Below are 275,563 nucleotides of genomic sequence, written 5' to 3'. Positions count from 1 at the left end.
AGGTCACGCCCTGACAATCAACTGGCTGCTGGCTCCAGAGTCCCCTTGGGGCTCCAGGGCATGAGGAGCAGCTATGGGAACAGCCTCCAAGCCCCTGCCCGGGCTGGGCAAGTGGCAGCGGGCTCCTGGTGGCTGGGAAACCCGAAGGGAGGGCTGTGCAAGGAAGAGGGGTTCTTGGGTGACAGCAGGTCCCGCCTGCTCACGCACGCGTGCGAAGGTCTGCACCCACATGCATGCGTCCGTGCACTGCCCTGGGGCCTCCCGCAGCCCTCCTGAGGCAGCACAGCTGATGGAGACCTCCCCAAAGGGCTGTGTCCTTGGAGAGGATGGACACGTCCTCGTGGGCATCATCCAAGGCATCTGGCGACGCTGCTCCAGCAGCTGTGCCTGACACCCCAGGACCTGGCTGCACCCTCCTTCCCTCCCATCCACAGCTACAAACCCAGCAGAGATGAATGTCCCCCGTCGAGCAAGCAGGTGAGCTCGAGTCACCCCATGGAGCAGAAGACATCCAGCAAGCGTACTGAAGTCACAGGTCTTCCCAAACCCAGCCTGGTGCCAGCCCTGTCCCCAGCCAGGCCGGTGACCTCGGCCGAGCACAGCATCCCCTGCACACCTCTCGGGGAGGGGGAGCCGAGCAGACAGATGCAGCTGCAGCCCCTCAGGAAAAGCCTCCTCCAAAGCTGCGCCCACTCGGAGCATTCCCACCCTGGCCATTGTTTTGGGAACGGCTGGAAAATGTCAGCAGGGCGCTGGGTGCGGGTGGGGGGTCAGGGAAAAGGAAAAACAGACGATTAGATTTTTTTTTTTGAATCAGCCAATAAATTATATTAACTTTTCCATTGACCTTTTGTCGGGTCGCATTATCAGGCTGGTGAATGTGGTTCGCGAAGATAGTATTATGCTCAGATTCCAAACTGTGCAGAAAGTGCATCCCAAGCAACGTGCCAAAATGGAAACGTTGGCTCTGCCGGAGGGGTGTGCTGCTCATTACCCTCCCGAGCAAGGGCAGACCTAGCACCTACAGACATTACAGATATTATTAAAAAGGTCTGGTTCCCAGGGAGGCTGGGGATTCCGCAAGGTCTGGCTTTGTCAATGGTGCCATTTACCGCTTTCTTCTTGAGATTGTGGTGGCCCTGGAGCTGCCTGCGGAGGGACCGGCTTGCAGCCACCATGGCCTCCCTGCCCGTGCTTGGCCAGCAAGCCACGGTGCAGGCAGCTGGGCACAGGCAGCTTTCCTCAGCCAGGGCACAAACGCTGGCCTCGCATCATGGTGCTGCCTTTAGGACGGGATAACGTTCAAAGCACGGCAGGGAAGAGGGTGCGAGGGTGCAGCTCCATGCGTTGGGTGCCTGCAAGGCTAAGGGTGAGCACCGATAATCCTGGCTGCCCCAGCCCCAGGCAACGTTCACAGGCACGGGCAGGACCGCAGCATCGTGCCGCGCTGTGTCGGCCCCGTCTCACGAAGCCAGCAGCGGCAGCTCCTTCCAGGAGTGCCGGCAGGGAGCAGGGAGCGTGCCAGCCCGCAGGAACCAGCATGACCCTGCTGCCCTGGGTTGTCCTGGTCCCCAGGGCTCGGAGAGCCGCTATGCCCCTTGGACCACCGCCCCGGCACAGACAGAAGCCCCCTCTCACCCCCTGCCAGCCCAGCAGGGCCAAAATTAGCCTCCCCTGCGTGAGTGCCGGGTAGAAGAGCCAGAATTGTATCTCAGGAAAGCATTATTGTACTCGACGAGCCTATCTTATCAGGGAAAGGAAAATGGGACTTTGACAGATTGCCTCTGTCACGGCCGGGGTAAGCACATGATTTTCGGTAATCGCCCACCCTGGCCGCAGCACTGCCACAGCCACTATTGTTCCTGGCCCCGGCGCTGCGCCGTGCAGGGTCCGGGCAGCTGCGACCCTCCCGAAGGCGAAAGAGCACGCGGGGCCCCGGCTGCGCTCGCTTTGGCTCGCCCCGAGCATTGTGTTCGCAGCCCCGGCGGGGATGCAGCTGGAGTTAGACTGATCCCTTTATCGGGAGCCTGATAAGATGACATCACCCACCGGGCGCAGGGACTTGAACCCTTCTGCGAGGGGAGATGGTTATCAGCGGGCTCTTCAGCCCTGCAGCTGGACGCAGAGCCACCCTCCCAGCCTCTGGCACGGTAGGAAGGGTTTGTTTCGCTTCGTGTGATGGCTGCTCGGGTCCTGCCTGGCGGCAGTGCCCAGAGGGGTGCACTCGGCTTCTCCATGTCACAGCATGGGGGACCCGGCACTGGCAGCAGCCATCCTGCCCCTGGGACACTCAGCCTGACCCCGGGGACAGCTCGGTCCCTGAAACACCCCTTGCAACAGGAGGCACCTTGTTCCCAGTCCCGGGGCCAAAAGGACCATCGCCTGAAGACTTTATGTCATCTCGCTGGAAAGCCCAAGAGCAGCCCGCCAGCTCACCCCTGCCTGCAGAGCATCCCCGCAGCGAGGAGGGCAGGTCGCTTCTGCCATCTCTCCACTCCTCGTTCACGCAAGGCCACCCAGGGACCCTCCCTGGCAGGGCTGGGAGGGCCAAAAGAAACCCTTGAATGGGTCCAGATTCCACAAACCACCTCCCCTGGCAAAGCAGGGAGCAGCTGGTGCATCCTCCCAGGCGTGACTGTGGTTGCTGGTGGGGTGATCTCCATCCCAGGTGCTGGTGCCAGTGGCATTTCCCCAAACACCCTGGCAGAAGCAGCCACCGAGGGCTACACAGAGTGGGCAGAGAGGTTACGGCAAACCACGCTGCGCGGAGGTGCAACACCTGCCTGGCGTTACGGTGCTTTCTGCCCCTTTTTCTCTGCTGTTGGGTCCTGCTTCCTAGCGCAGGATGAAGGGACAGACTGCCAGGTGCTGCGAGCATCGCAACCGTCTGACCAAGGCTGCTGCTGTCCCAGTGCCTGCACAGCTCCCTGCGCCCGCAGCTCAGCCCTCTGCTCTCCAGATCTGAGCCATCGGTGTGAAACAAAAGGGGGTCCCGCCGGTGTCTGAAGTTCAGCTGTCAATGATGGGACATGGAAGCAGCCCTTGGGGCAGAGCAGAGGCTCACCCAAGCAGAGGGGGGCAGCTCAGGGTGACCTCCTGCAGCCCACCCTGCCGCTCCCAGCAGCCGCAGCCTGGGGGCTTCCAGAGCCAGAGGGCTGCCTCCCTGAACTCCGCTCATCATTCATCCCAGCCGCCCTGCCCAAAATAGCCCACAGCAATTTCCGCAGTTAATTTGGGCCCGCTCTCAGCCTGCAGGCTGTGATCTGAGCTTGTCTCTGGCCAGCTTAACTTCAGACCTCCCTGTCCCCATGCGCTGAGACGCAGCAGAGGCACTCGTCCTTTCCTTTCCTCTGCTGCCCTGATGGTACCTGAGTGTTCCTTCCCCATAGGAAGTTCCAGCTGAACATGAGGAAGAACTTCTTCACTCTGAGGGTGACAGAGCACTGGAACGGGTTGCCCAGTGGGGTTGTGGAGTCTCCTTCTCTGGAGATACTCAAAACTTGCCTGGACGAGGCCCTGTGCAGCCTGCTGTAGGTGACCCTGCTTTGGCAGGGGGGTTGGACTAGGTGATTCCTGGAGGTTCCTGCCAACCCCTTCCATTCTGTGATTCCGCACCCACCCCACCACGTCCTTTCTTTGCGACAGGACGCCTCTTCAGATGCTCACCTCGATCCTTACTCGGATGCCATCCATGCCCTTTGCCCCTCTCCTCGTGGCCTGCGTAGCTCAGGGGGCTTTGGGGGATGCCCAGCACTGTACACACACTGGCACGGCACAGACTCACTTGCAGCCCTTGCCCCAGCAGCTCCCACATGGCACCGCGCCCCCCATGACCAGCCTCCTCTGCACCAGCAGCTAATCCATCACCTGTCACCCTGTCCCCCAGCCACTCAGCAGTGCAAAATGCCTTCCACGCATTCTGCCACCAGCTTTGGGATGTTCACGCACCAGATAATTACATATCACTAACAAATCTTGTGGCCTCACTTTTCTCAGCTCTTCCAAAGCATTTAGAGTAAGATTTCTCTTGTCAGTGCATAAATGCAGGGCAGGAATGGTCCCGTGGGATGGAGCAGGAGCAGGCCAGGTTACCTGCTGCTTCAAGACTCCTGACAAAGCACTGCAAACACCGCTGCCAGCCACGCACCCCTCAACCGCCACGCACCCTGCCCGCGCCCTGCCAGCTGGGGGGATCCCGGCTCACGCAGGCATCCTCCTGCGCTTCGGAAAGCAGCTGAGGTGCCCACCCCACCGTCTGCGGCGGAGACTTTTGTTTCACTTCGGGTTATCTTATCGCCATAGGAAAGGCAATACAGCAGAAGAATTTCCTCTCCTTTATGTTTCCAGCCTTTCCATTGTCTGGCGTCTGCATTTCTGAGCCTCGCCACTCTGCAGCTCGCTGGGGCTTTTGGAAACATGAATGCAGGCACCACTTATCAGCCGGAGCCCTGCAAAGGCTCCCTTTGCTGCAGGCAAGCCAGGCAGGGTCCGGCGGCCCCGTTGCCCCATCCTCACCCGGCTACACCTCCCCCGTCAAAGAGCCAGGCATTTTCCAGTGCTCGAGGCAGGTGCCAGCTCAGCCATTCACCTGGAGGGATGGCAGTGCCAGGCAGCACAACTTGGTAAGATTTGACCACAGCATTAAAACACCATCATCTTCCAGTTTATTTAGCCAGAGCTGAGCCCAGAGGCCAGGGCAGGATGCGTGCCATTGGGGAGCAGGAACACCTACAAGCCACCAGCACCTTGGAAAAGTCCCTGGGAGACACCACCAGCCCAGGGCTATAGCAAAGGCTCCCTGATGTGATCCCTATAGGAGAAACCACCCCCCATCCTGGGGCAAAGAGCTAAACTCTGGCTGCAAGGAGCATCCTGGAACCAGTTGTGCTCTCCACTGCTCTCCTGTGCGGGAAGCCCTTCTCTTCCCCTGTGCTCTGCAACGGGAAGGAGCAGGAGAGCAGCCAGTCAAGTCCCCAAGTCTCCATCCTGGATCCTCTTGCTCCAGCTGAGTGTCCAGGGCACCCAGGGCTTCTCCCCCAGCATCACGGGGCTGGGGCAGCAGGGAACACCACAAGGATTTGAAAGATACAGATGAGATTTGGACAAAGCAGCACTTCATGTGCAACAAATCCACCAGCGTGGGCTGTGGGGTCCCGGGGATCCCCGCACTGCAGCTGCAGCCTCACAAGTGCACACGTGGCCCAAGGCACTTGAACGTGCCCAGCTCTGTGAATGCAAGCTGGCTGCTCCCTCCTCACCTTTGCGTGGGCTCCTACATTTCTACAGCTTCCTCTGGTCTGCACCACACACATTTTGAGATACAAAGTCATCCTTGGGTAAGAAACTCACCTCCCCATCGCAGGAATAGGCAGCGCTCTCCGCTTTGGCAGCCACCACCTGCCAGGCAGACCCCGAGCGATGGGTCAGCCCCCCGTGCACAGCACTTCAGACACATACAGCCTTCCAGGTGGGTTTCTGTCGCACTGGTCCTGGATCACAGTGCTGGTGTTCAGCAGCCAAGGATAACTGGGAAGCGTGGCAGCCACCACTGGGAAACCACAGTGGGGACTGTCCCTGTCTCCTGCCTTGCTGGGAGGATCAGCAGGCTTCGATTCCAGAGTCTGCAGAGCGTGGCCGGGCAGGGCTTGTAACCCCCAACGCTGGGGAAAACACTAGCCCAACCGAAAGAGAGGACTGCTGGGATTAGACCCAGCCATGAGGCTGCACCTCTCCCGCAGCCCTGATTCCAGGGAGTGCAGCCAACAGTGGCAGGGAAGGGGGACCCCCACCCCCCTTTGCAGCAGGACAAGGGAGAAAGGAGATGCTGGAAGCCATCACCACTCCACCCAGGCAGCGCTCCGGGCACAGCATGGCATTGCAACCCGCGATGGCACCCCAGAGCTTATCACCTCTCCCAGGGGAGCCCCAGGGAAGCACTTTCTGCTGTTTACTGCTTGCTCGGCCCAGTGGACGGGTGCTTGGGACATCTTAGAGGGGCTGCAGGTTGTCCGAAGGGGCCTGGGCACAGCACGGAGCAAGGCTGAGCGGCAGGGCTGGGCCAGCTCCACTGCACCATCACATCTTCAAAGTCCCACCGTGAAGAGAGAGGAGCAGGCAGTGCCACAGCCCGGTGTGAGGGAGCCCCGGGCAGCCCTGCTCCCCCCAGGGAGCCCAGGGACCGCACCGCGTCTTCCCAGAAAGGGGAATTGGCTATAACTGAAACTAGAAAGTATTTGTTTTTCCCTTTCCCCACCACAACGCAAACAAAGCTCAAAGCAGAACAAGCTGGTTTCGATTTTTCTCACGTGCTTCCCTCCCCACCCAGGCAACACGAGGAGGGGGGTCAGGAGCACACAGGGCGGTGGCCCAGTGAAACATGGTGGGTGTCCAGAGATGAAGAATTCCTTTTCCCTGGGACCCCCATGGCAACGGCTCCTGAGCATCCCCCTGCGCTGCCACAAACACAGCTGGTTCCAAGAGCCACCAAGCAGAGACAACTCTTGCTGAACACCCTGTGAAGCCCCAGCTGAAGCTTGGGCTGGTTCGCCAATGCGGGCCAACACGAAGGGGTTCTGCAGAGGCTTCCAGCTTCCCTGTGCAGGCAGCAAAAGCCTGGCTGGACTCCGGGAGCTTCCCGTTAGACACATGATGATGTTTCTGTTTTGTTTGGATTTTTTTGCCTCAACTGCTATGACTCCCAAGTGACAAGGGGCTGGGAAACAGAGGGGGACATTGCCAGGAGTGGAAACCCAAGTCTGCTCCACCCAGGCCTCCTGCCCAGACACTGCTGACGGGACAGACCCTTTTCCTACAGCTGCAGCAAGAAAACACTGGGGCAGAGTTCCTCTGACTCAGGAGTGGTTTCTTTTCCTCTTGTCCTCACCACGACCTCTCTTCATGTCCCAAGATGTCTTGGGCACCTCAGGCATTTAGTCCGGAAAGATTATACTCTGAGGGGCCCTGGGGAGCAGTGATATTTTTTTCCCCAATATTTTTGTTAAGGTGGGGGGGAAGGAAGAAAAAACCTCAGGAATAAAGCTGGATGAGAGCCACCACGCACGGGGACTGACAGAGCACAGCGCTGCTCCTCGCAGACGCGTTGAGCAGAGTGGACATGGAGGGGCCAGGCAGTGCGTACAGCTCACGGAAGCAGGGACGGAGCTGCGAGTGGGGAGGGGGGGATAAGGCGGCTTCTTACTCCAAAGGAGCAGTGTGTCAGGACAGCCAGGAAAGAGCATTTAGCTTGGGTAGAAAGAGCCTGAGAGGCCCTGGACCCAGCTCCTGACTTGCCAGGGCAAGGGCTACGTTCCTCACTATGGCCCTGCAGACCACGCTCCTGCTGGGGCCAGCCGGGTGGGTGCCAGGCTGTGGGGTGCAAGTGGGGGGAGCCCTGGGGACCCACCCACACCCCACTGCATCCCCACTCTGCACTCCCTCCACCCAGGAAAGGCCAGCCCGTAATGGCAGCAGAGGAGGACTTCAGCCACTGCCAGAGACTGGTGAAGCATTCCTGGACCAGGCAGTGCCTGCAGAAACCTGGTGAGATGCACATCACCCCACCAGTCCCCAAGCCGCGGCGTGGGGAACAGATCAGGGACACACGGCCCCAAGGGCTGCACAGCCTGGGCTGCAGCAGGACAACGGGCAAGGGACAGCTTTGTGGAGCACTGGCTCAGCCGGGTGAGGCTCGTACATCACCTGCCCTGGACTGCAGTGGTGGAAGAGCCACAGCAACCCATGGCAGAGCAGCCTGGGGATTTGCAGTCAATGAGGGCAGCCCCCTCGCTTGCTCGCCCATGATGCTTCTATTTTCAGGAACAGAGTAAAAGATACTGCTCTCCCCCAAAACAGATTCTGCAAAGCATGTTTTCTAGTACATGGGTGGCCTAGGCAGCAGCTCTGATGTGTAACGGCAAGTCCTGTGTGTGAAAGACGGCTCCAGCTTTCAGGACCTCCAGGAACAGTGTTGCACCAGGGCAACCTGCACTGAAACCCGCTTGCAGCCAACAGCAGCAGCCTGAGGGGAAAAAGCCCTTAGGAGAAACTAAGACAGACAACCAGGCAGTAGCAGCAAAGCTCTGAAAAGCTGCAAGTCTTGTCCCTCTCCCGACAATAAAACTTCACTAACTAGTAACCAGACAAAATGGAGAAGGGCCAATGTAACACCAAGAGGAGAAACCCCCTCATTTCACAGCAGCTTCTCTGCAGGACCACATCAGCTCCAGTTCAGGGTAAAAAGACCTTTGAGTGAGGCTGGGAGAGCCTGCAGCTCACCTTGGCTCCAGCCTTTTCAGGAGCGGCCATGGACGGTGACTCCCAGGGCAGGCAGGTGAGGCTGCGAGGGGATGCAGAGATGCTGTGGTGGTTCACCCATCCACGTGGTGCATCTTGGCAGACCAAGCCAGTCCCCACCCTCTTCCTGCTCTGCAGAGCAGCCTGCACGCCTCAGCAGCATCCAGGGCATTGCTCTGGGATGGACCTGTCCAAACAGGGCTCTAGACCTGTCCCCAAAGCCAGAGCTGTCACCATAGGGTGTGGATGCCTTAACATACACGCTGCAGCAGGGTAGAGTCCCAGGGGAGAAGAAACATCTGAAGAGCCAGGAGCAGGCACTGACCTCGAGCTCCGAGTTGATGGAGGCAGCATCAGAGGAGCTGGATGAGGAGAGACCAGCGTGTGGGGCCAGGAGCAGGGTGCAGGCAGGGAGCTGCGGTGGCACAGGGTCTGCTGCACCCGTCTGTGCATCCCCAGGCAGCCTTGCCACACCATGACCAGTCTGATCGGTGACAGGAAGCAAGCGGAGGACATCAAAGGGAGACATCACGGGGGAGAGCATCAAAACCCAGCAGCCCCAGCACGTGCACAGCACCTCGGGCACCTCACATTGCAACAGCTTCTGCAAGCTTCCAATCCGTGCCGTGCAGGACAGCGAGAGATCTGCATCCCTTCCCACACAAACAAATCTGGGCACAGACCCCACAGCCGTCTGCAGAGAGCCCATTCTCTGCCAGAGGGCAGAGAGCATCCCTGACCCCCAGGATCCTGCCCCTGACTCCAGCATCCAGCCCCGAGACCCAGCAGTCTCTCACCTGCTGCACCAGCCTGATCATCAGGCCTAAGCAGTGCCTGGTTGCCACCAACCTGGGCCCAGACCTGAGTTTTCGAAACATACTAAGCAGGGCCCAGTTTTCAGCCAGCACAGGAGAGCAATCCACATCAGCCACAGCCGGGAGAGCTGCGCTCATGCCGCAGCTGCGCCAAGGGCACAGCACCCCTCCTCATCCAACGGCAGCGTTGCTCCAGCCACATCACGAACCGGGCACCTGGGTGGGTGCAGGACGGTGCTGAGCTGACACGTCCAGATCCCGCAGCCATGCTCTCCCCAGAGCAAGCAGGGGAGCAAGGGACCCCTGCCCAGCCTCCCTCCTTGCAGCAACCACTGGGGCTGGGCGAGCAGCTAGGAGCCACGCATCGGTGCCAAGCTGCTCCCAGGTCAGCACAGCAGGAAAACGCACACGGCCCTGTGGCGAGGGTGATGCTCCCCTGCAGCGTGCTGACCCCCCATACCTCTCCGTCGTGGAGCCCTGGCCTCCAACACCCTTCCGTGCTCCCCTGGGGAGGCAGAGCAGTAACACTGCTGAGCAGGGCAGCTCTCCTTTCCGCCATTCAACCAGAGTAAGAGAAAACCCCTCTTCTTCCACTGCTCCTCTGTAATCTTCCTCCCCCTCTCCAGCCAGGAGAGCCCAGGCATCGGGGACCTCCAGTACAAGCCGCTGGCCCATCCGGCTCTTGTCCATGCAGGCAATGAACAGGAGCCGAGTCCCCGTTCAGGGTATTTCTGGAGTGACAGTGGACCCCACCCCAGTCCCACAGCCTGGGCCAGGAGGAGTGGTGCCTCATCCACTTCTGTGTCTCAGCCTCCCCTGGGAGAAGAGCTGGGAAAGGACACTGCCACACGCAGTGCAGCCGAGGGCAGGGCCCTCAGGACATGTGCAGGGTGCTGGTCATGGGTGACAATCGCCGTCTCCGCTGCCGGTGGGGCAGACCTGCATGGGACACCAGCTCACTTTCAGGGCATCATCACCAGGTACAGGTTTTGCCCCATCTCACCCTCGTGGGCTGCACAGGGTCCCCAACTCCTCACCCATCCCAGGGCCACCCAGCCATCCCCTGCTCGCCCAGGGTGCCACGCCGCTAACCCTGGCACCGCTGTCCCCAAGGTGCCCATGCCAAGCTGCCTAGCCTGGGCACACAGGGCTCCCTGCAGCCCTCAGCTCGGAGCAGGCTGCCGACGGCAAGGAGGGGTGACCCTGCACAAACCTGATGGCTTCTGGGACTCCGGTGGGCACACGGGTAAAAGGGTGAGCAGGAGGAGGATGACATCAGCCACCACCACGTAGGCACCCGTGAGGATCTGGGGAGAGACACAACAGCACAGGGAGGTTGAACCTCCCTGAAACGCCAAACGTCAGGCAGCGGCTCATAGCCCCCCAAATCCCCAGCACCCCAGGGCAGTGGAGCAGCACTGGTGGCAGGCAGGCGTGGGTCCCACGGCCGCAGCGGAGGCTGAGCAGGGTGCAGGGGGGTCCCCACCTTGCTGCAGGGAGCCTTGCCCACCTAGATGCCAAGCTGGCTGGTGAGCAGCGCCCCGACCGCGCTGCAGATGTGGCCCAGGAAGCTGTAGAGGAGGCAGAGGATGGACGCGGGCTGCCGGCCCTGCCCTGGCAGGACAGCCTAGGACAGACAGACAGGCTGCTCCAGCTGCGCTCGGCACTGCTGGGGGATGTCAGAGCAGAGCAGCCCGCAGCCCAGCCCCGGGGAGTTACAGCGAGCGGGCCGCAATCCAGCACAGCGCAGCCAGCATCCAGAGCCCCCAGGACACACAGCCCGGCAAGCTGCTGGCCAGGCAGCAGAGACACTGTGCCCCATGTCCCCTACATGGCCAGCTCCAGGCGTCCCAGGGCACGGAGTGCCACCACGGGCAGCCGGCACTGCCCTGCAGGCGCAGCACCCTGCAGCTCCCCGGCGCAGGACACACCACACTGCTGGGAGCAGACTCCAGGTCGGACCAGGGCTCCCTAAACTGGGCAGAAGAGAGCTGGAGGAGAATGGCAGCTCCAGCTCCTGCCCTGCAGGCAAGAAGAACTGTAGTTCATGGTGCAAGTGCAGGATATCGTAAGAGGGAAATTCAGCTTCAGATGATATTCCCAGACTGGCTCCCAGGTGACACCAGCCAGGAAAACGAACTGCTTGCATGATCAAGCAAAGCCCCCTAGAAGGGCAGGCAGAGCACGGGGGTGCTGAAAGCACCACGGATCCCAAAGAACGGGCTGGAGCCGGCTGCAGCCCGCACGCTCCCTCTACATGCACAAGGCGCTCCAGGAAAACAGCACTCAAAAAATGGAAACTTGCCTTCTGCGGAGAGCAACGGGAGCAGCCGAGAGGCTCCCTGAGCAGGTGGCCATGGCAAAGCACAACGTCTCCTTTGTGCAGGCTCCTGACAGCAGAGCGGTCCCACGCTGCCTCACGCCTGCCAGCTGCTCGCAGGCGCTGCACAGGGCTGTCAACACGGCCCGGACAGCATTCCCCGGCAAGGGTAGGGCAGGGCCGACGCGGTTCAGCAACAGCAAACCACGGCAGGAAAGCATTAATTTAACCACGATCCTCACCTATTACGCAGCTTGCCCACTGCTCAATAGCAGCATAAAATTTTAACAAACCTTTGGATCCACAACTCTTGTTTATGATCCTCCTTCTACCACCGAGGCAAGAGTGCTTCAGCAGAGCAAGGAGCAGTTTGCATCTAACAAACCTGAGCAAACATTATTTGCTCAGCCGTGTTTACACTGCCCTCCGTTCATCCACGCAAACACTGCAAGTGGTTCAGCAGGTCTCGTGGCCAAACGTTTCTGCAAGCAACAGGCAGAGTCGTCCCAAGCCTCAGACCCTGGGGATTTCCGTTACTCACGAGGTTTGGGAGGCTCTGCAACAGGACACAGCCTGTCCAGCAAGGAGGCTCAAGGAGACCCAGCTGGCAGGAAAGGGCTGAGAACGCAAAGGAAGAAAACTCAGGCACATGCAGCAAGAGCTAAGAATTCAAATTGCTTTTAAAAGAGAGAAACAATAGAAAAAAAAATTTTTTAAAACATCAGTAAAGGATACCCCAACTTCAATTTGGCCGATAATAGCTTCACACAAGACAGGACAAAAAGAAATGGGTGTTTCTGAGCAATCGGGTCCCTAAAGTATTACACAGGACAAAAGAAGAAACCATCCCTCTGACTGGGTGGGAAGTCTGATCAGAGATCGATTTGGCTAGGGCACCTCTTCAGAAAACAAAGGCAAAAATCATCTCCTCCAAGAGAACCAGATTAAATAGTCTCTCCCGAGAATGTACTTTCTGCTATGGTACAAGGACTTAAAACACCATTGACCATATTCATTCAGTATAATTATGCTTTAGTTATACAGGTGGCAGGGAAATATCTTCCCTCCAGTGATGTAATTAAGAACTTGAGAGCAGGGACTCCAAGGGAAGCAGGAGCCGAGGCGAGAGCTCTACTGTCGGGGGACCCTCTGCATACGCAGCGCAAACCGGCCGCACAGGACAAGCAGACAAAGGGTCACAAAGCCAAAAGCAGCTTGGCTGCATGCCCCACATCTGCTGTGGCTTTGCTCAGCAGTTGCTTTCATCTCTCCATCCACACTTCAGGCCTGGAAAGTACAAAATTACAAGACAGCAATTCCCTTTTTAGTATCAGAGACCAATGTCATCTTTTATTCCACTTCACCACCTAAAAACAAAGCACAATTTGTCTCTGCGAGCCTTTCCAGTCCTACCATTACTCCCTGTGCTGGTCAGTGCTCTTCATTCCTCATCCAAGTGCCCAAACATTTTCTTAGCAGGGCAACCAAGGAATAATTCTCACTTCAGTCTGACCCCAAGTAAGTACTGTCTTTTTAGCATCAAATACGCATCAAAATCAGCTATTACGACACTTCTGCGACTAGGTCAATGCCTAACAGGTCAGTGATACAGAACATGACACCATATAGGAAGTAAAATCTCAAATATATTTAAGGACAAATTAGCACCAGATTTTTGGCAAGTCACGTGGAGCTAATGTTTTAAAATTCCAACGGGAAGTCACACAGAAAAACAACTGATACCAGCTCAGCGTGAAGGATATAAAAGCAGCATTTTCATTGCACGGTGTGCCATGCTCTGCTCTGCCCTGCCTTAAGCTGGGAGACAGGGAGTGGCTTCAGTACCGGACTCTACAGAACAGGGCTGGTGTAGCAGAGAAGGAAGAGGGCAATAGAGATCCTTTTACCTCATTTCTCAACACACTAAAGTGTTCTGTCAAATCAACAAACAAGCTTTTCAAGATAAAAGAGATGAGCAATAGCGTCTCAAAACATAACAAACATCACTCATTGAGATTCAACTGTTTAAAGATTTTAGTCAGTTTTACAGGGCTTGCTTTGATCCCAACAGCTATAAAATACATCCTTTATGGAAGGAAAAAACATTCCCGCATGGCTCCATCTGCTCCCATTGAAAGGACGTTTCAGCAGCAGTCAAATGTCTGGGCTGGCTTCCAGACAACACGAACAGCCAGGTCTCTTTTGTTCTGAAAAGGGATGAGCTCCCACTATCAGAGCCCACTCTTCTCTCCTGCCTAGGTCAATCCACAGCATGGAGCATCCAGGTGAGCCAGTGATGCCCACTGCTCCTTTTTCCCCCCCCTCAGTTCAGGCCCTCAGGATGGTGCAGTCCCCGCCCTGGAAAAGCCAAATACCGGTGCCACAGCTAAGCCTCCAGGTGCTTCGTGATCCTGCGAATTTTCTCCTTCTTGTTCCTGTTGCCGTGTTTTTTCCAGGGCTTTCCTACCACATTCCCAGGAATGGGCGTAGCCACAGGCACGAGGCCACTGCCGGGCCGGTACCCCATTGCAGCCCGGACCCCTTTCACCAGGGCGCGAACGTTTTCCTGAAAGAGGAGACAATCACCAGTGACTAACAGAGAAGATATTTAAGCACAAGGAAGTGTGATATGTTAATAAAACCAGACACAGGCAAGCTCAAACCCATCAAGACCTGCTCAGTCCCGAGCTCCAGAGCTGCAGGAAAGGTCAGGCCATGCCGCCGAGTCCAAGCCTGCCAGCCTGCCCCAGTTCCGCCTGCAGCCGTGCCTGCTGCCCCAGGCCCTCGGCGCCTACCACTGCAAGCAGAGGCGGTGCGCTGACGAGACACTCAGCTCCGGCAGACATTAGCCATGGCACTAGGATTGATTCTCACAGTCTCTGCTTCGCACACAACAAATTGCCTTTGCAAATAAATCTGGCGCCTGTGAAAGCCAGAGGCTAAAATAACTTGCTTAAGTCTGGAGCTTGGGTAGCACTGCCGGGGCTCACAGCTCATGCCAGCACTTTGGGCAGCCAGAGAAAGAGTCTGGTAATCCCAAAAATTCTTTTCAGGTCGTAGTTTTCCAAGACAGCTCACTGGTTTTTGAAAAGAGCCCGAGTTCTTGTTTTCAAAATACATGACTATCTTTAGCTGTGATGAAAGAAATACTGTTCACATCCAGCCAACCAAGCAGAACAGATCATGCTATCTACAACCCATCCTCTTCACTGCTAAACACCCTGTTCTGATCTTTGTCAAATAAAGGTATGCAGACTTAATCAGTTATGGATTTGACATTTCATTATGAGTCATTAACAAACTTACTCAGTAGCGTAGGGGCAAAACAGATCCCTGTGGGACCTAACAAGAAGCATACAACTTCAGAAAAATTCCCATTTTCCACTTCATTTTGAGATCTCTCAATTAGATTTTAAATCAGCTTGTGTTCTTTTCATCTGATTTCAGGTTCCGAGTCAAAACAACCATGCAGAACTAAACCAACTGTCTTAAAGAAGCTTATCATGACCCCTAAATACGTCATCTCAAGAAAGGAAAGTTAGCTTGAAGGACCTGTTAGTCCAAAACCACATTCCTGGTTGGTTGCTGCGTCACACCACCCTCCTTCCTTGTCTTTTCCCAGTCACTCTCCCATTTGCTCAAGATTGATGTTAGGCCCATAATGATGAGGGTCACTCTGCTGACCTTTTAAAAATCAACTATGCACACCTCATCAGCTATCCTTCAGTCACCTAGGATGTTTCCAGTGATTTAGGAGATAGTAAAAAGAACAGAGCACTCTTCGGTAGAAATTACGCGCAGATGCCAATGGCATCTAAACCATTAGCCCAACCCAGCACCCCTCCATCCTCACAGCTATTTTTTTCCAGTAACTATGACACACCAGTGCTGCCGTAAAAACTCCTTGAATAAATCTCCTCCTCCAGAACTTACCTGGTGGAAAAATGCTTTGTCCACCACATTTTCAATCTGTTTTGCTTTGGTATTTTTCTCAGGCTTCACCTGTCCACTGGCCTGCACGGTTCTGCTCTCTGGGCATCTTTGATGCTGGTGCTGAAAATCATTTGGGTCAACGCCAGGAGGTGGATGGCAGTATAACAGCTTCCCCTGTGAAATCAATACAGTTATTACCAAAAAAAACTGAGAGACACCCAGAGAGGAAAGAACACAACTCCAAAGACAAGAAGCGCCCTGGAAGTCCAGAGGCTCACACTGGGAGACCATCAGTACACTTGATTTCTCCTCCCAGCAACATCTGGCTCGACTTCTAACCTAAAGCACCACTCTACCTCTGCTTCAAATCACCATATCCAGCTGCAAACAATACAGTGCAAATCTCTCAGGAGTACTGAAATACTCAACAATAAGTTGCTGAGAGCTGCTGTAGAAGGGTGAGGTATTACAACACTCACAACCGCAGTCCTCAGCACCAAATACTGACCCAACCATACCAAATGGGTTTGTTTCCTGCGTATCTGCTGCCTGTTATACAGTTATGATAAATTCTTTAGCTATCACCTTATTTTTAAGCAATCACCTTTTTAAGAGTAAGCAGCACGAGATATTCCATTTATTCCTTTAAAACTTAAAAATAGCCCAATTTAAAGAGTATTTCAATACATGCTGACTTTATCCAGGGAAACAGAATTCACTTTAGTGTGCTCCCTCCTGCTCCGGTGAAACCTTCAATTCACCTCCTAGCAGGAAAGAAAATCCAGACGTAGGAAGCACTTACACTGACATAGTCTTTTAACACATATCGAGCTGATCTGGGCTGGTCTGGCTGCCCATGAGCTGTCATAAAGCCTCTCATATCTGGAAGACAAATCCAAAGTACATTCTCTGTCAGTACAACAAGAGCATTAACACATTCTTCTCTGCTGCCTAACCGCACATTTGTATCCTCTCTCGGAAAAAAAGCCTCCCTTAGAAAGAGGCTTCTGTTGTGGAAAGCAGGGAGGGGAGGGGAACACTGCTTACTGCAGGGGGGCTGCAGAAACATCCCGACCTGAAAGGAATGATGAGAGCCGACATCTCCCTACCACCAGAAAACCTGCTGGTTTTTTATTCTTAAGACCAGAGAAGATTAACTGCATCAGAGAGTCAGACACAGAAGATAAACCTTCACAGCATTCTTCAAAATCCAATTCACAACATAGGTGATGAGAGGTATCTAAAGGAATGAGAGCACCACACCACACTAGGCGGATTGGCATACTGGCAGGGCGTTTCACTCCCATCCTCAACACAATCACTACATCTGTTGGACAAAACTGGCAAAGCACCGCTGCAACACACACACGAGACGAGCTGTTAACAAAGGCCCTTCCTGAGAGGAAGGCAAGTCTTAATGGGGAGGTTCAATGCACAACAAACCCGAGCTGGGCTTAACGTTAAGAAGTTCTCCTCAGGTTGCGTTCAGGACCGCACACAGAGCCCAGGCGACAGGTTTTAAGGGGATCATCACTCACATCCATACGCTGTTAGCAGCTCTTCAGCTGTTGGCTTTCGATCCGGATCCTCATCTTCTCTTGGCTTTATGATATTTATTCCATAGGTTGCTTCCAAAACGTTTCGTGGGATATGCTGGCAAACGTAAGCTAGTGAAGGAAACCACCTGGTGATTTTCAGCGGCACAAGTAATCTCGCCCTAGTCACTCCAAGAGCGTACATCAAGAATGACTTTTGGATTTTGTCACAAACCAGAAAAATGATGCAAGTCTGACAATAAGATCAACTTGAAATGAGATGGGGAAAGACCAACACAGCAGGGCTGTTTTATCCAGTGTGCATCCCCACCACCCTCAGTGCATGAGCACACGTGCCCCTAGCAGGGCTGGAACATGCAACGTTGCATACTCCAGATCCAACGCTCACAGACACTCTCGCAAACCCCATGCAAAGGATATCAGAGAAATGGGTGGGACATGGTCCCTCATCTGGTCTATAGGCAGAATTCCAGAACAAATCATTTCTGCCTTGGTAGAGATGAAAGATGGCATCACCAGACCAGGGCAATCACAGAGGCACAGGCCAGGCTCCACATACAGGGTCTACACAACAAATAACCCATGAGTTCACCAAGGCAAGCAGGTGTCCATGGAGGAAAAAAGAACAACAACAACAAAAATCAAATGCAGAGATGAAACAAGGATGCAAATGAGAATAAGCAGAAATTTTACTAACATGGGCATCTGCCCTGCTGGCCCCCGCCACTGAACTAAGGAAATCTGATGTGGGAGACAGCAGCACATCCAGGGTTCAGAACTAAGGTGTCCAGATGGGGGCAGCAAGGTCTTCAGCTCTCCAATCTGATGGGAGGGAAGAAAGCACTCCAGAAACCTTTAACTGTGTTGGACCTTTTGAAACAGGGAGGAGTACAAGTACAAATCCCACAATGCTCATTATAGCATTGGAGTTGCTACCTCAAAATTAAAAGCTTGATTAATACCAAAAACGGCAGCATAACTGGACTTAGTCACAGCAACGACTGTGACAAGGACGGTTTGAAAGCTTGACCTTAAGCTATTCAGAGGAGCACTCACTTTTCAGAGGTTCTCTCCTCATGACTTGTGTTCAAAAAAGAAAGGCCAAGCTGCTTAGATCAGGAGATGGCAAATACCTCCCATTGCACAGCAGCTCTCACGAGTGACTCTCAAACTGCAGCAGGAGTTTGGAAACAATAACTAAAGTTTCAAAATTGCACACATCAAGCCCACCCCTCTCCAACCTACTCTGCCTGGCAGAGTTCAAGTTGGCAAACAGAGTCCTCAGTGAGTCCACATGCTTGCAATTAGTTCATAACGAAGCTCTCTTCCACTGGGGGGGAAAAATTAACAAAAACATTAATGCTTTTTGTTAGCAGTACCTGAAAGTGTTTCGTACGGCCTGGTGTAGCAGACACGGACACCTTCTTATTTCCAAGGATTGTGTTGATGGTTGAACTTTTGCCAACATTAGGGTAACCCACCTGGACGACAAAGCAGCAGAATGGTAACAGTGGTATCAGGAAGGGGGATTCCAGAAGACTGGCAGAGCTCTGGCACAGAAGCACTTTAATAAAACGTACTAAAAAAATTAAGGCAAGCAGTGTGGAACACTGAGCTCCAGGAACTTCAGCATTAATCTTTGCACAAAACCCTCAGTGATTTGTGCTTGCTAGATTTTTTTTTACCCTTACGGGAAGCCAGGCTACAGAATTAATTTTTCCCCATGGGAGGCATATGGAATTACAATTTAGATGAAGCAAGCCCCATTTAAGCACAAAGTCCAACTCACCAGCCCAACATTTACTTCCCCATCCTTCACCCTTGGTCCACTGTGCATGGTTTTGAATATCTCCAGCAGTTCGTTTCTCTGTACCAGATGGCTGAAGTTCCTGATGTTCCTGTTCTGCTCTTGCACTACACGCCGCACTGTAGCACCACCAGTCCTGCTTTCCATCCTCTCTGGGGCAACAGCGTTTACTTTGTCCCCACCTTCATCTTCAGAACAGGTTTGCCAGGCCTCCTCTTCATCATCTTCGCAGTCTTCGTATTCATCACTAGTGTCATCATCACTAACCAGAACTTGGTTTGCAGTTTGCAAAGCACTGCCTGTGGGTGTGCTTTCTGCGCTATCTTGTGCTGTGTCGTCGTCTGCTTGACTGGAACTTTCATCCTCAGAATGACCCGAGTCCTCTGCTACATCTTCAGCGTCTAGTTCCTGCGTGAACAGTCACTCCATAGGTGAAATGTAAAGATAACAGTAAGTCTTGCTGTTGACTGCAGTTGCTGCAGCGCAGTCACTTCACGTTTCATTAGCCAGATCCCAAAGACTGACAATGCACTCCTCAGATCACACAGGTTTTTTTATGGGTCTTAAGTACGATGTAGAAACACCTAGCCCATTTTAGCAGAAAGACAAAAGTATTCCAAGAGGGACACTGAAGCTATTAGAGGTTTCTCTCCAGAAGCACAACAGTGAATGCACACACCCCCACAGCACCCTTACATGCAGCAGAGCCCCGCAAATTTTTTTTTTTTTATTATCAAGCGTTCCTACTAATAGGAATGAATGTAAGAAAGACCTTTTCATAACAACAGTATCTTGAACTTTCATTTCAAAAAAGAAACAGACCTAACACTTCCAGTCTCACTTTTAAATCAAACCTGTAAAAACATTTTATCCAAGAACTGTGAACCAGCTGAACAGATTAGGTATTTTTGAAAAGAGGTGTGGGATACTCCAGAGCTGAATAGCACTGGCTGTAACATATGAACCCAGTAAGACCTGAAAGTGGGATTTACTGACCACGTGTAACTTGAGGAAGCAGCAGAGTTTGTTCCACTGGGCAGAGTGGGGGAGAAAAATCCTCTGTACAGGTAACCACATCCCTTACCTCTTGGAAAGGATTTCAATTCTTTCAACAGGTCAAGAGTTTGCAAACAGATCTACTCGGGCTGTTTCTGCAGCTATTCATCAGCAGCCTCAAGGAACAAATTTACATTCTAGTCAGCATTATTTATCAAGTCATTAACCTTGACATAGAAATTGCAAGCACTACAAACAGTGACTGAAGGGTGTACCACTTTGTTCACCATTTTACTCTCCTCACTTCTGTCTCCAAGTCAATCACTAAAATGCTGTTTTACAGCTGCACAGGCCCTTAGAATCGTCCTTCCCCAAGACAAGGGTTGTGCCTTTCCTAGAAAGGTGCTCAGGAATATCACAAGCATAACTGCAAAGCAAGTTATCAGAGGCAGCCAGCACATACCCAGCTGGAACTGGTCATCTACGGTACCTTTGCTTCTCCGGATAGCCGCCTGCACTCTGCCAAAGCTGACCAGAACACCACCTTAATGCCCTCTTTCTCAAAGAACTGTGCCCAAGCAGTCCGCTGCTCCTCACTCAGCAGATCTGCTTTGTTTATCAGGATCATGTTCACCTTGTCATTGCTGACTTCCTTAACGTAACTTTCCTGAAGAAAACAAGAGAAGGATCAGTCCGTACTCTGGTTAAACTCCTCCTCGCCCCAAGGTGATATAAGAGCAGCAAGACAAGTCACCCCACCCAGGTCCACACGAGTGCAGCTAAGCTTTGCATCCTCTGGGCTAGATGGAACTGGTGTTTAGCAGACAGCTACAAGAACAAACTGGAGCATGCAGCTACCACAATACAGGTTGTTTCTGGTCAGGAGGACAAACACCCTGTCTGCTCAGCACTACGACAAGGTACTGAATCAGTACCACACAGCAGGAACTCCCAAGATCAACTATTTGCGCAACTGCTTATGTCACTGATGCCCAGTGTTCTACAGCCTGTCATTACAAAGTTGTCACTTCAATGATTCTTAATCCTTCTCTTTCAGCACAGTAATCCTCACCCATTTTTGTCCCACTGTGCTTTTAAACAGAACAATTCCTTTAAGCGCAGACACTTCTGGCAGGTAATGAGGAGCAATACAGTATCCGCAACATAACGTCAGCAGAACTGCCTCTAAATCCACAACACTGTGTGAAATATCAGAAAACACTGAAGAAAAATAATATTATGCCAGAATATTTGCATAAACAAGTCAGATATCCAGTTAGGTGCAACAGCAGAACAGCTTCAAAGCAGCTGAATGTGTTAAACAATAAACAAACCATATTTCTCAGAAATAAAATTAAGACGACATTCAAGCAAGTGGTTTACTTACCAGATCTTGGCATCTGAACAGAAGGGGATTTCTAGCATCTACTATCTGGACAACAACATCACTGCAAAAATAAAATAAAGCCCCATAAGGTACTCTTTCTTACCTTGCCTCAGAGAAAGCAGCAAGGCACACTACCATTACTTGCTTTTAGGTTCTGAGTGGAATTTTAATGGTTTTAACTGTGTTAGCCTACTAAGTACCTCTACTGAATTAATTAAGCATCTCAGCACCCCACGTGCCCCAACGTGGCCAGGCTTATGCTACAAGCCAGTACTGCTGTACAGTATTTCTGCCCCACTTGGCTAATGCTCCCGTACAGCCGGCAAGGGAAAAGCAAGCACCTGAGTTCTGCCATCCATCCACCCTTCAGAAACGCTCAGCAGGCAAGAACCAGAGCAGTGGTATCCTATCCCTTAACGTTACTAAAAAATGTGATAACAACTTTATTTCTGTCTATCCTCATCACCCAGCTGTGGCAGAATGGCTACACAGAGGAAGAAGAGGCTCATTTCCTGCACAGTGAGATCTTCTGGAACACTGCTGGCCCCTTTGCATGGAGCAAGATGGACGAAGTCTCCCACCGATGGCTTGCAGATACCAAGCGTTTGCTGGCAGGCATCTTCAAAATTTATTTTGTGCTCTGCTTGTCACACAAGGTGTGTGTCACACAAACAGTGAAAGAATTAAACTCCAGTAAAACACATTGCTCCCCCATGCAAGCAAGACCTTGCATGTATGCTTTCAGCAAACATCTTCCAAATCCAGACACCAGGTTGCCACCACATATGTGAGCAAGACTCCTCAGTTCTACGCACAAATTGAACACCCTGGCTTCAGATACCAGAGGCATTCCTGTTTCTTTTTTCAAAAGGAGGGGGAAAATTTAACTACACCCTCTTCCATTAGAACTTCTCCAGGCAGGTAATTTAAAATACTGGTTGCCACATGCTGATTCTATTTGTTTGACAGAGACTTCTGTTAGCTCAGTACAGCTTCAGAACACCACAGGTTGAATGGAAGAATTTCAAGCTTCACTAGGCAGTTGGTTACATATATACATAAAAAAAAAAATAGTAATAAAAAAATCAATAAAGCCCCCAAGGGAGTCATTTAATAAGCTGTGTGGGTACAAAGAGGCACTGAACAGTTACAGATATTCAAAGATCAATACAAGAGAAAGCTGACACCATGGTACTGGGATGGGATGCATCTGAATCGCACTGCTGGGAGCTAGTTTGAAGCAAAGGTTGACAATAGATCAAATTATCTGTCAAAGTAAGGGACTGGATGACCTTTCCGTTCAATTTCGAGACAGTACCCTCACTCTACATGAAATACAAAGCTCCAACAAGAGCAGAAAGGCATTAATAGCACATTCCAGCCACCTCAAAACACAATACCCTCACGCTGCACATCACGATATCCTATAGTGGATGCTCCCAACCCAGCTCATCCCCAGCCAAAGGCCCAGCAGCACCCACTACAAAGCCACTTCTGTGAAAGGACCAGCTCACCATGACCTCACTGGTGAAGTATTTTTCAATTTTAGGAAAATCAGACAAGATGATCTCAAACTTAATCACTAGTGAAATTAAATGCCCCCGTTAGATTAACACAGCAGATAGCACTCCCATTGTATTGCAGCTCAGCGCAGCAAACAAAGCTATTTCTGTGATATGACAAGCTGTTGTCTTTCGTGCACTGCTGCAATTTCTCTGCATGGCAAGAGGCCAACTACCAAGAGGCCTGCTCTCTCCCAACGTTATTTAGCTGATCTCCCTTGCCTCCTGCCCCCTGCAGGGTGCAGCTGCACAGTTCAGAAAGAGGGGAAAGGGTTCATCTTGACAAAACACCTCGAAGACGCATTCTCAAGAGAGGCCTCCCACACAGTCACTGGAAGAGGCCCTGAGCAGCAGCATCTGAGGAACCATCAGAGACTCGCAGCGCCGAGAGCCAGCACGCGCCACTAAGCGGCTGCCCTTCTTCATGTCACATTTTGATCACTTCAAAACAAAATCACTGCGGTGCTGATAACAAAACATTACTAACCACAACTGTTCTTCCTGTGCTCAGACACTTGAAGCTTGACTCACAGGCTTCAATTCAGGAAAACACATTAACCGTCACTTCTAAAAAGAGGACGGTGATATACTTTACCTTCTTTCAATGACTCTCCAAAGCTGACGCCAGAATTCCAAGTTTCGTTCAAATGGGGTTAAAATCAACTTCTTTTCTTCCTCGAGGCTGAGGCAAAACAGAAAAAGAGAGATCATATTTGGCCCTTGTCAGGCAATAAGCACACCGCCAGTTCTTCCTTGGATCCAGGAGGCTTTAGCTTCAGGGAGAGCTATCAAATTGGACTCATACAGCAGGTATTATTTCTGCTAGTTTTGCAAACAGATCAAGAACCTGGGTGAACTGGTGTCAGTGGCACTGGTTCAGCGGTGACACAATGGCTCCTGACCATGCCAGTGGAAAAGCGGTAAATGAAGGAAAGAGCGAAAACTCATCAAAAGTCTGCCTGTGAAATTTCAGAGCTGCAATAACAAACCAGAGAAGTTATCCCAATGCCAGCAGTTATTACTCAATCAAGTACCCCCTGGAAAAAATAACGAATTTGGGGATGGTACACGCAACATCCCTATACAACCCTTGGCTCACTGTTGCCACCGCCTGAATGACTTGACCCAGGGGGAGCGCGGGTTCGCAGGGTGAGCAGATACCCCCTAACGCTGCGGGCCAGCGCGTGCAGCGCCGGAGCAGCACGAGCCGCTGCACACAGGCCGGCAGCACTGCACTCGCAGCACTGCTGCTCTTAGAAGGTACATTCACCGCTCTCCCACTTCACGGGCAAAAGCAGAACATCACACTCCATCCTGAAGAATTTTACCTGTAAACAGTACAAGAACACGCACACACAAGAGAGCTTTGCGGAGCTCACCACAAAGACGTGTCTGGACTGTGGCTGGGCTGTCCAGCCTCCCAGAACAAGCACAGGGAGCTCCTGACAAGATGTTAATTTTACTGGTCCAGCAAGGATAAACCCAGCCCACTGCTCCCTCTGTCTCCAAATGCCACCAGCTACTCACCCAGACACAGGTGGCATACTCACTGGGCAAGCTGTCGCCTCCACTCGAGGAAGCTGTCCCTCTCAGCTTGCTTCAAGTCCTCCGCACTGGTTGTCCTGTCCCAGTGCGGCCTGTAACAAGCACAGTTTGGAGTGATCGGTCAGAAGCAGCAGTCAGACCAACCACATCACTGCAATAAACATCCATCAGGAACACAGACACCGCACGCTCAGCTGCACCGAGATGGTCACAGTTCCGACGTGTGTGCACCGGCTTTCAGCAGCTTTAAGTACGCCTTTTCTCCTTGTTCCTTCTGAACTCCACTAGCTGAGAGGACGTTATCCTCTGCACACCAGATCTCACAAAGCTGTTTTTTTGAGCTAAGATCAGTAAGGCATTTAAGGTGGTGGGTTCATCTCTCTGTCCACCACGCACTGAGCTCTGGAAAGGCAGTAAGCCAGGCGGCCTGGATGCACCAGCTCCAGCAGTGCCAGGCTTTGAGCAGGAACCCACGCCGTCAGGACAGACGGGCTGGGGCCAGCAGCCCCACACGGCAGGCAGGCACCTGGGCTGTGGGTTACAGCAGGCTCACGCAGTGGCTTTCCCCAAAACCAGGGTACTGACAAAGCAGAGGGCTGTCCCCAGGCTTGCTGCCACTGAGGGGCCAAGCGGAATCCAGGCCCGGCCCCGCAGGACTCACCTCCGCGGGATGCGCAGGAACTGCCGGTTCTCCTCGTGCAGCTGCCGGACGCGCTGGGCCTCCTGCGCCGTGAGCAGGCCGGTGCGGCTCTGGGCAGACACGATCTGGATGTTCAGCCGCTCTGCGGAGAGGGAGAGACAGTCACCCCGGTGCCAGCTGTCCCCATCCCTGTCCCTCACCAGCCCCGCTGGCCCCACTGCCTGCCCCCTGCTCCCTCGCCCGGCCAAACCCATCGCCAGCCCCAGAGCTCCTCACACTCCCCCATCCCAGAACCGGGCCTGAGCCCCCTGCCCGCGTCCCCAGCCCCGGGACATCCCCCCACCCCCACCCCGGGCCCAGCCGCAGGGCAGGACCCAGCCCGGCCCCTCACCGGCCACGAAGCGGGTCCCGGCCAGCTCGGCCGTGGCCAGGAACTCCTCCAGCGGGCTCTGCTCGGCCGCCGACCGCACCTCCGGGCCGCGCTCGCCGTCCAGTTCGCTGGTGTGCAGCTGCCGGGACAAGACGCCGCCGTCAGCCCGGGCCGCCCGCCGCCCCGGCCCCGCCGCCCCAGCCCCACCGCCCTACCCATGAGGAGGTGCCGCGGCGCTGCAGGCCGCGCTGCCGCTGCAGGCACCGGCCCAGCCCCGCGCCCTGCTTCTTGCCCATGCCGCCGCCGGAGCCGGAAGGGGCGGGGCCGCCGCCCCGCTTCCGCGCCCCCCCCGCCCGGGTTCCTCCGCCGCGCCCCGCCGACCGCGGAGCAGCGTTCCGGGCAGGCGGGTTCCGGGCCGGCCCCGCGCTCCCCGCGCCCGCCGCCGGGCGGCGCCCCGGCCCCGGGACTGCCCCCCCGGGACCGCCCCCCGGGACCGGCCCGCCTCCCCATCGCTCCACGTGCTCACGGACCACCCGTCCGGCACCCGCCCCCACGCTGCCCTCCCCGTCCGTCCAGTACCCACTCGCGTCCCTCCACGCAGCCCCAAGCCCACCCCCGCGCTCCCACTCCCGCAGCAGCCACCAGCCCCACCATTAACACGCGGGCACCAGTACAAGCCCGGCGTCCCGGGGGGTGTGCATCCCGACGGGGGGAGCCGCCAGCTCCCGGGGCCACGGACACCCCGGCATCCACTAACGCACCCAGCCCAGGGCGGCAGCCCCCTCCCTGGCTTCCATCAGCCCACCGCAGCGTCCCCCTCCCCAGCCTCCGTCAGCCAACATGGCATCCCCGGCCCCGGCGTCCATCAGCCAACGTGGCAAACAGTGCGTGCGAGGAACGACGGTGGCAGAGAGGGACGCTGGACATGGCGGTGGATGGTGTGCCGCGAGGTGGCTGCCAAAATCCAGCCGGAGCCCGGGCATCGCTGCGGCACGGAGGACGTTGCACGCCCAGCCAAGGAACCATCAAAGGGGTTTTGGCGGCAGCAGCCGTTGCGGCCGGCCCGGGTCGAGACGGGAGAGGAGGTTAAATTAATAAACAACTCGACCTGTTCTTGCACAGCACACTGATTTATGAACCATTTCTCCTTTATGGGCGTTGGGCTAAGGCCAGACATTTTTGACCGTAACTCTGTAACATGTATCAGTTGTAACCAGAGAATACCCCGGCTAATCCCTGGGAAGCACGGGCAGGCGAAGCCAGCCTTGGGGTGCTGGTCGCCAGCAGCGCGGCGGCGTGCAAAGCCCCGCGGGCAGGGCTCTTCCCTCGCGCTCAGCACTGTGTGATGCCTCCCCACGATAAGCACGCATCAAAAAGACGCAGTGCTTCCTTTCTGCTCCTTTTCAAAGCAGGCAACCGTATGGCACAAGGTTGCCGAGGACCTCCGCAGCCTTGCCATGCGCATCCCTGGTGCTGCCACCACCGCCAGCCTGGCCCGGCCCCTCCTGTGCTTCCCACGGGCAAGTCAGGCAGACGAAAGGGGACCCGGCATTCGCCCTTCCCTTTACACGAGGTGCTGCAGTGGAAGGCTGGTGGGCTGCAGACTGCACGCAGCCATCTAGTAAATTCATTTTTAATCAAGTCGTCCTTAATAAAACCATCCCAGGTCTTTATGTGGGCACCGAGGCAGTAATGCAAGTGGCTCATTATTGCATTTCTTTTGTACTTCAGTTAAAAGTTACCTTTCTTCTACACTGCGTAATCACCAGCCGGAGCCGCCAGCCAGCCCGGCCTTTCCCCACGCCTTGGGCCTGGCAGCACTTCCAACCCGCAGCCGAGGCACGCGCGATGCCGCTCCCAGGCTGCCCAGCCAGGGATGAAACGCTTTCACAACCCCACCGGCACGGCCCCGCCAGCGCGGCCTCGGCACCGCCGGGGTCCTCGGCTGGCGACGCGACCACCGGCACAGGGCGCAGAGCTCGATGGCCCTCCGTGGGACACGGGCAGCCGCGGCCGCTAGCACGGGCTGGACACAGCCATGCTCGGGGACGCGCAGGAGTGCTGGCGTAGAGGAGACTCGGGTCTGCTCCACCGCCTGCAGCTCTCCGTGCAGCCTGGGGCGGAGAGGGCTGAGGGTAACCTGAGCAGCAACCAACCGTGCGTTTGGATCGGGATGGTCTTCCCACACACTGCCCTTTTCTCCCACGACATTCCCTGTTTCGAGACCGAAGCGCTCCAGGGACAGTCGCTGCAGATGCTGTCTGCCGCCTCTGTGGGAGCTGCTGAAGCAATGCCCGAACTGCAATGCCCGAACTGCCCCCGTCTCGCAACAGATGCGTTTCTGGGCGCTCCGTTAACGCTAAGGCAGTATTTTCGCCCGCCGACGCCAGCAGCACCGCGAGGACCGCGTTGAGCAGTGCTGAAGGCGGCACAGACTGGGTGATCCAAGGGACAGAGACACAAGTCGCGGCTGGAGTCTTCATTGCCCGGTTTTAATCACAACATTTCTCAGCCCACTCCCACCGCTCTGCTGCGCCCGCCTGAGCAAGACAGGCTGCTTCTGGTTTCACCCAAACACGACAGCCTGCTCCTCCTGGAAGACGTTTCTGCGCGGATCAATTGCAGTGAACAGGGCCACCGAGGAAGAGACGCTGTCACAGAGGCGGCCTGGCACCGGCGTGTCCACGCCACGAGCGCAGCCGGCCGAGGAGAGCCATGCTCCTGTGAAGCCCATCGGACCTGCTGGTCTGCAGCCCGCTCCCACACCATGCAGCAGCTACCGCGGCATGCAAAGTCAGCACGATTTTCGCTGCTGGGCCCTGTCTGTACAGCTCCTCTCCTCGACAGCAGCGCTGTCCCTGGAGAGCAAGCACCCCCGCACATCACCGAACCTCTCGCCGCGCCTTTGAAGTGCCTCAGCTGAGTGCCCAGCGCTGCCGGCTCTTTGGAGGGTGGCCATGGCTTTGGGACTTCTCCCAAAACCCACTGCAGAGCCGAAGTAAAAGCTGCTGTCCTCCTAGCGCACTGCAATCATCGACTTGTGTCAAAAGGGCTGGCTTCCCTCCCAACTTCTCCTGACTTGGAGCCAAACCACTGCTCCAGTTTTTGATGCAAATCCTGAGAATTATATAGCAGCAGCAGCTCTTTTTCAAAGGCCAGTGACACCAGTGCATTTTTGCCTGAAGGAAACATTGTTCTTTCTGGACTACTTTTCCTCCATTTTCCTCTAAGGCAGCACCCAGAGATCTCAGGACTGTGTCTCTAAAATATTCATGTGATGGTTATTCATTATTCATGTAGGCTCACAATGCTCGATTCAGTGGTACTGCCAGCCTCAGCCTGACAAGCAGCCCCATTAAGAAACCTCCCCGAAGCACCCCTGCAAAAACACGAAGACAATTTTGCTCTGTGCACAACTCGCAGCTGCTTGAATCCCCCTCTGCCCAGCCGCGCTCAGCAGCGTGCCGGCACCGCAGGAACCGGGGAGCCTGCTGCATCCGGGGCCCCTGCGCCCCCGCCAGCTCCCCCACCCCGCGGGGACCCGCTCGGTCCCCTCTAGGCAGAGCAGCACCCCACGGAGGCTCCGACGCAGGGCAGCCTGGCCAAGGCTCAGCCCCGAGAAGGCACCAACCCTGCCGGGGCCCTTGGGCGAGTTTTTTAGGCTCTGCTTCTTCCACCAGCCCTATGAAGATAAAATCGCCTGGCTGGGTGGAGGAAGGTTAATTAGAGAGCTGCGTGTGTCTTTGAAGGTGCAAAGCACTAGGCAGGAAGCCGGCAGGGGACTTCTCCAGCTCCCGGAGCCCCCGCTCCGCCGGGACAGGCTCGGCCCCGCTGCTCCCCTCTGCGTGGGCAGGGACGGCCCCACGGCAGCAGCCCCCACGGCGGGGCGTCGAGCAGAGGGTCCCGCCCCGACAGCCCCCCTGTGCCCCTCGGCTGGCAGCATGGTGGGAGGATGGGCACCCGGCATAGCCCCACCGGCGCGGCGAGCCACGCCGAGGGTGCCGTGACCCCCAAGGGAGGGCTCCGCGCCCCCGGCCGCCCTTCTAATTTCAGCTGCGGGCGCAGGAAGCGCTGGGGCCGCTGGTGCAGGAAGCGGGGTGTGCCGCCCTCGGTGACTGAAAAACAACCGCGGCGGAGGTGTGCTGCCACTGCCACGGCCCCGCCGAGCCACACAGCCCCAGCCCCGGGGCTGCCCCTGGCTGCGGCACCCCGAGATGCACCGGCATCGCCCTCGGTGCACCCAGGGGGCCTCAGGGCCGTCGCCACGTGGACCTCCCGCGGGTCTCACACCGCCCCGGCATCGTCGGTGGCCCCATCCCCGACCCCCGGAGCCTCGCCGGGATGAGGTGGCTGTCATGACGGGGTGCTTCTCCCCTCTGGAGAGGCAGGAGGGCTGCAGGGGTGGCACCAGACATCCATTAAGGGCCATTACCGGACCCTTCTCCCTGAGCAGGAGATGCTGTCCCCTGCCCCACCGACCCGTCTCAGGCTGGCCCAGCTCCCGGCAGCACGCAGCCATCCGCAGCCGCTGCCGTGGAGACCCGGATGATGGCCGGTGGGGCTGGGGGCTGTGGCACCCTGCCTGCCCCCACCAACGGCCCGTGGGGCACGGGTGCCACTCAGCCTTTCCGTTTTGTGGAAAATCCTGACAGATCAGCGTTTCCTTTGTCCTGGTTCAGAACAAAGAGTCAGAACTTCGACGTTTAGCACAGTTACAGAGCCTCTGAAATACTTTGTTTTGGAAAATACTGAAATGCCGGTTTGAAATGTTTCGCTTTGACTCTGGCACTTCAGCTGCTGCAGCACGAAGAGCCCCGTTGCTGTCTGAGAGGAGAAAGCCTCGGATCTTTTCACATGCTGGCAAAATCAATACATGCCCATGAATCATTTTGGTCTTGTCATAAACTTTTCCCGGTTAGCAGGCATGGTGGTGTCTGGGTGACGGTTGGACTTGACGACCTTAGAGGTCTTTTCCAACCTTAATGATTCCACGATTCTTTTTCCCGTTGCTCTCCCCAGGCAGAGACAAACATCGGCTCCCATTCCAGCTGCTGGGCATGAAAACCATCCCCGAAGCAGGGTTGCTCTCTGCAGGGTTTCACCCCCCTCACATCAGGCAAGCCCCCGGCATCCCCCCCAAAGCAGGCAGTGGGCAGCTGCCCGCCTGCGTGCACCCCAGCGGGGCAGCCTGCGCCCTGGAGCCTATGGACTCGTGGTGGGGAGCAGCCATGGGCTCCAGCGCCAGCGGGAGCGGGCAGGGGAGGAGGAGGATGGAGCGGGGCAGGCGGGGGGGTCTGCCAAGGGCCAAGCGCAGCGCTCGCCGAGCTGCCGGCGCGGGGCCGGCTGGGCCGCGGGGCAGAGATGGTATCTGACAGACTTTCCCACGCCTCGCACAAGCTCTCCAGCCGGGCGCGCGCAGGCAGGTGACGCTCGCTCGGTAGCTGCTGCGGTGTTGCATAAACAGGGAGCAGGCTGCTGCGCTTCCCCGGGGCTACGGGGCCGTGCAGATGAGCCCCCCCAGCACGGGTGCTGCTGGCCTCGCAGGTCCGGAGGGACCCTCGTGCTCGCTGGGAGCCAGGCAGCATGCCCCGGCCCCGCAGGGTAGGCTCCCCTCATGGCGCTTCTCCTCCCGGCAGTGAAATACGGACATCCAATGTCACGGGAACAGCCGCACGCTTCAGGCAGGTGCCCCAAGCGTAACTGGGCTGCTCCCTGCTGCCAGACTTCACGCAGACACTGCAGCATGGATCCTCTGCCCAGCACGGGACTAGGAGGGGTCAGCATTTTGTTTGGGAGTTGCTGTCACAGGCCACCACGATTTGCCACGTGCTCTTTTCTTGCCGAAGCGTGTGGCAATCATCCATGCCCAGAACAGAAGCAGCCACCACACAGCAGGGAAGAGACAGTCCTGAAGGTAATTGGGTCTGTTAATGAAGCAAGGAAGGCTGCGATGGTCTGGCACACCAACTGGTGAGCAAGCACGGTGAGGAACTGGGCCAAGACAGTTTCCATCCTCGAGCAGGGCTGTAACCACAAGACACCTTCCTCGCAGCTGCACTTCCAGCCGGCCTGGAGGCAGCTACGCCGGGCTGAGGCAGCTCCCTGGCCACCGCCCGGCCCCCAGCAGGTCTCCGAGGGGCTGGTGAGGAAACCTCTGCCCCGAGAAGGCAATGCAGAAATGGAAGCGCTGCTGACTCGGGGGCTGGGGAGGTGGTGGGGAGGGCAAGGGGGCCGGAGCTCCTCCTCCCCTGGCACGCTGCTGGGGTTTGCAGACGGGTATGCCCAACGGCTGTCGGAGAGACACAGGGCTCCGCAGCCTGCGCGAGCCACGCAGGGAAAATTTAAGGTCTTCATTCCTGGACACGTGCTACTTTAATTGAGGTGGCAGAGGCACCTTCCCGGCATGGCTCTGCAAATAGCTCCATGGCAGCCACTACCACACGCGTCCCCGTGCCAGCGCCAGCCCCTCTGGAGGCAGCCCCGCAGGGAGGCCTGGGGGCTCCTCGCCCGCTCCATCCCACCCGGAGCAAACGCCTGCCTGCAGAGCCACCGGCCCGAGACCCCGGACAGGCTCCTCTGCCCACAGCCGGCGGCTCTGGCAAGGCAAGTCCCGCTCCCACGGAGAGGCTGCCGTGCCCACGTGTCTCGGAGGAGCAGCCGGAGATGCTCTCAGCCTTGCAGCTCGCAGGCAGAGCCGGGAGCCGCGGGCTCTCAGCGCAGAGGTTCAGCAGGACACGTTGAGGGGACAAGGCAGCTCTGCGGGCACCGTAGGAGAGCCACACCGTGTGTGGGCATCACATGTCGCCCCGAGCCATTGGATTTAGTTTGCGTGCTCAGCAGTGCCTTCTGTGTTCCCCTTGCAAGACAAAGAAGATGAAGGAAAAGCACGCTGGATGCTTCTGGAGATGAAATGAGGTTGCCATGCAAGCCCAAGTCTTTCTGTGCCGTGCAGCCAAGGGTCCCGGCCAGCTCGCCCGGCCGCACAAGGCCTCGTGTGAGCTCTCCGACTGCGGTTTTCCCGTAGGAAAACGGGAGCGTTCACACATTCACACCTCAGGGCCAGCAACAGCCTCCCGAGCGCTGCGAAAGCGCTGCGCTGGAGCCGCCGAAGACAGGAAACGCAGCGTGCCACAGCTCCACACCCACCGCCGGCCGCTGGAAACCATCGGTGCGGTCAGGCGCCCTGGTACCCGCCATGCACGGCCGAGGAGCCTCCGGGGACGGCGCTGACGACGCTGCCCTCTAATGAGGGGCATTTTCGAAACGCAAGCAAACGGGCGAGCGCTTTTCATAACGTGACGCCAGCCACTGCGGCCACTTGCAGTTCCCGAGCCATCTGCCAGATGGCACGATGTAACAGCATCCGTAACAGCGACAGCCACACGCGGGCTCCTCTCCATTGACCCAAACTCTAGAAATCATTTGTCAAATCATTTAAGCAGGCGCTTACAAACGGTACCGCACGGGTACGCACCGCTGCCCTTTCGCGGAGCGTTTATTCCAGCCCTGGCAAAGCGCCGTCCTCCGCAACCCCAGCATTTCTGTTCTTTCTGGGAGAGGGGCCCGCAGCAGGAGAGGCTGCAGCGACGGCGCAGAGACCGACTTCCCAAAGCGCTCGCTACGTCTGCGGCTGCACTCGAGCCACCCCAGCAAGGGATTACAGGGCAGCTCCTTGTTATTCGCCTGCTGCTGGTGATGATGATGATGATGATGATGATGATGATGATGATGATGATGATGATGATGATGATGCCGCGCAGGGAGCGCAGCACCGCTCACGCCTCACAGCGTGCACACGCCTCGGGCCCTGCGGCTCCCAGGGCCGCTCTGACCGACCCCGAGGGCCGGCGGCGGTGCGAGCGCGGGCCCCCCCCGGCCGGGAAGGCCGCCGGGCCCCCGGTTCGCCCGCCCGCGGGGACGCCCCGCGCGTGGGGGTATCGGTTTGGGGGGTTTCGAGCTGCCGGTTCCCCCTCCTCCGCCCGCTGTGGCACCCCTCTCCGCGCGTGGCCGTGGCGACGGCCCTTGCGCGAGCGCCCGGGGCGGGCCGGGACGCCGCGGGGGGGTGGGGGAGGGGCCGCCCGTCCGCGCTGGCTCCGCCCCGGGCCCGCCCCCTGCCCGCCCCGCGTCGCGCCGGGGCCGGGGCCGGGGCCGGGGCCGGGCGGCAGCGGGCGGCGCAGAGCGGCGGCGGCGGGCGGGCGGCGAGCAGCGGGGCCGGCGGCTCGGCGGGCCGCGGAGCAGCCGGGCGCTCCGCCCTCCGGCCGCGGGGCCTCCCCTCTGCGCGCCCGCGGAGCGCCGGCGCCCGCCTATATCTACGGCCGCGGCGGCGCGGCGCCCGCAAGGATGTGAGGGGGGCGGGCAGCCCAGCCGCCGCCGCCGCCGCCGTGGCATGCCCCCCCGCGCCCGCAGCCGTCGGCGCGGCGCCTAGCCGCGGCTCCGCGGGGCCATGCTGCCCTGGAAGCGCAGCAAGGTGGAGCTGGCGGCGGGCGAGGCGCGGCGGCAGAGCAAGCCCAAGGCGTACGCGGTGGCCGTGCCCTACTCGGCGCTCACCTCGCTGGCCCGCGCCTGCCCCGAGCGCGCGCTGCACCGCGTGGGCAGCATGTTCCGCTCCAAGCGGCGGAAATTCCGCGTCACCGGCGAGGACCCCACGTACACCGTGCTCTACCTGGGCAACGCCACCACCATCCAGTCCAAGGGCGAGGGCTGCACCGACCTGGCCGTCTGCAAGATCTGGAGCAAGAGCGAGGCCGGGCGGCAGGGCACCAGGATGAAGCTGACCATCAGCGCGCAGGGCATCCGCATGGCCCACGCCGAGGACAAGGGGCCGCGGCGGCCCGGCCACCTCTACCTGCTGCACCGCGTCACCTACTGCGTGGCCGACCCCCGCCTGCCGCGCGTCTTCGCCTGGATCTACCGCCACGAGCTGAAGCACAAGGCGGTGATGCTGCGCTGCCACGCCGTCCTGGTCTCCAAGCCCGAGAAGGCGAAGGCCATGGCCCTGCTGCTCTACCAGACCTCGGCCGCGGCGCTGGCCGAGTTCCGCCGGCTGAAGAAGCGGGACGACGCGCGGCACCAGCAGCAGCAGCTGGTGGGCGAGCAGAGCATCCCGCTGGTGCCGCTGCGCAAGCTGCTCAACGGGCAGTGCTGCTACAAGCCGCCGGTGGAGCGGAGCCGCAGCGCGCCCAAGCTGGGCTCCATCACGGAGGACCTGCTGGGCGAGGAGCAGGAGGAGCGGGCCACGCTCTGCGACTGCGAGGACATCCTGGAGGCGCTGGGCGAGCCCGACGGCGAGCTGCTGCCCCCCGGCGCCGGCCGCGCCGAGGGCCCGGAGCTGGGCCGGCTCCTCCGCGACCTGGGCGGGCTCAGCCTGGGCAACGACCTGCGCTCGCTGCGCGCCGACCTGCGCGTCCGCCGCCTGCTCTCCGGCGAGAGCACGGGCAGCGAGTCCTCCCTGGAGAGCGGCGGGGCGGACGGCGCCGGCCCGCCCTGCGACGGCGCCGAGCAGCCGCCCCCCGCCGACCCCGAGACCGGCTGAGCGCTCCGGGGGGCGCGCCGGGGCCCCTCCGGGGGGTGCGCGGTCCTCTCCGGGGGTGCGCGGAGCGTTTTGGGGGTGCGCGGACCCCTCCGCGGGCGCGCCGGAGCCCCTCCCGCGGTGCGCAGACCCCTCCGCGGGCGCGCCGGGTCCCTCCTCCGGCCCCCCCGGGAGCGCCCCGGGGGCTCCCCGCGTCCCGCAGCATCCCGGGGAGCAGCCGTCCCACCCGGTGCCGGGCCGCGGCCCGAGGAGGGGAGGCGGCCGCGGGCTGTTTACCTCCGGCTCAGCCCTTGAGGATCTGCCAAATTCCTGGAATAGCTTTTCCCGGGGAGGGCGGCGGGAGGGAGGTGTTGCGCCTTGTTTACAGTCAGAAATCTCACATCCGAGAGGCCCCCCCCCCCCCCTCCCCCCCGGTTCTGCATTAAAGTCACTCCATCGTGCTGTCATGTCCGAGAGGTTTGCACTGTTGTGAATTTTTTAATTATTATTATTAATTTTTAAGTTAGACCCTTTTTTTCGGGCCCCGGTCCTGTCCCCGGTCTCAATGCTCTAGATCTTTTGCTGTGCAAAAGAAGACTCTACTCGTGGCTGTTCACCTGTACATAGGGAAATGTATGCAAATACATTTTGTTATTTTTAAGAACACCACCATCGCCATCTCCTCTGTTTGCACATACGTGAAGAAAATAAAGATGACGGTAATTTAAAAGAAACTGGGGTCGCTGTGGCGATTCGGCCTCTCTGTGCGTTGCTCGAAGGAGGGGGCGGGTGGGGAGAGATCCCATGGGATGCGTTGTAGCTGCGGGAGGGCACCGTGCAGAAAGGCCCTGGCAAGCAGCGAGCGGGATCCCTGAGCCGGCTGGAAATCCCACACGGCGGGGAAACGTACCGGGCACTTAAGGTCTCATGTAAGAGACAGGAGGATGAGATTTTTCTCTTCGCAGCCTCTGATGATGGGCAGGAACCTGCGAGAAGCCCCGTGTCGGGGCTCTCTGGCTGGACCATAAGCTCAAGAAACGTATTACTGGGGCTCACACGTGGGCTGAGCCACCCTCGCCCGGCAGCGCGCTCAGGGGTGCCCTCGCGGGGTTGGCAATTGGGCACCGCCGCTGCGGATCATCCCCCGCCGCTCGCAGCGCCAGCCCGAGACAATTTCATAACCTCACCCAGGGTGAGCAGCGAAGTTGCTCAGCCACGGGACTGCCGTGGTATTTTTAGCTGTAAGTCTGTTTGTAAGTGGCAGGCTCCCGGGGCAGCAGAGATGTTCCGGTTTCATTTGTCCCCACGTGGAGGTATCAATTAAGGGATAATTAATGTGGCATTTCTGATGTCTAAATGTTTTCCACCGTGCCGGTGCTGCAGTCGGGCGAGTCGCAGGAATGTCAATGAAAAGCCCAACCAGCTGCTGGGGCCAGGCCGCACTCCTTGTGCAAGGAGCCAGGCTCTGAACTTGTAAATACCTCATTAAAACAGATTGCAAAATCTGCCACCGCACTGGCGAGAAGCTTTTACCATTGCCTCAGCGTGAGTCAGCCTGAGGAGGGGGGGGTGGTTTGCACGGTAAGGGGGTGATGACGAGGGGGGGACCCCCCTCAGAGTGGGCACCTTCTTGCCCATGCCACACTTGGCCCATGATGGGCAGCAAGATGCAGCAGGGGACAATGGCCGCGGTTGGGGGTGAGCACGCTCAGGCTGGCACTGCTGACGCACACCTTGCAAAAGAAAAAATCCACCTTGCATCTCTTTCCGAGACAGAACTCCCCTTGCCTTTCCCAGGGAGGGAAGAGGCGGCTGATGACGGAGAAATGAAACACCAGGAAAGCTCATCCTGCAGCGGTTTCCCCGGGGTGCGGGCTGCGAGGCTGCCTTGCCCTCAGCGGGGGACCTTCGGTGCCCTGGACATCCCCAGTGCCCCAGGTTTATGCCCCGGGCTCTCGGTCACAGCCGGCTCTCCCCTGGGCTGGGGGGAGCGGGAGCACTGGGAGCAGGGCAGAGACAAGGCACCCCAAGAGCAGGCCATGTCGGGGAACCCACGGGCTGGTTCGAGCTAATCCGGCTACTGAGTGACCGGGCGGTGTTTGCTTTTGCATCCTCCGTGTGTGCTTGAAGGCAGTTGGCGGCATTAGCTCAGTCAATGCCTTTCCTCTCTCCAGAAGAGCCGTGATGTCTGCAACAGTAGGGAAAGGCTTTTATCGCATGCGGAGCAGCGAGCAGACCTCCCTGAGCAGCACCAGCAGCAGCCAGGGCCTGAAGTGTTTCCCCTTGAAGCCATTAGCAGGGCTACTGTGCAGTTTCCTTAGAGGCTTGTATAGATCATTAGCTGTGAAGGTAGGGTCCGAATCCCCGTGTGCCTGGGATATTTTGGTACTAGAACCGTCGAAAAAAAAAAACCATGCAGACGTCTGCAGTGCTAGTGCGAGGTTATTCACATGTGATTAACTGCTGTGCCCTCCCCATAGCAGCATGCCTGGGCCTGCGAATGAGAACAAGTGCATGTGAGGAGAAAAAGGTCATTACATTTTCTGCACAGCAAGTTTGAAAGAGCATCTCCGTAGGATAAGGAGAGAAGGAGAGAGCGAGGCCTTTTCTGCAATAGGTTTGAGTAAAGGGCTGAGCTGGCAGTGATTTTTCCTTTGAAACAAGCAGCTTCTTCCCAAGCTGAAAAGCCTGCTGCCAGCTGACGGGAGAAGCGCAGGGCTTTGGGACAAGCCTCTGTGGGACATGCAGGCTCTGCTGCCTGCGTGAGGCCGGTCCTGTCCCAGGCAGTGCTCCCGTCGGTTGAGGACGAACTGTCCCATGGTCTCTGCCCAGCGCTGGGGCTGGTGCCAGCCCCTGTGCCAGGGCTGCTGCCCGCAGACGAGGTGCAGCATCCCACCGAGTGCGGCACACCGGCTCAGGTTGTCGGCAGAGACGCGCGTTCCCCCCGTCCATCGGGCTCCATCCATCAGTGCTGGCTCTGCTCTGCAGCCGGGGGTGGTGAATCAGACCCCGACGCAGCTGGGGCGTGTGGGCTGCGCACAGAGCAGGGCAGCCTCCGAACCGCTGCTCCTCGCCAGCCAGCAGCCCCATCCCAGCGCCGCTTTCCCAGGGACGGACCCGCAAAGGGAGAGCAAAGGCGGCCTCGTGGCTCTGCCGGGAGCTTTGGGCTGTGGGGGGAGAAGTCAAATGTTGGAGCAGAATTAGAAGTCAAGCATTGCTGTCTGCCACTGGTGCAGATCACTGCCCCGCTCCCCAACACATCAGCTGGGGCTCGGCGGGCCATGCTCCTGCCCGGGCTCGGTCAGCCCTTGGAGGCTTCCAGCACAGTGAGGTTGAACACTGAGCTCCACTCAGCACCAACCTCGCAGGCAGCATGTGATAAAATGGCCAGAAAATACCCGTAACAAATCACACAACGCCGGGAAAGGCAACGATCCTGCTCCACAGGTTCGGCTGCCGGTTCGAATCCGGCACACGGGGCTGATGCTTTGGCAAGTCAGCCTAGGCACCAGGCGCCTGAGATTTCCGGACCCTGTTATGGCTAAACAGAGCGTGCGATTATTCAAGGCAACAACGATGATTCCCTGAATACAAAGAGATTAGGGGAAAAAGAGCACTTGTCGGTAATACTATTTGTCGACTTCGTGTATTTGCTGGTGTGCTGCAGACTTGCTCCTACACATAGGTAATGAGGCTGAGGGGGGCCACATAAATCTGGAAGTGTTTGCAGGATCCCATGTGCAGCTTCTTGTTTTTCTCTGCCCTTAGCATGCCCTTCTCCTGTCCTTACATCTTCCTCCTCCACAACAGGAAAAAATACCATTTACAACCAGAAAAATCAGCCAGTGGCCAAGTGGAGCGAGCCAGGTCATGAAATGACTTTTAGCCCAGACTGTACTGATTTAGATCCAGAATTATTTGCAGTCAGCCTGGTGACATGCCTGCACGGGTGACATCCAGCTTGTCTGGCCAGGGGCGATGCTGCGAGAATTGCTGGCTGAGGGGCTGGTGCAAGGTCTGGTTGCGTGCCACCGGGCCAGTGGTGAAAATGCTTTTCGGGGTCTACAGGCAATACCCAGTATCAAGTACAGCTCCAGCCCCTGGGCTAGTTCTGAGTCACCTTCAGCACACTGTGACTCTCACGGGGAAGCAGGAAGGCATCAGGATTTCCTCCTCGGCGATGTGTTGGAGAAGAGCAGCTGTCCCACCGCTGTTGCTCATCACCAAGACACCACAACTGTCCTACGGCCCAATTTTTAGCCATCGCACGAAAACTCCCCATTAATTAGGGGGAAAGCCCCCAAATCTCAGCCTGCAAAGGAGGTGTGGGGCCAGATCTCCTGCCTTCATACCTTCCAGCAATGCGCAGCCACCGGCGAAGACCTGTTTCTCTGCTGAGGGTGGCCAGGGTCCCATCAGTGATGGAAAAAATCTGCAGGGCTGCAAGCAGTGCACGGTGCCAGCCGGCTGTGCCTCACCTCTCGCTTCTTTTACAGAAAAAAACCCTGCATTTCCAAGGCCAGCATCAGCCCCAGCTCCCACAGAGCCTGCGTGCTGGTGGCAGCAGGGGCTGTTTTCCCCCGCAGCTGGAGGGGGATGATGTGCTGGGACAGGAATGCGAGGGCAGGCAGCAGGGGCAGAGCATGGACAGCGTGGGGTCCCAGAGGCCAGGGCCAGGTCGGTTCATCCACAGGGCTCAAAGAGCCCCGCGGGTGAACTGACCTGGCCCTGGCCTCTGGGTTCTGCTTCTCCTTGCAGCTCCATCACCCACCCCAAGGAAGGTGACACCTCCAGCTTGCTGGCTGGTGGCTCACAGGGGGCTGCATCCTGGTTAATGCCCTGCAATTAACTGGGGAAGCCGGGGAGCGGAATTGGCCGCTGCTACGAGCCCGCGTGAAATCAAAGATACGCATCCAAAAAAACATGATGTTCCCCATTGCCGGTGGGGGCTCTGCCCGGTGGGAGGGCTGAATGCTACGAAAACACTCAGAGAAACAGTTATATAATGAAGGACATGGGCCCGATCCTGCCCTCGGCTTGACACGGTGACTCTGCGAGGAGCGGAACTCCAGGCTGCAGCTGCCCAGCACCCTCCAGGATCTGGCTTTGATCCCTGCGCTCCATGCCGCTGCCGAGGGGTGAAGGCAGGAGAAAGGCTGCAAAATGCTTTTCCCCACGCTGGGAGATGCGCTGCGTGCTCAGCCTCAGTAAGGCAAAGCCCAGCTCCTATCTGTGGGCTTAAACTGAGCCCCGTTGATGGCAGGAGCTGGGCAAGGCCTGGGATGGGATAGCCCAGGACTGCCGAAGGGCTGGGGATGCTTGCTGCAGTCATCTGGGCTCTCATGCTGCTGCCCTTCAGCTCTGTCCCAGGTGCCCCAGACCCGGTGGTGGCACATCATGGTACACATCATCTGTCCCCATGCACTGAACATGTCCTCAGCTCTGTGGGAAGGATGGGAGCTTTCCCCTTAGAGATCTGGCCCCAGCAAAGGGCTGTGCCTATAGAGCTCCTCTCCTGCTCCAAAATGGGGAGAAGCTGGGCAGCCTGCCTCCTGCAGCTGGTTCTGCTGCCACCCCGCATAGAGGAGTGACGCGCTGAGCTTCACATCCAGATCTGGAAATCTCTGCTGCTCCGGCATGGGAGCTCTGCAGACCCCGGGGGATGCAAGGAAAAGGCTCCGGGATGGGATTCATCGCTCTTTCCGTGACACCGTGAAGTTGCACGCAGTTTGCTCGGATGCATGAGCAAGCTAACTGTGACATTAATTAGAGCTGACAGCATTCCTGGAGGGAGCCAGCAGAGTGACAGCGCCGAAGCCGCTGCTGCCGGGTCTGTGCGCAGAGCCGGGCTTTGGAGCAGGCTGGCCTGGGCATGCCACGGCCCTGGAGTCCTGCTACGCTGAGCACTGTGCTCGCTCCGACTCCAGAAATCACGGTGGCAGGTACACCCTCAGCCCTGAGGGACAGGAGACGCCATGCCCAAACCCAGCCCTGGCAGCCGCCTCCTGCGGAGCATCTGCCCAGCATTGCTGTGCCCTTTCCAGCCAGCCCAGCCTGCAGCTGGGTGCTGCCTTTCCCAGCCCGGCACGCTCCCCTCCGGCTCTCCCCTCTTGCTGTGGCTCCTGGCCCCGCAGAGCGCTCCAGCCCTCAGGGCCGCTGTCTCTCACACGGCTCTTTTCCCACCCCAATTTCATGCTGAGTAAGAGCTGCCACTTGCTGCTGTTTCAGCACGTGCCGTCGAAGATGGAGGATCGCCTGCGCTGGCACGCAGTGTGGGCAGCCCGGAGCGGTGCGGGCTCCTTCTCCTCTGGGCAGGGAACAGTTAAGGGAATTAGGATGAAAAGTTGATACAAATAATTCGGTAGCTCCTGTAGGAAGATTGCGATTCGGCTTAATTATCATAATTACATTTTCAATCTCTCTGCTAATAATTATGAAACAATAGAGCCAAATGTGAATGCAGCTGCCTGCTTTCCCTACCAGCAGCTTCTCATTCTTCCTGCTTGAAACAGGTCTGCGGGGACAGCGAGGCAGCCAGCAGTGACGGTCAGTAGGAACGGGGTATTTCCCCAGCACCTTTTCCTGGGCATTGCCAGTCACAGAATCGTAGAATCATTTAAGCTGGAGGAGACCATTAAGATCATCGAGTCCAACCATTAACCTGGCACCGTCAATTCCACCACTAAACCATGTCCCTAAGCTCCGCATCTATACATCTTTTAAATACCTCCAGGGATGGTGCCTCAACCACTTCCCTGGGCAGCCTCACTGCCCTCTGCCTGCCACAGGGATTTGAACTTCAGCTCCAGGATCAGCAATGGGATCATCTGAGAGCTGCCCACTTTGGTGCAAAACCATCTTCTCACCTGGAAGTGGAGGAGAATAGTCTGGAAATATTTGTTTCTGAGCAGGGAGACCTGCACTTTCTCTGTCTGTACATGCTGTGGTTGCTGAATCCCAGGGGCGGCTCCATCCATGTCCATGGTGGCCCAGGAGATGAGACTAGTGCAAGCAGAGAGCTGGCCCCAGGCAGCTACTGGCAGGAGCACTCATTGGCAATAGCTAATTAAAGCTGAGCATTAGTGGTGATGACTTCTGAACATGGACAGGGCCATGTTTGCCCTGCAGCCTGCTTCTGCCTTCACCCACCTGGGAGGAAATGGAGGCTTCCCGGCAGCAGGGCAAGTCCTGGGGTCCGTGCCCTGCCCACCACCTTCTCTGGGAGTCCCAGGAGAGCCCAAACCGAAGGCAGCTTGCCAGGGCCCCAGCAGCACCAGGCACCATGGCCAGGACGCAAATGAGCAATGGGAGGATGCAGCTGCAGAGAGCAGGGTGTGTGCTGCGTCTCCATCATGCACAGACCCCTGAGGAGCAGCCAGGGCCATGGGAAGCCCTTCCCAGTCCCCCCATCTGCCTTCGTCTGGGACGCAGCCTGACTCGCCTGGAGGGATCCCCAGTGCAGGAACAGCACAGAGGTCACTGCCGTGCTCTGCCCTGGCTCAGCAGCAGCAACAACACCCCATGTCCTGTGTCACCCCATCATCCCCAATACCTCTGCACATCCAACTCCGATCAGTGCAGGGCTGAGGCTACGAGCTTGGCCCTCCCCATCCCCCCCCCAGGGCAGTCTGCCACTGTCCCTGTAGGTGACACTGCGTCCCGTCCTGCCTCCCACCTGTCATACTGCTCCAGCAAGTCGTGGGATGAGAACTGAGCCGCTTATCTTTGGTGCTGCTCTGATCTAATTTTACTTTCTTAAGCAATGTCCAGGCTTTGGAGAGCATCTCATAACACAAAGGCTCCGCATGGCAAGGAGAGGAGTCCCTGCACCAGTACAGCAGTTATCCCCACACACCAGTACAGCAGTTATCCCCACACACCAGTACAGCAGTTACCCCACACACCAGTACAGCAGTTACCCCACACACCAGTACAGCAGTTACCCCCACACACCAGTACAGCAGTTACCCCACACACCAGTACAGCAGTTACCCCACACACCAGTACAGCAGTTATCCCCACACACCAGTACAGCAGTTACCCCCCCACACCAGTACAGCAGTTACCCCACACACCAGTACAGCAGTTACCCCACACACCAGTACAGCAGTTACCCCCACACACCAGTACAGCAGTTACCCCACACACCAGTACAGCAGTCACCCCCACACACCAGTACAGCAGTCACCCCCGCACACCAGTACAGCAGTTACCCCCACACACCAGTACAGCAGTTACCCCCATGCATGACTTCCAGCTGCCAAAACCTTCTGCCTCCAGCGCTGGCTGGAGCGAGGTCTCAGCAGGTTTCTAGCAGAGCATACAGCATGGTACAACTGCGCAGGAGACCCTAAGGACCACCAGCATCGGCTGGAGCTGGTGGCCAGGAGGTACACAGCCATTTCTAGGACAGGCCACTGGAAGAGCTGCCTTCTCCCTCTGTGGACTCCCAGCCCAATCCCGTACAGACTTGTCGATTACTGCCGCTTTGAAGTCAGCTGAACCCACCGCCTCTGCCCGACTGTCACTGCTTTTACTGAAGAGAGAAATGCCAAGGAAAGGAAACCCTCCGGGCTGCCACCAGCGAGCGAGGCAGAGGAGCGAGGACCACTGCAGATGCGGGGTATTGCAACGACCTGCTACACAGTGGTAGAAAGACTGAGAGTCCTTCTTGCACCTCTGGGCTAACCCAGACTTGGGGTTCATCAGCCAGGCCATAGACGGTCATTAGTCCTGCTCCCCAGTTTGGGCTGCCAGCACTCAAGACATGACCTGAGTTCCACGGCCAAGCAGCATCCCAGCACCTGCGAAAGCGGCTCAGTGGACACTTACACCCGTGCTTCCCCATGGCGCCTCTGTGAGGAACGCTGTGCAGAAAGCTATTTCAGGGCCCAGCATGGCTCTCCCTGATGTCAGGTCCAATTAGTTATATCCTGCAAGGTAAAAAAGTCCCCTAAAGCCAGCTCTGGTGGGACAATGACATTAAGATGTCCCCAGGTGCTCATCTGGGTTCCCCGAGCAAACCAGGAGCTAAACATAGCCCGGGGAAAGTGGCAGGAGGGGGTGGCTGCTGTCCTCTGCAGCGAGGTCTCCTGAGGATCTCTGCTCCTGCGCTGGCCATCCCGTCCCTTCCGTAATCCGACCATCCTCTGATCCACCTCTGAAAGGCAGCGGGCAGATCCTGCTGCCTGTAGTGGGACAAAAGCAGGGATCAGTTTGGGCTCATCTTGGTGGGCTTGACTCAGGCTTTACCCCCCCACACCAGGGCCCATCAAATCTCACTGTAGTTTTCCAAGGAAACACTAATTTGGGAAAAAAAAAGTAAAAATTAGTCAAAATAGTGAGAGACAGAGAATTTTAGGCGTTTAATACTCTCATTGTCCTCCCCCACCATGGCATTATCCCTCTCTAAACAGACGCTGAGCTGAAGACATAACAACACCCCACTTCCCCCAGACAGCTCGAGCGAAACAAACGCAGGAAGCTTGGAGCGGTCGGAGCAGAGCCGCGGCCGGCTGGGAGCCCGGGCACCCCCGCGGGGGCTTCGGGGGGCCCAGCCGAGCTCCGGCGAGCCAAGACCCAGCGTCCTGCCCTCCCTCGCGCTGCCAAAGAGCTGATGGGGGGTCCTGGCCCTCAGTCCTCATGCCTGGCCCCGGCGCTGCCCCTCGTCAGCGAGGCAGCCCTGACGTGTGGGAGCGGCGACAGCGGAGACACGGACCCCACGCCCTGGCGCGGCTCGGTCTGAAGAGCGGGGGGCGGTGGGCTGGCAGTCCCGCTCCCAGCGCGGCGGCAGGCCACCCGGCAGCCCCCGCCGGCCTCAGCAGCCCCGGTGCCAGCTCCTGCCGTGGGGCAGTGGGGAGGAAACCGACGTCCCCCGGTCCGGCGCAGCCAAGCTTCGCTGCTGGCGTCGGTGCCAGCCGCGGTGTGGGGAGGAAGGTGCTCCTTTGCTGCGCGCTGCGTGGGGTGGCAGGGACGCCGCAGGGAGTTGCTTCATACGGAGGCCTGCGGTTGCCCTGTAACGGCCGTGTGCCGTGGGGACAGCCCCTCGCTGCCCTCCGCCCCGGAGCGGGGTGCCATCCCCCCTCCCAGGCTGGTGCCGAGCCCCTGGCAAGCACCCCGGGCTGCGCTGGGACCCCCGTCAGGAGCCGCTTTAGCCAGACAAGGGCTTCCATATGCCAGGGCAGAGCACCCAGTGAGAGCCACGCTGGGATGGGCAGATGAGGTTCAACCCCCGGCGAGAGGCTGCCGAAAGCTGGCGAGCTGGTGCCCGTGGCGAGGCTGCTCGGGGCCCTCCGGCCAGCGCCTGCCCGCAGTCCCAGCGACCCTGCTCTGGGTTCGGCTCCAGCGCAGGCAGGGAAACCTGCTGCCAGCAGTTAGGGCACTTGAGTATCTTTTCACAATTGCCTGTAATGGCAGAACCGGCACTAAGTCACTCGGAGGTGCAGTTAGACTTTCCGTCCCCGAGGAATACTGTTAACTGAAACCGAAGCGCGGAGGTAGGGAAATTGCTCGATGAAGTGGTTTGGTAATTGTAAAAAAGAAGAACTTGTTTTCTTTGTCTTGCAACAGCAAATTGCACAACGTGACCTGCAGCGGCTTCGGCTCGGCAGGTTTTCAGGAGGAGGCTGTGGGGTGATTTAAAACTCAGGCTGTAAGGAGGGAAACGATTCCAAGGCTGTCATGGACCGTATGGTATCCATAAGGAAGGTAGCGGTGGGTGATGGAGGCGGCAGTGATTGTGCTTGCTTTGCTCCTCTCCCGTTCGGGGGTGCAGCTCAGAGAGGAGCCGGCTCAGCCCCAGGGCTTGCCCGTGTTCCTGGGGGTCAGGTAAGCGTAATGGCTGAGAGATGCAGTAAGCTAGAGGAGCTTTTAAGAGCTCCGTTTGCTGGGTTGCCATAAGAACCATTATGGTGATGATGACTTTTAGCCGTTTAACATAAAAAACCTCTTTGTCAAGGTGAAAAGATGCTCTGCAGGTCAGCCCAGGGTGGAAGAAGAACAAAAGCCACCAGGCCAGCTCAATTAGGATTAATTGCTTGTCTTGGTGTCACTTCTATGTACCTCAGGCCCAGACATGAGCTGGATGTGCTAGGTGCAGGACAAGAAAAGAATGAAAAAAATAGTAGCGCTGAGAGGAGCTGGTAGCAGAGACCAGGACAAGCCCTGGCCAGGAGAACGAGCCCAAGCTGAGGTCCCTCTCCTCCCTTCTTCTGCTTCCTTCCCTCCCAGGTGCTGCTGTCCTGCCCTGGCTTTTCTATTCGGACGCGGATGGCAATGCTCCAGTGTGAGGCAAAAGCCATAGACACCATATATTTAATTCAACTCAAAAAAGGCTACTGGGTGTTAAAAGGAAAATGAACAAAATAACCCCACGGAAACCTTCCAGCTCTGTTTTGTCCCAGTTTTAAATGGTAAAATCTGTACTTTGTTCTCAGCTATTGTTGCGAAATTGAACCACTTTCAGCCTCTCACCTTACTTAACCGCAGGCTACCTTCACACAGAGCTGCTGAGTGCAGCACGGAATCAAAGCTCTGGCCTAGAAACCCGGAGTGTGTGGATGTCGCTAAAACACACACAGGGAGCCTGGGCTTTGAAGTGAAGTCAAAAGCCAGCGAGCCCCCGAAGGACAGCTGCTCTGTGCTGCTCCCAGGCCGGCGAGCGCACCTCCAGCTGAGAGACACGCTGTGCCTCACAGCCCCGTGATGCCTTCCCAGCAGCCGCCGTGCCCTAGGAACAGCTCGGTGCCGGACGATGCTCTCCGGAGGCTGATGGGTGTTGGTGGCTTTCTGCAGCAGCCCAGCAGCTGGCTCCCCCCCAAGGCTGCGCCACTCCTTGGCTCACCGGCACCGAGGACCTGGCTCGAAGACCTGCAGCACCCAGGTCTGATGAGTGTTGAGCTTTGCTCAGCAGGCCAGGCGAGCAGCTACTGTCCTGGGACAGCGGGAAAACATCTCCAGTCCTGCAGATGATGTAGGTGCGTTGGCCACCCCGGGGGCTCTGCCTCCACGAGCAAGTCCAACACACGGAGCTGCCAGGATGGCTTCCCACGTCTCTTCGGAGCTGTGGCCCAGGGAGGGGGCTGAGCTCCAGCAGCTGCTCCAGCTGGGAAGATACTGGTGCTCAGCAGGAGCATCCCAGCAATGCCAGCTGATGCCCTCCCGGCGTCACCGAATCGCGCTCAGCCTTGGGCCGCACGCTCCACTGGGCTCTGCAGGGCAAGGGGTGCTCCAGCAGCGAGACCCACGGCCACTCCAGCCCCGTTCCCAGCCCCCACGTCCCCTTGCTGCTGCCACTCCTTTGAGCTGGCCCCCCGAGCCCCTCCGGGTCCTCCTGCACCCTGTGGCTGCTGGAGAAGCCCTGAGCCCTGCCAGGAGCAGGAGGGTTGCTCAGCCCTGGACAGACGACAGCGAAGCTAATCGCAGCCGGCCGACGGAGTTCCTCCTGCCGCCCCAGCCAGGTCCGTGCTCTCAGACCCTGCGCAGGATCGCAGTGCGAAGCCGAACGGCTCATTCCCCAAGCAGCCACTATTTATCAATGAACAAAGCGAGTCCTTGCCCACGCGAGCAATGTTTGCAAGTGCTTCTGCGTGGAGCAAGCGACCAGCAGCGCTGGAGGGCCAAAGTCAAGAAAACCATGCTCCCAGCCATCCTTCCTCTCTCTGCAGAGAAGGCAGGGATGCTCCCGCTGCCAGCAGGTAATGTAGGGAGGATAATTCACTTATCGAGTAATTTAGTGCAATTCATAGTTATTAATACCGTGCTTTCTGTTTCTTTTAGGCCTTGTGTAATCTTTCCCCTGTTCTGACTCATGCCACCCCAGAGAGTCAGACCTGTGCACTGCGTTAGCACCGCTTGTGAGATGCGTGAGCTCCTCAGCTGCTGCGTGGCCTTGCTGAGGGGACCCTCTCTCCTTCTGCCTTCATCCTCAGACCCTGACCTGTCGCCCGCAGCCAGGAGGAACAGCCCGGCCTCCGTAATCTGCCCCAGCCCATGGCCCCGGGCACACTCAGCAGCACTGATTTGTCTGCAGTCACTCTACAGGGGAAGCAAAAAGCTCCCTGGTGTCTGCTGTACCTGTGACTATCTTAAGCACAGGAGAAAGGTGTTATTCGAACTCAGCAGAAGGGCAATTTTTTTTTTTTACATGACTGAAACTAGAGTTATATGTGCAAAGCCATAAACTGTGCCTGACACCCATCTGCTCCTGTTCACCCACAGTATCTTTCAAATACAGGATCCCCCACAGATCCCCAGAGACCCCAGAATAGGCTCTGGGTGCTTTCCTCCTCCCCAGTTTGCCATCCATGAGGCCTACTGCATTGCTGCCAGAGGCCAGAGAGGCGAAGGCTGCTGACCCAGGCTCCAGCCCCGCGGCAGGGCTCCCTGCCTCAGCCTCCTGTCCGGGGAGTTAATTGAGTTGCCACTACCCGATCCCTCCCTCCCAGACAGCGTGGCTTGCTCGGCTGCAGCTCTCCTGGCATCTTTACAAATGACGTATCCCGTATCAGGGGGGATGTTATTCACGCAACAGCTCTCATCGCCTGACATCTGCAGTGAGATGACAGCGTTCCCATAGAGCCAGCACGGCGTGCTTGGCTCACTGCTGGTGCTGCCTCAGTTTCCCTTCTTGGTGGCTGAGCCAGGAGCTGGCACCCGCAGCCCTCCATGCTCCTTCCATGGGAGCACAGCAAACTCCCCGCCTCTCGTGCACTTCCCCTTTGGCTCCTGGGTCCTGTCACCCTGTCTGCGGGCAGGGAACTGCAACCCGCTCCAGATGCCGTGGGAAGAGCCAGCGGGACTCGCAGGGATGTGCACGGAGGCATCCCACGGAGAGGCCAATGCCACCCTGCACTACCACCCTCTGCACACCCTCTCCTTGGCAGGGCCTGGAGACAGGAGATGCTCTGCCGGGGGCGGGATGCCCCGAGCTGGCGAGCAGCGGCAGCCGGAGCTGCTTTAGGAAGCCGGCCACGGGCTGTGCTGGACAGCCAGGCTTCACGAGTTATTTATAAGCCACAGGAGGGAAGCGGTGATAAATAATACATTGGCGCTCTCACATTCTGCATGCGTCTAAATATTTCATTCTCCAGGAATACGTGTAGATGCTTGTTGATAAATAAAAATTGGAAAATGTTCTATTGGATGGTTTTAAATGTGACTCTCAGCTCGCATCCAAAGAACAGAGTGTACCTTGTGTACAGCACAAAGATGCTAATTTCCCTCAGCAGAGGCTGCCTGAAATGTATCACTGCAGCGTACTGGGCACAGCGCCGAGTGTAGCATGCACACCCCAGAAACATACGGCCCCAGCTTTTCCTTCCACACCATTATTTCAACATCACTTTTATAACAACACTGTTCAAGCAGCTTCTCTAATTATACCTTGTACCAACAGGGCTCGGGACACAACTGTCAGCTTTCTAAATAGCAGCAGAGAGACACAGAAGGCAGCACATTTCCTCCTCTAAGTGTCATTGGAGTTTGTAGTGTGCTCAGGCATAGCTGGCAATGGCAAGCTCATTACTGCTGTTTAATTAGGCAGGTGGTTTCTCCCATTGGAAAAGCATGAGATACTATGCAGGATGGCAGCAAATCCATGGGTCCCACCAGCCCCACCGCCGGCGTGGAGCTGCCGTGTGCTGCTCCCTATGCCAGCCTCGGGGACCCTCGGGGACGCGGGGACCTCCTGGGCTCGAAGGCAGCCAGCACGGTGACACAGCCTTCTCCCTGGGGACCGCGGGGAGTGCCTGCCCTCGGGTCTTGCTGCTCGAGAAGACCCAGAGCCTGCAAACGCAGTGCTGATCACGCTGTTCCTGGCCGGTTTGCCTGATAGACGCCAATGAAACATACTGACATATTTGGACTTTTTCCAGTGGCTGGGTTTGGCTGCACTGGCTTGTGATTTTTTGGAGCGACCCTTCTTCTCCTCCACGCCCAGTGATCAGTAGCCGGGTGCTGTGCCACGCTGGCTCTGGTTCCCCGTGGCGTGCAGGCAGCTCCCAGCGCTCACAGTGTTGTGCTTTGTGCCACCACCCAGAGCAACTCCAAGGGATTTCCCACCTGGAAATCCCAGGGACGGGGCCAGGCTGCAGCGGCAGAGCTCGGAGGGGAGACTTTGATCGTCAGCCAGGGCTCGTCCCCATCAACGGTCCCGAGCGGTGGAGTGGAGCACATCAAAGGGCAGAGAGGAATAACTGCTGCTGAGCGCAGCAAGGCTCCGTGCCACCAGAGACTGTAACAGGCCCCCGGGAAGGGCAAGGCACAGGGAGCTGCTGCCCCGGGGACGGGAGGCTCCGAGCGGCTCCGAGGAGCTGCGGGGCAGATCCAGGCTCGAGGAGAAAAAACAGGGAAGAGGGCCCAGGGAGGGGGCTGGAGCAAGGAGGCAGAGGTGGGGAAGCCAGGCAGGAGGCTGGCAGCGTGTGTCCAAGGGCAGGTCTTGTGCTTCTGCAGCCATGAGACACCAGGTCACTGGGGTTTGTTTGCAGCCCTTCTCCTCATCCTCATCCTTTGCTCCCAAGGGACACGCTGGCCCCATCGTTCAGCTGGAGGAGGTAGAAAACAGATTCCACAGGGAGCAGAGAAGCCCTGGGGGAAGCAGGACACTCCGGGTTTGGGAAACTGCACCACCATGCCTGGCAGCGTGCTGGGGATGCAAGGAGCACCCCAGAACCTGCCCAGGCCATGTGAACGGTGGTGCAGGATCACACCGTGCAAAACATGACTTGGCAGGCAGCGCTGGTGGGGAGAAGTGCTTTGATGTCGTGTCAGCCAGCTGGAATTGCAGCCTCGTCAGCTCTTCCTCGGGGAGAGGGGAGATCTGCATCGCTGGGAGGAGGCTTCGCAACGGGCACACGACGGGAGGGTACCGCATCGACGCTGCCTGCCCGCTTGCCCCGGCCAGGTGCCACCATCCCCGCTCACACTGCACCTTCAGCCCCCGCCACCTGCCCCCGCTCACTGCGTGGCATCACTGCCGTCCGCCGGGACAGGTTCATTTTCCCCCTCCTCCTCCTCCTCAGCAAAGCTATTTGTGCGGCAGCACCTTTTGCTTTTCCCCCACCTGGTACTTGCATGAAGCATGCAGGGGGAGACAACTTTCTTAAGCCTAGGAAATCTGAAACCACAGTACATGTATCTCTAACGTAGGAATTTAATTTCTAGTCTGATCTAATCCCTATGCTGCAAGTCCCCACTTCTTCCAGCCCCATTATGAAATGTCCAAGTTGTGTTATATGGCAAGAAATAGGTTCAGAAGGAAGATACATCGCTCCCATGCCTCATCTCCTCCTTCCTCAATACTGGTTTATCACCCTGAACAAACTGGAGTAATTGTGCAGAAAATTGCTCCATCCACATCATGCCCATGAGGAATTTCTGCTCCGAGTAACTGGCTGTCACCAGTGGCCAGACCCACCACTGACAGCAGTTTCCTGGGAACATCAGGCAGTGTAAGGGTGCTGCAGGAGCCAGGGCTTTGCCCCCGGGGCAGCAGGGCAGGACCTCGCAGCGGGCCCAGTCTGCTGCCCCGAGCACGGCACTGGGGCAGCCCCATGGCTGAGGCCAAGGTGGGAAGCCCACCTACAGGTCTGGACCAGTGGGGCCCACAGCTGCCATCACGTGCATGGGGTAGGGGCAAAAACGTGTCTCCCCAAAAGTACGTGGCTCCTCCAGGCTGGTGTCTGCGGGCTGAGCAGGCAGGGCAGGCTCTGAGCAGTGCCCAAGCCTGGGGCTTTGCTGCCTGCAGGACGCTGACCCTGTGTCCTGTCCCTGCTGGTCTCACCGTGCTGGGCTGGTGGGGACAGGCACAAGCAGGGCACAAGGACAAGCGGCTGAAATGTCCTACATAACAGCACGGGGGAGGAGAGCCTCCACCCCAAGGACTTTAGTGCTGCCTGTGACAACCACAAAGGGAATAAAAATAGTGCCTATTGTAGTGTGCAGGCAGAGGGCTGCGGCAGGGTTGTGTAACGGTGCCAGCCAGCACGGGCTGGCTCTCCCAGGATGGCGGGGCTGCTGCGGGGATGTGGGTCACCGGGGCACAGCCCAGCATGGGGCTGGGTAGCAGTGGTCCCCGGGGGAGAGCAGGGGTGTCCCAGCCACTGTCCTAATGCCCAGCTGAACGCCCCAAAGCCCCAGTCTGGGGCTGCTGCCCCTCGCTGCCCAGCTGCCAGGAGCAGCCAGCGCTGTCCTTTGCCACCTGCCTGCCATGACCACTGGTGGCTGCCCCTGCGTCCCCCAGCCTCCCCAACCCTGGAGCAGCCCAGCTCCTGCAGCCTCTCCTCCCCGCGCTCCAGCCCCCACCAGTGTGCCAGCTCTGCTCTGGATGTTCTCCAGTTCCCCTGCCTCCCCCCGAGCTGGAGAGCCCAAAGCTGGCCAGGAGCAGCCTCGTCACTGCCCAAGGGAGGAGGCGCTCACCCCCCACTGCGCCCCGCTCCGCACAGCGACGTTGTCCCCCAGTGCTTGTCTGCAAAGCTGTGAGATGAAGAAGGGAAAGAGCACCGACCATGCCCCAGCAGCCAGCATGGCAGCGACGGGAGCCAGGCGGGCTGGACCCGCGGCTGTCCTGGGGCAGCCGTGCTGACATCCTCGCCCTGCCAGCTGTCACAGTGCCTGGTTTTGCACTGGTGTGCTGCTGTGCCTTGCCGATCGGCTCGCGGATTGCTTTATGATACCATGGTCCTGTCAAGTGTTTTAGCAAAGCCTGGATTCTGCTGTTTTATGGATTAAACGCAGGTCCGTCGGCACCAGCAGGATCTGGTCTCTGGCAAGACGCGAGGCTGCAGAGTAAGCAGGTCAGGGAAGCGGCTTTTGCAGACACCAGCCAGAGCTCAGAGCTGCGCGCTTGCGAGAGATCGTGCCCAGCACTCTGCTTTCCTTGCAGAGAGACTCAGAGAATACTTGCAGACGTGGCTCAGCGCAGGCAAGTGCCAGCCACTCGGGTATTTGTAGTTTTCGATGTACCACTATGTCTTAACCTGACCACAGACCCACTGGTGTCAGTGGGCCTTGGTGGGAGTCAGGCAAGGGGCCTGAACAGGGTGCAAAGCAGGTTGGCGTGACCGTCGCATCCAGCGAGCACCAACCTGACCGGCACTAGGGACGCAGGAGGGGTGAATGCACACATCTGCCAGGCAAGGGGGGGGTCATCCCCCCCGCCCCAGGCAGCACAGCCTCACCTGACCCCGCGTCTGGCTCCTCTGCTCTCCTTAGTGTTGGCAGAAAGCGGGGAGCTCAGGTAATAAATACAGGCAGAAGCACCGATACCTGCCTGCCCAGAGCATCTGAGCCATACCCTGACCTGTGGCAAAGCACCACCAAGGGCAGGCACTGGTGTGGTCAGTGCTCTGCTCATGTTCCCTCTCTAAACCTCGTCAGTGGGAAATGGGGATTGTGCCAAGAGAAACTAAACTGTTTGACATTGCCCACCCAGAATATGCCATGTTCTTCACTGTCTCATCCCACCCTCGGGCGCAGATCCAGCCAGAGGAGCACCACTGCTAAAAGGGGTGGCTCAGGCCAGTATTTAAGACATTTACCCCAGTGGCAGTCCCCATCTTGCTGCTCCGTGACAGCCCTGCGCACAGCTTCATTTATAAAGCACCAGCAGAGCATCTTGCTGTAAATCTTCACTGTCCTCACCAGCACTCGGAGTTTGTCCCTACTTAATCCCTGTGTGGCTCTTTCCCTCCTTCTGGGCAGCATGCAAATACCTTTAGAGCTGATAAGTCCTTTCTACTTCCACTTCCAGGTTTATTTATACAGCAAAATATTGCTTCATTACAATGCAAGTGGAGGAACCCCTGGGAAGCAATCAAAGCAAGCAGCGAGGTTTGTTTGCACCATTTCATGTCAGACAAGCCGGCATGAAAGGATGGGCTGGCAGGAATCACTGCCTGCGAATGCCACCATTCTTCTGCCGTTCCTATGCTGAGCAGGCTCACACGGGCACAGGGATGGAGCGAGCCATGGCCCTTCTCCATCCATGACGTCTGGCTCGGCAGCTGCTGGCATCACCCAGGCACTGTGCATCCCCGTGCCCAGCAGCTGCCCAGCCCATTGCCCAACACCTCATCTTGCCCCACAGCCTCATGCTCAGAGCTGTCTCCTCATCCTGCTCCTGCATCCTTACTGCCACCGAAAGAGCAAAGCCAGCTGAGCAGCTCACCGTACCCCCGACCTGATGAATAAGCCCAAGCAGTTAGAAAACAGGTCCTCGGGGAGAGGACCTGCTGGAGAGCAGCTCTGCAGAGAGGGACCTGGGTGTGCTGGGGGATGACAAGTTGACCATGAGCCAGCAGTGTGCCCTGGCTACCAAGAAGGCCAATGCGATCCTGGGGTGCATTGAGGAGTGTGGCCAGTAGGTCGAGGGAGGTTCTCCTTCCCCTCTACACTGCCCTAGTGAGGCCTCATCTGGAGTGCTGTGTCCAGTTCTGGGCTCCCCACTTCAAGAAAGATGAGGAGCTACTGCAGAGAGTCCAGCGGAGGGCTACGAGGATGATGAGGGGACTGGAGCATCTCTGCTACGAGGAGAGGCTGAGGGAGCTGGGCTTGTTCAGCCTGGAGAAGAGAAGGCTGCAAGGGGACCTAATAAATGCTTATAAATATCTCAAGGGTGGGTGTCAGGAGGATGGGGCCAGACTCTTTTCAGTGGTGCCCAGCGACAGGACAAGGGGCAACGGGCACAAACTGAAGCACAGGAAGTTCCAGCTGAACATGAGGAAGAACTTCTTCACTCTGAAGGTGACAGAGCCCTGGCACAGGTTGCCCAGGGAGGTTGTGGGGTCTGCTTCTCTGGAGATATTCAAGCCCCGCCTGGACAAGGTCCTGTGCAGCCTGCTGTAGGTGACCCTGCTTCAGCAGGGGGGTTGGACTGGATGACCCACAGAGATCCCTTCCAACCCCGAACATTCTGTGATTCTGTGAAGGGATGGGGGCTGTTGGACCCCTGCCCATGCATGCAGCAGGGCAGCGAGCAACAGGAAAGGGACAGCAGGAGCAGCACTCTCAGTGAGAGAGGTGGCACGGGGGGCATGGTGCTTGCCAAGCGGCCACCACAAGCACCAGGCCACTGCCTGTACCCAGGAGAAGGGAAGGGGACCACCACCACCGCTCCCCGGTGTGGGAGTGCCCAGCTCCCCTCTGGGTGCCCGTGGGGGCATGGGGACAGCATCTGCTCCCCGAAGGCACTGTCACCACAGGGACACCCTGCAAGGCCGGGGGTATTTGCTGGTGTTGTAAAGCAGGTGAGCTGGTCCCAGCTGGCAAAGCAGGACGTGGTCCTGGGCATGGGCAGGCAGGCAGGGCTGTGCCCACAGCCCCGGGGACAGAGCGACTTTGCCCCCGCGCAGCCACCCCCTTCGTGAGCAGGGAGACGGGCAGGATCCGTGGAGAAGGAGAGGCTGCTGGAGCCTCGCAAGCCGCAGACCTCGCGTGCCATTTGCGGGCTGGATATTTGCAGTCTAAGAGGAAAGCCTCTGGCATGGCTTAATCCAGCCGAAGCAATTGTGCTTAGATAAAGTCACTAGGTGCAAATGGGTTGTAATGAGGGAGTTTAGCTGGATGAATATTTCTGGAGTAATTGCAGCTTTGCCTGATAACACAGGCAGCCTAAATGAATCTGTCGCTATCCCATTATACCCGGAGCAGAGAGCTCGGTGCCCACGACAGTGCTCCTGGCCCAGCTCTCTGGGGATGCCCAGTTTCCACCCCAGACAAAAAGGGCTGACTTCCCCAGGCACCGAGCAGTGGGCATCTGACTGGCCCTGCTAGGCTGCCCGCCGCAGGCGTCCCAGCCAGGTCCTCCAGCGTGGGCAAGGCTCCTGTCTGGGCAGCACCAAATATTTAGCTGGAAAGGGTCCTGGGACACGGGGCCAGGTGCCCCCCTGCCCTAAGGGGGCTGCGTGCCCTGCACACCCCCAGCACGAGCTTGACCTGCTCCAAGGCCTCCCCATAGGAAGATGTCAACATCCCAGAAATAATCAGACCATTTTTAAAGGTTAGGAAGGCTCCTCGCAAATCCTCCCCCAGGTTTCCTTCCCCGGAGCTTTTTCTCACCCTCTGCCTCTCCTCTGAGATAGCAATCAATGATACCACGGGTTTAATTAATGTTTTTGACTTCCAGCACAGGGATGTGATTTCTCCTCTGTGCTTTTGCCAGAAGTCGTCTTATCCTGCCAAGTGGGCAGGTAATCCGGGCAGGCAAGACTAGCTTCATACCTGCAGCTGCTAATGAGGCGAGGGTTTGTGCCTTTGGGATCCGTGGCAGTGCTGGGGGGGGGGGGGCAGATAACCCGTGCTTGTGCCGGGCATCGTGTGCCATTGCTGGAAAAGCTGCAAGCAATGCCAGGACCTCTGCTGGGCGTGGAGGAAGAGGAGGGTACCCCCCCGGCACAGGGGTGGCCAGGCTGGGCTTGTCCCAGAGGGTGCCCTGGTGCAGGGAGGGACAGCAGGCAGGATGCTGGCCTTGGGAAGGGACACAGGAACAAGTACGTTTAACCAGATAATCCTTGTTTTCAAGCAGCAATGGCAGCATCAGCACTGACACTGGCTGCTGCACTGCAAGCCTCAGGCTTGAAAAGCGCTGACAGTGACCCTTCTTGTCAGCAGAGAGGGGCAAGCTACTCCCACGAGACCCCAGCCCACTGCCCCAGACCCTCTCCCCCACAGCCGCTCAGCCCCAGGCGCCCAGCTCTGTCGCCCTGCAGCACCGGCACGGGGACACCCAAGTAGCCCTGATAACAGCTGGCACGCTGCTGTCATCCAGGCCTGTTTCAGGGCCTTTGTAGTTTTGTCCAAGATTCTCAGATGATGTAAAATTAGGTTTAAGCCCTACTGCTAAAAAGAAAAGCAATAGCATTCAGCCCAAGGGCTAAAAATGGAGTCATATCTATTAATACACTGGGAGCCTGCACCAGCACAGCCGAGCACTCACTGCTGCTCAAGAGTGGACTTTAGCCATGATTCCCTTTTATGCCGGGTGGCAAGAGCACGCGATGCAGGTGGCTACCTTTAATTATAGGGAGGGCTTTTTCCCCAGGGTGTTTAATTAGTGCTGATCAGCAGAGATGTGCCATTAGAGCCAAGGCAATCCCTGAAGGTCAGCGTGGTCTGGGAGACAGTTGGGCAGCCCTGGGAACAAGGCAGTGGTGGGGGCAGGAGGAGCTCACTGCATCGGGTGCACTCAGCAGGCACAGGCTGGTTCGGGGGCAACGGGGGCTTCAGGTCGTCGGAGAGGAAGGCAATCTGTGCCGGCCGCGGCAGGGAAGGGGAACGGGGCCCAGATGATGCACCATGCCATCGGTCTCCTTCCCTCGTGCAATACATGGACGGATGGGAAAGGGAAAGCTTGGACCTGCTTCCCTCCCAGTGGCACCCGCCCTGTTCCGGGTGGAGCAGAGAGACACAGAGGAGGTGATGATCCTGTTTTTCCCGGTCCTGCCTACATTCCTGTGTTACTGCACTTCTGAGAGCCCCAGAAAACCCTCACATGGACCACAGGATTTCGTTAAATATATTACTCAGTTATTAAACTAAATTTGGGAGCTAAAAGCTTCCCAGGAAGGTGCTGACGGCACCCAAAGCTGGAGATGTCCAGCTCATGAGTGGCTGAGGCTGCCGGAGTACCTGTGAGTGCCGCGTACCCCTTGCCGGGACACACAAAGCCGCGGGTGGGTAACGCACCCCGGGAGCAGAGCCGTGCCTCTTCCCAGGGCAAATTGCCCGCGAGCGGACCGTGACATTCAGCGCTGTGCTTCTAAAACCCACAGCATGCGAAGCTCCCCCACAAACACTGCCGGCTCTGCAGGCTGTGGGATGAGCAGCCTGCGCCCTGCCTCTCTTATGTTACTGCCCAAATCCCCAGGGTCCTTGGGTTACGGCAGCCTCACGAAGCAGGGGACCAGCTAACTGCCCGGCTGTCTCCACCCAGAGCCAAGGATGGTTTTGCTTGTTCTGCCCCAAACCACGTCCCACGAACGTGACAAACGCCTTACGCCCCTGCAACAAGCACTCCCCTTCCCCGCAGACACGGCCGCAACACCAGCAAAGGCCGCACGTCACGCTGCCCTCAGCTGCCTCCTGCCCCCAGACCGCGGGCTGGGTGGGGGCTGCTGCTGCCCCAGGCAGGCTGAGCATGGTGGGTGAGTGCCGCCCTGGGGACCCTCACACGCTGCCTGCTCCTGCTCACCTCTGGGGCCCCAACATGAAACATGCCCGTAGGCATCCCTGGAAGGGGAGGAGGTGACCAGGCAGGCACCCGCAGTTGCACAAGCCTTGTTTCCGTAGGGAAGCAGGACAGCAGCAGCCCTGTTTCTGCCCAAACAGATGGAAGCAGGGATGGGGCTTGTTGGAGGAGATGGGGAGCAGTGCCGGGGGTGGGAGAGGACAGCCCTGCCATAGCTGCGGCCAGGATCAGTCCCTCTGAACACAGCTGGGCGATGGCCGGGGTGCACTGCAATCCCTACCTGCAAGGAGGGGGCTGGCAGCTCTTCCCAAACGCAGCTGGAGCTGCAAGCGCTGGGTTGTGCCGACAGCTCTGCTGCTCCTTTACCCATCCCCAGAGTGCTGCTGGTGGCCGTGCCAGGCAGTAACTGGAAGCGCTGAGCACAGCGTGCGCTGCCCACAGGCCGGCTTTACACCCTGCCGAGCAACGGGCAGGAGGGACAGCGGGTTCCTCTGTCCCGCCGCCGGCACACGGCCTCGCCATGCACAACCGGCCGGGCTGCCAGGAACCATCAGCAGCCAGGGCTGGAGGGCGGCAGGGGGGAATCTGTTCAACACTTGCTGTGAAATGCTGTGGTTTCTGCGAAAGTCACAGCAGAGATCTGCTCACTTCCAGGCACGCCTGCTCAGGCGATCTATGCACGCCAGCGTTGCTGCTCAAGAGGCTTTTTGATCAGTGAGCTCAGGCTGGGTCCCTGCTGCACCACAGCTGGACCAGTCCCGCCAGGCCAACGCAAACCTTCAGGAGCATCCCTGGCCCTTGCTTCTGATGGTACCCGGCTCTTCATGAGGACCTGCACATACCCCAAAGACAAGCTGACAGGCAGCATCACCCACCCCCTTGCTCTCCAGCCATCACAGGGTGGCCGTGGGGGAAACCTGCTCCAGGCTCCCCTCCTGCATGGGGCAGGGACGTGGCAGAGCCGCACTGCCGAGCACTAATCCTGTTAAACGCTCCACAGCGCTGAGCGGCAGCTCCGAGCCCTGAGCCTCCTGAAGGAGGTAAGGCTGCTTAGGGCACCCTAAGCTCTTCATGCAGATGAACACGTGAGGCCATCAGAGAGGTCTTAAAAGCTTAAGGCAGGTAAATGTTTTAACTGCTCTAAGCCCTCAGTGTCGCAGTGGGGCCAGAGGGAAGTCCCCAGCGCGAAGCCATCCAGGCAGAGCAGCCCTCCAGGGCCACCAAGCCCCCACATCCTCAGCTGCGTTTCTCCCCTAGTCCATCTCACTGTCCTCACCATCCTCCCCAGACCACATCCGCACAGCAAAGGGTCAGGCCGCCACGTCCCTCCCAGCACCATATTTGTTTTCTGTCTAGACACTGGTGGGTTTGATATGCAGCCCTCCAAATCCCAGCCGCGGCTTCTACTCTCTCCCACCAGGAGAGCAATAAAACGAATGTTTTTTTGTGGGCAGTTACATGCTTAATTCAAGCTCTACCCACTGAAAAGCCTGAATGAAATTGCACAGAGCGCAGTTGGTGCCCCAGGAGTGTTTTCATAAATAAAGCTGGAGGTTTCAGGGGGACCTTCAATACACACTAAATAGGAGTCTGTCACAAATGCGTCATCTTGCTAAAAGACAGCAGAATATATCTCATCCACCACAGCGGATCAATCCACACAGATTTTCCTCAAGTGGTTTCTTGGTGTCACTAATGACTCGTCCCTTCTAGTGGCAGAGAAGCATATTTGCAGTAACGGGATACCGCAAACGACTTCACTTGCTTCCAAGACGCTGACGCTGCCCTTGAGCTTAATACAGCAAGTTATTGCAGGTATCTGCTCTTCTTTTCTTTGGGGTACCATGAGAAAAGCCTTGCTGCCTGTTTCCCTCACAGGTCTTGTGTTCCCACATGTTTATTTTTGGTGTAGGTGCAAACTGAGCTCTCCAGTTCAGGCTGCGCACCTGCCCGAGAGAGGACCCTGGGTGCAGGATGCTCAGCCAGCTCTGGGTGCAGCATATTCAGCATCTGAGCTTCGGCCCCACACCCACAGCCGTTTCCCTCCCCAGACTCCGTTAACCCGGCAAGTCCCACCAGCACAGCATTTCCAAATGTCCTTCCGCGGGGCAGGAACACCGTGTCCCCTCCCGGAGCTGCCTGCCTTGGAGCAAGGCTTGCTCTCAGACTCCCTCTTTACTTACAGGAATATTTATTTCTACAGCATCAGCCTTCAGTTTGCTATTGAGCTCTGCTGGGATACACACCACCCGAAGCACACAGGCATTGCAAAGTCAAAGCAAAGCAAGTGAATGCTTTATTTTGACGCAAGAAACTTCACATCCAGCCAAGTGATGCGACACCGGCACGCATCCTGTTCAGCGTCCTCCCCAGCCCAAGCCGCCTTCCCACCGTAGCATCCCATCCAGCGCAGGGCACTGCTGCCACTCCTGCTCCCAGAAAGACCTCTTGTGAGCTTCCCAGCTTCCGCAAGCAGAGGACACAGCCACCAGTTGTGACCAGTGCTACCCGTAATGCACTGCTCCCTCTGAAGCGGAGCCTGGAAAGTGCCCCAGCAGTCACATCCTCAGCCCTGCACCGTGGGAGGGAGGGATGGCCAGCACATGACGGATCACCACTTTTAGCCCTGTGACAGGCATGAGAATCTACTGTTGGATCTTTCATAGGTTTTATCTCTATGCAGAGCCATAAAGCAAGTGGAAAAGGCAGCCAAGCACTTTGATGTGGATCAGCACAGAGAGTTCCCAGCGCTGGGGCGGCCACCTCAGACTCCCAGGTCACCAGGGGACATTCGCTTCCTCCAGCTAAGGGCCCAGACCTCTGAGAAAACTCCGCTCCAGTCCCAGGAGCCTGGCATGGGTGAAAACACATTGAGAGGGAGGGAAGGATTTCCATATGAAAGGAGGAGTCGACTTGGGAAGAAACGGGGAGACTGCAGCGTGGTGCTAACATGAAAAGCACAGTCATGAATATGGGCTTTGTAGGAGAGCCTAGAAACACTCATTTCCACACTTTACCAGTGCAGGTTTATTTTGCATGCGGGAGGAATGCTTGCATGTCCCGGCTCCGTGCCGTGCTGCCAGAGGGGCTCCGGGCCCTTCCACCAGGGACCTGCAGCGGCACGCTCGGGATGCTCCCGCGCTGCAGGCCAGAGACTTGGACCCTGCGGATGGGGACACACCTGCAGGTCTCATCCCAAAAAGTGCTGCTCTCCGTGACTTTCACTGCTGGAACAGGAACAAGGGGTCGGCAGCCTACTGCTCCCAACACCACCTCCTCCTCTTCCTCCCCTGTGTGTGACCCTGCTCCCTAACTCACAGTCGCAGTCTGGGAGACCCTGGGACCCCAGCACAGCACATACTGGGTGGTACAGATGCCTAGGGCTGAGGCACCTCTTGTGTTGAAAGACTCTCACATGTATTTCACAGTTTCTTTAAACAAAATCCAAGCCCAGACCAGCAAACCGAATCTTTAACCATGGTGCTAAATTCCATACAAATTTCTAAACCTAAAGAAAGTAATTGATTATGATGCTATTTAAATAAGCAGCATGCAATTACATCACGAGAGACAGGGAAATAGCAAGAGGATTTATAAAAAAAAATAGCCAGGCTTACTCAGCTTTTAATGCAGCACAAGTGTTCACTCAGGCATCCTTGGAATGAGAATTTTGAATTAAGGTTGATGATAGCCTGAAATAATAACCTCCATACTGTCTACAAGGCTTTTATTCTATTAACTCCTGCATCTCGAGCAGGATGATAAATTCACTCAGTAGTGGTCAATTAGCACTTCTTCTTACAGCTTGTATTTTCTGCAGGTACTGTCTCTGCAATCCAGCCTGTGCTGGTGCCGAGAGCACTTGTAAAAAGCCTTTCTATTCAACTGACTTTTAATGACTGGGAAGCTTTGCTGCTGGGGAAGTTTTAGTCCCTGGGATGAAAATAAATGGGACATGCCTTTATGTTTTGCTACTCTTTGCCAGTTCTTTTTTGTACAGAAATATCACCCGAGTCCCCAGGACATGGACCAGCACATTCGCAAGCCCAGCCCTTCGGTCTCTGCAACCTGATTCAGATTCATTTCTCCTCTCTAGGTTCAGACCCTGTCATACTTTTCAGTAATATTTTGACCCCCTGAACTGTCATTTATATCCCATGCCTGGACTGTCACCAAGTCTGTGCCAGGATTGCTGCAAGGGTGACAGGGACACATGCTGACAAGTGAGGCCACTGAGTGCAGGCACTGCGAGTCCTTGCTGCATTACACAACCACCAGCGTCCTGAGGACCCTCCTCTGCCTGGGACCCTTGGAAGCTACTATGAAAAATAAGAGAGAATGATTCACTGCTGTGAGCTACAGTGAAATACAAATATTTAGCAGAGGAGCAGCTGCCCTGGGTCACAGCAAGGGGCTATCCTGCTCAGGATCCCATCTCACCCAGCATCCCAGGTCCAGCTGTGGCACACAGCAGACTCCCAGAGAAGGGTGTGAGAAGAGGGCAAGTTTAATGGTGCATCCCAGGATGTGCCACCACCCATCAAGAATTTGTGGCCCTGGGACTTCCTGAACCAGGTGATATCTTGCCTTTACAGCCTTCGGCTGCTGCCTGCCTCTGGCATTCAGCCCCAGCGAGGGACACCAACCACAGTCCTTTCGCTCGCAAAGTGTATTTTGCAAACGGCAAAGCCCCACCAGGAATACAGTCCCCACGTCAGCAAGCAACACCACGGTATGGCACTGAAAGGCTGAGGAAGGAGGACAGACATGTTTTGGGGCAAGCTCTGGATGAGAGCTGAGCACAGCTTGGACTCCCCAACCCCAGCAGCGCATCTGCTCCCAGTGCTCCCAGGGTGCTTCTCCAATCCCATGTGCTGATTTGGGAAATGGTCTTGTTAGGAAAAAAGCACAAGTCTCATCTACAGCTCATCTCCACCAAGCAGAGCCATCCTCCTCCAAAAGAGGTGCAAGGGGAGATGGAGGGGGGGACCCTGTGGGGACTCAGAAATGGGTGAGGAGCAGCAGAAAGCTACTGTCCTCTGCATCTGTGGCATGCCATGGAGAGGAGGAACAGGGTAGACTGGCCCCTGGCACTGCTGGAGGAGTGCAGAGGTGACTCGAACAAAGCATCACCTCAATACAGCATCTTGTCTACGGATAAGAAACACAGCAGCGAAGAGGTTTTCTGATTTATACTCAGGACACAGGTGCAATAAGCAATTCAGTAAATAAAATTAAATGCCAGCTGGGAAGGGCTCAGGCTCCCACAGAAGCTTCCCCTTAGGAAGAGATGATTCTTCAACTATCTGACATTTAAAGCGTCCTAAATTCCTTAAACTGGACTTGTAACTGGAAAATGCAATGGAGGCTACCACCTCTGCAGTGACAACAGGGAAAATTCACGTCCTGATTCCCTTGGCCCCTTCCCCTGCCTGGTATTTTTCCATGGCCTGGTTACCCTTTGGACACATCCCAAGTTACTTCCTGCGGTGGTCTCTGAAATTCATTTAAATCAGGAAATTACCCTGCCTGTTTTTCTCCATAGACTACATGTGTCCAGGCTGACAAATCACAGCAGGACTGGATGTCAACCGTGATTTAACTCTTTACGTGCAGGGCCAGAAGGACACCTGCCCTCTCAGCTCCACGGCACAAAGCACGTCGGGTCCGGCAGCTCCAGGCCAGCGTGCTAAGCCTGCAGTCTCATGGAGAGGCTCGTTTCAGCTACCCTTTGCTGGACCCTCTCTGACTCCCCTTGGTCCTCCTTGCAGGGCAGACCGGGACTGCTCACAGCCCTCGGGACATGGGTGCACCGCAGTTTTCTGCAGGTGTATGCTCTCCTGCACAGTGACAGCCGACGCACGAAGCAGCACGTGGATGCCACCGGCGTGCAGGATGCTGCAGACAGTCCCAAGGCACATGGCAGCGAGACCAACGGCACCGCTGTCACGGGCTGGAAAGGGGCAGGACACCTGTCAGCAGATGGGAAGAGGCTTTGAGGAGCCGAGCCACAGGACCATGCAGAGAGCAAGGCTGTTTCTCAGTGAAACCAGATGCACTGCGGTGTTGCTACAGGATGGGACATGGCAGGGGCTGTTCCGCAGCCAACAAGCTTGCGAAGGCTGAGCAGATCTCATCTCCCCAAGGTACAGCTGAGCCACGAGCATGTTCAGTAATCAACATCAGTTTCTTACAGCTGCATCAGCCTTTCTGGTGCATCAGCTGCAGGGGGAGGACCAGTGACTTTTCCAAGTCTGGAGCACTCCTGGCACAGACGCATCCCCAGCAACCAAGCGGAGGTGCCACATGAGCTCTTGCTGTGAGCACTGGCAGCCGTGGAGGCCATGCCTGCTTAGTAAGGGAAGGGTGGTCACTTCTGCTTTTAAAAAGACTCCCCTGGTCCCCACACAGGAACAGATCACACCCACGGTGGGGCACAGCAGCCATGGCAAATAGGCAGATACAGATTTGGGGTTGACTATAGGCTTTAAACTCGCATCGTGAATGATTTGGAGAGACCTCAGGTCCTTCTGCAATGATGATTCACTTGGCAAGTTCATATACATCGGAAACCTTCTGACCTAGAAGCATATCTCAAGCAGAGCAAGTGCCTGGTGCCCACTCCTACCACCAGATAACTGCCCAGACCAGTGCCACCCATCCTGCCTCACAGGGTTTTCTGCAGAGGACCAGGGTCAGGAGGAGGAAGCTTAAACAGCAGGGCTAGACAAGGGCTAACCCCAGCCAAGGCTCCCATATCCTCCAGCTCAAACAGCCAAGCAGAGCCTGCTGCTAGAAGACAAGAAGAGATGGAAAAGATGATTAATAGAGGCTTGGAAACAAAGCTGGCTTGATTTCTTTTGAAATGGAGAGCAGTTCCTCAGACAGCAGCCGGCATGAGCCTGCACAGCTTCCAGTGGGAAGGAAGATAAGCATTTGCCTGGACACAGTCCAGCCCAGTGCGAAGGAAGACGTATTAAGGAAGCAAGAGGTTCACAAACAAACCCATGGCTGTCGGTCCCAAGGTGCTGGGATGGGCTCACAGGACCCCAGCTTGGGCAGGGGCCACCCTGGAGCACACTGCCCCTTGCCTTCACAGCTGGAGGCAGTGCCAGGCAGGGTGGCACAGTCACAGCCATGTCCTCACCCCTGCACAAGGCAGAGCAGAGATCAGGCAGGAGATGGACCCTTCCAGCAAGGCCAGCTGGGGCAGGAGATGCAGGGAGCTGGTTTACAGCCTCTGGCAGAAGCTCCAGGAGCTGTGACAGGAGCTGGCCAGGACGGAGAGCAGAGCTGCTGGTTATTTCAAAGTCTACATTCCTCTGGCCCTGTAAATCAAATGGGGAGATGTAGTAAACTCATCATGGTGGGATTAAATGGATTTCTCGGTGGTATTATGCCAATGCCATCGAGCCTTGCTTCATCTCACTCTCATTTCCAGGGGCTTTAAATAAAAGCTTCTTCCCTGCACTGTTTGTGGTGTGGGTAAATAAAGCAGTAACTCCTGGCTGGAGGGACGGGGAAAGCAGAACCGAGTGTCCGTGCTGCACGCCGCCTGCTGCAAAACAGGGAAGGGATCAGGGTGAGCAACTCCAAACCAGCGTGGGAGCAGAGCTCCGGTCCCCCTCCCCCAGCAGCACTGCAGAAGAGCTGGTGGCCTCCACTGGACTGCTCCAGCTTGCAGCTGGGGCAGGTAGTCCAGCCACAAACCACACAAGCCAAGGGAATGATTCTTTTAATCGGAAACAAGCGCCATCTATTAAATAGCCTGCAACACTTGAAGTGCTGTTTGTAACAAAAATGTTTTATTTCCAAGGAGATGGCTCACTTATGACAGCTGTAAAACCCCATTCACGAGAGGATAAGAGCTCTAGAGCCATTACAAAATCCACTGGCTCATTTCTTGTCTTTAGTGCTGCTTACAATTCAGTTTGTACTCAGGATCATTTGTTTAGCAGACATTAGTTCAGCAAAGGCAAGTTAACTGCATCCAGCCCTCCTCCATTCCCCGGTCTGCATGACGCACCGGGCACAGCTGCGAGCCCCCTGCCACTACGGGGCCAGCACACAGCCCCTCCCCACCGCAAGCACTGGTGCACAGGGTCCCAGCTGCTGCTCGCTGGGCTCTCAGCAACTCCTTGGGTCACACCAGGCAGCTGCCCCGCTACAGCCCACCCCCACCCAGGGGTGCTCGCAGGTGCCTGGGGCAGCTCTGCAGAGTCCCAGCATCATCTTTTGGGCTTTACCCCACCATCTCCACAGAGCTCTGAGCACCCTGCGATACCCAGCCCATGAGGGCAGGTCCCTTTGCGACACCTCTCTTGTTGGGGCAGCAGCCTGGGCTATGGCTATGACAGCACTGGGGGTAGGAAGAACAGGGCAATGCCCTATCCCAGTCCAAGGACAATAAAAAAATGCATATACTCTCACAGCAACTCCACTCAGCTCTGCACGGTGAATGGGGAGTCCATTAAACCCGACAGCCTCTCCCAGAGCTTATTCTGCATGCTGTAATTAAACACTACTGACGGCTTCACGCGCCCGTCTTTAGCAAGGAGGCAGGAAAACCCGGCTGTAAAAACTCCAGCAGAAAGTTACACCAGGGCAGAGACGCAGACCCAAGCGGGTAGGAAACGTCTGGGGCAGAAGGGCTGCTGACGCCGGCGGTTCTGGGCACCTCCTGTCACCGATGCCTTCGCGACCCCAAGATAGGAGTGCCGCTCGTGTGGACTGTTGCACAGAACTGCGGTGCACTGTCTCCATTTATTTGATTTGTATCGCCTGAAGGAAAATGCTTTTGCTGTCTTCATGCACTCTAAGCATTTGGCTTCAAAATAAAAGCTCTGGGGACCTGTCATCACATGCTTCCCTTCCCATAAAGAAAGGGCAAGATCCAGTTATTTTCAAGCTGAATTGCAGAAAAGTGCTCAAGCCCTCTGCTGCTTCTTCGCCTTGCTCAGAGACGACCTTGCAAAGGTTGTTTTTGAAAGCAGCCGTCTCCTCCTGCTGCAGTTTTACATTAGAGCTGTCATGTCCTGACTTCCCTGCTTTACCTGGAGGACTTTGATAGCCTTGGAGGAGCCAGAAAAGTAGCAGCAAGGCTCAGGCTCTTCCACCCTGAACACACACTCTCAGGACTTGATCTGACATACCCACACGCACCAGTGCCTCTACCTCTGCCATCACACAAGTGCTCACGTGCACGGCATGGGAACAGGCCGCGTCTGCTGGGGGTCTGGGTCATTCACCTCCGTGTCCGGTGAGCTCTGGCAGGATTTCCTCCTCTCCAGGCGTGCAGAGGGCTGTGGGGGAGGAGGTGTGGAGTGCGCGGTGCTCAGCCCTGCTCCTCCAGCCCCACACACAACCCAGCCCGCAGCTCCCAGGGATGGTGACACAGGTGTGAGTCGCCTGGGTGAGTCCAAAAGAAAGGCACGGGGCAGAGCTGCTGTGAAGGAGCTTTCTTCTGCTCTGGGAATGAGAGCAGAAATCCAGCTCCCCATTTGCTCCCAGTGTAGGTACTGGTTTCCCTCTCACCTCAGATACGCAAGATATTGTGCAATGCCGTTTCTGTGGTAACCCAGACACCCATCCCAAAGCGCATCACGGGGGACGTCACTGCCCGCAGGGACACCAGGCAGCCGCAGCATGCCCTGGGCTCCGCTTGCTTCCAGACACCTTCACACAGCGACCCGGCACCCTGCAGCCCCGCACCCACCCGCAGCAGCACAGCCTCCCCGCCAGCCCAGCGCAGGAGCCAGCGCCAGCCAGAGCGCTTGTTCCTTACTCTTAGAGGAAGAAAAAGAAAGATTTGAATTATTTACTTTGCAATTGACTCCAGTCCTTCAGATCAAAACAGTCAGAACAGCAAATCCAAAAAAAGGTTTCCCTAATCCTGCATTACCCCAAAGCACTGTTTTGCTCTAAGTCTTAGATTGCTCCAACAACCCTGCCAGTGTTGTGCTAGATCTCCCTCCTCGTGTCTCTCACTTTCTCTTCACCTCTCCTCCCTCCCCCTCCTGTTTTTCCCATCTGTGCTTGGAGCAGAGGAAGCAGAGATGAAACGCAGCCTGCTGACTTCTTCCTGCAGGCTCCGAATCGCCCAAACCAGTCGGCTCAGTTCAGCCTCTGCGCTTCTTTGCCCACTGCTGACAAGCTCTGCAAAGATCACGATGCGTTCACTCTTCTCCCAGCGCAGCGAGGAAGCTGAAACACGAGTGCTCGGTGTATCCTTACAGAAACCGCGAAGACAGGCTCTGCCAATGTGATGGTCAGAGGACCCACAGCGCCTCTGGCCTGACCCAGCACAGGGCCCTGCTTCAACAACTTCACAATTTACCATGGGCTGCCAAGGGGCTGTGCAAGCATCATGCAAGGCAGCCTGCTGCTGGCTGCAGAAATCGCCTGCTTACTCCCTCTGTTAGGGTGGTTAGGGGTTTTGTGGGTGGCTTTTTTTTTTTTTTTTTTTTTTTTTAACACACACAGCCCTTTCTGAAGCAAAAAAATGCGTCTTGAAAGCTCCCAGCAATTCTGCAGTGAACTGTGGCATTAAGGATGCAGAGGGAGGTGACCCCACCAGATTACGGTTCATTCAGCAGTGGCCCGTGGGTGTTGCTCACCCGGAGAGCAGAGCCGTCTCTGGCAGCTCCCTGCCCTACTTCTCTTTCATAAATGCATAATTGTGACATTGTGTTACATAATTTATCGTGTTACACCGAGATTGGGGCCATCCTTGCGCAGCTTATTCCTCTGGGTGTTTGAGCTGCCAGGGAGGAGGGACAAGAAGTGCCTGCAAGCGGTTTTCTCCATTGGAGGACTGATTTTGGGAGGCCCCAAGCTGCAGCCCCACAAACAGCCACGACTTTAGAAAAAGCTTTTAGAGCTGTGAACAGAGTCCGAGAGTCCCTATCCCATAGCACGCAAGCAAAATGAGTTGCACAGAGACCAAAGTCTAAGTTCAGAGTGGACCGTGGTCTGGAACGGGGGTGCAGAGGTGGCACCCCTGCCTGCACCATGCATGTGCCAGACCTTGCACAGCTCCCTGGCACGCTGCTCTGACCATGGGGCGCTGGAAAGGACCCCAGGACATCAGCAGAGACTTCCCCAACCAGCCCGCTGCTTTTCCAGTGCTCCCTTACGTGCTGACCAAGGACACAGGCAAGGGGCAGCCATGGAGGAGCAGAACCCTCCCCAGCACTGCCTGCCCGCAGAACGGGCTTCGGAGCCGAGCAAGCCAGTGCTGGCTGGCACGGCGTCCTCCCAGAGCAGGGTTACACACCAGCAGCCCGCCAGACTGAGCCAGCCAGAACACCTCTGTGTGGAGCAGCCGGGATTACGGCGCAAAGGCTCGTTTCCCAGAAGGTGTGCTAACGTGGGCAGGGGCTCTGGGTGCCAGCACCCCCGCCATGCCTCCGCACCTCCACGTGCACCCCGTTTCCGGCTGCTCCACGCGCTGGGAGGATGGGACACAGCCTGTCCCGGGACACGCGCTGCCTGCTCCTGGCTCAGTCCTTGCCTGGAACCCTGCCCGGCACTCCCGGTCCCAGCTGCAGCTCCCTGCCCTTGGCACACGGGATCTCACCGGGATCCAGTAACGGCTCATCCCTCCAGCCGCTGCTCCCATCCCACCAGCGGCAGGCTGGCCGGCTCCAGCCCGCATCCCCCCTCGCGCCAGGGCGCTGACGTCCCTCGCCTCTCCCCCAGCCCGCCAGGGTGATGAGTTTTGCAGGCGTAGCAGGACTTCCCGCATCAACACACTCAGCTGTTTAACCTGGAAATGAGTCTATCAGCCCCGGGAATGACGACACTGCCCCAGCCCTGGAGCCTCCAGCCTTCACCCAGGCACAGCATGTCCAGCTGCAGGACCTACCCACCAGGCAGGGGAGACCCAGCCACGGGCAGGGCACAGTCTCTGCGCTGCTGGTGGTCGCTGCCCACGCCGTTTCTCCAATGCCACAGCAGTGGCCCTGTACACACACACCATCGGTGAGCCCTGGCACAGCCGCGTACCCTCTGCCTACCCCCAGGCCTCCTCACCAGACAGGGATGCCGAGCAAGACACCACCAGGAACTGAAGGCAGACAGCAAACGGTCCTTGCTGTCCCCAGAGGGAAGTTGCTTCTTCCATTAATATTTTTAATTGATTGCCACTGATTTTTGCTGTGTCAAAGCCTGTGAAATAGAGGAGCCAATGCAGCATGGTACCCAGGAGCTGTGGGAAGGATGGCTGCAAACCCAGGACCAGGCAGAGCCTGGGGGCTCAGCTCAGAGAGGGACATGGCAAGGAACACCCCAGTGCCACTGATTCCCCCTCCCATAGCCAGACAGCCAAGGCACCAAGGTACAAGGTGGTGTCCAAACACAGTTAAGGACCGTACACTCTCTATCAGCACGGCTCTTCGGAGAGATTTGCAAAACAGAGCTGCTGTCCCTTTCTTTTTTTTGGGAAGACTACAGCCCTGCCTGACAAGCTGGGCTGCTGCCTTGCCATCCGGTTTCCTCGAGGTTTTTAATGCCACCTGACACTCTGAGCAAAAACACCACGCACAAACAGATGCTCTGACCGAGTCTCAAGTGCAGGAGAGAATTAGAGATGCCATTTGGCTGTTACGAGCAGCTCCTAGGGGATCACCTCCTGGTGTTGCATAATTTAATATTTTAACCAATTAACTAAATGACTAGAAAAATCTTTCCTGGTAAGACAAGCCAATGACACAGGCTGATGGTGCCATAAACAGCAAGGAGCACACGCTGCTAGTGCCAGTGATCTGAATCACCCAGGGAACAGTCACAGCCCCAAATACACCTTGAAACCACGAACACAAGGTCAGGCTGGGACCTGAGGGCACAGGTGCTAGGAAGGATGAGAGACTCAGTACAGGGAAGCAATGGCTGTGGACATTCAGCAAGTTTGCTGGTGACACACAACTGGGAGGAGTGGTGGATACACCAGAAGGCTGTGCTGCCATTCAGCGAGACCTGGACAGGCCAGAGAGCTGGGTGCAGAGGAACGTGATGAAGTTCAACGGGGCAAGTGCAGAGTCCTCCACCTGGGGAGGAACAACCCCATGCACCAGTACAGGCTTGGGCCAGACCTGCTGGAGAGCAGCTCTGCTGAGAGGGACCTGGGAGTGCTGGGGGACAAGAAGTTAGCCATGAGTCAGCAGTGTGCCCTGGCTGCCAAGAAGGCCAATGGGATCCTGGGGTGCATCAAGAGCAGTGTGGCCAGCAGGTCGAGGGAGGTTATCCTCCCTCTCTGCTCTGCCCTAGTGAGGCCCCATCTGGAGTACTGTGTCCAGTTCTGGGCTCCCCACTTCAAGAAAGATGAGGAGCTACTGCAGAGAGTCCAGCGGAGGGCTACGAGGATGATGAGGGGACTGGAGCATCTGTCCTATGAGGAAAGGCTGAGGGAGCTGGGCTTGTTTAGCCTGAAGAAGAGAAGGCTGAGAGAGGACCTTATAAATGTTTATAAATATCTCAAGGGTGGGGGTCAGGAGGATGGGGCCAGACTCTTTTCAGTGGTGCCCAGCGACAGGACAAGGGGCAACGGGCACAAACTGAAGCAGAGGAAGTTCTATCTGAACATGAGGAAGAACTTCTTTACTCTGAGGGTGACGGAGCACTGGAACAGGCTGCCCAGCAGCATTCTGGAGTCTCCTCCATTCAAAACCCACCTAGACCAGGCCTTGTGCAGCTGCTCTAGGTGACCCTGCTTTAGCAGGGTGGTTGGACTAGATGACCCACAGAGGCCCCTTCCAACTCCTACCGTTCTGTGATTCTGTGACATGACCTGGGGGTCACAGCTGATGAAAGCAGCCAGGCTGCCCTGTGATGGTGGGACCATTGATAAATGACTGTCCTGCGCTGGACACAGCACCCAGAGAAAAAGAAACTGCAGGTTAGAAACGACCTCTGGAGATCTCTGGTCCAACCTTCTACTCACAGTAGGATTGTTGCAAACACTAGATGAAGATATTTGAGCTTTGGAGACCTCTAAGAACAGAGATCCCTCACAGCCACTTCTCTAGTAACCTGGTCCAGCACCACACCAACCTCCTGGCACAAACAGATGGGGGAAAGCTGCCTGACCAGCAAAATAAGCCTTCAAAGGAATGGCATGAAAGGCAAGATGTTGCAGGCACAGTTGGTGGACACAGGGGAAGAGGAACTCAGCCCTCCATCACTGCAAGGGGAGACCAGACAGCACCTCAGGGCTAAAATGCAACCCTCAATAAAAGCCACCTCAAAATCACTAGCAGCTGTTCTACCACAAGATAGATCAAACACTGACCAGCTTACCAGGAATTGGGGGACCGACTGCTGCTGCAGGTCTTAAGCATGAAGAAGAGTGAGCCCTGCTCCATTAGCAGGGGAGTGTCTGTGCCTGCATCACTTAAATAACCTGGCCAGGACCAGCTGGGGTGCACGGAGCCGGCAGATGGCCAACAAAAAAAGCAAGTGAGGGCAATGCACAGGTGTGCCGTGAATGGGATTGGGTTGGGAGCCTGGAGACCTGTCAGTCTCACTCAGCTGTCAGAGCCCTCCCAAGATAGCTGCTGACGTGCAGCTGTGAGAACCCCCCGCACCAGCTAGATCAGGCTTCCATCACGTCTCTGCTAGCCTTTCTGTCCTGCTCACACCAACAGGCGTTTGCTATAGCAGCTGCCGAGGGTGTGGGTGTGCGGTGCAGTGGCCGGGGAGCAGCGCCCCGTGCTCTGGGATGCTGCCCTTCCCATCGGCATCTCCCTATTTCCTTCCCCCTTCTTACGACTGAGTCAGTCCCCATGAAAGCCCAGCGCGAGGACCGCGAACCAGGCACGTGAGCTCTGGCACGGGCCCTGCAGCCCTGCGGGAAGTGCCTCGGGGCTGGGACGGGCATCGAGCATTTTCGGGGCGCGGGGGAGCGAGCTGGGAAACAAGTGGTGCTGGATGCCCAGCCTGGGGGCCGCCGCGCGGCTTGGTCTGCGCTCCATGGGTGGGCAGCCCAGGGGTTGCACCAGGCTCTGCTTCCGCACGGGGCTCTGCTCGGCGAGGTGGCAAGAGGCATTTGGGGTGCGGAGCAACGCGTCCGTTTGCTGGGGTGAAGGTGGCCACGCAGGAGAGAGGGGCTGGAGCAGGGTGGCAGCGGGGGGGTTCTGCTGGTTAGCCTGGCTGGAGAGCTCGCCATTCCCCACCCACCAAAAATAGCTGCCACACAGCTCACTGGTGATCCACCAGCAGAAATATGTCCCCGCCATGCAGTGGCCTCCTTCACAGAGCGTACAGTTAAAAAGCAAGTTTGCAATTCGATAATTTGTAGAGAAGAAATTAATTGCCACCTGTAGCTTGCCTCGATCTGCCTGCTGCGATGACATGCACGCGCCGGCTCGGGAGCTCCAGGGGAAGGGGAGTCTCTGGGGCAGGGAAGCTCAGGAGCCCAGCATGGTGAGGGGAGATGCCGCTCGCCTGATGGCCTCAGCCGTGGCCATGCACACGAGTGCATCGGGCACACCGAAGCGAGAGATGTTCGGGTTACAGCGCCCGTTCCCTGGAGCGGGGGTGGGACCCTTCCCAGAAGCCCAACGCAGAAAGCCCCCTCGTCGGGGAGCTGCCAGCCTGTTCCAGCCCGCGGTCTGCTGCGGCAGGAGGGAGCGGGAAGCCTGTTCAGCTTGAGGCCATGCTGCGGTGCCGGCTCTTCAGGCTGCCAGGACACACCTTTGGAAGCAGGTTTCTTTGTGTTTTCTTATTGCTACTGGAACCAAAACATGTTTTTGTGCCGAGTCCTAGCAACTCAGCAGCCATGCTCCTCGGGGAGGGGCGTGCAGGGGCTCCATCCCAGCACAGCACAGCATCAAGAAGCCGCTCACCCCACCATGGTATTGCTCCTTTGGAGCATCACCTTGCCGGGTGACCATGGTCCCACTCCCAGAGGAGCCCCCTCCCCGTTCCTTGCATGTAGGCAGGTTTTGGGTGTTGGCTCCCGTGCTTTTATGCGCAAAAGGCTTATCTGCTCTCCAGGCAGCCATCACATCCACCCAGGAGGAACCTGCCCAACCGCCCACCTCCACCTCTGCTCTGCCGGGCGCTACAATGCGATGGCAGGAGAGCCCACGGGGAGCAGCACACACAGGTCGGTGCCCACGCGGGGGGGATGGGGAGCAGGACATCGCTGTAGGTGCCGCGGCCCAGCGGAGCAGCCGGTGGGTTGGAAAGCCCCACGCCATGAAATATGGAAATGATCGGCCAGGAGCAGGGCATGCAAATAGAAATCCCAGAGTGATGGCCAAGAGCTGCCCCAGCACATGTCAGCCGGCTCCCCAAAGCCACAACTGGGAGAAGGTGCAGGCCTGCACGTCACAAGTTTCCCAAGAGGTTAGGGCAGCTGCAAAAGTAAAGACCAGAATAAAAAGCATAAGTTCATGACAAACTGTGTGTACATCAGGAGCCCACAAGATTGATGAAAGAAGCAGTGAGCACAAGGAGAAGTCTCTGCCTGGCCCAGAAAGGCAGAGGGTGACAAATCATGTAGGCAGCAGCCTAGAAAAGGAGAGGTATTTGATAAATACTTCTGTTCAGCATTTAGGAGGCAAAAGCCAAACAATACAGCGCCTTATAAAATAAAATATCATCATTATAAAACACTTTCCATCCTATGAGGGCATCAGGAAGGTCTTAAACAATAGCTACTGAGGTTAGACTTTTAAATCAGCAGGTCTGACACACGGGCGAGTGTGAAGGAGCCGGGTAAGGAGCCGACTCATTAGCGCCTGCGGGTCCCTGGGACTTCCCCGGGGGTCCCAGCGCTGGCACCCGGCCACACCTCGGTGGAGTAAACAGGATGTCCCAGGCCGGCCCCTGACATCACCCCGTGGCCTGGCTCCATCCGCACTGGGCTGCAGCGGGGAAATGTCCTTAGTGTCAATGAGCACCGTTCTGTGGAAGAGAGATCTGGACACACCTACGTTCTTCAGGCTGCCCTATCAGCCAAGCTGGTGATGGCGCCGATGTAAGACGCTGGTGTGAGGCGTCCGGCGCTTCCAGCTGCTGGGAGCCAGCGTGCGGAGTCAGTGCGTTGGAAACCCGGACACTCCAGAGGTCCCGGAGCCCTGCTGCAAACACGGCCCCGCCGCTCAGCCGGGTGCTTCCAGGGGCCTCTGGTGCAGATTACTTTTCAGCCCTCCATTATTTAGCACCTTCTCGGTTTCTCGGCAGGAGACGGCCCAGCTCACAGAATCACAGAATCACAGAATTGTCAGGGTTGGAAGGGACCTCTGTGAGTCATCCAGTCCAGCCCCGCTGCCGAAGCAGGGTCACCTACAGCAGGCTGCACAGGACCTTGTCCAGGCGGGGCTTGAATATCTCCAGAGAAGGAGAATCCCCAGCCTCCCTGGGCAGCCTGTTCCAGGGCTCTGTCACCCTCAGAGGGAAGAAGTTCTTCCTTGTGTCCAGCTGGAACTTCTTCTGCTTCAGTTTGTGCCCGTTGCCCCTTGTCCTGTCTCTGGGCACCACTGAAAAGAGCTTGGCCCCATCCTCCTGACCCCCACCCTTCAGATATTTATAGGCATTTATAAGGTCCCCTCGCAGCCTTCTCTTCTTCAGGATGAACAAGTCCAGCTCCCTCAGCCTTTCCTCACAGGGGAGATGCTCCAGTCCCCTCATCATCCTCGTAGCCCTCCGCTGGACTCTCTTCAGTAGCTCCTCATCTTTCTTGAAGTGGGGAGCCCAGAACTGGACACAGTACTCCAGATGGGGCCTCACTAGGGCAGAGGAGAGGGGTAGAAGAACCTCCCTTGACCTGCTGGCCACACTCCTCCTAATGCACCCCAGGATCGCATTGGCTTTCTTGGCAGCCAGGGCACACTGCTGGCTCATGGTTAAGCGATCCTGGCACAGCCACAGCCCAGGAGCAGGCTGTGCCGCGAGAACAGCACCCGACACCTGGGCGAGGGGGGCTGCACCCAGGGATGCCAGGGATCCCCCCAGAGATGCCTCGCTAGGGAAGGGAGCTGCCCAGGAGGGGGGCTGCAAACCCACAGAGCTGTGCCCAGCACCGGGTCAGCGCTTCAGGAGGGGGCAGGGAAACTGGATAAAGCCCAGAGAGAAAGCCGAGGAGCGATGGAGGGATGGGCGGACAGACTTTTCATGGAGAGAAATTCCTGGGACACTATCCGCGCGGGCCAGAAAGAGAGGTTAAAGGGCTAACTTGATCCCAGGTTATTAGAGCCCTTTCTGATGTGATTAAATCTTTGGCAGTGCCTCTGTTTGGCAGACAAGGATGAAAGAAAGCTATGGTTGGAAATCAGGCGTGGATTTCAACACATGAGGGTAGCTGGCCCCTGAAATGCTCTGCCAAAGCCTGCGGTGAGCTCCCCATCCCTGGCAATGCTGTAACCCAGGTCTGAGCAGGCTCAGCCTGTGTGCCACTGAGCTGGCTGTCTCCAGAGCTGTGCGAGGTCCCTGTGCACGGGACAGGTCTTCATCAGAAACGTGTTATGGAGAGATCAGGAGCGGGTCCATTTTGACCCTGGGGGGAGCCTGCAGTGCCCAAGCAGCCCCAGCCCTCAGGGGATGATGTCCCACTCGGCCACGCTCAGGCACTGCACCTTGGATGGAAATTCTGGCCTGTTGTTGTCCCACCAGGGATGCAGCTGCTTCCTGACGCATGGGGACACATCGCCTCTGTGTTCCAGGTGATGGAGGACACATGGCCGGAGGGCAGGACCGCGGCTGAAGTAGGTGCAGCCATGGACACCCTGGGAAGGTGGTGGTGAAGCAACCAGATGCACACAGCCATGAGCTCCCGGGAGATGGGGTTCCCCCTTCCCTGCACCATGGCAGCCCCCAGCACGACGACCCCCATCAGTCTGAGCTTAGGTTAAACTGGGACAAACACGTTTCAGGTGGGGCAAGGAGCATGACAGCGCCCTGCAGCTCCACTGCTTATGGACTGGCCCCCTGCCATGGGGCTTACCCTCGTGCCAGCCCTGCTCCAAGACTGGCACAAAGACAGCCTGAGAGAGGGATCTGGGTTTACGGCTGGCCTCTCGCTGCCTGGCTGAGCCCCTTCCTTTGTCGTTTACCTGGAGCAACAACTCATGGTCCCCACGGGCTTGTCACTTGCTGGGTTTGGATGGATGCCTCTCCTAGGCAAATCCAGGTGAAGACACCTGCCTGCTCCTTTTCAGAAGACAGTTTGCCGCTGACAAGAAGCAATAAAGTAAACCTGGCTGATTAATATACTGTCGTCTTTGACATGCGTGCTAGAAATAGAGGAGTAGATAAAAAGGTGATGATGAGTGGCATGATTAGAGACCCACAAGGGGAAATGAATGTGTACTTCAAATTGGAGGCAGCAGAGCACAACACCTGAGCCATGATTAAAGATGGATCCTGCAAGCTGTCCTCGTGTGGAGGCCACCGGCTTCTCTGTAATTTGGCACGTAATTGGAGTAATTACTCAGAGCTCACCCTAAGGAGCATGGTGGAACATCGTGTCGGGTTGTTTCCCTCTCTGGTGATGTGACAGCTCCTTATATATCACTCTGAAGCACCTGGGTGTGATGCCGAAGGAGCTGGCCCAGTTTTGGTGGCTCCTCTTCCTAACGGAGGAGCTCAACAGCGCTGGAAATCAGGCTGTGACAGTGCACAAGACCTGTACACGGCTGCTTGTCGCTTCTCAGAAGCCACGCAGCAATCCCTCTCCCCGCGCCACCGAGTGTAAAAAGCACGTGTGCTGCAAACCGTGAGGGCTTCCCTCCCCATGGCTGCTGCTCTCGGGGCTTGGGACGTTGCCCTCCGGCAGGCAGGGACCCCGCGCTGCCAAGTGCCGCTTGGCCGGAGCTCGCGGTGCTTCCCAGTGCCCGATCAAGCGCACGGTCCGTGTTCCCAGCCACGGCGGTGCTCTGCCGAGAGGTGCTGATGAGCTGGGCTGGTTGCTAATTGCCAGGAAGGGGATTTGTTTTCTGGGAAGAGGGGGTCAGGGCAGCCTCTCCGCGGGACCGGCTCGGTTACACGGGAGGGGGCTCGGGCCCTGCTTGGGGAGAAGGGGTCCCACCAGTGCCAGGGCTGGAAAAACCCTGCTGCTGGAGGGTGGTTCCCTTTTAAAATCCGTGGACTGAACCGTGGACCGGTTTTGAAAAAACACAGCCAAACCCTTCAAAATTTCCATCTGCGCCTTACCTGGCATCTGCATCTCACACGGAGAAAGAAAACAAAGACAAGACCACAATATCCCAAAAGTTCCTCCAAGGTGCGTTGAGACAGCAGGGCCCCAGCCGCACGGTGAGCTGCTGGTTGCCTCGATGTTTAACAGTTTTAGTTGGTTTTTTTTTATTTTTTCTTTTCCCAAATCACCTGCAGCTCTGCCCTGGGGCTCCCGCCTCCGCCTCCCCCAGCAAAACGCCCGCGTGCAGAGCAATCGCCCACGCTCCCATCCCGCAACGCCGCCACGCACACCGCCGTGCCAGGAAAAACCCCGTCCCGCCCTCCCGCAGGGCACTGCCCATGCTTTAACAGCCGGGCAGGGGGACACGAGGGATCTCACCCCGGTGCGCTCGTTCCCCCCGGCCAAACGCCCGTAGCGCAGACGCAAGGGACACCCCGCATTTCGGGCCAGCGCTGAACGAAGCCTGTCTGTGAGAGACGGTGAGAGCGTTTAAAGCCCTTTTGCTTATGATTTCTGATAACGATAAGCCTACTGAGATGAAAGGTGCCCTTTGGTGCACTTTGGAAGCAAGAATAAGGCAAGAAGAAATGCCAGCCTTAAATTACTGGGAAAGCTGACACAACCTTTTAACATTTAATGCGCAAAAAGCCCATGTCCCACCACCTCTTGAAAGCAGTCTCTTGCATTATAAGTGTGACCGATAACGACTAGAGATAATTCATGCCTCCTCCTGGCGGGTGCAAAAGCTGCCGGCAGATATTATCTTTCATGCTATCATTTTTCCCTCTGGAAGCGTAGGTTCGCAAGGTGTGAACATAAATCCATGCAGAAAGCCCAGCTGATGTTCTCCTGATGCAGAATATACTGTGGGGAGCGGGAGCCACAGCTACAGCATGGCCTGGGAGCAGGGAATGGCTGATGTTTGGGGCTTTCACCTGGCCAGGCAGAAAAAAGCACCACATCTTGATTTGTTTTGCTTTTTGATTTATAGCCAAAGACTCTTGACGCGAATTCTCCCAGGCAACATGCATGAGAAGTGTTTCTTTGGGGCTGAACTTGTTTATCGGACTTAATACGACCAGCAGCAGGTTTTTAGTTTCCCCTCAAGTTCTTGAGGCTTTAAAGACGATACTCGTGGCAGGTAGTTTCACCTAGCATCGTTCCGAAAGAGGAAAAATAGCTGAGGCCTCTGGGGTTAACTGCCCTTTCTGTGAGAGACATTTATCTCTCTTCCTACAGCCCTCTGCAATCTTTCTTACTATCAAACGCCTGTGACCAAAGATCTTTGCCCGATCTGAAAGCATTTCTTCCCCATCAAACACAGATCACGCAACTCTCCCCCGCGCATATAAATTTCATCTTGCTAGAAAATGACTGTTTCCAGATCAGCCAGGCAAGGAGTTTTGCTGGCCCCGTATCTCTGTGGGGCACGCCGTGCTGGTCCCAGAGGGGACGCTGAAGCAAGAGGAGGAGGCAGGGGCGGTGAGGGGCGATGCCTCCATCCTTCTCCACAGACCCCTGAGGAGCCCAGCTCCAGGAGCAGGGTCCCCAGGCATGGGACCTCCCCGACTCACTCTCAGCCCGGGTTTGCAACGCTCCCCAGCAAGAGCCGCTCCACGGGCTGGGAGGGCATCGTGGACCTGCCCAGGAGATGCTCCCGGGGACCAGGAGCCTGCCTGCTCCCTTTTCTTACAGCAGTGCTCAGAAGAGGTCCCGCAGGCTTGGCACTGGCACCAGAGGGCTGGGAACCCAGAGGTCAGATTTTCTCCCACGTCCCGTTCACTGGGGGGAAGGGACGGCCATGACCCACCTCTCTGCCCCGTGGTGGGATGCTGCAGATGGAAGACAAGCAGCCCCACAGCTTCCCCACACCGCGCCGGCCACGGGCAACAGGCTGAAAAGGTGGGGAGGGCACTTTCCTAAAAATACCCCTCTTCTCTAATTTGCTTTGTTTGGACAAGGAGAAAGCTGGCACAAGAGGAACCACTGGAGAGCAATCCCGAGCAGCACTGGGGGAACCTGGGAGTCCAGCTGGAAAACCCAAGCCCTTGCACACAAGCCCAACACAAACCCTGGCAGAAGTTTTCCAGAAGTTTTCCTTCCGTGTTGTCCCACTGCTGCCCTGAGCCGCTCTCTGCAGGGAGAGCCCACACCAGAACGTCGGGCTCAGGATGGGGCTCACCCAGCGAGATTACCCCCGTTTTCTGCTCTTCACATGGCCAATCTGGGCAGGGAAATGGCACGGCAAAGATTCATATTTATTCATAACTATGGAAAAAGCATATATCTGCTCCCCAAATCCCCCCTTTTTGTTGCAGAGGTTTATCAAAGGGCTGGAAGGAAATATCAAGACAGGTTTTCTAGCAGTGTTGAGCAATGCTGCTGGTGGCTCTGAGCTGCTGTGAAGGTTGTAGGGGACACCAGCAATGAGCAGCAGACAGAAGTTATGTGTATTGGATACAATACCTTAGTTCTTTCGTCTGAAAAATAAACTATTGACAGTTTGCTTAAAAGGGTCATTTTCTCTGATTGCCATTGATCCTTCCAGCTGCAGAAATATCAGAATAGTTCCAACAGTTGTTTGTTGATGGCAGTTTCAAAGGAGAAGAAAACCATCATCTGATTATTTCCAAGGCAGCAATGAAACTGAATTAACAATATCTGAAAATATAAAAAGTAAACTACAAGCAAATGGTTTGAACTTTGGCAATATTTGCAGCTGATAATGGCAATGTTAAGCTGGTGAGACACTATCCTAATGACAGACTCATGGAAAATGAGGAGGAACATTTGCTTCCAGCTAATTGCTGAGCCTGTATGCCGCGTAATACCACAAAGTGCATTCTAAATAAATCATCATTTGATCTTGAAGGTTGTGCAACAAAACTTTTCAATTGCCTTTTCTCATCATCAAAAGAATTCCAGGATTACAGGGGAGATTTCATTTTTTCAGCTCGGAGTACATGGAAATGCAGAGGCGTGCCCTGACAAGCCAGTTATCTTCATACTTTGCCATCTGCAACGATCTCGAGACGTTTCCCAGCTCAGAGACATTTCCTCGTGCACCAAGCGTTCAGGGTGAGGACGGTGGGAACCGGACAGAGAAGCTGCCGATGCCTGGATGCTCCCCGGCACTGCAGCCTCCTGCGAGGGGCACGCTCGAAGCGAAGTGGCCTTCGGTATCGCTCTTGGCCTGGGATGCCCACTCGAGCTGAGCAGCGCTCGACAGAAGACAAGCCTGGTGCAGGTCCCTGCGCCCGGGTTCAGAGCCGCTCACGCGGGCGAGGGGCTGCGTCTCCTCCTGGCGCGACCCACTGCCGCTGAAGCGCTGCGTACGCAGTGCGTTACTCCTGCGCCGCAAACCTCAGAATTCACCGATTTGTCACTGTCAGCGTAATCCGTCCTTTCAGCACGAATGCTGTCTCGCCCAGCGCGGCAGCTCTGCCTGAGGGGCCCCAGGCTGGCGTCCCAGAGCGAAGCCTCCCCGCTCCCGGGGTGGCACCGGCCCCCTCCCCTGCCCAGCCGAGCCGCTGAACCTCCGTTCGCTCTGCAGGACTCTCAGTTCCTTCCACCGTGCGCTGTATGCTTTTGTTACGAGGCCTGGTTGAAAATAATACGGTTTGATCTTCTGTATGAGAGAAACTGCAACAGCTGCTCTCCGAATGGGGAAATTAGAAAAAAAGCAAACGAACTTGGCTCTTCACTAAAACCAGACAGCAGCGGGCACACCGCTCTGCCGAGGGACCTCCTGTAACGGCACCAAGGAGCTCCCACATCTCCAGCTTCTGCAACCAAAATGACCGGGTTCTCCTGTGCCCCCACCCCTGGGGTTTGGAGGAACCAGCACGCATTTCACTGCGTCAAAATCTGACAGCAGTCTGAACCTGGGCGGTCTGCAGGAAGAACCCGAGAGCCCGGTGCATGCCCGGGACATCACTAACGTGCCGGCGCCCTCCCTGCGGCTTACAGCCGCTGCGGGTGTCTGCAGAGCGGGCCCCATCCGCCCTTCCGAGCGGGTGTGGGACAGCCACAGCGTCCCCTCCTCCAGCCCAGGCCCTGCTGCCGGCCTCTGCACTGATTTAGCTTCGGTCAGGTCCGTGCCTGCTGTCGCGGTACCAGAAGGTCGCTATTTCACAAGCAACTATAAAGGGCTCGCAGAGTACCAATTATGGTTTTCAGACAACTGATCCACAAAAGGCGAAGTTATTTCGAGAAGGATAAATGTAGCGGAGACCATTATATATAATTCATGTCCTCCCACAGCATTCCTGCTCTGCTGAGCGCGGTGGCACTTCAAACTCCACATCCTGCCCCAGATGTGACTCTGGGGGCAGGGGGACTTTGCTTTCTAATGCTGCTGCTTCCCCAGGAGGAGTTCTGATTGCAGGAGGACCCGCCCCAGAGCATGCCCTGTCACCCTCCCATGCTGCCCTGGGTGCCCACACGCACCCCTGGCACAGCCCTGCTGCTCTGACAGGCAGGTCCCCAGCACCGGGCACCGCACCCCTCCCAGCGTGCATGCGATGCTCTGGGTACCCGCTGAACCAGTCCATCCCACCAGAGCAGGGTGGGCATCGCTCCCCCGTGAGGGACTTGAAGATGAAAGAGGGAAAAGGAGCCACATTGCTCCAGGACACCCGGTTCCCAGGTCAGCATCCTGTCCCCTCTAGTTCGGGACATTTGGAACTGGCAGCTGAAAGGATGGCCAGAAAAATATAGAAATTCCCCCCAGGCTCCATGTCAGACAGGGGTCTCCCAGCCTTTGCTTCTTTTTCACCTCTAAAATCAGGACAATATGGTCCCTTTGCAGGGAGGCTTGGCCAAGCGCAGGCTGCAGAAACCCACAGGCAGGAGGAGCTGAGAACTGCAAACACCAGTCACCTTGTGCCGGAGCCCACAGCGTCGTTTTCAGGTTCTGAATGTGATGCTGCCGGCACCCACTCTCCTGCCTGATGCTCCTGTCCAAATTCAGCTGACGCATTTACTCATTAAGAACCTGGTGCTCCGTTTTCATGACAAGTGTATGACTGCCTTGGCACTCCCGACTCAGCCCAGCATTATTTAAATGCTTCCTTTATTATTATTACTTGATAATGCAACCTATTACACACAGCTCTTGAGGGAAGGAGAAGATGAAACACTCTGTGCATTTTATATCCTCGTTCTTTGCTGGAAAAACTTCACCGAAGCAATGACTGGCAAAGGAAATTTAGTGGCATCTGCTGAAAACTTTTTGAGGTTTACAAGTAAATGACTCATGATAGCATATTTCATTACATTTGGTTTAATAGCGCTGACTTGTGTTTCCTACTTTTGCAGTGTTTGCTGCTTTGAAAATGCAAAACACTGGTGTGTCAGCATGGGCACAGAGTGCTGGCCTCCAGTTTCGCTTCCACTCTTCTAGACCAGTTACTGCATCTTTTAAAAACGTGGTGTCCAAAGCCCTGCTCACCGCTCTCTTGCTCCAGGTCACACCTTTTTGACCTGGAAATTTTACTATCATCTGGTGAATGTTACCCCAGTTTCGCCATCCTTTTGCCCAACCTGGGAGTCAAGCTGCTAGCTCAGAGTTGCCAGTCTTCTTCTTTGAACACTGGCACAGGACTAGCATCCTCACTTCATCGAGGAGAGGAACCAGGGGCCATGGCGGCAGGGAGCTGCCTCCGCTGCCTCCCAGATGGCCATCCTGCTCTCCACGGCTCTTCCTTGTGCCCTCAGGTTATGCCCTCCCACCCTGCGCTACCCGGCATCTGTCGGCAATGAATTTGGTTCCCATTTCAGTACCTATCTGCTCCATATCACCCAAATTTTCTGCAGCTCTTCACATCGGCTCCACATTTCCCTCTCCTGAACAGCTCAGCACCAGTGGCAGGTTCTGCTGTGTCACCATGACCATCCATTTCCCAGATAATGGGTTTTGACTGGTTTTGCCGCAGGACCCTAGGGCCTGTCAGTTCAGCTGAGCATCCTTTACCTGGGCACCTCTTCGTGCCCTCATTCCACGGCCAAGGGGCTCAGTCTCACACTCCTATTCATTTTTTCCCTACTGCTGCTGGTGTTTTTAAGCACTGCTTATAAAACTGCCCTCTCTCTTGAGTATGGCTGATCCGGCTGGAAGGGTACGTCTTTCTGCGTTCCCCAGGTAGCCAGAGAAGTCCTCCGGCACAGAAGAGAGATGAGTCTGAAAGTAAAAAGCACGCAGAAAAAAAAATACACCTTTCCTTCCTGACACACTGCCTAGACCCCCATGTGCCACAGGGCATCTGCAAGCGTTTTGTTCCCTAAACTGAGACTGTCCTTAATACTTAAAAGGGTTTATTTATCCTGACCGGCTCCAGGGAGAGGACACGTTATAACAAAGGCCCCGAACCTTTCAACAGCTGCAAAAGGCACTTAGAGCGAGCGGTCTGCAGGCGATCAATGGAGATGCTTCACGCAGTGCCTTCTGCCAACAGGGCTCTGCCTGCAGCCCGCGGCTTGCACCGCTTCAGGATTGTCACCAGCAGGGTCACCAATTGCTGCTGAACCACGGCTGAGCTGGAGCGGGCGGAGAAGCTGGCGCTGGGGCTGCGCTGGCACAGGCTGGCGCCGGGGCAAGCGCCCTGGCAGGGCTGCCAGGTGCCAAGTCCATTCGGAGCGAGCTGGGAGAAAGAGCTCGAAGGTGCCTGTCTGTTTGGGGGGGAGCTGGAGCCCCAGGGCATGGTTTCCCACCTGCCATAACAGCAGTGCGAGCAACATCGGCCCTAGGAAAAACACATCTGGCTCTCAGGAATGCCCCTCAAACCGCTGAGCATCCCCTTCCCCAGGTGGGCAACGTCCAAGCCTCCTGCCAGGGCCAGACCCGCAGCCCGTTCTGGCAGCTCCAGGCTCTGCTTTGTTTCAGCTTTTTCTTCCGACAGGCAAATTGCCTCAGTTAACGTTGTGACTTCAGGCACAATACAGCTAACTCCCGTGAAACCTCTCGGCGAGGTAATTTGCTCCAAGTGCTTCCCCCATGAGCAGCTGGTTAGCGAATAAACAATTTCCAGAGGAGAACTGCACACACCGAACCCTGACGGCACTGAAAAGACTAACAGGACCGGGCAGCAATTTCTTAGCAATCAGTAATTAAAGCCACGGAGGCTCACGACGGTCAGAGACAGTGCTACTAAAACCCTGGCTGAAACATTCCCAGGTGAGGTGCTAGGGAACGTGTCCCTCCATGGCTTTGCAAAGTGTTTGAGGAAAAGCTCACGCAACAACGCAGCAACCTGATAAAAATCTGCATTAAAAAGAAAAGCCGGCAGTCGCCAACCTGCTCCTTTTTTCTCTCTTTCTGCGTCCCCTCGGGGCAGATTTCACCCTACCCACGGGTGTGCTGAGGGCAGAGGGGTGGTTCGGGTGCCCGCTCGCTCTGCTGCGGCCAGGCATTCCTTAGCAAAGGCAAAATAATAGGTTGGCTTTTTTTTGTTTTGTTTTGTTTTGCAAAGTCAGGAACTCCATCTTAGCGCTTAAGCCCGTTGTTATGGTTTGTGTTATTCTTGGCACGCTGACCGGAGTGCGCTCGGTACGAAAAGCAGAGAGCTGAAAAGTAAATACCGTATCCTCTGGGAGCAGCAGCGCGGGGAGGGCGGCGGGTTGTGCTGCTGAGCGGAGCACCCCCAGCGCCTGTTTGGGTTAGGCTTACAGTAATTGCTCCCTAGGTGAGTTTATACCAACAATTGATCGTTTCAAATGAGAAAGAAGTACAAATGAGTAAGAGAATAAACACTGGCAGTGTTACGAAATGCAGGAGAGGAGAGCAAAAATGACATGCAGCTGAAGCGCGGGGCTGAAAGCAAAGCTGGCCAGAAAATGGGGGATACTGTTTGCTTTACGTGCAATTTCTCACGAACGCTGAATGATACAAGGAAAGAAATTTAATTTTCTCCATCAGCTCAAGCTACGGAACTACTTTCTACAGCCTGATCTCCCAGGAAACGTTTGAGGAGACCCCTCTGCTCTCCCGTCTCCTTCTCCATCCTGGAAAAGCGTGAGGTTCTCGGCACAAGCGGCACTTTGCTGTGAGCGAGTGGGTGAGAAGACGAGGAGCAGGAAGCCCACAGGCGTGTCGGAGGAGCCGAGTGAGCCCCGAGCGCTCGCCTGGGGCTGCCTTTCACCCAACCGTGTTTCCATGGAGGCCCTGACCAACCCGAAATGGGGCTAGGCAGGGGCCAGCGCTGGCCCGAGGGCATGGTGACAGTCCCTGGGGACCAGGAGCTGCCTGCCAGCCCGAAGGCTGCTGCCAAGGGTCACCGCAGCAAACCCCCGGTGCCCAGCAGCAAACCGGCGCTGCTCTGTGCTTTCTGAGCACCTTCTACCACGCTTCTGCTAGGAGTTGTGAGTGCCGGTCGCCATGGCCCCGGCCAACGTCACAGGGACCAGGAGGGGATGCTCAGGTTTGGCCCCGTGTGCCTGGAGCAGCGTCTGCCCAGGCTGGGCACCCAGCGCAGGAGCCGGCGGCAGGGTGCCCGCAGGGGTGCAGACACCCTGCCCAGGCACAGCGAGCTCTGCTTCTGCCCCAGAGCCGGGCCGGCAGCCGCACCCTGCAACAGGCTGAGCCGGCAGCCCCACGCCGCAGGGCCCAGGCCGCCATGGTGGCTTCTGTGGTGGAGCTCATCAGTGCCTGCAGCCAGCAGGGCATGCAGGGGAGATCATCAGTCCCACAGGCAGCGGGGCCGGGCTGCACGCAGGGTCTGTACATCGTGCTGTGCGGGTCCGTGCCGCCTGCGGTGCTCGGTCACAGCCCCGGGGACTGTGAGGTTTGGGCAGTGCAGGCACCGCTGCGTGTGGTTCCTGGGGAAAACCACCCCAAGCTGAATTAAATGCTTCACTTACTTACGTTTTTCCCAGCTGAAAAACTGCAATGAGTTTCCCAATGGACTCCCACTTTGCACAGAAAAAGACAGAAACATTTTATTTGCAAAACACATAAGCAAAAGGCTTCAGTGTGGGCGTCAGGGTGGCCGTACGAAGGTGCACCCCCGCCTTGTGACCCCACAGAGAGGGAAATGTGCTCCCAACCCTGCGGACAGCGTCCCCAGCCCCAGTGCCTGGCCCAGCTCCCAGTGTCACCCTGTGGCAGTGCCATCTGAAGCCCACCACAGTGCTTTCGGGCCAGCCCCGACACCCAGAGCCACCCCAGAGCAGCTCAGCCCCACGGAAAAGCTGCGCTTGCTCATCGCCCTGCTGCTCCCCAGTGCCGGTGAGACCAGCGGCCTGGCTGGTATTTCCAGCACGGCCATTTCCAAAGCAGCAGCACGGTCCTGCCCGGGCACGTGAGGTCCTGTGTGTCACCGGTGCCAGGGGCATGCTCCGGCTGCTGCGCGCAGGGCCGACCCGGGCACGGCAGGGGCTGTGGGCAGGGGCAGCCCCGGAGCTGCTCGGGGAATGGCAGGGGCACCGGGACATGCCGGGCTGGTGACGAAGTGCCGATGCATCCATGGGACTGTGACGCTGCGCCAGGAAGCGCTGCCCTCTCCCCGCTTTGCCCAGCAAGCCCGGGAAGGCAGGGTGGCACTGCCAGGGCTGCGCCCGGCCACGCAAGGATGGGACGTTCCCAGCCAGCTCACACCTGAGTCAGGGCGGGCACCGAGCGAGCGAAGACTCCCTCCGGAGCTCCCGGGAGGGCACGTGCTCTCCGGGCACGGGATCGGCTCGGGGGGCTGAGCCGCTGCAATCCCTCCTCGTCCTTCGGGGTCCATCGTCACAGTGCATCGCCCGCCCTGAATCCTGCCCTGCTGCAGCCTCCAGCACCGCGGCTGCCTGCTTCGCCCTGCACAGCCAGGCCTGTCGCCTTGGGTTTTGGTGAAAATGCGAGCCCAATGCAGCAGGCTATTGCTTCTTTCACTAGCCCTTAATCACCTCTTCGCAGTTCCTTCCCCAGGGATGTGAAAATACTTAAAGCAGAGCTCGTGTGCTACCTGGAAACGGATCGGTTCAGCAAACCACAGAGGCAGGGGTCAGGGCTGCAGCCCGCACCGCAGCCCGCCGTTCCCCTTGCACCAGGAGAGCCTCCCCCTCCGTAAAGACCAACGCTTGTCCACGGACGCAGGGGAAGGAGCCCAAGGAACTCCTGCCGCACACTGCGTGGGCTGTCATTAGCTTAAGCCATAATTAATTTCCCATACCCCTCTCTCGCACACGCACGTTACACAGGCACACGCTGGCTCGGTGCAAAAAAAGCCGGGTTGGCAGCGGGTTAACGCGGGTGGGCACCTCCTCTGACAGAGTCCTGCGCAGGAGCCCGCAGCTGCCGGCCGGGCCAGCCGGGACTGGGTTTGCTTGGGAGCGCTCAGGCCTGAAGCCCGCTCACTCACAGCATCGGCAGCTCCCCGCTCCTTCCAAACCAACCCTGGCTATGGTGAGGATGATCTGTTCTCCAAATCCAGTCTGTGTGCCAGCCCACGTATCTGCATCACTCACCTGGGACAGGCACGGGACTCAGCGCAGCGATAATATACACGGGGCACCGTTCTCAGCTGCCCAACAGATACACACCAACCACTTTTTAATCACGATAAAAAGAGCACAAACCCTTCTATCACACAGGGCTTCAGTTCTGCCACAGAGAAACAGCCGAGCGTGTTTTACCTCTGCAGCTTTATTCTCGTACAAAAGGTTAAAGGCAAAGCTAAAAAAGAGAACCTATTGCTACACGCTCGCTGAACACTTCTCAGACAAGATAGGGCAGTAAAGCTTTTATTGCTAAGAACCACCAACGGAAGGCTTCAAAGCTCATCTAGCATTTAATTTGTGTTTGTAAGTAACCCAATTTAAAGCAGCTTTTCAGTCTTTAAAACCTTCTCGCCTTCCTGGAATGCTTCAGAAGAAGATGACCTGAGGACGGTGTCTGGTCTCCAGAGGGACCAGACGGATACTCTGCGTGAGGTGCAGAAATGGGCCACCGATGAATGCCACAACAAAACCCAGCTGCCCAGCTGGGGACTCCTGATGCCGACAAGGCAAAGCTGCACAGTGCTCACGGAGCCAGCACCCTGCAACGCGCAAAAGCAGCGCTCACCTGACGGCCCCGCAGCTGTCCCCATGCCCTGGTAGCTGTGGCACAGACGGACACCATGGACTTGCCCCAAGCAGAGCCAGGAGCTGAGCCCGGGCATGGCAACTGTGAATGTCCTGCTCCAGCTACCGGACTGCGCTTCCTCCTGGAGCGGTGAGGCTACGGGCAGTGGGATACTGAACTGTCCTGGGATCTCCAGGGATCCCCCAGGGATGCAACAGATCAGGGCTGGTCACCCTTCCCGAGGGACGGCCGGTGCAGCCACAACGGCTTTGCAGGGCTTGCTGCAGTCAGCGCTGCTCCTGGGGACGGCGGCTGCCCTAGTCTTCGGGGATCGGGGTGTTGCAGTTCCCGTGGTAAATTTTGACCTCGCCCTCACACTGGAAGTACTGGTCGAACACGTCACTGTAGCCATGGTCCCTCCACCACGTGCAAAGCTGCCGGTTCCATGTGCAGTCGAGCACGTGGAAGAGCTCTGGGTGCTCCATCCCCACCATGGTGAAGAAATCCTGGTCCCCGAGGTGGCCCTTGAAGTGGTACTTCTCTGTCAGCTTCTGCACCATGGCAGGCTCCAGCAGCTGGTTGTAAAGCTTGGATTGCCTCATGGCTTCCAGGTTCAGGAGCAGGACGCCACTGTTGAAGCCGGGCAGCCCATCGGGAGGGGGTTCCCCCACTTTGGTTTGGGGGTTCTCGCGGCGATACTGCCAGAATGTGTGCCTGGAAACAGAGGAAAAGCACAGGAGTCAGTGAGCGCAGCCTGAAGAGCAGCCACGTTAAGTGTTAAGTCCGGGCAGGTCTGGATCACAGCACAGGATCCATCACCCACCCAAGGGACCTCACAGTGCTTGTCTTCTGCTGGCTGGAGGCACCCAGCCTCCCAGAGCAGCTCAGGGGCTGCAGCTCTCCCCATCGCCCTGCACAGGATATTGCCCTCACTTCAAACCACTCTTCTTGCTCTCTCCTAAAGCCCCTTTTGTTTCCACCAGCGTTGCTCTGGTGAGCCAACCGGACAGAGGATGGTGTGACTGCTCACACAGCTGTGCGGGGAGACAAAACCACATCCCCAGTGCCTCGGGCGAACCCCTAGAAGTGACCCCATGGCTGGTACACACCAGGAAAATGTCCTGCAGTTAATGGGACCTCAGCAGCACAGCTTGCATCACCATCATCACTATTATTTGATCATGGGGAAGCTCCGGATCAAAGGCAGGCCCCAGTTTGAGGCTGTGCAAAAAGAAGGCTTGAAATAAACCCGAGTGGCAGAAATATTCCTTCAAAATAAAAATAAAAAAAGAAACCCAATGGCTACTTCTCATTAGCTAAACAAGCACTGCCTTCGGCATCTGCAGCCCTAGGAAGGCTCAGCTGTAGCAGCTCTGGCAGACGCGATCTTCACCAGCTAATTTCCAGCTGCCAAGCAGGAGAGAGGGGTGCAAGTCTAGCACTATACAAAACTAACTTCAGAGAGTGATTCAAATGGAAAAAAATTAGACTGAAGCAAGCTGCCCAAAAATGCTTTTGGCTCCTTCCTCAGCCCTGGGGCGGTGAGCACACCCCACCACACACACAGCAGCTGCTCCTGCTCGCAGGAACTGAATTCATCCCATGCTACTACCCAAGCAGCTGGGGTTGAATCCTCCCCAACAGATCGCTCCCATTCAGGTGGAAAGGCTCCTGTCCCCAGGCCGCACCCCCTCTGCAAAGCTGGGCAGCTGAGAGCTGGCTGGGACTGCGGTTTGCAGGAGGGCACGAGGGACTGGCAGCCCCCAGCCCACCGCCCGACAGCCCAGGCTGCCAGCAGCACCGCGCTCTCCTTCCAGCCTTCACACTTAACGGCAAAGCTACAGCAGGTTTGTTCGCACCTTGCTGCGAAGATGTTGGAGAGAAACACTGTTAGAAAGAATAAGCCAGGCCTGCCACTGGTTCCTCTCCCCATCTGTCAGACACCGAGCAAAGTCTCCATGTACCTCCACATAACGAGAATTTTTTGGTAGATGGTGTGGATTTAGCACCCAGAGGTTTAAAGTGGTGCCATGCTTGGAAGCTGAAGGTGGGCTCATTCAGATGTCAGAAGATGCAGGGACCCTAGCTCCTGGGACAGTACTCTGCCACTGCAAACATTTAAACTGGAATTTTTCTTGTAAGAAGCTGAGTTCAGCTCCAACGGGCACTTGCTCAGGAATCCGACGGCTTGTACAGAGATCAGACTATTACATCCATCCCTCTGGCCTGTCCTCTGGATCCCCAGCACAGCACTGTGAGACTGGCCAAGGCAAGAGCCAGGATTCCACAGCCACCAGCAGAACTGTCCCAGCAGAAAACATGGATCTAGTCATAATGTCAACCGCAAGCACCTTTTTTATTTCCTGATCCGGACAACCAGACCACCACGCAGAATCACCTCCTTACAACTTCCCATTTAGATGCTTCAGAGTCAAACCTCTGATTCTTTCTCATTTCATTAAGGGTCTTCACACCACTCCCTTTTGCCTGATTCGGGATGGAAAGGGTTTTTCCCAGCACCAGATTCCCATGGAAGGAAGGCTCAGTTTTCGAGCAGCCGCCTCCACAGCTCCTGCGGCAGGGCAGGAGGGCTGGCTGCCTCATCGGAGCCCACGGGCAGCAGCGCTCCTTTGATCTAAAGGACAGGGAAGGGATAAAAGGGCTCTGAGCCTACAAAGAGCAGTTATGTCTAGAGGACAGGCACCAGGTCACCGCAAAGACGACTCATGGATGCTCTGGGAGAAGAAAGGCAACATGCTCTCGATGCGGCGATGGAGGAAAGGTCAACCTGCAAAGACAAGACCCAGCTTTGCACCGATCAGCCTCCCAAGGTGCTCAGGTCCAGGGGGCTGCGCAGAGGCTGGCTCAAGCCCAGCTCTGCACCCTCTGCTCTCTCTACTTCTCCCTAGCAGCGCCAGCAAAGCGATCCCCATGCCCAAAAGATGATGCTGGAAAGTGGCAGGAGGGCGAGGGGGAGCAGTGGCATGGAGGGAGGCACCTTTCCAGCTCCACAGCAGCAGAGCTGACTCCTTTCATGTTCTTACCTCCGAAAACACGCTGTGCAAGCTGAGACATGAGATTACAGCCCCTGCAAGCAGATAGAATAGGGAAAATGCAAGTGCCCAAGCGCTTGGCATTGCCAAGCTGCGGCGGGGCGAAAGCAGATCTGTACCAAACGACTCCATTTTTGATCAACGTCGTTCCCCAGTGGATTACTCATTGATGGCTGATAACGAGAAGGGAGCAACGTGCCCCTTCCCACAGGGAGAGGAGACAGAGCAGCAAGCAGCAACTGTTCAGCCCTTCCTCCTGGTGCTGGCGTGTCGGGGCCATCCTCCCTCGGCCATGTGTGGGGGGGCTGCAGGGGCACGGGCCATCCCTGGGGAGCGATTCTGGGGCGAGACCCAGGACATGATGAGCTGCAGGCAGCTCTGCAGCGCCGACAGCTCAGGAACCTGCTCGCGGCACCGTGCTGCAGCGCTCCCAGAGCCAGGCTCAGGCCAACCGAGGGAAAGGTATTCTGGCAGGGCTGCTGGCAGCATCTGTTTAGCCTGGATTTCGCTCTGCTTTTGTCCTTCTAACGGAGGCTTTTGGCTCTCTGCTTCTGCAGGGGCCAGGACAGAGAAGAACGTGGCTGAAAGGCACCTCCATCCAGCTGGAAGTGGAAGGAGCAGTGGGTACGACAGCATCACTTTCTTTGGAAGAGGCAGGGATGGAGAAGCACAGCTGACACGGCCTGCGCCCCGCGCCGCTTTGTCCTGCCTGACATCACCCCTTGGCACCTGGCTTAAATTTTGGCAAAACATGGGGGGAAGATCACAAGGGCTTGACGAGTGTGCTGCCAGGATCTGGGGAGGGGCTGGGCTGCCGGCAGTGCAGCTCCCCCCCAAGACAAACACTTTCCATTATGGAACCGGAACTCTGGTTGGATGCAATGCAAACACCTCCCTGTCCCAAGCTGCTGGAGCAGCCGGCATCTGCCTTGGGACAGGCGGTTCAGGCAGGGCAGCGTGCCGCCGGCCTTGGCTCCGGGGTGCCCTCATCCCCGCTGCCCCAGCAGCGAAAGCCAGGGCAGGAAGGCAGCCCGGAGATGCCGGCCATGGCCGGGATGCAGCGGCAGCAGGAAGCTGCCGGCCGGGAGGAGCGGAGGAGAAAGGAAGAGGAGGCGTTTGGGGCTTTTGTTAAGAGCCCTGGCCCCTCTTGACAGGAGGGGAAAGAGGCGACCCGGGGCCCCGAGCCTGTAGCGGGGTGCGGGGGAGCCGAGCAGGGCTGCTGCCGCGAGCACCCGCCTGCAGCCCCGACGGGTTTTGCTTGGAGGAGCTGTTTATAAACAGAGCCGGCGTGTGCTAGGAAACATCTGGAGAAGAGCATTTCCAAGCATTCAAACGCCGGGCCCAGGCAGCCCAGATAAAAAACCCTGCTTCCAGCAGGACTTCCCTTGCTGGCTGAGCGCAGGGCTCTGGCTGCACCTCCCCTGCCTCGCAGGCCGGCGGTCACCAGCCCCGGCTTGCAGAGCTGCCACCGCACGCTTCAGAACGCCTCGCTGGGCACAGCTGCCAGGGGGAGAAGGGACCGCTCCACCGATCAGCTGTATTTCACAGGTCCTTCTCTTGCTTTCATGCACAGCAAAGGGCTAACTCTGGGTAGGGGGAAGACTTTGTCCAAACTCATGAACTTCCACTCATTTACTTCAGTCCTGGGTCATGGGACAACCGCATGAGATGAGCTGGAAACTGCTGGTAAAGCAGCAGGGTGCACTTGCTGGCACGAAAGGCAGGGTGGAGGAGTTACTGTCAGCTGTGTGACCAACAGCAAGCCCGAAGCGCTGGCCCCACAGGCAGCAGACTGGGCTTGCGTTCCTGTACCCACCTGAGATGTTCAAGAGGTCGCAACCTGGCCACGCCGGCCGTGCAGCTGCTGACGTGCCAAAATGCAGACAGCTTGTGGGTTCGCACCCACGCAGCCGGGGAACTGAGGATCCAGGTCAAGACAACATGAGGTGAAGCCAGATGCCAGGCCAGACCCAGGGCGGCTGTGGCCGGAGGACGCTCCTGGAAGCTGGTGCCGCTGCGCACCATGCACCTGCACTGCACAAGGCTGAGCAGGGCAGTGCCCGGGGAGGAAGGGTGCACGGCCTCCCCCTCACCAAAGGGGGAAGCGAAGCCAATACCCACTGGACAAATAAGGGGTCTGCAAGATTCTGGATGCAATAAACATTCCTGGACCAGTAAACTCCTTGCTGGAGCTCACTGGTTTGCTCCCACCTCTTGCCGGTGCTGGCAGCGCTTGGGCCAGTTGCCTGGGAGAGCAGGACGGGCAGCAGCGGTGGGCTGAGGACACACTTAGTCACTAAGCCTCTCTCATGGGGGTCAGGGGCTGGGGGGACCCGGAGCCCCAGCCAGCTGGGCATGGGGCTCCCGGCGCAGAAGGGAAGCAGGGGCTGCCGGCCGTCCCTCTCTGCACCACTCCAACGGCAGCCCTGCCAGCCCACACACCAACTGAAACAACAAGTGCACGCTCTTGCTACCTCTAAATACACTTTTCGGTTCCTGAGCCAGAAAGCAGATGGCTGGCGGCGTTCTCCCCAGCTGCAGCTGCTGGCAAACGCCGCTGCTCCTGCGCAGTAAGCAACGAGGCGTGAGCGTGCCGTGCTCCCGTGCTCTGTGCCGCTGCCAGTGCCGGCCCGGGGCGAGCAGGAGGACGTGGCGTGTGGCTGCGGCCCCGTGGAGCCATCCCCGGCCGGGCTGCCCGTCTGCTGGTGCCCAGTACTGCGGGGCCCCAGTGAGCCGGCTGAGGAGGCAGGCGGGATGGGAGCCCCAGTGGGATGCAGAGTCCCGATGGGGACAGGGGCACATGTTTGATATGGAGGGGGAGAGAGCAAACAGAATCACAGAATCACAGAATCACAGAATAGTAGGGGTTGGAAGGGACCTCCGTGGGTCATCTAGTCCAACCCCCCTGCCGAAGCAGGGTCACCTACAGCAGGCTGCACAGGATCTTGTCCAGGCGGGTCTTGAATATCTCCAGAGAAGGAGACTCCACAACCTCCCTGGGCAGCCTGTTCCAGTGCTCCGTCACCCTCAGAGGGAAGAAGTTCTTCCTCATGTTCAGACAGAACTTCCTATGCTTCAGTTTGTGCCCATTGCCCCTTGTCCTGTCACTGGGCACCACTGAAAAGAGCTTGGCCCCATCCTCCTGACACCCACCCTTCAGATATTTGTAGGCGTTTATAAGGTCCCCTCGCAGCCTTCTCTTCTTCAGGCTGAACAAGCCCAGTTCCCTCAGCCTTTCCTCATAGGAGAGATGCTCCAGTCCCCTTACCATCCTCGTAGCCCTCCGCTGGACTCTCTCCAGTAGCTCTTCATCCTTCTTGAACTGGGGAGCCCAGAACTGGACACAGTACTCCAGATGAGGCCTCACCAGGGCAGTGTAGAGGGGAAGGAGAACCTCCCTCGTCCTGCTGGCCACACTCTTCTTGATGCACCCCAGGATCCCATTGGCTTTCTTGGCAGCCAGGGCACACTGCTGGCTCATGGTTAACCTGTCGTCCACCAGGACGCCCAGGTCCCTCTCCGCAGAGCTGCTCTCCAGCAGGTCCACCCCAAGCCTGTACTGGTGCATGAGGTTGTTCCTCCCCAGGTGCAGGACCCTGCACTTGCCCTTGTTGAATCTCATCAGGTTCCTCTCTGCCCAGCTTTCCAGCCTATCCAGGTCACGCTGAATGGCAGCACAGCCTTCTGGTGTATCTACCACACCTCCCAGTTTGGTGTCGTCAGCAAACTTGCTGAGGGTACATTCTAACTCTTCATCCAGGTCGTTGATGAAGAAGTTAAACAAGACTGGGCCCAGTACTGACCCCTGAGGGACACCACTTGTCACCAAACACAGGGGGCAAAGAACTGCAAAGGCTTCTGGGAACAACAGATACAGGCTTAAATGCAACCTGGCTGCCACAGCAGCCTGGAGGACGCCCTGAGAGCGGCTTCTGCCCCATCCGGAGGAGAGGTGTGGGCGGTGGGGAGAGAAGAGTGATGGCATGGGGATGACAGTGCCATCTACCCCGGGGGTGACCGTGGCTTTGCCCCTAATCCTCATTAAGAAGAGCACAGCCAAGAAACCCCCCCGCACCCTCCTCCTCCTCCTCTTGGCTAAACCTCACAGTGGCAGGCAGCTGCCAGACCCTCACCACCACTCTGCTTGATCGAGTTCAACCCTCAGGAAAAGACCGTCTCCCCTCCCTCCAGCTCCCCCCTGCCCAAAGGCACTGCTGCCCTGAAGACGGACCCTTCCCAGTCTCTGCCGCAGCGGGAGGGAGGCAGCTGCCTCGGGGCTGCACCCAGAGCAGCATCCGACCCCTGCTCCCCCTTCCACCCCGGCGCTGCCGGATCTCAGCTGGGCGAGCTCAGCCCTGCTGCCGGCTGAGGCTTTGCAACAAAGCGGCCCTTGTTGCTCACTGCTTGTTTCCCATGTGCAAACGCTAAACCCCTTAAGGAGCTGGGGCGGCAGGCTCAGTACCAGGCTGGCCCAGGGCGCCTTAGCTGAGGCTGAGCAGCTTGTGTAAGCCAGGAAATCCTGGCTCTGCGCTTCTCCGGAGCACCACACCCCCAGCGATGTGTGATGGCATCACCAGTGCTACCCCCCACTCTGCAGGGGAAAATGTCACCCTGGGGGGAAGCGACCCCAACTCCCAGCCCGGGACGCAGGGCGCGATGCTTTGGTGTGCACACCGGGACTGCCGTGCCCTCCTCCGACAGGTTCAGGGCAACGGTCCAGCTGAGACAGGACCTCCAGCCCTCCCCTGGAAAACAGCGACAAAGTGACGGACTGAGCTCTTCCGTGAAGGCACCAGTAATTCCTTAATAAACTTCTCGCGTAATGCACAAATTATGTCTGTACAGTGCTAGTCTCTACTGGAGCACGGTCTGCACGCCAAGCTTTTAAAAGGCCTGTATTTGGAGCAGCAAATTGATTCTCGATGATCACATTTCTGCATGGACTTAGCAGTCAAAAAATATGCACGCTTAAATAGATGATTAGTAACAACTTGCGAATGCAGCTCGCAAGCGAAACCTTTCCTTGGGACATGGATTTTCAAGGCCAGCCCCCCTCACCACTCGCAATTTTAGCACCCCATGCCAGTGCTAAAATCACTCTCTGAAGAGTGGTGGGACCATAAATCACTGTCTGGGTCACATTGGTTTCCTTCTCTCTATAGCTCAAAAGCCCATGGTGCAAGCAGCAGTGCAGAGCGATCGGCTGAGTGCGTCGCACCCTGCGCTCGTCCAGCACTGGGGAAGGACAAGGGCAGCCCGTTCAGGGGGGCACTCAAGCACTGCGGGCCCATTTACTGCCAAAATGGCAGATTTCTGTAACAACTGTGAGCGGACACCGCTCCAGCAGCACGCTCCTGCCCGCCTGCGAGGCACAGGCAGCCTCCCCCAGGCCACCCTCGCCCACTGATGGGGCTCTCAGGAACAGGGGAGATGCCCACCCTTCAGAGATGCTCATCTGCTGCTGTGGGGAGGAGAAATAAACGGCCTCCATCCCCCTTCGGGAGTCCCGGCCGTGGGACGCTGTGGTGCCGTGAGGGAGTGCCGACACAAAGGGGAGCCGTCACCGAGCCTCGGAGAGCAGGAGGGTGTCGCGGGAGCCCTTCTAGAGGATTGCCGGGAGCTTCCCCACGCAGCCCCAGCACTGCATCGCTCCAGAAAGCATCCCAGCTATGCAGCAAAGCCTCTCAAATTCCTGCTGCTTGTTTGTTTGTTTGATGATCTACCAGTACCGGTACTCCAGCAACCCCCAGTGTGCGTCCCAGAATGGGGAAACGGACCCAGAAACCCTGCTCACGCCAGTTCTGCTAACATGGCTTTGCACAGAGCAGAGGAACTGATTCGCCCTCTGTAACCTCCCCACTGGACAGGAGGACCCCTCCAACTCTGGCCACCGGAGAGGGCAGCCAGCACAGCCTCATTAGCTGGAAAACCACAGGGCCATCCAAAAAAGTCAGCTGTGCGCGTTTGCAAAGAGAAGCATCAGCGGGGAAAAGGCCAAAGAGACTGCTGGTGCAGACCCTGCAAGAAGTTTGCTGGACTGGGCTACTGGTCATGGAGAAACCAGTCCAGCAGCTCACACAGCTGGCAGCATGGGGCCATGGAAATGGCAGTGTATTCCCACTGGGGCAGTTAATAGTATCAATATTATTAATAGTATTTGTGCTAATTGATGCACAGTTGTGGTTTTCAGATCTTGTCAAATTTATTCATTACTTTTTAAATGACGTTTCAGGTTTGGTTGGTAATGGGAATAAGCGCAACGGGCCCTACATATTAATGACGCACACAGATGTAAACAAAAAAACTCTTTACCTTCTTAGATAATTTTTTACCAGAAAGTAATGCTGAGTTCCTGAAATCAATTCTGCTGCCAGTTCCTTGCAGGTTCTGCCTGTTCTGTAATTTTGGCTGCTTCCTGGCAGCCACTGCCAAAGAATTCCTAGAACCGTTCCTGCCGTGCATCAAGCAGCAGCACTTGCCACAAATCACATCAAAGCCTTGAAATAGTTTAAAATCCAAAGTGCGCAGGGTCCAGCTTGCAGGACTGTGGGCAGGCAGCAGCGGTGTCACCACGTCTGGTGGGGCACAAGCAAGGCAAATTCTCCTGCCTTCGCCAACTGAGGGGCTTGGGAAACACAGAGCTGCTCCCTGCAACCCCAGGGCAAAGGCACTTGGGAAAGAGCAAAGTCTCCAAATCAGGGCAACTCGCCTGCACGAGGAGCCCAGGGAAACCAGACGAACCCAGGCAGGAGGACCTGCCTGCTGGAGATCACAGAATCACAGAATGGCAGGGGTTGGAAGGGACCTCCGTGGGTCACCTAGTCCAACCCTCCTGCCATCGCAGGCAACAGCCCACCTGCACTGCTGTGTCTTACAACCACCACCACCGCCTCAGCCGATATCCAGGGAATCCAGCTGCCCCCCCTTGCTCGCAGCTGTCAGCAGTACTTTGGAGATTTTTATAAATCCCAAGAGAAGGTACAGGATGTTCCGTCACAGCCCAGGTGTGCCAACAGCGTGGCCTGGCTGTGGATTCAGCATTGGCCTGCTCACAGCCCAGAATAACTCCGTTCCTCTTCCAAACGTCTGACAAACTAACTTGCCACCGTTGCTGCTGAGCTCCCAGCAAACACTGAGCACCGCAAGTGCCGTGCCCCGGGGTCCGGAGGTTGCACAGGCTTGCTTCCACTCACTAATGGGCTTCTCAGGGTTATTTTACCAGCTCTCAAACGAACAAAACCTGTGTAGCAGAGCACACCGCACACCTACTGCACCTCCCACACGATCACAAGCAGAAACAAAGCATTTGCGCTCCACAAAATAATGTCCTGTTCAAGTTTTCCCTAGGTTTTAGGCAGAAACAAAGGCCTTGCAGCCATACAAGGACCGAAGTGTCGGTCCTTTGTAGCCTGTAGCTGTCTCTTTGATGTAGATATCCTTTCCTGCAGGACAAACTTTTATCATTTCCAGCACTGCGGATTCCCAAGACACCTCCAGCTTTTATTAGCTTCTTGTCACGGGAGACAGCAGTGATGATCTCGCCCAATGGCAGGAATGGAGGCAGCAGCCACCCTTCCAGCCCCAGCTACATGCACTCTTCAATCTCAGAAGGTCTGGCACCTCTCCTGACGCCCACCATCGCAGGCAGCTAGCAGGTATCCTGCTCCCAGCTGGAGAAAGGGGCTAAAAGCACCTGCGTGAGGACCTCTGAGTTAGGTCCTCACCAACGAGACCTCCGAGGCAAGTGACACAGGGGCAGCACTCAGAGCCCCAGGCAGTGCCCGCACTGGTGGGCACCCAGAGCCCACCACAGTGCCAGTGACTGCAGCAGCACCGCACACGAAGCGAAGCGGCAGGGACGGTCGTGGGGGTGGGAGCGGGGAGCACTGTGCATTGTGCTGGTCCAGGGTCAGCCTGAGGCTGCCGAGAACAGCCGTGCAATCAATACCGCTCTTCTGCTTCCTCCTGCATGCCACCAGCATGTGGCCAGAGGGATCTATGACCAGGAAACTGAGTAAGAATAGGGTTTAAGCTCTGCTTCCTGTAATCAGAGAGTTTTCAGGACATTTTTGGGAGTGCTGCAGTGTTTCCCCACTCTGTTCATCTCAGCCATGGGACTGCTTCGAAACGGGGAGGCTTCTCCCTTCGGCATCTGGCAGAGCTGAGCTCCTGTGCCCGGGGACAAGCACTGAGCAGAGGCAGGCTGTCAGGGAGGCCCAGGGGGAGGTCAAGGCTGAGGACACACCCTGAGGACAGTGGCCTGCCCTCTCGCCTGGTAACCGGCTTGCAGGTTGCATCTGCAGCGCTCGCCTGCATGTTTCTTGGCAGGGCTGAGAGCACAGGAGGGCCTGGACTTCTCATTTTGGCCAGGATCTGGCATGGAAGGCCCAGTGCAACATAAATATTTATACAGAGCATCACTGCTCGCCCTCTGTGGCCTGGTGAACAGGACACTGCCAGCACGCCTGAGTAGCTGAAACGCTGCAGGGGACAACAGGATTTTTAATTAAGGTTATGACTCTGCAGAAGCCCTGCATTGCATGGAAAGCCTTTTGGACCAGGGAAACTTCAGATGCAGACTTTAATCTTTCCATTAAAATCATTCTCGCTGAAGCAGGAGCTCCCGGTCTTGGCCATGGTGTGGATCTCATGCAGGCAGACACATGAGCAGGCATATGTGAGTGCTCGGAAGAGGCTCTGCCTGCAGGCCAGCACACAAATGTCAACCTGGCAGGAGGCATCCCGTACTGCCATGGGAAGCCCACCAGCATCTAAGAGCCTAGGGCACGGTACTGAGTGTCTCCAACAGTCCTGGAAGTGGTGGCAGCCCCTTGAGGGACAAGCTTTGCCTGCAACTCCATCCACAGAGGTGCTGACCATACCTCCTGTCACACATCAGACTCAAAAGCTGTAGGAGGGACAACACGTCTGACCATGGACAGAGTGCCACTTCCTCGGCTGCAGCTGGAAAAAAGTAAATCCAATGCTGACAGGCTCAGACCTCAGACCAACTCCTGCACCCATCGTGGGCTCCCGCAACCTCCCTGCTGCGCAGCCAGGACCCCCTTGCCAGAGACTGCCCTGCGGGGCACGGCAGGGAGGTGGATCTGCAGGGCGGGCCACGTACAGCTTCAGCAGGAGCTACCGCTCTCCACAGGCCACTCCAGCCCACCCGGAGCGACCCCGAAGGACAGGCCGGCCCCAGGCTGCGCAACAGTTAAAGCCAGGAGATCCTGTTGCTCAGAGAAACGCGTTTGTCCAAGACAAACAGCGGCCGGGCATTGTTTCAGCATGAGTCAAACAAGTGGAAACGCTCCCGTGCCATCCTGTTTTGCTGTCTGCAGGTTTCCCCCTACCTTCAGGATGTGCAGGCGGGCTCCGGGATGTTTCCCATCCGCTGTTCTCTTACTCCTCCGTTTCCCGCAAGCGTCTGTACTCCGTGCACGAGTGCGCAGCGCAGCAGCCGAGCACCGCGCAGTCCCGGCCCGTGCCTGGAAAGCGCAGCCTGCAGCCAGCCAGCCAACAGGCAGCTGGCAGGAACACCACTGCCACCCAGAAAACAGGGCATCATCTACAACATACACCAGTCTGCACCCATTTACCTCCTCTGATGGGCCAAGTAGGTAACAAGGATCAAACACAGCCAAGCGGCTTGATCTCCACCCGTCTCCTCCGTTGCTACAGAGAGGGGAAGACGGCACCCAGACCATTCCCAGCCACCGGCTTACCCTGCCCCGAGGGTGCCAGCCCACAGCTCTGCGAGCAAGCTCAGGAAAGCCCCGCTGACTCGCCTCAAGCTCTCTGACGTTTTGCCCCACACTGGGGCAGAGTCGGCGCCGCAGAGAGCTGTGTGAAGTGGGGAGGAAAACGCGAGTGGCAATGGAGGGACCCTGCCACTGCCCTGTAACCCTGCTCCACCCCCACAACCACTTTCCCAACTGACACTTCAAGCCTGCGCACGTGGCAAATCACACGGCTGGAGCTGGCACCTCTTCTTTCACACCTACAACACGTTTTTATCTTGCTAAAAGTAGAAAAATAGCAAAGTTGTTTTTTTTTTAACAAAGACACTCATGCTTTGTCAGCTTGTGTTTTCGTCCGCAAACCCTTTTAGCGGCGAGGCGCGAGCCCCGCGGGGCGGAGGGCTCGGCGGGAGGGCAGGCTGGCGTTTGCACAGCTCGCCCCACGCCGGGTGATCTGGCGACAAGGAGGATCAGGAACTTGTTTTCACAGGAAGATCAAAACAGCACAAGAAGAAAAGCACAACACAGCTCAAAGTGACCCAGAATGTCAAAACTGCAACAACAGAAAGTTCAGCCCAAAAATGCAGCCTGTGCGGGCTGTTATTGTCTGGGTTGTTTGTCCCCACCACGGGCGGCAGGAGAGGGGAGAGCACGGCTTTGGCTCGGGTCAGATATTCAGTGCGCAGCCCTGTGGTCCCATGTCCCATGCTGTGTCAGAGCTCTCTCCCACCAGCGATGCACCCCAAAGTTTAACTTGGTCCCCTCCCGGCACGCCCGGTCCCACAAACCACATCCAGGCAGCGGACGACCGTCCCCGCTCCCTAGCTATGCGTGGAAATCACCCAAAACCGATCCCTGCAGGCAGAAACACGAAGTGATTCTACCGTGGACTAACTGCAGGCAAACAAATGCTTAATTTATCCCGTTACAGGCTGCACCGCTAACGAACAGGATCTGCCGTGCTGGGCAGCACTGACTGAGGCTGACAATCCGACGCAGCCCCACAGCCGCACTCAGCTGTCGCTGCTCCCTCCATCCCGCTTTAAGCTCTGACAATTGGATATGATTAACTGGGGCTGGATTTACCATTCCAGGCACCAAAATCCTGCCAGGACTCCCAAAGCGGATAGAGGAGCCCTCCCTGCTCCGAGCGTGGTGCCACACTACGGAGAGGAGACCTCAGCATTCACGTTCCTCTGGTCCCAGCTCTCCCTGCCGGAGCACAAGCCAGGAGGGGACGTGACAATTCTGCCATGGGCATAGAGATGTCTTTTTCCAGCCCGGAAGCAGTAGTGACTTCTGCAGTTTGAGCAACCAGAAATGCTCTCATGAGCATGCTCTCAGCTGTCCTGGGCTTCTAGAAAACGATCAGTGGTGATTAATGACCATCAATCCCCTGCTGATGAACATCTCTCTGTGTCCACTCTCGTCCCATCTGGACACATATGCAGCAGGAACGGCTGCTCCAGATCTTTGCAGCTCAGCCTTTGCCCAAGAATGCTGCTGGACATGTCTTAGGAGGTTCAGTTCTTGATCTCACTACTAAGGCTTCCAGTAGGGAAGGAAAAGACATACAGAGCTCTTAAGCTTTTTTATCTTTCTCCAAGAGCATTTCCATTAGGATTAGAAAATCTAGCCAAGCAATCTCAAATGCTCAAACTCTGCTCAGCTGAGAAGCCATTAAGGCATTCTGAGTTGATGATCTGATTCACCCTGGACTAGAACAAAACCTGAGGTTCATCCTTGGAACAACACGGGTTAAACTACATCAATTTCTTTAAGCACCAGCCTGGAAATATCTGTGTCCCTGGAGCCCGTCGGTGGCCTGTGAGTGGGAAGAGTGGGGTCACCCCTCCACACACAGCTCCCACAGCTAGCTGCCACCACAGCTGGCACCGGCTGGCAGACCAAGGGCCTGAATAGCAAGTGACCATGCGGCTATCCACACGCTTGCAAGCCCAGGTCACCAACAGAGTTGCCCACTCGGGTCTTTCCTGGTGGAATATTTCTCCAACAGAAGGTGCACTGACACTCCAGGGACCCAGAACCTCACTGTTATCCAACCCCAACCCCTACTCTCTGCCTACAGGGAAATGACCAAGTGCCACCAAACAATGGGCACTGGAAGACACATCTCTCCACTGCGTTGATCATTTTAGGCATGTCCCAAAAGATTTCTCACATCAGCAGAGGACAGGGTTCACACTCGCTGCAAGCAAGCTACCGGCTGGAGAAGGCAGACTGATCTACTTAAACCTCATGCCAGGGGGATTCCATGAATGCTAGGTCAGATATTTTGTGGAAAAAACAGGTAGAGAGCGAAGAGGCAAGCTAGCCAGCAGGACGCAAGGCAACCACACTGCTCAGAGCGAGTCCTCTGGCCATACGTTCCTCTTTGTCCGACTAACATGATGCACGAGTACAGCTGAAACGCACTGGTCCCAGGTCCACGCGGGCTGGGAAGATGTTGGTCCTGCTTGGGCAGAGTGGCAACATTCACAGCCAAAACCCCTGAGGCCCAATGTACAGACGGATGCTTCAGAATGCAATCAGAGCACCTCAGCACAGATGGCTGGGCAAAAACATCTCCCGCAGATGTGCTATAATCTAGGTATGGATTTTGGCACCGATCACGAGGAACTTGACTCTGGAAGCCTTGTGACAGCGTGTGGGAAACCACGGCACACTTTGTTCAAACCGACCTGTAGGTTTCAGATTCAGTCCCTCCGCAGGGATCAAAGCAGGGAGTTGCTTCCCCCGAGGCTTTCCTCCAGACTGACTTGAGTTGATGGCGAGACACGCCAGCCACCCGCTGCCCACCCCTGCTCTCCTCGGGGAGGGAGCTGTACCTGTACACTGGCTGCATTTCCCTGGCAATCCCGATGACTGCTCCCTCCGCGAAGTTGTCGAACTCATCAAACAGGTCTCGGATGTTGCTCTTGTACTTCAGGTCCAAGTCCACCTGGATGATCTGTGTTATTTCTGAAAGCACAAAAAGGAAAAATCAGCTGTACAAGACAAAACCATAACCAGTGATTACCAATGTTCACATGACGAATTACACCTAACGAGGATTTGGTGCCATCAGCTCTGCAGGTAAGAGTCAGCCAATTCAGGGCAAACGCAATCCAGCTGCAACCTCTACAGAAAGCCAGGAATCTTCAACCCTCACAACAGAATTTACCACTGTGCATTTTAGGCATCATTTATTTTGGAAACCATTTCTGGTGAGTTCCTGCTTCTATCCACTCCCTCCTTCCTTCCAGAAGACCGGTTTTCTGTATGACTGACAAAAGCAAGAGGTAGCTCCAACCCAGACTCCCCCTTTCTGGAAGTGCTTCTGCTCACCGTATGTACTTCTGGGAAAAGCTACCAACTCCACGAGCGTTTCCCAGCTCCAGCCTCCACAGCATCCCTGGCTTGAAGCACCACAGCAATTTCCATCACGGACAGCATCAATAATGCAGTCAGCCACGCGGACCCCTCAGTAACACCTGCACAAGCTCATTAGCTGCCAGTGGCCTGACCCGGGCTGCCCCAAGGGCAGAGACTACAGCCTCCTGCCTGCACAGACTGCTGGCGGTCTGCAGTAGCCTGGAAAACTTTATTATGGCCAGTGGTATGCTGTCCAAGACAAGGAGGGTCGTGCAGACACAGAAGCACCTTCCATTTGCAGTGGTAAAGCCGAGAGCGAGGAGAGGCTGGAGGGCATCACTATCAAGGCTGGGCCTGAACCCATTAACAGGGTCAGGGCCCTGCCTGCATTTGTCATAGTCTCCTCTGCAGCACAGGAGACCGACTGATGGAGATGCTGCTTGGGAGAGGGTGCAGGAGACGTGCCTTGTCAAGACCGCTCGTCCTGGGTGGATCTGGGGATGTTGGACAGATTGCAGCAGGCAAGTGGAATGCAGCAAATGCTATGAGAGATGGGACCATCCCATGGGTTCTTCATGGTTATCTTCTGGCCAGCCAAGCTCAGCCCTGCTCAGGGACCACGAGCAGAGTTGAGCCAGCCCCTGTGGCATTATGTAACGCCAACGCTATTTATATGTGTTATAAAAGCCAAGAGCAAATTGGCCAGGTTGCTTAGTGATCAGCACTAATTGGATTAAAAAGACCGTGCCAACCTGTCTGGGCCCCCACTCGTCATGCACAGGTGCCGATAGAGCTTTCTGCAGGGTAGACATCTGTGTCACCCCCGCTTCCACAGCAATCAGCACACGAGGCCCTCAGCCTTCCTCCTGCCCAGTCCCTGCAGGCAGCGGAGGAACCCTGCCCACCCTCACCCTCTGCTGTCGGCACCCGCCGTGCCTGCGGGCAGGGCTGCCCACCAGGCTGGCGTTTCTGGGGTGCTGCCCACACTCCAGCCTTCACACCACCGCGGTTCCTCACCCCCTGGCCCACCGTGCTTGGGACAGGCCGCTGGCGACCCCCAGTCTGCTGTGAGCAGTGGGCAATCGCTCTCTTTTCAGCCTCGAAAGCCACCGTCGCGGACTAGAGACCCAGAGATGCCAAGAGCAGCCAGGCACAGCAGCTGTCCTCCAGCACAGGAACGCAGCTTTGCCACTGCAGATGCGTTCGTCACTTGATGTTTGTGTTTCAAGCAGACACACTGGGCTGTACAGCAGCTCTGAATTTTTTGCAGATCCTGCACTAATCCGGGGCTCTTGGCAATTGGTTGTATCTACCACACTGTCCTCATTTAAGAAGGACAAAGCCCCATGAGGTTAAGCAAGAAATACACTGCTTACTCTGCGAAGCATCCAAGCAGAAATGTAAATCAAGGAGAAATAGCATCTAAGCTACAACCCAGGCTGTTTCTCAATTTATTTTTTTAACATCCATCGCTCTCTATCTGCTAAACGGAAAGGCCACGCTCTCTCCAGCCGGCAGTACGGCAATCCCTGGGCCCACCTAGTATTCATCACCACCATAATCCTCTGTTTGCAAAGATTTAAAACCCAGGCGTAGTAATTCACTACAGACTAAAGCAGGTCTTGACCTGAAAGCAGTTTCCCTCAGCCTTCCTAACTGCCTTAGAAATCACTGGCACCACTCAAGCAGATGAACAGGGAGAGCGGAGGATTTCTGCAATGGGGAACGAGACATGTATCCCAAATACCCTAAACCTCCACCGCAGTCTGTACCACAGCGGTGCGAAACTCCAAATCCTTAACGCTACGGCACTTGAGAATATCCAGACTGGTCACAAATCTCCAGGGCAAGGAGACCCCAGACCTACAGCACAAGCTCAGCCCAGAATAAACGGGGGGGGAGCCTGAGCCCTCCGAGGCGCTGCCAAGGACGCGGAGAGGGGACGGGGTTCCCAAGAGGATCCCAGCACGGCTCACCTCGGTGCACAACAGCCTTCTGACGCCTCATCAGGTTTCAATTAAATCAACAGCAAGGCACGTCATCCGATTGTTCTCTAAAATTGCAGATGAGCACTAACTGCAATTAATCACAGCGGAGAATGAAAGCTGAGCTTGGGGGAAGCTCCAGTCCCAGCCCCGCCTGCCCCAGCACCCCGCACTGGTCCCACACTGTGCTGGCAGAGCACCCCAGGAAAAACTCACTAACAGATTAGACCCAGAGAGCACAAAGTATTTTTCCTTTTTTTTTTTTTTTTTAAAGCAAGCATGAACTGCAACACAGAGACAAAACTGAGCACGGGTGACATTAAGCACCGCTCTGCCAGATGCAGCTTGCACAGACAGATGAACGGCCAAGACGATTCCTCTGCCTGTGACTGGCAAGGAGCCAGGCACTAATATTTATGATGTATCATGCTCTCTCGCCCTTTCACCAAGCGCTTTGTCCTGGCTGCCATGTGGGGGTGGAGGAATCGCGTGTTCTCTTAGGCACAAACTGCTTTGGTGGGGTCCAGCTGGAAATGTGGGAAAAGGCTGAGCATGTTTTGCTCGGCGAGAGACTTTTCTAACTTTGCCGTACTGTATATTACTCTCTGCTACGTTCACCACCGGCTCTTCGAGCCAGGGTGCATAAAGGAGAGTTACACTGCTCAAAGCGGAGATGATCTCCATTAGCAGTGACAGCTTTATGGCACGGGCTGGCCCCATTTAACGCTTGTAATGTTTTACTGCAGGCTCGCACCAGCAGCTGCAGCAGGGCTGCTGTCCGGGCTTGGCTCAAACCCTCCCACCAGCCGCATCCAGAGGAGAAAGACCAGCTTAAGGGATGCGCGACCCCACAGCAGGGTCTGCTGTGGTGCTGGACACCAGGAGAGAACGCCAGCAGCAGTGCCCAAGCTGCCTTGCACCAGGGCTCAGCTGCCAAAAAGAGGGAGAATCAAGGTATAAATTGCAGAGCAGGACTGCAGAGATGCCATGCAGATGCCCCCTCGTGCAGTCACCCCCTCCTTCCCCGAGAGCCTCAGCCCAGCAACGGGGCCCCATGGCACAGCGGGGACAGAGTGGGGTGGGAGCAGGCGGCCGTGCAGTGAGCTAGACCACCCCAGTGACACGCCGTACGACCCTTGGGAGCAAATTGCTCGTCTCACAAGAGTCAGGCAGGAGCGGCAGCGGAGTGGCACAGGGAGGAGAAGCACTGCTTTGGCCAACCCAGCCAGGGCTCCAGGGATGCTCCACAGCATGCAACCCTGCGGCGGCCATTACCCCTCAGGCACCTCTTGACCCGCAGCCACTGCTCAGAGCAGCCAACGGACGGGCAGCCTTGAGCCTGCCTGTAGGCCAGGACTACTTTCCCCTAGCCTGAGTCTGAGGGGACAGCCTGCAAGAGACTTAAACGGTGCATTTAAAACTACAGGAAAGGGGATGGATGGAGGGTCAGGACGACAGGAGCTGCAAATGCCGGAGCCTGCACAGGGCCTGGGGGAAGCTGCCAAGCACATAAGCACAGGCTTAAGTGGGCACAACTCCCCTGGCTGCTCTGGGAACGCCAGCTGCTGGCTGGAAACCCGACAGAAGCAGAGGAGATCCCCTTCTTGGCTATTTGCCTTGTCCTGCTCTGGCACCTTTGCCACCAGCGAGTTGCTGCCTCTGAGGTGCCAGAGGCAGCCCGGGCAGAGGCAGCAGCAGCTGCTGTACCCCTCGTGGCATAGACGACACCAACACCCTCCATGAGCAGCTGGGGCATCCACAGGTCATCCAGTGATGGCCAAAAGCAGTCTCCGGAGTATGACATGTGATTTGAGAGGCTTCTCTGTGAGCTACAAACCTTCTGGATACCGGGCACCCCTGGGCGCAGGTGTGGGGAGCCCAGGGTGGTTCACCAGCTGCGCATTGGCTTCTAGTAGCTAGGCGAGGCAGAAAGGCAAGACCCTGCAGCCCCACAGCCTGGCCTCTGCAGGCAGCACAGGCTGTTCTGCAGGCAAACTCATTTGCATTCATCCCAGCAACCTTCTCCGTAAGAGGGCTGCTACCCCGGCAAAGCTGAGCCCAGACGGTAGGCACAGGGCTGGGGCATAAATGCTGTCCCCGGCTCCAAACCCTTTTGTTCCGTACCACACATGCCAGGTCTGGGGCAGAGGCATGCACCACCGGCAGCCACCACCACTCTGTGGAGAGGGCGAAACCAGTAACTTGTGTCCAGGAACAACCAGTGACACGAAGAGCTGCCATCACAACGCAAAGGGCAGAAGCTGTCCAGCAAATGGACCGGTCTCAATCGCTGTTAACCGAGAGGTGCTTTAACAGCTTTAGAGTAGAAGAAGCAAGAAGTGAAACCTCCTGGATGTGCTGCAGCTCTCCAGCCCGTTGATGGGCTTGTGTTGGCACATGCTCAGCTCCCTCCTCGGAGTACAAAACCCTGCCTGCAGCTGGTCTGGCAGCGGAGCTGCTGGAGGGAGTGGTGGGATGGCAGGAGAGGACAGGCAACCACCCTGCCAGGCTGCACTGTGGCCAAACCTCAGACACACTCCCGAGACAGACGCCTGTCCCCAATGCTGGTGGCCATTTGGCTCTGCTCCCGCCATGCCCTGCACCGGGGTCTCCACCTGTCTCAGCAAACCTGGTTTTAAGGACCCAAGCACTACGCCAAGGAGGAGAGACTCCTCCGACACGTGCCAGAGGGGAGCACCCCGACCTCCCCGCACTGCCTCTGCATCACAGCAGCGACTTCTGGGGCTGGAGCCTGGTACCCTGAACCCACGCAGAGCAGCAGAGGCGAGATCAAGGAGGACACTGCCAGGACTGCTGACCGTGCCTGGTGTGCTGTGTGACCCAGGCACCCGTGGAGCCAGCAGCAGCGAGTTCCACCATGCAAGGAGGCAGGAGCCCCCCCACCCTCCTGGAGACAGCACTGGGGGCCATGGCCGCGCAAGGACAGGGCGGTGGGCAGGGACAGATGGGTGCCGGGTGCTGAGTGGCGCAGGGACCCTTCTGCAGGGCCAGCAGTGGCTGCAGCCAGCACGGGTGACAGCGCGCAGTGAAGTGACGGGAGTGTCCCCTGCTGGCTGCAGCTCTGGGTGCTGCGGGGCTGCGGCCGGGGGTCTCGGGCAGGGGCAGGGGCTGGCTGTGTGCTTTGCCACTTGATTTAAACCATCAGAGGGACGAGGGCCGGGTGGCCCAGGCTCGCCGGGGTGGGGTCAGCAGGGCTGGAGGGCTCGGGTCTGCTGGTCTGCCAACGCTGGACACACCTGGACCGCTTCTCTTCCACCTCTCTCCATCACTTTGAGCTTGGCTCTGACTACTGATGATTTTTTATTTCAGCCAGAAGGTTTCTTAGCTGTCCCCATCACGACAGGGTGCGATCCTAAGGAAAGCAGGAGCTGTGAAGGACCAGCAGCGACTTGCAGATCACTGTGCTGGGCAATAAACCTCGCAGAGCAGGGTGGCAGCAGCCCCTGCTCCCGTGGGCAGCGTGCCTGCCGGCAGCAACGCGTGCCTTTGCAAAGCCGCCCGTGCTGGCTGTGAAACCAGGATCCTGCGCCCTCGCCGGCTCAGAGGGACGCGCGGCCAAGAAAAACACCACTCCCACGGCCAGCACCAAAGCCATGCGTGGGCATGGGGCGGGCAACAGGCTCCAGAGGGTCCCTGTGCAACCCGGAGGGTGCTGCCCAGCAGCAGCCAGCCACCCCCGAAAGCCCGAGCTACCGCAGGGAGCAGAGCACGAGTGCAGCTGCAGTGCCAGGCAGCAAGGCCAGCAGCACAACCAGCCCAGCGTGGATACACACGGTTTATTTACACAAACACCCTGGGTTCTCCACCCTGCCCTTCCTCAGCGGCTCCCTGTGTTTGGCTTGCCCCCCGCGCCGCCGGCTGCCCCCGGCCGCTCTCCCTCCTGCTGTCCGCAGGGCTGTGAGCAGCCTCCTCCCAGCCGTGTGCTCCCCCTGCCAGGCCTCGCTTTCTCCACAGATAAAGTCTCGTCCTCTGCTTCCAGCATTAATCACTGCCGCCGCGCAGCTGACCCCGACAGCAAGAGGAAGGCAGCCAGGCAGGGGCACGCACACACGTGTGCAAGCACAACGCGCTCCGCAGAGCTTGCTGCCAGGGTGCTGGCGATTGGGGGGCCTGCGGTCCCCATTCCCAGGAGCTGGTGCTGCTCCAGAGCCCACTCTCCCCAGGAAGACGCTCCTACAAAGCCCGGCACCAGCAGCGCTTGCCCCGGTGCAGACAGCTTACCTTCCCGCTGCCCACTCAAACACAGGTCCTTGCCTCTGCCGTGCAGCCACGGGGCCCCCCTGCTCCTTGGGGCAGCCCAGCAGCCCCCTCCCCACCAGACAGCCTCCCCTCCCTGCAAACAGGGACAAGGGCAGGGCAGGAGGCGAGGCCAGACGTGCCCAAGCGCGCCGGCCGCTAACCAGGTTTCTGCAGCACCGATCGGGCACCCAGCAGAGCAGAGCAGCGGCTGCTGCACAGCAACTCCAGCCTCTCAGCTAATTAAAAAATTAGGCTGCCTGCCAGAGACAGATGACAAACGATTGCTACCACCCACGCAGGGCAGGCACCTGGCTGAGCTCAGGGGTCTGGTGCAGCAGCAGTGGCCTCGGGTACTGACGGCAGCATCACTCTGCTCGCCTTGCTCCACACCCCACAGCCATCTCCAGAGGGATGGTTCAGACTCAGCAGGAGATGGATGTGCTTTATTCCAGGAAACTAATTTTTCCTGTGCATCCAAGTGTCTCCTCATAATCCATCAAGGTCTGAGGACCGAAATTTAACAGTGCTCAACACCTCAGCTCTTAACTGGACTCCAAGGCACAGGCATTGCTGAGCATGCGACAGCTTTCAGGATGGAGCTGGAGTGCTGCTTGCTCTGTATTTAATATATGGTGCCGCTGGGGAAAAAGTGTGAAGACACTTTCTGGAGCTGGAGGAAGAGCAGCAGGAAACCTTTTAATCAGACAAAATAAGGTTTAATTTCAGGTTGCCATGAATTACAAAGCAGCGTGGATAGAAAGCTGAGAAGTAATGAGCGGGCGAGATGGAAAGGGAAACCAAAAAGAGATACAGGAAAACAAATGCATTAAGGTAGATGAGCTCATGTCCCGATTAACTGCACGTGGCGGGGAAGGGGCTGCAGGCAGATTTTGTCCTTGTTTCTTCCTGCTAAGCTCTAACGAGCCGCAGCAGAGCGGCGAGCACTGCCACGGGGGAGCGCAGCCCCGGCACCAACGCCGGGCGACCCCCAGCAGCTTCCACCCTTCGGGGACGGGGGAGTGGGGCTGGCCGGGAGGGAGGAGGGCAGCACCCACCTGCAGCACCGGGCGCCGAGACCCCGCCGCTCCCCGGGGAGGGGGCAAACAGCCGCACGCGCCTGCCCCGGCCTGACAGATCTAGGACATCCAAAAATAATCGATGGTGGCACCACGGCGAGGGGCAGCCAGCGGAAACGATGAGAAGCGACACCAGCCCTGGGCGCTGCGGGGAAGAGGCCTCTGCCGTGCCAAGCACCCGGGGGGCTGCCAGGGGGCTGCTGAGCAGCGCCTGCATCCCCCTCACCACAGCAGCCCTTCCTGACGGCCCCTCCACAGCAGAGCTGGGGCCCAGGGGCTCTGCTGCCAGGGCAGGCACGTCCTGCGCACAGCTGGACGGGGTCAGCCTCTCATTTTGGCAGGTGAGGACCCCCCACAAGGCTCACAGCCTCTGGCATTTACCTTGGCGGGGCTTATTTAGACGTCTGCTGCTGCCTGCTCCTAAAAAGCACCACGAAAACAACTCCCACGGCACAACAGGCTCGCCCCAGTGAGGAACCACGGCTGGCACCGCTCTCCCTATAGCTGCAAACCCATCACTCCAGCCTCTTCGCATCACAGGATCTGACACAAGCGAGTGCAGCCCAGAGACAGGCTGGGGAAGGAATCTGGCTGTTTTTCACATGGTTGTGGCGTGAAGCAGGAAGGGAGGTTATGAGAGCACACGGGAAACTACGAACTGTCCCTCCATTCCTGTAAAGATGGAAACATTTTTGCCAGAAGGTATTCACCCCTCAGCTGCTGCAGCATCCCGTGGGAACTGTGGCTTGGGAGCACGCGGCTTTGGGGCCATCTCCCACGACTCCACCACAGACCCCAATTTTCTGTGCCTCTTCACAATATGCCCACTTTGATGAGGCCTGGAGCATCTGGGATGCAGGTGCTCTCCTCCTAGCACTCTCCCAGCCCTCTGCATCTCTGCGTTAGCCCGGATGGGGTGGGGGTCAGCAATGACAGCAATGCTCAGCCAGCAGGAAAGGATTGGGAGTGACACGCTCTCAAAATGCTCATTTTTTACAATGTAAGTCACTGAATTTCGTGGGTAGCTGCACCACACACCAGGAATTGCTCTGTAGCTGGCAGGAGGAAGAGAAGGAGGTGATGCTTCCCCACCTCCCTCTTCCAGGCTCCACCTTCTAGACCTCTGGTGCACGTTTCTTTGTTCACGGTGTGACACAGGATCAATGCACTGCAATTCACTGCACACAGGCGCTGTCGAGGGGAAACTTCGCGTGCAGCCACCTGGCACCCTGCGGGCAAACAGAGCCCAACCTGGGCAATCCTGCGTTACAGATTCGAACCCTGCAGCTGCAATGGCGAACCCTCACACTCACACACCTACAAACCCCTGTTCTCCCAAGCGCAACAGGTCACCTTTTCAGGATGCTGCCTGGCTGCTCTTACAGAAGCAGTCTGGGCCGGGACTCCCAGAGCAGGCAAAGGCTGATATCAGCTTCGTGGCAGACCAAGCCGGAGCCAGCAGCTGGAGCCTGCTGCAAGCAGCACCAAACCCCAAGCGGCCTGGGCTTGGTCATCAACGGGCAGCTTGCACAAACATCTCTATAATCTGGCCTACACTTAACCATCAGTACAGCCATTGATAATGAGCTGGAGAAATTGTCCCGTTCAGAGCCTGACGCCAGGGAGAACACAGGACCTCCCGTTTGATCCCGGTGTGTCACAGCCGTTCAGTCCGGAGACCCGCTATGGGGCCAACGGCACAGCTCCCTGTCGTGGCCGCTTCCTCGGACACGGTGCTGCTTACTGACCCGCAACAGCCGGCCATGCTGCCCCCTGCCATACACAGCCGCGTCCCCCGATGTGCTCCTGCACAGCTTGCAGCTCGGGGAGATCCCGAGCAGGAGCAGTGTCAGCAGCAGCCTGCAATGATTTCCTCTTCCATCAGGCAGCCCAGCATCTACAACATCTCACGGCAAGAAGCTCCACGGATCACCGCACCTGTGTGAATAACCACTGCACTCTCTGCCTTACACCCACCTCTCACCGACTCTGGTGCCCCCAAGTGCTTGTACAAACATCTGCCTTGCATGGCTCGTGGCTTCATGGACCGCATGGTAACCCCCTCAGCCAGCCCTCTCCCAGACTGGAGGGTCCCAGGCAGCCAGGTTCATCCCATACAAAGGCCACTGCTCTCCTAGGTTTCTTCCAATAGACCATGTTGATACGCCACAAATTTCAGCAGGACGTAATGACCAGTCCCGCTCTGTTCTCCTTTCTCACAGCTCCTCATCTTTGTTTACTCACACAGAAACTCACCCACTTTTCCCACTGCTGCTTAGCTCCTTTATGAGCCCCCAATGAATAACCTTACCAAATGCACACGAGGACCAAGCTCCTGAGTTGTCACTCAGTAAGTCCCCAGGTGTGTCTTTCACGGTAGAGTACCACCCAGCTCCTGCTTCTCTTATCCATCACTGTAAGCACTGCAACCAGTGGTCTTAATAATTTAGTCATATCTCACCCCACCAATTTCAGCAGTGACAATTATGTCAAGTATTTCCTCACCAAATATTTCCTCCCAAATATTTTCCAACACATCCACTTTCTTACCCAGATTCCTAACACCAGAATAAGCCAGATGAGGAACTGGCTCTCTTCCCCTTCTCGGTCCCATGCTTTGAAAGTATTTAAAACAGGCAGAGGGTGAGCTGAACAGCATCTGCCCCTCTCCCCAGCTGTCAGCCAGACACCTTCTGATGGCTCTCGCTGCCTGCTCTCAGAGCCTTCTGCAGGCACATGGGTCACCTCTGGGATGCAGGAGGCATCAAAGCAGAAGAGAGGCTGGGCACGAGGTGGAACTATCCTGCTAAGCTGCTTTCCTGGAGATCTCCAAGCATAATTCTATACACGTGCTTGTAAGAGATCCCATCAGCGGAATCAACCATTGCAGTCATACCCCATCCTGCTCTGCACCCTTCCCTCCACCACCTGCGTGAAGACACAGAGCCACGTTAGCACGAGCAGGGGGGCCATCCTCACTGGCACCCGCGCTCTAGGCAGGCATCCCAGCCACAGCTCTGCTCAGCTGCATTCCACCAGCTTTAGGTGAGCAGAGCCGTGTTCCTCTCCCTGCCCACCCAGAGCCGTACCAGCATTAACGAGTCAGTGCTTCGCCAGCGCCTGAAACACGCAGCACACTGCACAAGGGCTAACCTCACACACGGCAGAGCCCAGGGCCCCTTTGCACCCAGGGCTCATCTCCCACCCTTTGTAAGGGCTTCTGCCTTCAGGCTGGGCTGGTCAGTGGGAGAGAAACCCCGAGAGCTCCCCTGCATGCTGCCAGGCAGGGAGGAGGCGACCACCTTCAGAGATGCTGCTAACCCCCAGGAAGACTGCCAGCTGCTGTTATCCTGTTGCCTCCAATCTGTCAAATATCGTCAGTCAAGTTCTGCTAAATACCCTCACTCCACGTGAGGCACGGTACCTCCAGCCACATTGAGAGACTCCTCTGCACTAATGGACTCCACTCCTCTGTCCAAATTGGTAGAGATTAAGCCACAAAGCTGCTTCTCTGTCCTGTCCCATTTTCGCTCTGCTCCTTCTCTTCTCTCACAGGGTCATCCTGCTGCAGCACAGTCAGCAAAACGAAACCAGTCAAACACCAATGGCAGTTTTCAAAGCTCTGCCCAAGCTGCTGGATGCTGACATCTCTCCCTCGGCACACCGAGGGTGCTGAGGACACCCAGTTGCTAAACTAATTCTCCCTGAAAACTACCCGACGTGGGCCAAGGACGGGAGCCAAGAATTCCCTGGGAAGCCCACAGCTTTCCCTGGCTGCCCCTCTGCCACCCCATGTCCTCCTCCCCTTGCCAGCTGCACAGAAGTCTGTCCTGTGATCTTGCCTGCTGTACAGACCTGCCCAGACATTACTCCTTCATGAGTCTGTAAGGAGGGTGATAAAAAGCGTGCTGGCTCCTCTGAAGTTACACACGACTCAAACGACAAGTGATCAGAGGGATGGAAGCCAGTCAGGAAGTGAGAAGCCACCTCTGGACGGGCATACTGAAAAGCAAAGTAGAAAAGCCCGAGTCCCTGTCCTCCCTTCCCCTTCGAGCACTTATCTACAAGTCCCAAGGCCGTTTCATGCTGGCATCATCCTCATCCTGGCAGCTCCTCCTAAGCCTGAATCCTGCTCCTGCTCTCTCTGTGTAACTTTCCCATCACTTCTCCCTTGCAGAACCATCACGATGCATCAAACCCTCCTCCAGCTCCTCGGGCCTGGCCACACCGCATTAAAACAAGATTTATGAGCCTCCAGTACAGGCAAGAGTTATGCAGTCTGCACTTCTGCACGCTGCATACCAAGTCCCCAGCTGGTTTAAATCAGATTAACTCCACTGATGTAAGACATTTAAAGCAAGAGAGTTCCATGATTTACACCAGCTAAGAAGCTGTTATATTATAGTTTGGCAGCTGCAGGTTTCAGATCCGAAGTTTTTTGGGCAAGGATCCCAAGCAGCAGTGAAAGACAGAGCAGCTGAGTGGCAAAACCCATCTATTCTCAGTGCAATATGCACGCAGCCAGCATGTGTTCCAGAAAAGTCTTTTTTTCTTCAAAAAAACCCCAAACCCCAGTGTTCAGTTTTCAGTGTCATTGGTCCGCAAAGTCAGTGCCCTGTCACAGCCCCAAGGCTCCAAACAAATCACGCAGTCATGATACCGTGGAAATGTTTCCTTTCAAAAAATGATAAATTTGGGAAACTAAAGCCTGGCAACTTTAACGCAAAGTTTGCTAACCATTGAAAAAAACCTACAGACTGATTAATACAAATGCAAACTAACACCCAAGAGAGTTTAGTATTCAGATCAGGGCCTTCATTTCTGCTAAAAGATGCTTAAGCTTCCAAACAAATCTGGCTTCCACAAAAAAATGGTGCTAACACTATGGAGCCAGGTGTGCCTGCAGAGGGACACAAAAAGACGCAGCATTGAGGGCAGGTGAAATGGCAAAGAAATGCACCAGGAAAAGTGCTGATACTGCCTGAAAAGGACGGTTTAGTCCTCTCTCTTCCAACTCAGCAAAGCTGCTGCTTTGTGCCAGAAGAAGCTGGTGTGCCAGTGCCAGGAGAGCGGCAGAGCCCTGTGCCATTCCCACTCTGCCAGTGGAAGCAGAGCCGCAGCCTCCTGTCCGGTGCCGGCTGCGCGGGGAAGGGGCCAGGGAGCCCCGCCAGCCCCGTAAATCACCAGGCACCCAGCGCAGTAAATCTGACCTCCCTTGCAAGGGAAATATAAATCAGCTTTACTAGCAGCTTCTGAAACAAAAACTAAGCTCATGAAACTGTAAAAATGCCTCTTTAAACATCCTGTGCCCCGAACAGACCATTGAAAGCCCTGCCAGGCTGAGGGAGGGCAAACAAGCTTTCCAAGAGACGAGACAAGTGGCGGCTGACGAACTGAGAAAAGGCATTTCAGATGGAGCAGCTTCTCGCTGGCAGGCAGCACAACGCAGATATCTTTAGCACAGGGTAAAGACAGGGTAGGGAATCGGGAGGAGTGAATTAGCCAGCATTAATACTGTCGTTTGTATTCAGCGTACTTCAAGGCGCTCGCAGTGCAGACATCACCAGACACAATAAAAAATTACCCAAGTCTAATGGAGAGCAAAGCACAGCACATCTGCTGGAGGCCAGAGCGATGATCAGCGGGCTGGGATGGGACCCTCGGGGCCACCTCGCCCCACAGCCCCCGGGGGACGAAGCAGGCCACCTCCCTGCCTGCTCTTCCCTAGGGCCTGCCCGCACAAATTAAACACCACTGCTCCACCACTTCACGAGCTAGCATGGGACGGCCGCACCAGGGGGACAGGGGCAGGTCCAGAGGAAGCCTCACAAACCAGTGCAGAGGCAGGAGCTACTGGGCCGAGCCGAAGTGGGACAGGGCTCAGCAGGGCCACAGGGCAGTCGCGCCCGCTCACATTCCAGCAAGAGCAAGACTGCACCCGAGATCCGTGGTAGGAAGTCTGCAGAGAACATTATGGCTGGGCAGGAGCTCCAGATGCCGAGGAAGCTGGTGGTGCCGGCGGTGCTAGCCACGGGAACAGCTACTTCAGCAGCACACACCTGTGGGAATGGGCCACCACCATGTGCCATCCACTGGCAGCTTCGAGAGGCTGGTCACCTCCTCCTGGGGCAGGGCAGGACCCGGAGGGTCCCTGCTGCCATGGCCACCCGCACCCTGCCGTGGCACGGGGAGGACATGTGGCCAGTCCGGGGAGGGATGCTGCCCTCACCGGTGTGGCAGCCGGCAGAAAGAGCCCAGGGACCGGTGCCAGGAAGGGACAGCCAGCACTGGGCAAGCTCTGGGGAAGGGGTCTGGAGCCCAGGGGTGCAGCAGCCTCCTTGTGTGACCAGTCGGAGGCTAGAGAGCATGCCGGTCCTGGGAGCAGCACCTGTGCGCAGCCAGGGAAGGAAAACACGGCATCAGCTGAGCCAAGCCCCTTCTGCCAGCTGCCTTGTTTTCCTGAAGATTTATTGTTGTTCCCGTACTCAATAACAGCAGAGCAAAGGCACAATGAGGAAACTTCAGTGATCAGTGGCTGCTAAGCAGCAAAGCTTTCCAAGAGCTCGCTGAAGCCAAGAGGAAAGGCTTCACAACCGCTCTCTGCTGACGCTTGCTAGCGCACAGCCGGGCAGCAGCACCTCGAACGTGTGGGCACCTCTTTCTGCTGACACCCCACAGGCAAGCGGGCTGTAAACACAGGCAGGACAGGGGCGCTTGCTCCCGCCTCGCCTCTCCTGCCGTCTCAGGGCACGAGGGCAGTGCCAGCTGCCATGCAGCACGGACCATCTCCCTCCACTCCCGTCAGCAGAGACCTGGATGCGGGCGGTCTTGGACCAAAGGGTCCGTCACTGCAGGAAGGAGCAGAACCCCGGGAGCCCACCCGTAAAGTTCATTAACTTTCTCTGCATTTCAAATAGCATTGGATAACATCTCGGTGCAGAAGAAAACGAGAGCCGGTGTTGCCAGAGGCAGCTGCAGCGGCAGCTCAGCGGAGGCTTACCCTTGGGCATGATGCGATGCATTGCAACCGACAAGAAGAAGATCGAGTCGCTGTAGTAGGTCCCCGATCCAGCGCTGAAGTGTTTCTGCATGGCCTCGACGATCGGAAACAGCTTTTCCGTCAGCTCATTCACATCATGGACTATTACCTAGGAGAAACACCAGAAACACCGCTCAGCCACTGCCTCGGGGGACCGGCCCAGTGACGGCAGCCTTCGCTCAGCCCGCACCGGCACGGGGTGAGGAGGGGAGGTTATTAAAGCAGAAACACTGCTGGTGGCACTGCAGCTGCACAAAGGGACCCGACTGCCACGGCCCCTGCACGTCCCCGTGCCACGAGAGCCAGCCAAGCACAGCAGGGAGAGGAGGGAAGGATTTTTACAGCCATTTCATATGGGCAGAGACTCGAATCCACTCACACAATCAAGCGTGTTCAATGTTCTGTGGTTTTTTTCTGGTCTGTTCCCACTGCCTAACACAACCACATATCTGGTCTCCCATATGGAGTCCATTAGAAGAGGTGACGGTTCACTCCAGGCTCTGGCGTCCTGCCGCTCTGAGGCAAGCCAGACCACGTCACTTACCCTGAGGACCAAGACTTGCTCCTTGCTCCAGAGGCAGGCTGCGACAGGGCCAGGAACGCAGCCCGGATTTCCTGAACCTCAGCCCAGCGTGGAGGCAAGCTCGGCAGCACGTCCCGCCGGGGCTGGAGGGGGAAAGGGACGACGGGCCACAGCACGCTGACAAAAACCCGAACATCAGCAGTTACAGCAGAGCCCGGCATCTTCTCTAGACAGAGCTCAGCCCGCTTGTGCTGGAGCTTTGCTTGCGCTCAGCCAGCAATGCTCTGCCCTCCTCAGCCTGCTGGAGCCCACGCACCAGCACCGGCCCTGGCACGCCTGCACAGGTCGCGGCTACGGGCCAGAAACAGGAGCAATTGCAAATGTACCATGTCAGCTGCTGAATTTTTACTAGTTTGTAATTAATTTTTGTCAAAGTCTGACGAACAGGAACTTTCATGCAGCCTGATGCTTGTTATACACACACAAGGATGGAAGATAACAGGAGGGATTTTCAGGGTAATTAAGAGAGACAAGGGACACGACCGCGGTGCGGATAACGGGGAGTGCAGGAACTCGAGTGCAGAGACTCGAGGTCGCGTTGCCTTCTTCAGGCCAAGGAAAGCAGGAAGAGCCCAGCAGGAACTGAAGGACAGCGAGGACACGACTGCAGCAGTACTTGAATTTTGGAAAGCAGAGCCTATAACCATTCTTTGAGGGATACAGAGACACCTCCTTAAGACTTCAGCGGGGGACTCAACCCCAAGATCTCCATACACCCCTTGCAAACTAAACTATCCAACGGTTCTATGGTTTCACTCCTTTTTCCTACTAAAACTTCATGTGCTTAAGAACAAGGAGCCCTGCACTATACACTTAAACATAAACGTAAAGCAAGCCAAGCGCTTCAGAGGAACAGGCGGCTCTGGAGCCTGCGCTGGTGCAAGGACCATCCTCTCTACGGGATGCGCAAGGGGCTGCTTCGACGCTCAGCCAGGCTGGCACAGAGACAAGAGGCCATGAGTGGCCTGGAGCTTCCTCCTCCCACGCTTTCCTGCAGAAAACGTTACCCAGATCCAAGCACTTTCGCGTCAGAGCAGAGTTCCCCGGAGGCAGGGAGCCTCTCGTGGGACCCGCAGTACGCCCAGCGAGGCAAGGTGATGGGCCCAGCAACCAAGCCCACGGTGGGGCATGGCTGCAGGAGAGTCACAGCGGAGTCCCCATGGCCCCCCTCCCGGGGAGGGCACCCAAACACCCACCCTTGGCCCAGGCCATCAGCCAGGTGCTGTACGAGAGCCCTCGTGCCGGCTCCGTGGCCAGCGTGTCCCTCGGCAGGGCGGCCACGCTGCTGGTGTCCTGGCTGCTCGGCTCGGGGCCAGGCGCCTGCGGGACGACAGCAGGAAGAACACAGAACAACGCGTACCAGGAAAGTGCACTGGGAGAGCTCAGCAGCAGCCATACCTGGCTCGGGATAGCACAGCGTATTCCCCGAGACACCACAGGGGAGGAAACCCCTCTGCCGGTACCACTACCGGTAGCATCTCGCTCCAGCCTCGCCACGCTGCGTGGCCGGCATCGCCATCGCTGTCAGCACCAGCAGAGCTGCAGGAACAGGTCGGAGAGCGGCACGGCTGCAGGGAGCAGCTCGGCAGCACCAAGCACTGCTGCTGGCAGTGACTCCGGGTGACCAAACACAGCAGGGCACCGCTCCCCAGTGCAAAGGCACCGACTGCCTGTGCACAGAGCTGAGCACCACCAGCACCGGGATGCGCGATGCTCTGCTCCCAGCCCACCTTGGCAGGGGCAGCTTCGGGATCTGGCCAGACTGGAGAGGTGTGGAAGAGAAATACAGCACCTGCAACTGCCCTTCCGCACCCAGCAACGGCAGCCTGAGCTCTGCACAGCACATAGGAAACAGCTGAGCAGGGGGAAAAAAAGCCAAGCCAATTTCAGTTGCTTCTGAAATGAGCAGAGTGCCAGGTACCAGCGGACAAAAATCATGGGAAAAATACTCCTGAAACTCCAGACACAGCATCATCTGCCTTCCCTCCCCTGCCAAAGAAAACAGGAAAATGTGTGTCTTTGTCCACCCTTTGGTTAAGGCACTTCTGCAAGGCAAGCTCCTGAGCAGCTGAGTCTTCCTTCCACAGCCACAGGCTGGCCAGCCTCTCCAGGACTGCGGGCTTCTCCTCTCCACACTGCTGACTTTAGCACGGCTTGGTGATCCGCTGCTAATTTTGTACTTCATTATTTATTTGTGCAGCAGCTTTCAGCAAATCCCCGTAGCCAAATCCAACCACGTTTGCTGAGGATATAAGAAAAGTAAGTTCCAGGGGTTTCCTGTGCAAGCAAAGTTTTATAAACACACGTCCCGCACCAAGAAAAGACCCTTTCAATTGATTCACTAGAAAAAACAACACACATTCTGCTTCTCTTTAACTTTCCCTCCTCCTCGTGGCAGCTAACTCTCTATCAGCTCTCTTGTAAGCGCACGGTCACGGCAGCTCAGTAAGGTTGCCCCCAGCATGGCTTCACACACGCCGGACCCACGGAGCAGGCGGTGTCTGGCAGCGTCCTCTGTGGGGCCGATCCAATCAAGCAACCAGGAAGAGCAACGAGCAGAGAGCGCAGTTAATTCTGTTCTCGGAGGGGAATGGAATAAATAAGCGATATGAATCAGCACAAGGAGTCAGACCGCGCAGCCCGGAGTTGCAGGAAACGGGGTGAGTCGGGGCTCTTTGTAAGCACAGTGTCGGCTGCTGAGACATGTCCAGGCTCGCTCCCGGGCACTTCCTGCTCGCTGGGAAGCGGGAGAGGCTGCAGGGATCACCCTGCAACCCATGGGACAGGACACGCTCTCTGCAACTGTGAGTGTAAAAGCCCTGGTAAAAGCCCAGCAGAACCTCTGCAAGCCGGGGCTTGGAGGATGAGGCATGGGCAGGACGGCCAGGCCCTGGCCGGGTGCTGGCGTGCGGCATATCCATCCCGGCTGCTCGTGGGTGCTTCCCAGCCAACACCCTCCAGCCCCGCTGCTCCCCACCCAAAAGAGCCACGCAGGCACCACACCACGGAGCACCAGCTCCATCTGCCGCTCGCTGTCAGCACGCTGCGCTCCCAGCTCCAAATCTGGGATACATCTGTACAGGCACCGTGGGACCGGTGACGCCACGTCACCACTGCCCCGTGAACAGGACGGCCCGGCTCTGCCCTGCGCAGCACGGAGGGTCCTGTGCCTAAGCTGCTCCCACACGCCCTGCCGCGGTGCATCCCAAAGCGCCCCGGCTCTCACCACCGGCATGCTGCCCCGGCAGGCTGCAGCCGGCTGCTTCGGTCTCCAGGAGACTCTGGAAGCACCGCAATTTGCTTAGGGAAAGATGAGAGCCGGCCCATGACTCTCTCCAAGGGTTGGGATCTGGGTCTTCTGATCCCTGGGCTTCACTCCAACAGAGGACCTACCAGACCCCAGCTCTGACGGAAGGGGATGGCAAGGACAGATCCAGATGCAAAGCCTGAATCATACCCTCACAAAGAAAAAGTAAAGGTCTGGGTTGTCACCAACCCTTTCTTGGCAGCTCAAGCTGCCCTCTCAGCACTGTATCAAGCCTCATCTCTGGGCCCAGCCTAGGAAAACAGCGTAAGAAACAGGAGAGTGTGCGGGGACACCAAGAGAACCAGGAAAGGAAAGCTGTCACCATGGAGATGGCTTACTGCTGGAGCTACCTGAGCATCAGGCTGAGGATCAACCACCTTCAAAGATTTAGTAGCGCCAAAGGTCCAAGTTACAACAACATTTCCTGCTGATAAAGAGGAATGGGGTAAGCTACAGCCAGAATAAAGAGGCACTGTCACCTGCTGGCGTACCAGAAACTGGCAGGATTAAGGGCAAGGACGTATGCTTGAGAAGTAGCCAACAGCCTCTGCTCTCTAGGAACTCTCCACCTAAAATTGGACAGCTGAGGAGGCCAGAAGGTGCTGCCAGGCACAGGCCAGCTAACGAAACCAGGATACCCAGGCTCTGCCAGGAGAGGGAAGAAGCTGTCCCCCTGAGCCGATCCCAGCGAGATCTCACCTGAGTCCCCCAGACCACGCCACTTGCTCACGTCCAAGAGAGATCAGTTCTGGTGCAAGCCCTGCTCACCCCGCTGACTGAACTGTGAGTCAGGCATTACTGTGATTCCACAACCACCAACAGACAGACAGACAGACAGAGACCCTCCCCGCATCCCCGCAGCAGGCGCGATACTGCGTGCCCCCACCTTCCGCAACGTTCCAGCTCGCCAGCCCCTGTCCTCCTGGAGAAGCGATGCTGGCAAGGCTGCCTGCAGAGGAACCAGGTTCCTGAGCAGCGCAGACAGCAGTAAGGCAGCCACCCGCACCAAGGGGTGTCCGCGAGGGATCCGCACGCCGCGGCAGCCCGGGGGTCCCCTTGCTCCAGGGGACACAATACCACAGACCTGAGCGAGGCTGTCACACTGCACTGCCAGCCCACCCCTCCGCAGCAGGGTGGGAGCCTCCAGAGAGCTGGGCCAGGCTGCCCACCACGGACACATGACCGGAGAGCGGCAGCACTAGCAAACTGCTGTTTGAGAAAGAGCACTGGGATGGGATTATTCACCAGCAAACGCTTTGCACAAACAACGTTCAGGCTACATCTCTCACAGAATCACAGAATGGTCAGCGTTGGAAGGGACCTCTGTGGGTCATCCAGTCCAACCCCCCTGCCGAAGCAGGGTCACCTACAGTAGGCTGCACAGGACCTTGTCCAGGAGGGTCTTGAATATCTCCAGAGAAGGAGACTCCACAATCTCCCTGGGCAGCCTGTGCCAGGGCTCCGTCACCCTCAGAGGGAAGAAGTTCTTCCTCATGTTCAGATGGAACTTCCCGTGCTTCAGTTTGTGCCCATTGCCCCTTGTCCTGTCACTGGGCACCACTGAAAAGAGTCTGGCCCCGTCCTCCTGACACCCACCCTTGAGATATTTATGAGCATTTCTAAGGTCCCCTCTCAGCCTTCTCTTCTTCAGGCTGAACAAGCCCAGCTCCCTCAGCCTTTCCTCGTAGAAGAGATGCTCCAGTCCCCTCATCATCCTCGTAGCCCTCCGCTGGACTCTCTCCAGTAGCTCCTCATCTTTCTTGAACTGGGGAGCCCAGAACTGGACACAGTATTCCAGATGGGGCCTCACTAGGGCAGAGTAGAGGGGGAGGAGAACCTCCCTCGACCTGCTGGCCATACTCTTCCTCGCTACACCTCAGGCTTTCCCAGCACAGTTCTGCTAATATCAAATATCCAAACGATGAGCAATGAGAAGTTGCAGCATGAGCAGAGGACGCTCCTGAGGAACGCTGGGCAGCAGCAGCAGCGCCTCAGGGCGGGAGCACCAAGTTACTTGGGGCCTCCGAACTTCGCGCTCCTCCAGCTCCCGACACCGGTTCAACGCAAAGCAGAGCCGGGCTCCGCACGCTTCGGCGGCGGGACTGTGCCGGTGGCAGCGCAGACACCCCCGCCCCAGCCTCCGCAGGCTCTGCCTCCCCGTTCGGAGGAGCCGCTAGCGGGGGGTGACAGCCCGTCCCCGCGGTCCCGCAGGACCCCGGCAGCCACCCGCGCTCACGCAGCGAGCCCGGCGCGGCGGCCTCACGCTGGGCACCGCCGAGGCCTTGCGCCGAGCGGGGCTACCGACGGGCTCTCCGGGAGGGCACAGCGGCGTGCGGCGGCCTCCCCGCGGGACCCCCAGCCCCGGGCCGGCTCCCGGCGCGGAGGGAGCCCCCGCGACACCCGCGCGGCCGGGGCGCGGGGCGGCCTGCCCCGCGCAGCGCACGGGGCAAGCGCCGCCGCGCGGCCCCCCGCGCGCTGCCTCCCCGCAGCCCCGCCCCGCGCACCTGGTGGCGGAAGGCGGCTCCGCGCAGCGCGTCCCGCAGCAGGCCCAGGCCGATGTCCCTGCTGGCGCCGTCCGTGACGAGGTGGAGGTGCAGCGCGTCCCCGGCGCCCAGCCGGCCGTGCCGCAGCAGGGAGCGCACCGCCGCCTGCCCCTTGGCGCGCAGCGCCGGGCTGCGCTCCGCCTTGGTGAACATCAGCAGGAGGTGCAGGTCGCGGCCCGCCGCCGCCTGCTCCCCGCCGCCGCGCTGCGGGTGCCGGTGGGCCGGAGCGGGCGGCGTGGCGCGGAGGCGGCGGGTGGCGCTGGAGAAGGTCTCGCCGCCGCCGCCCAGGTAGTAGAACGCGCAGACGGCCGCGGCGGCGGCCAGCGCCAGGGCGCAGGGTTGCGAGCGCGCCCAGCCCCGCGCCGCGCGGCCCAGCGCCGCCATGCCGGGGGCGGGGCCCGGCTGCCCGCCCCGGCCCGCCCCAGGGAGGCCGCCGGCAGCCGGGGAGGGTTCAAGGCAGAGCTGGTGCGTTAGACAGAGCAACCTCTCTGCGTGGGGAAACGATGCTTTCGTGCCGACTTCTATCGAAAGAGGGAAAAGCGCGCACGGGGGCGGGATTGGTTCCCCCTCCGTCATCTCCGTCCCTGTGGAGAAACAATAAAATCCTGCGCGGGCGCAGAGCCCGCAGGCAGGGCCAGGGGCCGCAGCGCGACGCTCAGCCTTTGCTCCAGCACTGCCTTTCGGGAGGTGTCCCCGTGTGAAAAACGCGCTGCTGTGCGGGACGGCAGGGGCTTTCGGGCGTGGGACAAGGTGGCCCCCGGGAACAGGCAGCTGGCAGCCAGCAAAACTGACACAAAAGGGTTTCTGCGTATTAAATAAGCTGCTCAGGCCTTTTGACAGCGTGAGTATGTGCTTGGTGCTTGCACATTATCTGTAATCCTGTCAAATGGTCCTTTCATATTCACTGCGTCACTCCAGCTTCTCATGATGGAAAGGCAGAGTTCACGCTTTGAAAGAGATGGCTGCAGCGACACAGCAGAGCCATGGAAACGTCACAGCCAGCCCAACGCTCCTTCTAGTTCTCAACTTTTTTCTTTAGTGCGACCAAGTTTTTGCTTTATTGAGGAGAATAATAATTTGTCATACTGCAAAACAAGAGAACCTTCCTCTTGCATGGTGACTGGCCAACAGCAGCTGGAAGGTCTGGCTCCATTTCCTAAAACTATTTCAGCTCAGTATACAAACAGGTAAAGTACAAAACCCACATGAAGTGAAAAATGCAGTATTAATACAGGATCCTTTAAGGCACCAGCATTGGAAGCCATGAAGGAAACAGTCCAAAACTCCTGAAATCAGTGGAAAGACTGGCACTGAGTTCAGGGAGTTCTTAGATTAGGTCCTGATATGTTGGGAGGCTGAAGCCTACAACGTACTAACAAACTACCGAAACACACGTTCACGCTGCAGTAGGTGCAGCTTGTGAAAGCAAAGACAGACTTTTTACCATCTACCGCCTTCACCCAAACTTACAGGAACAAATTCCAGCACGTCAAATATAATTCAGTGCCATGATTCAGTATGGTAATTCAAAAATTTAAGTTTATATGCACTGCAGTGACATTAACATAAAATATGAAAACTTATGAACAATCAAAACAATACAAACCATTAAAGAGACACCACAGACACCATTTTAATCAATGTGCAACATAAGTAAATTACACCTCTGAAATCAAGATGCAGTAGAATATACGTTGAGCTCTTCGACATTTGTCTTTCCAAGAGACTTTTGGAACACAAGATCTAACCCTGGCTAGGAAAAAAAATTATAAAAATCTTTCAGTGGGCCATCCAGTAAATTACTAAAAATCCATGTAAAAGGTGATTTTAAACTGTGTTCGGAATCTACTGCTTTGTACCCCACTGATTAAGAACTACTATAATTCCTGCCTTCAGAAAAACATGAACAGGAATTGAAGCTTTCCTTTATCTGGTACAGAATACAAGACGTTAATCCACAATGGAGCCTTACTGTCTACTATTCTAGTTATACTCACATTCATAATGTAATAAAAATGGAAGTTTCCTGATATTACTGAGCAGAAAATTAGCACTTGGTGTCAGAACTCCATGGAAGTCCACATGGAAATCCAGGTCTTCAGAGTACTAGAGATAATCATACTTTGTATTATGGAGGGCTGAATCCTGCGAGTTACACAGGCCCTGCAGCACTGAGCCCTCAATACATTTCATGCAACTTAATGGCATATTCATTTTTGCTGATGAGCAACATAGTAACACATGTATTGCACCTGACCTGAAAAATAAAACTTTAACTGAATGCAGGTTATACCAGACATCCTAGCATACCTAAAAGGACTGGGGAACAAGGCTGCAGGATCACAAGTGACAGACCTACTCCCCAAACCATTGTAACTCCAGAGCTCCCAAAAAGAGTGATACAACCTGTGGATCAGGCATGTTATTAGTCCTTTAGCATAAACAGATTGACACTGCTTCCCAGACAGACGAGCGTTTGGAATGCAGCACATGGATCTGCAGAGCTACAGGGAAGAAAGTTTTTGTCTGCAGGGAGTAGTCCTGCAAAATCTGTCAGGGGATTTTTGTGACTAGGAGGGAAAACACCAGTGGAGATTCGAAATAAGTGTCTCAGACATTTTTCCAGCAGCAGGGACTGAGATAGCGATTATGCCATTAAGCTTTACATTACAGCCAATCACACTATACACTGCTTGTCATGCAGGCTGAAAACCACAAATCTTTAGAAAAGCCTATGTCTAAAGTGTATACTATACTATACATAGCCATATCTTACATGGTCCCATCTGTACACCGGGAATTTTACTTTCTCTAAGATCTGCTAAAGCATCCACTGCTGTTAAATACTGCAGATTAGGATGCATATTACCATTTCATAGACAGCTATTTAATAAACAACTTACTAGAAATTACTGCTTACAGGTGATATTCCTAAGTTTCTTATTATTCAGACTAAATGCAGTCTTTAAATGGGCAGAATCTGCTTTTCCTAGCATAATTAGACCACATACAAAGCAAGAACTGTTTTGTAAGATTCTTCTGCTTGGAAAAAGAATCTATTGGACACTTCTAAAATGTATTATTAGCTTTGCAGCAATAATCATCCAGATTTGATGCATTATTATACATTTGATACAAAATGATAAATATTTGAAATACCTTAAAAAATTTAACATACCAGAAAGTTTAATTTTACAACAGTTTACAGAAATTTTTTTACCCAATTTCGCTTATCCTGGCCAGCTCAGAGAAAGGCCAATTCATTTCCTAAATACATTTAACCAGCAGGTTAGCATAACGCCATGGCTATCCGTATTGTTAAAAAATCACATTCATACTATGTTACCTAAAAATTTTCCTTAAGTTGTCCATCGGGCATACAAATAGAGCACAAAGAATTGCATCTGCTGGTTTGGGGCTTCACGTGATTACTACCTAGGTATTAAATAACCTGACACATAAACATGTATCTACAGACACCATGCACATCAGCAGAGTGGAGCTCACTATTGAATAAAGCAAACCGTGTTGCTGTCCTCAGAATACAGCTGGAGGCTATGCTCATTTGTTACTTTGCAGAAATGTGCCAGGAAATTCCTAGGTTTTCTTATGCACGCCTTAGTTTAGACAACACAGACATACACATCTTTGCAGATTCTATAAAGGATATCGCTTCCTGATATAAAGGATCGATTGCCCTCAATTTAGGGTGGCTGCATTACATAGGAGATTTTGTATATTCAGCTTAGGGCTAGTAGTGAGAACAGCAAAAAGAAAAGGTAACACATACAACTGTTCTACACAAACTCCATTGGCTCAAAATTTACTTTCATGGCTCAAATTTCAAGTTTCCATGTCAAAATACTATAAACAAAGCCCACATCATGTCCAGAAGGATGAAGTTTATTTTTCATGAAAAGTTCCACATGTTCATGTAAAAGTATACTTGCTGCACAGAAAGTTTAATTTATGACAAAAAAAAGGAAAATAGACTGCTCTTAGAAGTTTGGTCCTCCAGGATATACACCTATCGTGACTGACCCGCAGTCACTAGCGTAAAGGCCAGCCTGGTGTTAAAGCTTTCACTGCGAAAGAGCTTGCGAAAGAGCAGGAGCTACCATGTCTTGTTATTAACAGCCTACCTCTAATCGGAGTCAGCGTAGGAACAAGAGAATCTGTTTAGTCACAGGCCCACAAACAGAAGGACAACTCAGTAAGTCATTACCCGATTTCCCTTCCAGACAGTCCCAGAAAATGCAACCCAGACCTTCTGGTCAGAGGCACATTCTTGACGGCAATAGGGAGACAGATGACAGTGGGGGACACTACATAGCGAAGCTGGTCTGATCATCCTGCCATCCGGAGTCTGCAACGCGTACAGGGACACTCTGCGAACCTTACGTACGAACTGCAGACAAACTTCGTACTTGCTGACAGGTATGATTTTCACACTGAGCTAGCAGGTCTTCCTGTTTTTAAACATTTTCTGCAGCTGCTGAGGTATACGTACTGTAGAACATAAAACTCATACATTTCCCCAGCTACCACAATCTAAAGCTACATCAGAGTGGTCATTTTATCCAAACTATCTAACAAAATGCATATAATTCATTCTGTTAAAGTAAAAAAAGACTTGCACTATAAAGATCGGGTTTTTTTTCCTTCTTGACACTTAAGACTTCCGGGAATCTGACTGCTGGAAACGGTTTAGCTTCTCTGGATTATTTGACGCCATTTGAGAAAAGTCACGAAAAATGTCCTGATAAAGTTCATCTCCTAGGTAGAAAAGAAAAGGGAAATGGTTTTAAACATTTGTGATAGTTAACATCACCCACCATTGCACAAATGCCCTACTGCGCTACCAATGACCATATAACACTTATTCACAAACAAAGGTTGCTTATAGATGGAATGGTGCTGATGTGAACTCTTTGGGACTGTTTACTTGCATGCATGCTCTGTAGAAGTAAATTAAACAAAGCCAAACTATACCTGAAATAGTACCTCACAGGCAGCCACACAGAGGAAAGTTCAGAGTTAGAAAGGAAAAATGAAAGCATTTTAAAGCAATGTAAAAAGAAAAATGTTTATTAGCTATTAAGGAATAAAATCCTTGTTTTTGTAAGGAAGTGCTAACCAAATTCTCTTTGGAAAAGTAGAATTATGGCGTAAATAAAGATTTATTTGAAAACAGAGGTCAGAAGTCTTACAGCCAGACAGAACTCTCCATCAAAGAAACAATCAGCAAGCAATAGTATAAAAAAAGCAATCCTAAATAGAGAAAGTATTGTTCATAAATCCTTTTGGTCTATTACTTCAGCAAATATAAATTTTTACATGCATTACTGAACATTCATTAAATCTTTTATTTTCATCTATAAGAATGATGATACTTTCCTTAAATATCTTTTATTTGTCCCTTTTTTTTTTTTTACTCTTCATCCTTTGTGCTTAAACACAACCTGGCTGCCAGTACGTACTCCAAAATGAGGGATGGCAGCAATTCCCACTCAGCCTGTCTCCCTCCACCTCCCTGTCTGCACAGGAACACACATTCAGAAATGATTACTTCTTGAGTCATTGCCAAACCATTCTTCTGCCACTTGAAAATGGACATTTTCACATTCTTTCCTCTGCTGTAGCATTTTGGGATTTCAGTTCAGGTTTAATTTTAAAACATTAACTGTACCCTATTGCCTTCAAAGGGAATTAAACACATAAAACACTGGGTCCTGTCAGGAACTATGCAGCCATCCAAGTTTTACCGTCTTCCCAACACAGATGACCACACAGGACACAAGATCCCAGCACTACCGTTATGTGCTGACAGCTTGATTAATAGCCTGACAAAGAAATCAACCTGAAGGTTCTCTCATCATGTATGTTGAACATGAAGATGTTATGGTTTTGGAAGAAAAGTATAATTCAACCACTTTCTTCCAAAGGGCAGTTTTAAAAAGGATTTTTTTGTGTTTAAAAGTTTGCACAACAGTGAAAAGTTACACTGTTTTGTTTTTCCATCTTTTAATGCACATTTCCAATACTAGAGCTATTATTCTTTTGGAGATCAGACTCCATTAATTTGAAAACACTTTCAGAAATGATAACTGACCTTCCAGAAATATTTAACATGCATGGCATATGGGTTTATATAAAAATGTAATGACAATTCCTCCCAAACTTCAAAAGATAAAAGACATCCCATACTGCTCCACTAGGAAAACTCAGTTCTAGTGAAATTCCTTTTTCAAATCTAGTTTCAAGTATGTTCTAGAGATGTGGCAGGCACAGGACACATTTTATTGGAATGGTTTCTGGTAACTGCTTGCACTGGGGGAGAAGCACAGAACGAAGGGAGCTGCAACATTCACAGAGGAACAGCTATGAAGAGCACAAATCAGAATGAGGCGTCTATGATAAAAGCAATCATGCTTTTAATACAGAAGTGGGTTGCACTAGTGAACCAGCACTGTAGTTCAAGTTGCTATATTTGGTTTTTTCAGATTACCTTCAAGAAAAAAAAAAAGCTATTTCTGCAAGATACATTGTGGCTCTGCTTTTGGCTCTATTACATAACAAAAATATTACATAGAAAAATAGACTAAAATAAAGTGCCCCTTTAGTTTGTATGCTGCATTAAAATACTTAATACTGTAAACGTCATAATTATTTTAAAATCCTATGTTAAAACTGAATTCTGGAAATTCCCTTTCCAAGCAATGTTTTTCCTAAAGTGCAGATTTTATGTACAAAAATACTGTTAACACTGCTCTACCATTTAACACCAGAGTAACTCAAAAGGCACACATCATACATTCAAGACAAGACAGGAAGAAAAAGCAGCAATACTACTATCAAATAGTTAGCAGACATACTGTAGCACCAGGAGATGAGCACTCAAGTATTATACAAGAAACAGTACAATGGTGCATATGGCTTCTACCACCAGAAATAAACTTTTTTGTGGAACGAGCTAGTTTCAGCCAGTTCCCATTCTAGGAAAATTTTGGAAGACCAACTGTACTTTGCAAAGCGATATATACATTCTCTCAGTAGCTCAAACCAGCATGGTATATTTAAATTAGAAATGTTGATGCCATTAGCTACATTAGTAATCGTTTATCAACCACATTACTAAAGCGGAGATATATGCAGTTGGCTTCACTCTGATGACAGCAAACTCATACATTGATATTTACCCTCACACAGCAAACATACAATCGTCTTGCAAATCCTTATTTTCTTCTAAAATCACAATTTTGGAATAGAGGACTTCTACAATAAGAGCAGCACAGATAATTTAACATGTATACGCAGTGAAAAAGATCTGCCTCCTTTACAACCACGCAAAGGTGTCTGTCACACCTTGTGACAGCAAGGACGGGTTTTGTACTTACACATTTAAACAACCGTTCTAGCAGGCTAGCTGACATTAACATTTAAAACACTCAAATATTTACTTCAACCTTCAAAAGAGACTTCAGCAAGTAAAGAATGGAGGAGAGCAGAGCTATGCTATCCAAAGACACATCAAGATCTCCCAGCTGGGACGCTGTGTTACAGCTCGTGGCCTGAATTTCAAAAACTACTCTAATGATATTCTCTCCCAGATTTTGGGCAAGCTCCATCCCTTGTGGTGGCTCTACTTTCCACTGTCAATCTTGCCTGTTTACAAGGACCAGATGCTATCTGTAAAATATGTGCTTCAGATTGCATTAACTGCAATCTCTCGATTCTACTCTAACACAAAGTGATAAAAAAGTCAAGGTATTTTCAATGAAAGACTTAGCCAGCTTTTTATTTCATCTACCTAAATTGAACGATCTGTCTAAAAAATATTTTTAACAAGACATCAGGGAAAATAGTCTCCTCCATCTCCAGTTTAAACACATTCATATTTTCATGTAAGTAGTGCCTGTATTTGTTATGAATGAAACATTTCACTAAACATTTGTAACGTTTAGTAACCAACTGAGGCTTTTTATATAAACAATAGAAACACATTTTCTGGTTTATAATAATTTTGGATTTGTGATTGGTCCATTAAAAGATCTGAATTATTCATTTATGATTTAGCACGGAACTTCTGAATCAGAACACCCACCTCCCTTGAAACAAGGACATTTTACTATTTGAAACTGACAGTTATTATTTTTACCTCTTAAAATAAAAATGAGAAGACTCAAAAATACTTCAGTATTTGTTACCTTCAGCCTGTCAGTGAAGTAGTATGCATTGTATCAGAAAACAGCTTTACATTCAAAATGGCCAAACTGGCAATACACTTTTTTCATATATGTAGCCTGCTGGATTTTCCGAGCGGGGAATTCTTCCTCATTTAAGCTCATAATCAAGCATATACTTTTAAATTATCAGTTGCTCTGCCAAAGAAAGCATTTGAATGGCTGAGAGTCTATAGTACCTCTATTGTTTCAATGTGAATTTCTTAAAGATTTGTTTAAAAATAAATTTAATAATAAATATAATAAATATAATAAATATAACAAATATAATAAATATAATATAATAAATAAATGGGGTTTATTTAATAGAGTTTATGTGGGATATTGACATGAGACTCAATGTTGCTCCTCGAGTATATTCCAGCCCCAATCTGGTTAAAGACACAACCACACACAATCCTTACAAATCAGTGGAAAATGCACAAGGCTTTTTAGCAGTCAGCCAAGAGTAATCAGCACACCTTAAAAATAAAGGTTTGCCTTTCACTACTGCCAGGTATAGCCGTGTGTTTTTAGCTAACTTGAGTGAAGTGTGCCTTCATTACTGATATCTGCATGAGATTAAATTAGGTTCCTATGGAACCACACATAATAGAAGAAACGGCTTGCACAAATATTACATCAGAACATAGTTTAAATCGGGACTCAGTGCCTGAGAATAAAATTGCACATATTAATTAAATATAATTTGTTACTTTCTTGTACCAGTTGGCTCAAATGTCTGCCAATTCTTTTTTTTTTTAAATCAAATGGTAAGATACTATGCATACAAAAATACATACTTAAGAATGACTGTTTTGTTTCTTATTTGCATCTTAAAAATATTTAAAAATAAAATTTGAGGAAATAATACTTTCTGGCTGGAGTTATTTTTAAATCTTTGATGTACATTTTTACATTGGTGTGCAAGAATTTTTTCTTAAAAAAGAAAAAGAGGACCATTCCACAGGAAAGAGAATGGTATCCTGTAATAAGGTGAACTCCTCAACTGTCTCTGAGCAACCCAGGTGTGAAGGCTGCTATTAAATAATGTCAGGTAAATCCTAACATTACACGAATTTCAATGGAACATCAATAGGAGAAAACTGTGGAAAGCTACCAGCAAAACAGGTTGGTCATGGCTGTAGTAACATACACTACTGTAATAACGTACTTTAAACACTCTCCTTTTAGGTCACCTAAATAATCTGACAAAGTCATACCAGTGAATTTCAATGAAGCTTTAACACATGTTGTTGTTCATAAAAAATATTATTGTATTACACTATCTTAAATTTCCCTCAGATCCTAAGAATCTAATTGTAAACTGATAAATTCCTGTATACACTTCTTGTACTGCATTTCAGTATGGTTATTAGTAGAGTATTGACCTGGCTGTCCGTAGAGTCCTTCTGATTCACGCATTTCTTCATTCATCCTTGCTAAACGCAACCTATGATTTGGAAACAAAAAGAACAGTGTCATCTTTAAACCAGTGAAAAAGACTGCAATTCAAGACCTATAATGTACTCCTGAACCTCATACCAGTAAGAAAATCTACAGACAGTGCACTGTTTAATTTTTCTTCTGCTCTCCCTGTTTTTATGTAAAGGAATATTTACATTTCTTATATTTTTAGCTTGAAACAGAATAGGAAAACCTAGTTACCCAGTCAAAAACAGAATGTACAACTTACAATGTTACAATATCTGCATTTGCAGCTTCTACTGCTATACTCAATGGATCTTTCCCATCTTCATCAGTGGCATGCTGGTTTGCTCCTCGTTTTAGGAATAAACACACTTGTCTGTTTAGAAAAAACATTTAAGATTAATTTTCACAACAATAAAGGAGGAAAGCAAATAAATTCGAGCTGCATGAACATATTTGGCTTCAATCGCCAAACGTCTCTTGAACATATCAAAACAGCGCCATTTATCTAGAACAACTAAGATGCTTACATAGTAGTAAGCAAAACCTTTAATTATTTAATCCACATTAGAAAGACAGGCTAACTCGTCAGGCTAGTGCAGCAAGGAGTTGAGCCTCTTTGAAGCAAGACTCTACCTTCCTGTATCATCTTAGGATGTAGAACGAATAAATCTCATCCCTTTTACCATGACAGAAAAGAGCCACTGAGCCGGATAAATCAACACGGGAAAGAATACAGTTCACAGGTGCCTGATTTATCCAACAGAAACTGCTCTCATTTTTCTCTGCTATTGCAATTCTTCCTCTTTATAAACAGGGCATACTGACGAAGCTTACATCTTAAACTGTCCCAAGTTGTTGCACTCTATGTAGAATTCATGCACGCAAAGAGTTTGGGCACCACCAATCAGATTATTAAGTCCTCATTTGAACTGAACTGGTAGAGGGTTTCAGTTAAAAGCCATAATCCCAAAACTCAAGATGTAATTCAGTACATTTTGAAATGAGATACACTCACAGTGCAACACACAGGTGGGATAAGTCAGGAAAAGCCTTGGCCCTCACACCCCACTATTTCTCCTATTTGTATCATAAATTAGAAAAATTAAGTATCAGAAAATTAATAAGTAAATAAAAATAAATATCAGAAATTCTTTGCAATAAGGGTGGTGAGGCACTGGCACAGGTTGCCCAGAGAAGCTGTGGGTGCCCCCTCCCTGGCAGTGTTCAAGGCCAGGCTGGATGGGGCTTTGAGCACCCTGGTCTGGGGGAAGGTGTCCCTACCTATGACAGGGGGTTGGAATTGGAATGATCTTGAAGGTCCCTTCCAACCCAAACCAGTCTGTGAGTCTATGATTCTATATTTCTTCAGAAAAAGAGAAAAATCTCATGAGCCTTCACCAGAAGTTCATGCTATTTCAAAGCATTATTGAATACATGTTTTTACAAAATGGACCAAGTTGTGTTTATAGATGTGTGTTTTGCTAGCGGATGACACTGCTAATTCAAAATGTTATCTCCTCTCTTACCACAGAAGTTTAAGAAAAACCTATATCCCCTGAAATATATTAAAATCCAAGAATATTTGGGGAAAGGAAGAAGCTTCAAATGAACAGCTACAGTAAAGGATGGCCATTTACAAATTCTGGAGCAGTGAGTTACCCAGTATGTCCTAGAACCGTGGCATGGTGCAGGGGTCCTCTTCCTTTCACGTCCCTGATGTTCACATTGGCCCCATTCTGCAGCAAGAATTCACAAGTAACCAACGAACCCTATGGAATGAAAGCAAAGAAACAATTTGGCACCAGATCTCTAGAATAAGAGCCAAATCGGCTTTGCCTTCTCACCGCTGAGCCATGTGGCAAAGGAAGCAAAAGGGATTTGCTTCCACGTTAAATTTAAACACTACTAGGTTACAGAATTCCAAACAAAGCACTAACTTCAGAAACAACTTTGAGAGAACGTTGTAAAGACAACTCCAGCACCGCATTGTCATTCATTAGTGAAGCAAGCAGTTCAAAAGGAACACTGACACAGAAATACCCCTATTATTCCCCTTCCTCTCCTCCCGCATCAGTCGATGCTGTACATCACGTACCCCTCGCACTGCCTGAATGAGTGGCGTTGCTTTGTTTTCTTCTACGTTGACCCAGTTTACTTCAGCTCCATGGGCCAATGCTTCTGCCATATCAGGAAGATTCTTCTCAAAGGCAGCTCGATACAGCTGCAATCCTGGACTAGGCTGTCTGGAGTCACAGAACACAGAAGATTCTTGTTTGTCGCCTTCTGGAAAGAAAAAAAATTGCTTTTTTGTAATTGCTGTTTTTATAAGGTACCTCCTGGAATTCTGACCAAAAACGTAATTTCTCTGGCATAAGGCAGCTCAGGCTTTGCAGAACGCTGTGCATTGCTGCCCCATTCTGCCAGAAGTCAGATGCCTTTAGCTTGTTCTGGCATTCAGGCACGGCCACTTCACAGAATTATTACTGCCCAGAAAACATTCTCTCCACATTACTGGCATGTGTGAAAATCTTTCAATCTACATATTCCTATCTACATATTTCTAAGAAATTACACGGAAGTTAGAAGTGTTTTTTATCCTATACCGAAAGTTAGGAATGAAACTAATTTCCTGCAGAGATGTAGTTCATACAAACCTATTTTTATCTGCAACAGCTGGATACACCTGAGTATGAGACTAACACTGTTCTGACCTAATTTTAGTTAAAAGATACCCTTGTCATTTAACAGTTACTCACTGTAGCTATCATCTTTTTGGCTACAGCATAATCTTTCTTTTAATCTCAGTAAGAGTTCTACAGAGTGAAGTCTGGGAGATAAATGCAAGATTTCACGAGTTACAGCACCATGTTTTTACAATGCAGTCAAAGAAAGGATCCAAGCCACATGCTGCTTTCCTACAAACCACTACTGGATTTAAAACACAACTCACACAATCACAGAATAGCAGGGGTTGGAAGGGACCTCTGTGGGTCATCCAGTCCAACCCTCCTGCCGAAGCAGGGTCACCTACAGCAAGCTGCACAGGACCTTGTCCAGGCAGGTCTTGAATATCTCCAGAGAAGGAGACTCCACAACCTCCCTGGGCAGCCTGTGCCAGTGCTTTCATGTAGAAGAATAAGTTTGCTTTATAAATAAATGCTTCTGATATTTTGAAAAGCCATACTCAATACTTCTATCAGCCCAGGACACTAATATTAGATATCAAATAATTTCATCAATCAATTTATAAAAGTTTGAGTAAAGAGGGGGTAACGTTTAAATGCATGGTCAATTACATGTAAACGGAAAGCAGAAAAATTAAGCAAGAATGCTCAAATAACATATAAAAGCCTATTATCTGTGACTTAACAGGAATTTCATCTCCGAGGATTTAGTATTTCTAAAAGGATTCTGCATTTCTGTGGAGACTTGTCCGTATCAAAATGCAGCACTGCACTCTCCACTAAAAACTGAAGTCCTGGCTCAGTATCATCTGAATGGGAAAAAACATAATTCTCTGAACTCATTCAAGAGAATTCAGTGTCATTCTTGCTACCAAGCCTGGAGGAAAAAAAGGTCACTCAAGCAATTATTACCCTTCTTAAGAATGTTTCAGCCCACCAGGATAGAGGAGTCATGAATTGTATCACCAGGTACTAATCTCTTTGATAAGAACATGCTACCAAGAAGTGATTAAATTTTCATCTCAAAGTGCAAAGCCTAACGCACCTGGTTCATACAAACTGTTCACCGATATAGTAGAGGCAAGGTGTTCTCTGCTGTCATCAGCACTCTGCTGGATCCCACTATCGCTGCTTTGTACTGTTTTGGGGAGAAACTGTAATTACTATGCAGACCGTAAGTTACTTACTCTTCATAGACACCATGATAATAAAGCAAGCTCTTATACTTGGTCCTGAATATGTAATTTTTTTTAATGGCTAGTAATCATTCAATATTTGTAACATACCCATAGAAAAATATGAAGTCACATAGTGCAACCATAACATTTATAACAATAATAAATGTCAGAGACTATTAGAAAGGAAAAGATCAGGATAAGTAAAAAAGCTTAAATTATTTCATGAAAACACCAAGCAATGCAGTAGCCTGAAGACAATGGATTAAAGGCAGGGAGATGGCCACAACACACAATGGATCACTAGTGCAAATACTGAACACGCCATAGCTGTAGTACTTACTACTACGTAGTTTTGAAGAGGTATCAAAGTAGGAGAAGAGTGAATCTAGTTCATCAGGACAGAACAGAGACTCCCGTCTCGCCTCGTCGCTACTTACAGCAACCGCTGGGACATGCAAGTTAGCAAAGCATAAAGCAGGCAGTAAGGAGGGGATAGGGCAGGAAAGAACGTTATTGGAAAAGTTAAGAAGGATGAAAATACGGAGGAAATAAGGTGGTTAATATGTTTCTGAATGACAAGCATCCCCAGTCCAAATTCTTCCCCGCCTAAAAATGCATCTCTGAACAAAATCTTTTCTCCTCTGTACTTCTGAACTAGGCTATGACCCGTTCAAAGACAGATTCCGATTTCTCTGCATGAGGCAGAAAATCAATTAATACAAAAACATCTTACTTTAGAAAGAACATGTGTAACATAGCTAAGGACAGAAGTGTCTAAATACCTTTCTGGAATGCCGCACCTTGCTCCCCTGCCAAAAGGGATTTTTCAGGGCCACTGTGCCTTTTCTCTGCCTGACTTTGAGGCAAAACTTTTGTTCCAGATTCAAGCAGAGATACTGATGCAGGCTGCTTCTCTACAAACTTTCTTTCCACATATTTTGCTCTGATGTATGCCTCCTTTTCTTGCCTGTCATGTACAAAATCCCTGAAGTTAGTAAGCTAATATTTCAATATTTTCATGTATTAAAAGAACATCCATTTCATACTAAAGCCAGTAACCGAACAGCAGTTTGGCAAGACACACTTCTGACACATTTTCAGAAAGATGAAGAGCACACTAACTCTTTCTGGATTCTCGATTAAATTTTGCATAAGGCTCAAAAGAAAGTAATTTTGTTACATATCTATCTTCTTTCAGGCAGAGACTTTACAAAGTTGTATGTGTACGAAACAAGCATTAGCTTACTGTATGGTACTTAGATAGAATAGACTACTTCAGTTGGAAGGGACCTACAACGATCACCTAGTCCAAATACTACTTCTTGGTATTAATACTTTATACATATTTTACATTGTTAATGACCAATTAATATAGCATATATTTAGTTTCTTGGCAAAATATAGATTGTAACATTTCTTAAATGAACATCAAGATTGCACAAGAGAACCGTAACAGTAAAAAGCCTCAGGTAGGCCCAGCCACTGGTTCCATAATGCATACTGAAATATTTTTTCTTGTAACCTGAGGTTATCATATTAGGACACAAACCAGATGCGACAATCTGATGAAAGGGGCTATAAAAGTATTACTACTGAAACTGCTGAAAAGCAGTTCGCACTAGAAGGAATATCTAGCAAATGTCCCACATTATTTATATTATCATCATTGTTTCCAAATCGCCAGCACTTTGCAAAATGCTGTCTTCTATACTATAAAACTGCCTGACAGCAAGTAGCATAGATCTGGAAAGCTGGTAAATAAAGTTTTACAAGACATCTTATACAGCAACACAAAACATTAGGAAACTACCTTCAAATGCAAATTACCATCAGAGAAATGGAAGACAGCAGTACAAGCACTAGAAGGTTGCTGTAAAGCAGCAGAGCTCATGTACAATGTAGGCAGAAAGAAAAGGGCGTTCCGGGGATCAGAGAACAAAAGGCCAACTCAAGAACAAGGTCACTGTGAACAGAAGGCACAGCCACAGGCTCCTTCCAGGAGCACTCACAGACCAAGTACAGCTGGCTGAGATGATACAAGGTAGGCAGGAAACCAAATCAACATGCCCATGGTGATGAGACAGAGCAGGGTGCTACCGAGTTGTCATCAAAAGGAGGGAGTGAGATCAGAAAAACAACAAGGGAACAAGAGAAGCCGAAAGGGACCAACAGAAGAAATACCCAATAAAGACAGAGAGTGAGAAAAGGGGGAGAGCAAGACATACTGGTGATAAGGGAAATGAAGAGTAAATTGAAGGAATGTTACACAGTTAAGTGGCAGCATCTTTTAAAGCTGGAGGCTGAAGGAAGTAACAAGAAAAGGAAGAGGCACTTGCTAGTAAATTACTACCTTTGGCTTCCAGGCTGTGGCTTCTTTACTCCCACTTTTTCCAACTTCGCTTCATATATTCTATTTATAACATCATTTCCCAATTCACACATAAGCTATGAAGCAAAATAAATAAATTCAAATACAGTTGCAAAAGGCTTTACCTACCTACTTAGTTGTTTCTAACCTCACTCAGCCTATTCTTACAACTTACCATTTTCACTGGTAAAAGTACACTTACAGAAATAAGCTTGCGTTTATGTCATGATAATGAAACCATCAGTGAAAAGAGAGACCAAATTCCAAGTAAGATGACAAAAAAAATATAGTCATTCTTTCAAAGTGTCATTCCCTTCTGAAAAATGGCTGCAAAAATGACCATCTGTCATTCAAGCATCTTTTTTATGCAATCAAAATGATATCTGCAGGCCTCATTAACAAAGGTACTCTTTTCCACCAGCTTTGCTGGTAGCTATTCTCATCCCATCAGCAAGAAGCAATTGAATCAATTCTATTCCATCTTGTCCAACAGACTTTTTTGCTAAATCACAGTCTGTTACGCCTATAGAAAAAGATCAAAACCAGCCTGCAGATAGTCCTTTAAAGCAGAATTTGGCCCACAAAGTCCAACTTACTGATGGCAATGAACAGACTTCTTGCTTCTAAAGCCAGGTAAAGTCAGCTGTAATATTTAAACAGACAGGACAGGGGTATAGTTTTGGGGGTTTTTTTGTTTGTTTCCTCAGCATGAACACATTGATATTAAAATTATTTACGGGCAAAGCACAAGAGACACACCTCTACTCCCACTGTCTTTTGATTGTTCAGAATAGAGAAGCAATACCTAAGCACCAGAACATCACAGCTAGCAACGAATGCCTTGCATCTGCTGCATCCATGCGTGAGTTCCTATTTCAGTATTTCAGTGTCACATGATTTCCACAACCATGTTTCAGGCTAGAACGCTGGCACACACAGAGAATACAAGAGCAGTTGCATGAATGTTCTCCTGTAAGCCAGCAGAAGTCCAAAATCAACATCTCACTGTAAGAGCTGGCATCTGAACTTTCAAGTATGATCTTGCTTTAGGCTGACACAGCACTTCCAAAATTTTTCAGCCCACTGTATTATTGGTCTGTAAACAGATCTCCATTTTGACATATTGAAAGTATCAGATGAAACTTACTATTCACAGTGCATTCGCGAACCCAAAAGCATCATAAATGTTCTGACTCACACTTTTGTAACAAGAATGACTACTGCTACTGCACGTATTATAAGAAAGCATGAATTAAAAAAACAACACACAACTATAAGCAGTTTTGAGCAGAAATTGTGAGACATGCACTGGGTACAAATGTATGTGTTTCCTGCATTGGACTTTCTAATGCAATGGTTTCAGAACAACAACCTAAGTGCCAAATAGGAACTTTCATACCTTTAGAAGTTCAGGTTCCCATGAATCCAGCGTTAAAGACCTTACTTTTGAAAAGTGGACTCCCAAGCTCCTAAACAGTAAGAAAAAATATTAAACTGTAACTGCATGCTGTGTCTTACCTCAGACAGCTTCACCATGAATTTATGCAAATAAAGCAGTTACCTTAATCCTGTTTATAAACAGGGGCCTCTAACCTTGCTTCAATATACACTTGAGAAGGCAAAGACCACCCTTCCTAATTAAGTCAACGCACAAATCAAATACAGTTCTGAAGAGCTCCCCAACCTGTGTATCCCGGAGCACTCAATGCACAGCGTGATTCCTAGGTTGATACTGGCCCAGCGAGGATCTGCCAAACCACAATCACAGCAGGCAGCATTGCCGGGAATACACTGAACTCGCTGTAGAGCACTTTCTCCCTTTAACAACTTCTCTTTTGTCTCACTGCCAGATTCTAGGCTTCCAGTAGAAGGGGACGATTTCTTTTCCTGTTTCTAAAAAACAAAAAGAAACAGACACACGCTAAATTAAACAAATAAAAATCCTACAGATACTGACAGTGTACCAGAATCCTAGAAAAGTAACTTCTGTGTTTAAGGCCAATTAAAGCCATTGAACTGAAAAAACGTTTAGCTTTTCAGAAGAAATACGGAACTGAATATGGGAGTATCCAATAATCCTATAAATTTTAAATCACACTACAGAAAAATCTCATCAAAACATGAGGCAAAGGTAACATTAGTAAAATGGAGTGAAAGGTAGATTATATATAAATCACAGCCTTTAAAATGTCATTGCATTTCCACTGGAAGACAAACAACAGATTCTTTTTTTCTCCCCTCTCATAAAAAGAGCTTTTCTCTATTTTTAATTTTCAGGATGTAAGGAGGGTGGTTGGTTGTTTGGTTTTTAAACTCACCTCAGATTCATCCCCTTTCTCTCTATATGCTGTAGCAATACTTGTCTGAACAGCCTTAATCCAAGCCTGTCGCAGCTTTTCCGAGTCAGCCTGAAGCATGCAGCTTCTGTGACAAACAGATGTGTACTCAGATTCAGAGAGACTGACCAAGCAGCTAACGCCAAACAACACATCGTTCAATAAAAGAGACTCTCAAAAGAGTTTCTTGCTACCACCACAAGTATATTGTTTAGTAGGCATCATCTAATAAACCCATTTGTTTTGAAATAACACAGCAAGTGACCCTTTATGAATTGCAAGCTCCTTGTTTCAAAACTGTTTTGAGGTAATGCTAAAACACATAGCTATGACACTTCAGATAATCCAGAGAATGGCTTAGCTTCCTATTCCCTTTCTTTTCTTATTCCAAATTTTTCATTTTTATATCCTCACATGCAATTTACCTCCATGACCAATTACACAAGATACAGGTCAGAGTCCTTGAAAACACAGTTCATTCACCGAGATCAAGAGAAAATGATTCTAAAGCTCTCTGACAAAGAATGAACCACTTTTCACACCAACAGTCAAAGGAAACAGGTCATGAAGTATAAAACTGTTCCAATACATGGGCTGAACAAGTACAGGCAAGTAGGAGCAAAATGCATGTTAAAGTGAACCACAACTGAGGATGCAAACATTAGGACAGCAATCTCAAGAAAAGAAACACATGGAGAGTGAGGACTGTATATAACATCCAAACATAAAAGCAGCTTGACTGATATAAAAAATTTAAACAGTCAAAACCATTAATGAGAAATCTGTGTCCTGCGCCCTGGCTGCAGCAGAGCTGCCATACTTCTCCAGATATAACCAACGGACTGCACACTGCTAGAGCTGAGAAATATTTTTATCTGGTAGTTTCATTTAGTGCATTCTGAAATGTAATTTAACATTACTGAGAAAACTTCATAATATGTTTCTCTTTCATTACACCAATCAGAAATTTGGAGAAACTGAGATCTATTTTCTCACTATTAAGCAGCTTGATAGTATCAGCTACATAAAGCACAAGAATGCATGTTTATTTTAATGACAAAAGTAAACTAAATACCAGGAACACTTCTCACAGCATCACTTACTCTGAGCCAAAATTTCAGAATGCAGAATTGTTCAGATACTTTTCCTGTTTTAATCTATCCCAAGAGAAATGTTAATCTGGCATTTCAAGACAACTGAATGTAACTTTTTTTTTTATTTTGAAGTAAACATGTTCTATCACTTCTCCTTACTTTGTTGGAGAAACCACCTCAAAACAGAAACGTCTTTCTATGTCCTCACAGTGTTTAACTGTGCAAAGCCGCAAGTCTTCAACAACTACTGTGGGATTATCCTAAGAGACAAAAATTAACAACACAAGTCACACAGAGGAAAGATAATAAAGTTGCTAATAATCCCAAATTATTTATCATTTAACTCCATTTGCTTGTTTACATAAATTTTTCGTTAAAAAATAAAAATTTTAATTGTTGGAATCCAAGATACTTAGCAGGATATATTTAGATCAATTTTAATGTTTCATAGTATTTTATGAAAAGTTAATACAAACTTTGGAGAATTCCTTTTTACCTACAATCCAATCTACTAAATAATCAATACCTGAAATTTAAACAACAGTATTCAAAGGAGTTCTGAAATACTTTCTAAGAGATGCAAAAAGCTCACAAATAAATCAGAAAGATTATACCAAAACCTGCAGTATTGTAAGTGTGAAGTACAAAACCCTGAAGCTGGATGCAGTGGTTTTGAAAATTTTATTCCATTCTTAAGAATTCTATTCTAAGCTAATGGCATTTTAAAGGTGCATTTGGAATTCACACATGCAAAATGCCTGACTCAAATGTGCTCACACAAATTCGGCTGTTTCCTTCCCAACCACAACACTGAAGACCCTTGACTTGACAGCACCAGATCACAGGGAACAGCCCCTGAACCTGGTCTGTTAACACTGAAGGGAAATGAACTGTCATCAGCTCTATGCTCTTTTTTTTTTTCCTTCTCCATACAGTTCTCTATTTTTTTCCAACATGGAGAACAGTTACAGCTATGCGGTGCAAAGGCAGAATCTAGAGCAGTAAACAGAGCACAGGCCCAAATGTCGGCTGAAAAGCCTGGCTTCTACAGCCTGGGGCAGAGCTGCGCTCGCTGCTGTTGATACACAACAGCTGACTTCCCCACCAACAAAAAGACAGATCCCGACCACTGAACCACCTCACATTTTCAGTATTAAATACATGTATGTAACATCCCTGACTGTTTCCTAACAAATGCTTTCATGTCTTCCCCCCCGCCCCCTTCCTCCCAACTGCTAAATTGGGTATGTGAACCCAGTGAGTAACTGGAGGGAGCAAGTCCTGAAAGAGTTAAACACAACTGCTCGCAGAACAGCATGGAATATTTGGCTGCCACCAAGTATGTAGAAGCCTTTTGGGACCAATAACTTTTAAGGCCCTCCATAAACCTTCTCTGCAACAAGGTAACAAAACCCACAACAAATAAAGTAGGTGCTTACAGATCACTGTGCAGAAACCTCAAAATCTGTCAGTGTAGCTATTACTCTCATTTTACAAAGAGAGAAACTAATTTAGAAAATGCAGTAGGTTGTTCAAGACCACACAGGATGCCAGTGTCAGCACTGTTTTTCCTTCCTCTGATCAATCAGGACAACCATCACCCACGCCCCAAACTATCCCAAGCCAGTTTTTGATACCTACCTTAAATTTCTTCTGGTACACAAGTTGGTTATTTTGTATTGAGAACCAGCGCCTATTCAAATAGAGAGACATCCAGAGAACACATAACTAATTTTACAGTGCTTATTTGACCAAAATATGCTAACATACAGTCTACATAGAGACTGCATGCAAGAATTCATAAAAGTAATGCTGCAGTCAGTTTTAGCAAGTATTTTGTGAGAATAATGAAAAAAAGGGAAAGCAGAGACAAAACAGAAAAGAAAGCAAGGTTCAAATGATTTAAGTCTTAAACACATTCACGTTACGACGACATTAGTTAAGCTATCACACAAAACATTTTCATTTCAAAGAACATTTACTTCTGTATTTTAGCAGCAGGCTACAACTTTAAGTAATTGTTTGATAACACAAATTCAGATAGTTTGAATAACAAAAATACTTCAACTATGTAAACTACTCCTGAAATATTTTTGAAAGTAGAACTAAGAAATAACTTACTAAGGCACTAGAAGTACTACAGCATTGCTATCTCATGTAGGTTTAATGTCACTCTCTATTTGGCATTTATTAAAATTTTAGATGCTGAAATAAAAAGATTGCACACAAAAACAAAGCAAACCCAAGGAAAACCTTTTAAATAGGATCCTAACTTAAGCCTCAGCTTTGTAGGAAAAAATCAAATAAAAGATTTAAGGAAAGCATCTCATAAAATCCAATAGATAATGTAACACTTCAGAACTCCCCTGAACTGTACCCCTCCGTGTCAAGCTTGCTGTTCAGATAGGACACAATTCACAGAGAACGGAAAGATCATCCATAATTTGAAAAAAATTACAAATGCCTCAGATCTCTAACAACTGCATTTTATCAGACCACTGTATATTAAAAAAACAGCAACTATAACCATCCCTTTCCAGCTCATCTGAGGATGCACAAAATAAAAGCTAACCAATCACAACTGGTTTTGAACTGACAAAAAGAAGGGAATACAAAAAAACCAATTCAGTCCTGCAGTGAAATTTACACTTTTTTGTTTTGTTTTCTTCAGGCTTATAATGTGAACCTGTGCATATCATAGCATAACTCCTTAATTACCTCAAATATTGCACTTATACCACATATCACTTTTTTCTGCACTGCCAGTTAGTTTGAATGGTAACACTATTCGACATATTGTATTGCAATGTATCTTGTTATTCTCCACAGGCTGTTGAATTTCGAGCTACAGTTTACTACAATTAGTAACAAGGGGGTTCCATGTATTTATTCAACCACCAGAAGCCATTCAAGAAAAGAAGCACAGATTGTTAAGAAAAATTAAGATACACAAAAAAGTTAGATTCAAATCACAAAGTCTAGTATTTGTTAAAAAAGTTAGTACTTAGTAGACAGATGAGATTCTACCTTTTAACAATTAATCTTTTCAAATGTTGTGCAGAAATATTTAATTTATAAAGCAACAACAGGATCTTCTTTTCATACTGGATTTCCAACATAACAGTCATCTTTTTGAGTTAAGATACTCGAACAGAATAATGCAAAAAGTTAACTACTTTTTCACCTTATTAACCGCAGTAGTTTTGGTCACTGCTATTTAAAAGGTATCACCTTTACCATCTATTTAAAATACCACACAGATGCAGTAATTAAGCCTCAAATACGAGCATAAGGCAGGCTATTGCCAATATTTAAATAGGTAACAACACAAAAGCAGACTAGAAAACAAAAATAAACTCAGGCATTTTTATGTGCTTTTTCTGAGCATAACACCAAATGGAAAAATATGAAAAGCAGTGCCTAAGTGATAAAGAACAAAAAAACTGCAGCCTTGCCCCAAGATAACATGCAATGGGGCAAATCCCTAATAATGGCCTTAGGCAGTGTAATTAACTTCATTAATGCAATGCTTCATTTGTACTACAGCTAAATATTTAGTGAGTTACTAAAGGCTTCATTTGTTCTACAGCTAAATATTTAGTGAGTTACTAAAGTAAATAAGCTCCACTCTGATCAACTGGATATAAGTGAGCACACACATTTGTAAAACAAATCATCATTTGTGTCATCTAAAGCCTAGTCCAGAAGTTTTTAAAGTATTCCAGTCCCTCTTTTTCCTGGTAGAGAAATTAAATCTGCTTAAAAGAACATTTCAGTCCAGCCAAGAAGTGTGGGGGTTTTGATTTTTTTTTTTAAAGAAGCTTTTATTGAACAAGATCAACAATTGAGAATGTAGTATAACTACATTCACATTTCACACTTTCGAAGTAGATGTCAATGGAAAATAAAGCTAATGCATTTTATTGTATGACTGAAGAAACAGAAGTGGCAGACTCCCCTCCAGCATTGTCAGCACTACAGCAGTTTTATTCAGGCCAAAAACTTTGAGTTATTTCATATTAACCAGGTATGACCAATAAACTCTACTCAGTACCGTAGGAAACGGGCTGCTGGGGGTCTACAGCAGTAACAGCCAGGAACCTCTGAGGTACAACGTACGTACTGAAGGTGCTGTCACAGAGCATACCAGATCTATCCTGTTCTAAGAATTAATATTCTTAAACCTTTATGCACCACGTGTGCAGTAAGTACTGACCATTATCAAAGTTTCTCTAAATGTGTCATTCTGCCAGACATAGAGAAGCATGGCAAAGGAGAAAACATACTTGGGGAATCTTTGAGTAATTTGCACTGCCTCACTCAGCAGTGCTTAGATGTAGCTGTTTGGGTTCAGAAACTGAATGTTTTCCATCATTTATACCTACACAATTTTAAAAGTGTATGTTAAAGGGGGAACAATATGAAATTAATTGAAAAATGTTTCCAATTTCTGAGAACTGAGTAATACCAAAAAGAAATAGAAAATTTAAATTGTTTGGGTTTTACATAAAAAATTAATCACGCTTATGGATTCCCAAAAGGAAACAGTTTTCTTCACTTGTTGCTATCAGCACGCAAATAAAACAGAATGATTAAGCATGCACAACATTTAAAAGTTACATCTCCATTTCCAATGCAGTTGGATAAGGAAAATCTCACCAACTTCAATTGGAAAAAGTCAAAACACTGATCTTGTACACTCAGACATTTGAGTGCAGAAACTTCACTTTAATTCCTTTTTAGCTAAAACTAGCTCAATCTTTCTAATTCTTTTAAAGGTGTTGAGCAGCAGGTATACCGGCATCCCAGGCAGAATCGTTCTGTTATTGTCTTAGACTGAGCCACTTATACATCCATTGCAAGTAATCAAAATTAAATGCAGGGTTAATTCAGAGCTTTTTGCGTGCCAAAGAAACATTGGGAAGGTATAAAAGAAGCTGTTTGGTACCTGATGTGATCTGGCTTTTTCCTGTCATGTGAAAAAATGGGGTAGGATTAAAACATAAGGGAAAGGAGGAGAAGGGATGAAAAATGCAAAATGAGCAAAATAAGCAAAGAATTAGCATGACCTGAAAACACAGCAGAATTAAAAAGGAAAACACTTAATGCATTCAACCTCAAAACTATTCAGAACATTCTAGTGTTTAATAAATACTCATCTCCCTACACACATTTATTTACACATATCTTCATGACAGACTTATTTTTCACTTGAATTTCTAGGAATCAAACCAGCTTTCCACCTACTACTCCACAATAATAAATGCAGCTGATTTCAGTTCCTGGTGCCATAAGAGAAATTGTGTACAGTAAGAGCTATCATATACAAACAGGTAGACATGCATTCAACAAATAGTTCTCCGTATCTCTTATTTCCAGTATAAAGACACAATTTTGACTCCACTAAAGTATATTACCCAAAATACTCACGTATATTACACACTACCCCTTTTGTCACAACAAAGAAATTGCAAAATCTCCAGCTCTTTCAAAACACCGCAACACTGGATTGCGAATAGCTCCTGTGGTTGACTTCGTAACCTGCTGCACACCATTGGTTTCTCCAGCCAGTGCCATGCAGAACTATCCCAAGAACAGGAAACTTGACGCAAAAGCCCCAATAACTGAAGTCTTCAGACAATTAAATCCAGGCTGCTAGCTGCCCCAGGAAGAAACTACTTCATCCTAGCAAGAAATTAGCTTGGCTTGGAAACAAAACAAGTTTTCATGCATTAGCAAAGATTTCCCCCCTTCAAACGGCTGCATGACATGGTTTTGATTTTTTTCTCCCCCAGCAACCTGACTTTTCCCAGGATAATCCACTATGGTGTCCATGGATTCACTGACCAAGACATGCACACAGAAGCATCACAGTTATCTAGTAAGTTAGGTAGAATCACTGATCTGTGTCAAACCCAGACAAAATCCATTGTACCATTTCCTTTTCTCTTATTTTTTTAATGCTGTTAAGTATACACTAATAGTGGTAATTGCAATGTTTTCCGGTGCCTTTAATTCAGTCTTCAAGGAGTACTGAAAAAGGCCTAGAACCATAAAAATACCAACTGACACCAACAGAGGAAAAACAAAAGCTATCCTTTTAAATACATATTACTACTGACCAGGCAATCAGCAGTTAGCAAGGAAGATCAGTGCCATCGCCCTTGGTTCAGAACATCAGGAAATTCTAGTATTTCTTTCTAGGCAAATTATTCTGGTTTTGTTTCAGCTGGTTGATTTTCCACCCACATCTCCCAAAGATGGGCATATAATGAAGCAGCAAACTACCTAATCCGATAAGAACACTGAAAATACCTTGTCTGTCTTGGGCTCTCTGACTTCGTCTCTGAATTCCCTCATATAAAAATACATAATTCTCTAAATGTTTCCTTCCTTTGGTCCTATTGTCCATTTTTTACACACAAACCAGTTTAATGCAATGACACAGCCCTTCTTATACTCTACCTAGTGATTGAAAAAACAGAAACTGCAACACTACATAAGTAAAGCATTCCATCCGTGGAAATAGGCAGTGGGGAGTGGCAATGACCACTTCAGTGCCTACAACATAGCAAGCAATTACAGATGTATTCAGAAGTAAAAACAAGATAAAAATACTTTTCTATTTTTACTAAAACATGAAAAATGGGGCTACATTCATAATAGTTGTCTTCATCAAGAAGGTTTTAAACGTATCTTTTATGTACGACAATAGTAGTAGTAGTTTCATAGCAACTAGTAATGGTTTAATTAAAATGATTGATTCAATTCCTAAATGGTGTTTATAGATAGCATATCCAATGCTATTCTCTGCCTCATTCTGAAGCATTCAACTAGCCTATCACAGGGAGATAAATTATCAAGAATCCAAGATTAAAAAAGGTTAAATGTTTAGCTTTATTGAATACTCCTGTGACAAACACTAGAAAAAACTATAAGCAAATATAAATTGTATCATAAAAGTAGGTAGCTCTGACCCATTACTGAGCTGTTTACCTTGGCTCTCTTAAATAGCTTATTGTTTGGATATGTTTTTATTATGTATGTTCAAACCTGTAACTTAACCTGAAAGAACGCATTGTGTATCTTGATTTAATTATGACTTTCCCATATTTATTTTGTGTCCATTTAAATTTCCAGCGTAGAGAAGTTAGTTTTCATTGAATCCTACTCCCTAACCACCTTAAGGTTAGATACATGTACAGTATTACTAGGTACCAAGCCACCTTCCAACACTCCTGTCCTGCCTCCCTCCCAAGGCCTTTATGCTACCCAAAAGCAGAACCCAGAGAGCAAGTCAGAGTGTTGCCTTCAGTCTCTTATCAAGAGGCTGCAGTCAGTCCTGCAAAACACCTTGCAAAAAGGACCCTTTCAGCCTGCTGAGAGTCCAGTAAAGGAAAATCTCCTGCCCTGTTACTGCAGATTTTCCTCAGTGTGTTTACACTAACATTTTACTCCAGACCAGGAATGTACTTTTGAAGAGTATCTCCTAGTTTTCTGCCTTCAGCGTCCTTTGATGCCTTGTAGATATGTTTTGAAGAACTCTGAACTCTGCTTGGATGAAACTAGTCCAGAAGGTACACTGCAATTACAGATAGATCATCAGAGCACAGGGCCAGACTAGAAGTAGTCTGAAGCAAAATCCCTTACATAGCTGCACAAGACTCGCTAATACAGATATAGCCTTATTGATGCCAGTGGCCCTTGCACCAGTCTATGGATTTAAGGGAAGCAACCCCCATTTATTATAGACTTGTCGTGTTCCAAGGTGCTCAAGAACAGAATAATTAAGGTTGGAAAGGACCACATACCCAAACACACATTCTGGCCTTTGAAACACAGCAAATAGTTTAACAGAAGGACTGCTGCAAAAATTGCAGAGCATAAGACAGTAATGATACCTGGCATCAGTAAAAAGAGCTCTGTATCACAACAAATTAAAATTCAAGAACTGTATCCAACTATATTATAAATGCTCCAGCATATATAATATTTCCTTGCAAAAATGCATACACCCTTGGAAATGCAAAAGAAATCCTGTTCAGGGAGAAAAGTATTTAAATAATAGTCATATCTCTAATGATGTATATTTTACTAACAATATACTTTGAATTCCCAATAGGGCTATCAAAACTACTATGCAGAAGTCACTGCACAGGACAGGAATTGTAAAGGATAACAATTACATGCTTATCTTTCAGGAAAAGTAACTTGATTCCTTGAGTCCTTCACTGCATTTTCCCTGCCTCCAATGGGTATACAACTTCCATTTTGTTTTGTTCTCTAACACTTCTTTTACAGCATATACATTCACATAGCTTGTTGTACACAGTTATAAGGATTGCTCTGTTTCAACCCCAAAGTAAGACCAAAATGCAATTACAAAGCCGGACTGCACACAACAAAGCACAGGACTTCTCCAGTCTAAGATACAGTCTTCGAAAAAGGCTTGCAAACAACTAGGACAGAAAATAAGGAAAATGAGCTTTGAAGGGTCATCTCTATGTTAATCAACAAAGTCATCCAAATGTTTTGTCAAAACTGCGGAATCCATGAGTTGCGCAGATTGCAAATCAGACCAGAATTTAGCTTAACAAGCAGTATCTTAATAAGCTAGTAAGTAGAGGTTCCGAATAATTACCTGTTCCAAGTCTTGAAGGCATTGCTGGCTCGCTTAAATAGATAACCTTCCATAACGATACCATTGGCTGCATCTACATTATATTCTAGTTTAGTATCATCGCTGGAATAATCCTAGTACAAAGGAACAAGACAAGAAAGAGACATTGCAGTTTCAAATGAAAATTCAAATATGGACAGTATTAGTGTCAAAAAGAGTAAACATTTAGTAATAATGTTTTGCCTGTAACACTTATGAGTCAAGCCATGACTCTCAGCCCCTGACAAATTTTTTTTTTTAAACACATTTTTTGGAGATCAGAATGCTGAAGATATTAACTTTACCTGTACACAAGGGAAATTTCTTGTTCAGGTCTTGGTGACCTCTGTGGCCAAGCAGAGGGCAACCATTACTGACAGAGCACTTGATGCTTCAGCTGTCTGCTCAAATGGTCTCACATGCATTCCAAAGAAAGGGGAGAGTAAGGTAAAGGAAAAGGGGCAATAGGAGTTCAGAGTCAAAACTGAAAAGCAATTGCAGCCTGTTGCAATCAACTGTATAGAGCCAGTCGTGCTTTAGCATTTTCTTCAGCTCTGTCATCCTGGCAAGTGAGACGGATGAGAACTTAGAAGACAAGTAACCAAATAAAGATGATGCTATCAGTTATCTCTAATTTAAAGCAGCCAGGGTGCTGGCAATGATAGCAAGAACTTAGCAGAAATATATTCTTTATGATCTTTGACAAAAATACGAAGCTGGAAGTAGGACAATGAATATAAATTTCCATCAATCTAATAACAAATAATAACAACTAATAACAATTAATAACAGCTTTACAAGTTTTAGAAAGGTTAACTGCTTCACATCTCCAACAAAGGTAGACTGATTAGTAATACACATGGTGATTATCTGCTTTCATATCATCTAAAACAGCACGGACTCTTCCCAGGGAGCTACAGAGCTCAGGTATGCAGCGAGTTGGAGGCTAACAGCTACCAGGAGTGCAAGAAAAAGCACAAGTGGAATGACATCATTTATCAGAAGCTATGTCCAGAGGTCAAAATTATATACATGCTATTAACTTCATTTCACTGTTAGTAAAATATATGCTTAAAGCAGACTAGCATCACGCAGCTTCTTCCACTTAACTAAGGCAGAACAGACATCACTGAAAATTAAATTTCAGAACAAAAAACCAGGTTAAATACTGAAGATGCAGGACATGTCATAATGTCACTCTTTCACACTTTCAGCAGGTAATTTTCTTAAATCTGCAAACATCAGCTTTATGTGAAAAAATATGTCTATGAATCTGTTTTGTACTTTGCTCCTTAGGAATTTGTCTATACACATGGGAAAAGAAGCTATTAAAAAAACAGCTTCAAACCCAATACCATTAGTCCTATGTAATTCTTCAGCCTGCACACAGCTTTTCTGCTACACACTATGCTTACTCTTACACAGGCACATGGTTTGGTCCAATCCAAGGTTAATTAAACAAGACAGTGAAGTCATTACAAATATCAAAATGGGCCCTTAAACTCCCAGGCCAGCACAGCACCAAATTCCATAAAATTACTCAGTGTAACTGGCTGTTACCAGTCTGAATAGATTAACTAAATTTGAAATGTTAAATCTAGATTTTTATTAATTCACTGGCAGAAGATCAGTGCACAAGTAAGTTTGAAAAGAAAACAGAATTATCGTATCACTACCCTATACTGATCTGAATAAACATACAGGTTGCAAATAAAAGCTTCTCAAAAATCACAAATTTGTATATTTATTATCCAACACTTAATAATTTCGATTTTCTGCCTGTTTTCTAGATCAGAACATGCTGAAGATTAAAGACTTCATGTAAGAACAAACAGCTGAATATCACAGCATGATTTTAACTTCGTATTTCATAGCTTATATGACATACACAAACATTCTCAAAGTGTTAAAAGTCCCTTCTGGTTTCTCCTTATCCCTCCAGAAAAACAAAAATAGAAAACCCCTATAAGCATAGGCTTAGATGTGCTGATGTCATATTCCCCTCCTCCCCCAAAACCCACTAAATTGCTCTGACTTACCAGCTCCCAAACATAATGAAACCTGCTAAAGATTTGCATCTTCCTGCCTCAGTGATGCCTGCAAATTCTTGTTCAGTGAAAGACAACGTACATTCCCTCAGTCTCTTCTATCCAGCCACTGTGTAATCACATTTTCCTCCAGGTTTGGAGAACTGCTGCAGAAGATGCAACTGTCTTTTCCAATGAATCTAGATTTACGCTTTGAAGACATATACAAGCATGACAGGAAAACTCCCTTGGATCACTTATCGTATAACACTCCGTCCAAATCGTATAACACTCCGTCCAAATTTTCTAAGATACTGACCCTTCTTCATGAAGTGCATTTAGTGTAATTTTTAATGGCTTCTCTGATTGACTCCCACCTTTATAGAGCAGATAAAGACACAGCAGTACACAAGCACATGTTCAATATTTTCCTAACTATACAGAGCAGACTACCAAACTAGGGGGTCAGGGCATAAAGCTTCCATATGCTTTATCCATCAGACTTCACTGATAAAGCTGTGGTCAGCAAAGATGAACAAAAACAACCAAACAAAAAACCACACTTCATTTCAATTAAAAGGATGAAAGTAGAAACAGGAACCAGATAAGCCACATCTGATCTTATAGTCTCTGCTATTTTATAATTAAAGAATAGAAGAAAAGCAGTCACATTATAGTTTATTTTTATCTTGGTTCATGGAAGAGTTTAGTGAATCATGAAAAATAATCAGTGGGTGGAGAGAAATACATCCACATCTTTCCAGAGTCCTGCATAAGAGAATCACATGTTAATAAAACCAGTCACTTCATGTGACTCAGAATTTTGTATTCCTTAAGCAAACATGCAGATCATAAAGACTGCATTTTAAACATAACTTATTTACTAATTAGGTGTCCATTAGGTCTAAAGTACATTTCACCTAATCAGAACTAAGAAAATTAAGCCAGTATCATGAAAGTTACACTGAAGTGCTATATTGCATATTTCATTCTGATTTGAAGGAAGGAACATCTATGGCTTCTATTCTGATACACATTTTTCAAGGTTGGCCAGCTATTGGGAGAGAAACATGTACAAGTGGGTTATGTAAGTGAGGCATACAGCGTGCTTTCATGCCTTTTTTATTTTTTTCCTTTTTCTTTAAATGTCCGTGAGGGATAGCAAACCAGCTGGCAATGGGAAAACAACTTTCATTTCCACAATTAATACTAATCTCGTGGGTCACAGAATACTTACTGTTCTTGACAGTGTTTCAGTGAATGTATTTTCATATGAACTTTTCAATTTATCACACATACTGGATTCATTTCATAGCTCGCATGTTTTCTGTTTCTCTACATATAATGTTCTTGTTACCAAAACATAAACCTCCATACTTATCATCATCAGCATTTCTGATTTACTTTCAATATGAAGACTGATAGCAGGTCATAACAGCTACCCAAACCACTTTACCAATAAATCTCAGGCAGCGTGAGTATCAGCATTTTAACACTGAATATGTATTCAATATTATACTTCAGAGAAACAGAATTTTAAAAGTTTTTCAAAAGTCAGTAAATGGGGCAGCATAAGTACCAAAGGAAACACTAATCTGAAAAGTTACTCCAGCACACACTAACCAGAAGGCACTAATTGTGCAACCCCCCCATTTAGAAAGTTGCTTCCATTCCCATCCCATCGGCAAGAGATGTTTGTCATGCTTAAGTTGAAAGTCCCTTGAGGAAGGGCTTAAAACAACAACAGACACAGCAAATAACAAGGTTTACAGTCCAAGACGAAGTGAAACAAGGCGAGACAGTCACTGAGCATAGAACTCACTTGAAATACTGGCACATCTTTGTTTTTTGAGATGGAATTAGTTCGCAGTACTTCTCAACAGCAGCTCTGGTTTATGCCTGTTTTATGACTGTGGTAGCATCTGGTTTCCTATCACCTTGTTTACTCAAGATGTTAAAAATTTTCAAATCATCCTCATTCCAGCTGTTTCCTGAGCAGTTTTTTGGATGCACTTTTTTTTTTTAATGAAAAAGGGATTTGAATACAACAAAAACTATTTGAAGTTCAATCCAAATGTTTTTCCTGTATCATTTCCCTCATTTTAGAACGAAATATTAGCTCTGTCACAAAACTGAAAAGCCGCAATGCTGTTCACAGGTCCAAATGATTTTTAAGTTATTTCTTAATCCAACATGTTTCTACAGCAATGGCATGCAAACTGCTCAGAAAACAAGAGTTATAAGTCTTAAGTGATACTGACACTGTGACACCATTCTTTTGACATGAATCTTTCCTAATAAAAAAGTATTGCAAAAAATTCACAGAATGATCATGACATTTCTAGATGAATTCATAGCATGTGTTGCTCCAGATTAATATGGGAAATATGACTTCTTACACTAAAAAAAAAAAATCCTGCACGTTTGCTGAGTAAATACAACACAAACTAAAAAAATCAGACATCAGTTCTCTTAAAACAGAAATGAAATCATAGTGGGGACCAAGCCCTTCCACTGCTTTTGTATTAGCCTCTCAGACAACAGCCTAATTAAACAGAATGATGATTATACAGAAAAGTGAGATGGGTTTTTTAATTAGTGCAATTATTCTGCATGCATATGCACATATATGCAAACACAGGTAGGGGGTGGGTAGGTGTGTGCACATGTGCACTTACCTATACATTTCAGAAAAGGAACTGTTCTTTATCCACACAATGAAGAAAAGCCATCATTCTAAAGCATTAGATTAAAACTTCAGTATATTAAATGCATATATACCTCAAGGAATATTCAACACAAGAAGCAGAAGTTTCAGTAGATATAAAACATGGAAGGATTGGGTACTGGAAGATTTGGGAACATACGCCTAAGAGGCAGCCCAGTGGAAAGCAACATGACAAGCCATGAGAAGAGAACAGAGAACAAGGTTGCCATCCTGGTCGCGCTGACCAGATGACAAATAATGATATAAAGAACAAGATCCAAGGTCTAAGGCAGTTCAAGATTCTGAAATCCTCATGAGCTGCAAGCAAACTTGGTGGGAAGGTTGGGAAAAGCACGTAGGAGGAGACAAAAAACAGACATCATTTGAGTAAGAAACCAAGAAAATGATTTGACAAGCTGTAAGAGTAATCCCCAAAAAAGCATGCCCTCCAAAGCCTAGAGGCATTAATCTAGACATTGTCGTCACAAAAAGGCATCAATGACTTCACTGATCAGGACAGAAGACAATACACACAACTTGAAACACAGAATTTAGAGGACAACATACAATACAACCTGATTGCCCTGATTATATTTTAGAGACAGCATGAAATTGTCATTCAATTAAAATAAGGAGCAATATATAAACAACCTCACTATGATTGCTGTTTGTACTAGAAATCAAGAATATTTATATTACACACAGACATAACTTCAAGTTTTATGAAGCTTAAATCATTGATACTATCAGAAATAGTTTACCTGTAAAGCAGCCTTAAGCAGCATTTGAAGAAAAAACAAACACTATAAACACCTCTGGCAACAGTAATGACCATATTTCACAGTAACAAGTTATTAAGAGATAATTGCCCATAACTTGTATCTTTCACCAAGCACCACTCTTCTCTAAGATTAAAACCCTCAACTACTGCCCACTCCTGAGGCCTACTAAGCCCAAACAAATCAAAATTTGGACATCAATGTTAATTGTCAAGTTCCATCTCTTTGCCATTTCCCCTCTTTCTTCCCCTTCCTTTCCCTGGAGTTATCTCCCATCTGCCTCCAAACACAGCATACCAGCACTGCCCTAAAACCCATCATCATGTCTGCTCAATTTCACAGTTACAGCAACCCTAATGCTTCCCACCAACTCCTGCAGGAACAATAGGATGAAGTGAAAAAAAACATTTTCAGCAACCAAAAATGCTACCTTTTCCCATTAGTATTAATATTGCCTCCTACTATGGCTACCTAAATTATAATCTTCGCATGTTTTCATTCCTGAATTTATTTACTCATCAGATTTCATTTACATTAGGCTTTTTTTTTTAAATTTATGCCACCTGAATAGATACAGAATGTATTTGAATGTAAGAAGTGTGCATTACCTTACTGGTATCTAATCCCTTTCAAAACATTAGGTCACTACCAGAGTGTTCAGCGGAAATATTTTTAACTTCTAGCATTATACCTGATAAACCAATACTCATCTAGAGCTTCTGAAACATCCAAACAGAATTCATTCCCCCCATAACATGAATTATCTACTTTTATCTCAACAAGCAAAAATAAGAATTATCACACATACAAATCTCCCCAAAATAGCAATTTAATGTTACTTTCATATTTGTGTACCGTTGAACACCATACATTATACGGCCTTTACAAAAGTTTTTTGCTCTTTATATACAATAGCAGCTGCCACACTTCCTCAACGTGCTGCACTCTTATTTGGCACAGTCCGGAAAGTGATATATGACTGTAGGACTGCACAGCATATACACCTCTTCTACAGACACACAAGAGGGAAAACCAGCAATTTTTACAACTATATTGAATCCAAGATATAATAGGAATTAAGAAGTCTAATGAAATGTTAGTCACAGCATTCACATAAATTCTTCTGTTCTATTCATATTTCAGTCAAAACTAAACATAATATTCTGTTCAGTAATACAAAATGAGTATCTGCAATCCAACCCTATGCTTAATGATGTGCAAGTCTCTTTCTCTGCACTAAAGATACCATCCCTCATAGTTCCAATGCAGAAATGCACTGCTGGGGAGAGATGCCAGAGATACAAAAATGTGTGCAGTCTACCTTTTACATTCCCTCAAGTACCTTTTGTTGAATAGTGGAGTGCTTTTGCTCCATATCTCTCTTCTCCTTTGCAGCATCTACAGCCAACTGATCCAGCTGTAAAGAGAAACAGAAAAATGTATCTTTAGATATCAAGAGAAAATTGGCTCAGTAGATTTCATAATGCTGACAAAAAAGAACACATTATGTCTAAACATTGCATGACACTTGTTTTATTTGCATAGTATAATTACTTCTCTGGTCACATACTGTTTACCTTGAATAACCACTGAAGCCTCGTTTAAAGCACTGCACTACCATCACAAATTAACCTCTATGAGAGGTGTACATTTCTTGTAAGCCTTAGAAGAAATGTTTCAAAAAACAGCATGGTGCCAAGCATATGCGACTCTGTACCGCATTGGTGCTCAGCCTCCGAAGAGAATGACTCATGCTTTAGCTGCTCTTGCTGGCTGACCAGCCTATGCAGCAGCACCGGCACCAGCAGCAAGAACTAGCAGGAGTGAACGCTGGTGGGTTTTCCCCTCACCAGGCAGGGAACCTCCCTCAACCAGGTTTTTGTACGGATAGTTTTGATCAGGTCACCAGCAGTATTTGCGAAAGAAATCTTAGGTAGAACCATTCAAACTGTTTTTAGTTTCAGAAATAACAATGTGGTTTTGCAGAGAAGAGAGGCTGTCACAACAGAGAGGATTTAAGTCAGCATCTTTACAAAAACTTGCTGCAAGCATATCTATAGCACTACCATACAAACTTTTTCTTTTTAAAACCATAAGGAAAAAAAAAAAGGCAGGAAATCTAAGATATCCTGTAAGAGAGTACGTTTTTGTGTTGTTTGTTTGTTTCGGGGGGGGGGGGGGGGAGGTACTTTTTTTTTTTTTTAATTACAGACTGATGTTTAAATAAGAAATATGGTGGAGGTGCAGATGCTGCCTGAAAGACCAGTTAGCTTGGTAGTTCTGTGACATGCTACGGAATCTGATGCACTCCTCCTCTATCCAGCCTGGAACACAGGACTGCCATTAACCCCAGTCATAGCATCTTACTGACCAACGACGCAGACGCAATGCTGAACACAGCGGTACAGCCTGCAGCTTTACATCAGGGGGACAGACCTCATTCTACTCCAGGCCTAGAACGTGGAGACCAGACACAGTGTGCAACACCAGTTGTCCAGCCAAAGCCAGTTACGTGGCAGAGGGCACAGCACAACGAACAAAACCTCTAACTCACACAAATAGGATCGCCTCCACCCACTCCCATAACCACAAGCAAGAACCCCTGACAACTCTGCTCATTTTCCCTAGTGTTGTTTCCCCTGCTTGAAATGATACAAATGAGAGAAAAAAGGGACAATAACTGGCTCTTACACCCTTGTGCCAGCCAGTCTCCAACAATTAAAGGAGCCATCAGATAGCTGGGACACGTGGATTCAATTCCATACTCTGTTACTTAACTCTTCCCTCCCTGGCTTGTTCTCTGGCTCAAATGGCTATACCAGCACTTTCACACCTTGTATGTATTTGTGAACACAAACATGTTAAAGACTGAAGTGTCCAGACGTCATATTTATGTAGCTATAAGACTTCAAAATGACAGAAGAGCCTCTACAACAGAGACTGGATTGCCACTGTGCTCAAAGCCTGTTCTGCACCAAGAACCCTGGGAAACCCGTTCTGCTGTGATAAAGCTGAGAACTGGTCCAAGGGCTGCTCAAGACTTTATAGGAATCACGTTTCTCACTAAAACCTCAGATTCAGGAATCTGCACATGGCCCTCAAGAAATTCTTCCTCCTACTCTGCTAGACAAAACAGAAAGCAGCCACATTCAGATTAGGGCAATTACCTTTAGTTTATCTTGAAGTGTTTGACGATATGTTTACCACAGCGTAAGTGCCAAAACAAATTTCTTAACAACAGCTCATTTCATCATTTACTTTTTTACTACCAAGACAGCACTGCATCATTCCAGTTTCCAAGCTCAGACCAGAATGTCTTCTTTTCATTCAGGTGAGCAGCACATCAACTGTCTTAAAGACCAACAGCATACAACTATCAAGAGCTATAGCCAATCACACAACTACCAAAATCCCAGTCATTATACTACTACTGGGTAGTCTTCAAAAAATTAGTTTTTTCAAAATACTGCATTTATGGTAAATGTATTTTTACAAACCTGTAGTGCTATAAGTGGTATTCTGTAGGGAACCAAGTCAGACCAAAATGTTTACCTTTTTCAACAGTCATCTCAGAATAAAAATTCAAGTAGGTTTTCTTTTTAAACCAATACCACATTTCACATGAAAAGTACAAAATACCATGATTTCCATGCAAAAGCTTACATTACCCTTGTGTGCCATTAAAGATTCCCCTACAATGATCTGATTCACTAGTAATCCTACCCTGACCTAAAATATCCAGAAAGCAAAATTACTCAATCCTATTCTGTCATGTAAACCAGTTATTTTGAAAACGCAAAACAAAAGAATTAAAAATTGTAACTATGCTATTAAAGATCATTTCAATTATAATACTTCAGGTGCTGTTCAACATAGTAATTAAGATCATACACAAAATTTACCTGGGAATGAAAACTCACTTACCAACAGAAAGAATCTGACAGTATTATCAGAAACATCTAGCAAATCCCTGTTTTATGTCACAGCTTGCCTTCTCTCTGACCTGTTCAAGGCAGAAGCTTCAACCAATACAAACTGCAAGGCCATTAACCGTTAAACTTTCATAAGCTATTTACAAGTCGGCTTCTGTCCTGAAAAAATCTCCATTATTTAAATGCCAAGGTCTGCCATAAAAGAGTAATTCAGCAAGATGTACAACTTTAGGGTCTTCAGTCTATCTTTGCTCCAATTGCGATATATTTTAAACATCCTCAGCTTTGGATTTTCTAAATTTAACTCTTTCAGTTGCTATGATACCAGCACCAAAATGAATGTTACACAATGCTTCTTACCAGATCAAGCAAAAGGATGACCAGCCATTTAAAGACAACCTTGTGTTCCTTGCTCAAATACTCTCAAGGAAACGGAAACATTAAAGCCTAGCCGGCAGCATAAATCACTACCAGCTCCATAGTTTCTCTCTCCTTTCCCCACCCTCTGCTCTGCAGAGGTAGAGCACACACAGTCTGTACTATCAAAACCCTACAGCTCAACAATTACAACCCACAATGGAAGGCCATGAAAGAATGAAAGGCACAACTAAGGTCAGAGTCTTGGACTTCATGATCTTAGAGGTCTTTTCCAACCCTAATGATTCTATGTGCACCTGAACCTTTCAAGTGGCGCTGCTACACTAGACTTGGGGGGCTGCAGCTGGACAGTCGCTTCCCTCCCCGACGGCAGTGCCAGCTCAAGCAGCCTGTCTCCCTCCTCAGCTCCACCGCTTGCTCGCCACACGCACGCACACACCTCCCTGACGGGTCTTTGTACAAGTAATTAAGACCTGCAATAACCTGACTGGGGACTAGTCTAGCAGAAAAATAACTGCTTAGACATTTGATTGTTGGCGTCATTTTCTACAGCTCCCACTGTGCCTCACTGCCCAGGCAGAGCAGCAGGCTGAGGGGCACAGATGACAACAGCCCTGTGGCAGGAATACCCAGCTCAGAACAACGCCATTTCTCAGACACTCAGTGACACATCTACTCGAGATGAATGCAAGTAAATGTTTGCTGTCATTTATTTGCTTTTGTATCTGGACAGACACTTAGAGTTTGGGTTGGCTTTGTTTTGTGGATCAGATTGGGAAGTGACAACAGAGGGTTTTGCATCAGTGCAGTTGTTGCAAGCCCTTGGATAGAGGCAAAAAAAAAAAAAAAAGAAAAAAGAAAAAAGAAAAAGTGTTGCACAAGTATTTCCAGGCCCATTCATCTTGCACTGAAAACAAGACATTGCTGAATTCTCTTTCTGCACCACAGGCAGATCTTCAGCTGAATACTGTACATTCTTAACCTATTTTGCATAACCACTTTCAATGTCTCCTGTATGCAGTTGGCTGTGGTCCATCTAACCTTTTCATGAGTCCCTTGCTGAAAACCCAGAAGTTGCAGTTGTGCGTTCTTAAACTTAAATGACAAAAATGGGCAAAAAGGGTTCAATGTATGAACTCAGTTTTGCACTACTTATCAAAATCAGACTTCTGTTCTATGGTCTAAGTTGCATCAATTTTATTTTTGGCACACTGCACAATTTATACAGTAAATAATGTATACAAGTAGAAGGAAAAACCCTAATCTATTTTTTATCGTTAGGTATGTTTATAATATGGGTCACATACGAAAACTTTTAGAACAAAATAATCCAGTGTCCTCAATACCACAGAGAGCCTCAAATGGCACTACATGGCTACGTTTAAGAATGCAAATCCTAAAGGTATTAATTTTAGTAGAGACAACTTTCAGTTTCTAACTATTTTCACTCACTACACTTACAGTGTAGCTTTATGCTTTGCCTTTATCACACTACAGTTCCCTTCTTGTTGAACAAATCCATGTACCCGACATGTATGCATGTATCAAGTTTTCATCCAGTCAAGCATATAGTTATGAATTTTTACAGTAATTTGTTACCTGTGCACCAAGATCTTTCATGTAGGGCTCAAGTTCACTAAAAAGATCATAGCCTTGATGGAAAAAAGCCAGATGGGCATACATAAACGATAACATCTAGAAGGAAAAAAGTATATTTTTTAAAAGGATATTTATCAGATATCACATAAATATATCACTTAACTAATCCACAAGAATAACCTTAACATACAATTCCAGGGTTAATTTCTGCTCTCTTGTGTCCTGGCAATTATACATCACTATCTCATAGAGTTTCCAGTGTTGTAAATAAACACTTAAGGTAAAGGTAGCAAAGAACCAAGCCAAAAATCTCAGAAACTAGTTATCTGGATTAACCCCATTAACAAAACAAATCTACTTAAAGGCAAATTACTTCTAATTCATGTCACCTGAAACTTTTGTTATCTCCTGTTTAACTAGGACATGTAAATTAGAGAGGGGCTACAGAATGTATTTACAAATGATCCAAACCCATAACCTTCATGAACACAGCCGAGAAGACTGTCCAGTCTTAAAGAAAACTGGTTGGGAAGATGCAGAGCGGAATGGCAAGCAGCTATAAAGCTGTGATCTAACTACAGTTTTTTGCTATTTAAAGGAATTTAAAAAATTATGGGAGTGCAACTTCAGATCTCTGAAAGGAAATCATTTAATCTGGTAGTCTCTACCTCAGTATGCTTTTTGCAGAGATAATACAAAGTAAAAATGGGAATGCAATCAGAAGAAAACTAGCATGCATATATAGCTGTATATTAATTTAGCAGATACCATATTAAAGCATATTGTTAATTTGCCATTACAATATGCTACTTACATGAAAAATACCATTTTTGTAAAAAGAGCTGGATTAGTTTTAGAACAGATTGTAAGAAGTACTTATTGTTTATAAATCAATATAGTAGACCTAAACACCACCATTCTTGGCAAAGTTTGATTTTAACCATGAAACACATACCAAAGAGTAAACAGCAGTGAAAACCTTAATGTGTTCAAATCTCAACCAAAGGAATTGCAAAAAAAACTTTAAGCGTCTATGCCCAGTTACAGCGAAGGCCAAACTGACTGTCACCAAAGTGCCAAATGTACTGGTAACGTTTTCATGGGTAAATGGGCTAAATTTTTAACATGCTGTTCTGCAGCCACATTTTTAATTTCAGATGTATTTAAATATTTTCTATACAGAAAATAAAGTATACCTTACCGATTTTAAGATTTCTGCTCTCCTTTTAGACTGAAGAACATTGATCTAGGGGGAAAAAAAATAAAAAAAAAAAATCAAACAAGCATCTTATTTTATTCTACTTGGGAATTTTCCCCACAGAAGTAAACTTAAAATTACTTCCAAATAATCACATCAAAGCTTAAAACATTGGAAGAACATAACTCAATATCAGACTTCAGAAAGCACTTTTAAAAGACGATGCTAGTTTTGTCATGATATTAAAGTGATGCAATCAGAAAAAGCTTGCAAAGCTAGAATTTCAGTGATAAGTCACAATTTCCTTATAAGGGAAACGTAAGACACATCACATGCTAGCTGGAAGCAATATAATACACCTTTTAAGAAAGGCAAATTGGCACCCATTCTCAAGAGACTGAATTCAACATGTTTCAAACACCCTGGCAGTACGAGCTAACCCAGCCCACCAGCTTCACCCTGCAGCTGCCCAGGGCACCTCTCTGGCCAGGGGAGAGGGCAGGACGGGGGCATGCTGATTTTCCCCCATGGGCTGACATTGTCTGAAGTGTCCCAAAACCAGGATACAGTCCCAGGCTCTGAAACAAGCGAGACTGTAATGGCTTCAGTAACTTCTCAGATATACTTGCACTTACAAGCTAGCTGAAGTCACTGACCAATGGTATTGACCTAGAACTTGAAGAATTTAACGATATAGATAGAAATAACTCGTTTTTCACATTATACCTAGTTCCTCTGTCCCCTAATCTTTAAGCTTGCCATCCAGAATGACAAATTTTACTTGAAAAGCCCCATTTAGCAGAAACATGCATGGTTTTGTAATTTAACACCTCTGTCAGTTTAAGTATATAAGTACAATCTGGTTTTGATTATAGCTTCAGTAAGTTTATTTCTTTTGCTGGAATTTTAAATAGTCAGTATTTTGGCAAACCTTATGCAGCAAAAATAATTAAGATTTGTTTGTATAGAACAAACCCTCAGTTTGTGAGGCAAAAAAAATAAAAGGAAAGCAAGTTTTAAAATACAGTTTAAAGTCAGTATAGCTACAAAGAGACCATAGTTGTGAAGTCACTTTTCCAGAAGAAAAGAGTCGCCCAGGCAGAAAGAATTCCTAAAGCTGAATCATTTTTGCCCTCATTAATTAAGAGATGCTGAAGCTTTTCTCTGTTACTTTAAATGCACCTTTATCACAGCAACTGCTCATACCTTGAACGTACGAGTTCCAGGAGGCAAAGGATCTGCAGTTCAATGCACAGACAAGGAACCAGCCTATAGTAATGGCTGTCAGCTTCACCCCCCGCTACTATTTGATGTTAGTACAAATAATTAAGTGGTACATAATGCACATGGCTTTTTAAGCATCAAAATGAACCTGGTCCTTAGTGTTCAAAAGGCAGAAGTTCAGTGTTGACCACCGACCACTGCATCTGTGCATGTGCCCAGGCTGATGAGATCGATTCCACTTCAATTTACGGGTAATACACGCAATTTAAAGAACAGGTAACTAAGCTTAAATAACTTCAGACTGGACTGTCAGAAATCAAGATGATAACATCTAATATAAAACTAACATAATTTTAAAGGGTTGTTCTGTGTTTGATCACAGGAGAACCCCAGACCCATTTAGGAGCCTCCCACCCCTCATACCATCCAAGCTGCAATAATCCTGTCTTGCTGTAGTTCTGGGTAACTATGAAACAGATGAATTTTAAGCATCAACAGAAAATTTATTATTAATTCACAGGATTAAAAGTAGTAAGACAAAGATCACCTCTCAACACTCTACAGGAGAGCTGTGTTAAAAAGCAAGAGAGTAATGTTCCTGAATTCCTCCATGGCACAGTGCCAAACTCCGAGGCTTCTAGACAAGTAGGATTTATTAAATGAAACCCAGAGTAAACAGCTGAAATTGTAATAGTAGCCAACATCCTGTATCAGACTTGTTCAGGTAATTTGCATTCCCTAGGCCAGGTTACAGTTTTTACTTCAAATATATAAGGAACTACAGCACAGCCAACTCACAAAATACATTTAGGTAAGTATCAGGCAAATACTGTTTTCTCAAAGTTAATATTCAAGCTGAAAATTGAACTGTGTCATTACAGCAACAACACTGAATACTGAAGCATTAAACAATAAGAATGTATCAAGTAAATTCAGTCTGCTCAGCTTTCATTACAGAAGAAATTACTTGCAAAGTTATTCCTTTTTCACCGAATCTCCACAGCTTCTGAGAAGCTTACAGTAAGGGCTTCTAAAGGACAGATCTGTAACTACATATAACAGATGGTTTTGAAAAATAACTTTTATTGATGCACTTACCTGAAGAACATAATCCAGAGCTATGTGTCGAAAACATTTCCGTGTTGCAGTCAAAATGTTGGTTGCTTCCTCTACTTCATGTTGCTTGTTTCTTTGAACTTGGGCATTTTTCACCAGAGCATTCTCTTTTTCTTCACTAACTTTTTCAAACTGTTTCTTTGCATCTTTAAATTTCCTAATATCTCTAAAGAAAAAGGAATGATGGTTAACAAATGAATTCCAAAGCATGAAAAAAGTCTTTAAAGATACACTAGACAGATCACGTTCATGATTGTTATAGCTAGTTTCTTCGTTTTCATATTCTTCAATAAATGCTTTGATCAAATGGAAATCATATGAAGTATGACAGAAGCCTCTCTGTCTTTCTCTTCTGAGGAAAGGACAAAGTTGAAATTTAAACGCATGCATCTCATGCTTACTGGGGAAAACTTTTGGTAAGCACTTTTTTCCCTAAACTTAGACAATGACAATATGTAATCAAGCTCAATAAATCACACTATTTCAGCACTTCTGCAACTGGATCTAAAGTCTCACTGATTTGGGGTGATTTTTGACAAACTTTAATATGCACTTCTCAATTTATGGCTGGCGATTTTCAGGAAAGATGTTGCACCAACCCACTCAAATCAGATGTTTTTAAATTCTATTTTACCTATAATTTTCCCATTACAAGTGCAAATTAACTTACTCTTTAACAAAAGTCTGAAGCTGTGCTTTAATTGATCTTTGGGTTTGGTCAAATAGGATCTGAAAGAAAAGCATTATTAAGTAGGTCAATAACTTAGGGATATTAATAACTTTTAGACAAACACAGGATTATTACGCAGAAATAGATTATTATTAAATCAATGTGTCTCTAATATCAAAATACAAAACCCTTCCAAGTAGTTTTGAAATAAATAAAAAGTAAGGAATAAAATAAGAAAAATAACACAAACCCAAGATCTTTGGCTGGTCTTTTCTTAAAGACTGTGGTTATAAGTAGACACAAGCGCTCCTGGCATCTTATTCTCTCATCCTGACAACATAAGCCATGCCCACTTTCACAGAAGATGTTTATTATTAAACAGTCAAGAATATTACTGTACAAACAGCCTTGAAGAAACAACTTTGAATGTTAAGTAACAACTTTGATTCTTACAGACTTTCACAATTTAACCAACAACTAAAAGACACGAAACCATAGAAAGAGCATGCCCTTAACTTCTGACAAAAACCCCACAGACTGAAATTAATGCTGAAAATGTAACATACGTGAGTAATTAGTACCATCTTCTTTACATAATATGTTTGTTAAAAAAAAGCCCACTGTTGAACTAAGCAGAATGGCTACTTGCTTTGTCTAACATTAAGGTTATTATGTTCTAAGCCATGCTTCTCAAAATTCTTCTGATCTGGGGAGGCGGGGGGGGTGGGGCAGAATATAATCTACTCCTTCAATTTGTAAAGCTTGAAAAATTTGTATGTTTCCAAGGCCAAAGCATACCTGAATGTTAGACAACCTGTATTTTCTCTTATGACCTCAGAAATTCTAACTGAGGAATTAATTTCTTCAGCTTCACATCTGCCCTCTGAATTTAGGCCAGCACGGAACAGGTCAATAGCTATGGGACAAATCCTTTTGCCACTTATCATTGTGCAGACCACAAATGATGCCTTAATTTCTAACTCCTCTACATCTCCCATTCTGCATTACAGAACTCTACAAAGCACAGTCACAAAAAAACAAAGAAGTGAAAGAATACAAGGAAGTAGTAGTAGTTGGCTCAACTGAACAGAATCTCGTCCAAAAGGTAAGGATCTTTAAGTTTTAAATAATTTTATTGAAATTGCAACTCAAGAACTCAAAGTTTCAGGTAAAACAACATTTTCTTTAAATGTTCTCAGTCTTTGTTTCCCTATTCACAAAATTTGAGAATGAAAAGCCACACAATGCCAAGTACTGACAGCAAAACCCTTACTAGCTTGTTTCTCTTTTCTAGAAACACGGAAGGAAGGAAAACATGACCGAGTAAGTCATCCATTAACAGTGGTACTATATCCTCCGTCCAGTCTCCATTTTTGGAGGTTTTCAGGACCAAATGGGATAAAATCTTAAGCAACCTGCTCAAATCTCAGAGCTGTGATGTAGGCAGGCAGTTGAACCAGACATCTCCCAAGGCCCCTTCTAACCTGAATTGTCCTATATCTAACAGTAACACATGGAAGATCCTGTTTGTATTCCCACTTTGGAAAACCAGAAAAACAGACAACTAGAATAAAGAACTTCTTGACAAGCTGGAAGTCATGCTGGGATGACTCCCACTGCTGACATTTAAGCATGCCAGTGCCCGAGGCGTGCATCAATCAAGATCAATACAGAAAGAGTATAACCAGATGGGAACTCAGCTGGTTAGTGGACTCCCAGAAATATGAGCCTTGCAATTCTGCTTGCAGTAATGAAGAGGAAAAAAGTGCTAGGCAGAAAGATTACATACACATTTTTTCCCTAAAGGAGCAGAAAAAAGTGCCCAGACCATGACCTGACCAGATTTACAGCCTCTCAAACACATTACCTTTCACACACTCCAAGTTCTAAGAAAGCTGCTGTTTGCCATAAGATGTCAAAGCTACTCCTCCACTGCTGAGTCAGTGAAGATGCTGCATTAGTCTGGTTCCTAGCTTTATTTGCAGCAAAGCCTCATGAGAAAACTGACAGTCATCCAGATCTCGGAGGGACCATCTCCTACTCCGTCCTCTCCTCTTTCTCGTTCTACCTTCCCCTCACTCATGACGGCTCTCCTGCCAACCTGGTCAACAACAGAGACACTCTGAGCTAGTAAGTCCTGCTGAACTAAGCAGATTCACAAAAAGCAACGCAGGACCACAACATGTCTAGCAAAGCTCTACATCAAAACCCCATTACACACCTCACTTCTTACATTTGTGCATTTTGGTAAAAGCCACTGTTCTACTCGCGATGCTTGAGCACAGCAAGGAAGTGGAGGGAAAAAAAGCAGGACAGAACTCAGAGTGGTCCTACTTAGATCTGCAAAGAAATCTTGGTTTAATATGGCTGGTTCTTTGCTTTCCACCTTCAAACTGCCCTAAAGTGAGAGTTGTGCTGTGTCGAATTTTACTAAAGCACTGCAAGCCACAAACACATAGAACAGTAACAGCAGCCAGAATACAGGACCTGGGTTAGATGTGTCAAGAAGAGCATATCATATAGCAAAGACATGGTTAAGAGCGTAACCAGCAGCAAGACGTGTGATGAAGACTGTGAAACAGGGACAGCCAACTGGATTCATCTGCTCAATCTAATCTGCAGAAATCACTGACACGAAAGTGACACTTTCTCCCACTACTGCTGCTTTGAACCTTCGCACGAGCGTCTCTCTACCATGAAAGTATCACTGTCCACTTACATCCCTCTTTACAGCTTTCACTATGAGCTGTAGGTACGTACATCTCATACAACGGAAAAGAAATCCAACTCAGCAGTACGAACCTGCTTCTCTGTTTCCCTTTTTCAAAAAAATGCATAAGACGACAGCTCTAGGAAGTTAAGTTAATGCTAACAAGCTTAATTTCAGCTGAAGCTGTTTGAACTGCACTCTTTGTATCTCATCACATTTTAAACTCCCAGTGGTACAAAAAAAAAAAAAAAAAAAGATACATTTTAAGTGCCCTACATATTTTCAGTGCTTTGGAGACACTTCAGTTGCTTTGCAGCAATTTGCTGGAAAATTAAAGAAAAGCAGTAGGGCCCAAGTGAAGAGGAAGAAAACAGAAGAACAAACACATCCCTTTGGCTTTCAGGATACAAGACTAAACTCTTTAGAGGAGAAAAAAAACAAATTTGTTTTCGATCCAGGCAAAACTGACCTTCCTGCCGAAGTCTGACATGCTAAAAATCACTATTAGCCTTAAATCTTGGCATTTTATCCTTTCTCTTACACCTGTCTGTCATATTTCCAAAAAGAAAACTACACACAAATCAGAGGTGCTTAATTTTGTGCATTATAAAGGATGCAAAAAAGAGCAGAAATTATGGAAAAGGTAATCACTATTTCAGTCCAGCAAAGAAATAGGCTCATAGTTTTTCACTGCTACCCATCAGTTCGATTAAACAAGATGAAAAAAATCCAGTATTTACTCTGTCTTACAGCACTGAGTTTTAGCAAAGCTTACAAATTCCAAACAAAAAATAAAGCAAGATAAAAAACTGCAGAAAAGGGGATATTTCTAAATACTTCATAAATAATATATAAATAAAATATTTGCAAGTATGAAATGAGAGGTGTTTAATACCACTTAAACAATGACTTTGCAAATACTATCAGTAAGAAAAGCTTTAGCATTATTCTGTTATCAAATACAACGGGACTATCCGTGTCATGTTTCAGCTAGAAATACTTACATTGTGATAATTGATCATTTCCTGTAAGGTGTCAGAGAACTTTGTCAAGCTGGTCTGGAAAGAGAAAAACAAAGTGGTTTAATTTAAGCGCTACCAACTACACAGCATGAAAGCAATGCTTCAGAGGTTTACAGCTTTTCAGTAGAGAACTTCAGAATTGGTTTTCCTTAGTTTGATTATTAAACTAAAGCCATTACGCTAGAAGGAGAACATGGGGTAATATCAAGTAAATCTATCCTAGTTACAAGCAACAAAAATGTTACTGTGACCTACCTATACATAAAGTACCAAACTGAAGCAAAGCGGAAAAATTCAAATTAAGTTGACAAAACTATGGGAAGTTCACATAATTTAACACATTAATTTAAAATATTTATTACTACACTACTTAACATTTATTAATGTTTAACACTAACTCCAAAAACCTGGTTAACATGTTGCAGTCATTAGTACACACAGATTTACTGCAGGAACTACTGCCTCACAGCTGATGTGCTTAACAACACTGACATCAGTTAGAAAACAATGATCCCTAATATATGTGGATAACTGCTTATTGCTTACACACCAAGTGTAACAAAAACCTACTTGGAACCACATAATGTAAGCTTTACTAGTTTGCCACGGCACTGCATTTCTAGCAAGTAAATTTCCAGACAACAACAGTTTCAGCTGCACACAGACTACACTGAGGTTCACTATCGCAACTAGTGTGAGAAGATGCACACATGCAACTGATGTTCTGTTACGTAACACACATGAAATATAGATGATATAGAGATGTGCACATAATTATAATTGTGTATTACACAATTTCATAACTCATTTCAAAGTAACATAGACATGAAATAATAGGTGTTCCAAATTAGCCTAACAAGACATCAGTCTGAGGTTACACCATCAAAATGGGCTCTGTATATTTACAAATTTAAATTTCTATGTATTAGAAAGTGACAGACAGTTCCAGGACTCAAGAGATCAACTCAGAATTTAGTTGCAGAGAACTGGCTCTTAGGATCTCATGACTAAAATCCCTTTATTTAGCAAAGTAAACAGGGCAGCCGTTCACAGCTTCAACCTGACTTTATCCACCCCTCCCAAGATGATTATTCCTAACCTTATACATATTTTCTACAATTTGGAAAACCCTTGCCGTTGCAGGTTAAACCTGAAACTAAACAACACAGACACATGCAGTGCACCAGTGTCACTCTTGAGACATCTCAAGAAAAAGGAACAAAAGACAAATAATAGTATAAGCTTCAAATACTTCACTTATTATTAGATTCTACCCTTTTTAAGTTACGCTTTTATACTTCCATTTTCACTTCTTAAAGAACTTACCTCAACCAACACATCTTTACAGGAATATTGTGCAAGGTCTCGAATTCCATTCATGAACTGCTTGTTGGCTGTACAGAACGCTTTCCCAGTATCAATCATTGCAATACAAAGCTTCACCAGCTAAAAAAAGGAAAAAGTGACAAAGTGCAAGTTTTTGTTTTGTTTTTTTACACCACCATAGAAACATGAAACACATTCAGCTTAGCTAAGTCTAAGAAAAAGATTTCAAAAGTTAAATTCTAAGTTTACAGAGCCCCACATTCTATAAGAAGTTTTCTACTGTATAGTGATAGCTATAAAAATACTACTCTAGGTCAACTGATATGCCATTGAGAAGGTCACTACTTTTTTTTTTTTTTGATTATTTTTTATTTGTTTTACTGTTAACTGAGATTTCGGGCATATTTCAAGAGAGGGGGATGTATGAGGGCAAAAAGCAGAGCAACTGAAATATAGATGGTTAGAACCCAAGCAAATAATCAGGGTGTTATGGTTCCTGAGCCAAAAAAGGCCAGAAGAAACCCACACCAGTTGTTTCACCTTAAGACACTCGGAATACAGGCACAGGAAAGTGAAAGGCTATCTGCACAAAGCACAACCAAAGAGAGATAGATGGTTACAGCTCAGAAGGTGAAATCAATCATGCTTCCACTCACACAACAGATCAGTCTTTCTCTGATGGGTTTCCATCCCTATCCCTCACTGCTTAGGGCAGGACCTTAGCTCTCATGGTACTACAGAGTCTGATACCAAGGCCACCAGTATCTTGTGATGGGTGTTCTCCCACTTTTTGAACCATTTACGCACTGCGCTGTTAATGAAAGAGAGAAGGATCAGTATGATCACTAAGACACTCTCTTGAGAAAAGGCATAGCATAATTGCATTCCCCCACCCTAAACCAAACTGAGAATAAAATCAGACAAACTTCATCTCTCAAGGATTTTTCAAGGATGTTAGACAAATTTTCATGAAGAACAACATACTTGATCCTATGCTGCGGCAAGGAAATGACCCAAGCAACCTTCCTGCCTTATTTACCCAGTAATTTTTATGTTGACTCAGATCCTCTTATGAAAAGCAGAAATCTGAGCGCCATCTCCACATTCTGATGAATGGCAAAGTTGCTTGAGCAACAGACAGAAAAATCACTACCAACATGATCCTTTTTTTCCTTCACTTTTGCTTATGGTTCACAATCTGGAACTCACCATCCTTTCTTCCAGAGGAGAAAAAAAATGCAGACAATGTAGCCCAAAGTCACAATTGTGGGACAATAAAACTAAGTTTAGTATGAATAACTGGGCAGAAACAGTTACCAGCCACGTCTAGACAAATCACTACCCTCAGGCCGTGGTTAATTCAGCTCACAGAAGTAGCTCGGCTTTCAACTTAAACTTGTATTACCTCACTTCTACTTCACACTACAATTAGAGTACTTAAATACTTCCCTTGTGTATTTTCGTTCTTGTCAGGGAGCAAATGGGTTTGGATGCTTTTGTTTTAAAGAGTACTAGGATACTGTCTCAGGGCCAAGCGTAATCAGAATCATAGAATGGTTTGGGTTGGAAGGGACCTTTAAAGGCCACCTAGCCCAACCCCTTGCAATGAGCATCTACCACTAAACCAGGCCGCTCAGAGCCCCATCCAACCTGACCTTGAATGTTTCCAGGGATGGGGCATCTACCACCTCTCTGGGCAACCTGCCTGACCACCCTCATCGTAAAAATTTTTTTCCTTACATCTAGTCTAAATCTATTCTCTTTTAGTTTAAAACTATTACCCCTTCTGCTATCACAACCCACCCTGCTATAAGGTTTGTCCCCTTATTTCTTTTAAGCCCCCTTTAAGTACTGAAAGGCTGCAGTAAGATCTTAATTACAGCTTATAGATGATAGAACAGTATATTTGGCACTGGCCTCCTGCGAGAGGCTGGGGGCAAGGCCCTGAATAATGCCTCGTAAAGAATTTGAGAATTCTTTTCCTGAAAAAGGACCCCTTTAGACTGGTGGAAAAACACAAACTTCCATGACAGATTATTCAGATCCTTTAAATACTTACATGGCTTAATCTACCAAAACAGACTCATCACCCCTACAGCAGAAGTGTGTCTTACACCCATCAGTTTTGCCAAAATTCACACCAAAATTAAGTATCTTAGTTTTATTTCAAAAGAGTAAATGGTTATATTATTAACCACAAAAGCTGGAAATATTATTACAAGAAGTAACAACAAGTCTTCTGGCATAACACTACACTTGACACTGACTTTATTTGTCTCTGTCTTTCTGCAGCCAACTCACAGCTGCAGGAACAAAAGTTCATATTCAAAAAGTAGCTAGGGAGGTGAACAAATGACACCTGCTTACCACATTCAAACCCAGGTAAAAAATAATTTTAAACATTTAGCATAAAATGCTAAGGAAAGGAGACTTTCTACAGACAACAAACAAAAACAAGCCACCCTCAAAATACTAGCAAAGAGAGAACAAAAGCCTCCAAATACTACTGGTTAGGAAACCAATAAATGGATTGTAAGGCACTGAAAAGATGCTACATACAACCTTTTATATACCTGCAAAAAGCATGACAACAAGCAGGATGAATTTTACAGCAGTTAAGTCCTCCAGACGAAAGCGAAGGATACATACACACCTATCCTGCTGCGACTGTGCCACAGACTACCAAAGACAGAAAGCATTGACTTTAAATCTCTAAAACAAAGAGTATCCAGATGTGCCCACCGCATGCGGTTGTCATAAAGCATAAGCTCTCCGTGAAGGGACGGCCAGCCCCTGGCTTTTAACTCACATGAAAGCTGAATTAGTTCGAATGTGGCTGAGTCACATGAGTGCGAGGGGGCCACAGGGGCAGGAGGGTATTGCACAACCCAAACCCTCAGCTGGCAGAGAAACCAAGTTCACACTGCCTGGTGCTCCTGTTCCTCAAGCTTGGGTCTCTGGGGCCCAGCTGTGCACTGGACCCAGATCCCTTCCCTCTGCAAGGGAGGAATGCTTGATAGGTGGCCACTGCCACTTCCCAGCTGTGAACTTTAAAACAAAACCTAAACACATATTTTTACATTTTTCAGAACAGAGATTGTTGAATTGAAAAGCTTACCTTGTCAAGCTTCAGCTCCAGTTCAGTCACATCTCCTTCTACTTCTTCTAAAGCCGCCCTGCATGGTTAAAAAATGTTTTCCTGTAAAACTTGACACAAAAATACTCTGGCACTGGGTGGAAGGGGCAGGGACACATTAATTTAACCCACTTTTTGCCACCACAATGTCACTTAAATTTCAACTATAATACAGCACAGATTTTACAGAACCACAAGAATTGCAGAGAGTTTGACAATAAAAAGAAGAAAAACTACATCACTGATAAAACATATAGCTTAGTAACAAAGGTTCGAGATGAAATTTTATCACTCCTAATGTTTGTCACACTGAAATAGGTTTTCTCTGTTCTCGTACAGCCAACAGTCTATATGTCTGAAGGTAATAACAAAGGAAAGAAACTAAAAGTCTGAGTGAAATTTAAGTCATTCATTTGGTGACTCTCCTGGCTCACACCTACAGCTATTTAATGAATGACCTTGCAACGAGATTATTAAAAATACAGCATTTGCCACGAGTCAACTAACTTAGCAGTAAGTTCAGACGACACACTTGTTTATATCATTTGCCTCTAGTCTAGACTGGTCACAACTTTCAGGCCAGTCAGATTTTACCTGCCAGTAAGAGTTGCTCTCATGAGGCATTTCTAAAGCTTAAGTATTTTGCTTGAGAGGTGATGTTTCCTTTGACACCACCTTCTTTGCTTACTGCCACCTGAAAAAATAATAGAAGACTGAGGAAGGATGACACTTCGTTCAGAGAGTTCATTAACACTCCTGTTTCATCAGGCTATTGCCTTCAGAGCTTGAATGTACTAATTTCTGCAACGAACGTTACACTACAGAAATCTGTCCTCCGAGCCCGCGGTTTCACAGCGCCCGGAGGCTGGCAGGAACAGCTGTATTCCCAGCCCTCGCTCCCATCACGGGGCGCCTCATTCTTGCTGTCATCCCAACACAAATGTTTCCGGAGCCACACTGTTCAGCAGCCCGCCTTGGAAAAAAAGAGTAATTGGAAGTTTTCTGCTACACTTTTTGGAAAATTGGACCAGGTACATCTCACGTTTCACTGCTGCAAAAAACTCTTCCTGGAAAAAGTGAGACAGGCAGGGAAATACGATTTGGAGCAGGAATTTCTTAAGCCAGCTTTACCACTGGGGAGGGAGTAGACAGAACCACAGCTTTACTGTCTCTTGCTAATTCCGTTCTAGTTCACATGAGTTCAAGCCAAGAACAAAAAAAAAAAAAAAGACTGGATCAGGCCCCAAGCTCAGGAAAAGCAGTTTCTGTAAGAACAGTTCTGAAAAACCCTGCCAATTGCCTCCAGTTCTCAAACATTGAGCATGACATTCCCAGCTTTTTGCAGATTTCACTCACACATAGTTGCATTCCAGTTTTTGTATCTAAAGGCATTCCCACAGTTATATCCTAGGTTTTATGTCTAAGCACATTCCTGCGCAGTTACATTTTGGCTTCTACCTCTTCTCTAGCTTCAGAGCGTGAAGGATTTCAGGCAACATCAATTTTTCCTTTTACTTTCTTTATTTTCTTCCATAAATTAACTTTCACTTAAGTCTCTAGAGTTAAATCTTGTTTCAGAGAACATTACAGAGGAAAAAAAAAAAAAACATCACAAAGGAAGGAAAACGTTCTCAATATTTAGACTGCAATTTTGTATTCGTTTGTTTATAATCACAATGTAACCAATTTTTATTTGTTTCTTTGGCATTAACATAAAAGCATGATTAAGTAGTCTGTTTACAGAACTGCAGCAAGATCTGATAACATTTATTTTTTTTAGTGTCTTTAACTAGCCAAGTGTTCTAGCTCCACAGGACTTAATGAGCTAAAAAGTCTAAGATTCAAGATGAAGAAGAGAGATAAAGGCAGTTAGAGGAGGCAGAATGAAGACAACACATCTGCTCAGTAATTAAAGCTCTATTCCAAAGGGAAAATTTTAAGACAGAATAAGCTCAACTGGAAGAGAAGTAACAACACAACATCAAAAGACTGGAAAGATAAGGGGCAGGTCAAGAAAGAACAAGTATAAAGCAGAGCAGAAAGAGGCATCACGGGAGACAGACAGCCACTCCACCACCCGATTCATTGCAGAGCACCTTTGCAGCACCCCAGGCCGGTTCTCTGGGCTGCCTCCCACCACCACACGCAGGGGGGAAAGCGCCACTGGGCCCTACAGCTGGGTATGCACAAACAGCTGTCAGGTTCCAGCCAAACCCCATTTCAACTCTGTGTTACTTCACATAGAACTTGCTACTTTCACTGTTTCTTTCCTATAAAAATGATAGAAAAGTCATTCTCATGCAAACATTCCCAGTATTGGACCAACACTGGATTACAAGCCTAAGAACAACAGAGAGGATGTCCTCCGACTATGAGAATACAGATACATACATCTAATAATGTATTAACACCATCTAGCCACAAAAATTGTTTTCATGGTGGGGTAGGGAACACATGAAGAACAGCTGATCTGAGCTGTGCTATGTTAATGCTACCCTTGTTTTTCTTAATTTAATACTTTTTGAAGCCACAGAATACAAAGGTGAATTTCTCTCTCAAACATCTGTGTCAGGAATTACTTAAAGTTCACAGAAAATTGTCATAATTCTGAGTAAATCTCATGTCTGCAGCCAAGACCAAATCTCCAGCTACAAACAGCGGAAGTGGTGATAAAGCAACAACCGAGGGCCAAGCGCCAGACCTTACATGTACCAAAAACGTTGCTCCTTAGCGACACTGGAGCTGGGAGCAGGGTTTGCGTCAGGGTAATCTTAGCCAGAAGGCTCTGGCATTAGGAATAAGGATCAAATCTGCTTCAGTATATGAATCAAACATCTGTGGCTCCCCAAGATGTTCAAACAGCGCATGGCAACGCACAAAACCAGAACAGCTGCTTCAGGGTGGAGGACAACTTTTGCAAATGAGCGGACTCCCATGCTCTTCATGCTCTGTAACGAGGACTCTCTAGAATGCATTTTGCTCCTCTGCTCCTCCTCTCCTCCACCCTCCCTCCTAAAACACAGCTCAGTTTGCTAGATACAGCTTCCTGCACAGCTGCAGCCACGATGCAGGAGGAATACCAGAGATGATGGAAGAAAACTCAAGACCTGTCTTAGCAGCCTTTTTACAGGAAGATAACACCACCAGTTACCTAGCCCACAGTATAGCCACCAGTTACCATACATCGAAGGAAAGCCGAACTCTCTGGTGTCCATCACAGCACTCCCCTTAAGCAACCAGTGAAAGACTTGCTTCCAGATTCAGTTACTACAGGGCTCCAAGAATCCCAGCAACCAAAAAGTAACTCCCCTCTAGAAAGAGCATCGGTCACTCTTACGCCATGAGCTGCAGACACTTGCTAAGCAAATAACTTCATCTGGACTGAACCACTACACACTGCTGACCGTCATGCCAAGCATACTGTGGCTACAGACAAGTCTCTGCTTGGCCTGTTTACGCTTACAATGTAAAAGGTGGCAATGGTCAATGTTTTTAAAGCCAGCTGTTCTTCAAACGATATGTAACTGCCATTGAAGCCACATCCTGCCTTTACTCTTTCACTTATTCATCATGTTCTAGCCTGCATTTTTAGACTGCGTTCCTGAAATTGAGGAGGCTGGAACCAGTAATCACTGCAAACCCGATGCCGACAAACAATGAATAAGAGAAGTCAAAGGTGCAGTGGTTAATTAACAATTAATTACTGTTAATTCTAGAATTAACGTGCCCCAATATAAAAAAAAAATATTCAAAATAATACATGCCCATTAAGAAAGCATTTTCCCATAGTTTGTTGTTTTGGTTTTTTTTAAATTTAGTTAAGGAAAGTTTGAAGCCTAGATCTTAGTTTCACCTCTTCAATATACTTTCTGAAGAGTAAGAACAAGTACACAAAATCAACTGCTATTCAGACTGAGACTTCTGGATACATTAATGTATTTGGACTCATAAAATGAGAATAACAGATTCTCACCACCACAATTTCAATAATATTACTGCTAAAGTCTTGTTATCAAATCTCAGAAAGACACGGCTCTCCTTCTTGCACACCTTCTTGCACACACTCTACGCAGAATAGCCCCTTAGTGCATAGCATGACACGCCAATTACATGTCCTTTCAACTAACTTCCACTACAGTTCAATAGTATAAAGTTGATGTGCAAGACTAGCCACAAATTATTAATAGCTAAACCAAAGTATTTGAGTACACATATTCAAATATGACTACAGTCACATTTCCCTTCATTTACTGCAGTTAATTCCATAAGACCGGCTGTCTATCAGAGCAGTACATGCAGAAGCACTACCATGCTCCACCGCCAGTGGAGAACAATCCAGCCTCAGAGGGACAGAGGACGTCGAACCCAAACTAAGCAGCAAATGGTACTGTGATTAACTCTCCTTTGTCCTCTTCAGCTGCATTTCATTTTAAACTTTAAAGACGTTAAGAAAACTGAAAAGCAGTTAAAGATATACACAGCTCACTAATTGCAAAGGCCAAAGCTGGATAAAACTAGTTTGTAACTAGCTGAAGTAAAAGCAATTATCATTTAATTCTCATGTTAAACACAAATCCCATACAGACACTAGTAGAGATTAGTTGCAAGCTATCTGTGCATCCCACTGTTCTAGACATGTGTAAAAAAAAAATCAAACTATATCAAAATTACCAAGAACTCATGCTATAACTTTATGTGATACCAGACTTAGGCTTCAACGTGTGCTGTCCAAATTCCGATGAAAAGGCCAGCAAGCTAGTGACTCCTAATCCTTTTGATCCCAATTATCAGACTGAAACAAAACCAGCAATGGAGTTCCTTACGGACCGCTCCTGATAGTGATTGCACTCATCATCCTCAGTGACAGAAGGAAATGGGAGAAAATAAGTCATTAACTTTCTTGTAACAACATGAGATACTTCAAAGTAAGATAACTTCAAAGCACCTTAAAGACAACTTGAAAAAAAAAGTACTCTGGATGTGAAAAACTGGATAAAGGATGAGGTACAGAAGTGCAAGATAAGGATATGCACCCAATGATTTACAGGAATGTCTCCTCCACTATGCCAGAGCCCATCAGGTGACAGACAACAAAAAAGGCCAGTAGACATTAATCAGAGGATGGACTACAAGCTCTAAGTATGATGCAAAGGCAAATTAAACCCCAGGCATACCCCACAGGATACTATACTTGCTCACCTAATTGGCCTGATGTATATACACACAGAGCAATTGCACCCTGGTATCAAACTTCAGATTCTAAGCAACTGCTTGCAGATTGGTTTAGGAACAGTCATACACTAACTGCTGAGGGTAAAATCAGATCGGGGGACTGCACCCAACACCATGACTAACGCCACTGTACAGAGAAATACAACGTTGACAGCCAGGTCCTCTAAATAGCATTTTATTGTGAATGTCACAGAAAAGACCAAATACCAACACCGTAGCAAAGCAGCAAACAGTTCTGCTGGATACACATTTCAAACCTCTGTACCCTGTCTGTCCATTCTGCTAAAAAAACCTGAGGGATCGACACACATTTCACCTACAAGAGACTGTAACATAACACAGCTATGGCAAAAAGGGAATCATTTGATGACACTGTTCCACCCAAAACAAGTTGTAACTACTTTGTAACCAATACTCCCGATCCTCTCCCCTTTTTGTATGAGAACGGAAAATGAAAGTAACACAACCTTTCCGGCCAACCTGTTCACATGCTTAATCCTCAGTGAATGTCATCTGCATTGCTGCAACTTTTGATCATCTTCTCTTTTCTGCTGTGCACCTAAACCCAAAAGCCCACGCTACACCTATTATCTGAACTCTATAACCTCCTGCTGGGTAACTGAAGACAGCAATTAGATTCTCCATGAGCCTCCTCAGCCTGAAGTTCACAGCCTGCATTCTCTCCTTGAACTCCCTGTACTCCATTCCAGTTGCTTGTAGCTGCAGACACTCCACTGCAGTGGTTTACCCAGCAGCTCAGCACTAGACAGCCGCTCGCTCACCCCTCCAGCGGGATGAGGAGGAGAACAGAAAACAAGAGAAGCTCGTGGGTTGAAATAAAGACAGTTTAATAATACAACCAAGGTAAGACTAATAGTAATAATAATATGCAAAACAAGCTGTACACAAAACAATTTTTCTCACCACCCGACAATCAATTGCATAGCCAGTCCCCAAGCAGCAATCGCGGAACCCATGGGTTTCCCAGAGCTCACAAATCTCGTGGATTTCACCAAACTCAAAAATTTCACAAAAGTCACAGAAAAAAAAAAAAATACTGAACTCCCAGAAAAGTGAGGATTCGAACTCCTGGAAAAGAGAAGAAGATTCCTGCCCCCAGCCAACCCTCACTTATAGGCTGAGTGTGACATCTATGGTATGGAGTATTTCCACTGGCCAGCTTGGGCTAGCTGCCTGGCTATGCTCCCTCCCAGCTCCTGCACACCTGCTCATTAGCTAAATATGAGAAAGGGGAAAAAGTCCTTGATTTCATAGCAACCACTGAAAACATCAGTGTTGTCAACACTCTTCTGGTATTAAATCCAAAACACAGCAGCTACTGGGAGGGAAACCGACTCCATCCCAGCTGAAACCAGGACATTCATTTTGGTAATATCTTTCTTGCACTGGCAGGGCCCCAAATTTCTCATAACACTCGAGTTTTATCCTCATGACTGCTAAATACAGGGTAATCAACTCTTCCCTCAACTTGCCAGCTATGCTCTTGCTAACGTAGCCCAGTTTTCACCGCTGCACAGGCACACTGCTGACCGATGGTCCACCTGCTGTTCACCAGGACACAAGGGTCCCTGCTGGCCAGCACAGCTGCACGGGGTTGTTCCTTCTCAGAGGAAGTCTTCACATTTGTCTTGGTTAAACTTCAGCAGGTTTGTACCAGTGCTTTCCTGCACCTTGCTGAAGTCCTTCACAATAGCAGATCTACCCTCCAGCATATCAACTGCTCCCTCCAATCACTGTGCACTTCATTTGATTTCAGATATAAAAAAGTATCCAGAGGCATCTTAACCAACATGCCAACAACAAACCCATTTGGTAAACGCACATGGCATCAGACAACCACAGATTAAAAAAGAAACATGACATACTGAGGGACAAAGAATTCGTACACTGAATAATAAGGCCTAATAACCTTGGATAACAGCACAGATATGTACAAGAAGAGTTTTATAACTTATGAGATGTGTCATAATCATTAATACGGTCTGAAGAAAGAACGCTGTTGCAGCCTCTCACAGAGCCCATTGAAGTCCTGGTTTGGCACCACAGAGATTTTTCCCTGCTGGCACAGAGCCCCTCCACGCTGAGGAACAGATGATGAATGCTCCCTGACATGCCAAGATGAACTTCCTCAGTCATACTAGTGCTCCTTAGATTCTTAATTCCTCAGTCATTACCACAAAACATTTTATCAATAGCTTGAAAAAACTTCACAACCTGAACAGTAGGACTTTGAATCAGAAACGTGACATTCTCTTCACTCCCACCCTGAAATCCTAGGATTATTCTACAAGCTTCATGGACTGAAATATGGAAATGCATTTCCCAAACTGAAGATTATCATGTTGACAAACAAATCAAGTTTTCTCAGGTCCATAGCAAACAATATCTGTATTTCAAATTTCACCGGAGAAAAGAAAGAAGAATAAAGTCCTCAATATTAGAAGAACCATTCTTCTGTTCCTCCCAGGTCAGACTTCTCATCAATAAGAAAATGAAATCAGACAAGAGTACTTATTGAATTCAAGTAATCATTAAGCCAAAAGCCTGCTTGTAGGTACCAGTTCTTAAGGTCGTCTTCATCTACAAAGTTTAGTTCACCCTCAGTAATTCGTATGGTCTTTGACATAACAAGCAAAGAGACAAGACACATCACTAAGGTGCATGCTTCACTGGATTTGTTCTTTATGCAAGATATGGATCAAAAGATAATGAACATGATACACGAATCAGTCTTCAAAAAAGAACAAGTTTTTTTGCACTCCAGACACATGGCTGAAAGTCAAAGCGATTACCACTAAACTTGAAGCAGTATTTAATGTATCATACACAGTCTGTAAGGACATCTGTGCTACCTGCCGGCCCTAAATTCTCCAGCTTTTCCTCTCATTCCTCTTTTGCAGTGAATTGCCAGAAATGCCCAACAGTGTTCTTTTCCCAGTAGTTTTACCTGACATTTTTCCCCTAAGCTTGTTTACCCCAGGAGAGCCTGACAGTTAGTAAGCCTAAGTAGGAAACTAGCAACCCTCTTCTTCCACAAAGATTCTGATAAGCAGGATTTTCTTCATCTTTCAACTTCAACGTTTCATTCATTATGGGACAGCTGTTACCACGATGGGGACACAATGGTGACCATGAAAGTGTCACAGACAAGAAGTTGATTATATTGCTAAACATAAATTTGGATAAGAATGCAATACATCACAATACCCGTCCTGCACAACTTTGACTAGTAATTCCAACATCTCAAGAATGAGTCAACAGCTTTTTAGGAGGCCTTACTATCAGATAAGGAAGTAGGACTATAGTATAAAGATGTTGAAAACAAAAAAAAAGGAGGGACAGTAGCAGAAACAAGCTCAAGAAACTGACGGTGGTGTGCAGAAACTTCTTTTTGCTGAAAACTTGCAAACATTACAGGGCTGCTTTAATCTTTGAAATCTCAGCAATTACCCATGAGCCTGAACACAGAAGCAGAAGGAATGAAGGATTTCAACATTTGAAAACTCAACTATGTAGTAAGGTCAGGAAGTGGAACTTTAAACATAGCTAACCATCAAGCAACCAACTGCAAAAGATACAAGATAGGACATCCCTCCATCTAAACACCACACCCTAACTACTAGGCTCAAGATCCGGAGATCCTAGTCAGATGCCAAGCAGTCACGTCAACTTTCCTTTTAAAGGCTAAGTAATAACAAACTGAGGAAGAATGAAGAAACTAACCCCTGATTTGGAAAGATACCCCTTGCGTACCTTAAATGCAGCCACCATAAAAGACAGGGTAGCATTGCCTGAAGAACAGAAAGAGTAAATATCACTAGATCCCCCCAGTATTAGGATTCTCAGTATCAATATGTCCAGAACTGATATAGCAAGGCTTAACCACCTGTACAGAAAACCTCCTATAAAGTAGAGGCAACTGGAGATCACACTACTCTGTAATTAATCAAAGAGCATTCTTTATACATATAATCTTAATGAGTCTTGTGTTCGCTTTGATTTCAGAAAAATAAGGCAACATCTGTCCCTCTTTAATTTCCTTAGTTGCTAACTTGCACCTACTAGTTAGAAAAGTACTGTTGTGTCCAAATAACCGTAAGACGGCAAAGCCTTTATAACAAGGGCTCACCATGTTTCAGAAGAGCTAAGGAGCATTAGCTCTCTAGAATTCCAGCTATATCCGGTGGATCTTCTTTACTGAAACTAGAAGAAAGTTTCAGATTTGCTATCAAGACAGAGTCCTCAGCAAGTATTTACCCTTTTTGTCCATTTCAGAGTCTGAATATTTTGGCAATACACTTTCACAAAAACAGAATGCCCTACAAGAGTCAGAAGGGAGGCTGCAGCTTTGTTGCAACAGACAAAAACTGAATCTGAATTTTTTGTTTAGCTATTAGGTACATACACATATATGTAATCTCACACTCGGATACCACAAGTGTATTTTACATGTAAATTAATAGTTTTATTATGCCCTCTTACTGCAAAGAAGAAGTCTTTATTTGCCCTTTATGCCTTCGCACTGAAGAAGCCAGTCAAAAGAATCCAATCTCAAGATAACACAATACATACGCATTACAAGCAGGAGAATACAGAAATACAGTGTATCGGTGTTTTCCCTAAAATTTACTGTTTTTACATTTGGAAAAGCCAGTCTCCTTTCGTCTTCATCCCTCTCAAATGGTAATGAGTGATCTATTAAAAAAATAAGCATTTTGAATATTATAAAATAAAAAACTACAAAACGCATATGGTACACCCACAGCCCTGGAAAAGGTTTAAATATTCTCTGGGTACATTTAGTATCTTATTTCCCACTACTTTTAGTCATAAGGAGATTTTAAAGATCTTGGGCATCTATCAATGCTAACTGCAGGTAAGCTGTTTCTTAACCAGACAGAAGTTCACATATCCTTTATTAATTACAAACTAAAGATTTCTCATCTCAAATCAGCTGCGAATATTTTCAAACAAAATCTCGCAAGATCTACAATTACAATATAGTGGATATTTTTCAATAGTAGGCACCTTTAACTCTTCATCTGCTGATTTTCCATCATTAGTTTTGGGATAAATCCAGTAGGATACAATAAACAGGCATATATATTCCTCAAAATCAAACACTTCAAAAAAGAACTAAAGGAAATAAAGAGTAATTTTAAAATCCTACTCCCCAAACTGGAGATTCTTCCGGAGAAGAATCCTGTAGAGAGGTGTTCACACATGCGTATATTTTTTAAACAGACTCTGATGCACCAACACACCAACGCAGCCAGAAGTTACATCTTCAGTGAAAGAGCTTCCTCAGTCATCTTCAAACACTTCTTATCCTCAGTAACAACCCTGACCAGCAAAGCCAATACTTTTGTCCTGTTCTTACAGTGTGCCTGATTTGATCAAATACCGATACGTATCCATAGATTACCCAAGTGAGTCACCTACACCACATTTGGAAACGACAGAGTAGAAACACGCTGTTTCCAGGGTGCACTTCAACTGATGCTGACACACAGGGCTACAACAAATCAAGAGGCAGCTGGCACACAACTATTAGCCCTCATTAAGATTTGAAGGTGCCTAAGCCTAAGATCTGGCTCAAAAGAGAGATGGCTACACAGCATATGAGATGAACTCTAATTTTCCTGTTCAAGGAAGTTAAGAAACAAAGGGTCTCTTTTGTTCATTACTGAATTCTTTATACAGATACGAACTCCAACCAATTTACATGAGTGCTACAAGTCTAGGAAAGACATTACCTAGATTTCCAGCTGAGCAGTGAGTCTTCTTAATGCCTTTTGCTAGTCCCAGTTAAGATCACAAGGCCCAACACTGCTCTACCTAGATTATTTTTCTTTTTCACCCACCCAGCTCTAACTTAGGTCATAAACCTACAGAATATTGGCAACACCATATTACATAAAACCAATGATACTGTAATAATACCGAATGTTCTTTACATTAAAGTACACCAGCAGAGTCCAGCCAAATGCAGAGCGTGACTACTTCCATGAAGTATTCCAAACAAAAAATCCCATGAAAACCACACACAAGCTGCACCTTTCTAACTCAACAATAAGCAACATTCAGTCTCCCATCACTGCCCACTGGTGAGGAGCAATAGTGGCAGGGGGACCACCGGCAAGCTGGAGTCTCGGGTATGGGACGGGTCTCCTGGTACCGGCTCCCACCAGCCACCGCCACTGTGCAAAGCGGCCACGGCAGCCCCAAACCCAGCTCCGATCGCTGCGGCGACGAGGAAGGGCACAGACCACAGGGCGGAAAACCAAGCATCGTCTCCCAGCTGAAATTCCACCTCTTGCCAGACAGCAGGGATAACATTCACAGCCAGAAGTCAGACTCCGAATACAACATGTCTTTCCTTTGTACCAAAGGAGTGAACTCGATTCAAATTTCAACCCACAAAATACCATTCTAAACATCAGCACACAAAAATCCATTACATAAGTTACACATCTTTTTAAAAATAATCACAAGATCACTAATAATTAAAGACTAGGATATTTAAGATGCACAGAAATGTTGAGTGTTTGATATCCATGTGTTCCTACTTAAAATAACATCTGGCAACCAGAAAGATGGAAAGCTGGAATTCTCTTGCACAAAACTTTTTTTTTTTTTTTAAGTTTTGTCAGATGGAATACATTTCACTACATATAGCTCCTCCAAATTCTCTTTGTATTATATCCAGCTTAAAATAGAAAAATACATTTTAGAAGTTTAGAAGCTTCAAAATCATGTCATGTAAACTGATCATTAGCTCTGCCTTATGTTTATTCGTACAAAATTGTCAGCAGAGGTCTTCCTTTAATTTCTGTCACTGAAGGCATACCATAAATTCATTAAAAAAAAAAAAAAAGTAGTTTGTGTGTGTGCACTGACTACTGTTAGACTACCTCTTACATGCAAGACAACAATACAACTATTTAAATCCCCATTACTATTGACATACGAACTCTAAAAACTGCCCAAGAGCACCGTGCCTGCACATTGTGGAGTCTCAGAATTTCAAACAGAAAACCTGGAGTGTCAAACAGAAAGCCTGATTCACAGAAAGATTCATGCCACACAAGCAAGTCTGCCAACCATCTGACAGGCATTCTCTCTCTTCAAAACCTCCTCTCATTCATAAAACGCTTATAGGGACTATTATGTAGCAAATTATTTCTTAGTCTGTCTTTGTGTCTTGTCAGTTTACAAAAAGTATACAGGACATCATCCCATAAATTAGATTTCTCCTCTACACAGGCGTAAGTGATTTACAGTACACCAAAGCAACTGATTTACCCTAGGTCTGAGGCCTGACTATTTTTAATATTCACAAAGTAAATGCTAACCTTAGGGCAATTATTCTGCCAAATGCTCAAGGACTCCTCTCCAAGAGATCATCAGGAAGGCAAACCAATGTTTTAATCTACTTTACTGAACTGCTTAAAATTGTTTAGTTTATGATCATAATGACAGTATCTGCTATTTATCATGTTCTTGATCTAACCTTTTAGTCATATATAAGAGTGGCAGCAAAGCCAGGATTTATACTGTCACGCAGAGAAGTATGGAAAACTCCTGCAGATACTAAAATAATGTTACAGTCCACAGGATAATCTGTGTTTCTTCATACCGGTCTCCCATTGCAGACAGCTACTTTCACCATTACTTTTGTTAAAAATCCGTCACTAGCAAAAAGCAAACTACCTAAATTATTACCTAAACTCACAAGGGTATCTACATCTCAAACAAACAGCACAATATCTGCTCAGAAAGATCACAAATGCATTTACACTGTTTAAACTTCTATACATGTTTTTAATCTGAACTCTGCACATACCAGTGAGAGGAAAAAAAAAGGGCAATTTAGAGAGAATTTATTCTTATATTTCCTGTCCACGCAAACATAAGGCACTGCAAGATAAAACATTCAGTAACCACATGGGATTTTTTGGTGGGGTGTTTGTTTTTTTTTTGCACTCCCTCATGACACTTCTGCATTTGCATCTCCTTGAGATATTAAACTAACTGATTCAGCCAGAAAAGCCTGCACCAAGACGAAGGCAAAGGGTTCTTGGCTCTATAAACCATAATTTCAGTAGGAATGTTTCTGCAGTCAATGAAATTTGGATTTTTCCTTTCCTTTTTCTCCCAAAACAGGTTATCAGGATGGAGTTTGGTTTGGGGCCTTCTTACAATTCTTTACTACAGTAAAAATTTACCAATAATGTAAGCTGAAGTGATATTGTTTACTACACCAAGTAAGAACAGGAAAAACGCTCTCCAAATAATACAGTTCTGACAAGGTTGTCAAGAAGCTAAGCCTGAAAACAGATCAGCGGACGCTGCTAACTTAGCTAAATCAGCACGTTTGCTAGTCTGTGGCCAATAATTTGACAGACGCATACAGGAAAAAACAGAGCTACCCAAAGCCCACCTAGCTCGAGATAGACAGGATTTCTCTTTTCTAGCTGCCACCTTCCTAATGAATCTCCTATTTACTAACCCTGCTTTCCAGACATTTGAACATTGATATTCTTGCCCCCACAAAATATAAAACTACTATCTCCATAACTTTAGTTCTTTATGTAATTACACAGATGTGCTTAGCCAACATGAACGAGACACTCCAGGCTGAAGAACCAAACCTCTTCACATCTATATTTAACACTTGAATGACTGTAAGAGGTTGTATAATTACAGTTACATTGTGCACACACACACGCATAAATAAGCTGTTGTTCTAATTCTGCAAGTACTCATTAAAGATCAGTTGCACGGTCTTAATTAATATCAGTTCTTCAGCAACTGATCCTGCTGCTGTGCTACAGCAACATTATGATAGCTAGCAGATTTTGTTATTACTTCCACTGTAAGCTCCCTTCTCAGTGTGCAGGGTTTTTTTTTAAACATTCTCAGATAAAACCTTCAAAAGACCAAAACCAAGGAAATTAACATTTTAAGTTCCTATTAGCAATTTGAGATATAGTTAAGATTTTTCAGTTTGCTGTTACTTAATGTAAATGATAAACACCAAAGAAACATAACCACAACTAAAAAACCCTAACCTTTGTAATTATGACAGCCAACTTTTTTTAAAACAACTTAGGCGCACTAACCAAATCAAGAGAACCTGATATCCGGACACGTTTCTCTAATCTCCATTAGGAAGGACTGTAACAACTTCTTACTAAATTTGAAAAGGTTTTAAAAGATTTCAGCATGAGAAATACTGATGAAATACATGGGAGCGATCTTCGAAGAAACTTCTTTAGTACGCTCATCCTACAAGAAAATGCGCTAACATTGGGTCCTATCTTCCCATACATCCCCCTTCCTTTAGGTCAGTTATTTTCTCAGTGTACCTTTGAAAGATGTAGTCACAGATTTAAAAGTAAATAAACCACTGAGTCTGAGTAGAACAGCACATGCACTGTAATCTCCACAGAAGCGAAGAATCAGAAATCTAGAAGCACTCTGTTCAAGTAACCCCATCAGACTCCTAGCAGTATGGGCAGAGATGTTGTTCACGTGTAACTCACCAGCATCCCACTAAGACTGTCCTCCACGTCACTGCACTTCAGCTGTGAAAAGTGCTGTTCTACAATCACATACTGAAAATTATAAACACAACCACCACGTAAGTACACAAAATGGTAAATGTAAACTTAGAAACAAATGTTTGGCAGCTCTTTCAACTTACTGTATCATTCTTTTTCTGTTCTTCTGCAATACTTTCCACCCTGCCTTGCCAAGTAAGTTCCAAACTTGCTTTTCAGTCCCAAACACCAAGGGCAGAAAGCCCAGACCAAACATTTCTTTGGAAATTCCTCCTAAAACAGCTAGGTAAGTCTGAGCAAAATAAAAAGATTTTGTATGCAGACGGAGTTCGTGGTCACATACCTCTTCACACCTTAAACAGCTGAGCTCACCCACATGAGCCGCCTCCGTGATTTCAGCAGTACCATATCCACACACAGATCGCCCGTGCCACAAACCCACGCTGAGTAAGAGGGGTTCACTTGCTACTCGCAGCAGGTTAGGAAGCCAGTCGCACCGCAGCACCGTACCCACTGCAGGTCAACACTGAAGGGACAAGTTTACCGGTGTTCTGATTTCTATGTTTTCTTCAGAAAGTAATAAACAGACCACAGTATATGAGTTAGGCACATACACTAACTTCTCCAACTACTGAACAGGGCCTATTCCAAAGAGGTTAAATAAGCCATTTTCTCCTATTACTCATATTTTAGAGTGACAAAACACTTCCTGTTACCTGGGCAACAGATGCTTCGTGACTAAACTTTGGTTACATAGTACTAAAGAAGAGGAAAAAAATTCATAAATCTAGAAAGCCATAAAGCGGCTTGAGTGACTTCTTCAGCCTGCGTCCCCTGCACAAGCGCGAGGTGCGTCTCCATTTGAATAGACCAGAAGCAAAGCCACAGAAGAAAACCAACACAAATACCAGTGAACTTCAGTGAGCAGTCAGTCCTTCCGACACCGCAGGCCTGCCTACACAAAGCAATGCTTTAGTTCAATCTAAAGGGAGGCCTCCTCTGACAAGTCCCTTTGAAGGGAATACACTATGACCATATGAGTTCTACCCAGAAATTACCCATTTGGCAACAGTTTCATTTATGTTCTTTCATCTAACTCCTTTATCCATCATCTGTTCTGCAGCTGGGGTCTCAGGAAGAGAATACAAAATTAAATAAAACAAAATTTTAAGCTTCAGCAACAGTGACAGATAAGGACAAAGGAGTGATCTCAAAAACAGCTTTTTACAGATGCATTTTTAAAGACTGGAACAGACTGAAAGTTTTTCTGGAGAGTTCTTACAATTGCACACATAGCAAGCAACTGAATTTTGCTTTTTCTATTATTTGTTGTTTCTCAAGATTGTTAGCTATTACTTATAGCAGATATATTTCTGTATCACTTAAACTTGCTTCTCCTTTCTCAAAAATTAGGTTCAGAGTGATGCATGTGGCTGCCACAGTGCATACCTGACTCATTATGAGAGAACACTCTTTAGTTACAAAAAGATAAAACGAAAATGAAACAACAACGTAAAAGCCTGTTCCATTGAACTCTGAAACTGAAATTCTCATTGTTTAAAGATAAGGAGCAAGAGGAGAAAGTATCATTTCACAATACTATTTGCATATCAAAAAACCACTCCAGGAATTCCTGATTATATACATAGAACTTGCCAGCACAGCTCAGTTCTTACTACTCAAGGACTACTGCCAGGCCCCTCCCAAAGCAACTTCTTCATTTGATGGGAAGTCATCGACACACTGCAGGAGAACTGCAAACGCATTTCCTTGTTAGATTTTTGGTCTGTCCATACTTTGAGAGAGGGAGTCATGAAGGAAAAGCATGTGATTTCAGCAAGACTATTTTCAAAAAATGGTTTAAAATGGTTTATTTTCAAAATCATGGTTTAAAAAAAAACATGATTGCAAACTTGCAAAAGTGTGCCTGAATTCATTAGCCTTTTCCACTGCCCTTCTCGAAATCAGTTTCTAAACCTCAACCCCAAACTGATCTGGTATGTCTTAAGTTTACACACCTAGTGATGCAATGGGCCATCATTGCTTCAGGTTTTATAATTCAAAGATTTTTTTATCTACTGGGGGGAAGAAAAAGCAGCTCGCCTTCCTACGAAATAACCCACCATAGTTCTGACGTGAATCTTTATAGCCATTATCATCTAACCACATATCAGCAACTCAACAGCAACAATCCACGCTCCCTGCATACGTATTTCAAGAAAGCAAACAAACCTTTTATTTCCTTGATTCAGATAACTGTGGTATTCCTAATTACATCTCAAAGCCAAAAAAGATCAGCATAAACTTCATGAGAAGCACATAAGCAAGAAAGCCAAGCATCTGAGGCTGTAAGTACTAGCATCTTTTACAAGATTTAAATAGCTCTCTGTAAAAACAGGGATTGGGTGACTCAGGAACTCTGATTCACCCACGTCCTCCCAGTTCTCTCCATGGCTGTAAGAAAGTAAACTATGACATTTCTATACACTATATGCCTCCCAACAGGTTTATTTAACTGCTCCAACAGGTATACTGATGGGAACGACAGCAACTACACCCACCTGCTCAGCAAGGTCAGGAGAAAGCTGCAGCTCTGCTTTGCTATAAGATAAGGCACACAGCACAGGAAGGTGCTTTATGTCCACACTAGTCCCTGCAAGAACACCGGGACTTTGTAACGACCTTGCTCTACGTTCGTGTCTCTATCATCTCTTAATACAACCACCGCAGTACACGTCATTTAGAAGGTTTATAGCATCTGGTTCGGATAATTCATATGAACACTAAGAATGACCAAAGTTATAACAGCACACACTAATGACTAGTAGTGAAAGATACAAACTTTTTTCAGAAATAGTACAGGATTTTTGCTTCATGACTTTAACCACTTCCTGTCAATTAAAGGTTGGAAGAATGTTTTGGTGGCACCAAGTGATTACACCTTAAAGTTCTGGGCAATTTCTTCAAAGGTAGTAGTATCAGGGACTGTCAGAGAGACTACAATGTACCAGAAGACCCTGACAAAGGTTTTTCCAAAATTTCTCCCCTTGGAGCAAAGGAATCAAGAGAGGCAAGAGGAGAATCATACAAAGTGAGTTCAAATTAACTAGCACATCTTAACTTGAAGAGAGAGCAGCACACTTCTGCTCACAAATTTTTGTCACGATTTCTTGCTTTCTCAAGTGCATTCTATATTGCAGCAGGTATCAGTAATTAAAAAATATGTATATATTTTACAGCATAGTTCTATGATTAAATTAAGCCAATCTAAGACTGCGTCATCACCAAATAGGATGCAGCCACATTAAACATGTTTGTCCCAGAAAGTACACATGCTGGCAAGCATGTCTAACTCAGGGCAGAGTTTTGTGGAACAGCTAAGCCAATGTCAAAGCTCCCTGTTGACTCTGGGGAGGTCTCACTCCCCACTGCCTTCCTCCAGCCTTGCTTCTGCCAGTGAAGTTTCCTCTTCCTCCTCCCCTTAAGGTTTAGTAGGTTTCACACCCCTGGCAACGCTGACTCAACTCGCTAACCCAGCAGGAAACCGTCCAGTCTCTGCTGCCAGGGCAGCCAGCTCACTGCAGGATCCAACAGCAGAAGTCACGGTCACCAGAAAAAGCCACGGCAGAAGCAGCCCGGGACGAGCCGGCAGCAGAGACCGGAGCAAAGGCGGGAAGGACAGGAACTCCAGCTTCTGCCAGGGGTGAACCTTCTCCTCCAGCTTCCCCCTCGTCCCAGCACCACACGGCTGCTGAAGCGGTCACGGAGCGGGGCGCGAACGGGCAGCCAGAGCCCCGGGGCAGAGCAGCACCGCTCCCCTCGGCCGCCAGAGCCGACCCCGCCGGTGTCCGTGGCTCCAGCCGCGGGACAACAGGACCGTCAGCCCACGGAGCCGCCTGCCCTCCATGGCCGGCGGCCCAGCAGCGGGGCGGGACGAGGCGGCAGCTGCGCGGCGGGCACGGCTCTCGGGAACCGGAGCTCTCGGGCCCGGGCCCGCGCAGGCATCGCCTCAGCTGCCGAGGGCCCTCCCCTCCCCCGCCGCGCTGAGCCCCACGGCAGCCCCCTCCCCACGCCCGTCCCCCGCAACCGCCGCCCGCGGCAGCCCCGGCCTGCCACTCTCCTCAGGGCCGGCTGCCCGCGGCTCGCCGCCGCCTCCCGCCCTCCCGGGCCCCCCGCAGCCCCTTCCCGGCGGCACCTGAAGCGCGGCGAGTCCTTCAGACACTCCTCGAAGTCCACGGTCACCTTCATCCTCCCCTGCCGCGAGGCGCGCCGCTGCTGCTGGTAGCGGTGGCGTCGGTGGCGGGCGAGCCGAGGCCGGAGGCCGGCCGCCGGGCGGGGCTAGGCGGGGGCGGCGCTCATTGAGGGCCGGCGGGGCCCGGTGGCGGGGCGCCTGCTGCGAGAACGCCGCGCCGAGCAACCCCCTCTGCCCGCCTCCCGCGCCCAGCCGCGACTGACGGCCCGACCAGCCAATGGGCGGCGGCCAGCGGCAGAAACAGCCAATAAGATGGCAGCGCAGGCGGGGCTTCTCCCAAATCTGCTAGGGCGGGGGAAGGATGGCCAGCCCATCCAGTCGCAGGGGAGAACTCTGGCCAATCACAAGGCGAAAGAGGAGGGCACAACAGGAAGACCGCCCAATAAGTGGGACACTCAGAGGAGACAGCCAACGGCCGGGTACCGCAGGAATTACTTCCTTATCAGGCGTCCTGAAGAACGACAGCGGGGTAAGCCAACGGGAAAACTGCCTTTGGCCTCCCACCAATTGGCAAGCTCCATTGCCACGGCTACCCGGGAGACCAATCCCAGCGCTCATAAACACTGAGGGGGCGGCCCCAGCGCGGCAGTAGGCTGTCCTGCCCGTCGCTCGCGGCGGCTGACGTCCACCTCGCTGTTCCCGCCTTCTCCCGGCGGCGCAGGGAGCAGCGGGGGCGCGGCGGCGGTCGTGGGGCTTCGTCCGCCTCCGAGGAGCCGGGTGCGCGCTGTACGCGTCCCGCCCCCCCCGGTGAGGCCTGCTTGCCCCGCGGCGGAGGGAGGCTTTCTGGCGCGGGGCTGGGGGTTTCAGGGCTGGCGCAGCGCCACGCAGGCCGCGCCGCTGCCGGCTGCCCCCCGCAGAAGCAGCAGGAAGTTCAAAGCCCGTCGCGTCACTCGGGCCGCAGGTGTGGCGCGAAAGCCGCTGCTCCACTCAAGCGCGCAGAGGAAAAGGGCGCCCAGCTCCTCCTTTCTGGAAGGCAGCTTCCTCCCCCGGAGCAGCGGGTGGCAGCCGTGTCCCCGAACTATCTCCTCCCGCCGGGGAGCGACAGACCGACTGCCGACCTACACCCGGCAGCGTTCCCCGGAGAGCGGCGGCCTGCGCGGCGGTGTTGCCCTCACTCACTGACAGCTCAGGCTCCCGGCCCACCCCCCATCCCGGCACCAGGCCACCGCGCCATCTCACCCTGCCTGCGGCGGTCAGGAACCAATCTACGACCACAGCTGCAAACGTTACGGTAGCGGCTGGTTTCTTCTAAAAAGCTCCACGAAGTCAAACGAGTACAGCCAGTGCTAGTGCCGTAAGGCAGCAATGAAAACAATGGTTTTATTTGTGTTGTGACACTGAACGCTGCTTTCAAACATAATAGTGACATTTGCGAGGTGGTATCATCATAAACACCACAAAAAGCGTGTTACAGAAACACGGAGTTCTGATAAGGTACACAAGTTTAACGCAAGAGAGCCAGCTGTTTTGTAAAAATACTTGCAGTTCCCATAAACTGCGTACAGCTCTGTGGAAGAAACTTTCAAGGACAGAAAAAAAAAAACCTTTAATGACAGAGTTAAGGCTCTTATTTGCAAGTGATCTTCCTATTGGAAGCATATGGAAAATATTTTCTCCAAACAGGATGCAGCTTGAGGACTTCAACCCATGCAAGAAGCTTCACAGGTACGACACTGGAGCTCAATGTCCGCATCAGTAAGGGCTGCGTGTCTTTTGTTGCCTCTTCACACCACTCTTAACTGTACAAATGAGCCTCTACCATGGGCACCCCGAGATTAATACCTGCACGCAAGCGGAGTCCCCATCAAATGTAAAAAGAGAAAAGGCCTTTCTTCTCTTGTCCCCATTCTACAGGGAACTGTAATTGCTATTTCTAGAATAGAAGGAAATCGGACATCCCTTTCTGTAGCTACTGCAAAGTAAATCTGCCTATTTTAGCTTCTAAAATGCATGAAGGTGTAAGCCTGGATAAACCCACGTAAACCAGCCTCTCGGTTCAAGGCAGCGTCAGGTACGTCGGGCTGCACTCCAAGTGAGCGAGATGAAGAAGCACAAACAGAATTTTTGCTAGTGTTGAAAAGAATGAAGAGGAGAACAAGGCCTTTAATAAAACCATAACTAAAACCAGTACGAGTTCCAAAATGGCATCTAGTGAAAACCTGGGGGCTTGGTGGTTCAGAAAAAGGGAGATCACCCAGACAGCTCAAAACCATGTGACTGAAGGGACCTCCTGTCCACTCTGAGGTTTATTTAAAGCCAGCTTCACGCATTCACATATACTGTACCTCTCCCAAAGCTACATACCCATTTCATCCAGGATTCTGGAAGCCATTACAGGAAAGGTCTTTAATGGAAGTTAGCAAAGTGGGGGTTTTTGTTTATTAAACAAAATGCTTTGCAGGCATTGTAGGGTACAGAGTACCCCTGCTGAACACCAAAATGAAAATGAGTTGGGAGGGAAGGAGGGCAGGACATTAGATATGTAAGACCTGCTTCTCATAGATTCTGCCTTAATTGTGAGTACAAAGTACCTACTTGTACTTATCACAAAGTACAAGTAACCTGGTTTACAGCATCGCAGAAGACACCTGCACTACCCATAGGCCAAATCCTGAGCCATTCGTGCTCCAGTCTGAAAGCAACGCAGCTTGGCTGAGCGCTGCCACTCTCTCAGTGGGACTGAGCTGCCCTGGCTGGGGCAGTCCGGGCCGTCACCTGGTCCCTTTGACACACAGGTTGGTGCAGACATTCCAGCAGTCTGAACGCTGCAAGCTGGTACATAAAGGGTGCAAACTTTAAGTTTTGAAATCCTATTCTTGGGAGCCACATTTAAAGCTACAGTAAGTGATTTCAGGAGTCAGAAGTATCTACATGCTTACTCTTTGCCCCTGTTTATTCTATAGAAGTAGCCACATTTGACACAAGGAGAAACAGCATTCTTCATATTGAGAAATTAACATCATCACACTGGACTGAATCAAAAGCTGAACTCTTTCATGTGAAAAGACACTATTTTCTTGATTCAGGCCCTTACAAGACTAAATATCCCACAACTGACAACCCTACTACCTACTAAGGAAAGGAGATAGTTGGGAAAGGCATGCTGCAACACCCAGTTCGCAAAACTCACAGGTTATCTTTGGCAATGCATCCATTCTAATGAACTATTCCCATATAAATCTTCCAAAGAACAGCACCCTATTGCCTTATTAAGTCTCAGCCTCTCTGGGATTTCATGAAAGCTCACACTTGAGAATGTATATAACTGTAAAATAACTTTCATTCCTTTATTCAAACTTCACATATACAGCAGACAAAAAGACATTTTAAAATAAATCCATATAATTATATGGATTTTGCAACTATCAAATTCAAATCAAAATTAAGATATACACTGTATTCCATAACCAAACTAATGCTTAAGTGTATACTACATTTGTGTAATAAAACCCAGGAACTACTCTGAATACTGGAACATTCACCAGTCAAATTCCATCGAGTGGATCAGAATCCCTCTTTACAGGGGCTATACAACCACACTGTAAGCAAGTATTTCAAATAGGCAGTTTCCCTTCTACTCTTCCAAACAGCCTTCATTTTACGAAAGCAGCTGCTGTAAGTTGCAATGGATACAAGAAGATTTAGACCAGTGGTTTTCAGGATGCAGGTTACCAACCCCGAATGAGTAGATCATCAGCAGTTACCTTTACGTGCAGAACAGCCAGAGCCTAAACTCAGCTCATCTTCACGGTCCGGATGTGGATTTGCTCATGGCTGGGTGTTTTTGCTCAGGTGCTAGTGGCACAAGCACTCTTCATACAACCAGAAAGGACCAAAAGTTTGAAGCGAGCCAGAAGAGTGACAGTGGGTGTGGTTTTAAGAGAAATGTTGGAGGCAACTTCCATGTTCTCATGACAGGCCAAAGAGAGCTCCACAAAACATCCAGTCCCGACAGAAGAGGTCATGACAGTTAAATGTGAAGTTCAAGTTTGCACATTTCCAGTGTAAAAACATTCCCTCCACCAGAAATTAGTGCTGCCTTAGTCAGAAACTACCAACCGATTCCAAACACCACTCTTAAAAATAATAATACAGCTCTTCTAAAGACTGGGAAAGTACAGGTAATAACGTCCTGAAATCTAGAGTAACAGGTCAACATTTTACAAAAAAGTTGTAAGACTTAAATAATCCCTTTTTTAAACTGCTTAACACATCTGATAAATAGCTTGCATGTCAATCTGATATATGCTGTACCGTTTGGCTCTTGAATCCCAAACCTTTCCATAAAAGATACCACACCTAGAACACTGTCAAATAAATAGTGAAAAGCCAAAAGATACTGTCTGTTTTGAAGCATTAAGAGTAACAGTACATTACGCAAGATGATCAGCGTTATACATACAGGGAATGCCATTCTGGTTGAACAGATTATGAAGCAGTATTCTCCATGAAATACTAGGCACAAGAATAAATCAATTAGACAGTTTTTTCTGCCTAATGGACAAATCTAAAATTAACATTCTTGGCAATACAACATTGTAACTGATATGCTTCTCAATATTTAAGAGCCTTAATCGCAAAAATCATGAAGCGATGTTTACATTTGTGTCTTTGACAAGCAGTTACAGTTCTGGACAGATTTCTTCTATGCTGTGTGCTCTGCTTTCCAGCTGGTCACGAGTAGCATGTGCTGCATAAGAAAGGCCACAAAAAAACAGATAATTCTTCACACTCATTCAATATTTTCAAAACACACACAAATATCCTCCTGAGATCATCTTTGCTTCTCCAAAAGGAATGTTTGCTAACCCATTTTACCAACCTACAAGCTTTTAATTTGAGAGTGCAGAAATCTGCAAACTAATTATTTCACCCTTGTGTTCTGAAGAAACGACTAGCACCATTGTTCTGCACACCAAGCACAGAATGCTCACCCCCCCCCGGAACTGGGAGGATTTAACCCAGGTGTCAGATTTAGATCGATTTGCAGAACTAACATACAAGGTTCCCGAAACACAAGCAGGCATAGCACTTTTCAGGTCAAATTTCAATTCCAGATGAGAGCTTTGAAACAAAACAAGCTTACAAATGAAGGAGCATAGTCTGTTGTGTTTTTCAGGAAGTTGTTAAACTCAAGGTTTTGAGCCAAAGAACGGCAATAAATCAGAGAAAGCTCCTTCTCATAAGTACTTTTCATATGAAAAGCCCACTATATATATGAAAATATGCATATATATGCACACCTGCAAATTCAGCGGCATAAAGCAAAGATCAGAGAAAACCACATCCAGATGATAATCTTTAAAAAAGGCCAGTTAGGCTTCAGCAAAAGTTAGACTTGGTAACAAGTGCAATTTAACAAGTGAATAGCATAGCTAGCAAGCAGCACCACTCTGTGTATGTTCAAGTCATCTCTAGGTTGATGCTCACAGAATACAATGTATTTTCTTAACCACAGTATCTACCAAAGGCCAGAAGAGCACACCCAGTCAGCTGACAGCTGAGCTGATCAGCAGTATCAGAGCAGGGTTGTCATCGCAATGAATGCTAAATGAACCATAAGGAGAGAACAATAGTTTTACTGCTTGTCAATTGAACTGCTATAGAACACGCCCTTGTGTGTGGTACTTTTGTGTAGCAGAAGTAAAGACAGGTCTGAATTGAAATCAACATGCTTAGATCTACCTACAACGGGAATCCTTCCTTCAGTGATTTCAAAGAGAATTTTTAAAGGAAAATGTTTGTAGGGAGGAACAAAGGTCACTACTTTGCTGGCAAAGTCTATTTACGTTGTTCATACAGTCATAAATAGGGAGCAGCCAGAGAAATTCCAGAGGAGCGGAAACGCGGAAGCTAGCAATCCTAATGCAGTCTATTACAACTTGAACTTTCTTTTCCACCAAAAATCTTGGCTGCTAGAATCCATATGCATGGGATAAGTTACAGCTGCTTGAGGCAAGAAAGGAATGACCTGTCCACTTCGAACACTTGGTCGCCTACTATGAAGACAGGGGGCAAAAACATACAAACAGTTCTCACCATCACTGACTGGACTGGCCATCTTCAATTCAATCAGCAAGAAATCTCAGTCTGTAACCAAGAAGCGCAACTCAGATTAGCAGACCTGGCGGTATCTGACAGAAGCCTTCTTAAAAACCTGTCCTAAGTCTTTAGCCCCTTCTTCAAAAGGAGAGTGTAGAGATTAGAAGAGTACTGTTGGTTTTACTCAAATACAAAACAGGCAGCGTTGAGGGTAAGAAGAGCATCGTTAAGAGAAGCACAGAACCTTTAAGGGATCTTCATGAACAAAAAAATTCCAAGGGAGAAGAGGGTCTCAAATTGCCTGAAAAACAACCCAGGAGCAAGTGCAGCCCTAAAGTCACGACAGACCACTACAAAACACCTCTTATGCCACATCTTTACCTAGAAAGATCATCAGTACTATACAAGTCACGGTACTCCACTGGAATAAAAACACTGCATGCCACCTCTCACTAACAGAGATTAACAATCTCAGACATAATAGGTAAGTGGTAGCCACATCACCAGATGATCTCCATAACTTCAGAAGAACTGAAGTTGAATAGAAGAAGTTATCAAAAAATGTAGCTACAACACAACACGCAGGAAAAGACAGACATTTCCTCTGCAATTAAAAGCAAGCATCAGAGCTGTTAGCCAGTTTAGCAGAGTGAAGCTGAAACAAGGCATCACAACAATCAGCTCCTGCATCACCCAATACACCGAGTAAAGAAAACCTTCCTTTTCTCGTCTGTAGAAAAAACACTTTCAAATACAACAATGTGAAGTCAAAGAGCTCTTTGAAAGCTATCCAGATGAATAATATTTCCACACGCTTACAGTCCTAACAGGGGAATCTCCGGAACAAGAATATTCATAGCACTTTGATCCACTTCCATGAAGGAAAAAACCAAGTGTTCACACTGTTTTAAAAACCCAGTTGTCTAATAAGTCAAAAGCATGGCATGACCAAAAGCACAGACTAGCAAAGAATCCAAGTAGCAAGTGTTAAAACTAGCTATTTGAGAAATGTTCTGTGGCTCTAATATCCATTTAATTAACATTTATGAGTAAGGAGATTCTTTTGTGCCCTCAAAATACAGATGAAAGAGTGATAAAGCGATGTCATCTCAAAAAAGGTACTGCAGTAAAACTTTAACATTGCTTTAACATGGCTATGTTCCTAAATGTCTATCATCTTAATGTAGGAATTTTTTAAAACGTGGGTAGTGGCAGAAGACAGCGAGGTTTATTAACAGTTTTGACCACATTCCATCATCCTTTGACCAACCCTGCCACCAGGCATCACACGTGATCGGTCTGAGGGTATTCAATTCACCAGCCATTATAAAAGTGAGACTAGTACTTAACATCAGAAGAACTGATCAAGTACAGAGACCAAAAGGTATAACAGCTGATTGAAGGATTAGGAGATAATGAAACAGCAAGGTTTGTTAAGCAGAATGATGCAAAACAAAAATGAAGAACTGAGAACTACATCAAGTTAATGTAAAGTATTTCTATATGCCAAGGTGTGGAGGTAAACCAGTTAGTTAATAGATTAATAAACTGGCAAACAGTTACATTTGCGGAGTCTATTGGCCATGAGCAGTCTAAAATTGATAATTACCAGTTGTGGCTCTGCAGCTGGTTATGAGGCAAGGTGGAATGGACTTCAACAATAGAGATGGAAAAATGCTGCAAAGGTGTGCCTTCTTTCCACTGGTGAATGCAGCTGGCGAGCGGAGTTGCCTCTGTTTTACAGCAGAGAGCAGAGGGATGGCAGCTTCAAGCCATGGAGAAAGGTCATACTGGAGCCCTCCTTTCCCCTGGAGAGTGAAGTTCCAGTAAATAGCCATTATAAGGCATATGGTAAGTTACTGGATAAAGCCAGTCCATTAATGGGTCTCAGACACATACCAAATGACTCTTTCAGAGCAATTATGAAGTCATTAGTCCTCCTGTAATAAGTAACGGGACTAAAATGTGCAATCCACATAAGTTAAAAACACGCAACTGTGCAAATCAACTTTTTATTGTGTGGAATTTAAACTAATTTTAGAAGAGTTCCTAGTTCACATGGTTGTGAAAAACAAATGTGAACCAAGTTAAACCCATGCAGCATCTTCCCAAGTCTGCAGACTGTGATAACGTCTCATAGGTTTGCCAAGCAACAGATGAATGAGGCTTACAGACTTCATTGCCACTAGTCTCAGGAGCAACAGATGTCTATTTTTTTAATTCCAAAAACTTGTTCGAAGTGCTGTTACACACAGAAGTGGGTAGTGAACAGCTGTAATTATTCACCAGAAGGCCACCCACAAAAATCAAAGATTTTTATTATAGTCTACCCTTTTCACCCAGAGAGAAGCTTAAAGAAGAAACAGAAGGTGTCAGGCTCTGTAGTTTTATGAGTTGTCAATCAAGAGACAGCACAGAGCAGGTTCCAGAAACAGCTCCCAGCTAAGAGTCCCAGACTTTCTTCCAGTAGCTGCACTAAAAGCAAAGCTGACGGTCTTATTCCATGTTATAGAAATGAACCTCACTGCTTAAGTCCTAACAACAGTTTTACATCTGTCCTGGGTTTGGCCAGAACAGGGTTAATTTTCACCGGAATCCAGGAAGGGGCACAGCCGGGGGGTGGGGGCTGACCCCACCTGGCCATACAGAGCCGGGTATTCCATACCATGTGACGTCACGCTGGGTTCCGGTGGGGGGGGGGCGGCGCGGCGGGAAGGGACTCGTGGCTTGGGGGGGCGCAGCGCCGGTCCTGTTTCGGGAGAGCGGCTGTCTGGGTCGTTACGGTTCGTGGTTGTGTTTTCTCCTTATTTGTATCGTTGTTGTTCCTGTTTCCCTCTGTTTGCTGTTCTGTTAAACTGCCCTTATCCCGACCCACCAGTTTCTGCCTCTTTCTTTCCATTCTCCTCCGCACGCCGGCGGGGGGAGGGGCGGCCGCGTGGAGCTTTTGTTGCCGGCGGCAGCCGAAACCAAAACATTAAATTGGCGCCCAGACGTGGAGCGGGGATGACGGCAGGGCTGAGCAGCGGGTGTTAAAACTGCTTTCATAGATTTTGTTAAAATTTATTATACGCATTTACTGTGTTAGTTAAAGTCGCCGGTAAAAATGTTTCTGACTTTGATCAAATATCTCTCCTACGTAAATCCTTACTTGCTGTATGTGTTTGCGGCCGTGCTGTTTGTTATCTCGGGAAAAAAGATCAGGATGATGATTTTGCTGTACTGTATGATATCGACTTATGATATGATAACATCACTGTGCATGAAATTAGGCTTGTGTTTGCATGCGGCACTGCGGTCATTTCCGTACCTCGGATCCTATGTCTTAGATTTTGTTAATAATCAAACCCAGTCTGTGGGGAAAACCGAAGGGGATACCCTCCCCCACTCTTTCGCCCCCCCTCTCTTCCTCAGGCTGGTCCTAACGGCTTTTGAGAATTTCGAGTACCCGTGGGATGCTCAGGGCAGCACTCTCCTTTTGTTCTGCCTGCTGAACGGGTTTCAGCTTTTGTTTAGGGTTAAGCAAGTCGTTAAGAACATCGTGCAGAGACCTGCCCCGGGGCCGGATAGCTGTGAGTGGCTGGGTGTGTGGGACAGCATGGGCAAGTACCTAGGGCAGTGGGCACCTCCGGTGTTTTTTAAACTCACCCCTGAGGAAGTACAGGATCCGGACAAACTAGTAAAGTATCTGCAAAAAGTGTGCTGCCACCCTGGGAACTCCAGAGAGACACAGATCACCGCAACGTGCTGGGGTCTGGCCCACGCCTACCGAGCCCTGTTCAACACTGTTCAGTGCCTTAAGGGGGAAAGGGGGGGAAACGAAGCAGCAGGCGCTGCAACTGGCACTGCCCCCCCAGTCGGCCCTGCAGCCCCTCCACCCCAGCAGGCAGTCCCAGCCCCCCCGACCGGCACCACGGCTGCTGCAGCCACAGCTGCAGGGTCTGCCTCGGTTTCCCCAGCGGACACAGCAGCTGCTCCAGCCCCAGCTCCAGCAGCAGGCACAGTGACTGAGCCCAATGACCAACCTGTGCAGGTAGCAGTCGCCCCTGTGAAACTAAAGAAAGACGCAAAGAGAGCAGATCGCTCCGGGAGGGATGATGATGAGCCAGGGTCATCGCGGGAGATAGAGACAGAGATCATCACCCGGTCCCTGTCCCTGGGCGAGCTGCGAGACATGCGGAAAGATTTCAGCCGCCACCCAGGCGAGCACATTGCCACCTGGCTGCTGCGGTGCTGGGATAACTGGGCCAGCAGCTTGGAATTAGAGGGCAAGGAAGCCAAGCAGCTGGGATCCCTGGCCAGGGATGGGGGCATTGACAAGGCCATTGGGAAAAAGGAACAAATCCTCAGCCTCTGGAGGAGACTTCTGTCAGGCGTGAGGGAGAGGTACCCCTTCAGTGACGATTTTGTATGCTATCCTGGCAAGTGGACCAATATGGAAAGGGGTATTCAGTACTTGAGGGAATTAGCTGTGCGGGAGCTGGTTTACTGTGACACAGACGATGAGCAGGTACCCACAGACCCAGATGGACTCCAGTGCTCACAAGCCATGTGGAGGAAGTTTGTGCGGAGCGCACCCTCCTCACATGCCAACTCACTGGCAGTTGTAAACTGGAAAGGTAAAGACGCACCAACAGTGGATGAGGTGGCTGTCAGACTCCGCCAATACGAGGAAAGTCTCTCTTCCTCCCTTGTCTCAGCTGTGGAGAAACTGGTCAAGCGACTAGACAGGAATATGTCCTACTCCCCACCTGTACGGGCCAGTGTCTCAGCTATTAGGGGCAGGCGTTTCTCTGCTCAGGAGAGGGAATACAGAGGCTATACACCCCGGGGCACCCTGTGGTTCTACCTGCGTGACCACGGAGAGGACATGAGGAAGTGGGATGGAAAACCCACCTCAAGTCTAGAGGCACGAGTGCGTGAGCTGCGAGGTAAAACAATCACAAAAGGGGATTCTGTTAGGAAAAATGCCGCTCCAGTTTCCAGAAGCCAGCTCTCCAGACCAGGTAGACAGTTTGACCTTGATTCCGATCCTCTGGAGGGGACCTCCAAGTCATTCTTACAGCAAGTGAGCAGCAAATTCTCTGACGAGGATTAGAGGAGCCCTGCCTCCAGCCAGGTGGAGGAAAGGGACAACCGTGTTTATTGGACGGTGTGGATTCGGTGGCCTGGCACGTCAGATCCACAAGAGTATAAAGCTCTAGTGGACACTGGTGCACAGTGTACTTTAATGCCATCAGAGTTCAAAGGGTCAGAGTCCATTTGCATTTCGGGAGTGACAGGGGGGTCCCAAGAGCTGAGTGTACTGGAGGCTGAAGTGAGCCTCACTGGGCAGGAGTGGCAGAAGCACCCCATTGTAACTGGCCCCGAGGCTCCGTGCATCCTTGGCATAGACTATCTTAGGAGAGGCTATTTCAAGGACCCAAAGGGGTATCGGTGGGCTTTTGGCATAGCTGCTGTGGAGACGGAAGAAATTAAACAGCTGTCTGTTTTGCCTGGTCTCTCAGAGGATCCTTCCGTTGTGGGGTTGCTGAGGGTGGAAGAACAACAGGTGCCAATCGCGACCACAACGGTGCACCGGCGACAGTATCGTACCAACCGAGACTCCCTTCTCCCCATTCATCAGCTGATCCGCCAGCTGGAGAGTCAAGGAGTGATCAGCAAAACTTGCTCACCCTTTAATAGTCCCATATGGCCAGTGAGAAAATCTACTGGAGAGTGGAGACTGACAATAGACTACCGTGGCCTGAATGAAGTCACACCACCGCTGAGTGCTGCTGTGCCAGACATGCTAGAACTTCAGTATCAGCTGGAGTCAAAGGCAGCCAAGTGGTATGCTACAATTGACATCGCTAATGCATTCTTCTCCATCCCTTTGGCAGCAGAGTGCAGGCCACAGTTTGCTTTCACCTGGAGGGGCATCCAGTACACCTGGAATCGACTGCCCCAGGGGTGGAAACACAGTCCCACCATTTGCCATGGACTAATCCAGACTGCACTGGAAAAGGGTGAAGCCCCAGAACATCTGCAGTACATCGACGACATCATTATATGGGGCGACACAGCGGAGGAGGTTTTCGAGAAAGGGGAGAAAATAGTTCAGATCCTTCTGAAAGCCGGTTTCGCCATTAAGCGAAGTAAAGGGACCTGCGCAAGAGATCCAGTTTTTGGGAATAAAATGGCAGGATGGGCGCCGTCAAATCCCAATGGATGTCATCAACAAAATAGCAGCTATGTCTCCACCAACCAGCAAAAAGGAAGCACAGGCCTTCCTGGGTGTTGTGGGTTTTTGGAGGATGCACATCCCAAATTACAGCCAGATTGTAAGTCCTCGGTACCACGTGACCCAGAAGAAGAATGATTTTGAATGGGGCCCTGAGCAGCGACAGGCATTTGAACAGATTAAACGGGAGATAGTTCATGCCGTAGCCCTTGGTCCAGTCCGGTCAGGGCAAGATGTTAAAAACGTGCTCTACACCGCAGCCGGGGAGAATGGCCCAACCTGGAGTCTCTGGCAGAAAGCACCAGGGGAGACTCAAGGTCGACCCCTGGGGTTCTGGAGCCGGGGATACAAAGGATCCAAGGCCCACTATACTCCCACTGAAAAAGAGATTCTGGCAGCATATGAAGGCGTTCGAGCTGCTTCAGAAGTGGTTGGCACTGAAGCACAGCTCCTCCTAGCTCCACGATTGCCGGTCCTGGGCTGGATGTTCAAAGAGAGGGTCCCCTCTACGCATCATGCCACCGATGCTACGTGGAGTAAGTGGGTCGCTCTGATCACCCAGCGCGCCCGAATGGGAAACCCCAGTCGCCCAGGAATTCTGGAGGTCATCATGGACTGGCCAGAAGGCAAAGATTTTGGAGCATCGCCAGAGGAGGAGGTGACACGTGCTGAAGAGGCCCCACTGTATAACCAGCTGCCAGAAGATAAGAAACAGTATGCCCTGTTCACGGATGGGTCCTGTCGCATTGTGGGGAAGCAGCGGAGGTGGAAGGCTGCTGTATGGAGCCCTACACGACAAGTCGCGGAAACTGCCGAGGGAGAAGGTGAGTCCAGCCAGTTTGTAGAGGTGAAAGCCATCCAGCTGGCTTTAGACATTGCCAGTCGAGAGAAGTGGCCAGTGCTCTATCTTTACACTGACTCTTGGATGGTGGCCAATGCCTTGTGGGGGTGGCTGCAGCAATGGAAGAAGAACAACTGGCAGCGCAGAAGCAAACCTATCTGGGCTGCCCCATTGTGGCAAGATATTGCTGCCCGGCTAGAGCAGTTGGCTGTAAAAGTCTGTCACGTGGACGCCCACGTCCCTAAGAGTCGGGCCACTGAAGAACATCAAAACAACCACCAGGTAGATCAGGCTGCTAAGATTGAAGTGGCTCAGGTGGATCTGGACTGGCAACATAAGGGTGAACTCTTTATAGCTCGGTGGGCCCATGACACCTCGGGCCACCAAGGAAGAGACGCGACATACAGATGGGCTCGTGACCGAGGGGTGGACTTGACCATGGACACTATTGCACAGGTTATCCATGAATGTGAGACATGCGCTGCAATCAAGCAAGCCAAGCGGGTAAAGCCTCAGTGGTCTGGAGGACGATGGCTAAAATATAAATATGGGGAGGCTTGGCAGATTGACTACATCACACTGCCACAGACCCGCCAAGGCAAGCGCTATGTGCTCACAATGGTGGAGGCCACCACCGGATGGCTGGAAACCTACCCTGTGCCCCATGCCACCGCCCGGAATACCATCCTGGGCCTGGAAAAACAAGTCCTGTGGCGACATGGCACTCCCGAAAGAATCGAGTCGGACAACGGGACTCACTTTCGCAACAGCCTCATAGACACCTGGGCCAAAGAACACGGTATTGAGTGGGTGTATCACATCCCCTACCATGCACCAGCCTCTGGAAAGATCGAACGTTACAATGGGCTGCTAAAAACCACTTTGAGGGCAATGGGGGGTGGGACTTTCAAAAATTGGGATACCCATTTAGCAAAGGCCACCTGGTTGGTTAACACCAGAGGGTCCACCAACCGGGCTGGTCCTGCCCAGTCAAAACCTCAGCGCCCAGTAGAAGGGGATAAAGTCCCTGTAGTGCACATGCGGAACATGTTAGGGAAGACAGTTTGGGTTAGTCCTGCCTCGGGCAAAGGCAAGCCCGTCCGGGGGATTGCCTTTGCTCAAGGACCTGGGTGTACCTGGTGGGTAATGCGGAAGGATGGGGAAGTCCGATGTGTACCTCATGGGGATTTAATTTTGGGCGAGAATAGTCCATAAATAAATTGTATAAAGTTAGTTGTTAAATAACCCTGTCACTGTCTGTTATCACTGTTATAATTGTTATATTTTGTACCAGTAGTAGCATAGTAAGAATCGTCCAGATTAAAGAAGGATGGACCTTTTTCGATGAAAACCTAGCAGAGCACAGCAATGATGGAACTGGACCTGGTTTTCAACAACTGGCATCCAGCAACTTCATCAAGATCAACATCTCCTGCAGACTGTGGGCACGGGCCGCACCAGACACATCAGCCTAGAGCTCCGGATGCAGCAAGTGACCGCCCATCACCACACATCACCTCCCCTGCCACGGAAGACCATAACGACAGATGGAGCCTGAAGTCATGGATTAAATGAACTCAATGGACACTTTAGAGTGATGATCCATAGACTAAAGGAATGATATCTGGAGACAGGAGAAGTGGTGGTGATCAACTGGACAATGGGGGACCTGGGCATGACGTAGATGGTATGGAATAAGGGGTGGATAATGTCCTGGGTTTGGCCAGAACAGGGTTAATTTTCACCGGAATCCAGGAAGGGACATAGCCGGGGGGTGGGGGCTGACCCCACCTGGCCATACAGAGCCGGGTATTCCATACCATGTGACGTCACGCTGGGTTCCGGTGGGGGGGGGGCGGCGCGGCGGGAAGGGACTCGTGGCTTGGGGGGGCGCAGCGCCGGTCCTGTTTCGGGAGAGCGGCTGTCTGGGTTGTGCGGTTCGTGGTTGTGTTTTCTCCTTATTTGTATCGTTGTTGTTCCTGTTTCCCTCTGTTTGCTGTTCTGTTAAACTGCCCTTATCCCGACCCACCAGTTTCTGCCTCTTTCTTTCCATTCTCCTCCGCACGCCGGCGGGGGGAGGGGCGGCCGCGTGGAGCTTTTGTTGCCGGCGGCAGCCGAAACCAAAACAACATTACAGTAAGACAGGAAGAAGCTCTTACTTGGGAAGTTAGGTACATTCCTCTCAACGGGGAGGAAGTACTCATGACAGTTTCCCATTGCTGGCTACAGGATGGTTTGTGAGCAGAATGGGAACCAAACAACAACATGAGGCCAGGCTCTCCCATGTGGCCACAGCTTTAAGTGTTCTGTGTAGGACAAGTCCTCCTTTAAAAAGGGTGCTGGCAACTTCACTACCAAGATTATAGTATCCTAAATTATGCTGGGGAAACAGGATGAAGCAGAGGTGTTTGCCTTTCTTTTGTGCCACCACAAACAAAGGCCCACATGCTGTTTAGCAATATTGATGGTTTTGGTACCATGCTACAAATCTACCTATTGAGACAGCATGCAGCACTGCACACGGAGCGTTACAGACATACCGTACCCTTTCTATTCGTTCTCACACTGGAGCGTACTCATTTCCCAACAGCTGAAAGGACCACCAGTACTTAAACATGCGTTTTGATTAACCAGTAGCTCACCATGTTCGGTAGCTTCTGTATTCATTGTTTCTACATCTGCAGCATCATGCATCTCTTCATCTTCATCATCATCCTCTTCTTCACCATGCAGTTCCTTTGCAATGAGCTGTCTTGCCAGTTTGATGTTTCGTCCTTCATTGTAGTGCATTTTTCTCTTCATTTCAAACTGTTTCTTCTTCTCTGTGGACAAACAGATGCAAACATTTATGTCTTCCCTTTTTAAAAAAAAATCAACTTCCTCTTCAGAGAGGCATGAACTGCTTCCTAGGTCAACTTTATTCCTACCTTGAAAGTCCATTGTTTGTATGATCAAGCAATCACCAGATTCAAATTATTTTCCCCAAGCAGTGGAGTGTTCTTTTAAATGAGTCTGATTTGCAAAAAGGCTAGTAATTAATGGACTGTAAAGGCTGCAGCGCTTTTAAAAGAACCTGTCTCCAAGGAAGAGCACGTCTGAACCAAGAGAAGCATCTAGTAACAGCATAAGAAATTCCAAAGTTTCGCAAGGCTTGTTTCCAAGTAAACTTACGGACAAATTGAGACATACCGGTGGGACAGAAGATGCAGTTTTGCAGATGTCCAACTTGACTCCTGGCTAGCTACCAAAGGCCAGTTATGCAAGATGTATTTACCACATGTAGAAGAAAATATTTTCCACTTTCCTCATGGCCTAAAGCCTCACTTTGCTCCATATATTAAGCATTAGCAGGTCTAGCAGTAATGCATTATAATTAAATTAAACTTTGCTTATTGGCAGCCCCAACACTGTTTTTGTCTTCCTTAAGACTAGTAAGGTTACACGCTTGGACTTGGGGCCAGGAAACACGAGAAGCAACAGCTAGGTAATGCAAGCTTGAAACCTCAGAAGCGTTATTGTTTGACTGTTTCCTCAAAATGTTCTAGCCCAAGCTAACACAAAACAACATCTATGTTGCACATGCAATTTGCTTTGGAACAGATGTAGATTTCCTGCTGGATCCATCTACCAGCTGCTTTGAAAACAACAGAAATGTCATCTGTGTGTTTGCAAACAATTAGTAGCATCTTAATTGAAATACTAAGCCTACCTGAAACGCATTCAGATTAAGAAGTACTCCCTCACTCCAAAACCACAAGAGCTCCTTGTTTGAGCAGTCTAGGTTTCTTAAGCGGAATTCCCACACCTTAAGCTTCTATACAAGGGGGCAGCCAGTAACAGCAAACTCCTCTTTATATGTAGATCCCAAACCAAACAGCCCTGACTGCAAACAAACAGCATGTTTATTCAATCTTTTACTTACCCATCAAAGACCATACATCTCCATTTTCAAATGAGAACATCTGTCTGTCAGACAGTACTTTTTCTTCCCAAATATTTCTTACTGAAAAACTGAAACTATCTGCAGGAAAAAACAAGCCAAAACAAAGAAAACAACTTACACCTACCTCGTTCTTCAGGTGTTAATTCTTCATCCTCTTCCTCCTCCTCACTGCTTTCCTCTTGTTTTGCTATAATCTTGGGTCCTTTACCTTCAGCTGCAGCTGCCAGTCTACATAAAACATGCAATACAAAATGCTGAAGCAGCAAGTTCTTAACTATTTAAAATCCATGAAATTTCAGAACACTTGTACAAACTGCTTTGTTCATTATTTTTGCCATGTTATTGTGTACTAACAACCTGTAAGAGGTTTTAAGTACCAGTGGCACTATCAAACACCAAAATCTACTTCATTTAACAATAGCAAAAATTTGACTTCTAGAGAAAACAGCGACACCTTTTCAAAAAGAAAACTACTCCAGAAAAGAGAAAATTATCTTAACCTTTAGTCAATTTTCTGTGACAATACTTACTTTTTACTCAACACATCTGCTTTTAAGGGTTCATTTGATTCTGAATCGCTCACTGCGTCTTCATCATCTTCTCCTACCATGCTTAGAAGGCAAACAAAAAGACACCTTTATCAATAAATTTGCTGCTTAAAATTTGCCTGATAAAACAGTCTAAACATAACAACACTCAGTTAAAAGTCTCCTTCAATACTTCAAAAACTTTCCAAATCTTATTTAAATATTGATATGAGAACTTCATATTCTAGCACACAGATGTTAACTGAAAAAAAAAAATCAATACGTCAAGTTTATTTATTCCATTCAAAGGCTAAAGCTTGCTAGACACAGACCTTCTAAAAACTGACTCTGTCTTTTTTGACAGTTCTCCTTGACAGCTATAAGCCTTTATTTAGAAGCTTTGTAAATTTGAATATGTTGCATATCTCCAGCAGGGCTGCACAGTCTGTCAGGCAGTCAGCTACACTAAATACTGCATCATCCACAAAGTCGATTTTGATGTAAAACTTCTATCATTTACTATCAGCTTAGCAAGCCTACCTGTGGTAAGGAGTACTTGGCTCATCTATTTTCATCAGGCCGTAATCTTTGCCTGCCGGGTGGTATGTAGCTATGATGTTCATTTCGTCCCACTTCTGGGATTTTTTACTAAAACAAGAAAACAATGTTAACTCTTCTTATATTCTAAAAAAAAATATTTCTGTTTGGCCACAAAAAAAAAAGAATGTTTAGAGCATCTTTTGACCTCTGCTACGTACTATGCACAAACAATATTGTTACGACACACCAGCATGTTCAAACTATGACTATTAAACATGTTGTACACATAATTTAGCTAAGTCATGACAAATTACCAGTGCAACTTAATTTCCTTAACAATTTACAATAGCTAAATAAACTCAGTGATCTATAAATGTATTCTTATTTGTACACATACATTTTCTCAAAAGACTACTGCTCTTGTTCACTGTCCCAGTAACAGTCTGCTCTTGTTACAAGTTACTGTAAAATCATTTTTTGCCTTATTACAACCCACAACACTTCAACAAAACCAAGTAACTTCCACCTCACCTCTGTTCAGTGAGCTGCTATGATTATTAGCAAAACTGTTGCATAAACAATACTAACCAACAAATAACTTCCTGCAATAAAATAAATAGCACTGAACAAGCTGGCTATTAATACTGCTTTTGTCATCCTAAAGTGGAATCAAACCAGAACTGATTCACTGCTGTAATTAAGCTGAGGGAGTTTCATATTTTACACAGACAGGCACCAGTGATGTTACATTATTAGCGGAGGAAAAGAAGGTTATCAGGAGTAGTCAACATGGATTCACCAAGGGGAAATCATGCTTGACCAATCTGATAGCTTTCTACAATGACATGACTGGCTGGGTAGATGAGGGGAGAGCAGTGGATGATGTCTACCTAGACTTCAGCAAGGCTTTCGACACAGTCTCCCATAACATCCTCCTAGGGAAGCTCAGGAAGTGTGGGCTGGATGAGTGGTCAGTGAGGTGGATTGAGAACTGGCTGAATGGCAGAACTCAGAGGGTTGTCATCAGCGGTGCTGAGTCTAGGTGGAGGCCGGTAAATAGTGGTGTCCCCCACGGGTCAGTACTGGGCCCAGTCTTGTTCAACTTCTTCATCAATGACCAGGATGAAGAGATAGAGTGCACTCTCAGCAAGTTTGCTGATGACACACAACTGGGAGGAGTGGTGGATACACCAGAAGGCTGTGCTGCCATTCAGCGAGACCTAGACAGGCTGGAAAGTTGGGCAGAGAGGAACCTGATGAAGTTCAACAAGGGCAAGTGCAGGGTCCTGCACCTGGGGAGGAACAACCCCATGCACCAGTACAAGCTTGGGCCAGACCTGCTGGAGAGCAGCTCTGTGGAGAGGGACCTGGGAGTGCTGGGGGACAACAAGCTAACCATAAGCCAGCAGTGTGCCCTGGCTGCCAAGAAGGCCAATGGGATCCTGGGGTGCATTAAGAGGAGTGTGGCCAGTAGGTCGAGGGAGGTTCTCCTCCCCCTCTACTCTGCCCTAGTGAGGCCCCATCTGGAGTACTCTGTCCAGTTCTGGGCTCCCCACTTCAAGAAAGATGAGGAGCTACTGGAGAGAGTCCAGCAGAGGGCTACGAGGATGATGAAGGGACTGGAGCATCTGTCCTGCAAGGAAAGGCTGAGGGAGCTGGGCTTGTTCAGCCTGGAGAAGGCTGCGAGGGGACCTTATAAATGCTTATAAATATCTCAAGGGTGGGTGTCAGGAGGATGGGGCCAGACTCTTTTCAGTGGTGCCCAGCGACAGGACAAGGGGCAATGGGCACAAACTGAAGCACAGGAAGTTCCGTCTGAACATGAGGAAGAACTTCTTCACTCTGAGGGTGACGGAGCCCTGGCACAGGTTGCCCAGGGAGGTTGTGGATTCTCCTTCTCTGGAGATATTCAAGACCCTCCTGGACAAGGTCCTGTGCAGCCTGCTCTGGGTGACCCTGCTTCGGCAGGAGGGTTGGACTAGATGATCCACAGAGGTCCCTTCCAATCCCTAAAATTCTGTGATTCTATTCAGAATTTCCTCAATCAGAGAATGTACCATTTTACATATATTTGCAGAAACAAAAGCCCACCCAGACTAACAAAAATATGTAAGCCACAAGCAACTTCCTTGCGGCCAGAGGAAGAGTCCCTCCTCCACTGATCTAAAAGCCACAGAACCTACCAGGTTCCACGCTGTCTCTAAAAAGGTTATTGCAAGCTTCATGCAAGGTAGTCTTTCCCTTAGACTAGAGCAAGACATTTAACTTTAGAATAACAAAATTATTCCACTATTTAATACTACCTTATGCATTAACATATTCCTGAAGTATTGCAAATTTTTATTATTATTTAAGGAAGCGAATGACACATGGCTTCGTTCGTTTCTGCGGTTGATTTGGGGTTTTTTTGGGGGGAAGGGAGGCAGTTGGCTAGAAGACTTTAACCTAACTACTCTTTTTTAAACACAGACTGTTCCAGGAACAAATTTGAAAAATATATTCAATCTCAGTAACATAACTGCACTTGACCAGAAGACTGTCTGCAAAACAAAACTGATAAAGCAAAATTCCAAGCACAAACTAAATTTTACATTTATGGAGAGCACTGTGTAACACAATGGAAAAAAAAACCAACCTAAAAGGATAAAAAAACAGATGCAGGAGTTAATGCTGAATCCTGCATGCCACAGACGGACATGCCTTCAGAAACAAATACAAATTGTGAGCTTACTCCCTTTAGCATACAGTAACCAAGGCCAAGCTCTCACGTTTGAGGTTTCCGATCTATTTAATCACTTTGTTCAAACTGCAACCCAAGGATTGCAACCTAAGCGGACAACACGCGAGTCAGGCTGCCTGCTCTGGCAGGGCGGAGAGTCACGAGCTTCATGATGACAAAGCAAGAGCTCTAGTCCAGGAATGCCTGTTATTCAAACCTATCTATTTAGGAGTTGAAAAATCACCAGTTAAACGTCAGCTAAACACCTGCTTAAAGTTCATCTATGACTAACATAAGATGATCATACGGTTACACAGCAAGCACATGAGAATTTTTACAGCTACAGCAGTCCCCTGCTATGGTACGCAACAGTCCCTAGAAAGAGAGAGCTTAGGTCAAGAGGAAATGCCACAGATGGGAGAAACTCCCGTCACATGCTTTGTGCTCACCCCACTCGCCCAGAGCACATCGAGGTTTACTGCCTGGGCTCGCACCTCAATACCTAATAATAATATTGGCAACCTTAGAAGAATCTCTTTGGCATACGCTGCTCTCAAAATTAGACAGCCCACAGCTAGCAATTCAGTAACATATAAACATAAGACTAAGGAAGATTTTAGTGGTTTCGTTTTTCACACTTACTTCTTTAAACTCAGATTCCAACACTAAAAGCCTTGGCTGTGGAACATCTCCCAAAGCACAATTTAAAATTCAGCTAGGAAAAAAAAATAATCGGTAGTGGTAAACAGACAAATACGTCGTTTCACCCCTCCACGTAAGAAGCCATCACAGGAGAGTGACTAAGTGCTCTAAAAAGACACACCTCCCTTGACTGTCTCCAATTTAGCACGCTCAGGCGTGCCTGAGCAGCATAACATTAATGACAGAGCTTAGGGCCATCACAGAAAAATGCTTCCTGACACCTCTTCAGATACAGAAATATGAAATCTCATCTTCCTCAGGAAAACCAGATTTGAAAAAAAATCTCAAGAAGCGCTCATTTGTATTCCCTCCCATCTTTAAATGTATATAAACATTTATTTTGAGACCACACCTTGACAGGTGAGAAGTTTCTGCAGCAATATTACTCAAAGGAACGCCTGTCACATGCCACTTACTCCTACCATAGCCAACTCTTATCTTGCCTGTTTCAACACAGCTGTTTGCACACACGCACATTTAGTTACTTTGTAAAATGCCAGATCAGCTCTCTCACAGGCTGTGGCAGGAGCCTTAAGGCAAAAAATACCGTATACGAGGAACACCAAGAACGTATCTGCCATTATGCCATGATCTCAGCTCTCAGGACACAGTTACAATGGTGTCCCAATTTCACAAGCTTCCCTCTTGCACCATATTTTCATTAAGGAAGTTTTCCAAAGAACTTCACCATCACTAACAACAGTGCAAGGTCAATAATGATGCAAATATATGCAGAGCTCCACTGAACATGGTGCTTTAAAAGATGACAGCTGACACAACGAGCTCTTTCATCTACAGCTATTTTTAAAGGCATTCAGATCTGAATTTCAATATTAGAAATAAGCAGAGATGCTGCTGACAGAGGTGCATAAAGAAAACTGAATTTATAAACCAATTTTTAACCTCCAAGGACAGTCACAGCTGTACTGCTTATCATTCTTTTAAGTACCAGAACCAGAAGTAACACAAATTCAATGAAGTGTTGCCAGCCAAACGGAATACCTGCACACAACCAGCTTTAAATACCCTACACTGATCTTTCCAGGAAATCCTCTAATGCAGCCTGCCAGATCTGGCCAATACACTTTAGCTTGCAAGGTAATTACAGAATTCATCTATTCGACTTTATCGACTCACATTGGTAAGCAGCAAATAGCAGCTGGACTCCTGCCCACCTAACTGCTTCCCAGGAATTTACTGTGTACTAAAACGAATACACCACATACTCAGCTCATCAGCTCGTACTCCAGTTGCTGATCATTCTTCAAGACAGTACAAAGAGAATGCAGAAAATTAAACAGAGGCTACCAGTAGCCAGTTTTACTTCATGTATGTTGCGGTATCAAACACCCTGTACTACATCATATTAAAACTATAGTATAGGGAAAAAAATCGCAACATTTGTGCAACATATCGTTACTTACATTCACCTCCTTCAAAAACATAATCTCATTCCTTCAGTTGCAACAATTTCTCCCTGGAAAGCAGGAGCAGCTAACACAGGCAACAGAGCAAACCAAAAACTTTCTGTTGCTACCTTACTGACTTTACCTAGTTAAGTCATGGATATAGTCTAAAGTGGAAAGGAATATTACTATAATACAAAAAAAAAATTGCTCATCCATTTCATTTTATCATTATTCCTCTCCTTCCAATACTGAGTGAGGTCCCAAATGGAGAAAACTGTCAAAAGCAATTTTATAAACATAGAGTTCAGGCCAAACCCTGGTCACCATAACACGATGGGGTCTCAGAGCAATGTTTGGCAGCGCGTACTGGGTGCTAACATCAGGAAAAGTGCAAGAATTCTTACTGGTCAAGGACAGCTGCTGGCTAGCTAAAAAACACTTCTTGCATATTTGGACCAACTCAGCATGTTACAATTTAACCAAGATTTTCCTGTCATTCATTCGAAACGCAAACCACATGGCCAGTGCGTATCCTCAAGTGTGAGATCTTTACAGACGCATATTGAACAGCCAAGAACACATCTTACTTACGTCCCAGGGACACGCTCCTGGTTACAGAGCAAGAGGCTGCCTTTGAGGAGAGGACCGAGAACAGATCTCCCACGGCAAAGCCCATTTCCCGAACTGCAAACTCTCTCCGCAGCAGCTGTAAAACCCCCCTCCTTGTCCTGAAAGCGCGTTTGAAGGTAACTTCTGGCAGTGTTTCCGGTAGCCGGGAATCACACCGGCTCCCTGGGCCCCCCGCCCGCCCGCTCGGCACGCCGCCCCCCGCTCCCCCCGCCCAGGCCACAGCCCCGGCCCAGCCGGCGCTCGGCCTCAGCCGGGGGACCGCACCGGGGGAGCGGGGGGGAGCTGCGCCCCGAGACCGCGGCCGCCCGCGGAGCCCACGGCAACGACCCACGGACCCGCTCACGCCATTGCGACTCTGCCCGCATCGTCCCTGAAGCACGGGAGAGCCCGGGGGCCCTCGGCCGGCAGACCCCGGACGAGCGGGGAGGCCCCGCTGGGGCCCGGCGCGGCCCTCACCCCTGCTCGTCCTCATCACGGGCCGGGCTGGCCCGTCGGGCGCCCGGAGCCGCTCCCCCCGCCGACAGCTTGCCGCCGCCCTTCTTCAGGATGCCCTTGATGGGCCCGCGCCCCGACGCCGAGGCGGCCGGCACCGACGGGGCCTCCATCGCCGCCCGCCCGCTTCCGGCCTCCGCCGGCCCCGCCCCGCGCCAGAGCCGCCGCGCTGGGGGGGGGGGGGGGGGGGTGAGGCGGGAGCGCCTGGCGCCCCCTCGCGGCCGGCGGACCGCCAAGTGGCGGGCTGCTGCGCGCCTGCGCGGCCGGGCTCGGGGCGGGCCGGGCCGTGTGGCGGGAGCTGAGGCGGTGGGCTTTAGGCGCGGGAAGGGGTGATGGCGGCAGCGCGGCCGTTGTCGCTGACCCCTCCAAGGGCTCCCTCCCCCCTCCGCCTCCCCCGGCTGGGAAAGCTTGGCGACATGCTGGCTCCCTGCTCCGCTCCCGGACACCCCCCCCCCCCGAGTCCAGCCACAGCAGGGGTGGAAGAGCCCCTGCAGATCCACCGTGTGCCACGTCCGCCTCGCCGCTTCTTCCCCGCAGTAGCAGCGGCAGGAGACGGGAGCCGCTGCCAGCCACAGCCAGCAGTGGGCTTGCTGGCGTGACTCAGGCGAGGGGGGAAGCCCCGGGCTCCCGGTGCAGACCCCGTCCGCTCAGCCACGGCCGCTCGCGGCGCGTTGCGTTCCCGCTCTGGCAGCGCCGTGGCCTCGGAGCAGGGGCAGGCCCTGCACGCTGGGTCCCCCCGCCTGCTCGAAGGGTCGTGCGGCCAGGAAGGCACAAAAGCCCCGGAGCGGGTGTTTTGATGTCAGTTTTAATGAGTGGCATCAGCGCTACTGAAGCGGAGTTGTGGCAGTGCCCGGGGAACACCTGATGCAGTGCCAGTGGGCGCCCAACACGCACCAAAGCGGCAAGCAGGGTGTCGGGCAGAGCCCGCTGTCTCTCGGTGCTCAGGAAGAGCCTTGGGAGGAGAGGACACGGGAGCAGACCCACGTCTCGGCCTGCTGACGGGTCCTCTCAGAGCGGACCTGCCGGGAGTGCAGAACCGGCCTCGCTTCAGGCAAGCCGCCTGCAGACGCTGGGGATGGAGCAATGCTGAATTTCTGGACGTTTTTAGACTTCTAAGACTTGGAATACAAAGGGCCAGATCCAATTTCTAGCAAGGAGGGCCGCTGACTTGGCGGTGACGTACACCTACGGGCTTGCGCCAGAGAAGTTGAAAGCCCCCAGCCTCAGCTCCCGGCCTGCAGGACCGCCCACCCATGTCTGGGCGTTGCTGCTGGAAGGCAGAGCCCGCGGCGTTGCTCAGGCTCTGCAGACTCCAAGCAGGCCCAGAAGCATCAAGACAGAAATGGGGAACAAACCCGGGGGCACATGATGAAAGGTTTTCCCCCAGGGTTAATACTTGCACATCGCATCTCGTACCCTTTCCCATCCACATATGGGAGGACTCGCAGCAACAGCAGGGCCTCATGTCTGCCCTTCAGGGTTTCTTTTCTTCACCCATAAGCTTTGAATCAGTCGGTTACTCTGCAAAAGTCAGAGCGAGATGAAAAAGCAGGGAGAGCGACAGAGGGAATGACAGCAAGGAGTAACTCAGGGCTGGCAAACTACTGTTAGCGAAAGGATTATTACATTTCTCTGTTATATAGAGAAATTCTAATGGATAATAAAGAAAGCAATAAAGTTCATCGCTGGTCTGGCACCGTGTCACTGCGTGCCGGGAGTTACATCTCAGGAGGGCAGTTCAGTTGATCCGTGGGCATCATTTTCTCAGTGTCAATCTTGTAGGACTTGAGAACGCTTTTCAGATGCTCCACGGTTTCTGGGTGCATGTCAGGAGCTCTTGATAAAATCCATGCGTAGTCAATGTGGAAGAGCCAGAGGATGTTGGTGCAGGAGTAAACCAGTGAGTAGTTTTCATAGTCGGTGGAGATGACCCAGTAAGGGGCAGAAGGCATGACTAGGAGAAAGAAGGGCACCGTGAACACCGTGAGTAACCAACCCTGGACTGCTCTGCAGCACTAGAACCATGGCTCCTGGTGCTGTTCTCACTTTTGCTGCTCCTGAGCTGCGTAATTGTGGTCAGCACAGGGAGCTACAGTCTACAAAAGCCTATCAGGACTCCTTGTTCTGCCCAGAGGGACTCGAGAAAGCCACAAAGCCCTGACTAGAAAGGTCCTGCTGGAAAGTTAACACTATGACCCGAACTGCTCAGCCGAGCCACCGACAGCCAGCCCAGCTTGTACCTGTGGAAGGGTGCTTGCTGGTGGGAAGGAGCCCTCGGGCTGCGGGTCGGCACCATGCTCTGTGGCTGCTACGCCCAGAGCATCTGCCTTGATGAGGGAGGGTCACTCCAGCTTCAAATCGCCAGGCAGGAAGCAGAGGTGGGTCCAGCGGGCAGGTGTAAGCACCTGGGGATTTATTTCTGATGCGCTCAGGAATGCTGGGCGCTGTTCTCCGGTGAGGAGGATTGGGGTTGCACGCTCTGCGGGCAAAATGGCTGTGGGTGATGCCTTAGCAGCGCATAATTATGTCTGGCTGTGCTGGTGAACAATAATTGTCCTTTGCAAGTACCCCTGCTCCACCTGTTTCTCCAAATAACTCGTCTGTGTGAGTCCTGTGAAACAGCCAAGGAAAAGGTGTGAGGTAGCAGAATAAAAAGGGAGCCAAGAGGAAACTTCTGCTGACTTCCCGAGGGTCGCTGCGGACAGAGGAAAGCGCTCTGCAACGTGACCAAAATGCACTGCACCTCAAGGCCCCTGTCGTGTGTTACATTGACAAGGGAAGAAAAAGCAAACAAAAACACCCTATTAATGGTTATTAAAATGTGTTGGTAAGCAGAGGCAGGGTGAGCTAGTAGCTACACCACGGTGTTCAGAAAAACAAGCCTACGCCTGGCCCTTGCAGCAGCTGTGGGGCTGCCTCCCCCACCTCCCCCCTCCCGTCCCCATCTGTGAAATGACCCGCAGGGACCGTGATGCTGCTGATCTTTCTTGCTCTGAGATCAGTTGGTGAAGAGTGCTCCACCACTGCGGGGGTGGTTGCTGCAAATGATGTATAAATATCACCAAACCACTGCCTGCTGGGCACAACATCTGTCCTAACCCTTTGCCATTGCCCCGTCACGCTGCGCTGAAGTCACCAGGGCAGCTTCGCCTCTTGCTCTGCTGGTTTTACACCCCTGATGGCGCGGCAGCGGTGCCTGCTTCGTGCAGGCGCTGCCCTCCCTCGCTGCTGAGGCCAGCAGGCACCGGGGGGCTGGTGGAGTCTGTGAACCTCCCAGCCACACACTTACACCAGTTAAAGCGGACACCAAGCTTGGCCGGCTCCTTTACATCCATGTGCATGATTTCTCCTTCGACTTCATTGACTTTACCACTGGAACTAAGGGGAGAATGACAAGGTGAAAAATAAAATCAGGTGTGTTTGAAATAACTTTTTTTTTTACTTCCACCAAGTTATCCCTCCTGACGCATCCGCCTGCCAAGAGGTGGCTGAAACACGTACCAGCTAACCGTAGCGGGGTGTGCCTCGGTGCCCGGGGGACAGTGACAGAGAAGAGGGAGAGAGAGACCCCTCTGCACCAGGCAGGAGGATCCCAGCACTCATCTCGGATGTGCCAGGGGCAGCTCAGCTTCTGCTGGTTGTGGAAGGCATCTGTTCACCTCTGTTTAATCACCTGCGTTTTTTCCAGGTCACGGCACATTCCTCCGCACACAAATTACCTGTCCCTGTGTGGTGAGCCAGGGCTTGTTTCGCTGCTGGTTCAGAGCACTGCCCTGCTGGCAGCAAGCCCTATGACTCGGGCTGCCCATCTTATAATTGCATTTTTCCTCGGATGCCCCAAGACCTGGGCGCTGCCTGTGGGGCAGGAAAATTTCACGCTTCCCTGTGAAACAGGAACACCCACGGAGGCAGGAGGTAACGCTGCCAGCAGCAGAAGTCGATGGGCTGATGCTGGAGCCGTGCACAGTGCACACCTGACCCAAAATATTCCTGGCATTTCAGGGTCCTGAGCTGCTGACGCGATGACACCAGCAGTCAGATCAATCTCCCGCAGATAAATGCAGGCGCAAATAAATGGCCGGCTGTTTGCAGGGTGCTGCCCTGGCAGTGGGGCTGCAGAGACAGTGCCATGCGGTCAGCGGGCAGTGTGGACGCTGCTCTGCCGGACACAAGGGATGTGTTGCTGCGTTGTTGTTATTGTGAGCCAGAACAAAGTCCCCACGCCATGCCCGGGAGCGCAGGGGACAGCGCAGCGATCGCCGCTCGCTCCCCCTCGTTCATTCAGCCACCCACAGCAGCACCCCACGACAGCCAGGGCTGGCGATGGAAACAGATGAATTAACATCTGCATCTGTCCATGCAAAAAGCCAGGCAGGCTTGGGATAACTGCAACTATCAAGTGTAATAAAGGGAGCAATCAGTGCATTCACTTTGCTCACTGATTTAAACTGGGGAGGACTGCCGATCCCCTTACACGGCAGTTACTACCAGTTACTACCAGTGCAAGGTAAATACTCCAGAAAAAGGCTGACAAATATTTGCTTAAGTAAAAATGACCCATGTGCTTCACTCTCCCTGCCCTTTTTCCCTGGGTCCCTTTGCTCCGGAGCAGAGGAGCACAGGGCACAGGCACCTCTCGGCACGCAGCGGCACAAGGTGGTGGCTGCCGTCCCGTAACCAGCCCTGTCACCCCCCGGGACAGGACCCAGGGCATCCGGCTTCTCAGCCATCACACACCAGTCAGGGGGGAGACCCAGGCTATTCCACACTGGGGTCACCGTGTGCGTTTGATCTATTTTCTCACTACTCACCTTGGACAAGGAGACAGAGGCCTGGTGAGCCCTGGGGAAGCACTGGCAGAAACCAGAGACCCACATCTCTGCCATAAGCACAGCAAAGCCCAGTACCCCAGCAGAGCTACTGCAACCACAGGGTGCCTCCCCCCAGCATCCCCAGACCCAGAAACTGGCAATCTGGAGAAAAATGACCACCCGGGACAGCAAGAGAGGTGACAGGTTTGCCACTGCCACAGCGAGGACACAGCCTCGACGCAAACACTTACAGCAGCTCCTTGTTGATCACCTTGAACTTCCCGTTCTCCTTCAACGAGTAATTTGCCTGGATGCAGCTTCCTTTCTCGAAGCTTGAGGGCAGCTTCTCTATCTCATACCACTTCCCCAGATACTGACAGAAGAAAGTCCAGAGAGATGCTTTTAGCACGGGAGGGCTGAGGCAGAGCAGCCCGCTCGCTCGCTGGCGCAGTGCCGCCTGCTCGGTTCATTCGAGCATCCCCCGCCACTGCACAGGGGGTACCGGGGCCGCAGACCCGCACCGGCAGCTCCGGCACAGGGCGTCGAGACCGGACCTGCCAACCCCCCTACACACCTCGGCAGTTTGCCATCAGTCCCATGCCCCTCTTTGCCAAACTCACTACCCGCCGTGAGATTTCGAGAAAGCTTTTCACACCTTGTTGATATCGAAGTCTTCTTGGACTGGTGGATCTGGGCATGGTCCCATATGAAACATCTGACCTTTCCCAAAGCCGAGGAGGCCGAGCAGGACCGAGAGCCGCACTGCTGGGCCCAGCATGGCTGCGCTGGGATGCAGGTGGGAAATGGACCTGGGGAGGAGGAAAAGAGCCGAGCTGGGGCCGAGCTGGAGCAGAACTTTGTGTGAAATATGCCGGCAGCAGGGCACCTCAGGGCACAGCAAGGAGAAAAGGATCATGAGAAGAGCACACAGGCACTGTGCTGAACAAGTCCCCAGCCCGAAACGGCCTCAAGCCCTGCCTGTGCTGAGGCCGTGCCCAGCAGCTCTGCGGGAAGCAAGGCAGTGCCTGGTGAGAGCTCTCGCACCCATCACCCACACCCAGCACCTAGCAAGGTGCAGGGATGATAAACGCCCGAGGACACACAGGAGCATCGTCACCTGTCCCAAGCTGAGGCGAGGGGAAATGCAGAGATGTTTGCTATAAAATGCTGGAGCACAAGGAACATGCTGCAGACCTGGGGCACCGGGGCATGGAAGCGAGCAGTGCACACAGGCAGGCGCCTGCATGGGGACAGGGACATCCCCACGCGTGCCAGGGCCACCTGGCCCTGCGAGGCGGCAGGAGGGACAGCCCAGCTGCCTCGGGGGGTCTCATGTGCCGGGACGTACACAGCGCTGCAGGCTGGGGAAGTTGGGTCGAGACTCAAATTAGGGCCCAATAAAACAAGAACTGACCCCCAAAAGCATGCTGCGAGGAGGGAAAGGACACGTTTTCCCGGGGAGCAGAGGCAGGAGCTGTGCTGCTCACCCCCAAGCAGCCCCTGGAGCCAGGATGCTGCCCACGCGCTTCGGGCTCTGCGTGGGGCAGGTTGGCACCTCCGGATCCTGCAGCACAGGGCTGCTCTGCTTCCCTGGCCGGAAACTCCTCCGCAGGAGCCGCAACAATATTTTTCCTCAGTTTAAAATAAAAGCCCGGTCTGTCTCCAGCTGCAGGGCGTGGGCCCCGCTGTGGACACAAACACGGTTCCCATTTTGAATTTCTTAATTCAGAAACGTACCTTGGCTGGCGAGGCGGAGTGATGCTCTGCGGAGGACCAGGGCTGCAAGGAACAGCTCTGTGGTGAGCTCCCCGCCTCGTCGCTTTATAAGCGTGCTGGGATCATCATTATTCAGCACTAGCACAAGCCACTCCCTGGTCCTCAACTGGTTTTGTTTTTTTGGCAGGCCAGTCAGCTGCTTTAGATCTGCAGCTGGTACAAAGCTGGAGATGGGCTGCAGCTTGGCTGCTCACCCAGGCAAACAAAGGCACGCCATGTGTCTGGGTACCGCTCCGCAGCTGCCCTTCGGCCGCCCACGGGAGCCTCAGACCTGGGTGCAGCCGTCAGGGGAAGGGGAGCGGTGCCGCAGCCCTGTGAGAGGGGCTGGGGACAGCAGCGGCTCCCGTCCTGCTCCTCTGGCCCGGCAGCAGCCATGGCCGTGCTCCCAGGGCTTGTGCAACCTCCTCTGCTGGGGCCAGTCCAGCCCCGGAGACCCGCCGGGCCACTGCGACGTCCTCGTCCCCATCACAGTCACTCACAGGAGTACGTGGGGAGGATTAAGTAGTGGGAGGCATCGCAAACTCGTCTGGGGGGCTGAAAGACCTCTCAGCAGTTTTTCCTCTAGGCTTCTAAATCTCACTACCAGTGTGATTAGTAGTTTGCTGACCTGGCAGTTTTTCCAACAGGTGCCCAGCAAATGCCTCTGACAGCAGAGCAGCCATCTGTGAAGGCAGCCGGTCCCGAGAGTTATGCAAGGAGAGCTGAGTAACAGGCAGGATGCTCTCTGTGTTTAATCACGTTTTCTTCTCATCTAATCTCTGTCGAGACTTTCTCTCTAGGTGTGTTTTTACACGCTGCACCACGTGCCTTACTCACACATGCACACACACCCTCTTGAGCCCCCAAATGCCACCCCAAGAGCCACAGCGAGCTCAGCCCTGTCGCTCGCCGGGGCTGTGCTGCCGAGGCGTGCCCTGAAACACGGCCACAGCCGAGGTGCTGCCAGGAGCTCGATGGCCATCGCGGCTGAGCACGGCTCATCCAGCGCAGACCCAGCAGTGCTGCCCGGGGGTGAAGAGCTCGGGGGAGCCCCGGCCCCACGGCCCTGCCGGCAGTGCTTGGCACGGGGCAGGGCAGCACGCAGGGGCTCTCTCCGCCTGCACACAGCTCCTGCAGCTTTTTTTGTTTTTGTTTGGGTTTTTTTTGCTTTGGGTTGGAAGGGACCTTTAGAGGTGCTCTAGCCCACCCCCCCCCGCAGTGAGCAAGAACATCTTCAACTAGATCAGGTTGCTCAGAGCCCCATCCAACCTGGCATTGGATGTTTCCAGGGATGGGGCCTGAACTACCTCTCTGGACAACCCGTTCCAGTGTTTCACCACCCTCATCATAAAAAATTTCTTCCTTACATCCAGTCTAAATCCACCCTCCCTTAGTTTAAAACCATTGCTCCTTGTCCTGTCACAACAGGCCTTGCTAAAAAGATTTTCCCCATCTTTCCTATAAGCCCCCTTTAAGAACTGAAAGGTCACCCTAAGGTGTCCCTGCAGCCTTCCCTTCTCCAGGCTGAAGTCCCAACTCTCTCAGCCTGCCCTCGTAGGAGAGGTGCTCCAGCCCTCGGATCTTTTTTGTCACCCTCCTCTGGCCCTGCTCCAACAGGTCCATGTCCTGCTTGTGCTGTTTGGCAGCTGCTGTGTGTATGTCCCTGACGCGATTGCTCTGGCTGCCCGTGTCAAAGTCAGAGGTGTCCTGCAGACCCTCTGCAAGCCACACGTTCATCTGCACCTCTTGTGACACAAACAGGTTAGAAACCAGAAAAACGCTGGACAGATGCCCTGACCTGGCTGGTACGAGCACTGCCATGCCATAGTGCATTGCGGAGGGGAGATCCACCCCACCACAGCAGACCAGCAAGCTCAGTTTTTCTCCTGAGGAGAGGTGGTGAAGAGCCACCAAAAGCTGGCACTCCTGGAGCCCCAGCAAGAGCGGGGATGATGCGCGGGGTGGGCTGTGCTGTAGCCATCAGCTCCCTCGCAGCCAGCACCAACAGCAGTGGGAGAAAACCTGTATCTCGGTAAGGGACACAGAGGTCCCAGCCCCAGCCAGAGGCAGCACGTTCAGAAGCCCAGGGGCTGCAGAGCGTGGAGCCCCACTCCTCCGTGGCTGCTGCCAGCCAAGGGGCAGCCCACAGGTGCCGAGGCACCGCATGTCTTGAAGCACAGACGATGAGAGCTGACAGCCGAGCTCGCTGCCAGCTGCTGGGACCTGTCTCCATGCGAGCGCTGGCTGCGCCTTCCCCAGGGGCACAGTTCCGGGCTCTGCCTGAGCACGGCGGGAAGCACCCAGGTATCTGCTGCTCCCATGCTGGAATGGAGCAGGCTCAGGGCCACCCAGCCAGGACGCTTTCAGTGGCCATCCCATCCCCACTAGGACCCTCCTGTCATCCCATCTCCAGCACCCACCAGCACTGCTCGCCCGCACAGACCGGGGCTCTGCTCCATGTCCCGCCTGTCCTTAGCCCAGAGCAGGGCTCCGCTCGTGAGCCCATCCACCATCAGTGCACACCAGAGCAAGGGTTCGGGGAGAACCATAACCTTATAATTGCACCTAATTGTGGGGTGGGGCAATGTCATCTCCACCTGGTAAGCAGTTCGTACCCCGGAGCAGAGGAGGGGAGGCCCATCAAAGGGCAGGAAGCTGGAGCAGGGGTGGGAGGACAGGAAGGAGGAGAGCTGGGGGGAAACCAGGGCAAAGGTGGGGGCACAGACACGCTCTGAACCCTTCATGCAAGAATGAAGCCTCCCCCACATTTCTGGGCGATGAGGCAGCTGCAAGGCAGGCGCCCGAGGTGCGGGCACAGCACGGGAGGGTGCAGCACGTCAGGGGCTGGGGACGCAGCAGGGGCTGGGGACGTGGCAGCGCTGCCTGCGGGGCGGGTGCCGGTGTGGATGGGGTGTGTGGGCAGCGCACGGGGACGCAGCAGCGGGTGCACGGCACGCACGGGGTGTGTGGGGTGAGGCTGCCCTGTGTGCAGGGCACGTGCGGATGAGCTACGCCAGCCGGGATTTTCTCCTGTTACCCAGTTGCCCACTTCAGAGACAAGGCTCGGCTGGCCCTAGGGAGAGGAGGCGATGGCAGAGAAGCCCCCAGCAGCTCTCCACCTGCCATGGGATGGGAGAGCAGCTGGAGTGACACCATCATCTCAACCCTTTGATGAGATCCTTGACATTGCTTAGGACAGCTGAGAAGCTGCCCAAGCTCTCACCCACCAGAAGAGGCTCTGGCGGAGGCACTGCAGGGACCAGGAGCTCTGAGCACACCCTTTGCTTGCAGGACACCACCAGCTCCCGCCCTGGAAGCCACCGGCCCGCAGCTCCCTGTCTGTCCCTGTAAGCAAGCTTTCCTTTCTGGATGGTGTCTGAGCAACCCGAGCGCACGGGCGCTGGAGAGCTGCCACGGTCATGGCTGTTTTGCACACTTTTGCATGAACAGATCCTGCCGTCGGGCCTGCTGCCTCTGAAGCCCCGGTGCCGGAGCTTCTGTGCGGGACCTACAGTGTTGAGGCATCATATCCCGGGACCCAGGATATCCTGGGAGTCCTGAGACTCCCACCACGGACACGCCGTTGTTTGCATGGACAGCTCTTCCTGCCTCGGGAGGTGTCTTCCCTCCTTTCTCTGTCTTTTCTCCTGCAAGTTCATGTATTTTTGTTGTTTTTCTCCCTGCTCTAAAGGAAACAGGGCTTTGGGCCCACCAGACAAGTTGCCACATGTACGCAGAAACAAAAATGGACTTGCAGGAGACAAGACAGAGAAAGGGAAGGCAGGTGGGAATTTTCCTCTGTTTATAGGAGTGGCAGAAAGTGTTTTGAAATCTGTTCATGCAAAATAGCGTAAAATTTCAAATTACAGTTATGACACCAAAGGAAGTAAACAGGCTCTGGAAGTGTGAACTGGCCCCTGGGATACGGGAGCTCCATCCAAGGCAAGTGCATGTAAGATGTTGTGATTCATGTATATACAATTAGTGAGCAGCTCTCCACCCTGGAAATTATCCAATTATGTACCCAAAACACAAGAAACCAAAGAGAGAGATTTAAGAACTTGGAAAACTTAAAGAGATATTGTTATTTAAGGGAAAAATGCTGTCGTGCAGGACCAGCGGTGGTTCTGGCTGGGCTTTGAGGAAGGCTCCCCGACCTGCTTGGCACTGCTGACGAGGTCCAAATCCCTGGAGAGAGGAGCCAGAGGGATCTTCTGAAAGTAGAAAAAACAAAACAGAGAGAATAACAACAAGGGCAAAAGGGTATAAAAGCGACAGCAGGCAAGTCTCTGCAGACAGAACTACATTGCAGAGCTGGACCGGTGATAAGGCTTTGGTCTGGCAGCATCTCACCCCTGCAGATGTGCTTGTCATAACAACCGGAGTTCAAGCAGTGCACTTAATCCTGGCTTTTCGGTATGTTCCGGGAATGCCCCGCACCAGGGTCAGCCTTATGCTGCTAAATAAGGTACAAAACTTTTTTGCTGTTTTCCCGCCAGGCTATCACAGCATACGCTGGGTGCTGGGCAGGGCAGGCGTTCCGCCTGGTTCCGCTCTCCCGGAGCGCAGCGAGGAAGCGTGCAGCAGGAGGGGACGGAGCAGGGCTTCTCCGGTGGATGTGGGGGCAGATCCCAGGTCTGACACAGACTCCCGTGGGCCCCAGCCTGTGAATGCCTGCTCGGATGTAAGAGCTGTGGGGCTCCGGGGCCCCGGCTGCGGCTCCCCCCTTGCACGGGCACCCCAGTGCTCGCTGCCGTGCTCTGCATCCCGCTTCTCGGAGGATAGCTCCCACATTCCCCGGTGGGTTCATCATGCTTTTTTCTGGACTCCTTAAGCAGCCCTCAGCATACTGGAATGAAATTTTAAAGCTTTAAAAAAATCTCATTAAACATACGTAGATAATGTCTTCTGCAAAGGGACTTTCTGTTCTCCTGGAGGAGGCACAGTGATCTGCTCATGGCATCACCAGCTCTGTCCAAGAGATGCCCAAGTAAGGCTATTTAAAGCCCACAGCCCTATTTTCTGCAGCTAAACCATATTTCAGCACCTTAGCTTAGGAACGCGTTAATGCAGTTACACAATTATATTCTCTATGACCTATATACAACCTACATCTTCCTCGCGACACAGATTTATAATGTGCGGGTAACCGCAGCTCCGCTCACAGAAAGAGAGAACGGGCTCTAGTGCATGAAGAGATGCAATTAAGAAATCTCCCGCAGATCATGCCGTCCCGCCAGGCGAGCAGGGATCCCTTCTGCAGGGATGCAGGGTCTCCCGCTGCGGGAGCAATCCGGAGCCAGCTTCAAATCAGCAACTCGCATCAGCTACTAGGAATCACGCACAGAGTTTGGGGGGGCCTCGGACCCTGAGATATGCCCTGTTCCTACAGCACAAGGCTGCTTGATATATGTTTTATACACGCACCAGGAAGGGCGGCACTTTGGCCCCGACGGACTTCTGCGGTGGCCAGCACCGGTGTTTCCAGCCCCCAGCTCTGAGACCCCTGATCGCACACCTCAGGTCAGAGCAGAGTTTTAAGAATCACTTTTCTGAAAGAGCAAGTCGCAGCCCTCCACGCAGGCTGCAGAGGGCAAAGACACTGGCATACGTGTTTGGCTTTGCCCATGAATAGCTGCACTGAGGCCACTGAGCCCCAGCATTGAAACACAGGCCCAAGTGTTTGCTAGACTGGAGTTTACATTATACAGAAAATAAGTAACATAAATTCAGTGGTCAATGCTCTGACCTTATTTCAATAAATAGTTACAGTCTGAAACAGCACAGAGATACCATTCATAGCAAGTTTCATTCAAACCAGTTAGGAGATTTTAGGATTATTAGTTTAGACAGTGTTAAAAATGCTTTTACCTGTGCTGCAGCCCAGGGATACTAGCCAGGCATGTATTTCAGCGCAAAGAGACTTGGGGTGAGACAACGGATGCTTTATCCAGCTAACTTGAATTTTTCTGAAAGCGGGTGTCATACCTTACACTCCCAGCAATAATTATTCTTGCAAAATGATTGTTACCCACAGAGTGGAGCAAAAGCTTCCCACACCAGGACAGATGCACAGGATGGTAGGAACTTCCTCGGGATGCAATGGAGCAGCCTGGGACTGGTTTTGAGCCTCTTAAGTGCCCATGCGCAGACGGAGCTGGAAGCCGGCTGCTGGCCCCTGCCCGTGCCTGTGGGCAGGGAGAGCTGCCTGACCTGGGAGCCAGACCCGGCTGTGCCAAGTGCCATACCACGCTGGCCCCGGCGAGCTGGCAGTGCTGCAGGTGGGCAGGGGCCACCCAGAACGGCTGTTCCCAAAGCTCGGGGGAACCAGGCAGCTCACATGTGGGTCAAGGGGTGGAGAAGTGCCAGGGGTGTGAAAAGAGGGTCCAGATGTGCTCTTGGGGATACAGAGTCTCAGGGACCCGCTTGTCAGTAAAGCTGTGCAGCAAAAAAGTAAGTGGAGGGAGGGGATGAGGTTGGGACTTGGTGTGGGGGCTGAGTATGTGAGGAAGACAGGGAGAATAGGTGCTTTCTGTGTGTGCATGTGGCAGCTCCCAGTAAAAGCACCAGCACCATCCCCATACCAGTGCTGGCCCCAAGAAAACTCAGTGCTGGAGGCCCTTGTTGAGACGGAGAGACCACTGCACTCACAGGACGCTTCCTTCTGCACCTCCTCTCAGGTACCTCATGCCACAGAGCCAAGCCACTGCACCACCTCATCCTCTTTGAAGAGGGCCATTGCCGCCTCGAAGCCTTTCCCGAGGGCCCGGGCAGGTTCCCTGCAGGTACCTTCCCAATACCAAAGTGCACCTTGGCTGTGTCGGAGCCCTTGATCCCTGTCTTCTTCTCTGGAGGGCCGCCAGGGCAAGTGCCCGCGCCAGCATTCACGCGCTGCTTTCTGTCGGCAGAGGAGCCATACAGCCATACTCCGAACACCCACTGGATGTCTCCAGTGGGACGCAGGCACTGCCACGTCCCTCCTTGCAGCAGGTGATGGAGCCGTGGGGCCTCATCAGGGCGCATTCCCTCTCCGGCGGGTCCGTGGTTAGTCACGCTTCCTGGAGCAACGGTTGCATCTCATTACTGGTGGGATGGGAAGGTGCTTTGCTGTGCTCTGGATGCTTCAACACCCCTGGGCAGGCGGAAACCAGGAAGGAGACGTGAGGACTCGGGGTGCTGGCAGCCTGCTGACTGATTGTCATGGCAACCCTGGTTAAAGTCCCACCAGGCAAATGACTTCTCCCACAGGACTTGACCCCACAAGGTGACGGGTACCACCAGCCCCCCTGGGAGCATGACCGCTCTGGCAGGGAGGCCCTGGAGTCATGCAGTAAAAGATGATATAGAGCTTTCTCCCAACCTGCAGTTCAAGGTCACTGGCAAAGTGCCCGTGGGGTGATGGTTAACCTTGGTGCCCGTTCGAAAGAAACACAACGCTGTTAATACCCGCCCTCAACCCTGGCACCTTCCTTCCCGAAGCTACAGAAGTTCAGAGGACTTTATAAGCCACTTGTAGCAGCTTTCAGGCAGAAGACTGGAGATGCCACATTTTTTATTCTGCCACAAAAAAAGTAATTCACCCTCTGGAAAGGGGGACAACACCTATTCTGGCATCAGTTACATGAACAGCATGAGTCAAACAGCACTGCACTGCGCTGCAATGTATACTTCTTTACTGCTTTCCAGCACGGGCAGGGTGGTGGCAAGGACGGCTGGGATGGTAAGGGAGCTTGGCGCAGGCACAGCGGTTTGCTCAGCACACTTAGCGAGCCAGGGGCAGGGCCAGAACCAAAACTGCTGGATCTCAGTCCTAGGCAGAAGTCTCTCCATCACACCATTAAAATTGACCAGCTCTTACCTGGTTATTCGGCCAAATGCCCTCTCTACAATCACAGCAGAAATTCTTTCCTTCACTCCACCTGTTTCCACTTTTATTGATATCACGGCAAACACAGTGAAGGAAGATCTGCTAGACTCTCAGGTGACCAGAGCTGCTCTGGCTGTGTCCCAGAGCTGGGAAACTTTGCTGCTCTTCACAACATCATCTGCCAGGTCCTGTACAAGAAAGAGCTTTCATACAAGGGGCCCAAACACCTGATACGATGTGCTTGGGGGTGGACAACCTTGTGCCATGCTGGCTAGGCACGGGGGAAGGCAAGAGTGAGAAATGTGTAGGTGGGTCAACTGTCACTACGTGCTCTTCAAAGCAAACCCACAAAACTCACGGCATTTGGGCCAACTTCATGATCCAACAGCTATGAAGCTGCAAGGCTGGCAATGGCTTAGCAGTACTGTCAGGTCTTAGAAAACCTCACTCTTAAAAATACAAATATTATTCCAAAAAGCCAGAAAACTTCAGACTCTTGCTACATGTCAACTCCTTGGGGCTGGAAGCTGCCTGCTGGCAAGGGCTCCTTCATTAAGGATATTCTGATAATGATGTACTTTATCAGAAAAGAGACCAGAAAAATGCCTCTGTGACCATACCTACAGCACCAAAACACAAACATCTTCTCCGTTAAGGACAGAGCAGAGCAATGCTGCACATCCACAGGCAACGGGGTGAGCAGAGACCCACTCTGTTACTGCTCTGTTGGCAACAAGCGCTGTGAGGCACACCACCCTCAGGGAACCAAATTAAACTGCCCCGAGGGAAGTGAATTACTGCGCGTTCACCGCACCACGTGCGGTAACTGAACCTGAACACCGACCGGCTCAGCCAAGCGCTGTGCCCAGAGCTGCCTCCTGCAGCAGCAGGCTGATGCCGCCAGCCAGCACTGAGCGGGCGATGTGCTCACAGCAGAGCTCCTCGGCTCAGCACATGCCTCTCCCCGCATCCTGCTGCGAGCTCTGAAGAGCTGCTTCAACCACCAAGACGCTGCAGGAGAAGGCACCGCGTGCTGCAGGAGACCTGCGTGCACGTCTGCTTTGTGCCTCCTGATGAGCTCCTGCCAGGGCAGAAGTATTATCTCATGTCACTCTTCTGAGGTGAAGACGCAAGTCTGCCGCCTTCCCCAAGGAGTGCCAGGGGAGAGGACGATATGGCTGTATCAGTAGCATCCCTGTAGCCCTCCCAGCGCTGCTGAGAATGAACTGATTGTATCTGGCTCCAGCCCAGGCCCTGGAGGTGGAGCTGGCTCCATTAGAAATTCTCGTGCTATTTGTAGCGTCTCTCCAATGGCCAGGACTCAGGCAGCTGGCTGAGAAACCGGCTGGTGTCGGTTTTGGTTTGTTTCTAAGACATTTCTCAGCATTGTGGTTGCACAAGAAACTGAAAATTTCTGTTGCAAAACCAGAAGAGCAGGTGCTGCTGTTGCTATTTACACAGCGCTGTCGCATCCAGGGGGGTCCCCGAGCTGAAAAGATACCCCCATCCTGGGTTTCCTAGGTCTTACGGTTTCTAAGACACTAGGGACGAGTCCCGTTTCAGGGTGTGCTGGGTGGCACTGTTGCAGAGCTGGGTGCCGATGAGCAGAGCTCCCTGCAGAAGGGGCGAGCCGGAGAAGGTGTCCTGCTCCCGCACACTGCCCTGGCTGCCGGCAGCGCGGCTGGGCCAGCACCTCTCTGCACAAGGCAAGACCTCGGTGGCCTTTCTGAGCTGTGGTGGCTGTTGTGGAGACCTTTGGAGCAGGGAAGGCACGACCAAGGAAGCAGAAGTAAGGCCCTGACCTGGGCAGAGGAGAGCTGCCCTGGGTAATCTCCCGTCCCGTTTCCAGGGCCGTTGCTGTGCGTGAAAGCACTGCCATCACTGGCCCCCTTTTCCCTGTAACATTTCTGGCAGTAGGCAGCTCCTCAGCTGCAGGTTCAAAGACAGACACACAATAAGTACTTCTCCAATCCTAAACTTTCCCCTAACACCTATCGGCTCCGTCCCGGGTGTCAGAGCGACAGGTTACACAGCAGACAGTGCCACAAGTCAGCCACACGCATCATCTGGCCAGAAACAGGAGCATCCGTTAGCTGGGCTCACTAGGCAGAGGAGCAAATGGGGCAGTCTGAGTGCTGGGTCTTGCCCAGCAGACTGTCGAGCATAGTTCCCAGCAACACCACGCAGCCCAGAACGCCTCCTGGACAGCTCTGCAACTGCTTGAGATCTTCAGCCACATCAGAGCGCCAAACCTAGGACATCAGCCACTCTTGACTGTGGTAAAGACTTTTGAAGCCCAGAGGAAGCAGCATACATTCCCGTCCTCTATGTAGCTCATTGTGGAGATACACCCATGCAGTGCTATCAATGAGGGATCTCCATAGCAATGTGCTGCTTCTCACCTCCGCCTGAAATGAACCACTTCCTCTGCAGCCCTTGCCACTCAGAAGACACTTCTAGTTTCCTTTGGCTTTTAGAGATTATCTTCATTCATTTCACCTGCAGTCAGCTTTTTGTCTTCTAAACTCTCCCTTGGCTGCTAGTGGAGGTTTCATGTTGGGACTAAACCAGAAACCACAGGTGCCATGAGGTCTGGGACACACACTGGGGTTTGGCTTCTGGTCAAGATGGAAAGAACCTGAAGCTATCTGGTGTACCCAGACTCACAGTGCTTTCTTGGGAGACCCCAGGAGGCCCCTCGCTGTGTTAAGCTGAACCAGAGCAACCACGCCATGCAGAGGACCACTTTTGGTTCCCAGTGCCATCAGAAGAACCATGCTGATCTGAAAGGGAAAACAGAGACACTTCACAAAGGCTAAAGGGTGCACCAAGGAGCTGTACCGTCGCTGTCTTCCAAAGCATTGTGGGAAACAAACAGAAAAAGGTAGGACACTGCCACAGCCTCAGCAGCTGGCCCTCGAAAGGAAAGCCACGGGCACCTTCAGCAGCCTAACTCCTCATAGGATACCACAGCAGCAATGAGCAGGGACGTCCAGGGGATTTCACTGGATTTCCTTCTGTCTCCTCTGTCCTCTGGCTTTGAAGGTCACTGTCAAATGGAATTGAGACTTCTTCCCTCTGTTACCAGCAAGACAATGATCTGCCTTCAATGCCTGCATTCATGCAACCCTACGGTGCAAAACAAGGGTCCGGCTGCCTCAGGGAACAGAGTTCAGAACAAAGTTTTCGCTGGATGCTGAATGGCTGCTGGAAGCTCAAGATGGGAAGGGACCTGCTCGGGTGTCTTGGCTTTGCTCTGCTGGCTCAGAGTTCACGTGATCATCTGCACTGCCCAGAACCACCTGATACCTGCTCTTCCCGCACCCGCACTCTGCTCCACTCACCCCAGACACCCACCCAGAGCTCCCCACCCAGGCAGAAACCAGATCAGGCGCTGACAGCTCGCCGGAGCACTTCTGAGGGGCAGAGGAAGGGACTGGGGCTCACATGCTGTGAAATCCTAACCCTGGCTCGGCCACGAGGTCCTTGCATGGCCTCAGACACTTCTTACCTTGCAAGCCTCCATTCTGCCCATGAGAAGAGCTAATCCTTATTACCAGGCAGCTGTAGCGTTTGGATTAGTTACACACAGCATGCTGAGGCAACGACTAATGCGCAGCACCACTCTCTCAGTGCTGCCATTGGAAGGAAACCACAGAAAACACAAACACCGACGGTGTAAGTGTTTGCAGAGAGGCCTCTCTAGCTGCCGTCTGCTGATGAAACGGGTCGTGCTGCTCCAGGCAGTTCTCACTGAGCCTCCGCAGTCTCACTACCTGCTGAACCACTGCCACCTCCTTAATTACGGAGCCCAATTAAATCCTGAACTCAAATTCAAAGCCGGTGGGAAAGCCAATGTAGAAAGGAGCACTGGAGACACAGACATGTGCTTTACAAATCTCACAGTTTATTCTTCTCTCTGTGCAAATCAGTGCTACTTAACATTACTCACATCTCACAGTGCAGGGGGCAGGAGTGATTACAGCACTGCTCAAGCTGCAGTTCAGTGGGATTGTTCTGGGTCCTGGATCCCAGGCAATCTCCATGTGCTGATGATCTGGAATATAAAAGAACTGCACGGCCAGCATTTCCAGCAGGTGTTACTTGTAATACAAGCTACCTCCACAGCATCTCCAAGGGAATCCTGATTTGCTCCTCAGGCATCACAGCATTCACGGCTGCATGCAGACTCCAAGCATTTACAGCCAGCGGCATACAAAAATTTTATGGCAGTTTCCAAGTCAGAGCTAGCAGAGACAGATGAGGAAAGAGCAAACAATAAGCTCTTTTCCCAGCCACTTAATCTCACTTAGGACAAAACAGAACAAAGTTTAGCAGCAGAAGGGAAAGCTGGTCCCTCAAGAGGGCTGGGTCCCAGCCTGGCCAGCAGCACCCACGGCCCGCTGGCTGCTGCACTGGTCACCACTGGGACAGAGGGAATGGGGCATGAGGCCAGGCAGCCCCAGCACTTGGAAAAATGATTGAAATCCCTCTAAATGGCCAACAGGAGAGACCCTTGGGGATACTGTGCAAAAGTAGCTCATACCAGTTATCATCAGGAGGTTCTCTGAAGAGACGATCAGGTGTGACATGGAAATTTCACTGTGCAATATTAAAAAAGTGCCACTTTGAGCACCCTTCCAGAGCTCATAGTCAGGCCACACTGGCTGCACAGTTCAAGTGCAGAGAGGATGAAACCAAAAAACTGATTTGGGAAAGCAAAAGGGAGCCTAGCACAGGGCAGTGACATGAGGGAAGCAATGGGAAGGCTGGACAGTGCCTGTACCGCAGTGGGGCAGTTCAGGCACCGGTACCTAAGGCAGCAGTCAGAGGAGGCAAATGTGTTTGCATCAGATTCAACCCTGTCCCACAAAGCTCATCAGCAGTGGGTGGAGAGAGGCTGCAAATCCCACCACCCACCGGGACTAATCCAGGGATGGCTCAGACCTCACTCATTATTAGACGGGCTTTTCCCCACCCAGCCTGCCTGCAGTCGCTGGCTCTGGCAGCTCACGGCCACAGCGCTGGGAGGGAAGAACCCTTCTTTACAGGGATCTGACCCCCCCCCTCTCCGAGCTAGGTAATGAGGCTGTTTAGAGGCAGTGTTGCTGTTTTGCTGGAAAGAGCAGACAGTCGCAGCGCAGCAGAGCTTCCTAGCAGGATCACGAAAACAACAGAAGGCTGTGACTGACCCATTTTCAAATGGAAAACTCTGCTTTTGTTTCCCATTTTAGTTTCTCCCTTCGAGACACCTCATAGCAACAGCTTTGCTCGGCTATTAGCAGCCTGTCCTTGTAAAGAAAAGCAAGAGCCCATTAATGAGCCAAATTTATCACTGGGGGAACTCTGCTGACCTAATTACACTAGCCACATATTTCACCCATTATGTTAACCTTCCTCTGCATCCTCCACAGTTAAAAGGAAAACACCTTTCAACTTTAATCGGGGCAGCAGGGAATACAGAAAGCAAGAATTAGGAAAAGAAGAACAAAAAAGCCATGCTGTTCCCAGCATCCCACAACACCAGACCTGAAGCCATAACCCAAAATAAAAGTGCATGAACCTGGGGGGTAGATGCATCAGCGAGGGTGCAGACAGCCCTGACGACGTCAGCTCTAACCTGTGCATACGCCCGAGCACTGGAAGGAGGCCTGAAGGACGGCCGTTTACAGCGTGGCTCCAGGGACGTAAAGCCAGTCGGCAACGGCAGTGGGCAGGTGAGTCATGACTTGCAGCCTCACCCACCAGTAGGTCTCCATGGGATTGTAACGGTTGTTTGGGCACAGGGAGGTGAGTGCATCGACGATGTCATTCAAGACCAGAGACATGTCCTTCAGGCCACTGTTAACGAAGGACTTCATCAGGGCCACGTGGCGAGTGAAGTACTCCCTCCCGTAGTCCTCCCGCACAGCGTCGCTCGCTCCGCTCCACAGTGCCTCAGCCTGTCTGTCGACGCCGTCCGCCGTCAGGATGCCTGTCGCTGCCACGAAGTTACTGGGCTCAATGAGGATGACTCTGACACCCCAGCGGTACATCTCCTGCCGGAGGCAGTCGGAGAAGGCGGCCACCCCAAACTTGGAAATGCAGTAGCAGGAGCGAGATGGGCTCGCCATCCGTCCCAACATGCTCGTGATATTCACCACATGGCCTAGAGAGAAAAGAGCAGGGCGAGATGATGGGCTGCAGAAGAAGCAAACAGAACAACCCAGTAAAAAGGTGCTTTGCTGGATGACGCTGATTTGTAAAATCTGAATCTTAAAGAGGCATCCAAATTCCCTGTCAAGGAGCCTTTCTCTCCTTACTCAAGCAAGGCAAGGCCCTGCTCTGACCTCCTCCATGGACGGCACACATGCCTGCCTCTATAAAACAGGATTTGCAAAGAGATTTCCCTCCTCATTTCCAAGTATCGAAGTACCCAGATCTTCTGAGGCTACTGGCTGTCTGCTCTGACAGCAGCGTGCCCCACTCCTACGTCTTGCTAGCGAAGTGTTCAAGCTCCCAGCTAGCAGTGTTATGAGCTGGAAAGCACACAGGTTGATGCCGTACAAGCTTTCTGGTTCCTTCTGTAAGCATGACAGCTCATCTGCAGCCACTCTGCCTAACACAGCTACATGCTTCTACACCCGAGCTGGATGGCAGAGAACCAGTGGAGGGTTCTCTGAACCTGCAGCATGAGCAGCGCAGCCTGCTCACCCAGCTGGCCAGCCAGGAGTGCCTAGAGTGCTACATGCCTGGGACAAACGGAGAGGAGACTTGATGTGCTGCTGTCTACAGGGCAGCGAAGAGCAATTGTCCTAACTCCCACCAGCAGCCCATGCCAGCCCAATCACAGAGCTCTGACAGCTTCTGTTAGGTCATGCACTGCCTCGGGGCAATGATAGCAGTGGTCACTCCTCCGTGGGTGGCTCTGTCCTTCCACAAGACAAGATGTGTGCAGTTATGGTTTCAGATACACTTCCAAACAGGTCCTTGAAATCTCACCAGCTATTTTTACAGAGAGGATTTTCACAGCTGTGGAGCATGACATCCTTCTGCAGCTTGAGATTTTAGCTGAGAAACAAGCAGGTCGCTCTGCTCTCTCATTCCAGACCTAAGTGCAGCTTGGAGGGACTATGAGAACCACCTGCTGACCTGATGGGTAAGCTACCTTTTGTAGCGAGATGGGGCTTCTTTACTGGGTACTTCCTTTCTGGAAACGATATCTGAGCAATCTTCTCAATATAACCCCTTTCTGCCCTCAGAGCACTCAGCTGTGCCAGCATTTTCCCATACATGCTAAATAAGGAAGCTCTTCGGAGTTGTGCTCATACTTTTTTTTTAAAAATACAAAACACTTTTGATAATACTGTTGTCTTGCAAGATATCTAAAATGGCTCTCATTTATTCCACTACTACCACTGCAATCATCTGTGAGGTGAATAACAGGAAGGGAAAAGATTCAGTTATCCAAACATAAGCACTTGGTGGACTCTGGAGGCCAGAACTATCTTGTCTGGCCCCCGGTCACTTTTTCTAAAGATGGCCTGGAGTCCTGTGTCATATCTGCTGGCACTGCACACAGGTCTCTGGTATCCCAGGATGTTTAAGATAGCACCTGCTACGTAGGTGCTTGGACTGCCCCAAGAGTGGCCTGTACTACCAAATGCTTACACAGCATTTGAATCCTGCTGTCTAGTTCGCCTGCGTGCCTTGGACACCCTCCTTGGACTGCACAGGCATTCCATGAAGCACAGAGTCATGATTTTCAGCAACATCTCTTTGCTGTGCTGCAAAAGCTTTCTCTGAGTCTTGCCACACTGCCCACCACGTACCTCTTGCTTTGCGAATGAGGGGCAGGAAAGCCTTTGTCACCCTCACGGTGCCCCACAGGTTGATCTCTGCCATGTTCTTGTAGTTGTCTAAACTTGCAAATTCCACCTCTCCGAAAGCTGAGACGCCAGCATTCTTCACCAGGCCCCACAGACCTGCCAATAAGCACACGGTTAGAGTGGAACGAGGAAGAGTGCCACGGAGAAGCAGCCTTCCTTGTTGTACAAAGTAACCCAACCCCCTGACAAAGAACTGGGCACTTCTGTAGAAAAAACGTTGTGGAGAAAAAGCAAGGAGATTAAATACACTCTTGATATACCAGAAGTGAAGCCAGTGTGGCTTGTTAAAAGCATTAGGGAGAGTGATAGTGTCACACAAGCATTTCCTCTTGGACTGTCTCCTCTAAGGTCAAATTCTGCCCCGGGGCTTTGTATGGCTGCATCTGGCTGACCCTCTTTGTCCCAGGTTTGACTCCACTCAGTGACTTTATCATGGCTCTTGCAATTTGGAGGGTCTGGACTTAGCCTCAATTTAAAAAACAACAACAACAACAAAAAACCAAACAAAACAAAACAAAAAAGAAAACTAAATTTCTTGGATTTCTAAATCCCCTTCACAACTCTGACTCACTGATTTGAAGAGTGCATGATACTGGTCTGCAGGTTCATGGCCCGGTTAATAGCTCCTGTATTTCAGTCCAGGTATTTGGTTTCCCTCAATCCTAAGTATAGCAGTACATGGCAAGCGTACAACCAACCCTTAAAACTACTAGAATTTAAAAATGAACATCTTTTTTGCTTGCAGTCCTGCCAAAATTAAACTGACTATACTTACCAAGAGCTTCTGCACTGAGCCCCTTACATGTCCAGGACTCAGCAGGCCACCAAGGACTGGGCCCTTTGCACTGACTACTGCAGGAGTCCCCATGGCAAACTTTTGCAGGACTGAGACCGTACTTTGCGAATTTGTTGAAGCACAGGGACTATGCAGCCACAAACTGCAGGAGGAACAAACAGAACAAGATAACAGAGTTGCTCCTCATTAGATGTCCTGCCCTACACCATAGTCATTTTTCACTGTGTAAGTTCCCAGTTGGAGTTGGGGCCCCTTTCTTCTCCCTGACTTTCCTCTTACCACCAAGAACACACATAGGGCTAAGAAGGAGTCTTCATGCCCATGGAGCTCTGACATTGCTATCAAAAGCACTCATGTCATGCCACTCTGTTGATAAAGCTTGCCAAGCTCGCTCTCAAAATTTTTGGGGCTGTTTGCCCTGCCTCTGCTCCATAGCTTCCCTGCCCTGATGTATGAAAGCCTTTTAATAACTTCTAGCCCGTATTTATTCACAGTCAGATAGTAACCATGTATTGCACCAAACACAACCCTCTAAGCAAAATTCAATATTCTACCATTGCCAAATAAATACCAACGGAATTTATCCTCCTGTGCGTTTAAAAACATCAGCACACCCTTGCCAGACTGGCTCCCTACTGTCACACTGGCCCTAGTAACCCTGCCCTCTTCCCAGCCAAGTTCATTTTCCCTGAAGGCTGCTGACCAGCTGTGTATAGCTGTCACGGCTCAACCCCAGCCAGCAGCTAAGCACGGGACAGCTGCTCACTCACTCCTCCCTGGTAGGATGGGGGAGAGAATCAGAAGGGTAAAAGTGAGAAAACTCGTGGGTTGACATAAGGACACTTCAACAGGCAAAGCAAAAGCCACACACACAAGCAAAGCAAAGCAGAACAAGGAATTCAGTCACTCCTTCCCAGCGGCAGGCAGGTGCTCAGCCGTCTCCAGGGAATCAGGGCTCCATCACACGTAACGGTTACTTGGGAAGACAACCACCATCACTCCAAACGTCCCTCCCTTTTTTCTTCTTCCCCCAGCTTCATATGCTGAGCATGATGTCATATGACATGGAATATCCCTTTGGTCAGCTGGGGTCAGCTGTCCTGGCTGTGTCCCCTCCCAACTCCTTGTGCCCCCCAGCCTGCTCGCTGGTGGGGGGATGAGGAGCAGAACAGGCCTTGGCTCTGGGTAAGCACTGCTGAGCGATAGCTAAGACATCCCTGTGTTATCAACACTGTTTCCAGCACAAATCCAAAACAAAGCCTCACGCTAGCTACTAGGAAGAAAGTCAACTCTACCCCAGCCAAAACCAGTACAACAGTGGACCAGAGAAGGCCGTGTCCTACCCAGTGATAACAGTGCATTAACCACTTTCTCATGGTCTGTCCCAGAATGGCTTTGCCTATTTGCCTCTCATAGCTGCCACCATTCCCACATCTCCCAGCTCTCACGTGGTGATCCCAGCACCCCTTTTGCCCTGCATGCTGACTCTGACAGACAGTGGGTGGTGAATATTGCTCCAGTTCACTGGCCTGAAGCTCTATCCTCCTCCAGAACAACCCTTTCCCAATCCCCAATCAGGCCACAGCTAAGTCGTGGCCTGCAGCAAAACCCAAGAAAACGTCTCGATCACCTATCTTTACTTCCATTTTTATTAATTCAAGTTTCTAAATGCAACAGTCTGGTAGTTCTACTCCTGCCCTGCCCAAGATCCCCTCCCTGTTGCTACCGCACTTACTGAAGCTTCCAGCTTTAATGAATCAAGACAACTCCAAAATTCACACTCATCTGGCAGCCAGCACGGCATCTCAGCCTCAATGGGGTCCCCCGCGCTGCTGCAAAGCATGCTCCAATCGCTAGCAGGAGGACCACAGAAACAGGGCATCTGATGGTATAATTTCACCAGTAACAAAAGCTATGCAGAGCAAATTTGTCAGGGATTTATGAAAGATCACAAAAGACTTAAACTGTCAGTCCCAAACTGACCTCTGCAGAGTATTCCCGATTCTAAGTCTCCCTACAATGATTTCCCATTTCTTGGGTTACAAGGTTAGATTCAGGGTCGTTCATGAACACATTATTTACAATAGTTCATTCTTGGAATGTCATTGCTAGCCCATGAGGTCACGTTACGTACAGAACAAAGTGCTGATAAGTACCCCGTCACAGGGCTGTTTGCTGGACAGCTGTGTGTTTATTGAACAGAGCCTTATCACTATTATTTCTTTAGTGTCAACAATACAGTGGGAACTGCGTAAGATTGAAAACAAACAGGGGCACTCCATCAAAATGAGGTTAGCCTTACGTAGATAGCACGGAGAGAAGACGTATAGATGTACAGTGCAAGAACTGTTCTGCTCTAGCTCCTCTGGGGCCACACATGGTGTGCAACAAGCACCTCTGGGCAAGGCACCTCAGTCTCAACAGCCTCTATGTTCCACCACTCCTTTATTGAGCACTCTTTATTGGCAAGCCCCAAACTTCAGTCACACCGATGGACCTAAAAAAAAGCCTTTGCTGATTTGCACACTGTGCTGGAGCAAACAACCACACAATCAGGCTCTCAAGAACAGGAGGAACCGGTCCAACTTTCTGATCAAGGATGCAAGACCTCTCTGTCCCTGCTACGCACACGGTTTTGCAAACACTGCTGCATTTATAGAAGCAACAGAGCTGCTCCCTTAAAGCTTTCACTCAGTGGGAATTGGCCCTGTGCCACCGCTGCTGTTGCTGGGCTCTTCAGGAAGAGCTTGAGAGGCTGCGAAATGCGTGACAAGGGCTGGGTGATTGTGTAGGAAGAAAAATCATGCAGAGAGAACATGTGTGGGATCAGAGCTTGTACGTAAGTCGGTTACACTTCATATGCTTCTTTCAGGAGGAAGGGTGTGCTCACGTAATTTGCATGAAGACCAGAGCTATTGTTATTCACCAGCTTCATATTTGCTGTGAACAAAGACAGGCCCATGGCAGTCTAATCCACGCTTCAAGAGCAGCAACCACCCTCCCGCCACACAACCCTTAAGTCCTGGAGCCACAGATGTGAAACTTCAGTCCACCCTCAGCCTGGGTCTACAGCTGCTGTCCCGCTCGCTACTCACACAGAGGCTGCAGTGAAACCTATGCAGGGCAAGAAGCCTCATAACCTCACCACATGGGAAGAGCTTAGGTGGTGTCACACCAGGCTCCGAATGTAAGCTCACATCGCACTGCCAAACCACTTCCAAGAAGGAAAGAAGCATACAGAAGGGACTATCTTCTTTCACATGCTCTTCAAGTCCATGAGCTGAACTTGTGCTTAAAGGTGGCATGTGGATTAAGGTGGTCTATGCCAAACCCACCCTGGATCACATCACCTCTGGGATGTTGCATGGCAAATTGAAAGAATGGATTGACCTGGCTGAAGAACAATCCAGGTCTGGGGGCAGGTCACTTTTGTGCTCCAGCTCAGCACTCAGTTACATGAACAGGTTGTACCAGCACAGCAGAAGGCACAGCAGTAAGCAGCCATGGTGTGTCACCTCTTCACTAGCAGGACCACTACAGAAGGGTCTGTGTGAGCCAGGCTGCAACAGGACCACCAGCAGGAGATGAGGCTCCAGCCATCCTATGTCCTTCATAGACCCTCAAAGAGAAAGACACAGGCTCTTGCGGGCTTCCTGCCACTCATCACTTTTCATGGGATGTAGAGTTAGAGCCTAATCCTCCAGCCAGTCTTCGTCTCTTTCCATGTGGCCAGCACATCAACAGCAAGACAATTCTCCTCACTGACCCAGGTACAGCACAGCCTGACTGCCAGCCACACACTGTCACAGGCCTCCAGGCTTGTTAACTCTCTTTTGGCAGTGCAGAGAGGGAATGACCTGGCCAGTGCATGACCTGCTCTGTAGGAAGGATTCTGTGAGCAAAGAGCCAAAGAGCCAGCTGTGCTGGAAATACACAGACCCCACATACCCTCCTCCGGCTCTTTCAGGGTCCTCTTCACAAAATCCACCGCCTGAGCCACCTCCTGGTCACTGCACACATCCATCTGTAGCACTTTCATGCGATCTGACTTCATATTCTTCAGCTCCATGGCTCCTTCTCCATTCTTGTCCTGTTCAGCAGAAAAGAAAGATGTCCTGCTAAGACAGACGAGGAACAGTAACGCAGCTTGGGGCCAGGCGTGTTCACATGGACAGAAAACAGAAGCTATCGAAATTGCACACAGAGGTGTAAACTTGGTGCACAAGTAAGCACACGAGCCACAGGAACCAGCATGCAATGCACAGCCATCTTCCTGTTCCCTCCAACACAGCATCTACATCCGCATCAGCAACCGCTGCTCTGAAGGGCCACAAAGCCCCTGCTGTCAGCTCCTTGCATGAAGGGTTTCACGTCCAGAACACCGTGGAATACTGCGCCAGCCTGGGATAACTGTGGGTGACTCTCCACCACCTCAGTCTCCACGGTCTGCAGGTAACACAGCAAACGCTTGTATAGAAATCAGAGTCAGATTTTTTCTAGGCTTAAAAGACTAATTAGGGACTGTACTCACGTCATCCCAAAATATTGTCTGGCTTCTAATGAAATAGTATTGTCAGACCCCTTCGAAAACAAGACAGCAGTGACACCTTTGGCATGCCGAACAGCAAATGGTCTGATGCTACAGGATACAGCCGGAAACCTTTACAGCTGAACCTATATAATAATAATATTTTGCTCTTACTACACAGCAGAACAGGATGCACAGGACTACATGCACAGTGCAGACTGCCACACAATGACAAGATTACAGTCATGAAGCATGAAAAGAGGAGGTTCTGGCCAAGGAAGCAAGAACAAGTCTTTTTTCCACACTATAGGTAATAAGAACGCGATGGCTCTGCTTTCCTTTCTATCCTTTTCCTTTCTCCCCCCTCCTCCTTTTCTGCCCCTCGCTATCCCTAGAGATTCTGTTACTTCTGTGGGGTTTTTATGTTTAGTCAAACATAAACGCAGTTCAAATTCCCGGTTTTACCTGGTTACTTCCAGACAGGATTGCTGCCTAAGCCTTACAGCCTTGCTCAGCTGGTACACAACAAACAAAAGTGAAAAGAGCACATATTAGCCATGCCATTTCACAGCAGGCTCGAGATTTAATTCACCAAACCACTCCCTGAATCTCAGGCTCTGCCTCCTTAGGGAGGAAGAAGTTATGAATTGGTGAGTCACCATGCCTGGCTGCCACTCTTCCTTTAGCACTTGATACCGACTCCCACAGCACAAGGGCAAACAAGGCGAGCAAGTCTCCTGCAGTCACCTGCTCAGCTGCCTCTGCAGCCAGTAACTGCTTAGTTTTTCTATATGTATCTTAGGCTACTTAATGAAAGTAGCATACAACCTCTCACCTCCACCTTCAGTCCAGTGAGCAATGATGTTTAACGAAGGAAAAGACCTGAAATGTCCATCACAGCCTTGAACAAAACAGGGTAGCTCTTGGAAAAATCAGAATATAGTTACACTGGCATTATGACAACAGTAGGAATGAGTTGCTGGCCCCAAGGCTGCGTATCATTTCACAACTGATTTATTTCCAGGTATCACAAAAACAGCAAATAAAGACTTGAAGCTTTTCTAACGCACATCGAACATAGTGACGTGCTGTGTCTAGCCAGGAGAAGAATCTCTGAAAGTGGTATTACAAGTAGTTAATAACATCATCACCGAAATACAATAGTCCTTTTGAAACAGGTAAGCATTGCGTGATGCCTCACTGTATTTCTGGAAGATGCTCTTGCATCTCACTGAGTTATACAAAGCAACTTTCAGCTACTTAATAGTGAGTAAAGTAGAGCTAATTCAGCTTGTAAAGAGAGAGATTTACTGTATCTACACAGAAACTAAAACTTAACTATATCTGTGCTCAAGCACCAGCTGTCACTTCAGAGCACTGAAAACACCCTTCCCTAAATGTTTTTTAATCTTTCATAATCCTTATAAACTAAACAAGAAGTAGTTCCACTTTTTTTGAGAAACAAAGTCATAGGCCAGCAAATTAAAAGTCCAGCATAAATGGTTTGTATTATCCATATCGAAATCAATTTTCCCCTATCACCAATGCAACTCAATCTGCAAAGTTACCATCCCAGCTACAATTTATTCACTGTCGACACAACATATTGGTTTTGGAAGACCGACTTCAACACGCAGTATCAACTGGAATCACTTTTCATAGTTGCAGACATTACTTCAACTTATTCAACTGTAAAACAAACTGCTTAACTCTTCTGTCCATAAACCTCTTCACAAATGAAGTAGCCACGTATTTTTATGGAAAGAAGTGAACATCATCTTATGTTCTGCAGCCTTCAGGGGCTGTAAGCAGATTCCCTGTTCCGATACCCACACAGTACCTCCTCCTTGTTTCTTAAACGGTAGATCTGCCGGCTGGGAAGATACCTGGAGCAGTTCCCATGGGAGCAGTCAGGCTGTCCTCCCTGGGATGGCCTTCATGGCCTTGGGACGCACCAGCAGGAGCCTAGCAGGAGCCCTGGGGGGATTCTGGCAGTGCTGGCCCAACTGCTCCTGCAAAGCCTCTCTCCCTCTCTTTTTGCTGTAACTTTTTTTTGTCCGATTTTTCTCCTCTCGGAGAACCTCCCAGCTTTCTCTTTCCAGTTTCATCAAGAGTTGAACGCTGCCCTGCTCCATCCCAGCCTGCTGCCCACATACTCTCCAGAGAGGCCTTCAGCAGGACACCACCACATTGTCCCAGCTATCTCACTTCCCCCGGTTATCCTGCCCTCGCAGCCCACCCCACCCTCCGCCAAGCAGGGCCTGCTCCAGTGCCAGGAGCCCACGGCCACACAAGCCCTCTCTACCCAGCAGAGAAGCCTTGCTCCAGCTGTCGGCTGCCTCCCTTTCCCCTCGCTCGCTCCTCTCCTGCTCTGGTTTGGAGCATCCCGAGGTAGCTGGTGCCGACGGGCAGATCATACAGGGGCTGGTGAGCAGAGAGCCATCCCGCAACGGACCGAGCCACGGCTTGTTCCCAGGGAAGCTTGTGGGATTCAGGATTAGGTCCTGGCAAGCACTTGGGCACCTGCAGAGATATGTCAGTGGGAATCAGAAGCCATGGACACAATGCTCAACACTCGTGGATCCGGCTGGTTCCTCCTCCTGCGTCAGCTCCTCCCCGCCCTGCTGCTCCTATCCACCCGCTCCCTTCCTGCATCTCCTGGGCAGAACACCTCGTACTGGTCGTTACTGGATTCCACCCAATTGATTTCAGACTTCATCCAATGTATCAGGATCATTTTGAACCCCATTCCCCAAAGGACTTGCAATTCTCCCTGCTTGGCACCATGCACATTTCTTTCCAAGTGAACTCTCTCTTCCAGAGCACACTGCCAAGAAAATTTCCCTAAGTCTGAACAGCAATAGCACGCTTCGAGCGTAAGTTTGCTCATGAGACTATCCTGAGGGACTGTGTCAAAATCCTTAATCAGGACACATTTATTCCTTCCCCTTTAATGACTCTGCTGCTTACCCAGAATGAAATTCGACTGACCTGGCACAGTCTGTTCCCAGTAAACTTGTACAGACAGTGAGTATCACACTACAACCTAGACATCTGTAAAACTGATAGATCAGTGTGTTGCGATTTCATCTAGCACACCGAAGGTGAGCTGCCTGGTTGGCAATTCCAGAAGTCTGTCTCCATTGGGAAAGAAAGTACAACATCTGCCTTCTTCCAGCCCCTGGAAATCCCCTGGCCTCCTGGTGCTCCAGAAAATATCACCCATGGGGCAGAAATCACAATGGCTCATCCTTTAAATCCCCTCAGTATACACTTCTACGAGCCTGGTGACCTTGAACACATTCATTCATGTAAACATTCCCTGTTCTTTCCCCTTTCTTGCCTGCAGTCCTCGTGCAAACTGCTGGCAGTAGGTATCTGGAAACAATTTATCCTTCTTCTCAGTAAGATCAAAGAAAATAAGACAATGATTATTTCAACTTTTTCTGTACTTTCTACTTTTCAGGTTATTTTGTAATCGAATTTTGTGTGTTTTTCCATCTTAATCCTAATATATTAACAGAAACTTTCTCTGTGGACTTACTTATCCTTGCTAAATGAAAACCCTTTTGCACTTGATCCTCTCCAGTTCCACTCCAGCCTGCTTGCCCTATTCTTGTTATGTCTGTAACTTTATTTTTGACTTTATTTATTCTGATCATTAAAAAGCTCATGATGCACCTGACAGCATACCATCTTGTATTTAATGCAAAAGCTTTCTGTGTGGTTAGTATGTCAGGGATGCTTTAGTTCTCTGTACAAAAGCATGCCAGTAAGCGATGATGGTGTAACTATGTGTGAACTCATGGCCCGGCATCTGCTCTGTGACAACTGCCCCCGTACCTGCACTGACCCTGCAGTGAACCTACAGCAGCTCATGCTTCTCTCACGACAGGGCAAGTTTCCTTGCATTTGTCATGAGCAGTTGCATGCCCACTGCCAGTTACCATAGCGTGGCTGCATCCTCAGCCACACTGCAGGTGCAGTCCTTCACTTATGAGCAATAACCACGCACATGCTCACACCTTGTTCTTCACCAGCCATCTGACTAACAGCTCCCTGCCTCCACTGCTTCTTTTGGATCCATCATCCTCTTCTGCAGTCACTATGTGCTTCCTTCTCTCAGAGCAGTCAGCTTTAGATTTATAACCATTTTCATCCCATGTGCATTCTACCATTAGGTTTTTAGTAAGCTCCTGCTCATCAGATTTTAAATGCCTAGGCTATTATATCCCTCGACCATCTGAAACACAAGGCTGTTCCATGAGGATGCTGCCTGTCCCAAGAATCGTAGAAAGCATTCGGCTATAGTATTTTTGCAACAGCTATCCAGATAACTGTGTTACCCCCAGACCCTCTCCTTCAGGTGCACCTAACAGCAGATAAGACAACACTAACAACCTGGGGATGGGGGGAGGAAACCCACAAGTGAAATCTTGGGGCCCTGAGTCCAGGTCTTCTGAAAATTTGTTAACACACAGAACAAGAAAAATCACACTCTCCTGCTCTCCATCTCTTCAGGGTCAAGTGCTCTTTAACCTCCTGAAAGTCACCTGCAGATCAGCTATGATTGCTGATGCATTTTCCACTTGCACACAGGATACAAGTACGGAACCACAAAATTTTGGCTTAGAGTGAGAAGTTGCCAGGCCAGATCATAGGGGATGTTGAGAGCTGCCTGACCATTCCAGGACAGGTAATAATCCCTTTTTTTTTCTTTTCCAAACAATAAAGAAAGCAAGAAGGGCTCACTTCAGGAGCATGTAGTTTCTTTACATGGCTTCAGATGGAGCCTGGCCCTCTCTGCCCTGCACTAGCGTGCTGCCTTCCGAACAGCCCTTCGGACCACCCTATCTCCCCTCTCCTTTCTGTTCCCTACACCTGCTGTTGGGCAAAGTGAGTGCCTGACTTGCTATCACCACAGAGGCAGGCATCCCAAAGCAGCATATGACATGATTACTGAAGGATTTACAGAGCCTCCACATGGAAATTTCCAAATAGTGGCAATTTTCCAACAGGACTCTCTTGCTTTCGAGTTACACAATATGTCAGCTGATAATAACTTTCCCTTCTGGTGCAGTGGAAGAACGTAACCTCCGCTGAGATCACACAGGCAACGAGGGCCACCTTTTTTTTGTTTGCTCTTGCCCTTCACAATACTCAAGAATTTGTGGTCATCACTCCCTGAGCACCTATGCTGAAATGGCCATCTTCAAACGGAGAAATAAGTGGGTGTAAACTGATTTTGAACAATTCAGGTTGGAAATTACATGAGTTTTTACAATCAAAACAGCAAAAAAAGCATAGCAAGGGTAAAACTTTTATTATGAGATGGAAGTGGAGCTGACCCAGTTTATAAAGAAGATTACAGAGCACGGTTACCTGCAAGAGCAGGGACTGGGATGATGGGTCTGCAACTCCTTCTAATTCAATGTGTCTAAACTGATCTCTTACAACAAGTGATGTCATCTGCCAAACACAGGTGACAGAAGGTGAGACCTACAGATATCAGAAAGGCATAGTAAATTTGTTTATTCAGCTATCCAGAAACTGAATAGCTTCTACAAAAGCTGTGGAAGCATAGTTAGAAGACACTTTGGAAACAGAACCCGAACAAGGCAGGAGAGGCAGCTCGGAGATGAGTTTGAGGAGTGTCCCCAAAGGAAAGCAACAGAATCAAACACAGCAACAGAGATGCCTGGGAAGACAGAAAGCCTTAGTAGCATAGCAATCTTGGGACTATCAGATCTATTGAGCGTGTTGCGGTGTTGCTGAAAGGCTTCCAGCAGTGAACAGTGCCCTACTGTGCAAGCCACTGTACAGATATGCAGTTGACAGACAGTCCCTGCCCTAAAGAACTCAGAATTACAGAAATGACAAGATGCAACAGATGAAGCAATGGAAGATGTAATGATCCCTGCCCACTGCACTTCCCTCGGGTCTTGGACTAGGGTAAACGGAGGCTGCGGATGAAGATGCTGTCACTTCAGAAGCACTTCTCTCCAATCAGAGAAGGATTTTGATCCATATTACTACTCACCACGAGCAAGCATCCAGCAAAAACAGTAAATCCCTTTGCGTGAAGCTGTTTTGCCAAGGCATGTCCAAAGCCTTTGTTGCAGCCTGTTATTAGCACCGCCTTCCCTTCAGCCTGTGTGGGGAAAGACAGTAATACGGTACCATCAGATACTGCGACGCTGCAGGCACCACCAGCACCCAGCGACACAGCCCCGGAGCGGCGTGCAGCCCTGCAGCCAGGGCCGGCTGGTGTTCTGGAGGTACAATTCCAGCTGCAAGTCGCACTGGGCATGTACCTGTCTGCACGCTAACCTGACTGCAGCCTAAACCCGGCAGTTTCAGTGGAACTTCTGCAGGGTCAACCAGTGTAAACGCAGTGACAAGATTCCTGCGTAGGAATGCAACCAGCTCCCAACTATTGTGAAACCCTTAATTTATTCAATTGCTGGTCTATAACAAGTTGTGCTGCCTTGATACCCAAGCTAGAACAGTAGCTCTTTTTTTTCAAGTACCAGTAGCCAAAGCAGAACAGAAACATTTCAAAATAAGTTAGTGGTCTACCAGTTCGTGGGTATTATAAGGAAGAGCAGCACAGAAAACATCCAAATGATAGCATGCCATCTCCTTGAACGGTACAGCAGCTCTTTTAACTGCAGAGTGACGCTCTATTGTCTGTTCCCCGCCTACTCCCACTCTATGCGGTACTTTCCATATGCTGTATTTTAGCATGCAGGAATGTGACTACAGGTTACAGTTTCCTTCTGAAACACTGCAGTCTTAACAGGAAGAACTTGTCAAATCCTGTGGTTCTCTCCTACGTTATTATTATCTTTTGACTGACAGATAAATCGGGAGAGAAGATATGATACTCCATTTGTACGACACAACAGGCTTGTGATATATCTGGAAACAGAACCCCAAATCCTGAAGAGAGACCTGTACCGAAACAGTGCACCTTCAGCCTCTTTCTCTGCTTGAAAACTATCTCTCCTCTACTCTCCTCACCACAGCGGTGAAGCAACGAACTCATAACGCTCAGCCCCACTTGCAGGCACCCATTTGCAGTGCTGTACACTGCTCCAGGCTGAAACCATGTGATATAGCAATACAGTTCTACAGAATGCAATAAGGAAGTGAGGTCATTTCCATCTCAGCGGAGATATCTGCAACTAATATTTTCTGTTACTGTCTTAACAACAGCTGTAATATGAACATTCACATTGTATACTACTTATGTATGAACTGCACTGGCTCGTCCAGCCACTTTTTCAGGCAGAAATGGGGCAATTGACACTGCTCTCTGATCTCTTGTTTTGCTGACATGCGTGGTAGTAAAGCAGCAATTACAAATAATTGCAGAGCGATAGCAATCAAAGCATTACTCCACAAACTCAAGATGCGCAGAGAGCAATAAGCAACAAGCTACACCCTGTCCTATCCCATATCTCATGTTGAATCCATTGCTTTCAAAGAGAAGCCATGATCTGAAGTTGAAATGAGCACAGATCAAAAATCTATCCTGCATTTCTCTTACAAACACGCACATTAACACCAATTCCTACACTCAGGCAAAGAGCACGCCGCTACAGGCTAGCTCTACTAAAACTGTGAAGGTAGCTACAGCTAAAGGACATACGATAAGTAAGGATCAAAACCACTGCATTCAGTCTTAATCTAATTTACAGTGACACAACTCCAAGAGAGATGAGGATCAAGTATGAACCAGATCGCAGAATTTGCCACGGTTACCTCCCACACTAGTTCAGCAACCCAGCCCTTGGAGAAGAAAGGATTTGACTTTTTTCTCTGCCTCACCTCCCCAGACACTTTGCCTCTAGAATCCTGAAGACTGAAAGCTTCCCTAAAGAGCAGCAACTGAGAGGAGGTAAGGAGTTGCGACCATTTCCAGGGCCCAGGACAGGCAAACAGAGACCATACCCAATCCTCAGGCATCAGCATCATTACCTCCCTCATTAGCTGGTCTGATAAGGACAGAGCTCAGCTGCAGGAAAGAAAAGCAAAAGGCTGGCCTGTGGTCCTGTATCTAGTTTCAGCTCTCTGAGGCTGGTTTGCTTTCTCAGTTTTTTGTATGTTGTTTTTTTTTAAATCACCAAAATGTACACAGAAAGGAGTAGGTTTAAAAATCCTCTCAGCTGCCTGTAATGGTGAGAAAAGTGAGGAATAACCTACAGCATGAGAAGGCTCCTATGACTCTTAGTTAATTATTTGCTGTTACCCCAATTGCTGGTAATTAAACGCGTGACTACAGCAGCATGGTTCATAGCAGACTGAGGCCCCTGCAATGCTAGTAAGTGTGCAAAGAAAACCCAAGGGATGTACCAGATCACACATCTGCAGCTGCCCGTTTTTGTGCCATGCCTGATGGATAGAGAGCTTCCTGGGACAAGAGCAGGGAGCGACCCCATTCCCAGACAAAAAAATCCTAACTCCCAGAAACCTCCAAACATGGAAAAGCTAGATCATCCTTCTCTTTTGAAAGTCCCAAGATAAGGACTAATGGGCCTAGTCCCTGAAGTTTGATAAGGTCAGGCCGCAGCTTACACTTCACACTGTGCTGAGACAGGCAGAGAGGACTGGCTGTCACCTCTCTAGCAGGCACTACAGTGGCCGTGACCAGCGTTCTGAGGAACTCCGGGTGCCTCACTCACTGCGGACCCCACAGCACTCTGGAAACGCTGCACAGGAGACGGCACCCACGGAGAGTGCTGCCAGGGCACCCAAGACCTACGAGAAATGCTGAGGGACTTCTTGTACTGGCAGTGCCGATGCGGCACCTGGGCAGGGTCATCCTGCCTGTACCCTCACTGGGGGATCCACAGCACTGCCATAGGGATCCACAGCACTGCAATACACACACGTTCCACACAGCCCCAGCGAGGCAGCCTAATTTTAAGCTGCAGCCAGCTCCGGGGCACACACCTCAGCAGCTTTTCCTACTGGGATATGATTGCTTTCTTAAACAGTAGAACTTATTTTATTCACACGGGTGATCTATCAAAATGATACGTATCTATTGCAAAAGAGGCTAAGGAAAGCTAAGCTACTTTTTCAGTCTCTCTGGACAACGTGGGAACCCACCACGCTTGCCTAGACTTTGCCTTCTTCTATTGTGTCATTTCTTCTGGGTCCTGCTCCATTTTATGCCCTCCGCTGACTAATGCTTATTGTCAAACAAATTAATTTGAAGATGACAGCAGTTACACCCTAAACTTTGGTTGTTCCTTTTTTCCAGAGTCAGAAAGTTGAGGTTTCCAATCCCAGGACAGGACACTGTAAATACTCCCTAAGGGGAAGGCATTTCCTCAGGTGGGCTGGGGAACGCCAGAGGAGCAGAGCAGACGAAGAGGAGCCACACGGGAGGCTGCCAAGGCACCAAAGCTGTTATCTGGCCACTTCAGAGGGGCAGGACTGAGCTGCAGGCCCTGGGCAAAAGCACCTTCACTCTTCTCCACGGTGCCTGCAGGAAGGTTGTCTGGAGCGTAAGCAAGAGCCCGGTTAACTCCAATCCATTGAGAGAACCCCAGACATTTTGCGCTATTTTTTTAAAACATGTAAGAGAGACCGGTTACGCGATTCTGTTCCCTTCACAGGGCTTTTCTTTCTTTCCTCCTCCTCTCTCAGAGCCCTGGAACAAAACCCACGGGCCCGCTGCGGGGTAACGCGGGGGCCGGGCCGGCCGCCGACGGGCAAGGCGGGCCTGAGGCCGCGCCGCCATTTTGGGCCCCCGAGGGCCTCCCCCCCCCGGCGGGCCCCCGAAGGGGCCGTAGCCCCCCCCCTCGGGGTACTCACGGGCAGGGCGCGGCGGGCGGAGGGGGCGGAGGGCCCAGCGCCGCCCGCCGCCCGCCAGCAGCAGCGCGGCGCCCAGCGCCAGCAGCAGCGCGGCGCGGCCCCGCATGGCCGCAGCCTATCGCCGCCGCCGCCCGCGCCCGCCCCGGCCCTGCCCTCGGCCCGCCCCCGCCGCGCCCGGCAGCCAGGGCAGCGGCCCAGCCTCATTCAAACGGCGGCAGCGCGCGGCAGGCCCGCCGGCTCCAGGTAATGCGCGGCCAGCGCGGGGCCGGGCCGTCCCGCGGGGAGGGGGCGATGCGGGCCGCGGCGGGGAGCGGGGAGGGGGCGCTGGCGTCTCCCCCGCCGCACGGCGCTCAGGCGCGGGAGGCCGCGCCCCTCTCGTGCCCCTCCGCGGGCGCGGGGCCGCCACGCACTCGGGAGCCCGCTGCCGGCGGCGGGAGCCGCGCCCCGGCGTGGGGCAGGGCCCGCCCGGGGCAGGCCCGGCCCCCCGCCCCCGCTGACAGCATTCCTCACGGGGAGAAAAACACTGCGCCACGAAAAACCCCTGCGTGGGCAGCGAGCGGGCCCCCGGGCCTGGCCAAGCCGCGGGATTCCGGAGGGCGGCCGCAGCCGAGGCCCGGCCCTGGCGAGCGGGGTGCCCGGCCGCGGCCCTTTCGTTGGCCATTCCCGGGGCTTGGTGGAGGGCCGGCGGGGCGGCGGCGGCCCAGCCCCGGCAGAGGGGCGGGCAGGCCCTGGCGGCTCGGCACCGCTTTGCTGCCGGGATGGGGGGCCTGCGCCTGAAGCCGGGGGCACGGGGGCGGTGCGCTGGAGGGGGTTTGTCCGAGGTGGGTATGGCCGAAGTTAACGTTCTGTGCTTGACTCCTGCTCTGGAGCTGTTCTCACCCCGCGGGGAGTTTAATGGCGATTCCCTGCGCATAGGCCGGCATCGCCAGCTCCTTAATTACAAAGAGCTGCATTTTCAGCCACGTGGCTGTGCCAGCTGGAAAGCCAAGGGATTGCTTTGGGAGCATGTAACACAACATCACCCATGATTCTAAGTTATATTTTAGTTTAAAATTATTTCATGTAGCCCACTTGAACTAATGTGTTCCGTGTAAGTACCTTAATTTTTAGCTGTTTCAGAGAACACAGTTAAAGATGCATTAAAGAAGAAGAAATCAACATTTTCTTTAAATGCCTACCCGCTTGTCAGTTTGCTTACAATCTTCCTTATTGAAAAGCATCGTGAGGTGGTCGAAGGTTGAGCTGTTTATCTTGGTGTGAGGGACTGCAAGGGGGAAAGATGAGTTCCTTTGGACTTTATTTTCTTGTTGAAATACATAGAGTCAGCATGACTTACAAAATAATTGAGCAACTAAAACAGAGGTGCTGCCTTGTATTGCAGAGCTAAGGGAGAACAGTCGTGCTGTGGGTAGAGTGTGTTAACTGAAAGCATGTTGGCTACCAAGCTGTCCCGGCCTCTCCTGAACTTCTCGGTGAAAGCCCTGAATTTCAAGGACACGAGGAATGGCTTCAGGTAAGTACACTCGGTGGAGAAGAAGAGAAAGAGTGAGATCTGGAGTAATGCGCACATCGAGGGCTCGTTTGATTTCAGTGGGACAGTTTATTTACAGAACCACAGGGTGGTTGAGATTGGAAGGGGCCTCTGGAGGTTGTCTGGTCCAACCGCCCTCCTCAGGCAGGGCCACCTAGGGCAGGTTGCCCAGGACCATGTCCAGACGGCTTTTGAACATCTCCAAGGATGGAGACTGCACAGCCTGCCTGGGCATTGAGCTGAGCACAGAGGAGATGGACTCTCTACACACAGAGGGGTTGGCAGCATGTTTTTTTTACACTTGGACAATCATCTCCAGTGGAAAGGGGGTGGAGTAGAGCATTAATTCAGTGTCAAGCAAGGATTTATTCCTCAATATCAGCAAGGACACCTTGCTGCAGTGCAATGAACTGTCGTGTATTTCTATGACTTCATTAAAGAGGCAGTGAATCACATGAAGTGAGAAAGTTGAGAGGGAGGGTTTTAGTGAGAAATGGAGGTGGGCCGAGTAATGAAGCTGTTTTTTTCTGAACATGAAGAGAAAATTGCTTGTCTAATTGTATAATTCCTAGCTCTGAAAGAAATACCTTTTATATTGGTGTATGATGGGAGCCCTGCTAGTCCAAATTCAGAGCAAGCTGAGTGCTTTCACTGGCTTTGCTTTAGAGCAGGGTTCCCAAATAATGGTGTGTACCGCTAATCGTGTGTAAGCAGTTTGAAAGTGGCTCATAGCCTGCTAAGCAAGGACTGCCACCTCCAGTGTTGTTCTGCTGCTGTTGATAGCGGTGTCCAGCGCCATCAAGGACGGCTCCCGTAACAGGGAGTTGTAGAGACCAAAGATAGCTAAGACGTTAGAGATTCCCTGTGCAAACAGACATAGGCCTTTTATCTCCTATTTACTCCACGCACACCAAACCTGCACTGGCAGGAATCTGCTCTTGCCTTAAAAATACAAATTAATGCTTCATTAACTTGAGAAAAGAATTTTCAGCATTTTGGGTTTTTTTTCTTTTGTTTTGCTTACTGTGTATTTGTGCTTTCTGTGTCTTGTACTCGGGGCAAAAATGTGTTGTATTTTTTGAAGTACCCACAAGCTGCTAAACCCAAAATGGCAATCCAGCTGTTCATCCGAAAGGCAGCGTTGTGGCTATGCCGGTATCCTAAGGCATTGAGGTAGCATTTATGTGCTGGACTCTTCAAGCTGAGGACTGCCTTTTTTGGTGTGACTGAACAAAAGCGAATGCATGGTTACAAGCACAGACTCAATACGAGGACCATCTGCGTTTTAAAAGTCTCAGTTGTGGTCTCTACAATTCAGTCATGCAGAATGACAAGAATGACTGTGGGGGGGCTAACATTGCATCCGCATCGTAGCTGTTTCCTCTGATGACATTCCTGCTGATCAGCAGCCGGCATCTATTTGATGCCCTTGCCTTCAGGTCCAGGTAGGCAGAATGTCAAGTAGTTATTCTCTATGCGTTATTGTGAATAGAGTGCAGCAAATCAGTGCTCTGCATTGACAGCAGGACACTGAAAAATAAAAACCAAGTTCATGCAACTAAAAGAAACGTTACGAACATTTCTGGGCACTTTGAGACACACCAAGAAGCTTATTGTCGAGATAGGCGTTCCAAGCCAGGATTGCAGGTCGGTAATGTTAACACAGACTTTGTCTGGGGACTGACCTTCACAGCAATTAAATTGGTGTTGCAAGAGCTGATTGGGTTTGTGACACTCAAAGTTAGAAAAAGAGGTAAACCATTGCAGGAAGGTGAGTGGACACTGTTGCCTGAATATACATCAGCTTCTTTCCTGTGTGGTTCAAAGCTTCTGCTCTAGCAGACCCTTTTTTCTAGCCTTGTTTTCCCAAGACGCAGCTCAGAGGCCAGAGTTGTCTGCAGATTGCTGTTCAGTGTAGCACAGGTCACCCTGGGAGCGCCTGTGGTGTCTGAGCAGGAGATAATTGTGAATGATTATGCAAATTCACTTAGAAGACAGAAGAGCAGCCTGGAAGATAAGCTCTACTGAAGGATGTTGTTAGAGGGCCCAGAGGGTAGGTGAAGTACAGCAAGTCTAGGGGAAGACCAGAAGGCTGTGGGAGGGAAATGTGAGTGCCCAAAGCAAAAATGAAAAAGCTGATATAGTCCAGAGAGGTGGCTGGCAAGGACGGAGGCTGGGATCACTCTGGTGTGTTGTCTAGGCCCAGTTTTGATGAGTAAAGGCAAGACCGAAGACAGCGTGATGCTACGGGTAGCATAGCTTTTCTAAATACAATCTGACTCCATGGAAGGCGTTGTTGCTTTGCTCTGGTCTGTCTGTGTGAGCGTAGTTTATCTTCCTGGGAGTCAGACATATTATGCGGAGGAGCTTCAGATCTGCATGACACGTATTGCTCAAAGTCTGTTAGCTTAAACAGTTGCAAAGAGGGGATATAAAATCTAAGAGTATCTATTGGGTGGGCACTGCAGAGAAAGAAATGTAATGCAAGGTGACAGAAGGGTGAAGCTGTGTGTAAAAACAGTGAGTTAGATCTAAGCAACTTCAGCCTTAGGCTGAGCATCAGAGACAATGCCACAGCAGAATACTTTCATCAGACAAATGAATAACTTCCTCTACCCCAGCTTTGTGCAACTGCAAGTGAAGTTGCTGTCGCTGTTGGAAATGAAAACATTCTACTGCCCATTCTGCGGGTGGAAGCAGCTCTGTGCTTCCAGACCAGGAGCTATTTTAGAATTCTTGGTAGTATCCAGACAGCTCCTGCAGCTGTAAATAGCATCAAGGTCTTTTGAGAAACAAATGTTTCCTACGTAGGAAACACACAGGCTCAGACTAAGGAGAATTGTAGACTGGATTCTGTTGTCTCAAATGACAGTCGACATCGTGTATATAGGCAACACCACATTCCTTTTCATGAGTATGCTGCAGCATCAGGGTACGAACAAGGTATTCCACGCCTGATTGTGCTGTTGTTTTGTGGTTTTTTAACAGGCCTGTGCAAAGATTTTGCTTCCCTCTCTCGTCCCCACATGGCAGCCGCTCTTATGCAAGTGAAGTTGATCAGGTGAGTGGAGTTTCCAGAACTAGTTCTGCTGAGCTGGGGTTTTAAAATCCCTGAAGCCTGGTGATCAAATTCTTCTTTCCGATTTGCCAGAAAGACTGAGCTGGACCTCTCCAACATACTCCACATTCTTTCCTAGCACAGAGCTGCCATTGACGTAGCATGATGCATGCTGCTAAGGATGGAAATAAACAACCAGACTAGCAGTGTTTTTCTATTTTTGGAACTCACTCAGCGGATGAAATCTTTCACCTTAGGCTGGAGGGAATTTGCATGACAAATTCTTAATAAAGCACTCTTTCTGGAGTGTGGTTGTGTAAAGAGACGTAAATAAATAGGCGTGTCGTCGCCTCTTGATCTGGACAGTGGCCCTCTTCTTTAATAGCCCTTTCCTTGAAGGTGCTAGCTGCCAGGAACAGTGCCAAGCAAAAGGAAAGAGGATGTTTTGCCCTTTTGCCTGTATTGTGGCACAGAACTCAGCACTGTAGGAGTTCTAGAGCATGCACATCTTGCTGGGACAGAGTCTCGGAGGAATTCAGATATGGCCCTTGCATCGCTGCTGGGCTTCAAGTATGACCCTAATCAGTCCCTTTGTATGCTGAGGAAACCAAAATTTCTAGTTTGTTGAAGGAGATGAGATGGAATGAATTGCAAGTAATTATTACCTAATCTCACCCATAGCAGCACCTTGCTGCATGCGCAGTTGTTGCTACTGCAATGTCTGCTACACCACGCAATTTTTAGCATGTCACTTAACTGCTGCCTCTCTTTTGATTAGAAGAAGGGGTCTGGAGAAGGAAGGAAGCATACTTCTAATTAAATTGTAAATTGGAAAAATAAGAAGACCAAAAAAACAAATAAAAAGAGGGATGACCAACTGGTCTTAATTTCAAATATTAAACCCATTTGATTCTGCTTAGTTTTTAAAACCCAGCACTAGAGGGTTCGTGTGCTAGAGAAAGGTGAGTGAGCAGTCAGTGCTAGTTAACCCAAGTGCTTTCTTCAGTCAAGCTGTCTTCCCCATGCCTACGGGCTGCGTGGCGCAGAAGAGTGGACTGCTGCCTGCTTTGAATATAAAGGAACAGTTCCTGCTGAAGGGAAAATATGTCTTGGGAGCTGTCTGGTATATTTTCAGATTTCAAGATGAGTGTAAACCGCCAGAGAATGGTAGTTTGCTTGGTCTCTCTGCCTTGGGAGCCTGTTGCCAGAGGTGCCGAACTTCTGTTTGTGTTGGGAGGACAGTGATCCTGCCTCACTGGAGTGAGCTCGGTACGAAACCTTCGTTCCTCGTCTTCAGGAGGCACTGGGTGGCAGTAGCTGACAATGAGTGCAGAGAACGTCCCTGGAACAGACTGCTCCTGGCCAAAGGACACGGTTTTGTTCTATGTGCTGTGAATCACTGATTTCAAATACAAAATCCCACTGCGTTTTGTTCTGTTTTGTTTTGCAGATTGGCAGCAGAGCTGTGCTTATAACAGGTTGCGACTCAGGGTTTGGGTTTACCTTGGCCAAGCACCTGCATACCAAAGGCTTCATTGTTTACGCTGGCTGCCTGCAAAAGGTAGGGAAAACGAAAACTGTATTCTTCACCCGTGGCACGTGCACAGATGCATAGCAAATCCAGTCTTCCCTCTCCGCTCTGCACAGCTTTCGGCCAAGGAGAGGGAGGATGGTTGGTAGCCCAAAGGGAAAGACACAGGTGCTTGAATTTCATAGAGCATAACCTGTTCTAGACCAGAAGCAGGACTGAATGGTATCTAGGGAGGTTCTTATTTGAATCACGGCATTGTGGTCTGTTCCATATCTGGTGGTCTGGAAAACCAAATCTAATTTTATAGGCTTATCCGTAACCAAATTTTGGGATCAGGCTGAGGCTGGATCTTTGGCCCTGCTCTCAGACTATACATATTTACACAGGGTTTATTTTGATTAATTGTGACATACAGCAAGCCACCAGTGATTTTATGGCATGTGTTACGAGCATATTTTAGTATAGTCATGGGTACAGCCATGCCTCAGTGTGTATTGAGGGTTTTCTGAAATCGCTCTGAATGCGATAGAGTTCCACAAGTGCAGACGAGAGCAGAATCAGGCCACACATAGCTTAGTGACACAGTCCTGATCCGCTCTCCAGGAGTGCTGTGTATGGCAATCGGAGATGCCTGGTCATGGAGAGTAGGAGAGAGCTTTAGCCTCTCTCTCTCTCTCCTTATGAAGCACTGCACTTTTTTAGCTGTATGGCCATTTCCCAAGAGAAACAAACGTACTCCTCAGGATATCCTGCCGTGGGTCAGTTATTTTGATCCTAATCTTTTAGCTCTCTCATCACTATAAATGTATCTTGAATAGTTATATTATTTAAGGAGAATTTGCCAGATGTTTTTAATGTTATCAATACTCTTTCTGCTGTTAATTTTCCCATTAGTACTAAGTTTTGCTTAAATTGGTAGTTTCTTTCTGCTGCATTTTTTCGAAAGAGAAGTTTTGTTTCGATAGCCGCTGTCGCTTGTGGAGTCTCAGCTCTGGGTCCACGGTTTATTTGTGAGCCTGGGCTCCCTCTACAGGCTTCACAGCAGAACAGGACACGCCTTACAAACCGCTGCTTTTCAGGAGGTGTCAAGAAGAGAGAGGGTAGTTGAGTACTTTTTTGGCAGATGTTTCTACTCAGGTTTTGTTACTGAAGATTAACATTAGAGAATATAAGAACGTTGCAGACTTAAAAAACACTATTTAGAATAATAGCCTGCCTCTGTGTTGACAGGAGACAAAAATTTCAGAGCTGCAAAGTTACTTCTGGGTTTCGCTTCCTCTGTCTGAGCTGCCAGAAAGACCCGATTTTCAGTGAGCGTGTCTTTAACTGTCACTGAAACCTCCCTTCCATTTTGATGTCTTCAGCACTCATGTTACTGAATGCATGTTAGTGGCAAATCTCGGCCTCTGACGTCAAATTTTAGCATAAGCTGACATGTAGCAGCATGCCAGAACTCTTTTAGGCTTTGATCAGCATCTGTTTCCTTGCCAAAAATCAGCAGAAAGCTTTGCTGCATCTCTGTGTAATTACATATTTCTTCTTTAGCTGGACTTACATCCCATGTTCCAAAATCTGTGTGACTTTGGCAAGACTGGTGACAGCAGTTGTCATCAGAATAACACTGTAAAATGCCAAAGCTCCTTAGTTAAGAGGTTGGCCTGCTATGTGCCACATGCTTTATGCAGAACGGCTCTGTAGAACTGAAAGAACTCCAGCTGGTTTCTCATTGTGCCACAGGTTTTGCTAGCAAAACCGTAAGCAGAATTCTGATCAGAGTGTAATTATTGTTGGTGCTGATTTTAGGGGCAGAAAAAAAAGCCGGGTGTGTTTTTACATGCTAAATAGAAGTGGAGGTAGAAATAAGAAGCATCATCTTTTGCTTGGGTGTATTTGACCTAGCCCTGACAGAGAGGAAATGACTGTGAAACTTCAGTGTTATTTTCATGAGACTGTTTTTCACAGCACACCTGCACATCGGAAGCATGCTCCAGCTTGGGGAGCCTTCGTGTCCTCAGGGTATGCGCTGTTCTTGGGAACGTCGTGCAGATTGAAAGTGTGTGCAGTGCTGTCTCTTCATGAGGAAAGGTTTCCGAGAGTGGCCAGATCCTGAGCGCCTGACTGTATTTTTACTGACGGAAACCTGAGAGAGGTGTTTAGAGTCACAAATGGGGGGGCCCAAGGATGGATCTGTGCTAACAGCGTGCTGTTTCACACGCGATTTCTTCCTAACGTTTTCACTGGCAAATACATTCATGTGAGAGTTGTGCTGGTGCTTTGTTGCCAAAAGACAGTGGTAGACTGGATCCAATGAACGATCACACTGCAGCTGTCTTATTTTTTCCTCTTCGGTTAATAGCTGGAGGAGCCAGCTGACACAAGATGAAGAAGGTATTTTTTCCGTCAGTATCTGTTACCAGTGGACAAATGTGATGTTTGTCACGGCTGTCAGGAGTGTGGTGGAACCCCTGTTTGCTTTGCTTGGCGTGCTCAGGGCTGTTGGGCCTTGCAGGGGGATGAGCAGGCAGAGGTTATCTGAGCAAGCCAGCATGCAGGCCAGTTACTGTAGGGCTCAACAAGAGCTTTCAGAGCCCCAGGGCGTTACATACTACTTCAAGAACACACTGATAAAGGTACAAGCTGAAGCCCAGGGGCCCAAGAGGGTGACCATGGAAGGAGGAAGATGAGGCAGCGGTGTGCTTTTTCAGTATGCAAGAGCTGAGTCCTCTTGCCATGGGGACAGTGGACGCTGGGGCTGACAGCAGAGATGTACTGGTGTCTTGGCGTAGCATGAGAAGGTCCTTCCAGCTGCGTATGGGAACGGGGGTTGTAGGACAGGCTGCTTCCCATGCCAGGAGAGCATGACACTGTCACAGGGTGCCTGGCTGAAACACCACGCATCTGCCCTTTCTGAAGAGCCGAGGGAATGACCCTGGGGGTCTGGATTAATGCCCAGGATGCCAGCCCCAAGGGTCCCTGTCCAAGCACCCAGCTGCATGGGGGTAGGAGGGCAGGAGGGATGTGGGCTTGCTGAACCAACCCTGTAAGAGAGGAAGACGAGGAAGCTGTGGAGGTCCCGGTAGAGCTTACAAGACTTCTGAGGCTGGGGAGTTGCTGTGGCCCAGAGATTTTGTAGCACCTCACAGAACTGGGATCAGGGAAAGAAGCACATTGGCCATATTGTTCTTCCTCTTCCCTGTAGTGATATCTGCGGTTTCCAAGGGACTTGCATGCTTGCATTTGCTGATTCCCTGCTGGCATTCCCACATATGACACTTAAGTGCTTTCCAGTGCTTTGCTGTGCACACTGGCTTTGGCACCACAGTACTTTTGAGTGAGCAGCAAACTTAGCACGAAACTCTGTTATCAGTCACCGTAAAAACAAACGCTACTAAGCTGCGCATGGGACTTTTGACTACTCCATTTTGTGTGCGGTATGCTTCTGTGTGAAGAGACTGCAGTCAATGCCTTCTCTTAAGGACAAACACTAACCGCTATTAACAGCCTGTGGTGGAGTAAGGAAGGGTGGAGAAGAAGACAGAGGAGATGTCAGGTACTGAAGTTAGTGAATGGTCTGTGAGCACAGTGTATAAGCCCAGGAAAGAGGGGGCCAGACGAAGAGTTTTTGGAAGACAGGTGTCACAGAAACAGGGCACGTAGGGCCACCCTCGTGTGGTATCTAAACTGTGGTGTCCGAAGGGAACTCTCGCTTGGGGGGGGCAAATGAGCAGCCTGGGCTCAGACTGCAGAGATGAGCAGCATCTCATTGACAGCTGACTGCTGTCAGTCTCTGACAGGGAGTGCCTGTGGCTCGGGGTGTTTAGAACAATCTAATGTCATTCAGCAGTCAGGAAACAGCCCCGCTGTGAAGAACTGGCCTGTTCTATCTGTGCAAAAAAGCCTCATCTATCAGGAGTGAAGAGCACTCTGATGCTTGCTGCTGATGATGACACGGCGAGCAGGGCTACTTGGAGAGTTGGGTGGTGGAGGAAGAAGAGCTGAGCAGCCATCAGATGATCCTGTGGGACACTCTCCATGTCTAGCCTGTTAATGGGGAGTAAAAGACTCCTAGTGAAGGATGATATTGAGGGTACAGAGGGAGTTTCTTACAGTAAAGACAGGGATGTTCCCAAAAAGTGATTATTTTCAGGGCTAGACCTCACCATCCTCTACAAAAGTATCCTGGAGTGGCCAGCACAGTCCAGTAGCTTATAACCGTGGCAGCAATTCAGGGACAGTCCCAAACTCATGTTAACATCCCATGTCTGTCTCCTGGAAGCATGGTAGCCAGGCTTCACACTGTGAAGGGACTAGCTCTGGGCGCACCTGTGGGAACGGTGTCTCAGGGGTGGCTGCAGGTACATGGCTGGGCTGTGAGTGGATATGTGTATACTGGGGGAATCTGTTGTTCTGGGCTGAGAAAAAAGGAGTGGAGATGGGAAATGGGAGAGAGAAAAAGCTCATGGGGGGAGGCCAAGAAGAGAACAAGATGCTGGAAAAGATGCCAGGGGGCAATTTCTGATGCGCAGGCTGGCCAGGCAGCTGATGATCGGGCTGTGTAGGAGTCCATTGGAGGCGGTGGGTAGGTTTCCAGGCGGTGGGAGCTGTGTGCGTAGATCAGCCGAAGGGAGAGAGCAGCGGGCAGACAGTCCCTCTGCTAGAACTGTCACTTCCAGAGCTGGCAGTGTGACTGAGAAGCACACGTACGTGTGCAGCCACTAACCGGCTATTTTATACCATATACCCCACCAAGCTGTTTGCTGTGCCCTGTACGTAAGCCAAAGTGAGGGTGGCACCACAGTCCCGCTGCTGCAGTAGCGTGGCACAGCTTGATCTCAGGAGCTTGTACTTGGCAGAAGTTGCCTTTTGCTGGGGTGGATCCAGCTCTGGCTGCTTTCTCTGTGGTCGAAGCAGTTTGTACCAGCTGACTCCGTGGCAGGGCTCGTGGTCAGATGGAGGTGCTCAAGGAATGGTGTTCTGCTGAAGGAGCAGCCCTGTCTGTTCCCCTTCCTCTTAGAGCTGTGGGACTGTCTTGGTTATTCTGTGACTGCCCTGTGCACTCTCTTTTGCTCGATATAATGGTTGCTATGCATTTGAACTTCTACACAAGCTCTTTGGCCAGATTCAAACTAGCACTCTCTTCCCTTCTAGGACAAGGGAGATGGTGGCTCCAAGGATCTGGACAACATGAACAGCGATCGAATGCGAACCGTCCAGCTCAATGTCTGTGACAGCAAGGAAGTGGACCGAGCAGTGGAGCACGTGAATAACAGCCTGGAGGACCCAGAGAAAGGTAGGTGCATGCAATGGGCTCCGAGGTCACATAGGTGGCAGGAGCTCCCTCAGCTGGGCCCTGAGAGCATTTTCAGGGCTTATTTCAAAAGTTGAGCACATGGTTGAAGGGCACAAAGCTTTGAGGAGCAGCAGTGCAGAGGAAATGGCCTGTTTGAATGTTGTGTTATATCAGAAAGCAGCTTCCCACTTAAGACAGCAAATACAAAGAAAACTGCTTTTTTCTCCACTAGCTCCTATAGGGACGATAGCAGAAATCAGGGTGGTGTTCAAGGCCCTGGGATTAGTGCTTTATTCCTGTGACCTGAAGTTTATTGTGACTCCCTGTATGTTGTAAAACCTGACCAGTGCCCAAAGATTAGGGATTAGCAACAGAAATGTCTCCCCCTAACTTTCAAAAGGCAAAGGAAATGGAGGGGTTTTCCAAAGGATTTCCCGTGAAGCCAGCTGAATATCATTCATGCCATTGCAGATACTACCATATACTACAGATTTCAGAGTTCAGGGGGTAGCTCTAACTGACTTTTTTGGCCTGCCTACCTCATTCTGCTGAGGTGATGACAGCAAATTCTGCTCCAGTACTGATCCCAGTTGTTCATGCCTTCCTGAAACCTTTCCACCTGTTGGTGAACTACATTCCCCCCCTAAAGAACATCAGCACTTCAACCCATGAAGGTGGTTTAAAAGCAAAACAACCAGTAATGTTTTATTTTGGATTTTGCGTAAACCTATTTCTTTTACTTTTCTTTATGTTTTATTTTTATATATGGATCTTCTATATAAATTAAGTTTTCTAGCCCTGTATCCTCAATCATAGGCCAGGATGAAGTTGCCTTTTCTGTGCTGCTTCTGAGAACACAGATCTGGACAGTCAGTCAACAGATAACTGAGTTTTTCAAAACGGCAGAGAGAAGCCATCCCAGACCTTTCTCAGTCTGTTTCCTGTGCAATTAGAATATTTATGAAATGAGTTTGGTTTATTCCAAATTCCTTTTAAATCTTTCTTTTCAATGCCAATTGAGTTGGTAGCTTCAGTTGTTGCCATCTTGGTTGTCAGCAGAGTAAAAGGGAGGGGCAATGGCATGCGTGCCCACCCATGTCCACCCATGCCCATGTCCCCTTTCCCAGCATTGCAGACATTCTAGTTCTTACGGTGACAAAAGGGATTTTACTTTGAAAGAATTACTCTTTTGTTTCTTACAAGGTCTTTCCTGTTCTTATTATTTGCATTTAGAGACTATATTTTGCTTCTTTTAAAAAATCATGACAGATACAAAGAGAATGGCAAGGAGAACAGCTTAGACAAGGCTGAAGTTCTCTGTTTGCTGGCTCAGAACTTCCTGGGAAGCCTTATTCACAGTACTTTGTGGCTGCAGTGTTGGACAATACAGGCTGATCCTGATTGTCCTGATTTTGTCTTCCAGGGCTCTGGGGGTTGGTTAACAATGCTGGGATCTCCACATTTGGGGAAGTGGAGTTCACAAGCATGGACACCTACATGGAAGTAGCTGAAGTGAACCTGTGGGGGACTGTGCGAACCACCAAGGCTTTCCTCCCGCTCATCCGGAGGTCAAAGGGTGAGTGATCTCCTCCTGACTGGCTCTCCCTGGAGCAGGTCCCCTATCCTGCCCATGTCTCGCTGTGTTAGAGGCCAAGGGGTCTATTAAGCTTCTGTCTGCACCATTGGCCACGTTCATACCTTTACAGACAGAATGTGACCCACAGCATACGCACAGATGACAGATTTCCCCATCACTCTGAGTTACACAGCAAGGCAGCAGTCCTGAAAACCTCTGTCCTGTCTGTGCTGCCTTCTCCTGCAACATCCGACGCAAGATGTAATCCATCACACCTTCTTTTACCTGCTCAGAAGCAGCAGCTCACTGTAAATTCCAGTGCCAGGAGCAATCCTGCCCTCTATACAGAAAGCAGCTGTGCTGGTGCTGGGCAGGGTGGGCAGCAGCAGTGTGCTACGACATGCGTCTTGCAGGGGAGCTGTCAGCTGTGCGCTGTGTTGCTTTGGGAGAGTTTGACTTATGAGAGGTGGGGTTTGTACAGGAAAGGAACGCAGACCTGGAGCTTGCATGGGTCTTGACATACAGGGGCAAAAGCTTTCCTGTACTGGAGCCAACTACCTGACTAAATGAGAATATTTTTCACTCTTGAGGCATCCACAGACATTACCAATGTTGGTTTCGTAGTCCTGTGCTGCAGACCTGGGTTATATGTGGCCCAGGGAGCATTTCTTGCACCATGGAAAGGTATCCACTGCTGTGATCAACGTTTCTGTTTTTAGCCCGACTCAGCAATGAGCACTGATTGAAAGTGCAGAGAACTGCAACCTGTGATCAGACTGCAGCGTCCAGTCTCCTACTGGCAGTCTCCCCAGCCAAAATGGATGGCTTCTGGAGGGGAGAAGGGCCCCAGCTCTGTGCCTGGAGCCGTAATCCAGCTGTCACACAGAAGAGGGTGCAGTAGACTTAGACTGCTCTGCCTGCTTGTGGTGCAGGAGCAGTCCATTCCCTTTGAAGAGGCAGACACTGGAAGCCACCATTTGGCTTCTAGATTTTGTGCCTTTGACTTGCAAATAAACAAGCTTAGCCTCAGTGCCGGAGGCTGTCTCTTCTGCAGCCTCCTCTTGTCTGGGCTCAGCACTGACCACTGCTGAGCAATCCTGTTTCCCATCATGCAGGCTCTGTTCAGCCTCTTTTGTGCTCCCTGCAGCACTCAGCTTTGTCTGTCGCCACGTGTCTGTGTGCTCAGGTGTGACGAGCCAGGGAGCACAAGCAATGGGCTTGTTCTCCTGCCTGAAGGCCATTGCGTAGGACAGCACTGCTTAGATAGAGCCACCAGCAGGTCTGCTGGGCAGCCCTTACGGATAGGCGGTGGGCGGGTGGGATCTGCTGGGTGGTGTGGGGGGGCGTCTGCGCCGGATTGGGCACCACGGCTCAGCTGCACTTTGCCTGGCCTCTGCCTAGGTCGCGTGGTGAACATCAGTAGCATGATGGGTCGGATGGGCAGTCCTGCCCGGTCACCGTACTGCATCACCAAGTTTGGCGTGGAAGCCTTCTCCGACTGCCTGCGGTACGAAATGCAGCCCCAGGGAGTGACGGTCAGCATCGTGGAGCCTGGCAACTTCATAGCTGCCACCAACCTGTACAGCCCTGAGCGAATCAAAGCCATAGCCGACAAGATGTGGGAAGAGCTCCCTGAGATAGTGCGCAACGACTATGGCAGGGAGTACTTCGACGAGCAGGTCAGCAAGATGAAGACGTACTGCAACAGCGGCTCGACAGACTCCTCGCCGGTCATCGAAAGCGTCGCCCACGCGCTCACCGCCACGGCCCCCTACACCCGCTACCACCCCATGGATTACTACTGGTGGCTGCGCATGCAGATCATGACGCACATGCCTGCTGCCATTTCGGATCGGCTCTATGTCTACTGAGGCCTCGCGCTCCTAGGCTACCCAGGTGGGAAATTGGTTCTAAACAGAGCATTGTACACACTTTCCATTAGTCCTTTTTAAATTTTTCTAACCTCATTTCAGAGTACTGTATTTTAGCTCTAGAGGGTTCATTTAAACATCTGACGTAACCTAAAGGGAAGTAATTTGCCAGGGGTGCTTCATGGGCAGGAATGCATTAGATTTGTGCAGGGACATTGATTCTTTGCTATTTATTTCATGTAATCCTTTTTTTTTTCACCTCAAATGTCAAGTTAAAATCATTATTTAAACTGCATTTGCTCTGAAGTGTTTTCAGAATAATTTTTGCTGATGGCTGAACACAATCTTCACAATTCCTGCCTAGGATGCAACCTTCACCCCGTAAAACAGAGGCCCTCCATGCTGTAAGGGCAAACCACTCCGTCCTGAAGACAAAGGGTGTCCAACAGACTTCTCCAGGCCTGGTCACAGTAGCCCAAGGCAGAGCAGAGACTTCTTTAATTTGGGGATCAGAGCTCAAAATGCTCGAGGTGCTGAAACTGAGCAACTGACCCCATCCTTTTCTCGCTTAGAATTATACTGATGAAACCTTAGAGAAAAGGAACCAGTCTGCTTTTTTTGCATGCTTTGTTGCAAAGGAGTTCAACAATCCAGGGACTCAGTCCTGCAGACCTTTCCCACAGGAGTTCCTCACTCACATGAGCATTCCCGTGAGTGTGAGCCGCTTTACGCACAAGACCGCAAGTGTCAGAATGGGCACACAGTAATGTTTGTCTTCAACAGTAATTGACCATCAGCTCCAGACTTAGTTTGGAGAAGAGTTTCACCCCTGTGACTTGTGAGGATCACCGCTGAGCAGAGGGGAGCGGAGAGGGTTATAGTCACGTCAGTTCTGGCCAGGGACCTCGGGAGTTACACCGAAGTGTTTGTAGAGCACCTTGCACAGAAGGGCCTTGGCCCTGACCAGGGCCTGTAGGCACGATTGCGGTGCGGGTGATTATAGCAATGATGACTTTCACTGAAGGAGTCACTGAGCTGAAATGCATCTAACGTGATATAAATCTAGGAGAGCGTCCATAATAATAAAGTTAACCTTACGAGCAGTTCCATTTCCGTGATGGTTGTTTACATGTCTGAGAAACATTTGTTTTGTACTGTAAGAAAAGAAAAGGAAAAAAAACATTAAAGATCCTTTTATGGTAAAATGCAGAAAGAGTTAATTTTTTGTAAGCTTAAAGGCAAAACCCAAATAAGTAATTAAATTACCATTGTTAGCAAAGTTAAAGAGAAGGGATCTGACGTGCTCTGGTAACATACCGTGACATGATCAAACTCCTTTGGCTTAATAAATGTATACGTGAATGGTAACAAAATTCCGAGGCTCCCTCTCTTTATTTTTTAATATTTAAAGTGAAAAGCTCATATTCGTTAGTGGTGTTTTTCTGAATTTGGTGATGTTCATGCCAGCGATGCACACGCTGCATTCAGAGGCCGATCGGCAGTTTCGGGTCTTCCGTGTCCGTGTTGGGTAGCGCAGGACTTGTGCAGGAGTGCCAGCTGTGTCCCGCGACTCGTGACAGGTGTGTCTAACCCCTGGGCGCCGTGTGCCCGCAGCTCCTAAACCTGCGCCTGTACCGGACTCCCCCGGGTTACAGAGGATTATTATGGATTGCATAATAAAAAATGGGGGATGGCGGTGATGCAGCAGGGCAGGCACACAGCGGGTCGCTGCCAGACTCAAAAAAAAACCCCAGGGAGAGACTTGCTGATCTTCTCCAGAGTCCGGGCAGTGGCAGCTGCGCCGTGTGGCGTGGGGAGTGTTGTCTCATTTTCCAATACGTGGGGTTCTCGCTGGGACAAAGTGTCAGGGCATGACCCAGAAGGGACCCAGCAGGCGCAGGGACTGACTTGCAAGGCAGAGCGAAACGCCTGGGTGGCAATGTTTGCCGCAGTTGACAAAGTAGAAAGAGAAAAGCCTTTACAAGAAAAGTTCTGGTAGTCTAAAAACTTAGCCCCAAGATGCAAAGTAACAAAAAAATCATGTAGTTCTGCTTGGGATGCAAGGTCCCAGTTTTACACATACTGCTGGGTTTTAATACAGACATCAGTGAAGTTAGATGTGGAAAACAGTGAGTTATCTCAGTGTAGCCCTGAGAGCAAACGCAGCAGATGTTCACCAGTGCCACACTCATTCCTGGTTGGACTTCATGATCTTAGAGGTCTTTTCCAACCTCAACGATTCTGTGATTCCCAGCCAGGG

The 275,563-nt window shown here is 50.4% G+C and overlaps 8 protein-coding genes across 18 annotated transcripts; 2 read left to right on the top strand and 6 right to left on the bottom strand.

The window, feature by feature from the left end:
• Nucleotides 1-12,167: 12,167 nt before the first annotated feature.
• On the bottom strand, nucleotides 12,168-25,544 carry LSG1 (large 60S subunit nuclear export GTPase 1). Of its 2 annotated transcripts, XM_075418062.1 has the most exons (14): nucleotides 25,439-25,544; nucleotides 25,245-25,362; nucleotides 24,875-24,995; nucleotides 24,219-24,305; nucleotides 23,264-23,350; nucleotides 21,107-21,167; nucleotides 20,210-20,386; nucleotides 18,706-19,131; nucleotides 18,296-18,397; nucleotides 17,337-17,480; nucleotides 16,899-17,022; nucleotides 16,163-16,242; nucleotides 15,361-15,534; nucleotides 12,169-13,993 (listed from the first exon to the last, which is right to left on the bottom strand). In XM_075418062.1, the coding sequence occupies exons 1-14, from the start codon at nucleotides 25,517-25,519 to the stop codon at nucleotides 13,814-13,816; spliced, it is 1,962 nt and encodes a 653-aa protein (XP_075274177.1). In that variant the 5' UTR covers nucleotides 25,520-25,544; the 3' UTR covers nucleotides 12,169-13,813. The 2 variants fall into 2 exon arrangements, with proteins under 2 accessions (XP_075274178.1, XP_075274177.1); XM_075418063.1 differs by lacking the exon at nucleotides 20,210-20,386 and having other exon boundaries at nucleotides 12,168-13,993.
• An 8,067-nt stretch (nucleotides 25,545-33,611) lies between these two features.
• On the top strand, nucleotides 33,612-35,463 carry FAM43A (family with sequence similarity 43 member A). Its single transcript, XM_075417335.1, has one exon. It carries the CDS (start codon nucleotides 33,667-33,669, stop codon nucleotides 34,753-34,755), a length of 1,089 nt encoding a protein of 362 aa, XP_075273450.1. The 5' UTR covers nucleotides 33,612-33,666; the 3' UTR covers nucleotides 34,756-35,463.
• Nucleotides 35,464-87,140: 51,677 nt separating this feature from the next.
• On the bottom strand, nucleotides 87,141-126,442 carry XXYLT1 (xyloside xylosyltransferase 1). The gene is made up of 4 exons (XM_075417334.1): nucleotides 126,020-126,442; nucleotides 119,587-119,734; nucleotides 104,740-104,872; nucleotides 87,141-89,808 (listed from the first exon to the last, which is right to left on the bottom strand). Exons 1-4 carry the CDS (start codon nucleotides 126,440-126,442, stop codon nucleotides 89,412-89,414), a joined length of 1,101 nt encoding a protein of 366 aa, XP_075273449.1. The 3' UTR covers nucleotides 87,141-89,411.
• A 1,212-nt stretch (nucleotides 126,443-127,654) lies between these two features.
• Nucleotides 127,655-197,014, bottom strand: ACAP2 (ArfGAP with coiled-coil, ankyrin repeat and PH domains 2). Of its 8 annotated transcripts, none has more exons than XM_075418052.1 (25): nucleotides 196,872-197,014; nucleotides 177,840-177,897; nucleotides 174,722-174,841; nucleotides 173,378-173,431; nucleotides 169,664-169,722; nucleotides 168,976-169,159; nucleotides 166,657-166,701; nucleotides 165,456-165,551; nucleotides 160,889-160,963; nucleotides 154,016-154,128; nucleotides 150,323-150,343; nucleotides 147,016-147,067; nucleotides 145,534-145,634; nucleotides 144,263-144,368; nucleotides 143,629-143,837; nucleotides 143,344-143,413; nucleotides 141,927-142,021; nucleotides 140,359-140,543; nucleotides 139,917-140,021; nucleotides 139,444-139,536; nucleotides 137,810-137,997; nucleotides 137,374-137,483; nucleotides 135,977-136,087; nucleotides 135,672-135,733; nucleotides 127,655-130,834 (listed from the first exon to the last, which is right to left on the bottom strand). In XM_075418052.1, the coding sequence occupies exons 1-25, from the start codon at nucleotides 196,922-196,924 to the stop codon at nucleotides 130,731-130,733; spliced, it is 2,469 nt and encodes an 822-aa protein (XP_075274167.1). In that variant the 5' UTR covers nucleotides 196,925-197,014; the 3' UTR covers nucleotides 127,655-130,730. The 8 variants fall into 8 exon arrangements, with proteins under 8 accessions (XP_075274167.1, XP_075274168.1, XP_075274169.1 ...); XM_075418053.1 differs by having other exon boundaries at nucleotides 137,810-137,994; XM_075418054.1 differs by having other exon boundaries at nucleotides 140,377-140,543.
• Nucleotides 197,015-198,215: 1,201 nt separating this feature from the next.
• PPP1R2 (protein phosphatase 1 regulatory inhibitor subunit 2) lies at nucleotides 198,216-221,138 on the bottom strand. Of its 3 annotated transcripts, none has more exons than XR_012763644.1 (7): nucleotides 220,958-221,138; nucleotides 215,042-215,149; nucleotides 214,505-214,585; nucleotides 214,099-214,202; nucleotides 212,674-212,853; nucleotides 204,580-204,778; nucleotides 198,216-201,618 (listed from the first exon to the last, which is right to left on the bottom strand). XR_012763644.1 is itself a non-coding variant. In XM_075418051.1 (7 exons), exons 1-6 carry the CDS (start codon nucleotides 221,104-221,106, stop codon nucleotides 203,014-203,016), a joined length of 627 nt encoding a protein of 208 aa, XP_075274166.1. In that variant the 5' UTR covers nucleotides 221,107-221,138; the 3' UTR covers nucleotides 198,216-201,618; nucleotides 202,968-203,013. The 3 variants fall into 3 exon arrangements, 2 of the variants coding, with proteins under 2 accessions (XP_075274166.1, XP_075274164.1); XM_075418051.1 differs by lacking the exon at nucleotides 204,580-204,778 and adding an exon at nucleotides 202,968-203,018; XM_075418049.1 differs by lacking the exon at nucleotides 204,580-204,778.
• Nucleotides 221,139-221,784: 646 nt separating this feature from the next.
• APOD (apolipoprotein D) lies at nucleotides 221,785-227,619 on the bottom strand. Its single transcript, XM_009944817.2, has 5 exons — nucleotides 227,542-227,619; nucleotides 226,460-226,613; nucleotides 226,056-226,177; nucleotides 224,283-224,371; nucleotides 221,785-222,947 (listed from the first exon to the last, which is right to left on the bottom strand). Exons 2-5 carry the CDS (start codon nucleotides 226,580-226,582, stop codon nucleotides 222,712-222,714), a joined length of 570 nt encoding a protein of 189 aa, XP_009943119.1. The 5' UTR covers nucleotides 226,583-226,613; nucleotides 227,542-227,619; the 3' UTR covers nucleotides 221,785-222,711.
• Nucleotides 227,620-239,332: 11,713 nt separating this feature from the next.
• LOC104338768 (D-beta-hydroxybutyrate dehydrogenase, mitochondrial) lies at nucleotides 239,333-258,552 on the bottom strand. The gene is made up of 6 exons (XM_075418048.1): nucleotides 258,447-258,552; nucleotides 257,412-257,431; nucleotides 254,659-254,769; nucleotides 248,039-248,180; nucleotides 243,238-243,390; nucleotides 239,333-241,574 (listed from the first exon to the last, which is right to left on the bottom strand). Exons 1-6 carry the CDS (start codon nucleotides 258,550-258,552, stop codon nucleotides 241,093-241,095), a joined length of 1,014 nt encoding a protein of 337 aa, XP_075274163.1. The 3' UTR covers nucleotides 239,333-241,092.
• Nucleotides 258,553-258,580: 28 nt separating this feature from the next.
• On the top strand, nucleotides 258,581-274,676 carry BDH1 (3-hydroxybutyrate dehydrogenase 1). The gene is made up of 7 exons (XM_075418047.1): nucleotides 258,581-258,689; nucleotides 259,828-259,959; nucleotides 262,966-263,038; nucleotides 264,486-264,596; nucleotides 269,715-269,856; nucleotides 271,280-271,432; nucleotides 272,834-274,676. Exons 2-7 carry the CDS (start codon nucleotides 259,877-259,879, stop codon nucleotides 273,301-273,303), a joined length of 1,032 nt encoding a protein of 343 aa, XP_075274162.1. The 5' UTR covers nucleotides 258,581-258,689; nucleotides 259,828-259,876; the 3' UTR covers nucleotides 273,304-274,676.
• Nucleotides 274,677-275,563: the final 887 nt, after the last annotated feature.

Source organism: Opisthocomus hoazin, chromosome 4 (genome assembly GCF_030867145.1).
Source record: "Opisthocomus hoazin isolate bOpiHoa1 chromosome 4, bOpiHoa1.hap1, whole genome shotgun sequence".
Lineage (NCBI taxonomy): Eukaryota > Metazoa > Chordata > Aves > Opisthocomiformes > Opisthocomidae > Opisthocomus > Opisthocomus hoazin.
Note: the sequence above shows the minus strand (reverse complement) of the source record. Positions and strands in the feature narration are given on the sequence as shown.

What these genes read in the sequence shown, in the direction of transcription:
- LSG1 (XM_075418062.1), bottom strand. Translation starts at nt 25,519, where the DNA reads ATGGGCAAGAAGCAGGGCGCGGGGCTGGGCCGGTGCCTGCAGCGGCAG. An exon ending in TGTTAAAAGACTATGTCAGT is followed by an intron (nt 15,535 to 16,162) that starts GTAAGTGCTTCC and finishes TTGATTTCACAG; the next exon opens with GGGAAGCTGTTATACTGCCA. An exon ending in ACAAAGCATTTTTCCACCAG is followed by an intron (nt 13,994 to 15,360) that starts GTAAGTTCTGGA and finishes CTCCTCTTTCAG; the next exon opens with GAAAACGTTCGCGCCCTGGT.
- FAM43A (XM_075417335.1), top strand. Translation starts at nt 33,667, where the DNA reads ATGCTGCCCTGGAAGCGCAGCAAGGTGGAGCTGGCGGCGGGCGAGGCG.
- XXYLT1 (XM_075417334.1), bottom strand. Translation starts at nt 126,442, where the DNA reads ATGGCGGCGCTGGGCCGCGCGGCGCGGGGCTGGGCGCGCTCGCAACCC. An exon ending in GCATCGCATCATGCCCAAGG is followed by an intron (nt 104,873 to 119,586) that starts GTAAGCCTCCGC and finishes TTGTGCTTTCAG; the next exon opens with AAATAACACAGATCATCCAG. An exon ending in GAAATGCAGCCAGTGTACAG is followed by an intron (nt 89,809 to 104,739) that starts GTACAGCTCCCT and finishes CTCTGTTTCCAG; the next exon opens with GCACACATTCTGGCAGTATC.
- ACAP2 (XM_075418052.1), bottom strand. Translation starts at nt 196,924, where the DNA reads ATGAAGGTGACCGTGGACTTCGAGGAGTGTCTGAAGGACTCGCCGCGC. An exon ending in GTAAAGATGTGTTGGTTGAG is followed by an intron (nt 173,432 to 174,721) that starts GTAAGTTCTTTA and finishes TTCTCTTTCCAG; the next exon opens with ACCAGCTTGACAAAGTTCTC. An exon ending in TGAAAGATCTTGGTGCACAG is followed by an intron (nt 160,964 to 165,455) that starts GTAACAAATTAC and finishes TTCTCTTTACAG; the next exon opens with CTGGATCAGTTGGCTGTAGA.
- PPP1R2 (XM_075418049.1), bottom strand. Translation starts at nt 221,106, where the DNA reads ATGGAGGCCCCGTCGGTGCCGGCCGCCTCGGCGTCGGGGCGCGGGCCC. An exon ending in GCAGATGTGTTGAGTAAAAA is followed by an intron (nt 214,203 to 214,504) that starts GTAAGTATTGTC and finishes TGTTTTATGTAG; the next exon opens with ACTGGCAGCTGCAGCTGAAG. An exon ending in TACAGAAGCTACCGAACATG is followed by an intron (nt 201,619 to 212,673) that starts GTGAGCTACTGG and finishes TTTCTTATGCAG; the next exon opens with CACATGCTACTCGTGACCAG.
- APOD (XM_009944817.2), bottom strand. Translation starts at nt 226,582, where the DNA reads ATGCTGGGCCCAGCAGTGCGGCTCTCGGTCCTGCTCGGCCTCCTCGGC. An exon ending in AAGACTTCGATATCAACAAG is followed by an intron (nt 226,178 to 226,459) that starts GTGTGAAAAGCT and finishes TTCTTCTGTCAG; the next exon opens with TATCTGGGGAAGTGGTATGA. An exon ending in TGGTGTCCGCTTTAACTGGT is followed by an intron (nt 222,948 to 224,282) that starts GTAAGTGTGTGG and finishes TCTTTCTCCTAG; the next exon opens with TCATGCCTTCTGCCCCTTAC.
- LOC104338768 (XM_075418048.1), bottom strand. Translation starts at nt 258,552, where the DNA reads ATGCGGGGCCGCGCCGCGCTGCTGCTGGCGCTGGGCGCCGCGCTGCTG. An exon ending in GTGCCGCATCGGCACTGCCA is followed by an intron (nt 254,770 to 257,411) that starts GTACAAGAAGTC and finishes TTCCCCACACAG; the next exon opens with GCTGAAGGGAAGGCGGTGCT. An exon ending in TTGCTGGATGCTTGCTCGTG is followed by an intron (nt 248,181 to 254,658) that starts GTGAGTAGTAAT and finishes TCTGCTGAACAG; the next exon opens with GACAAGAATGGAGAAGGAGC.
- BDH1 (XM_075418047.1), top strand. Translation starts at nt 259,877, where the DNA reads ATGTTGGCTACCAAGCTGTCCCGGCCTCTCCTGAACTTCTCGGTGAAA. An exon ending in ACGCTGGCTGCCTGCAAAAG is followed by an intron (nt 264,597 to 269,714) that starts GTAGGGAAAACG and finishes CTTCCCTTCTAG; the next exon opens with GACAAGGGAGATGGTGGCTC. An exon ending in CCTGGAGGACCCAGAGAAAG is followed by an intron (nt 269,857 to 271,279) that starts GTAGGTGCATGC and finishes TTTGTCTTCCAG; the next exon opens with GGCTCTGGGGGTTGGTTAAC.